The following is a 288,358-nucleotide window of genomic DNA, read 5'->3' as shown; positions in this document are numbered from 1 at the left end:
TCCTCAGTGATCCCCAGAGGCCTGCACAGAATCTGGGCATGGTACAGCCACCCTCTGTCACCACCTTCCTTCTCACTTAACAGCTCCTTCAATCAAGTATGACCCCCTCAAGGTCAGTTACAGGGTGTCTTCAGAGCCGGCTTGCCCATGAGGCGGGGTGAAGCGTCTGCCTCAGACATCAGAAGTGCAACAGGCTTCCGCTGTTGGAATGTTGTGGATATCAAGGAGTTAACACTCTGTGCTAAGTGAATATGCTGACTCAGTCTCATGTGATGAGTCAGCATCACGAGACATGGGGCATTGCCTAATTGGTCTACAGCCAGCTAGTATTCAGAGCTATGGTTGACTTCCCCATACTGTCTTCTCCGCTATATGTAACCCCACCTGTGCATGCTGATTCCGGGATGTAAGAAGACTGCTTTATGAGGATGCCAGACTGCAATTAGAATAAAGCCCTACTTAAAATGCAGCTTGACTCCTGAGTGCTTCATGCGGGGGTTCTGTACATCACAACACCTGCCACCACCAGCATTGCCACTCATCTTCCCTGTCACCAAGCGAAGAAGCCAAGTGGCAACTCTTTATAGCATGCCTTGGCTCTCACTGTATTCAGCAAGGAGCAAGGCGCTCCTGCTCGCCACATTGGTGCTTGTATCTCCCTTCTCTGGGGTGGAGAGGCTGCGTAGCAATGCTTTGAGCAGCATCTCTGCTCTCGCTGAATCTGGAGAGGGCCGGGACATTTTTGGCAGAGGAACTGGGGTGGGGTAGGGCATGATGACCAGGCAAGCAGGAGGTGGCGATTCCTGTTTTGCCTCAGGTGGCAAAACCAGACAGGCCTCCCCTGTCAGGGGGTCTCTTGGTAGGGTGAAATGTCGTTCCCCACCCCCCACAGAAGTTTTTGAATGTTGCCATTTTTAATGTCAGATTCATGCCTGTTGTGAGACTGACCTCTTTCTCCAACGCAGAACACAGGAAGAAGGGCATTGCTGGCAGATGATGCGGTTACAGTCGGCGATTGGAAGCTCTGCCCCCACCCTCCTTTTTTTAAAAAAAATAACCCTTTGCAAATTCTTGAACTAAACCATTTCCCAGCTCAATGAATTATGTAAATGAAATCCATTAACGCACAGTTTGAATATAGAAACTGGGGGATGTGATCACATCATTAGAGGGATATTGTGCTTTTTTTAAGGGCTTAGAAACTGCTGAGCATCAATCTCTTTGTTTGAGTAGTCATTGTGTTTGTCAGTATTTCCATCAATAAGCAGTATGATCACTGTAAAGTTATGACTGGGGAGGCAGAGGCACGAATGGAAGAGTCTTTCTGCCGTAGAAACAATATTGTACAGACTTCAACTCTCTCTATCTCTGTGTTTGTGTGCAGCGTCCTTCACGCTCAGTATCACAAAATGTTGTAAGGAGAGTATAAGCTAAAGATTCGAGGAAGGTTTTCAGCTGGGAACTAAAGAGCAGAAATGACCCTGGTCTTGGTGGAAGAAGAAAAAATAAAATAGAAATGTTCCAACTTAATTCGAAAGGAAGAGCATATTGATCAAACCTGACACTGAAACCAGAATAACAGACACACATAAGGACAGGGCCTAGAGAGATTTTGGTTTTTCCAGTGAAGTGGATATTAATGAGAAAATAAAATCCTACAACAAGGACCTGGGTCATATAGACCTGGGTTGCCTCCAGATTGTTATCCCAGACACAGACACAGTCACACACACCATTCATTTAAATTCACATTCTGTCCCACCCCCACTGAATCCTCGTAACTATTTGTTAAGGGTTCTGGGACTTGTAGCTCTGTGATAAGTAAACTACAGTTCCCATGATTCTTTGTGGTGGCAGGGCTGAAGAAATGTACTTTGAATATTGGTTTGTCCCCAGACACTGTGGCTGCTCTGCTTCAGGAAGCAACATGACATGGGCTGGCCTTCATTTTGAGGGGTCTTGCACAGAATAACATTCATTTAGGGATTGTTACCTAAATCTCCTGGTCTTGTGTTTATTTCATTTAGTTATGAAATTTAGTGGACACCTCTTCTAAACAGCGACGCAAAAAGAAAACACTAGTCAGAGGTGCCATACAATAAAATAAAATCAACGGACTACAAAACCCACTATTTTTTCAAAATGAATAAGTGTGCTTCCAACACCTTCTCTTCCCAGTCTTCTCCTTCTTCTCCCTCTGACTACTCGTCGTCATCCCAACACCAGTCCCCTGGCTCCAAACCTTCTTCCCTTGGGGTTTCCCCAGCTGGTTCCTCCCAGCATGCCTCTGCGTCCAACCAGTCCGTGACAGCTAATTCGTAAAAAGCTTTCATTGTAGTTTCATCCCCTCATTTTCATGTCTTAATTTCTCACCCAACAGTCTCCAGAAAAGAAGGCAGAGCTACAGGTGAGCAAGAAAGATGGATGGAAAGTTCATTTGGTGCTCACATCCTGATTGATTGCTTCTGTCCTCTTGCAGCCCTCAGGGAAAGGGGATAAAATGTTGAAGGGCTTGTTTTTGACCTTGGCAGGTGAGGGAGATGGCATGGAGGAAACATGGAAAGATAAATAACCAAGCCGACGTGAATTATGACTCTTTTATTGAAAATGTGTCCTCAGATCGAGGCTCGCATGCCATTGATCATAACAAATGCCATCTCACAGAGAGAATAAAACAAGTAACCATTCCCTGGTATTGGCAAGTCACCACCTATCAGCAGCAATTGCGGTACAGATCCGAGTTCCAATCCCCAGCTGTGTTTCTTCTTCAATTCATAAGTTTAGGTGACATGGAAATATATCTTGCTCCCAGACCCAGAGACTGAGGGCTGATTGAGGTGGTAATTATACAGCAGCCATCTTATCCATCTCACTGCTAACCTCTCACTGACAGACAGCAGCACCTTCATGGAGAAGAAACAACTTCATATTATTCTACAGGGTCATAAATTTCAATAGATAATAAATACAAGTTGCTGGAAACCCTAGCAGGGGAGAGTCACTGCCAGCCAGGGCAAATGATTCTGCGCTAGATAGACCAATGGACTGAGCTGCATCTTAGATGCAGAAGCGCAGGATATAAATTATAAAGTGAAGCGAAGCTAAGCTAAAGAGCTTCCTGCTTTTTAGTGCACTCGTGTAAAGCCACTTTGGGACCTAAAAATCTAAGACAGTGTTTTCCCTGGCTGGTCTGGCAGCTGTTTTGCAGGACCACTCACCCACTCAATTGCTTTTTTTGTTTGAGCTCACCATGTACCTGAGTTAAATTTGGTGCCAGTCTTTTACAGGGCGCCTTGTGAGATAGGAGCATCAGAGACTTGTGAAAACTTCTGTAATTAATGGATTATCAAGAAATAGACTCAACGATCCTGCAGGGAAGCAAGCCCAGACAGGCACTGCAGGTTATAAATTATTATTGCTTCCTCCAAGGCAAGGGCACATCCTTGAATCCCCCCCACACACACCCACGCGCCCCTGTCCAGCTGCAAAACAACTCATTTGCATTGGCCATTGGCTTCATTCCAGATGGCCAAATTCTTTCCTTCAACCTCTCACCCATATATTGCAGCAGGTGGTGTGGCTAGCAGCCACCAGCCATCACAGGCCATTAAGCCCATTTCTTCAACGAGCAAAAACCTCTCGGCCAAAATGCTTTTATGAGTAGGCAATTTTCCATGCCCAACCAAGATGCTTGGGACAGTATGTTTTCATACCTTCCATGTCCCACAGCACCAGAAGTGTTAAATACTCCATCCAGCCTACACAAGTGTCCCATTTCAAATCACATATTCACTTGAGTTACTGCCATGGAACCTCAGAGCCTCTTTTGTGTGCCCAGATGGAGGGCCACATTGTCGTCTGGTGAGAACCAGTATTGAAATACATGGACTGTTAAAAGCGGCATCCCTGCACACTCCACGCCACATAAACCCCCTAGAGCTTCATCTTCCCACCCCACGCAGCTCCTAAGCTCATGTTTCACCTTCCCAACCCCATTTCTGAAGCCACATCTCTCTCTCTCTCTCTCTCTCTCTCTCTCTCTCTCTCTCTCTCTCTCTCTATATATATATATATATATGCAGGTTTTGGTGTCCTCGGGTGTCTTCCCGTGTAAAAGTTGGGGTGTCTAGGCGACGTTTCGACGAGGTCTCACTCGTCATCTTCAGGCTGGTGCTTTCGGCTTCTTGTTACTGGAACAGAGCAGGATCTCAGTGTTTGAGTTCCTATAAATACTGTTGAGGGGGTGTGGTGTATAGCCTCCAATGTTCTGGGCAGAGAGGAAGTTCCCAGGCTAGTGTGCCTTTTCTTCTTTTGTTCCTTAATTACTTGAGGGATATCTTGAGTGATTTCTTGAGTGATATCCTGAGTACCACTTAGGTGGGTCATTAGGTGTGGATTAGTTGCTAAAGTCTTTGTGTCTTGACCTCTTGAACTTTGTGAAGAGTTTTTCTGAGAAGATGGCTGTACTGCACTTAGTTGTGCTCTGGCTTGGCTTCGTGTATAGGGGCGAGCTGTGGTTTTGTGGCCTGTGTCAGCCAGATCTGTGTAGGGATTGCAGGGGGGTGCAGCATCCGGAGGTGCCACCATGGTTTGGCTACTGGATGGTGTCTGTAATTTATCTGTGGAGAGGGTCTGGGTTTGGGTCTGGTGTGGTTGATTGGTGATGGCGTTCTGTGTGCCCTCCCCACAAAAACTGACACCAGATCCAGAGGCACACAGAACGCCATCACCAATCAACCACACCAGACCCAAACCCAGACCCTCTCCACAGATAAATTACAGACACCATCCAGTAGCCAAACCATGGTGGCACCTCCGGATGCTGCACCCCCCTGCAATCCCTACACAGATCTGGCTGACACAGGCCACAAAACCACAGCTCGCCCCTATACACGAAGCCAAGCCAGAGCACAACTAAGTGCAGTACAGCCATCTTCTCAGAAAAACTCTTCACAAAGTTCAAGAGGTCAAGACACAAAGACTTTAGCAACTAATCCACACCTAATGACCCACCTAAGTGGTACTCAGGATATCACTCAAGAAATCACTCAAGATATCCCTCAAGTAATTAAGGAACAAAAGAAGAAAAGGCACACTAGCCTGGGAACTTCCTCTCTGCCCAGAACATTGGAGGCTATACACCACACCCCCTCAACAGTATTTATAGGAACTCAAACACTGAGATCCTGCTCTGTTCCAGTAACAAGAAGCCGAAAGCACCAGCCTGAAGATGACGAGTGAGACCTCGTCGAAACGTCGCCTAGACACCCCAACTTTTACACGGGAAGACACCCGAGGACACCAAAACCTGCATTCCTGTACCCGTGAAAATCTACGAAAGCATATATATATATATATATATATGCAGGTTTTGGTGTCCTCGGGTGTCTTCCCGTGTAAAAGTTGGGGTGTCTAGGCGACGTTTCGACGAGGTCTCACTCGTCATCTTCAGGCTGGTGCTTTCGGCTTCTTGTCTGAAGATGACGAGTGAGACCTCGTCGAAACGTCGCCTAGACACCCCAACTTTTACACGGGAAGACACCCGAGGACACCAAAACCTGCATTCCTGTACCCGTGAAAATCTACGAAAGCATATATATATATATATATATATGACCCCGATGTTGGGAAAGATTGAGGGCACAAGGAGAAGGGGATGAGATGGTTGGGCAGCATGAGTTTGACCAAACTGTGGGAGGCAGTGGAAGACAGGAGTCCATGGGGTCATGAAGTGACTAAACAACAACAAGTTCAGGTGGCTTTAATAATAGGTTAAACCCATTCAGCAGATAGGTCCAGCATGAATCGACTAAACAACAACATACATATATATAGTTTTTTATTAAGTTTTCTGTTTTACAATTTCAAATAAACATTTTACAATTTTTAAAAAAAATCCAATGACTTCTCTTTTTCTCTTTCCATGGTTCATTTTACATATCTTAAAGGTAAAGGTACCCCTGAACATTAGGTCCAGTCGCTGACGACCCTGGGGTTGCGGCGCTCATTTCACTCTATAGGCTGAGGGAGCCAGTGTTTGTCCTCAGACAGCTTCCAGGTCATGTGGCCAGCATGACTAAGCCACTTCTGGTGAACCAGAGCAGCACACAGAAATGCCGTTTACCTTCCCACCGGAGCAGTACCTATTTATCTACTTGCACTTGACATGCTTTCGAACTGCTATGTTGGCAGGAGCTGGGACCGAGCAACGGGAGGTCACACTGTCGCAGGATTTGAACCACTGACCCTCTGATCGGCAAGCCCTATGCTCTGTAGTTTAGACCACAGTGCCACCCGCGTCCCTTACATATCAAATCAAATTTTATTAAACGGTCACAGACCAGATTAACTCGTACAGCTAGTCAGCGAAGCATAACACCGGAAAAACAAAGGACAATTTCAATACAGATTAGGCCATAACAGCAATTTAAAGTTAGACAGCATAAATAAAATTAAGTACAGTATTTGCCTTCGCCTGCATATTAACATTGGAAAGCTCTTGTTTCCTACGCCTAATAGCGGCTACACAGAATTTGGCAACATTGATCGTAATTTCAGGAACCTTATCTTCTACCAAGGCTCTCATACGTTGGAGTTCTGGTTCATTTTTAAGCTTTTGTAGAACTGGGGCAATAAAGGTCAGGCGTAGATCCTCGTAGTAACTACAGTGCAGCAATACATGCAGACTTGTTTCCACTTCCGATGAGCCACATGGGCAAACACGTGACTCATATGGTTTGCCCTCATATCTGCCTAGCAGCAGGGCAGAGGGCAGAACGTTGAATCTGGCCAGGGTAAAGGAGTGTCTGTACTTAGGTATTTGTAAATCAGCCAGATAATTTGCGGGTGAAAACCCTCTCCCAAAGTCTCTGATTGTGGCATGTTTATCCATTTTGCCCATATGACATTGCAACTCTATGTCCCTAATGCGTTGAAGCACTTGACTTTTGGCTCTCTCATATCCTGCCGCTATCAAGATCTGCGGGGAGAATCCCAAGCTTCTTATCTTTTCAAACAGGGAAGCTTTCCAGGTAGAATGAAAGGTGTCTAAGAGTGTTAAAGGAGCCAAACCGGCCGGGGAAACCCCTTACATATCTTACATCCCTGCATATTTTGCTGTAACTATTCAAATCAATTTTTTTTAACTATTACTGTACACTCATCGAGAATTATTTACTTAGTTGAATTTATCTTAATGCTACCAGCGTTTTCAGCTATACGCAGTTATTTTCCATATCCTCAATAAAAGTTTTCCGATTTTCTTTAAACGTATGCTCTTCTTGCTCTCTTATTCTATTTGTTAAATCTGCAAGTTGTGAATATTCTGTCAACTTGAGTTGCCAATCCTCTTTCGTTGGGACCTCGTTCACTTTCCATTTTGGGGCTTAGCATATAGAATAAGAGAACAAGAAGAACATACGTTTAAAGAAGATTGGAAAGCGTTTATTGAATATGTGAGAAATAATTGTGTACAGCTGAAAAGGCTGGCAGCATTAAGATAAATTCAACAGAGTAAATGAGTTTTGATGGATGCAATAATGGAATACGGAATGGTATAGTTTTTGTAAAATATGCAGGGATTTATGATATGTAAAATGAACCATGGAAAGAGAAGAACGGAAGTCACTGATATTTTAAGGATATAAAATAAGTATTTTAAATTGTAAAACAGAAAATTTAATAACAATTATATACAAAAAATAATTTACAAAATTGGAAACTTAGGTAAGTTTCCTCTCTGCCAAGCTTCTAGATACCAGCTTATTGTGGGTAGGTTTGCTCCCTTATTGAAAGGGTATCTGGGTTTTTGTTTTATCATTGCCTGACATGATTCCAGCTTAGTATTGGTAAATATATAAATATTGGACATATTTTGATTTCTTCTAGAGTTTCCAGTTTAAAAACCAGGGGGGGTGGTGTGTGTATATGTGTGTGTGTTTATGCCTCTGGCATTTGCTGTTACTTTCTCAGCGCTTACTCCTGTCTCTACTCCTAGAGAGTGAACACAGCATTTTTTAAAATATCAAATCAAGTTGTTATAGTATTGGAGGCTTCTGCCATACCTTGATGCTTTACACTCACAGTTCTTCATGGCTGAATGATGACACAATTAGCCCCTCTATAAATTGATCTTGGCATGCTGTGAATGGAGAAATGACTTGCTTGTTCTCCCCCCCCCCCTTTTTTTTTTATTATATAGAATCACAGTTCTAAATCAGCATGGCAAGTCACCAAAGTATAACAGGCACTAAGGGATCGATTTATCGACATAAAACTCAGCAATGAAATAATGGAAAACATGGCAGAATGGCATAAAGCCAAAGGAGAACATTCATCTCAGGCAGGAAGATTAATACTGAGAAATAAGTGATTTTACAAATGAATACAATCCTATTCAGGTGCTCTAAATCCCTTTCACCCTCCACAAGTTGAAGAGAATCCTTCTATGCTAGGATACCTTTTTTAATTGAACTGCTTGGTGGGTTTCTGGATGAAACATTGGCTCTGGATCCATTCCAGTCCGGCTTCCGCTCTGGTCATGGGACCGAGATGGCTTTGGTCGCCCTAACAGATGATCTCTATAGGCAGCTGGATCGGGGCGGGTCAGGGCTGCTGATTCTTTTAGACCTGTCAGCAGCCTTCGACATGGTCAATCACGAACTCCTGGACCACCGCCTTGCCAACATGGGGATCCAGGGCACAGTCCTTCAATGGCTGCGCTCGTTTCTCTCTGGTCGGGGACAGAGGGTGGCACTTGGGGGGGAACTGTCGTCGCACCACTCCTTGGTGTGTGGAGTGCCACAGGGTGCGATACTCTCCCCGATACTTTTCAACATCTTTATGCGCCCCCTCACCCAGCTTGTCTGGAGTTTTGGGTTGGGCTGCCATCAGTATGCTGATGACACCCAACTCTATCTGTTGATGGATGGCCATCCTGACTCGGCCCCAGACACACTGATCAGATGTTTGGAAGCTGTGACTGAATGGTTACGTGGGAGCCTGTTGAACTTAAATCCTTCGAAGATAGAGGTCCTTTGGCTGGGGCGGGACGATGTGGGATTGGGGGGGGCAACTCCCATTTCTTGCAGGGGCGCAATTAGTGCCAGCACTGTCCGTTAAGAGTTTGGGTGTAATCTTTGACACCTCCCTTTCCATGGAGGTGCAGATTGCAGCTATAACAAAGGTGGCATTTTTTCATCTCCGCCAAGCTAAGCAGTTGGCTCCTTACCTCTCTCGCCCTGACCTAGCCACTGTGATCCATGCAACGGTCACCTCCAGCCTGGATTATTGTAACTCGCTCTACGTGGGGCTGCCCTTGAGTCTGACCCAGAAACTCCAGTGGGGGCAGAATGCCGCGGCGAGACTCCTTACGGGGTCCTTGCTGCAGGATCACATTCACCCAGTGCTATACCAGCTGCACTGGCTCCTGGTATAGTACAGGATCAGGTTTAAGGTGCTGGTTTTAACCTTTAAAGCCCTATACGGCCTAGGACCCTCATACCTACGGGACCGCCTCTCCTGATACGTCCCACGGAGGACCTTACGGTCTTCAAACAAAAACATCTTGGAGGTCCCAGGCCACAGAGAGGTTAGGCTGGCCTCAACCAGAGCCAGGGCTTTTTCGGCTGTGGCTCTGATCTGGTGGAATGCTCTGTCACAAGAGACTAGGGCCCTGCAGGACTTGATATCTTTCCACAGGGCCTGCAAGACAGAGCTGTTCCACCAGGCCTTTGGCCCAGGCACAGCCTGACCCCCTCCTTTGGGAATTCAATTTAATTAAACTGGCCCCCTCACATGTTAGAGTTTATAAGTTCGTTCTTCTACATTTTTTCTGCGTTCCAAACTTTTAATAATTCCCATTTCATTCCATTGAGATATAATAATCCTTTATATAAAAGCTACAATCTTGTGATTTCTATTTGTGTTGGTATATTAGATAATTTATAAAGTTTCAAGTGAGGAACTTTAGCCGTAATCCTTATTCTTTCCTGCGTGTCACAATTTTTTCCATGATGTTTCCCCATCCATATATATTGTTGTATCCTTCATTCCTGCAAGTGTTGATGGTTCCTGTCCTGTCCTGGGAGAAGCTGTTATCTCACGGTTTCCAAAAGTCCCTGCATCGCTTGGTCCCGTGATTCAGCTTCCAGTAAACAAGCCGTCTTCATCATTTTTTCATCTAGACTGCAGATAGATAATCCACAATCTTCTATTCCAACAACTGGTAGACACCTTTCCTCCCTGCCACTGATTTATGGCCATTTATCCTTATTTTAAACAAATTCCTTTGAGAATAATGGAAGTTAGGGCAGATTTTGCTCTATATTTTCAAAGCATAGAGTTCCTCCCCTCCCCGCTTCCCTCTCAGTTCCTTTGTCTCACACACAGAGTTCCAATTTTGTTAAATTCCATATTATATTATATTATATTATATTATATTATATTATATTATATTAATTATATTATATTATATTATATTATAATATTATATTATATTATATTCCAATATTTTCCATCCTCACTTGCGCAGATATATTTTTTATAAAATTTGCATTCCGGGAAGGGTTGCCGTATCATAAATGTAGAGGAAAAATAAGCAAACCATGGGCTCCCCTCCCCCCCATCTCTTTCACCGAATGAAATCTGCTCTCAGTCCAAACCTTTTGCATCCTTGTAGCTGGGTTGCTTTCGCAGTTTTTTACCTCATCGTCTCTGGCAAAAACAAAATAATTACAACAAAAACACAAATAAAACAGTTGTATAAAAATGCACGTAAAAGTAAGTTGAACAAAAAATCAGGATTTTTAATGTGTTTTCCTCACGACAACCCTGTGAGGTAGAGTAGGCTGAGAGATGATGACTGGCCCCAGGTCATGCAGTGAGCTTCGTGGCTGAGTGTGGACCTGTACCCTGGTCTCCCAGGTCCAACACTCTAGCCACTATAACAGGGAGTAAGACGGGGATGCAGGATTTGTGGCCCTCCACATATTGTGGGATTTCAACTTCCATCAGCCCCAGCCAGCATGGCCAGTGATCAAAGATGATGCGAGTTGGAAGTCCAGCAAAATCCGAAGGGCCCTAAGTTTTCTATTCCCAGAGTAAAGTGAGGGTCCTGTGTGGAAATTCCTAGAAGTTGAGAACCCAGCTCTGCAGAATTAAAAAACACCGCACAGAAGTGATATTGTAGCTGTGGGAACTATTGATCAAACAGAAACAACCCGCTCCTCCTTCCAGCTAATCCCTTCGCTTTGTCAGCCTTGTCAGCAAATGGCATACTAATGGAATTTACGATAAGAACTACTCTGACTAAAGTCCGTAGCCAAAAAGAAGCACAATTAATTATACTTCTTCTGCCTCTGGAATTCAATAAAGTGGCAAGCGCTAAAATTTAGTTCTTCACAATTCACAAAGCTTTTTCGTTTGGGGGTTATAGATTTCTTCAAAAAGCAAATCAAGACAAACATCATATTTTAATGATTAAAGGGAAGCGGAACTGGAAACAGTGGAAACACATGCTGCACTTGTTCATCTTAGGCCTCTTAACAAACGAAAAACTAGGGCACCTAGCATTTGTTTTCTGGGGGTTAAAGTAGGGTGGAGAACTGTATCTCATACTGACTGTTCTAAGACTCTAAGTGAGGCGTTGAACTACATTCTTGTGATCCCAGAGTGCAGTAGTCACCAATACTCCAAGCTGGAGACAACAGTGTCCCCAGTAAATGAGCCAGACTGACTTCCTGGCTCTGGGACTGATGCTGATGATCAGAGGACATCAAACTCAAGACTGTCAGGATGCTGAACTAGATCCCACTGCACCAGGGCCTGTAGAATCTGAGTCAACACCCCCATGGAGGGTGCCTTCCTCTTGAGCCCAAGAGCATGCTTCTCACACTACCTGATGAGCCCAGTGACACAGGGAGAACACAAGATGTAAGGCTGTGGAGCACTGGAGAAGTTCCCATATTCAGGTAAAGGGACCCCTGACCATTAGGTCCAGTTATGGCTGACTATGGGGTTGCGGTGGTCATCTCATTTAATGGCCAAGGGAGCCAGCGTATAGCTTCTGGATCATGTGGCCACCATGACTAAGCTGCTTCTGGCAAACCAGAGCAACGCACGGAAATGGTGTTTACCTTCCCGCCGGAGCAGTACCTATTTATCTACTTACACTTTGACGTGCTTTCGAACTGCTAGGTTGGCAGGAGCAGGGACTGAGCAACAGGAGCTCACCCCGTCGCGGGGATTCGAACCGCCGACCTTCTGATCAGCAAGTCCTAGGCTCTGTGGTTTAACGCAGAGCGCCACCCGTGTCCCTTACCATATTCAGAGGTGGCACTTTATGAGACTCTTCAGTTCTTCAAAAGGGTGTGGAGCATAGTAGAGGTGAACTGGAAGCAGAGGCTTAAAAGGCCTCCATTGGAGCATGTTGCTCACTAGGAGTTCTCCTTGGTGCTGAAATGAGCAAACCTGCTTTGCCTCCTCGCCCAATGGGATCCTCCACAGGACCAGAACATGGATAGCCTCATTCTTTACTTTTGTTTAGGCAGAAGGTCTCATTGTGCCAGGAGGCAGTTACTAAAGCACAGAGGTGTTAATCCTGCAGCTCCTATCTTCTTTAATGGAGAGAAAGCACTGGTTTTGTGTTACTTATTATTATTTATCAAATTTGTGTTGTTGTTTAGTTGTTTAGTCGTGTCCAGCTCTTTGTGACCCCATGGACCAGAGCACGCCAGGCACTCCTGTCTTCCACTGCCTCCCGCAGTTTAGTCAAACTCATGCTGGTAGCTTCGAGAACACTGTCCAACCATCTCGTCCTCTGTCGTCCCCTTCTCCTTGCGCCCTCCATCTTTCCCAACATCAGGGTCTTTTCCAGGGGGTCTTCTCTTCTCATGAGGTGGCCAAAGTATTGGAGTCTCAGCTTCATGATCTGTTCTTCCAGTGAGCACTCAGGGCTGATTTCCTTCAGAATGGATAGGTTTGATCTTCTTGCAGTCCATGGGACTCTCAAGAGTCTCCTCCAGCACCATAATTCAAAAGCATCAATTCTTCGGTGATCAGCCTTCTTTATGGTCCAGCTCTCACTTCCATACATCACTACTGGGAAAACCATAGCTTTAACCATACGGACCTTTGCGTGGCAAGAACCCTCCCCCATGTGAATGAAGACACTGGACACAGAATGTAAGTTTTAATGGGCATAAAAAGGCCACAACTTTATTGATTACAGAATTGGAAGGTATTGGCCTTAGGCATTGGCTCCTATCGACTACCCGGCACGGGGACCGGGAAGGGTTGTCCACAAGCCCTGGGAGTCCTGTTGAAGTACGCCAACTAGGATCCCACGGGTGTCACCGCTCTGGGGCGTGCCGAAGGCCCTTACCTCCCTAGGTTTCGGACAAGGCAACGCCCCCCGGAGTCCTCTACCGGACTACCCATTCATTTTTGGAGGTGATGGCGCTCCTCCCCCTTTCTTCATTCGCATAACAATTAACCCCTGCCAATGCCTAACCGCCACTCGAGCAAAGCTCGCCACCAATACCTTCAAGCCTGTAACCAATCCCTAATCCCTGCTATAATGTCCCCCAACCAGATATCGTTTCCGGCATCCGACAGATGCACGCCATCTTTTCTGTAGAGGGCCTCGCTGCTGAACCGGATGTTCGGGTGGCCAATGACGCCCCCGCCCAGAGCCGCCACTCTACGCTCAACCGCCCGCTGCAACACCTTTCGGGCTTTATTAACTCCCACCGGGCTCGTACAGTCCCTCCAAGTCCTCCTCTCAAGCAACGAGGACCACAAGATCGTAATGTTTGGGTAGGCCGCCAGCAGGCCAGCAAAGTCATCGAAAATGTGCCATCTCAAATCAATAGCCTTCCGATAGGCCAGATCATTCTCCCCCAGCTGTACGATCAAGGCATCCGGTGGGCCCTCAGAGGCGGCTTTTGCCATCACCATTGGCATAAATTCACACCAGCGCATCCCTCTCCTTGCCAACCAGGTCAGCTCAACATTTGCAGGCAAGTTAAAGTTTTTCCCCAGGCCGGTACTCATGGCTCGATTCCTGGCCCAGTGCACAATGCTGTGGCCCAACAGCCAGATGTGGACCTTTTGAAATTCTGGAAAGCAAATAGACAAAGAAAGCAAGGTCAAATGCAATTGCCCTAGTCAAAGGTTCTTTCTTACGTAAGCTCTGTATGCGTTAGATTTCCAGCGGCCTAGGTCCTTTATTCTCTCTGCGGAGAGGCCAAGGTGATGTCTTTGCTTTTTAAGATGCTGTCTAGGTAGGTTTGTCATTGCTTTTCTCCCAAGAAGCAGGCGTCTTTTAATTTCGTGGCTGCTGTCACCATCTGCAGTGATCATGGAGCCCAGGAAAGTAAAATCTCTCACTGCCTCCATTTCTTCCCCTTCTATTTGCCAGGAGGTGATGGGACCAGTGGCCATGACCTTCTTTTTTTTTGATGTTGATCTTCAAACCGTAATTTGCGCTCCCTTCTTTCACCCTCATTAAAAGGTTCTTTAATTCCTCCTCACTTTCTGCCATCAATGTTGTGTCATCTGCATATCTGAGGTTGTTGATAATTCTTCCGGCAAACTTAATTCCGGCTAGGGATTCATCCAGCCCAGCCTTTCGCATGATGAATTCTGAATATAAGTTAAATAAGCAGAGAGACAAAATACAGCCTTATTGTACTCCTTTCCCAATTTTGAACCAATCAGTTGTTCCATATCCAGGTAACCCCTAATCCAAAAGCATATATTATTATTATTATTATTATTATTATTATTATTATTATTATTATTATTATTAAATTGGCAGCCCTATTAAGCATGCAGCTAGAGAAATTCACTTACAATCTTGCTACTATATTTGTCATGGCTTTGTGGAAAGGAGCTTCGAATCCTCTTCTAGGGCTTAAATATAGAAGGTGATAATAAGTTCCCACCAGGCTGCTGCAAATAGATGGAATTTGGCTCATGCTAAAAATAGAACAGAGGAAAGGAGAAGGATAGAATACAGCCACGGTACAAAGCTAACCGGGATCCAGTCTTTCGAATGTGACTTGCATCGAAATCCTTGCTCGGAGGCAAGTCCATCTAAGTTCAGTAGGACTTACTCTCAGCTAAGTGTGTATACGATTGACGTACAGAGCACTTGCTGACGTAAATAAGGCTTGAGTGCAGTGATGAAGCAAAACTACAAAGCCCTGTCATCAGAAGAGCAGCCTTGACATCGCAGCATCCTAATAGACCGGGCTGCTGTGTTCAATTATGCAATAATAAGCACCAGCTGTTTCTGTACCTAACTCAACTTGGTGCTAATACCTCTGGTGCTTACAGAAGCACTCCATTGCAGAGACTGATTGCTGCTTTCGAAAGCCTTTTACAGATTACTGTGTGATGCTGGCGAAATGTGCAAAGTCCGTGCAGTTTTCCTAATGTGACGGGGTGGTCAATAGCAATTGTCACAGCAAGTAACGATAACCAGAGACTCAGCGATACAGTTGTAAACACAACGTTTTAAGTGCATTATTCAAATGTGACACCAGATGGCAATGGTGAGCTTATGGCAAATTCCATATATTTTTCAAAACTTTTTTTTCCGAAAGCATTTTCACAGCATTTTTATATGGGTCTTGATTCCACCCAGATTTGATGCTGAGCACTGGCCGAAGGGTTAGTGGTACTGCAGGGGTATCAGCCTAAGCTCTAAGTGATAAGATTTTGGCATTAAAAAAAACAACAGCAACCCCAAAATCCTACACTTACACACTCTGGGCCACATTCAACTACCCCTTTCTGCTAGCAGAAGCCAGTGCAAAGACTCCTGCTAGCAGAAGGGGCCTCCCCCCCTCTCCTCCCCTCCCCCATGTGCCCCCCCACCTTTCCTAAATCCATTCTGGAGGATGGGGAGAACCCCCAGAACAGCATGTGAGAGTAAGACAGAAGAGATTGTTCCGATGGTCAAGCAGAAATGGAACAATCTCCATAGCATTAAGTTGAATTTCACCCTTTGCCTTTCACTCATACTGTCAAGCAGTGCTTTTTTTCTGGGGGTACGCAGGGGTGCGCATACCCCCTAAACATTTTGTGAATCTAAGTTTGGCCTCATTGAGGGGCAGTATTTCAATATGAGTAGGAAAATGAGAGTACCCCCTAAACATTTTTTATTTTATTTTTAGAGGGAAAGCACTGCTGCCAGAGGGACGCGGGTGGCACTGTGGGTTAAACCACAGAGCCTATGATTTGCCAAGCAGAAGGTTGGCAGTTCGAATCCCCGTGACAGGATGAGCTCCCGTTGCTCGGTCCCAGCTCCTGCCAACCTAGCAGTTCGAAAGCACGTTAAAGTGCAAGTAGATAAATAGGTACTGCTCCGGCGGGAAGGTAAATGGCATTTTCATGCGCTGCTCTGGTTTGCCAGAAGCGGCTTAGTCATGCTGGCCACATGACCCGGAAGCTGTACGCCGGCTCCTTCGGCCAATAAAGCGAGATGAGCGCCGCAACCCCAGAGTCGGTCAGGACTGGACCTAATGGTCAGGGGTCCCTTTACCTTTACCTTAATGCTGTCAGGGACTGGCTGGACAAAAAGGAGTGGTGGGAGACACCAGTTGGGGAACCCCAAAGGGGACCCCCAGAGGAGGAAGGTTCAGAGCCAAGGAACTGGTGGTGGGACACAGAGGAGAGGTCAGAGGGAGAAGGTTGGGAGGAGGTGCCGGGTGTTGAAGGGGCAACAGGCTTTAGTGAGCAGGAAGAGCTTGTGATAGGGAGCAATTCAGAGTCCGAGGCTGAAACAGAGGATCAAGAACAAGGGTCAGCAACCTTTTTCAGCCGTGGACAGGTCCACCATCCCTCAGACCATGTGAGGGGCCGGACTATATGAGGGGGGATGAACGAATTCCTATGCCCCACAAATAACCCAGAGATACATTTTAAATAAAAGGGCACATTCTACTCATGTAAAAACATGCTGATTCCCGGACTGTCCGCGGGCCAGATTTAGAAGGCAATTGAGCCGCATCCAGCCTCCAGGCCTTAGGTTGCCTACCCTGATCAAGAGGCTGCTGAAGAATCCAATGTGCTCTCTGGATCATAGCTGTCAACCGTCCCGTATTTGGTGTGAAAGTCCCTTATCCCAGTGCTGTGTCCCGCTGCTGTCCCTTATTGATGATGTCCCTTAAATTTCCCAGGTTTCAAAGGAAGCAGCTCCTCTCCCTCCCTCCCTCCCTGCCAGCCAGGGAGGAGGGAGGCTCCAACTGTGTTGCTTGGCTGTGTTGCTCACCCAATAAGGAGTCTAAGAATGACTGGGGGGGTGGAGCTTGCATGCCTTATGCTGATCAAATCAGCCGCATTGCCTGGGGACTTGCCTTTGCTCAGCGCTTCCCAGCAGAGAGGTGACGGTGGTTTTCCTTGCTGCATCCCCTTTGCTGGGTTGCTGCGCTGTGGGAACCACCGCTTGAGGCTTCATTTGGCTGCTGGTTGACTAAAAACCCTTATTTTGGCTGCTGATCCCTTATTTTCGAGGCAGCTGGTCCCTTATTTTCAAATCTGTAAGTTGACAGCTATGGATGTGACAAGCTCCCCTCCTCCCTGGTCCCCAGAATGGCAGAACAGAGACCAGAGGTGTGCACATGCAGTTTGAGACTGCTTGGGAAACATCCAGAAGAGGAGGAGCCTTAGAGAGAGTAGCAGGCAGCGACCTTCCATCCTGGCAACTTTTTCATAGGGGCAAGACCTACTGAAGAGTGTTGTTGAGACCACTAAGTCTTATGATTGTTTTATAATTTATGATAATTTAGAATCTAAATGTATTTTCATGTAATATTTGATACTTCCAGCTGATGAAGGTGAATACATCGAAACAGGGCCCTGTCCTGGTTTCTAATCCATAATTGACTCCTGCTCTGTGATTGAAACTGAGTCTCCATCTGCAAGCTGATAAATGATAAGGATCAACATTATTGTCGAGTGAAAAAGAGAAAGCCTTTGTAACGAATTATTGTGTTATACATATCTTTATGAGTTTGAGTTTGTAATCTCTGTTAGAGTTTTGTAATCTCTGTTAGAGTTTGTAATTCTTGTCAGAATACATACTTTTGAATGGATTCGTTTTTGTTACTATTGACTATTGACTTGTGAGTAGGGACCACTCCCACTATTGAAACTTACACTGGCTTGAGTTCTTGGTGTGCTTTTTTCTTGAGACCACTAAGTCAACTTACATGTTCATTTCCTTAAATAAATAGTTAACTTCACTGACAATGGAGATCTGATTCCTTTATTGCTGGCCTGGGTCTGACTCCAGCCCTGGCATATACAATATTTTATGTATTAAGAAACATGAAAACCAGAACATAAAAGGTTAAAAAAATAAACAAAACAAAATTATAATTATGGCAAAAATAACATAAGGTTGAACCTTTAATCTGGAATGTATTCTTCCTGAAAGTAATTTTAAAAGTCCATTTTTCCAATAAACATGTTGGTCTGTTTTCGGAAACAACTTTTGGAATAAATATACAATGTTGCAGATCCTTAAACAAACAGAATTTTTTAGATGCTGCAGGTTCTTTCCATAATGCGGCACTGCAGATTTTTGCTGCCGTTCAAAAAAATTAACTTTTCATTCTAAGCCAGTAAGCCCGAGAGCTCTTCTAAAAAGCATTATAAGCATATCTTAAGGATTTGTTGGCATTCAAAAATCCATCATTTCATAAATTAGATTCTAGATATCGATCCAAATAGGCTGGGCATGACCAAAATACAGTTACATTTACTGCAGAAATCTCTAGCGTACACCTGTAAAGTAAAAGCAATACATTTTTATTTTTATTTTAAAGCTCTCTCTCCAATCTGATGAAATCAAACTTGGTGGGACTCGAACCAAACGATTCAAGGAGATTCTGACTAAACATCAGGAATAACTTTCTGCCAGAAAGAGCTGTTTGACAGTGGAACAGACTGCCACAAGAGTTGGTGGACTCTGCTTCCTTAGAGGGTGAAAACAGAGGCTGGATGACCATCTGTCCTGTATCATCGAGCTGAGATTCCTGCATTGCAGGGGGTTGGACTAGGATGACAATTCTATGATTCTGTGGAGGAACCTGTGGCTCAGGAGCTGCCTAATTTCACCCTGGTAGCAAGGAATGCAGGGAAGAGATTGGCAGAGAACATTAGAACATAAGAAGAGGCTGCTGGATCAGACCAATGGACCATCCAGTGTGGTGTAGTGGTTAAGAGTGGTGGACTTGTAATCTGGTGAACTGGGTTCGCTTCCTCGCTCCTCCATATGCAGCTGCTGGGTGACCTTGCGCCAGTCACATTTCTTTGAAGTCTCTCAGCCCCACTTGTTGTGGGGGAGGAAGGGAAAGGAAAATGTTAGCCGCTTTGAGACTCCTTAGGGTAGTGATAAAGCGGGATATCAAATCCAAAAGTCAACTCTTCTCTTCTCTTCTCTTCTCTTCTCTTCTCTTCTCTTCTCTTCTCTTCTCGGTGCCCAGACAGATGCTTTTTGGAGATAGACAGTAAAAAGGACAAGGGAGAGAAGGGATGGCTGAACAAGAGAGAGAAAAAGGAATATCCAATGCACAGAAAAAGAGGCCCAGTAAATAAAAACAACTTTTCACAGTGGTGGCAAGGAGCAGGGGGAGGGGGGTGGCATGGTTTTGGTTAGTTATTTACACTGCAACATTTTATTGAAGTGAGAATTGAGCGGATGGAATGACTCAGAGGGTTTAAAGGATATTTTTGTAATAGGCACAATATTTCAATGATATATTGTATTTCTTAAAAATACTTTTTATTGGAAATTTTATTTACAACATGACATAAACCCCCCACCCCCAATACAACAACAACAAATTGTGAGGACCATGCCTGTACACAAAAATCAACACTACAATAGTTAAAAATATTAAAATTCATTACATACTATGCCAACAAAACCTTCTTCCCACAAAATAGAAAAGGAGGGGAAACGAGCAGTGAGTTAAACAGACAATGAAGGGGTCTTTACATTGTCGTCCATAAATCTTTCCCTGGCTTTCATGGCCTTCATCACAAAAACCGCTACCACATGGGTAATGCTACCACATGGGTTTGCATCAACTAGCAAAAATTTTACTCTATCTTCAGGACTGGTTATAGAGTTGGGTATAATTTGCAGCAATGCGTCTCTAAAGCCCGAGTAAATGGGGCAATAGAGGAAGTAATGTGTAAGATCCTCTTTAATTTTCATAGGGCAAGGACATAAACGATGTTCTACCCCCCAATACAGAAATCCACCCTCATTAAACATGAACATAACATACAATGAGCATAACATACAACAATACAAACAACCAAATAAAAGACTTTCTTTATCCTGTATCTGGCCTCCTTATTTACTTCTTATAAGCTTATAAGCTCAATGATATATTGTAGTTATGTTGCATTTTGATGCATCTTGCATATATCTGGATGGTTTGTTTCTGTGATTTTGGGCAGTTTCGATGCCTGTGGTTTCGATACATTTATTTAATTATGTTACTTTGAATGTGGATTTATTATTAGGATTACTATCGGTGGGAGTAGTATTGTTTGGCCTGAACTTGTAGTGCGTTTCTTATTGTTGTTGTTTAGTCATTTAGTCGTGTCCGACTCTTCGTGACCCCATGGACCAGAGCACGCCAGGCACTCCTGTCTTCCACTGCCTCCCAGTGCGTTTCTTATACTGGATTCCTTTCATTAGGATTTGTAAACTTCTGAGAAATTTCTCTTGAAATATGAAAGAGTATATTATACTGGATGTTATACCCCTGCGCTTGTGACGTCTTGACTTGGGTAACGACTCTGACTTGGACCCAGATGGCTTCTTACTTGCCGAAAGGAGCAGGAACTTGGGGCATCAACAAGGTCTAATTTGTCAGTCTGATCAAAGTCCACTAATTTAGCCCCTGCTCTTCAGCAATTGTCCTCAGTCTTTATCCCTGCAGTGTATATTTTCCCAGCTAGTTCTTTCTCTGAAGCATCAGAGTGGCTCCTCATGTTTCATGCGTTGACCCGTACAACTCAAGAGTCTCCCAGAATATCCTGCTTTATGTGACCACCTTCCTTGTTCCTGTATTTGTGACCTTGGCATTTGGCTGTATTATTTAAAACACATGTTGTTGCAAAGGCTGCAGCTAAGCAAGTAAAACATATCATTGTTCTCTCCTCTTCCCAGGCCAGTACAGTCACCAGTGTGATTTTCTTTTTTTCCTAGCAGGAATACTGAATATAGATCTATGTAGATGCACAAACTCATACCAGACCCTCCAAGTGTCCCTATTTTCCAGGGATAGTCCCGGATTTACAGAAGCCATCCCAGTTTCTGATTTGATCCTGGAATGTCCCGCTTTTCCATAGGATGTCCCTATTTTCATTGGAGAAAGGAGTTACATGACCTATGAGCCAAGGAGATAAGTAACTGTACAGCCTTTAGAAGACATCTGAAGGCAGCCCTGTATAGAGAAGATTTTTTAAAAAATGTTTTGTTATGTTTTTATATATGTTGGGGTAAGCCAGTAAGATGGGTGGGGTATAAATAATAAAATTATTATCGTTGTTGCTGCTGCTGCTGCTGTTGTTGTTGTTGAATAGGACGTCCCTATTTTCATTGGAGAAATGTTGAAGGGTATGTCATACACATACATATGGCTTTTTATTGCTGTCTCATAATTTCCAAAATGCAGAAAATACAAGCACAATAAATGCAGCAGAGATGCATTCTTCACAATAATCTTCCCTTCGTATGTCTGTGTGTGTGTGTACAATTTCGGTCAACGAACATAGTATATAATGCATTGTATTAAGTTAGTAAATCTAACGGGATTCGTTGTTGAATATTCAGCTTCCGTTCTTACTTTTCCTTGTACTGTACATCAGAGATCTAAAGTCTTCAGCTACAAAGAACAGGAGACCTATGGCTGACAAGAACTGGGGGTTCTGAGCCTTTAAGAGCTGAAAATCAGCAGGTGAAGAGTTCACTGGGAAACCATGAGCATGCTGGGAAATGCGTCGCCCCTAAAAGTTCTGTCTGATAAATGTTCACAGATATCAAAGCCTTTCAAGCACAGTCGAGGAGGGAAAAATGATGGCTGTTAGTTAAGCTAGCAGGTGAGACCCCTCTTATGGCTCAAGATCTCAACCTGAATGGCTTTTAGTGGCATATAAATATTTTTAGACATAAAGAAATAGAAAACGTTCGGTTCACACTTCATTTCAGCAGCTGTGCTTGTCTCCATACGACCAGCCCATTTACCAAATGCAGTCTATTCCTTGCTAGACTTAGAGGCAGGAATAAAAACTCACTAGAATGCAGTTTTGACAGCTTCTGCTATGGACTTTGATTTAAAAGACAGTGGCAGACCATTTTTTGAGAGATCTGCAGTGAAAGTCCTTGAGAACTGCCACTCTGGAAGCAACATAACATGAGAGCTTGATAAACAAGCTTGCGTGTAAATCACAATTTCTTTCAAAAACAGAAACTTTCTCCTCCACAGTTGATTACAGGAGTACGTGTTATCTAATTCCATCCCCCTCCCCTCCTGTCTAACCTTTTTCCATTCACACTTGTGTTACACATATAAAGGCATAGGGCAAGTCTGTCAAATTTCTCTCAGTATCTTATTATTCCAATCTTAAAGTTCAGTTCTCCACAGACCCACCAGTTTCCATTAAAACAAACCAGGAGAATCTTCATGAAAACTCATCACCGTTTCTGTGCAAATTTCTCACGCTGCATGCTTTTCAATATGCCTTTTTCGCTTAATCTTCTTATTTTTGCAATGCAGTTTTCTCCAATATAGTGCATTTCAATGTTATTTTCACTAAAATAATGCATTTTTAGGCACACTTTGCCCTAGTCTGTGCATTTCCGTAGACATGCAGATTTCAAAGATGTGCGAATTTCAAAGAATGGTTGAGTTCCAGTTCACTTACTGTTTTAGAAGTGTGGGTCTTGTAGGTCCACCTTTAAATGTGAACTGAATCAAATCTCTTCTCCATCTCTACATACATATCACTTTTTGCAGCCAAGATCCCAAAGGCTATGCAGAAAGCATTTTTGGCTATACTTTCGAAGAGCTTTCTGAAGCTGGGGAAAATGCAGCTACTTTACCTCTGGCAGGGGGAATGAGTCATATACTTAAGCTGCAGTGTTTATTTATTTATTTCTTGTTTGCTACATTTTTTTTTACCATGCCCTGCAACCAAATGTGGAGTCAATTAAGCTGTTAGCTTAATTGCTGAGAAACATTTTGAACATTGAGGCTGCAATCCTAAACACACCAGGGAGTGAACCCCGTGGGATTTACTTCTGAGCAAGTGTCGTCATCGACAGCACTGATTTATTAATTGCCTTCTAAACCACTCTCCTACGGCAATTTACATATAAGGCAATTAAAAACAGTTATGGGAAAAAAAAGCACGCGTTAGGATTGCACAGTTAGAGGGTCTTGCAAATAAGCAAGAACCATCACCCAGCTTTTAAGGATCCCTCCTGTACTCGCATTTTCTGTAGCTCTAGCTCTTTGCCTCCCTGCAAGTCGTAAGATTGAATCATAGAATAGAATCATAGAATCATAGAGTTGGAAGAGACCACAAGGGCCATCGAGTCCAACCCCCTGCCAAGCAGGAAACACCATCAGAGCACTCCTGACATATGGTTGTCAAGCCTCTGCTTAAAGACCTCCAAAGAAGGAGACTCCACCACACTCCTTGGCAGCAAATTCCACTGTCGAACAGCTCTTACTGTCAGGAAGTTCTTCCTAATGTTTAGGTGGAATCTTCTTTCTTGTAGTTTGGATCCATTGCTCCGTGTACATTGCTTCTTCAGTAAAGCTGTATCAGCTCTTGACACACTTCTGCTTGTCCAAGCACCATTACACACATTTAGCAAGAGGGGAAATATTACACAGTTAAAGAAGGTGAACGCTGGGGGCCTTGTTAACCGACATCCTTTCCCAGATGGCATGTTACGCCAACAGATGCCAGTTCTTTGCTAAGGGCATGTGCCGCCATATTGCTGGTGTGTCATTAATTACGTTACAAGCCTCCCATAAGGACAGCAAATTGTCAATATTAGCCTTGCCCTCATAGGAACACAAGAATAGCCTTGCTGCATCAGAATAAAGCTCTGCCTAATCTAGGGGTGGGGAACCTGTGGCCCATCACTCTTGTCTGCAGCAACTGTCGGCCACTTGTCCTTGGGAAGCTCACAAGGCAGTCAAAACTGTGATGGTCATTCCACAGTTGTTTGTCTCCAGTATCTCGCCATAGCCCGTATAGTTAAAGCTAAGGTTTTCTCTGTAGTGATGTATTGAAGTCAGACCTGGACCATAAAGAAGGCTGATAGCCAAAGAATTGATGCTTTTGAATTATGGTGCTGGAGGAGACTCCTGAGAGTCCCATGGACTGCAAAAAGATCAAACCTATCCATTCTGAAGGAAATCAGCCCTGAGTGCTCACTGGAAGGACTCATCCTGAAGTTGAGGCTCCAATACTTTGGCCACCTCATGAGAAGAGAAGACTCCCTGGAAAAGACCCTGATGTTGGGAAAGATGGAGGGCCCAAGGAGAAGGGGACGACAGAGGACGAGATGGTTGGACAGTGTTCTCGAAGCTACCAGCATGAGTTGACCAAACTGCGGGAGGCAGTGAAAGACAGGAGTGCCTGGTGTGCTCTGGTCCATGGGGTCATGAAGAGTTGGACACGACTAAACAACAACAACAACAACTCACCATAGGAAACATATTGCAAATGAATATGGTGGCTCCAGTTTTAATTCCCTGAGGGTCTTATAACTGCATAAGCATCCGTACAGAATTCACTGCAATTTACTTTGTGATCTGTAGCAGTGGACGTCCTGCAGCTCCTTGGACTAAAGGAGGTCCTTCCTGAAGCAAGAGTCCCTTGGGCAATAAAATTAACCACAGATTTGAGGGGAAATTGCTTTTATTTTATAGCTGTACAGCCAGTCCTGACGGACTGATGCAACAAACTCCTTCCAGTCCAGTCCTTTTATAGCTTGTAGGCACTCTACCCCCTCCCTCACAGAGAAGAGGTGAAAAACTCTTATTGGTCAAAAGACAAGCTGTATATCATGTGGGAAGCCTCAATTGGTCAGCTTCCCATTAACCTCTGGGTTACGCTTAGCATGCAAGGATCTCTAGCTTCCTGGGTTACGCTTACCTAACTCTGACCTAGCTCACATGGATTCATGACTGGCTTGGTGGGTCCCCGCTTAAAGTTCCATCAGCTCATAAATTCAGAAGGCATAATAAGGCACATTTTCTTGGGACTTGAAGTGAGATTTTAAATTATGATCTGGCTCTGTATTTGGTTCCGTTGTGCTGGGAAGGACATTTCGTTTGCATTTTAGCTGTTTCAAGCGTTGGGTTGTATCGTTCTTAAATTACATTTGAAAGCCACCTCGGATGGTGGAAGGTGTGGGGAGGAAAACATTTTCAATAAATAATTGCATTAAAAAGAAAGGTAGAAAAAGAACTGGGCGGGTGGGGCACATTTTTCTGGAAAAGTGCACTGGTGGGTTGCAAGCGGCCTGCAAAATTCATGCTGACTATATTTATAGTTATATTATTTTATTATTTACATGCCACCCATTTGACCATCTGGGGCCGTCAACATGGTGCCTTTGAGTACCTCAGCATCCTCAGACACTCCTTTGGCAATCCCAAAGGCCCCTCCCCCTGCCAATTTTAATTTTAATTTTTAAATTGAAGTTGTGGGGGGGGTTGTCTTTGGATGTTGTTTGGTTGGGGGGCTGCTTTTCTGAGGGATGTTGCTGCCTGCTTCTTCATCTTTGCCTGCCTTCTGTTTGGCAGGGACCTCCTCATTGAAGTATCCACACATGTTCTAAATCCTCACTCATTACATTCATGAATTACATTCAGTTTTGTCATTAATGAAGGGTAACCATCCACGGTGTGCTGAGTGACTCTTTTCCGTACTGACAGCTAAATGAATCTCCACCACCCAGTCTATATTCATTACCAGGCATATATTTAAATTTGTTGACGTGCACAGAAAGCCGACTGGAAAATTCAATATCCCACAGGATAATTAAATAGAGGAGGGCAGTTTGTGTGTGTCTGTATGCACCCCTTCTTCTACGAAATCCTTCTGTGCTGAGCAAGGAAATATTTCTCTTGTGTGGTCTGGAGGAAAGCTCATATACTGAAGTACCTTCTGGTTTACTGATAAAGGATGTAGATTGAAAGTGTGCAGCGAAGCAGAAAATAACCCAAGCTGGCAATAAGGGGGGAAAGTGAGAATTCTCTATTTAAACCGAGTGAGCAATACCGAGGAGAGCAAGTAAGGAACTTGGGGAAGGAAATTGGTGCTTGTTGGAGGAACAACCATGACAGTCAACTTAAGGGCATCTGAGCCTCAGTTGGATGTTATTGGGACTGAAAATCTATACCATTAGGCCAGGTTGTTATCCTGAGATAACAAGAAGCTGCAACTACAACCCACATTCTTCAGAGTCGCTTCAGACTAATCCATAAACTTCCTAATGCAGATTTCTCTTGGACCTAACCTTGTGGTTGGATGTCAGGAGGTGGCTATGGGCTTTTGCCACATAGACTTTTACCAACTCCCTCAGAGTCGCTGGCAGCATTTTCCCCTCGCTGATGGGAATTTGGCTCCTGTCATACAAGCTTTGGTAATGTTTGATTTCTGCAACGTGTTCTACATGGGGCTGCCCTTGTAGACTGTGCAGGAAGGACGGCTAATGCAAAAACACAGCAGCTCATCTCCTGGTAAGACATAAATGTGTTTTATTGATCACTTCTCTGTTTTTTTACTGACATATATCTTTGTATTTTTGGCATTAAATGCACTTTTTCTAATTATCGTACTGTGTTTCATGGAAACTGCTGAGAGATTTTGCATATTAAGTGATATATAAATATTATATGGGGTTAATGATATCATGCATTTGTGGTTTGCTGGAGCTGCTTCTCGGCTAGAAAGCTTAATATTATGGCCCACAACCACTTGATCTTTAGGCACATTGTCGGCACTGACCGGTGGTGGCTGTGCATGGTATTGTCGGCACTGACCGGTGGTGGCTGTGCATGGTATTGTCGGCACTGACCGGTGGTGGCTGTGCATGGTATTGTCGGCACTGACCGGTGGTGGCTGTGCATGGTTTCAGAAGAAGAGATTCCCCCACCTAACCTGGAACTGCTGGGGATTGAACCTGGAAACTTCTGTGTGAAAAGCAGGTGTGTTACCACTGCGCTACATCCTTCTCCTATTTTGCTCATTTCCCTGGTTTCTTTTCTGTGCCACCTGATGGCAACAAGAAACAATGAGCACAGAAGAGCACATCCCAGAAGAGGATGTGCCTGAGATGGAAGAATCCCCACTGCTCAGGTTACACAAGCCAACATCCCCTACCGGGATTTTCTAGGGCTCACTGTTGCTAACACGGTGCCTTTTCTGATGTTACAATGGGGTTTGTTCTCCCTTGCCTATTACCCTCTGCTGAAGACAGGTTTGTCTGCAAAGGTATAAGAGTACTGAAGCAGACTGGGGAGGAAAAACCCTCCTTACAGTCTTTCTTTCATCTATATTTTAAAACACACACACGCACACACAAAAGGAAGCTATTTCAGTTAAAGCACCATTGAATTCTTACGTTGTGTTTGTTGCTCTCTCAGAGATTTGCAGAGGCAGAACAACTCCCAGCCCTCCTGGAAGTGATGGAACCTCAAGAGGCAGTTGAAAACTTAGAATTGTACAGTGGTACCTTGGATTACATACACTTTAGGTTACAGACGCTTCAGGTTACAGACCCCGCTAACCCAGAAATGGTACCTCGGGTTAAGAACTTTGCTTCAGGATGAGAAGAGAAATTGTGCTCCGGCGGCACGGCAGCAGTGGGAGGCCCTATTAGCTAAAGTGGTGCTTCAGGTTAAGAACAGTTTCAGGTTAAGAATGGACCTCTGGAACCAATTAAGTACTTAACCCGAGGTACCACTGTACCTGGTTGCAGAAGAGGATTCCTTGTCTGCCTGGGTTCCACCATAACCAGCAGCCTCTCTGTCATCAGTGAGCTAGACAAGCATATTGGCAAGGCAGCTACAGCAATGGCTCACCTCTCCAAAAGGGTATAGGAGAATGTGATGCTAATGTCCAATACCAAGATGAAGGTCTACCAGGCTTGCGTGTTGAGCACGCTGCTTTATGGAAGGGAGTCATGGACAACTTACAACCATCTGGAGCGATGCCTCAACACCTTCCATGTGTGCTGCGTCCGGAAGAATTTGGGCATCACATGGCAGGACAGTCTCAGGCAAATATGTGCTCTCCCAATCCCACACTCCTGGCATGTTCACACTCCTGTCTCAACAACGTCAATACTGGTTTGGTCACGTCCACAGAATGGAAGATGGCAGGATCCCCAAGAACGTGCTTTATGGGGAGCTGGCTTCAGGCACCAGGCCCACTGGCAGACCAACTCTGTGTACAAAGGTATCTGCAAACATGAAATGAAGGCTGCCAACATCAACTCCATCATATTCGAATCCCTTGCTTTGGCTTTCAGATGCAGCTGCTAGCTATTTTTCTGATGTGCTGAACGGCTATGCCTCACTGTTTGTTCCCAAAATGCATTGGATTGTCCCCAATATTCCATCCCAAGGGATGCTCTACCCAACACAGAGGCAGCAAAACTAATTACTTTGCCCCTGCTGTGTCTCTCGCTATACCTGGCAGTGAACTGATTTTTGTTGGGGAGACACTTGAATACGACACAGTTGGGCACTATTTGCTCCACTTAATTAACAGGCTGGATAAAGTAGCTCACCTGATGCTCAGGTGTTGCAATGAGGTTATGGCAGCAGAATTGTTACACTTTTGTGTGTGTGTGCATGTGCATGTAATTTTTCTAGTATTTCCTTTTCACATCTTTGATCCCTGCAGTGAATGACACACACATTCCCAGGCCAAGTTGCATAGTATCCAAGGCTGGTGAAATATACTCGGAGTCGAGAGTGGATTTCATGCTCTTTATTCAGCTCATAATGATGAGGAGGAATGAAAGTTCCCCCAAAATATCCGCTTTATATACATTATTTACACAATCGGCTGCACGTGATTGGCTAATTCCAGGATTCTCCTGTAGGCCCATCGGGTTGTGGATTCACTTCCACCTGGAGCTGGATTGGGTGGCTCCTGCAGACCAATCATACTGCTGCATTGTTCTAGGACCACTCAAACTGCTGTATTCTGAATCCTACTGTTCTAGGACCAAACAGACTGTTGCATTTTGGATCCTATTGTTCTAGGACCAATCAGTCTGCTGCATTTTGGATCCTATTCAACTCAGTACATAACAGCTAGCCACGTTATTTTGGCACCTGAAGCAGCAACAAGTCTCACATGTCTCTCTGCCTATTATGTTTTTAGTCCTAGGGAATAAAACTACCTGCTGCCTTTTCATGACTCCCCAAAACCAGATGCCTGAAGCAACCGCTTCACCCTATCTAATGGTAGGGCTGGCTCAAAATACAGTAACTCCCTTTCAAAAACAATTCCCAGGTGTTTGTTATGAATACTGCCAGGACTCATCTCAGGCATATCTGCACCTGTATCCTTCTCGAGGCTCCTTAAGAGAAATGATGCCTTTAGGGACTAAGACATCATCCTAGAATGGTTAATATTCTAGGTTCTAGAGATGGTTCCTCCAACCCATGAGATGGGCTGTTTGAGCAGTCATTAAGAAGTCAAATTATACAATTCAAGTTTCTAGCTATGGCAGCTTTGATCGAAACAGAGCATATCTCCAGTAACCACATTCAAATGGACTGTTTTGTGACACTGCAGCTTGCTGTTGTTGGGAGTGGTGGGCTGCAACGATAAGATTGAATCTGTTCCTTGAACAAATCAAGAACCCCAAAAGGCTGTGCAGGCATAGTTCTGTTCATCCTGCTCATTTGCCCAGTCTCTTTATTGGGTGTCAACGCAAGACACTTTGCTGCCTGAGGCAAAGGACAAGATAGCATCCTCCAATTCTATATACAGAAGCTGACAGGGCCAACAGCTGAATCTTAGCTCAATTCTGGCAAGAAGATTGGATCGTCCATGCATCTGGGACAGCAGCTAAACTACAGGGCCAAGGACAAACCATGTAGCACTCACTGCTCTGTCTTTCAACAGAGGGGAACAGCTTGGGGGCTCAGGAGGAACAGCCAGAGGGCTGCCACCAGCACTCTTTAGCAACTGCTGCCTGAGGCAATCGCCTCACTTTGCCTAATGGTGGGACCGGCTCTAGGTCTTGCTGCAACAGACTGGAACCACTTCCCTTCTGCAGTCCATTACTCTGCTGTAACCTATGTCTGTACAGCTCATGTTTAGATACTTTATATCAGGGATAGACAATGAGTTCTTGGACTACAACTCATCATCCCTGGCCATTGGCCATGCTAGGTGGGGTTGATGGCAGCTGGAACCCAACACATCTGGAAGGCATTACATTGGCTATCCCTGCACGGCGTAAAAACTCTTGATGACTTTTGTTCAGCTTCCATTCCGAACTTATTCCAAATCCTCTGAAATTGGAAAGAACTTGAAATTGCGGTAGCTAATGACTCGCTCTGGAACTATTGTGCATCCATAATTTCTATATTTTGGTCATGGTAATTATACTCGGAGGTCCGTTAGAGCCAGCCAACACAATGGCCTCAGCAAATTTGCAGGGTCCAAGACTTGTGTTTGTGTGTGCTACCTGGACGCTCTGTTTCTGCTCTGGGAGTTACATTCAAGTGGAACAGATAGGGATAGTGCTAATCCCTTTGCTCTCCTGAGGTAGGAAAGATGTTCAGCAAAAGCAGGCTATTATTAGAACACATGTTGTGCCCTTACAGCTCACGTCCAAAGGTATACCTTCCCATCTGTCATGGAGCTTCGTGTTTGGCAATCATTTAACCAGGGGAACCCTCTACAGTGAGAGAGACTGCGTATCATCGTCATATCTCTGCACAGGAGATGATTTATGATCGAGCAGTAATGGAAAGAGACGTTAACCTGCATCAGCTCACATCGTTCCTCAGAGGCATCTTGGCTATTTAGTCCACATTAAACAATCTTGTCACTGAACTGCATTGAAGAGAGACAAACAAAGAGCTTTTAAGGCTTCTGGACATGGAAGACAACGGGACTACAAGATGTAAGTCCTAAAAAACAGAATGTTCTGGGAGTGTGGTGGGGGTGGCACCAGCGAGGGGGGACTTGGGCTAGATCCTAAGATCTAGGAGCTTGGTCACAAGACCTGCCAATCTGGAGTACAGCCCTATTTCAAAGGCCAGTTTTCCCTTTGCCACACTTGGGTAGAGTAACAACAGCCTTGACATTGGTTTCCTTTAAGCCAACTTTTCGCGCATAGTATTGCTCCCTAAGCTGCTCTAAGATTGCCTATCCTCACTTGATGCCAAGCTAGCAACCCTTCCCGATATCTATAAAGAAATCTATCACTGGTTCTGTAACTCGCCAGCTTAACCACTTTGCTGGTGTCACAATATGTACTGGCAAACATATGTTTTCTGATACCAGTAGCCACAGTGGCTTGTGGAGTTTCATCACCTGTCCTCCCAAAATCTTCACTTGTCAGTGCTAAAGCACATTTTTAATAGCCTTTAGACTTTGGGAAGCAAATCAAGGAATGATTGATTTACAGTCTACTCAATCAATTTCACATGCCTCTTGTATTCGCAAGTTGTGTTACATAATAACACAGTCAACTGAACACAAACTCCACATTGCAGGGCTCCAGTGCCAGAAGAACCTTTCAGGAGTGAAAGGGTCATTCATAAAACATTATATCATGAATAGAGGAAGGGGAAGAAAGAGCAAGAAAGTGTAATAAGGGAAGCAAATAATGGTTGGAATATTGTGTCACCGGCCACACACCTTGAATCTTTGTCGTATATGTTTTGCTGTATGATAAAGATAAACTTCTTACATTGTGGTCTTTGACAGTGAAGCTCTTTTGTTTGGTGTGACCCACCTCATTTCCTGAATTTACTTGGTTTTATAATTGTATCTGTTCTTATAACTCTATATTATATTGTAACATGCTCTGGGACATTTCAGTCAAGGGGGTGGGTAAGAGGACAAACAAACAAGGTGTTTGTTCTCTTTTCACAGAAAACCATTTGGTACAGTGATACTTGATGTACAGTGGACCCTCCGGATACGAACTTAATTAGTTCCGGGGGTTCGTTCACACCCCAAAAATAATGTAAATAAAGGCGTGCTTCTGCGCATGCGCACAGCGTGATTGAACGCTTCTGCGCATGCATGTGCAGCAAAACCCATAAGTATACACTTCTGGGTTTGCCGTGGCCGTAACCTGAGGATTCTGTATCCAGACGGCTCTGTAAGTAGAGGTATGACTGTACTTAAGTAGATACCTTTGCTTCCCCTTGACTCTTTTCATGTGACCTCCCACCACCTGATTTAATTTTCTGCCCATTTCCCATCATCTCCCAAGTCTGTTGTTCCCCATGTCCTAGAGAAGGAGGGAAGGAGGGATGAGGTGCAAACACACCCTCAGGAATGCTGGAATGGCTCTGCCTATGCATTTACACTGCACTGACCTCCCCACCACCTAGCTGTCCCCATCTCCTGGTAAGCAACAGAAACCCACCTGCCAGAAAGCGAGCATAGCCAGTCCACTCCAGCCCGTGAGCTGCTTGCACATTTTAGAGCTTGAAAGGTCAAACAGAGCACTTTGAAGTGGGCTCAGCATGACCGGCAACCTGTATAAATATAATCTGGTCTGCTCACCCAACCATAGCAAGCACCCAAGCAGCTGATTCTAAGCAGTCTTCAATAACAGGCCCACATAAAGTGCACTGCAGAAGTCTAGCCTGGATGTACTAGATCACGCATAGCCGAGGTGAGGTCCACCTACTCAAGATCTGCTTTCCTCACCACCATCATACATCTCAGCAAGCCACCACCACCACCACAAAGATCTGCAGATGGTCGAGCCTTTTGAGGTTCATTTGTCCCCATGCTACTTTCAGAGTTTTCCTAGACATACAATTAATCAAAATTAAAATCCATCTGTCGGGTCTCAGTAGCGCCAACAGCATCAAGAGATCTGGATGATAATTGGTGCATTTTGTAACTGATGAAATGGCTGGTTGGAACATGGGGCCAACATCTCCAGATGGTGGTTGTTCTACCCAGGTAGGCCCTGATGCCTGATTGGTTAACCTTCCAGCAATGTTGCAACAACGTAATATATTCTAATTCTAACTTCAATTAGACACTTGTTTTACAGATCTAATCCCTGTTAGGAACTTCCTAAACAGACGGCAGCAGATGTTTTTCAATGATCTCTCAAATCTTTTTTGCTTTGCTTCCCACAGAGCACAACTGGATCTTGGCTGTTTCCACTGCATCTGTCATACACAGAAAAGTGCCAAAGTGTGCTGGAAGCTGCTGTTTTCAAATTATGGTACATTGAGATAATATGACAAATATATACAGAGTCTGAAGGATGATTATAGAGGAAGGAAATACACTCTGCATCACTCTTATTAAAAGTATCACTCTTAACAGTAAGAAATAATCTAATGTGGTAGCTTGTGCCAGTGTGATCGAAATGCTGACCTAACTCTCTCTCTCTCTTGTAATTTTCCACATTTCCTTCTCCTCATCTTTTGTCGAATGCCATCTCATCTCTGAAGTCTATTCTTAGTCCCTGCCCCCTCCCTGTTGATCTTCTGACACCTGCTGAAAGCTTCTTTGCTCCAACAGGCATTTTAACTGAACTCTGATTTTATAGTTTCAAATCCCTTTTAACTTCTCCGTATTGTAAACCACTTAAATATTATTGTAATTAAGCAGTATTTTTTTATTTAAAGAATGGAATAAATAAACCCCGATCTCTAGCTGCAGAAAAACATAAGGACCACAAACAAACACATTAAACGTGAAGATGTGCAACAAAACAGCAGTGGTGATTTGTAGTGGAGAAGCAGCCAGGGGGAGAGAGTGCTTAACTCTTCTCCATCAACTTCTCCCCTTACACCTACGAAAGCTTTCTCCCTAAGTGGGGTTCAAGCCAATAAAAAATATTCGGTATTCTAAGGGAGGGAAGAGACTTGTGGGGAATTAAGAGAAAATGAAGGAGGCAGTGGAAGGGTAAACCCTTGAGCCAAACACTTGAGAAAGTCAGAAGGATGCCAAAAGGATTTGGATAAAAATGGCAACATTTCTTGAGGGTGGATAGTTTTGTTAAGCTCCTTGAGGTAGAGTGGTTTCTTGCAGTGGTGTGAAATGCTATGTACCATATTTTTCGCTCTATAAGACACACCATTTCCCTCCTGAAAAGTAAGAGGAAATGTGTGTGCATCTTATGGAGCGAATGCAGGCTGCGCAGCAATCCCTCTTGCTGTTCTGGCTTCTGGGATTCAGAATATTTTTTTTCTTGTTTTCCTCCTCCAAAAAACTAGGTGTGTCTTATGGTCTGGTGCATCTTATAGAGGGAAAAATACGGTATATAGGTGAACTGCGTTCATCATCAGACATGACGCAGTGACTGGGTCTAGGGGTGTGGGGTTCTGTCCATTTCACTTTCTCTCAGGTTCTCATTGTTCTAGTGAAAATTGAAAGCAGCTGACCCACAACTTCCCCTCCTTGCTTCTCCAATTCCAGAACTTTGAAGCTAAAGAGTAGCATACTGCAGGTCTCGACGACACGGATTTGGTGCCAGCTCAGGCTTAGATTCAAAGGAATCCGTGACCCAAGGACATAATAAATATGAACACGAGATTTGGTTTTGTGGGGGCTGTGATTGCTCAGCCATACAGAGCTAACTTCTGTGTCATAGTAATATTGCTCAGCGCCATTGACAACGCTGCATTTGACCAAAAGGTGTTGCACCTCTAAGAAAATGCTGAACGGATAGGAAGGAAAGTACAAAAGCTGGTTGTGGCACCTTAGAGACTCAACAATTTACTGTGCTAATGGATAATAGCCTGTTTCATATGAGGGGTCGGAACCTAACCATTTCAAAATCAATGGTACTTGAGTTTGTCATGACTAAAGTCCCAGTATTTTTACCTGGTCTGCTCCTAGCACGACAAAGTCTGGATCTAACCCTCTATCTCAGTCTAATGCAAAGTATCTCTGATTTTTAGTTTTAAAGACCCTGTGCAGACATGAAGCTGTGTTATGCTGTCAGACAATTGGTCCATCTTAGCACAGTATTGCTCTCTTCATCTCTATGTATACACAGGAAGCTGTCTTATACAGTGGTACCTTGGGTTACATACGCTTCAGGAGGGGGAGTGTGCAGTCTCCAGAGGCTGATCGACTGCCAAATGACTGATATTTGTGGGAAAGTTTATTTACATTGCAATATTGCAAACAGCTTTGCCCAACAATGTAATGTGGAAGGTAAAGGTAAAGGTACCCCTGCCCGTACGGGCCAGTCATGTCCGACTCAAGGGTTGTGCGCTCATCTCACTCTAGAGGCCGGGAGCCGGCACTGTCCGAAGACACTTTCGGGACACGTGGCCAGTGTGACATCGCTGCTCTGGCGAGCCTACACCAGCACAGCACACGGAACACCATTTACCTTCCCGCTATAAAGCGGTACCTATTTATCTGCTTGCACTTAAGGGTACTTTTGAACTGCTAGGTGGGCAGGAGCTGGGACCGAAAGACGGGAGCTCACCCCGCTGCGGGGATTCGAACCACCGACCGTACGATCGGCAAGTCCTAGGCACCGTGGTTTTACCCACAGTGCCACACGCTTCCCAATGTGGAAGGTACTGGTTCATTAAAGCTCAAAAGGAAGGTTTGGACAATTAAAGACTGGAAGTTGCTGCGTCATTAAACTTCAGATAACAGACTTGGATAACATCCCGGATTGGAATGGAGTCTGAGGAAGCTGCCCTGGTAAAAAGGCAGTTGGAAAAATATATACATACAAATAAAGCTGTATTTGACGGATGAAAGGATATATGATGTCTGACATGATTGCGAATCGTGGAACCAGGGACAGAGAATTCTAAAGAGTTAAAATCGAGATGTGGAAAATATGGAAACAACGAGGAGAGCAGGACTGAGATGTGGAGATATGCTTCAGAGGTCCAGACTGTGGGGAGCTCTGAAAAATCAATAATTATAATTTGGATGATAATTTGGTCTTTTTTAAATTTTAGTTTTTTATTTTAATTGGATTATGATTGGTTATATTAATTGGATGGTTTTTTATTGGAAAATCAATAAAAATGATTTAAAACAGATGTTGCTTGACTGCCAGCTCCCGCCCCAGCCAGCATGACCAATGGTCAGTGATGCTGGGACGACGGCAGGTTCCCCATCCCTTCCATAAATCCTCTCAGCTGCTCTCATATATTTTTTTTCTTAGACAATTGATAATGCATCCTCCTCCTTTCTTTATGTGGAAGAATATTTCTGTTCACTAATTCTGGTGATAGACCACATTCCTCGCTTTAAAAAAACCTCTATTTCAATTTCTTGCCCCCTTGTTTGCTGAAAGGAGTAGCGTTCCTTTAATAAATCAGTCTTCCTTCAGGCTGTCAGCAAAGGTTGATCAAGCAACTGGCTGCTTTTATTGCCACTTCCTCCAGTGCTTCTGTTGAGGCAAACCACACATACAGCAAGAACATTAAACAGTGCTAAAGTTACATTCCATCAAGCATCACCATCTTCCCCCGGGGATGAGAGCAGAGGCCACAGATCTCATTTAAACTGTCGTCTTAATGCAATCCACGGAGACTCCCTTTTTCGTTTTTAAATAGAGCAACATGAGTTTTAAATAACGCTACCTCCAGCTTCTAAATTTTTCAAAAGCCTTCATTCATTGCCCTGTCAATCTGCAGCTGCGAGTGATATAATCAAAAGAAGCATCTCAAAAGTGTCAGGAGTTCAGCCTACACTCGAGTAGGACCCTGGCAGAGACACATGCCCGACTGGCATGTTCCCTCCCTCCTGGTCGATCGTTCGGGAGCTTCATAAGCTTTTTCCCGCCCGAACATCACAGCAACCGATGCCAACAGACATCGGCACACTTAGGGATCCACAGAGTTTGCACATCATGCATAACAGACCTCAGCAACTCAGCATTTTGGCTAATCTGCTTTTTATTTACATATGAACACACAGGGAGCACTGCAACATGGCTCCCTCTCTCTCTAGCATCAGACAGCAAAGAGAAAAAGAACAAAGGACAATAGTCCCACTTCACGGAACACAGTAACACAAACCTCCTGCTTCTGTCACTTCCCACTCTGTGGAGTCAAAACATACACCGTCATGTGATAGACAAAAACCCCATGACTGCAATCATAGATCAGGAATTCTAACAAAAAGAAGCTGGGGGTGGGGTGCTCACGCACCAGCCCAATGGACAGATATCCCATCAGTGAAGTACAGAAGCAAGTCCACTGACTGCTGTTACTGTCAAGGTCAGGAGTGAGTCCCATGGGACAACCATCATCAACCAGTGAGAAGGCTCACCCCTTGGAGCCTTAACATCAGCCTAGTTCCATGCATTTCAAGCCCATATCATAGGGGGTGGATTGCCTTTGGGGGATGGGGTCAACCCCCATGGCTGTCACCTTTTGTGGGTCAACCCTCATGGTTTTTCTGGTAGCTTCAAGGGCTGCCCCTTATTGACACCAGAAATCCTCAGTCCTCCTCCCCACCATTTTTTTTTTGAAAATCTTTGTTTGCAACCACAGGGTGTGCATTATCCACATTCAAGGCAGCTTACAGCATGTAAATAAACAATACAATTCAAAGTGTTGGTGTTGACCTTTAAAGCCCTAAATGGCCTTGGCCCTGCATACCTGAAGGAGCGTCTCCACCCCCATCGTTCTGCCCGGACGCCAAGGTCCAGCACCGAGGGCCTTCTGGCGGTTCCCTCACTGTGAGAAGCAAAGCTACAGGGAACCAGGCAGGGGGCCTTCTCGGTAGTGACGCCGGCCCTGCGGAATGCCCTCCCGTCAGATGTCAAAGAGATAAACAACTACCTGACATTTAGAACACATGTAGAAGGCAGCCCTGTTCAGGGAAGTTTTTAATATGTGACATTTTGATGTATTTTTAATCTTTGTTGGAAGCTGCCCAGAGTGACTGGGGAAACCCAGCCAGATGGGCAGGGTACAAATAATAAATTATTATTATTATTATTATTATTATTATTATTATTATTATTATTATTTACAAATGTAACAAAAGTAATGACAATTTGTGTGCTTCTTGAGGTTGTATTTCTGTTATTGTAGTATGACAAACAATAAATACAACCTCAAGAAGCGCACAAATTGAACGGTTCCCACATAAATCATAATAAAATATAAATTAAAGATGCAAAAATAATATCAAAAGTGGCAACAAAACAACAAAAAACCCTAAACTTACCCCAAGCAGAGTCTGTTCAGCAGCCTCAGCTTTTGTAGCTGGAGTCAGTCCAGGCCCCGTCCTCTCAGGCCAGGTGGGAAAAGGCCTGCAAGGCCGGGAGCAGGTGTTCCAGGACTCACAGCCATGATAAACATGCAGCCTAAAACCCTTTGACATCCGTGAGCTTAGGCTGCCCTTAATTGTGATCATTGTAGGGGCTATATGACCAAAGAGCCAGAGAAGCCTAAGAGGCAGAAACCTACATCCCTCTTTCCTTACTGCAAATTTTACTACTATTGGGGAAAGTGAGAGGCAATTAGTCAACTTCATATGCATTATAACTGGGTCTAAGGTTTCAAAACCACAAAGAATAGGAGATAAGGGGCTTGTTAAACAGATGACTCATGGATTCTAATTGCAAAGCTAAAAGTAACTAATTATTGCCATGGGTGACTTCTGTTCTAAGTTGTAATTACCTTTCTGCAGACATTCTGCTGCCTCTTAATCAATAGTAAGCCACAAAAGGGCAAACTCACTGCAAGAGGAGGAGGGTGATATATCCAGGTTAGGATAACTAAATCTGAGAAGTTTATCCACAATCTCAGGAAAAGCTTGCTCATCCTTTCCTATTAAAGAGGGTATTCAGGGCAACTTCACAGTAGCACTGCAGGAAATGTAGCAACCAAGGAATAACATGTGAACATTAGCAATTACTTGCAGAAAGTGGGGAAATCTGACTCAGGTCTTAAGTACTGAGAGAGGAAGAAGGGCCAAATATCTGCAGAATAATAATAATAATTTATTATTTATACCCCGCCCATCTGGCTGGGCTTCCCCAGCCACTCTGGGCGGCTTTCAAAAAAATATTAAAATACTGTAATGCATCAAACATTAAAAGTTTCCCTAAACAGGGCTGCCTTCAGATGTCTTCTAAAAGTCTGGTAGTTGTTCTTCTCTTTGGCATCTGGTGGGAGGGCGTTCTCCAGGGCGGGTGCCACTACCGAGAAGGCACTCTGCCTGATTCCCTGTAACTTGGCTTCTCGCAGTGAGGGAACCACCAGAAGGCCCTCGGTGCTGGACCTCAGTGTCTGGATAGTACGATGGGGGTGGAGACGCTCCTTCAGATATACTGGACCGAGGCCGTTTAGGGTTTTAAAGGCCAGCACCAACACTTTGAATTGTGCTCGGAAACATACTGGGAGCCATTGTAGGTCTTTCAAGACCGGTGTTATATGGTCTCGGCGGCTGCTCCCAGTTACCAGTCTAGCTGCCGCATTCTGAATAATGCTTTAAGTGTGCAACACAGACCTACCAAAACTACAAGAGTATCCCTTCTGATTGCTGAGTTAATGAAACACGCTGCAAAGATCTGTGAACGATACTTAGCATGAAGGTCCTACATCTTGGACTTGGGTAAGCCAACTTTCTTTGAGTCCTGATATGAATATAGACTAAAACACCAATCAGAAATGTATAACTTGGACATCAGTTGGACTCCAGGGATCAGTGGGTTGTCAGTGCTTGAAGAGAGCCTTGCACAGCTGAATCATAAAGGATTGGGTGCACCAGGGAGTTCCCTTTTGGGACTTCCCTAGCGCAGCCCCGGGGGCTGCAGCAAGCTGGCTGGATGCAAAGTGCTTCCTCCAGCACTTTGAATGCAAACTGATTTGTGCAGAAAGAAAAAAATGCTCCATTTTTAAACAGAACATTGTTGTTTCTTCCCATTTCCAGAGGAAGCGGCTTTCATTCAAAGCACTGGAGAAACCACTTTGAATACAGATCATGTTTCAGAGCATGTCCCCCTCTGCAGAGACTTCAGAGGGGTTTGCTGTGAACTGGCAACCAGCTTATCGGTGGTTACAAGAGTCTATTGCAGGCATGTATATAGATGTATGGAAGTGAGAGCTGGACCATAAAGAAGGCTGATCACCGAAGAATTGATGCTTTTAAATTATGGTGCTGGAGGAGACTCTTGAGAGTCCCATGGACTGCAAGAAGATCAAACCTATCCATTCTGAAGGAAATCAGCCCTGAGTGCTCACTGGAAGGACAGATCCTGAAGCTGAGGCTCCAATACTTTGGCCACCTCATGAGAAGAGAAGACTCCCTGGAAAAGACCCTGATGTTGGGAAAGATGGAGGGCCCAAGGAGAAGGGGACGACAGAGGACGAGATGGTTGGACAGTGTTCTCGAAGCTACCAGCATGAGTTTGAGCAAACTGCGGGAGGCAGTGGAAGACAGGAGTGCCTGGCATGCTCTGGTCCATGGGGTCACGAAGAGTCGGACACGACTAAACAACAACAACAACATTGCAGGCATGGCCAAACTTAGCCCTCCAGATGTTTGGGACTACAATTCCCATCATCCCTGACCACTGGTCCTGCTAGCTAGGGATGATGGGAGTTGTAGTCCCAAAACAGCTGGCAGGCCAAGTTTGGCCATGCCTGGTCTATTGGAAGGTGTGTTCCCAGTGCCAATCAGCTGATTGACACGTTGTTTCTTCAAAGGAGGCTGCTATAACTGCCTGTTGCTATAACTGCCTCCTTTAAACTTTGATGGTTGTCAGTCGCCCGATGTCATTATGACATCAGGTGATTGACAGATGGTGCTGACCTGTCCCCCTCCTTTAGAAATAGAGCGGGTCAAGGAGCTGAAATTCCACCTCCTGACCACTAACAGCATTCAAATGCCCCACTGTACTCAGATTCTTAAAAGTCAGTGGATGTGGACAATATGCCCCCAGGCAAAAGGAGGGCCACTGGAAGTGTATTGATCATATAATTATTATGCAAATTATTGTTCCTTTGTAACTGTATAAGATTATTATTGTATTTTTATTATTATATAATTTATAAAATATAATGACTATTAGTTAAATAATATGAATAATATAAATATAATGACTATTATTTTAATGTGCAGTTATTCTGCAGCAAATAATTTAAACACAATTCACTAGGAAAGCTGTAGGATTCAAAATGATGCTGGAGCTCATTTGAGATGACCTACATAGCTGGAGTCAGTTCAAGCCGTATTTGGTCTCAATGGGGAAGGCAGAAACTGCATTTAAAAACTGCAACGTTGTCATGGTAACACGGCTGTGTTCCATTCAGATGGACCACGAAGCTTCCATCCAAAATCCTGAGACTTTGGGGCACAAAGCGTCCATCCAAAAAGCTGGGACGGAATTAAAACACCAAGCTGGATACTCTAACCAAGTTGATGAAATGCTTCCACCATTACAAAACCATAGTAGAACCATGAGGGAAAGCCCCAAGATCACTGGAAAGTTGCAGATTGGCCCATTATCCAAATTAGATGGCATGATGTCCTTTGGTCTCCCTTTCCACCCAGCTTTCAGCATCATGTCACCCAATAAAAAGGGGGATCTTAGGAGCAAGATTGCTTCAGGTGTCCTCCCACCCTCGTTCCCAATGTAGATCTTTATTCCCTCTTTATTCCACCCCTTCTTCTTTGCCCAGTGAATGGGGAGCATTTTGTGGTTTGCCTCGGGTGCCAAAATGCCCTGGTTGGTAGGCTTTATTCTGAGCTTGAAACATGAAGAAAGCATTTCTTTAAATCACTTTTTATTGCTTTGTTCTTTCCTAAGTACCAGTGGAAACTTTTTTCTTTGTATTTTGCCCCTTTTTATTGCGGCTCATTTTGTGCTTTCTTTATTAGTTATCCATAAATCCACCCCTTCCCATTAAATAAATAGCTTTCAACTTTATTGGTGTTGGGTGATAAGAGAATTTGATATATCAGGTTTGTGTGTGTGTCCCCACTCCCAAATGTAGCTGATATTTTTTCCTCAGTATGTTTTCCATGTTATTCTTTATCCTGAGGGTTTTTAGCAAATGGCACTTACAGAAATCAGTGTTATTCTTATCCAAATGTTTACACCTAAAAACATTTGGATAATGTTTTTCTGCCGAACAGCCAGTTTTGAACAGATTGCTTTTATCCATTTAGCATTTACAAGAATGTCTATTTTTCCGAGTTAAACTGTTCTGCATTTCTGCATTGTTTTGTTTTACACAAATGTACAGCTTACCAGTATTTATTGTGTTATGAGGAATTGTTTAGTTTGGGTTCTTCGCCACCGTTCATTAAAACTTACAGCAGATTTTCTTTCTGTTGGTATAAATGTTTGCTTTGCTCCCATATGCTGACAACCCAGCAAACCACAGAATGGCTCATAGCTCAGAGGCACCGATTATGGTTCAGCTCACTTACATGAGAGATGTAGCCCCCCAGGTTCTGTTGGACTCCAACTCCCATCAGCCCCAGCAAGCATGGCCAATGGCCAGAATGATGGGAACTGCAGTCCTGAAACATCTGCAGGGCTACACCCCCTGCATTACACGGAGGTAATTCTGGATCTCGCTCAAAGTTTGCTCATCAAAGAACTGCTGCCATTCACATAGGGTATGTATACTTCATCATCATCATCATCATTTTTAATTTGTATACCGCCTTTCTATCTTACAATACTCAAGGTGGTTTACAAGCTGAAGAAACAAAAAATGTACATCTTATAACAATCTAATGCAATACAAAAATGTGATAATAAAACATAACTTTAAAATAGGCAGCCTACATCAAAAAAGTAACATTCAACAATCATTAGAATAGTATAAAATAACAATATCAACGTATAAAAGTTAAACAGAAATCCACTCAACAGTTACGATAATATCTAAACTGTAATCAATAAAACAACGGCAAGCCACAGTACATAAAACAATACAATACACATTGAGAAGCAGAGGGTAGAGCAAGGCAGGTAGAAGGAGGCCTTGCCTAATGGAGTCTCTCCCCTCACAGTTCTTCCTCCAGGAACAGCTCCCTTATGAGGACTCCTAGGGCCAGAGGGTGAGGAAGGCAGGTGGAAGGAGGCCTTGCCTGATGGAGTCTCTCCCCTCACAGTTCTTCCTCCAGGCACAGCTTCCTTATGAGGAGACCCAGAGCCGGAGGGTGGGGCAAGGCAGGTGGACGGCAGCTGCATTAACACTTTATGCTCAGTCATCTAAAAATGTAAATGCTAAGCCTGCCTATGGTAATAGACTGGATGGGAGTCAATTATTATTAAGCCGCATCGCAGGGGGTTGGAGTAGGTGATCCCTGGGGTTCCTTCCAACAATGATTCTATGTTTTCTTTTGGCTATTCTTGAATATACATAATACAGTGGTACCTCGGTTTTCGAACGTCTCTGTTGATGAACATTTCGCTTTTCGAACGCCGTAAACCCAGAAGTACATGCTTCCGTTTTCGAACGTGCCTCAGAAGTCGAACAGCTTTTGCTGAGTGTATATGTTATTTTTCTCCATTTTCTCTATTAAATTTGCAGACCACCCCTTGCGCCTTGGTTTTCGAACGTTTTGGAACTCAAATGGTTTTCCAGAACAAATTATGTTATGAGGTACAGTGGTACCTCAGGTTAAGTACTTAATTCGTTCTGGAGGTCCGTTCTTAACCTGAAACTGTTCTTAACCTGAAGCACCACTTTAGCTAATGGTGCCTCCTGCTGCTGCTGCGCCGCCACAGCCCGATTTCTGTTCTTATTCTGAAGCAAAGTTCTTAACCTGAAGCACTATTTCTGGGTTAGCGGAGTGTGTAACCTGAAGTGCATGTAACCTGAAGCCTGAAGTGTAACCTGAAGTGCATGTAACCCGAGGTACCACTGTATTTATTTGGGTAACACAGATACTGTTATGGAATAGGGAGGAAAATTATCACTTTCTCTCCATAGACCGTGTGTAATGTTATAAAGCTCTTCCAACATGACCCACTTCCTGCAAACTAGTGGAGCACTACAAGAACTGAACTGGGGCCTAGATGAATTTCTTTTTATTCCTGTGCACTTATTCCTGGGAGGACAGATGGGATATAAATTTTGTTTTGTACAAATTCCTTGAACTGAGAACTGCATTGCAAAATCTGGAGAAGTGCCAATTCCAAAGGATGTGTCAGTTCATGTATGTACTTCAAATTAGGTAGATTTGTGGATTCAGCTGGTGAGGCTTTAAATGAGAACTCTCCACCTCTACTCAAGAGATGCAGCCAGTTCAGATCCAATCCATTTTTATTATCCCCAAGATGCTTAGGATCATCACTCTGCTTAAATAGTGCAAAAGAGACAGGGGTGATCCAATGCAGGCAGATCTTCCAAGAACAATGCGTTTTAAGGCAATGGATGATGAAGCAAACTGAACAATACACACCCACCCACTGTCAAAAAGGGAGGCTCTTGCTATGGTGTGGCTCAGAGAGGTTAGATCACACATGCAACCGTGAGCAGTATTGGGGCACACTGACTCAGCCTGCTGGAGTGCACTTGTAACCATCTTGGGCTAGCTCTGAAAAGGAAACCATTAAGTGCACAGTCAGCTACTGTGTGCACCGATCTGTGAATTGGATTCTCTCGCCCTTCCTTCTGTGCAGTACTATCGGCGTTTCCAAACACTTTGGCACTCGTCACGCTCCTCTGCGTGCCAGTAGAGGTTTAGTCATGCTGGCCACATGACTCGGAAAGCTGTCTGCGGATGAACGCCGGCTCCCTCGGCCTGAAAAGCGAGATGAGCGCTGCACCCCATAGTTGCCTTTGACAGAGCTTAACTGTCAATGGGTCCTTTCCCTTACTACTGATACCCGAAGGAAACTTTGGACTTCTCTGCAACAGCTCACAAGCACCAGCTCCTTGCCTATTCATGGGTGCTGTTATGTTGATAACAGGCCAGAATTTCAAGAGCGCACAGCATAATCTAATACATCACCATAAACTTGCATTGAGGTGAAATAAGGATGATAATGCTTATCCAAGCTTTTATGACTGCTGATGAGAGCACTATGTATCTTTATTGGGTTATGAAGCTATATAAAAGAAAAGCTGAGAGTTCAAAGGGTCTGGGTATTTTGAAATCTAAAGATGAAATCAAAGTTTTGGCTTAGCCTTGTATAAATGAAATAATTCCCCCCCAAAAAAATTTTAAGGACCTCTGGACAGTTAAGTCCAGTCAAAGGCAACTATGGGGTTGTGGCACTCATCTCGCTTTCAAGCCAAAGGAGCCGGCATTTATCCACAGACAGTTTTTTGGGTCATGTGCCCAGCATGACTAAACTGATACTGGCGCATGGAGGATCGTGACGAGTGCCAGAGCGAACAGAAACGCCGTTTATATTCCCGCCACAGCGGTACTTATTTATCTACTTGCACTGGTGTGCTTTCAAACTGCTAGGTTGGCAGGAGCTGGGACAGAGCAATGGGAGCTCACCCCGTTGCGGGGATTCGAACTGCTGACCTTCTGATCGGCAAGCCCAAGAGGCTCAGTGGTTTAGACCACAGCGCCACCCGCATCCCTATTTTCAAATAACTGTGCCTGAAAGCCTGGAACATGTTTAGAAAAGACAGCTGTCTATGGCTAACCTGATCCAAAAACACCCACCCACCCCATTCACACACTAAAACAAGGTTCACCACAGCCAATCACAAACAAGCAACCACACCCTAGGCCAACCCCAACTTCTTTCACCACCAAAGGAACATAAGTGAATAGTAATGAGAACCCGCACAAGCGACGCTGACACAAAACCCCACACATACATTAAGTAAAATAGAAACATTGCCTCCCGACCCCACCCCCACCCACCACGGCCCCCTCCACCTCTTCCCCCCTTTTCTTCCTAATGTAACCCTAATGTCCCAACAAATGAAAACGACCTATGGAAAATGCAACTTGAAAAAAGAGGCATTGTGCATACCTTTGTAAACCAAGAAAACTTTAATTAAAAAACAAAAAGGAGAGACAGCTGTTCAAACATTTGCAGCCTTTAGAAGCGACTGATATAATGATGCACTTTAAACAGGGGGTGCCCTTAAAAATTGCTATGGGCTAGAATGGAGCAGCTTGTTTTCTGACAGGTGTGGGGAGCTGCGATGGCATTGCCTGCCAAGCAGGATCCTGGTTCAGCTCAGGATCCTGCTGCTTTTTGCTAGGCAGGAAGAACGGAGCCCAAACCCGTCACACACTTTTAACGGTGGATGTTTTCTCTACATTATAAGCTGCTGTGAACATAGGAGGAACAAAGATACTTTCATATTTTGTCTTTCTCAGGTGATCTACAGGCCTGTTCGCACAATCACCCATCTCTGAGGCCAACTCCTCCCGGCGTTATTGCAGCAGCTTTGTTTACAATTTCCTCCCGGTTAGCTGGCAACCGTAAATTGCAGCCTGGCTTTTCTCTGCCATGGACATTTGAGACTTCTCCAGTGCCGTTTCATCACAAGACAAACGGCAGCTGAACATGCCAGTGCTATAGACGCTGAGTCCAGAGTGAGGCAGACACATTAACCATGCTGCAACGGGTGTCCCAATAGGTTTGCTGCTAAGCAGCCATCAAGCACGCAGTTCCTGGTGGACAGGAACAAACCTTAGCAAATCCCAGCGGTAACTATTTCCATTTTAGTTTCTAGGATAACTTTCCTCCTTGTTCACACACTACAAAACTTTTCTCAGTGTGATGGAAGACAAAAACGATGTGATACACAAACACAGAGAGCGCTGCTGCTGCTGCTGCTGCTGTTGTGGGAAGAAAGTTAGTTATGTGGAAAGACCTAAGGGATGAAACAGCTTCCATCTCCTGGCCATATTGGAACCAGAACAGCTGGCAGGCGACAAAGAGGGAGATCCCCAGCCTCGTCCTGCCTTAAATAGGGCAGGCCACGCCCCCTGTGCCAGCCGATTGGCTGGCCAGGGGGGGATGCGGCCAGGAATCCCCCAATCGCGCGGGGCCTGGGCTCCAACTGCCATGCCTGTCGTGAAGCCCACAACCCCACCTCCTCTGTAGGGCAGAAGTGGCTTTGTGTGGAAGACCCCTAAAGGATGAAACAGCCTTCCATCTCCTGGCCATGTTGGACTTCTGGTAAAAATGCACTGCTGCAGATAAAGGCACTGCCTAATAAAGGATGGGGACAACTGAAATAGTCACATAATCAGGATTGTACCCCTTTGCATACAACTTGTTTTGCTCTACAGGGACAGAGAATATACAGCCAGCAAGAAACCAACCCAAGACAGGATAAATCTTGCATCCTAGGTGTGCATCCTCCCAGGTCATTGTGGAAGACTCTTCATAAGTAAGCAGTGGAGACTGGCCTATTATGGCAAATATGGTATTGCTCCACATGTCTTGCAAGCAATACCCACAGCTGTTAAAACCCAACTTCCCCTTGAGAATTCAGCTGCTAGATAAACACCAGGCGTGGAAGTGCAAGCAGCCTTTCAAAATACCATTCCACAGTGTCTGCCACAAGATAAAGGCAGGAAGGACCCTGATGTTCCTTGGAACAGCCATTTTGTCTATCCTGCAGATACACACACTAAAACACAATTACAATGTCTGGGGAATTGTACATGTTTTATCACCCCTAGCTCTTCTTAGTGTCTTGGGAAGCGGGTGGCGCTGTGGTCTAAACCACTGAGCCTAGGGCTTGCCGATCGGAAGGTCGATGGTTCGAATCCCCGCAACAGGGTGAGCTCCCATTGCTCGGTCCCAGCTCCTGCCAACCTAGCAGTTTGAAAGCACACCAGTGCAAGTAGATAAATAGGTACTGCTCCGGTGGGAAGGTAAACGGTGTTTCTATGCACTGCTCTGGTTTCGCCAGAAGCGGCTTAGTCATGCTGGCCACATGACCTGGAAAAAACTGTCTGCGGACAAACGTTGGCTCCTTCGGCCAGTAAAGCAAGATGAGTGCCGCAACCCAAGTTGTTCACAGCTGGACTTAACTGTCAGGGGTCCTTTACCTTTACCTTTTAGCTCTTCCAAGCTTGATTTGGTAGATGCAGTTCTAGAAAGTTTCACTTCCAAAACAGGCACTATTCATTGCATTAAAAAGGTGAATCCTGGCGTGTTAGGGCAATGCCCAGTGCTTAGTTCCCTTGTCTTCAGGTGAGAAGCAAGAACTTGCCATTAAATTACTGTTGCAGCACAGGAATTCAATAATCCCAGGAAAAGTGTGGCTTTGAAAAGAGTGCCCACTGCTCTTTCATAGACAGGCTCAAAATGTGAAATGCTGCTTCTAATTAATCAACATTTTGACCCAATTGTAATAATTTATTATTGTGTATTATTTTAAAGAAATCAGCACAAATGTTTTAGAAATGAGTAGCAGGGATTAAGATTTTAAGAGGGAAAAGGACATTTCAACTGTACAAAAGTTACAATTTCATCTCCTGAGCTGGAGAGAATCAGGCCATTTCTACCATAAGCAAAAATAAGAAACCACCCACACCACCATCTGTGAATTCTTCAGGTGTGCAATTGTCATTCGTGTACAGTGATTCTATTTGAGACAAGTGACTTGTGCCATCTAAATTATTATTCATCTTACAGCTGTGGCCACTGATCTTAGTGTACCAAAGCTTCAAATGGTAGGTTGTTTCATTGAACCCTCACTTTCCAGAACGGAACCCCAATTCTCCATTACTGTGGTACCTCGGGTTAAATACTTAATTTGTTCTGGAGGTCCATTCTTAACCTGAAACTGTTCTTACCCTGAAGCACCACTTTAGCTAATGGGGCCTCCCGCTGCTGCTGCACCGCCGCAGCACGATTTCTGTTCTCATCCTGAAGCAAAGTTCTTAACCCAAGGTCCCATTTCTGGGTTAGCAGAGTCTGTAAGGTACCACTGTATTTGATTCAAGATTTGACTGCAACATGGTAGCTAGGATTAGAGGCAAATAGCAGAACTCCCAAAGCATTATTAGCCACTAAGAAGCTAGCCGAATTTCCTGCCATGCTGCCAGATTACCTTGCTGGCTGAATGCCCAGTCCCATTTAAGTTTACTCTGGGGCCCCGTCTAGATGTCACTTTTATTCTGCATTCGCGATGGTTTGTGCTCCTTAAGGCAGCAAGGTGGTTATGCACAATCCCACTTTCAATTCTGTTTCACCTGCAGAGGTTTTGTCAAGGGCATACTGCTTCATTTCCACTTGGTGTTTGTTCTGTAGCTTCTTACTGAAAGTCTAACTTTTCATACCACAAATCATATATATGGGTTGTCCTACTTTTCTTGCAGTGTAGCAGAAGAGTGCCCTTCCAGACAGCAACAACGTGGTAATTCCAATTTAAGTTCAACACTAATGCAGCATTGTTGCATCAGCGACATGTTGCAGAATGCATCCACACACAAGAAATTTGGGGGGGGGGGCTCATTCATATTTGAAAATGTTCCCTTGGCATTGATTTCACCATTTCAATTCTATCAGTCACTTACCTTACATGTCCAAGATAACTGATATAGTTCCAGAGTACCAGTTTGACAACAATGAATTCTCAACACACACACACATTTTTATAAGATTTAGTTCATATTTTCTTGTTAAAAACATTGGTCATAGTACAATAGTTTGACATACATATATCAACAAAAATGCACCCAATTTACATGCACAAACCAAAACAAAAAAACAAAAAACAGTACTAAATGAACTTTTTATTTTTTAAAAAAAATGCAAACTATTGCAGCAGCAGACATTTGGCTAGGTTTTTGTTCTGGTGCTCTCTTCAGGAAATTTAGTTGTTCCAGTCAGCCTGTCAGTTGTTGACTATTGCTTTGATCTTTTGTCACCAAATATCATAATACCCAGTACAGTAAGACAAGTTGGGGGAAAGTCATAAACAAATTTATATTTGTCAGCAAGTTAGACAGAGAAAGATGCAGCCAAAACTACTAAACTGTACATTCAGCATTTATCACCTAATATGTGATCCTTTTGAAACCAAGAAGAATCAATGTTAGGGTGACAGCTGAATGAACTCCTATAATAAAACTCTAAAAGCTGTTATTTCCATCTTGGGGGGGGGGGATATCTGGGAATCCATGATTCGGAAAGACAACTGAAGGGGAGGAAGAGTAAGTACACCTACAGCTTGCAGGTAGTTTAAGGATTACAGCTTCTCCTTCCAGGTCTCTCTGTCCGTCATCACTTTTTATGTTTGGGATTCTTACATGCTGGTCTGCTACCAATAATCTAGTTTGATCCTTAAAGTGATGTTATATTCAGAATATCAGTATATCAGCAGATACATTAAGCTATAAGGTTCTGTAAATTAGTAGAGCAGTTACTTAAGGGATGCTTTATTCAAATCATAGTTGTGAGAGAATATTTGTTTTAAATTGCTAGGGGTCAGCAGAAGGTATGGGTCACTTATTTTGTGACTGATTTAAGTTCTTTCCTCTCTCAGAATGTGCAATAAATTTGGAGTAGGAAGAATACAGACCTTCTCATAGTTTTTGTAACAAAAAAATTAACATTAATTCAAAAATGCATTTATAAATACTGCTGTGTATCAGTTTGTAGATATGGCTTATTCTAGAGTTGCCAAACCCTTTTTTTCTTTTTTAACCCAATTAATCCCATGGTTAAGCACAAATGCTCTCAGGGCAGTGAACAAATCTAAAAAAGATGAAAGCATAAAATCAGCTTACAACAGTAGGATACCAAACAGCAGCGAGCTAAAACTATAAACACGTAATTAAAAGCCTAATACAAGAGAAGAGTTTTTGACTGGAGTTAAAAAGACAAGAGAGGCAGGCTTCCTGGTGAGGACATTTCAAAAAAGTGAGGAGGCATAACCAAAGAGGCCCTTTGCCCAGTCTCACCCCACCTAAGGTAGAGGGTCTTGGAAGACGGTACCTAAATGTACAGGAGGATTCATGCAGAAGTTGGCAGTCCTTTAGATACCTGGGATACCTGGAGAACGAGAGTAGATGACAATGCATTGCCATGCTATGAGAAGCTTCTTCTACTGGTTTTGTACAAGTCAAGGTGCTGCTAAAGGCACAAGAGCAAACCAAACCACGGGGTAGCAGAGTTTCAGTTGATAGCCCTAGGTGCCAATAGTGTCAAGAGGGAATGCGGCCAAATTCCAAACCCAACGACTACTGAATCGTCTTACCGAATTCAAACCTTACTATGTTTACTCAGAAGAAAGTCCCATTGATTTCAATGCAATGTGCTTCCAGGTACGGTGGCAGCTCACATGTGACAACTCCCAAGGATTCAGTAATAGGGCTGCAAGTCATGGCATTTTATAGCTAGAAACAAGCTTTGACTTTATAGGATAATGCCTCCATAAAAACTATTTTAAAAAAGCAACAACTAAGACTTCAAAACAAAGTGTCATTAAAAGCTTCCTACAGCCACGTATTCATTCCTACTTATGCTGGTTGTATATTTAGAAGTTGGATGTTCAGTGCAAGTTATCATCCATTATTCATAACATGGCAAAGATTAATATTCTCTACTCCAACAAGTAAAAGGTACATGGGAAATTGCACGCTAAGTATGACAAGAGAACCAGTGAGGCAAAACGGAAACAAACCTTTATGCCCTTCTAATTAATGAAAAGTGATCAAGTTTATTTATTTAAGTTACATTTTGCACACATGATCCACACATCCAGACCAAGTCTAGACATTTAAAAGGCATTCCAAGACACATCTAAAGTAACATTCTGCCCCAGTTAGTATTCAAAGAAACAAGGACAGTGAAAATTACTTTCAAATTCCTGAAGCAGGAGACTTCCAGAAGTGGCACACTGAAGTCTGTTTCTCACTGAAGGCAACACAATTTAAAGAGCTACATCCTTTCAAGGCTTCATCTTACTTTGCACTAATTCTAAACACATCTGAACTCCACTTTTCCCCTATCAAAGTGCACTATGCACTGCTTTTTCTTGGCCTGCACACACCAAGTGCACAAAGTGCTCTACAAATACACATGATTCAGCAAACAATAGACCCTTATCTTGTTGGGGGTTCCCCAGACGCCTAGAATTGATGAATGAAATTCAGATAAAGGTTTTCTTTCGTTCTTTTGGAGAGGCATGGAAGGAGGGCACCATACACACACCAACTGAAATGAAGCCCAATTTTCAAAAATATTGTTGCTACACCCACACAAACAACTGGCCTCCTGGTGCTGATGAGCACTATCATTCATTGTTGTTTTGCACATTTTTCCAGCTCCAACTATTGAGCAAACCCCCATTTCCTAACTGTAGCCCGTGTTACATGTACGTTACTAAGATTCCAACATTTAGGACTCTCCTGATCTCAGATGCCAATTTGACAAGATCAAGGATGAATTCCAAGCAGTATTTATGGAGTGTGAGAGAGGGACAGCACCTGAAACTGCGATTGACCTTTAAAGTCTTTCACTCTAATTGCCTCATTATTCAGCAAGTATCTACACCCTATTTCAAATTCTGCATTATTCAAACAAGTCTTGCTATTCAGTCATACAGTGTGCAACTGGTGACCCAAGATGAATAAAAGACATGATTCCTCCTAAAGCCATCTGTCACCTAGCTTCACTGAAAGGCCAGAATGGAGAGAATGATGGGTATCAAAGGGAACTTGTGCCATGCGTTTGCAAATGCTAAGTAAATATGCAAACTCCAACCCCATACAGTACATTGATGGCAAGCACTGAAAGTAATAATCCTTATAAAAGATAGAGGCAAAAGAAGGGGGGGGGAATGGTAAACGCCAACTGCCGGTGTAAGTGAAACACACACACACACACACACATCAACAATTTACATTTTAAAAAGGAAAAACCCTTATAAAAAGATGTACTAGAACAAAGCCACAATAAGTTAGTGTTTCCATAAAATGGCATGCTGTTTTGTTCCCCATTCTATACATTGTTACTGTCTGCTAAATGCTAAGTATTTTGACAGCATAGTTGTATAATTGAGGTACATTAGTTTATATAGATCTTAAGCATTGTAAAAAGGTTAATTTTTTTCTTCCAGTTTTTTTTCTTCTTCATCTCCCAAGAAGAACAATGGAAACATTCCTAAAAGGCAGCCAATGGTCACTCCAATAGCCTTACCCTATAAAACACAAAGAAAAATGGGTCACTCACAATTTAGTTATGAAGGTTACCAGATTTCAGGTCCAACAACAGGAACAGGAAGTAACAAGCAATGAACCTCATTTCTATTATCCTTCTCATTCCCAAATATTTGCTGCAGAATTTACATTCTGAGAACCTCTATGTGCATTTTTAAAAGAGCTTATTCCCACAATAATAGGGAGTGGAGTAACATGCACATTGTATCTCCACAAGTTGAAGGGTTCAGGAATAATCTGAATACTGGAGTTGCTGCTTTCATAGTTTCGTGACCATCTAGCCATATTTCCCTTACAGCTGCCTTGTACTTGCCAAAACAACTTGTTGCCAGAGTGGCAAAAAGTATAAAAGGATTTAACAGAAACACATGAATGCAGAAATGGGAAGCTATCACCTGTATCTATAGTGTGCCTACTATGGTCATTATATCTGCAGAACAAGCCACATGTTAAATGCCCCTAAGATCTCAAAATTCTGAGAGCACTTAGCTTTTTCCAGCTGACTTGAATTCTGATCCAAGGTGCTACTGCACTACACAGTGTCTACTGTTTGTTTAACCTCTCACTAACCAAAACTGTACACAACAAAACAGACACAACATAGACTCACCACGTGCGCACTGAGGCGTGTTTGCCACATGTCAGCTTGTTTGGGCGTTAGATCAGGAATGGAGAGGCCCAACCTAGAGGCCATAGCTTCAATATAACCTGCAAGTCTTGGAGAAAAAAACCCAAAAATATTTTGAGCACAATAATATGAAATATAGCAGTTACAGGGTGCTCGGTTTCTGTTGGTTGTGGAAATGCAGCGAGCAATTCTGTCTCCTGAACATATGCCAAACCAGCACTTTGGTAAGCCATTAGAGCTTAAGAGGGACTAATACATAAAACAGTTGTGGCCCTGTGTCCAGGGAGAGTTGGTTCTATGGCTTATAGGTTGAGAAATAGTTTAATGGACTGATCTGAAACTTGGCAGTATAGGTGAAGTAAGCCTATGGGTGATCCGTGCCAGATTTGGGGTAGAAAGGATAAACTTTTAAAGAGGCACTCGGGCATGTAACAGCTGCTGTGCCCTTTTGTTGGCATGGTTTTCCTGGAAAGCTTTTTTTCCCTGCAAATGGGGGGGGGGAGAGAAAATGGTTGATTGTGAACTGACAAATCTGAGACTTAGTTCCACTACTCTGCCACTGCCAGCCATTCAGCTCCAAGGTAGTGGTGAAGCGGGAATTAACCACAGAGCAGGAGACTACACTAAACAGCCCCCAGAGCTATTGTTGGGAAAGTAAATATTGGCATTTGGTTAACCACTGTAAGAACAAGATGCTGGGTCAGAGCCTACAAAACATAATTAAGACTTACCCCAATCCAGCTAAGTCCGAGACAAGATTTCCCAAGGCAGCAGCTAAATATTAAAGAATCACAAGCATTGTAATGTATCTACTAATAAAAGAACAATACACTACACAAATGCCAACAGTTTTATTTCATCTAATGGTCCAGAATCCAGAATTACCATATACCTAATATTATTTGCTTGCTTGAAACCCTTTATAATGCACCTTTCTATATAATATTCAAGGATCTTACAATCAAAGATATATCAGTCCAGAATACAAACAATAAACTTTAAGAACCCATAGGAGCAGAACAGCTTGTGAATGGTAACCTACACAATTAAAACAGGAATTTTCCAACAATGAGGGTACCAGAAGAGGAATGAGATTGTCAGGTAACACAGAGAGGAAGGTAAATCTGGTATTTTGATTTCAGGGCATTTAAGGCTTTAAAGGTCAAAAACAGCACCTTGAATTGAACTTGGAAAGAAAATGGTAACCAAGAAAGCTGGTACAAGAGCAGGGTAATGCAGGAGTGGGGAACCTCTAGGCTATGAACCTAACTGGATAAGCCAGGCCTCCCCGTTCCCAGGCCATTTTGGCCAAGCCATGTCACGGTGACCTGCCCTGCACCTGTGGGGTGATAAAGTGAGGGATGAGCCAAAAGGTGGTTGTACTTTACAATACAATTACAATATCATTTGGCTGATTATGGAGGCTTCAAAGCAGTGCAGGCTGGCTCTCTACAAGCACAGAGAATCAATTGATCAGTGTGACTTTGAATAGAAAGTGCTTTCTGCAGAACGAAAAAAATGTTTCTCCGATGCTCTTATAAGCTTCTCGAGGCATCACACTCTAAAAAGAGTAAGAATCTAGGATGCAATTGTATGTTTGACCACTTTGAGATTTTTGGGGTCAGCGGGGAGTTCTATATCCATGTGTACATGAGCCCTGGCAATCTACAGAGGAAGGAATAGACTGAAAGGTGCAGCAAGCAGCACATTTACGGTACTCAGGGGGATGTGAAAACATACTTTCTCACATACACACAACAGCAATAGCTCAGTGACAGAGCATCTGCCTTGTACACAGAAATCCCCAGCATCTCTGGAGAAAGACTCCCTTTCTGAAACTCTAGAGCACTGCTGCTGTCTGTCAGGGAAGATAATGCTGAGCTGGATCTGATTCAGTATAAAGCAGCTTCCTATGTTCCTAGTTTCAACGCTTCTGCAAAACCAACTTCTATTTCTATAAGCATGTTAATCTTGCTAAGAAAGCTGCTTGCATTATTGAATTTAAAATCTATCATGAATATTTGCCTCCAGGTTCAGAATTAGCCAGTTGATCCATTTGGATGAAAAAGTTCTAAAATTTAAAAGGAGACTATTCAATAATACTTCACACTTGTGACTTTAATATGGCTGCCACTCTTTCATCTTAAACAGAGACACTTTGTTTCAAGTGTCATGGAGAAACCAAATTTATTTTGTTCCTCTCTTGGAACAGTTTGGAAGCGCAAATAAAAGAATATTTTGCAAAGTGAGAACTTATTTCTTTATAGACCTTAGATACCAATAAACACTCAAAGTGGCTTTAAACTAATAATAATAGTAATGATGATGGTCGTGGTGTCAGTTAAAACTATTTAAGAAGAGAAAACTAGGAATGCAAGAGGCAAATGTGAGATCTGTTTCCTGCGTGGATTCAACCTCTTGAGCTGTTTAAGCATGTAGGAAATGCTTAACTCAGGGGTCAGCAAAGTTTTTCAGCGGTGGGCCAGTCCACTGTCCCTCAGACCTTGTGGGGGGCCGGACTATATTTTGGGGGGGGTGAACGAATTCCTATGTAAAAACACCAGGCAGGCCCCACAAATAACCCAGAGGTGCATTTTAAATAAAAGGACACATTCTACTCATGTAAAAACACGCTGATTCCTGGACCATCTGCAGGCCGGATTTAGAAGGCAATTGGGCCGAATCTGGCCCCAGGCCTTACTTTGCCTACCCATGGCTTAACTCTTTTGTCCCCAAATCTTTTCCAGCCCCAATCACCTTCCCAAACAGCTTTTTCACCCATAAGGACCCCTATCCATCCCAGGTGAAAATGGAGCTCAGGGAATGTGATTTAGAAGTACAAACAGGAGGAGAGGAGTTAAGCAGCCTCTCCCCAGCTGCCTTTCCTTGTGGTTATACACAGCCTGCTTAGGATTTTAAAATCATGGCAGAAAGAGTCATGGAACTTTAATGTGCAGTTTCTGCATAAGAACTGGGTTTCTGTAAGATTATCTGGTAACCAAATTTCCATCTGGAACTATAAAGTTCAATCATCAATCAGCAGTTTTTAAAAAATTACCTGGTGTGCACAGACATATTCATAGATTAATAGACAGCTATAGCAAAATTGCCATGGACAGTCAGTCAAGCATAGATTACTTACCTGCCATAGTAGAAATTCCAAGGACAATTCCTATGGACAGTTCTATTTGTGTGCCCTAAAAATAAAGATAATATAAACTTTCATTAAAATCTACACATTCATTAACAAAGGCAAGGTTACAGAAGTTGTTTATTTTCCAAATTAAGACATTAGGAATAGCAGGCTCTCTGCCACCCATTTCTCCTGGAAACTTTAAAAGACAACATGCATAAGATTACATCTATTATAGCAATACAGTATGCTAAAACATTGCTGAAAATAATGTCTTTCTGAAGCTAGTGTTACATATGTTATCATATCAAGGTAACTGGATATCAAATATAACCCAGCACAAAACAAGCTTGAGACCAAAGAGCAACATGACTTACCGCAGCAATCATAATTGCATTATCAAAAAATCCAAACCCTACAAAAGGTATTGCATTGTGGAAGAACACTAGAAGAAAGAGACACATGTGTGAGGAGTGCTTTCAAATGCTTGCAAATTCATACATGCAGACTACTGTTCAATTCTCCATTTTCTACAATTTGAAAAAACTCCCATATGAACTGTGATGTTTGAGATCACAGAAAAGGGATATGGAAGCCTCTTTCCATGTATAACTCACCACACAGCAACTACCAGCACATTGTACACAGTGCACTACAAAAATCGATGCAGCTGCTATAGGCCCAGTTAATCTGGAGTTGTCATCCCTCCCCCACCCACCCCGAAAATTGTGATATATGGGAAGGGTTGTGTTGGGTAGGGAAATCTGATAATAAACATTAATCAACAATTTGCAAAGATCTGGGTGAAACATCTTCATCCTCTCTGTCATATTTCGTTTCTGTCCCTTCTAACCACACTCTCCTCTCATCACAGCTAAAGGTAAAACTTACTAGTAAAAATTATTATTGTAAAGATAGTCAGATTTATGATGTTACTCATAATTTGGGGAAGCAAGATTTAGAATTCTATAATGTTCTGACTCAAGCAGCCCAATGTACTCTCATGTATTCAACTGTATGCCTTGCATTGGCCTGGAGAGAAATGTTCCAAGTATTAGAGAGGCTTTCTCCACAGTTAAGCTTCTAAAAAAATAGACATAATTTACCATGTTTCAGCTGTCCAGTGGATGGTGGCGCAACTTCCAACTTCTCTAGATAAGTAGAAAAATGTGATTAAAGAAAAGCATTATAACCACACATATTTGAACATCTGTTCTCTTTGAACAGCATAGTGTGAAATCCTCATTTCATAGAAAATTTAGCTTTCTTCATATATGGTGCGTTCGCAAGCTACTGCGCAGAAAACTGCAGCTCGGTAGCTCACTGCAGTCTTCTGTGAGTTTCAGATCCATGCTCTCCTTTGATTAAACAAAAGCATGCTAACAGAACTATACACTTATGCACGCTAATGAAGCACCATTTCACAAAATAATTGACTGTATATTCATTTGCTTGATCATCTGAAACACTGAATAATATTGGCTAAAATACTCAAATTACATTGTCACTAGTGCAGGGGTGCCCAACTGCTGACTAATTGAATTCTCCCTGCTTGTATGTACCGTAATTGATCTTGAAAAATCCAACCTTTAGTCTCAGCATATGATAGGGTACATGATTGTGCTGTTGCCCCTTTATTAAAATCCCACAATTTAGGAATATGGAAGGATATTAGGCAACATACAGAGACCTTTTAGACTTTTCAAAAGAAGAAATAAAACTTTAAAAACATGACACATTGGAGAGGCTGTGACAGACTGGTTGCAGTATCATCAAATAAATGATTTGTTTAGACAGGATAAATGGAGGGGTTTTATGACCCAAAGCTCACAATTTGAAAGAGATCACTGAGAGTAGGGAAAAATGATTTCCAAAATGTACAAGTCACTATTAGAATGGGAAACAAAAGATGAATTGGTAAAATCAGCTATAATTCACTGGGCAAGAGATATAGGTCATAATATAAAGATGAGTGCATGGGAGAAACTATGGAAAAAAGATTTAAATTTTAACATATTGAGGGATAATTTTATGGAAATGATTTACAGGTGGTACCTGACACTGAGTAAACTAGCTAAGATGCATAATTCTGAATCAGATATGTGTTGGAAATGTAAAGAAAAAGAAGGTACTTTTTATCATATGTGGTAGACATGCAAAACGGTTAAGACTTACTGGGAGATGAAATATAATAAACTGGAAAAAAATGTTGAAAAAGACATTTGTTAAAATCCCAGAAGCTTTTCTTTTAGGTATAATAGATGTAAGTATATTTAAATATTGGGGGGAAATAGAATATGTAGCAGAAAATAATAATAATAAAATGAACCACGAAAGGGAGAAGGTAAAATGAAAATAATTGTGTGTTTTACATCTGGATTGTTGTTATTGTTTCAATTGTAAAAATGGAAATGATAAATATTTTTTAAAGAAATATCACAATTTAAGTTACCCCGTGGCCTTTAACTCTCAAGCACCTTACCATAAACAAGGAGTGGCTAAAATGTATACTTTCATAGAGACCACTTACTACCCTTAAGTGCTCTTGATAAACTCAGTTATCAGAAGATTTGAACACTACCCAATACCACAAAAAGATGTTAGATTGCTTACAAGAAGAAATCTCCAACACTGGTTAGTGGTATAAACCCAATTTCCTGCCACAAGAAGAACGTTACACTAACATTTACGGATTTTTAAGCAACACTCTGCAAATCAAAATACATTGGATTAAAGTGATAGGAGGCTGAGGGGGTCATTTAAATGATATCCTACTGCTGGGGTGTTAGTAAACAAAAAAATATTAAGCCTTCAGTAAGGAAGAAAATTGCAGCCTAAACAAAACACAAAGCCTCTACTGGTAATCCAAAAGCAGGAATTGGGTTAACAGTTCTTATAGCAGCAACAGTTAGTGTTTTGCAAAAAAAATTATGAAAACAACCACATGATTAATGGTACAAGAAGGTTAAATCACATTGTGTGCATAGCTGTACAGAGTACATTCAGTGTAGTGTAGTTAATAAAGGGTCTGATGTTTAGTGGGGGGACATTTACCAGATGCCATGGGACCAGTCACTGTGTCTCAGCCTAAAGTAGCAGGGTTGCTGTGAGGACCCCTTGAGCCTCTGAGCTCCATGGATGCAACTGTTTTATAGTCCAAAAGAATAAACTATGAAGGGGTGTATGCCTTATTTTATAAACAAAGACACTGAAAAGACAACTGGCTCTAAGCAAGTGTATCCTACATATACAGACTGAAGGATCATCTTACCTGAAGTTAGTTTCTGTGCCTCAGATCCATCAGTTCAGAACACAGAATATACAGTACGTAGTTTTTCTCCACCTGCCTGTCAAGGCAAAGCCAGCAAATCACTTGCCAAGATACTATCAGGACAGTGAGAGATTTAATTACCCCATACTGAACAAAATATATCCCTGTGTCTGTCAAAAAGGAGCTTTATTCAAGAGCCCATAAAAGCAAATGGCACTATGTGGTAGAAGACATCTGGACTGGTGGATAAGATGCACAGAAACCAGATCAAGTTAATTTTAACTTTATTTAAGCAACTGAAATATTACAAATACAGCATGAGAACTACTTAAAGGTTTGCCCAATGGGAAAGTCTCATTTCTAGGTTTCACTATAGCAGTTAACATAAACAGTCCATATCGAGTAAACATCTATTGATTCTCAAACACATGCTTTTCCCCACTGATATTTTTAGAAACAAGAAACATCTTCCTCTTTTCTTAGTATTGCGCTTCATACAAATGTATCGATTTAACTCCTTACCAGGTACCATTCTTTCCTGCCAAAAGTAACCCTCAAACTGCAGGCACACTATAATAAAACTTTTTCTAGCATGCCTACAAAGACATGTAAGTTAGTCATATATACCGTTTTTTTTGTCCCATAGGACGCTCCATCCCATAGGACGCATCTAGTTTTTTTGGGGGGAAATTCCCTTTATTTCCCCCCCAAAACCAGGTCGGGGAACAGCGGTATGGCGGCGCTGCGCCTCCCAGCTGTCTCCCGAGCTCCTGACGCTGCGGATGTCTGCCCGGCGCGAGGGGCGCTCTGCTTAAGGGTGCCCTTCGCGCCGGGCGGCAGGCTACTATCCGCAGCCTAGGGAGCCCTGTGGGAACTCCCGCAGGCTCCCGAGGCTTGCTGATAGCTTCCTGAAGCCTGGAGAGCGAAAGGGGTCGGTGCGCACCAACCCCTCTCACTCTCCAAGCTTCAGCAAAAGCTTGTATTCGCCCCATAGGACGCACACAGATTTCCCCTTCATTTTTGGAGGGGAAAAAGTGTGTCCTATAGGGCGAAAAATATGGTACTTGCTTTGTTTTCAAGATGTTGCTGACTATCCATGTACTGTTATTTCATATTACTTTATGGACACTGCTTAGATTTTTTTTTTTTTAATTAGGCAGTTCATAGTTGTTTTCTCAATAAAAATAAAATAAATAATTGCCGCATGAGGGAAAATATCTTTTCATGAAATTAATTCCTCAAGAATGGTAAATATATAGTCTAGCAATGTCATCCTTTTTGTATCCTCTAGGATGTACACAGCATCACATAGTACAATGGTTTTCAAATTGTTTTAAGGGGATGGTTACCTACACACTTACCAGAGGATCTTCAATAAGAAGATTGGTAACAGCAGACAAGCTTCCCTAATAACAACTTGCCCAATACAGTACCAATGACTTTTCCTAGAATTCCTTTTTGCTACAGGACAGTTGGCTATGTTGGGAGCATGCTCAATTTATTCAGGGCATAGACTTGCACCCTAGAACATGGTAAGTAGAAGGCATAGTGGGGTTTACCAAACGTTCACTGAATGATTTGCAGTAAAATCAGAAAGTTTCTAATTGCTAACCCTACAATAACAACAGGGTTCTTCCTTTCTAATTTAAAATTAGGCTGTTAGGAACCCTAATGGTCTGTAGAAACTCAAAAGCAGTTCATCCCAGTATATAACTCATAGGGCAGAGTAGGCAATTACCTCTGTCTCTGGTGCCCCAATTTGTACTATGAATCCTGCCCAATAGAAACTGCTCATTGGCCTCACCTCCCCAGGGGCCAGACAGGAGCGGATTGGCTCTGAAGAGCCAGGCTGCTCCTACTTCTCTCCGTGCCAACACAACCACACTGTATCACATATCATTAGTGCAAAGATGCTGTAACCCTAATTTTCTTCACCCCTGCTTCCCCAACAAAAGGTCCCAATAATTCACTCACACTGATCTTGCAGTGATAAATCTAGATAGATTTCATTTTTCTCAAAGCTCAATAATTTTGACAACCCACAGTGACAGCAGGAGTATACAGAATAATTTGGTAATCACAGGATGAAATTCTTGCACTTGCAGTTCTGAAAACTTCTGCAAGTGTTCACCATAAAAGCTTAGAGATGCCTTTGTTTCAGATAGGCACATGACAGTACTAAGAGGTATAACATTTCAAGTTGAAAACGGGGGAGAAATGGCTTAATCAAGAAGAAGAAAACTATCAGACCATTTATGGCACAGAATACCAGTCAAGACCGTTGAACAGCTGCTTTTCAGCCTGTCAAATCAAATCATATTTAGTGTCAATTCAAATCATATTTTGTTCCATTTTGGAACAAACTGCTCTATTTTCCTAAAGGAAGAAAAAGCTTTGAAAAAAGGCTTAAGATTCACTTCAAATCTGTGAGCAAAGGATAGCTCCTAGTCTACATACACACACTTGGGAGGCCTATAAAACAGAATTTGGGTCCTTTGATGTCTACCTCTACCAACTGTTAGCATTGTATCTTCTTAGTGTTCTACCACCACACCAATATGAAAGGCCACATATCCCATTCATGCGAGAACTGTACATCAGAATCTGAAAGACTGCTTCCCCTTTCATCTTTTAAACTGGAGAAATAGATAGCATCCTGTCCCCATCATCTTACCTAAGGATGTTGAATGTTCAGGTGGGAAATAAACTGATCTCAACAGTTCAAAAAGGAGCTCTCGAAATTTCTGCTGGGCTTTTACCAGGTTATAAACAGACTACAATAGGTTGCTCTGGTACTGCAAAAACCAGTTGTTTCTTTTCCAATGAAATTTTGTGAGCGTTTTGTAGTGCTTTATGAATTTACCAAGTTCATACCAGGTTTATCTAACTTAAAATTGAGATCACAAATTCAGGTTATACTTCATCTACCTCAATAACCAAGCTAGCTTGCTAGTTTAAAAATTATTTCTAAGTATTTTTATACGACCCTTTAAATCATATTCCCAGGGTGATTTACAAAAATAATAAATAAGATGTAAATACAAACAGAAAGCTAAAAGACGCAAAATCATAAAAGTGGCATAAAACAGTCTGCAGGATCAGGAAAGTTTTGGGAAAGGTCATTAAAAGGAGAATGAGCATTCTGCAATTGGCGTGCCACAATCAAGGCAGCTCCCTCTTTGACTGCCACTCACTTCACCTCAGATGGTACATTCATTCCACTCAAGATTTTTATGTACAGTCCTTCAAGAACTCTGGTCTTTAAGCTGCTCTTTGTTCTCCTCAATCACAGTCAATGTTTCCACTGCATGATTAAACTGGTACAGACTGGTCTGTTTTTGACACTAGATTACTAACAATAATCTGGTGCATAGGATCATAGAATTGTAGCTACAAATACAGTTCTTCTATACTAATGAGAAGCCAATAACCAGTGCTGGTTCTTTCATTTCAGAGTTCAAAACTATGCTTTCAAGAATCGTATTTAGTCTGAACTTAAAAAACCAGACTTAATTACAAATATTCTAAGAGTGCTATTCACAATATGAAACTGGAAATACTTGTCTGAACTTAAAACGGGGGCAGGGAAGGGAGGGCAGTGTCAGATTAAGCAACACATTGATTTACAAACAACTAAAAAACTGATGAAAGTATAAATGAACCTGATTAAAGGAAAAGCCATGTCTGCCAACATAATTGATAGACTTAGATGCCAAGAGTATACAACTTGCATAGCAGGATCCTACAGAGATTACAACGTATTTGTCAAGCATCTCAGCAGTATTTAGACAGCTAAAAGCCCACACACAAGAGATAGCTCTGTATTAAAACTAAGGTCTGACAAAACAAATAAGATACAACAGATATTTGCTCTGAACGTCTGTTAAATTATTCAAATATCACAGCAAATAATTTCTCTGGATCTAGTGTTGCTCTCCATCCTCCCTGGCACACTGGAGAATGCAATGTATACAGATAGGATCACAGAGTTACTAGCAACAGCCCAGTTAGAACTAGCACAGCATTGACACTTTCACTCCCATTTTACCTTAAAAAGTTGGTGGAATAGAGTCTAAAACTTAGCTGTGCTTGAGCAAGTTATGGAATGCAACAGAGATATAAGAGGAATTAAAACCAAATGTTATCCTGGTTCCCATTAACCCAACAAAGGGTTCTTCCATCCCTCCAGTCTCACACCATCTACTATGGTCCAATGCTTTGCATTTGTGGCTGCTTGTTTGATTTCCAAATCCTACATATAAAGGGTATGTGCTTATATCACATGCATATCTCTTGTTGCACAGATCCACTTCAAATCATGGTTTCACAATTTTACTCTGCTCTTGTAACGAAGTTTGATTTTGTAGTGTTATGCTACTATGCTATAGAATGTGTTGTTCCTTATTGTTTTCCTTTATGGAAAACAATAGTTTTTTTTTTTTAAAGTCAAATGTCAAGAAGAGAATCAAATACAAAGTTTAACTTGACAAACAAAATAATTAGAACACAATCCTTAGGACACACCTCTGCTAAAATTGTGCATTTTCTCAGAAAATATTGCCTATCTTTTTCTCTTGTCTCTTTCAATTCTTTTTCTATTCCTTCTTTTCTCTCATTTTTTCCTATTCCTTTTTCTCTATCCCTCCCTCCCTCCCTCCCTCCCTCCCTCTTTTTCCTCTTGTTTTTATCTTTTTTGCCTCTAGATTAATGTTTTAGTCTAGACAAAAAAATTTTTTGACAATAGTCTTTAATTTGTCTTTATAAACCCTAATAAATTTTTTCGTATTAAACAATACTGCCTACATTAATGATTTTGAAACCAAGACCATCTTTCCAATTCTAGATGTCACTTATTCAGTCTGCACATAGGTAGTAGTAGAAGTAGTACTGTAGAAGTATTTATAAGACATGAAAATTTTTGACCATTTTACCCCCTAAAAATAGGGAAATGAATCACATGTTCCTCATGACTCATATACCATGACAAGGAGAAATGCTTTTTAAAAAAATGACATTTAGCCACTGTTCAGAAGTAAAATACTGAACTATGGCTGAGTCTTGGCCTTGCACATTCCTCGTCCTGTGTATGTGGCAATTATGGCTTGGATTTTTGCATAGCCATAGCTTGCTGGTTTGGATCCAATAGCAAACGATGAAGTACCTAACTAAGCAGAACAAGTATGAGAATGAGGAAGTCAGAGATTTATTCAAAGCTCCATGATTAAACTACACTGCGCTAATTCTTTATAGCACAACCACACTTGGAATATGGTTTAAAATTCTGATAGCTGTACTGTATATCCAAGATACTCCCTCATCCTCATAACAGAAAGGCTTTTCTCCTTCAAGCATATTATTAGAATTTGAGCTATCCAAAGAAATTAGTTGGCAGAAGGTTTAGGACAGTTAAAAGTACTTTTCATACAATTCATCACTAAACTATGGAACACACTGCCACAAGATGTGTTTATAGGTATAAGGTAAAAGACCTCAAAATCTCTCACCATGAAGTTGTCTTTCATGGCTATGAGTCACGATGGCTAAATGGAATATCTGAATTCAGAGACAGAATGAATGAGTTCGAGGAACAAGCCACAGAATAGCTGCTCTCTGATTGAGATAACTAATTGGCCACTATGAGAAACAGAACACGGGATCTATATTTGGTTTGATTCAGCAGGACTCTTCTCAAATTCACCCAACTATGGTGTGTTATGCCACAACAATCACTTTGTGACTGACACCCACAATGCTCTCTCAAAAATAGAAATATGTGTAATGGTCCCCCCAAAAATGGCAACCCCTGAAACTCATTATAGTCATATGCTAATGCAAATGGAAACAACCATGGCCATTTCTGTTAAACATTCCAGGTTACACAAAACAAACAGAATAGCATGTTTATGTAAGTAGATTTAATGAAACAGCAGCATCTATTTTGCATCATATCGAAACCATGGTTCACCTAGCACCTATTTAGACCATGCACGTTTATGTAGCAAGTAGAGAAGTTTACTGTACCCCAAGTACTAGTTGGTTCGGGTGGTACTATTTGCTTCAATGGCATCTCAAGTGGTACCAGTGGTTTAGGAAATCTGGAAGCTAAAGTTTTTCAAACGTAAGAAATAAAGTTACATTTCAATGTTAAAAGCCTTTAATATTCATGAATCCGTGTTTTCAGAACTTACTCCAACTACAAACTGTGCAGCATAATCCTATGTATGCTTGCTCAGAAGCAAGTCTAATATTTTTCTGCTATGCAACTGGTATATTTAATGGTCGAGATCTAATTTTAGTCATACTTGCCCACTGAAAACAATGGACGTAAAGCCCACTGATTTCAGCGCATCTACTCCAAGTGTGACCCAATGTGCAAGGTGAAACATTCAGTTTAATTGGGCACCAACAACATTCTGTCCAGTTTATTCTGGTTTTCTTTTTTTGTTGCTCCGCAGCAGATTCAACACATGCCTATATTGTGGTATAATCTGATCCAGCATTATGCGGTGTGCTTTATACTACTTATAAGAGTATTTGCACACACACACGGAACACCACCGGGGTGGGAGAACAGCTTGTGGTGTATAACATTTGGAGCAAGGAAACAATTAGGCACACCAACCTGTTGCTTTGAATTTCAAACCATCAAGGTTTATCACATACACTTGTGTGAAATGGATAGGTTTTACCTTATTCCTGAAGAAATTGAAGTAATATGGCATATTTTCCTCTTTCCCAATCTTGCACATAAAAAATAAACTCTGCTAGGTTTACATAGACTTGTCAAATCCTTATGAGATTATTTATAAATTTGGGCAAGTGCAACCAGAAAAAAATAATTTGAGTCAGGATAAATCAAGAAAATATGACAGACATATCGATAGCTGAACTACTGCTTCTCATATTGGTACAGATGCTTGCAGATCTACTCTTGCAAGACCACAGCTATGTGCTTGCCTTCTTACTGCTCCTTTGAGGTAAGAATTGTCTATTTTCCTCCATGCACATCAATTAACTGCTCCTGCCCAAATCTACAAGTTGGCCAGCATCTTTAAATTTTACTCATTAGATACTTGGGTTTCAGACAACCTAGAGGTCATTTTTACCACAGGTGAGCAAAACAGCTGCTATTTATAAACCTATTTTTAGCATTTCTTTGCCCCTTTCCTCCTTTCTACTCACAATCATTTGCACAGCAAGTTGTGCATGACTGATACAACAGGAAGATAAACAAACTACCAGAGATGGAAAGGGTCTAAGGCCATCACAGATAATGACTGGCTACCAAGGGAGGTAAATTCTTGGTAGCTCTATACTTTGAAGATCTATGCATGGGATACTCAGGGATACTGGTTTTCCAGAATATTTTAAATGGGAATATTTACTGGAAATTAGGGTGTTGTAGCAGACTATCTTCTGATACCCTAGGGAGTGATCTAATTTAGCATCCTTAGTATTTAGAAAAACAAAGCTAAAACTTTGAAACTGTCACACTAGCCTAATATTTCTTTGCATCTGACATCCATTCATTGTTTCTAATGAATTTATGAAATATAGTATTTTCCATAGAAAAATAAAGCATTGGAAATGTTTCACCTTGCATCATTGTGGAGTCTGTGCAGAGTGTGTTGAATTTTATGAATCTGAATAAAGAGTGTGAACAATAGTCTCTCAAATTAAATATTAAAAGTCATAGTATCAGGTATATAGTGGCATTGTATTTAGCATTTAAGCACCTCCTGTTAATCCTGCATGACTGATCTCACAATAAAAAAGGCAACTTCTGTAACTCTTTAATAACAAATAATTATACATAGTCTTGAAAGAGATACTATTGCCAAAACAGAAGACAAGGCACTATTACAAAAAACAGGTTTGTTAGTTCTGTGATCCAATCTAGTTCTGAGTCATTGTCATCATGTCATTCCCCAAAATAGCACAACTTTATGAAAGCTGTGTAACTGTTCCAATTTTTCATGCCAGAACAAGTGTTACTTAAGTCATCTGAGCTAATCTAAATTAGAAATCTTTAGTTCATGTGACCTTTTAACCAATGCTGTTTCGCTACCCTTTAGCCATTTTGAGATAAAAATGTTTGTATAGAAACAGTTGTATAGCTTTACAGATGCTGGCTAGCAGTAATTAAAAATTCTATTTTCATCTCACCATGCAAATATGGTCAGAGAGATATGAATGCAGCACTAAATAAGAGCAAAGAACATTCAGCTCATAAGAACCATCTACCAGAGAGTCACAGTAACTTTTTAAAGGGAAAGACAACTCCTAAGGCAAATGCATGTTGATACCTTCCAGCCCCCACTCCCTGAAGTTAGATGGGCTACTATGATGTCACAGAAGACTGCAGCAGTACAGTGGTACCTCGTGTTACGGACAGGATCCGTTCCAGAGGCCCGTCCGTAACATGAAATGCCTGGAACTTGAAGTGCTGCATCTGCACAGGCGCACAGGGCGATCTGGCGCTTCTGCACATGCGTGAGCGGCGAAACCAGGAAGTAACCCATTCCGGTACTTCCAGGTTGCCATGGGATGTAACGTGAAAAGACGCAACATGAAGCGGAAGCAACACAAGGTATGACTGTATTAGAAACTCAAATATAAGCTAATTACCAAATGGCAGCTTAAACCTTGGTTACAGTCACCACAATGGAATATCTAGGTGGCCCTTTTTGCAAAATAATAATAATATCAATATCACTTTATATTTTAAATAAAAATCTCAGTGGTTTACAACACATTAAAACAGAAAATAAAACAATGCAGAATAAAACATTCAAGCTTCAAGGAAAATATTTCAGATCCTTCTCTGACACTTAATTTATATATCTGTCCCATAGCAGAAGTACTCTAGGAAGTCAACGTGTTTACTGGTTAGAGTGTCAGACAAGAACCTGGGAGATAAGGGTTCGAATCCCCAGTCAGTCATGAAGCTCACTGGGTGTCCTTGGGCCGGTCACAACGTCTCAACCTAACTTTCTGGGGGGTGAACAGTATACCCTTTGGTGAAAAAGGTGGGATATAAATGCAATAAACAAGCTCTTCTGCTTACTTGTTTAAGAAAGCTGGAGGGGCCAGCCACATGGTCACAATAGGGTCTGTGCCAGTCACAAAACGCACCTGGGGAAATTCTAAACTAGTGCAGGTACTGCTGTCAGTACTTTGGCTTCACTTAATTCAACTGAATGAATTGTCACATCCTCAGGACTGTGTGCCCTCAGACCTCATGTGGGCAAGCTAATTGGCACAACAAAACTGCTATCTCAGAGGCCTCATTTCCACTATAATTTAAGCTCCTAAGACTCTTGAGATTTAGTACCTTCTCCTTACATACCAACATAAATGAGATAGGTCACCATTTCTCTCTTATATGCACTGTCCATACCAGTGGATGCAGGAGAGGGGATTAGTGGAGACTACAATACTGGCTGACTTGTAATTCAAGCCAACATTTATGGATCCCAAACAAATGAAGACTGAGAATTCTAAGCATGTCCCCTTGAAACACGACAGAGATTCTGAGGTGCAGAACTAATGCTGAATATGACAAATAGGAGCTTCCTTTAGAAGAAAACGACACTGGGACACTGGGACTCTCAACAGGATCCAGCAAGAAAAGCCTGAGGAAGGCCCCAGAGGAGGGGGGGGGAGGAAGTTAAAAGATACTGTCAAAAGAAAAAGCACTGTACACAGACAATTAGCAGGTTAAAAAGTAAAGGTAAAGGGACCCCTCACCGTTAGGTCCAGTCGTGACCGACTCTGGGGTTGCAGCGCTCATCTCGCTTTATTGGCCGAGGGAGCCAGCGTACAGCTTCTGGGTCATGACTAAGCCACTTCTGGCGAACCAGAGCAGCACACAGAAACGCTGTTTACCTTCCCGCTGGAGCGGTACCTATTTATCTACTTGCACTTTGATGTGCTTTTGAACTGCTAGGTTGGCAGGAGCCTTCTGATCGGCAAGTCCTAGGCTCTGTGGTTTAACCCACAGCACCACCCGCGTCCCTTAATTACAGCTCTGCAAAACAAAGGCTGGAGTGAGGTGGTGTAGGCATCACATAAGACTGCGTTACAACACCCAAATCAGAATTATTTTTATTTTTTGGAAGATTTAAGCAGGAAAGAATTTTGAAATTAGAATTTTGAAAAATATAGGAAAATTCTGATTGTTTCAGAACCGAAGTTACAAATATAGGAAGTAACTATTTGAGAGTTATAAGACTCAATATTAAAGCTTTGATTTATATTTTTATATATAAGCTTAAGATTAAACATATATTGGGAGGCTAAACAATACCAATGCAACAGATTGTGAGTACCTAGCTATGGGCCATCCAAGTGTCCTTTTCAAGGGCATATTTACCAAAGTCATGGCCCAGAGTCAAATGCAAGCTAGTTTCTAAATGTGTATTGTAACCTCAAACCTTACCCAAGAAAGCTTGCTGCTAGCAACCTATAACACTTGAAGAACTTTAAATTTAGCATTTGCTCATTTTTCTACTTTAAAGGTTGCAATTCTCCAGTCACTTCAGCCTATCATCTAGGAGACTATCAGCTGGGAACCTGCTATATAACTGAAAAATAGGTGAAAAATCAATGTGAAAGATAACCTTACATGATCTTTAAAGCCATTTCAACCTGATGCTGTCACATGCATGCACTTTGGAACTCATAACAGCTGCTCTTATTCACTATGGAAAAAGCTGAATGGACATTATTCACACTATGATACAAGCCTTTTATATTAAGCAATGTTCCAAAACAAGCTAATTGATGTACCAGCTCAATGTGACGGAATACATGCTGGAATATTCATGATTTCAAAGAAAACATGCCATCCAATACGCTGGAGGTATAAGATGCTACCATAACACAATACTACAGTAGAGGTAAAGAACACATCACAGTTACATTTGAACCATGATTTATTTTTTATGTAAACCTGCCCAGTAAATTGCAGGACATCTTCAACTTCTACTATTCTGTAGTTTGGCTAAACAAATCCTGTTTAACCCTCGTTCCACTTCCATCACCTTCTATTGCCTTTCAGTGTTGAATTTTAGATTGTAAGCCCCCTAGATAAGAAGCTGTCCTCTGCGGAGATGTGAAGTCCTGTGAAAAAAGCTAGAAAATTTAAATTTAAAAATAAACAAGGAAAAATCCAGCTTTTCCCATGGTTTCACATCTCAACCTCTGTACTGCATACATTGATGATGCTATATAGACAAATAAAACACCGTATTTTTCCGTGTATAAGACTAGGTTTCCCCCCTAAAAAATAATGTCAAAAATTAGGGGGCATCTTATACTCTGGGCCATCTCTCCCATTTTCTTAAATCTGAGTCCCCCAAAATAGGGGGCGTCTTATAGACAGAAAAATACGGTATTATGCTAGATAAGCAAATAAAATACTCTTAACATATACTGTGGTGCAGGCTGAAGTTGAGAAGTACAATATCTTCTCCTTTTAGCAAAATCTCTAGTTTTTCCAAAATCTTAACTAAAAGAAGATGGATCCTCAATCAAGTATATTCTGTTATTCCTATTCCACTGTTTCTTTTATTAATATACAAAATCAACGGGTTGTTCAATAGCCATACTTTAGTCTCCATACATCAACAGTCAAAGCAGTTAGAAAAGTTTTACATTGACAAGATGTGCTGAATCAGTGCAGCTGTCACCTGAAATCCTCAGACTGTCACTAGAAGCAATTAGCACAGAGAAACTAAGGCTAGCAAATGAGGTATGGTCTCCAAATCTGCAATTTTAGCTCCAAACCATCCCAGTGCTCGTTAGTACCACTTAGGTCAGATATATCTCCAATTTTAGTACTTCCATTTCAGTGTTGTGAAACAAGCTGCCATCTACGTGCAGTTTCAGAACTATGGAACAGTTTAGTTGGTCATGTGCCCTCCAATCAAATCAATGTTTGTGCTTTATTCTCTACTGCTGTAGACAGTAGAGTATGCTCTCATTGATTCCCTTTTCATATAAGAGCTTTTTTTTTAATTGCCCCATTTATAAAATATTCACATCTTAAATATTCACATCACGTAATAGTACTCCCAGGTATCCAAGTTACCATGCTCTGTTTCCTGCTTCAGTCTGGACAGTATCAGGCACACACTGCAGGAAAATGGGATAGCAGAATTTGGATTACAGTACATGTATACCCACGGGAACACCAATGTCAAGAATGCACCATGACTATCTTCTTGGCAACAATCCACAAATGGGACCCAAAGTATTGGACGCAACCGATTCAAAACACTGGAATGGAACAGATTAAAGAATCAAAAAAATCACTTGCACAACCCTAAATGTGGCAGGAGAGATCATGCATGCGACCACCCAGTATGTAAGAAGTCGCCCCTGTACAACTGCTATCAAGTGTGCAATTCAGCTTTCTGCACACCTTGCCAAATGCTGGGAAAGCAACATTTGTAATGACAAGCTAAAAGCCACACCTGCACACAGCTAGCCATGGGCTAGGAAACCAACATAGGGTGAATACTTTTTCCCCTATATCAGGTTAATGCATGCCTTCAGTGTTTCCATGCCTAGGCCTGGAGGCTCAATCAACCCTCCCTAAACAACATGTTTGTTAACTTGGAAGCTCTGCCTCCTGAAGTCAGATGGGTGGGTCCATGAACTAAAGACAGGCACTTTCCCCATGCAAGTCAGAATTCATTTCAAGCACCACAGCTGTAGCCTCAACAGTTTATTTCTAAAGCATCTGAATCCCTGTCCCGTTCCAGACAAAAGCAGTACCAGACCCAGGCCTCAAACCTGCTTGACAGCCACACCCTCTCCCTTAACCCCACAGTTACAGTGGCTGGTTATGGCTACACAGCATCCCAGGAAAGCCACTCTGAATGTGCTCGGGGACATTATCCTTGTATCTTGTGCATTCCAGGGCGATATTATCGCACGACCAAGCCGGGTGGAGAACGGCGGCCGCTGCCCAAGTTCACGCCAAGCGCCGGCTGCAATCTTTAAGCGGCGGGCAAGGCTTTACTTGGGAGTTAAGCCTCGCTGAACTCCGGGTAAGCGCGTTATAGCTACGGAAGGGGAGAAACGGGGGCAGCGGTCGATGCGCCAAGTAGGAAAGTTTCGCTTCTTCTTCTTCCTCCTGGCTCCTCTTCTCTCGCTCTCAATTGTGCTTGCCTGGGGCGGGGAAGCGGCGCAAAGAAGCAAAGCCCAGCCGAGCTCGCTCGGCGGAGCGCGAGACCCCCCGGGATCTACCAGGGTCGTGGGTTCGAATCCCGCGCCGGGCAGAAGCAGGAGCCCTTTCCCAGGCGGTCCCTTTTGCTTACCTTGCGCGATGGCGATGGACTCGAACCGGTGCAGCTCCCTCAGCAGGCAGCTCCTCTCGGTGGAGTGGAGGCTGTAGATGAAGTCCCGCGCCCCTTGCGCCGTGTTCAGAGCCTCGATGGGCTCCTTCTTCGGGTGCGTGCCCAGAGACCGCGGGGAGCCGGCCGAGGAGGCCGGGGCAGCGGGAGCCACCGTCCTTCCTCGGAAGGTGCTGAGGCAGCGGCGCTGGCCCGGCAGAGGCAGGAGGCAACGGCAGCAGCAGCGGAGGCCCCTGGGCTGCGGAGCCCGGAGGCTGAGGCGGGAAAGCAGCGCGGAGGGCGAGGAGCCGCCGGGCCACCCGGAGCCCAAGCGCAGCGCCAGGCGGCAGCTCAGCCACGTCGACGGCATGCCTCGCCGACCGCTTCGGAGCGGGGCCCGCCCGCTCTCTCTCGCTACCGGCGCTGGGGAGGCGAAGGGCGGCGCTGCCCTGGCGAGGGGGAGGCGCTGCTCATGGGAGACGCTTTCTCTCTTTCTCGCGGCCGCTCCCTTCGCTGGCTTGGGAAGGGGTTCGAGTCACAGCGGCGGCGGCGGCGGCAGCTCCCTGCGCCGCCTCGAGGAGGCTCCGGGCATCTTTCCCTCCTCCCAGAGCGGGGCGGGCTTCCACGGCTCGCCTCAGAGACTGGTCAGGCGGCGCTGAGGTAAAAGGGGTCGGTCGGGGGGGGGGGAAGAAGCGCAGCAGCGGCAGCAGCGCGGCAAAGTAGACCGTGCGCGCGCGCCTGTGCGTGAGGGGAGAATGAGGCAGGGCGGTTCTGCGCAGGCGCCGGTCGGCTCGGTTGAATGGACCGCCTTCTCGTCCTCCCGACTCCGTCCGTCCTGTGGGAAGAGCGAGGAGGCGGCGCTCTCCATGTTTTTTCTCTCTCTCCGTCCCCGCCCACACCTCCGTCCAGCCTATGGGAAGAGCGAGGAGGCGTTTTTTCCCCCCCCCTCGCTCCCTCCCGCCCGCCGATTAACGAACGTTGTGGAGTCTGAGTGACAAGACTGGCGTGCCGCGCCACGCCCCTTGACAGACCCCGGCTGCTCCCTCTCCACCAATACGGCGGCTAAAACTGGTCTTGGTAACCAATCAAAGGGACAGGGTCTGGCAGGGGCTCCGCCTCTCCCCACCCTCAACAGACCACCCTCCTGCCCTTCGTGCAAGATGTGGATGGACTACAACTCCCATCAGCCCCGGGCTTTCGGCCACAGTGGCCTGGGCTGATGGGAGTTGGAGTCAAATTCCTCACTTCTGTTTCTCGTGCCTCTTTTTGGATGAGTGTTTCACAGACTGCTGTTTTTTTTTATAAAGCAAGGGCTCGATCCCAGAATCAGTTAGGATGAATTATGGCTGCTGAGGGTCAGCCTTCTGCATCATGCTGGAGGAAGAAGAGGGGATTGCCCCTGAGCATGTCCAGAGTGGAATCCTGCCTAAAGAAATAACGAATTTCAAAAGTAGGTCACATCTGTTATGTACTGAATTGAATAGGATCCAAAATGCAGCAGTCTGATTGGTCCTAGAACAATAGGATCCAAAATGCAGCAGTCTGATTGGTCCTAGAACAATAGGATTCAGAATGCAGGAGTCTGATTGGTCCTAGAACAATAGGATCCAAAATGCAGCAGTCTGATTGGTCCTAGAACAATAGGATCCAAAATGCAGCAGTCAGATTGGTCCCGGAACAATGCAGCAGTATGATTGGTCCACAGGAGCCACCCAATCCAGCTCCAGGTGGAAGTGAATCCACAACCTGATTGGCCTACAGGAGAATCCCGGAATTAGCCAATCATGTGCAGCCCATTGTGTAAATAATGTATATAAAGCAGATACTGTGGGGGAACTTCCATTTCTCCTCACCACTATGATCTGAATAAAGAGCATGAAATCCACTCTCGACTCCGAGTATATTTCACATCCCTCTCGGATTAAGGGACAAAGATTCCAGGGAAAGTAAGTGTTGCCTCAAATGACTTTGGCCTTTATAAAGGTTAGGTAAAGGGTAAAGGGACCCCTGACCATTAGGTCCAGTTGTGACCGACTCTGGGGTTACATCTCGCTTTATTGGCTGAGGGAGCTGGCGTACAGCTGCTGGGTCATGTTGCTAGCATAACTAAGCCGCTTCTGGCGAACCAGAGCGGTGCATGGAAACGCCATTTACCTTCCCACCGGAGCGGTACCTATTTATCTACTTGCACTTTGAGGTGCTTTCGAACTGCTAGGTTGGCAGGAGCAGGGACTGCGCAACGGGAGCTCACCCCATTGCAGGGATTCGAACTGCCGACCTTCTGATTGGCAAGTCCTAGGCTCTGTGGTTTAACCCACAGCGCCACCCGCGTCACTCTTATAAAGGTTAGGCAATATCTAAGGGGTGCAGTTGCACTGGTGCAACAAGATGCATTGGCTGTTCATGGAATCAGCCTATCAATTCTACAAAGCTCAACCCTGCTTAGTGCTGAAGCTCAAGCTTACTGGAAGCAGTACTTTCTGCTCAACAGTGTGAGGAAAGACGGGCACTTTGAGAATGCTCAGAGGCATTCTTGCAAACGTCATCAACCACTCACAGGCACCATGACAATTGCAAGGAGGATCCCTGGCTGAGTTCCCAGATACTAGATGCAGCCCTCACACAAATTCAGCCTCGTATGCAAAACACCAGTCTCCCAGAACACTCCAGTGCTCCTGCCTCACTCAACCCACTCAATTCTCTGATGGAAACCTCCCTTGCGGCAAGCCTCAGGGAACAGCAGCTCTCTTATCAGGCCCTTCACCCAGCGGAATTATCTTCGTCAGCTATTGTAGCTGTTACCTTTCACCAAGGTTATCGGAGAAAGCAGGAGCAGGAAGGCCTATGTAACTTCAGCAGCCAGTTCAACATCCTTCGGGGAGTTGTTTTGCCTACAGTTTGTTAGTCACTGTTTTGCTTCTTAATTGCTATGTATAAAGTCAATGCAAGTCTTAATAACCTTTCTAGGAGAAGCAGTAAATCACAAAATGTTGCATTATGCAGTGCTCCGAGTCAGTGTCCCAATCAGCCAGCCCTTCTTCCTTGCATTCCCCCTCCCCTCTGTTTTTTCAGCTTCCCACCACTGATGCCAACAGATAACACAGTGATTTCACATTGGCGGACTTATATTTATTTGTTTAATTACAATATTTACAGGCCACCTCATTAAGAGGTTCTCAGGGCATTGCTTCCCCCATAGCTGAAGCCTTGGATTCAAACAGAAATCAAACATTGCTGTTTATATCTCTTCCTTGCTTGCTACTTTGCTTCTAGCTCACATCTCTCCAACTCTTTGCTCTCAGTTCTGGCTTTGTCTTTCTAACTACCCTTGAGTTGAGGTTGGGGGGTGGGATTTGTTATCTAACACAGAGCCCTTTCCTTTGTTCCTTTAACAGCCCATAACCTTACTAGGAAGCTTGCCTGGCTGTTCAAAAAATTAGAAGGCAGGGGGAAGACATTTAGCCTTTAAAAAAAAACCCCATAGCACTATGTATAGTGGGGTCCTCAAACTGTGATCCGTTGGTCCACAAGCTTCATTCAGATCATCTGTGAATAAGTTCAGAATAGTCAGAACATCTGTAAAAGTCCCTCCTCTTGATTGATTTTACTGACACTTGAGATCAAAGCTGTTTTTGACCGGGGTAGATTATCCAACAGGCTAATAGGGCCCTAGCAATATGGCCAAGGATTCGCAGAAGATTATGTTTACAAGGCTACAGCCTTGTATCAGCAGGGGCTGATGGGAATTATAGTACAAAACATCTGGCTGACACCATGCTAGTGGAGGCCGTCCTCATTGCTGGAGATCAAACGGCTAATAAATGGACAGCTACAGAAGGCTGTTCGAAAGCTGGCAACTTGATACCATGCACATTGTCAGGATTTGTGGGCAGTCATGCAAATTACTTTCTGTTATAATTTGAGGCAATTATGCAGATGTGTACGCAAAAGCAAATTTATGTGGTTACGTACACAAAAGGAAAGAAATAAGTCTCCTCTTCTAACAGAGCCCTGATATTCTGCCCTGTAGAAGACTAACCTGTTTTATAAAGATGAAAGATAAAAGAAAGGTGTGGTGAGGTTAGACTTAAATATGTACGCTTCCCAAACTGATGATGGTACACGGCAAATATGATTCATCAAGTACTTCTTCCCTTTGTTAAAAGGGCTATTAGGCAATTCTTAACAATTAATTGCCTGTTGCCTATAATTATTGTTTCTGCTTTTGGATCCCATTCTTGGAAGCTCTTAAATATATGAGCTTGGAAGGGTGTCCTACTCATTTCATTTCTTTATTTTGATTGATTGATTGATTTCAACTTGTAGCCCGCTGTTCATTGTGTAATCCTCCCGTGACAATCATCATTTAATGATCAACATAACTCACAACTCAGTTGCGCTTGGTGCCAGGCTTTCAGCACAAACTAAAGACTCACTTGTTCACCCAGTCTTGGGTTGCGTTGTGGCTAAATAGATAAGTTAATTCTGTTAACCATATGGTTAAATACAGTGGTGCCTCGCTAGACGAAAAGAATCCGTTCCGCGATTCCCTTTGTCTAGCGTTTTTTTCGTCTTGCGAAGCAAGCCCATTGACAGCTTAGCGGATTAGCGCTACAGCGGTCTAGCGGCTTTCAGCGATCAGCTGTTAAGCGGCTTATCAGCGGAACAGCTGATAAGCGGCTTAGCGACTTAGGGAAAGGGCGAAAAAAGCAAAAAAAAACAACGCGGGGGGACGCACGATTTTTTCATCTTGCGAAGCAACCCCATAGGGAAATTCGTTTTGCGAAGCGCCTCCAAAACGGAAAACCCTTTCGTCTAGCGGGTTTTCCGTCTTGCGAGGCGTTCGTCTTGCGGGGCACCACTGTAGGTGTGTCACTCCTTTCTCAGCAACCTCTACACTGGCTTGGTCACCTCCACAGAATGAAAGATGGCAGGATACCCAAGGATGTGCTCTATGGGGAGCTGGCTTCAGGCACCAGGCTTGGTGGGAGACCAGCTGTGTTACAAAGATGTTGTTGGGAATCTGAAAATGTGCAGCTACTCACACAGAGTCAATTAAGGTTTGGCAGACAGTCAAAAGGCAATGTGAAGGAGTAAGTCTGCCTGGTGATACAGAGGCATGGAGACAGCTCCATGATTGGTCAAGCTCCCTCAAGGGAATAATGATTAATGGCCTACTAACTAGTACGAGTATCAGTGTAGGAGTTGGAGGTTGAGAGTTGTGAGTCGTGTATGAGAGAGCTACCTAAAGATCCGTGTTCTGTTCCTGTAAATAGTCCACTGTATATAATGAACACCTAACTACAAGTTCCTGGTTCCTGCTTCGTCCATCCTGTCTGCAGCCAAGTTGCTAATCGCTTTCGTGAACTCTGCGTTTACTCTGCTAGGTCTGGCTAAGGTCCTGCAAGTAGTCAAATACTCGGCAGATTTAGACTGAACATTTGAACACTGTTAAGTGTTTTATGAATATTTTTGCTTTATATTAAATATATGTTAAGCTTTTAATATTGAATATACATACATATATGTATGTATTGTTCAATGTAGTGGGAAATGTCTATTCTGTCTTTTCGTGGAAATATTGAAAGAGAAACCTGATCAGATATATTTAATTTTTTGGGAAAGTTTATTTGTCAACCTAAACATCTGCAAGTTGAGTAAAATGTTGCAGAGGGTTTGCAACTTTTTTTGATGCAACATAACTGTAAGTTTACATAAAATAGAAACACTATTTGGATGTGTGTGTGTTTTTTTTCCTACTACAAGTTCAGGATAGAAACAGCTCTTTAAAGATGCATTTTAAGATTTTTGTATACATAAATCTGATGTTTAAAAGCCTTTTGGCAAATTTATTGAAGTGGGTTTCTGCTAGTTCTGTGGGTAGTTTCAGCAATGTAATAATACATTACACTTTTTTTCTTTCATGTTTTTTCCTTATTTTTGCTGCTCATATTTCCTTTCAGATAGGAAGTGTTGCTTCCTTTCCTGGACTCACTTAAATTAGAGACTGAACTTAAATGGATGCTACCCACATTTGTGTGTTTGAGCTGTACAGTTGTGAAAATTCACAGATAACTGTGATGCAAGAATATAACATTTTGATGACAAATCTTTATTTTGGATGGAATCTTTAATAAATGCTGGACTCATGAAAAAAAGAAAGTTGTGAAACACCAATAGGTTTTGCCAATAAATGTCTGCAGACATGACGCGAAGGCTGGCAGCATCAACCGTGCCATATGGGAATCCCTTGCAGACGACCGCAGTGCCTGGAGACAGTCAGGTCATGCGTCCACAGCAGTGACCAGAAGAGGGATCTCCATTGGGAGGAGTGCAGAGAGAAGAAACCCCTTGGTGCATCTGCAGCAGCACATCTGGATACTTTCATCTGCTCCAGCTGCAATGAACATGTGTCTCCAACATCGGTCTCTACGGCCACAGCAGGTGCTGTAATCTTCCAACAGTTTGACTCCTCCATTGTCTCCCGAGACAAACTGATGCCAAACGAAGTCTGTTCACAATGGTGTGTTTTGTTGCTGTATTACTATGCATTTGACTCCTCTTTTAGTGATATCGTACCCTGCTTTGGAACTAATGGTAGTGAACAGCAGCTTGATTTTTTAAAATACAGTGGTACCTCGGGTTACATACGCTTCAGGTTACACACTCCGCTAACCCAGAAACAGTGCTTCAGGTTAAGAACTTTGCTTCAGGATAAGAACAGAAATCCGGCTCCGGCGGCGCGGCAGCAGCAGGAGGCCCTATTAGCTAAAGTGGTGCTTCAGGTTAAGAACAGTTTCAGGTTAAGAAAGGACCTCCGGAACGAATTAAGTACTTAACCCGAGGTACCACTGTAAATAAATCAGATACCATTAATCGGGCAGTCCAAAACATATGGAGGGCACCAGGTTGGGGGAGGCTACGCTAGAGCAAGGATGGGGAACTTGTGGCCTTTCAGACATTGTTGGACTACAACTCCCAGCAGTCATGAACACTGGTCATGCTGAACGGGACCTGGAGTTCAACAACCTCTGAAGGGCCATGTCCCTGCTCTAGAAGGTGTCTGCCTACACAGTAAAAAGGCCCTATCAGAGAGGTGGGATATGTTAATTTCCCTCTGTTTGTCAGACAGCTTGCATAGGTCATCCATAAATGTGCTGGAATCCAGTTGTGTGTGTGCAGCTATGTGCCATTCTCTAAGCATCTGGACAACCTATTTTTATACTTTGCCAAATTTTATTTTATTTTATTCTGGAGCTCTTTTTCCTGGAAAGGAAGTGTCTTGGGAGAACTCAGACCAGCCAGATGGCATCTTCCTGCTGCTTTTCTGGTGACTATACGTGGTGTTACATCATTCATTCGGCTCAGCCATCGGATGAGAAGCACTGGCTTTCGATGCTGCAAAGGCACATATTTTTTCCTTTCAAGTACAACAGCTGCAGTGAATTAATGCTGAGTTCTCAGTTACAGATGTCACAAGCGCTCTTTATTTTAAAGTGAATGCTTTGTAATTTGTTCAGCCTTCAGGGGAGAAAGGAAAAGAATGAAAAAAAGGAAAAGTGGGCGTTGATCTGGCCCTCTGGTATTTTGAGTTCAAACAAGTTTAGGTCAGGTACTTGAATGGGGTTTTAAAACGACACTTTATCATACGCCTCTTTAATCCATTCTTTCTACTCTGATTCTAAGTCCATGGCATTGAAGGTTTTGATGATATAGATGCCTTTCAGCTTTCCAGTGTGCTCTTTTTCTCAGAACTCTGGTTCCAGGGCGCTCCCTCTGCTGGTATTGCAAGACGTGTACACATGACGTTAGCAGTAATTCCATCCGATCCTGCAGTTTCTTGAGAAATACTGCCGTTTGATGTGTCTTTCCTCAAACCAAACTTCCATTCAATTTGAAAAAGAAAGCCGCGGTCATTTCGCAGTTAAGCTGAGGTGTGCACATTTGAGACAGCCTTTGCGCATGTGCAAATGATGACACATCTGCAGGTGACAGTTTCGCAATGGAAGGTTGGGGAGGTTGCAGGGGGAAGGCAACCAAGCCAGGTAATGTATCATATTTTTCGCTCCATAAGACACACCTGACCATAAGACGCACCTAGTTTTTAGAGGAGAAAAACAAGGAAAAAAATATTCTGAATGAAACAGTGGGTGTATGATTTTTGTGGTTCATGCTGTGGCCACAGACATATGATTTGACAGTGAGTTTGGGGTAGCCCAATACAAAAATCCTGAGAATCCATGTGGATCCGTGCTTTGTAACCAATTTTTTTGCGCCATTGCGGCCCCACAAAACAGTGAATGTGTGATTTCTTTGGTGCAGGCTATAGCCATGGACATGCTGAGGATCCATGGGCTTTTACCTCCCCCCTCCCAGGCAGCCTCCTTTATTGCTAGCATCCCTTCTCTCCCTCCCGATCGCTTACCGATCGGCTGCTTCCTTTCAACCCCCCCTCCAGAACAGATTATGGTTGCAAGTAGAGGTTCCACTGTACAGTGTAAGCTGGAATATTGCAGCCCAAGGATTGGGAACCTCAAATCAAATCAAATCAGAAACCCATATGGCTTCTGGTAGAATTGTAGAGTTGAAAGGGACTCCTGGGTCATCTATTCCAGGCCCCTGCAATGCAGGAATCTCAACTCAAGCATCCCTGACAGGTGGCTACCCAACTTCTGCTTAAAAACCTCCATGGAAGAAAAGTCCACTGCCTCCCGCGGGAAAATGCAGCCCTCTGGCTGTGAAAGGGCTGCCACCAAGTGTAGCCTGAGCACATACAGCAAAATAGATGCCCCTCCTTGTTTCATGAGACAATACATATTTTATTTCCTACACAGAAGTGCTTTAACTACTGAATTGGCTCCATGGGAAGACAGTGCAGTTGTTGGCACTTTTCTATCTCATATATATATATATATATATATATATATATATATATATATATATGCAGGTTTTGGTGTCCTCGGGTGTCTTCCCGTGTAAAAGTTGACACCCGAGGACACCAAAACCTGCATTCCTGTACCCGTGAAAATCTACGAAAGCAAATATATATATATATATATATATATATATATATATATATATATATATATATATATTTGCTTTCGTAGATTTTCACGGGTACAGGAATGCAGGTTTTGGTGTCCTCGGGTGTCTTCCCGTGTAAAAGTTGGGGTGTCTAGGCGACGTTTCGACGAGGTCTCACTCGTCATCTTCAGGCTGGTGTTTTCGGCTTCTTGTTACTGGAACAGAGCAGGATCTCAGTGTTTGAGTTCCTATACACCACACCCCCTCAACAGTATTTATAGGAACTCAAACACTGAGATCCTGCTCTGTTCCAGTAACAAGAAGCCGAAAACACCAGCCTGAAGATGACGAGTGAGACCTCGTCGAAACGTCGCCTAGACACCCCAACTTTTACACGGGAAGACACCCGAGGACACCAAAACCTGCATATATATATATATATATATATAATTTTATTAGTTGTTTAACATATCATTTTCAACAGTAATTAAACATACTTTTACATCTTATTCAATTTTTTTGACTTCCATCAGTCCTGTCTGAAAATTTTCAAATCTAATCTCTTAGTATGCATTTCTTATTTTTCCTATTACATTTCAAACGGATGACCAATATCTCTATCTTTTCCTACTTTGTAACACTTCGTCTATTTCTCCTTACACAACTTCCTATAGTCCTACTAGTGTAATTTGTTGATTACAGTTGCTCTTCAAATAATTCATATACTTCTTCCAATCTTCTGTAAATCTCTGGTCCCGCAGGTTTTGAATCCTCCCTGTCATTTTGTCCAATTCTGCATAGTCCATTAATTTCATCTGCCGTTCTTCTTTCGTCTGAATTTCTTCTTGCTTCCATTTCTAGGCTAACAATACTCTTGCCGCTGTTGCTGGCACCCCTCTATCTCAAAAGACAATGGAGTGTGCCTCTGGGGGTGAAGTCCAACTACTGGAGAATCACAGCGGCTGCTGTGGCTGGAGAGACCAGTAAGTCATAACTGCTGCCTCCTGCTTTGTTTTTGCTTCATTAGCAGCACTGACCTCTCTGGGACACAAGCCTGGACAGCGTGTATGGAGGTCCTGGACTGCCCAGATGACAAGACACACACAGCCCCAGCCTCATTGATGTGGTCCAAAGGAAAGCAGAGCAATATATTTTCACCAGCTTGGCTGCAGGATTTGCCAGAAGGAGGTGCACAAGATGATTACATTGATATTAATGTGCAGAATTTAAAATTCCATCGCCCTGTTCCTGGCATGGGGACACAGTGATTGGGAAGGTTGCATTTGTTGAATTTCTGCCTGCCACACATAGCTTCTGTTAGGCTTTGTGTAGGTAAAGTAGCAAGCACTTTTCCAAGCTCACTTTGGATTGGCAGCCCACTGACATATTCATTTCGACAGGCGAAAATTCCACCAAGGCAATTCTCCCTATCATCACTAGCAAATTACATACTGTGGATGCAAATAAAAGATCTTGAAATGATGAAGCAATGTGATTGGCGTGGAAGGAGGTAACCTGGCTGGTTTTCAAACATTTTGTGAGGTTGCATAGAAGATAAGTAGGGGCTTGTTCCTTTAAAAAGTTAACTTAAAAGAAGTTGATAGAAGGAAAGTTTCATTTTTCTTCCTCTCGCCGCCCCTCCACAGCAGCCATCAGTGACCCACAAAACCTCTCCAGGGACTTTTCTGAACAATGTGAGCCAGGACACAGGGAGATGCTGGAGAAGGGAGACCTAAAATCAGCCAGCCATTCAGATAGCATCTAGAAGAAATTATTTGCTTGAATTGCAAAGATCTCTAAGAAAGCTTTAAAAGCATCTCAACTGACATAGGGCTGGGGAGTGCAAGGAAATACCGTCAACACAGAAAATGCCACAGGATGATGGATATGCTAGTGCAGCGTTGGGAATGTGTGGCTTTCCAGATACAGTTGGCCTCCAGTTCCCATCAGCCCCACCCAGCGTGGCCAGTGGTCAGGGATTATGGGAGTTGTAGTCTTAACAGCTTCTGGAGGGCAATAGGTTCCTTGTTCCTGTGCAAGTGGATGGCAAGAAGCAACACCGAGAGGGCCTTTTTGGTGGCTGCCCCCGACACTGCAACTCCCTCCCTAGAGAAGTTAGCCTGGCTCCCTCCTTGTCCTTCTGTCAGCAGGTGAAGGAAGACATCTTGTTCCAGCGCACTTTTGGGAACTGACTGCTTTTAATGAAAGGCTAGTACCACACTGTTTATATTGTAATTACTGTATCAGTATGCTTTTAATGGTGTGTGTGTGTGTGTGTGTGTGTGTGTGTGTGTGTAGTTTTAACTATAATAATAATAATAATAATAATAATAATAATAATAATAATAATAATTTATTATTTATACCCCGCCCATCTGGCTGGGCTTCCCCAGCCACTCTGGGCAGCTTCCAAAAGAATATTAAAATACTATGATACATCAAACATTAAAAGCTTCCCTAAACAGGGCTGCCTTCAGATGTCTTCTAAAAGTCTAGTAGTTGTTGTTCTCTTTGACATCTGGTGGGAGGGCGTTCCACAGGGAGGGCGCCACTACCGAAAAGGCCCTCTGCCTGGTTCCCTGTAACTTGGCTTCTCGCAGTGAGGGAACCGCCAGAAAGCCCTCGGTGCTGGTGAAGGCCTTCTGGGAAATGGTTTATAATGAGTTGAAAAAGGTATTTAAGTATACCTTTCACAAGAAACCAGAGGCCTTCCTCCTGGGCATTGTGGGCCAGAGAGTGTTAAAGAAGGATAGAACTTTCTTTTTATATGCAACTACAGCACCAAGAATTCTTTTAGCCAAATATTGGAAGGCACAGGAGCTACCCACGCTGGAAGAGTGGCATACGCAACTGATGGACTACATGGAATTGGCCGAAATGACTGGCAGAATCCGAGACCTGGGAGAAGAGGTAGTGGAAGAGGACTGGAAAAAATTTAAGGACTATCTACAAAAATATTATAAGTTATATGAATGTTGAGAAGTTGCTACGTTTTGGGACAACAAGCTTCAGTAATTAAATTTTGATTATGGTGGAAATTAAGTTACGATTGTGTAATGACTAAAGTTTAGAGTAAAGTTTTTATTTTGAGGATTGAGGGAAAAGTGAGCTAATAACAAATACCCTAAATCTAAAATACAATTTGATGAAAGTACAAAAACACAGGAAACAAGGTATCAATTTGCTGTTATTTTTCTTTATTGTAAAGGATGCAGGGGGTGGAAGATGCGGGGAAGTCCAGTGGATCATGAAAAACTGTTTGTAAAATGTGAATTTTTTCCTTTTATAATCTTCTTTTTCTTCCTTTCTGTAAAATCGCTTTTGTTGAATTATTGACGATGTACTTGACTTTGGAAAAAAGCAATAAAAAATATTATTAAAAAAAAACAAAAACCAGAAAGCCCTCGGTGCTGGACCTCAGTCTCCGGGTAGAACGATGGGGGTGGAGACGCTCCTTCAGGTATACTTGACCGAGGCCATTTAGGGCTTTAAAGGTCAGCACCAACACTTTGAATTGTGCTCGGAAACGTACTGGAGCCAATGTAGGTCTTTCAAGACCGGTGTTATGTGGTCTCAGCAGCCGCTCCCAGTCACCAGTCTAGGTGCCGCGTTCTGGATTAGTTGTAGTTTCTGGGTCACCTTCAAAGGTAGCCCCACGTAGAGTGCATTGCAGTAGTCCAAGCGGGAGATAACCAGAGCATGCACCACTCTGGCAAGGCAGTCCGCAGGCAGATAGGGTCTCAGCCTGCGTACCAGATGGAGCTGGTACACAGCTGCCCTGGACACGGATTTAACCTGTGCCTCCATGGACAGCTGTGAGTCCAAAATGACTCCCAGGCTGCGCACTTGGTCCTTCAGGGGCACAGTTACCCCATTCAGGACCAGGAAATCCTCCACACCTGCCCGCCTCCTGTCCCCCAGAAACAATACTTCTGTCTTGTCAGGATTCAATCTCTATCTGTTAGCCGCCATCCATCCTCCAACCGCCTCCAGACACTCCAGACACTATGATTGTTTGTTTCCCCCTGTGTTTTTAATTGTTATTATTTTTATCTGTAAGCTGCCTTGGGTCCCTGTTTAATTATCTTGCTTAAAATGTGGAACTATTGCGAGTAGCAGCATCATTCTTGTTTGATTCTGAATGCAGAATTTGCATTGTAATTTTCTTATCGTTTCCTTTTGGTTAGATTTTGGTTGAAATATTAAGCGGAATATATATTAATTAAATAGACAAATGTTTTTATATGAGAGCTTTCTCTTTGGCTGGTATACTGCAGGAGCACAGGGAAAGATGAAATGAAGGGTAGCTTTTTCCCTCCTTAAAAACTGTGACCCAAAGTGTCCTAGAAAGTGCAGAATGTGGTTTGGAGCTGGATGTGCTCTTAAAAGTTGTGATATTAAGAGGCAATTAAAAAAAAAAAATCTATTGCCCACCCCCACATTCCTGGCATGACTTAATTTGAGAAAGCTGGTGCTGTTTCCATTCTTCCCTTCACCTAGAGGGCTTTATTTGCAAGCAAAGATGAAAAGAAAGAATTCCAACTGAGAACACTGCCTTTGGGTAAGTCATAAAGTATCTATGAACTTCTCTACTGATTTCATATGGAGGTCATTCTATACAGCAGCCAATAAACCAAAAAGTAATATCTGTCTTCCTCACAGAGCGTTTTCTTTTTAATGTGTTACATTTATGTCTTGCCTTCCTTCAGGCAGAAATGAACCACAGTGTGACAGTTTTATAAGGTCTGGTCTTCATGGCTTGTTTTTATACAGAAAACTCCATGCTATTGACCGGGGATGCATCTATTATGTTTTAACATAGGAATGGGTACACCAGTATATTTATTCTGTCTCAAGATAGGTAAAGGTAAAGGGACCCCTGACCAATAGGGCCAGTCGTGACCGACTCTGGGGTTGCCGTGATCATCTCGCTTTACTGGCCAAGGGAGCCGGCGTACAGCTTCCAGGTCATGTGGCCAGCATGACTAAGCCGCTTCTGGTGAACCAGAGCAGTGCACGGAAACGCCGTTTACCTTCCCGCTGGAGCGGTACCTATTTATCTACTGGCACTTTGACGTGCTTCCGAACTGGAGGTTGGCAGGAGCAGGGACTGTGCAACGGGAGCTCACCCCATCAAGGGGATTCAAACCACTGACCTTCTGATCAGCAAGTCCTAGGCTCTGTGGTTTAACCCATAGCGCCACCCACACCCCGTTTTTCTCAAGATGCACTTGGGAAAATCAATCCCTGTTTCTGCTTCCTGGTTCTTGGTTTAAAATTGGCACAGCCGTTCTCATGTCACAAAAATCCACTCATCTTCATACAAGTGTCTTTTCCAGCCACCGTAAGAACTGCCAAGGCTGAAGAGCCCCTCATAAACTCTAGAGAAGTGGTTTCACACTCTGCTTCTTAAACAGCTTCTGAAGTAGCAACAGTAGTCACACCATTCTGTGGAGTTTAATTTCATCCTGTGGTGATAATCATTTAGCGGCAGGGCATTTACCCAAACAAACTTTTGCATAGCCATATGGGAAGCGTAGGTCGGAAGCACCATATGGATGTAACCTGGTTGTTCTTTAACACCTCGTGGAAAATCAGCACTGCTATAAAGCAACTCTCCTCTTCCCCCAGTCTAAAAATATGCAATCTTAACAGAAGCACAAAAATATGGACACAAGATCTACAGGGGACTGATGTAGTCTCTTCCTAACTTCCAGTAGAGAAGGAGTTGGCAACCTTTTCCTGCTTTTCCTGGGGTAAGGTAAAGGTAAAGGACCCCTGGATGGTGAAGCCCAGTCAAAGGCGACTATGGGGTGTGGTGCTCATCTCGCTTTCAGGCCAAGGGAGCCGGCGTTTGTCCACAGACAGCTTTCTGGGTCATGTGGCCGGCATGACTAAACCGCTTCTGGTGCAATGGAACACTGTGACAGAAACCAGAGAGCACGGAAACACAGTTTACCTTCCCACTGCAGTGGTACCTATTTATCTACTTGCACTGGCGTGCTTTCGAACTGCTAGGTTGGCAGAAGCTGGGACAGAGCAACAGGAGCTTATCCCATCATGCGGATTTGAACAGCTGACCTTTCAATTAGCAAACCCAAGAGGCTCAGTGGTTCAGATCACAGCGCCACCTGCTTCTTGCGCAGAATGAGCCTGAAGCTCATTTCTTCTCCTGATAGTAATTCTATGCTTCTCCATAGCAATTATGAGCTCAGACAGTGCATTTTGCCTCTCCTGATCAAATGGCTTCACAAACACCATCTATTTGGAATGCAAATGCATTGTACCCAATCACCCATGGCATTTACTCTCAGTGTAGAATCACTGTGATTTCTGAAGGAACACTGCTGATTAGCAGTTAGTGTTATTTCCTAATTATTGTTGCATGTCACCTGATTCTCTGAGTGGTGAGAGATTCTAGGGGTTCCAGGTGCTTACCTAAGGTTTGTGTTTCTTTTGGGAAAGAGGTACAGCGGAGACTGTGGTTTCTCCATGATATATGATTCATTGAAGGGGTTCACAGCATTAACAACACAAAAGGGTCTTGTTTCTCCCATAGCCACAGCCTTGGATTCAAATAGAAATCAAACACTGCTTTCAGACGTTGCTGTAAATCTCTTTTTTGCTACCTTCTAGCTCACACTGCAAAACTCTACTCCAAACTATGGCTTTGACCATTGAGAAGAGTGATTTTCTTTGGTTTGTGGGTTGTTGGGGTTTTCTTTTTGTTTGGGGGGGGGGTTTGCTTTGTTCCTGTTTTTATTATGTATTTTTCTCTCTTGCATTTTTATGTTTGCTTTTGAGAGACTGTCCATGTTAAATTGCACTTCAGTTTCTAGAACCATTTTTCTTCATGTGAAACAAGCCTACCACCTTGTGGCAAAACAGAGGTATAAAATGCATGACCGCTGAATGAATGAAATGCTATACACTTTTGCACAAAAGTTTCAATGTTGATATGTTGGTTGCTGAGTGTGATGCTGGGACGTTTCTTGTGGTTGCTATTGAGAGTAGGGTTGCCATATTTCAAAAAGTGACAATCTGGGCACAAAAGTTATCGATACCCAAAGTTGCCATACGTCCAGATTTTCCCAGACATTCCTGCGATTTCCACCCAGACACTGCTTCCGACTGCAGTGTTCCGGCTATTGCCAATCCTGGACCAACTGATGTGTCAGGTGAGATGCATCTCTCCAGTGTTCTTCTTTGCCATTTGTTCCACTTTTGTAAGCACCCTATTTTTCAGTTTTAGTCCATTTCTCAACTTTTGATGAATGCTTTGCTTGCATGATTAACCACTCTCACATAAGATGCATGCAGCGATCATATCAAAATCCAACACACACATTTTTTTGCTGAACAAGCACTTATTACATTGATGATGATGATACCATTAAAGCAACATTGGCTATAGTATTGCCGGCTTTATCAGCAAAGTTAAAATGTTTGGGCTACTTTGTTTCAGCCCTTGAGTGGATAACTTGTGACAGGCACCCTCCACCCCAATTCCACACTTGGAAACATTTGTGGCAGCCTTTCTCAACCTGTGGGTCCCCAGATGTTGTTGAACTACAACTCCCATCACCCCTAGCTAGCAAGGTCAGAGCTCAGAGATGATGGGAGTTGTAGTCCAACAACATCTTGGGACCCATAGGTTGAGAACCGCTGTATGGGCTTCCACAGGATACTATTCTCTCCCCAGTGCTGTTTAATATCTGTACGAAGCCGCTGGATGCGGTCATTAGATGTTTTGGAGCTTGGTGTCACCAGAACGCGGATGACACGCAGCTCTACTTCTCCATAACATCTGAATCTGGAGAGGCTGTGAAAGCTTTGGATAGGTGTCTGAATGAAGTGGTGGACTGGATGAGGGCCCATAAACTGTGTTTGAATCATGGGTATATGGAGGCTCTTTGCGTGGGTTGTTCCCGTGTTCAGGAAATTGGCAAGTTACCTGCTCAGGATGGGTTGCACACCCTCTGAAGGAGCAAGTATGTAGTTTGGGGTTACCTGTGGATACCAATTTGCCCCTAGAGGCCCAAGTGTCCTCTGTGACTATGAGTGCCTTTAACCAGCTTGATTTGGTTCATCAACTACCACCATTTCTGAACAGGAATAGCCTGACCACTGCAGTCCATACATTGGCAACCTTGGGTCTAGATCACTGCAATGCGCTGTATGTGGGGCTGTCCTTGGGTCTGGTTCGGAAACTCTAGCTGGTGCAGAATGCTGTGGCCTGATTGCCAATGGGACACTCTTGATAAAGCATCTGCACTGGGTGCTCATCTGCTACCGAACCAGCTTCAAGGTCCTTGTACTGATTTTCAAATCCCTTTACAACTTGGGTTCAGGATACCTCCACCTGAACAGGGGAGGATTTAGGGCTGTGCAAATCCTGGGTGCTGAGTCAAGAGGGCGCTGTCTCAAAGACCTGTATGTGTGGAGCTGGGCTTTGGGAAGGAGGTGTGAGACTCTGGCAAGGTCCTAGAGTCTTCCACTTCCTTCCCAAAACCTAGTTAACACTTTTCCAGCTTTGAGAAGGAGGTGGGAGGGCTCTAGGACTTTGGCAAAGTCCTCAAGCCTTTCATTTCCAAAGCAACAGTAGGTGCCTCCTTGCCCATCTTTGGGAAGGCAGTGGAGGGGCTGATCCCACGATTTTGGCCTCGCACAGGGCACCATTGTACCTAAGTCTGCCACTGACCTGAACCTTTATATTCCAGGTTGATTACTGAGATCATCTGCAAGAGCATCTCTGGTCGTTCCCTGAGTTGGTGAAGCTCATTTGGCAGCTATGAGAAACCAAGCGTTGAGTGTCATAGGCCAAGTCCTGTGGAACACCTTGCCAAGAGATTCAGTGGCTGCCTTCTGTGCCATCTTTTAAACGCTTGCTGAAAACTTTTCTATTCTACCAGTCCTATGCAGGCATTTAAGAGGACATCCTTCACAATAATCTCATAGACTCATAAAATTCTAGAGTAGGAAGGGACCCTGAGGATCATTTGCTTTTAACTTGCTTTTAGCTTTTTTATTATTTTATTGTCTGGTTTATATTGTTGCAATACACTGTGATATATTTTTAAGATACAGCAGTGCAGTATATAAATATTTTTTTTTATAAATACTGTAAATGAATAAATAACAGATCTGTCCTGAAAATTCATAGGGATTTGTCATTCAAAAATGATTCTTCCTAGTGACTTAGCAGCTTTGCTTTTGCAACAGAAGCAACGCAGAAACCTAAAATTACAGTATGTATACACAGTTGAGCCTTACTGATTCTCAGACTGATTTACAGAATTACAGCAGAGGTATTAGGGTTTCACACTGGGCTAGTGCTCAGAAATTTGCCACAAATATCCAAGATCCCCACCCCCAAACCAAAAAACTAAAATCTGGATCTGTTTAGAACTCATTCAAAATTAGAGGTTAAAAATGTGCCATGTTTCAAACAGTGAAAATCCAGACAGAAAAGTTGTTGAATTTTTTGGGCAAAGTTGTTGGGCTTCTTCCTTTTTTTCCCTTTAGTCTTGGCCAAAGTTATTGAGCTTTTTGGGCAAAATCGGACAAAAAAGCCGTTTTGGAGCAAATACTGCTGCTGACTGCAGTATTCCGGATATGTCCAGCCTCTCAAGGCAAAAAATGGTGGTGGGGAGAAAGAGAATGGTTCAAGTTCTTCCTGGCCACACAGTAAGCTGAAATTTAGCATGTACATAATCTGCAACACACTAACTTCTAAAATAAAGGCACATATATCACATTCGTTCCTTAAAAATAGATAACAGGTGTGTTATTGTACTGAATTTCCTTGACATGGTAAATGGCATTTTACAATGCCCCACACTCCCATTTTGGGAAAACAGCAAAATTAAATTCCCTCCACTTAATCTCACCTGTCACAAACAAGGAGACATCTGTCATTCTTTTTTCCTGACCATTTCTTTTCAGGAGGTTCCCCCCCCCCAAATATTTTGGTGGGTATTATTTGCCTGCCTGTCTCCATGGTAATTATAATTATTCATGTTTCCAGGGAGACTACAGTAATTACAAGTTGGGTATGTGATGTCTTCCATGCTCTGCCCTGATGTATTTTTTACAACTCCTATCTGGATTACTCTCTGACTTTTAAGATATTGGTTTGTACTATCAGCAGTGGATTGATACCCATTATCTAATCATGAAGGGGCAAGGTTTTAAAAATGAAGTGCACCCATAAATATCTCTTTTGGGGGGTCCTGCTTAGTAATTATTTTCTTAGTCATGCAGCAAAGAAAGAAAAATCTATATTTTGCAATTTGCATACTTTTTTTCTTTTTGGCTCCACTTCTGTTTTATAATAAACCACTGTTTGCTGAATCTGTCTGACTAGGCAACAGTATTGCGCACCCATATTATGAAATAGATTGCCTAAGATTGCATAGCTCTTTTATGAGACTTCATGCCCAGAAGCAAGAGGAACTGAGATTGACTTTGCTGAGATCAAAAGATGGCCCACAGGTTTCAAAACAATCCTTCATCACCCCTTGTGTTTCTTTTGGTTCATCCAAGTGAAATAATAATACAATTAAAATACAGAAAAAGAATTTGTAAGGTTGTAACGTTGATGTTGGGGGACGCGGGTGGCGCTGTGGGTTAAATCACAGAGCCTAGGACTTGCCGATCAGAAGGTTGGCGGTTCAAATCCCCGCAACGGGGTGAGCTCCCGTTGCTCAGTCCCTGCTCCTGCCAACCTAGCAGTTCGAAAGCATGCCAGTGCAAGTAGATAAATAGGTACCACTCTGGCGGGAAGGTAAACAGCGTTTTCGTTTGCTGCTCTGGTTTGCCAGAAGCGGCTTAGTCATGCTGACCACATGACCCGGAAGCTGTACACTGGCTCCCTCGGCCAATAAAGCAAGATGAACGCCGCAACCCCAGAGTCAGTCACGACTGGACCTAATGATCAGGGGTCCCTTTACCTTTACTAACGTTGATGTTTATTGTTCCGATGCATTATAAAAAAATTACCATTGCTGGAAAAACCTGCTTGGTTATTAGTTAAGGGTTTGTCTAAAATATGTAATTTAAATAATAACTTGTGTAGTGTAACATCAGGTTGGCCAGGCGTCCCAACTATAGGCAGCTGCTAAACACACACAAAATCTCATGCTTTCTATACAGGCAGTTGTGCATAACACAGGGTTGCTATATTTAAAAAATCACCCAATGTCGGGGCCAGGGCTAAAAGTATGGCCCCATTCTTGTCTGTACTTAGGTATGCCTTAAGTAGATGAGTTCCATGGGGTCACGAAGAGTCGGACACGACTAAACAACAACAACAAAGTAGATGAGTTAAACATGCTATTGAAAATGTGGTATTTTGCTTCTAGTAAATCCCAAAAGCAAAAAAGTTTTCTTATAAAACAGGCCAGGAGCATTCCAACAGAGAGTGAGCCAAAACCGCATACTGGACAGAATGTCTGGGTGTAGGAATTTTGTTGCTTCTACTAGCTTAGGTTTGGGGCTGTACGGGCTTTCAGTATCAATCAGGAATGTGTATTTATGCTTGTGGAATGCAAGCTTCATTTACTAGTAAGTTATATAATTGTGCAAGTTATATAATACTGTACACAACCATTCACCAAGTTGTTTGGGGGAGGATATCGAATGAGAGGGCTTGGGACTAGGACTTCATGGTTCTACGTGTACATACATGATAACTCAGCTCTAAAGATTTGCCTGGCCGCATTGCAAAAGTTATGTCTGCTTATCATCCTCTGCCAGTAGTATTCAAAGATTTTTTTCTTTTGAAATTCTTTATATTCTTCCTTTTAAGGTACAAGCTCTCATAGGGTGCCTTGCAAAACAATTAAGAATACAATATAGCAAATTTTAAAACAAACCAGATTTAAAACCGTCAAAAGAGCAACCGTTAAAACATGAAGCTTACATTGAGCTATAAAAAACTAAGTGGAATAAAAACTTTTTCTGACATTCACTTAAAACCAATGGGACAGCCATACATATTTCTTGTAGGATGAAGTTTCAATGCTGTGGATCCTCCACTGAAAAATTTTGCCCTAGTACCTGCCAGTCTGATGGTTCTTGACAGCAGGCCGGAGGATTAAGCTCCAGAGGCCAATCACAAAGCCCAGGCAGATTCATATGAGAGCATGTCTTTATTGTATCAAATGATTCAGGACTAAGAGGGCTTATCTAACCATCCCAGCTCAGCAGCAACCCAGCAACCTGGGCAGAGCCCAGAGTATCTTAAGTGAGTTAAGGTCCGTATAGTTAAAGCTATGGCTTTCCCAGTAGTGATGTATGGAAGTGAGAGCTGGACCATAAAGAAGGCTGATCGCCAAAGAATTGATGCTTTTGAATTATGGTGCTGGAGGAGACTATTGAGAGTCCCATGGACTACAAGAAGATCAAACCTCTCCACTCTGAAGGAAATCAGCCCTGAGTGCTCACTGGAAGCACGGATCCTGAAGCTGAGGCTCCAATACTTTGGCCACCTCATGAGAAGAGAAGACTCCCTGGAAAATACCCTGATGTTGGGAAAGATGGAGGGCATAAGGAGAAAGGGATGACAGAGGACGAGATGGTTGGACAGTGTTCTCGAAGCTACCAGCATGAGTTTGACCAAATTGTGGGAGGCAGTGGAAGACAGGAGTGCCTGGCGTGCTCTGGTCCATGGGGTCACAAAGAGTCGGACATGACTAAATGACTAAACAACAACAGAACCATGCAAAAAATGGGCTTTCCAGGGATGGGACCAAATGGGCAGTTAGGATGGATCCAAAGCCTGTTCAGTTTAGTCACTTGACCTAGCAAGTCAGAATAAGTGAAGATGGCAAAAATAGTGGCATACCATAACTCAAACACTATCCTAAAGCCTTGTGCTTCCTCTAATAGGCTTAGGTTGGCTCAGACATCAGTCGCTCAGTGGCTGAATGGCGTTTGGATCTGGTGCAACTTAATGCTGTCTTAATTTAAGCCAATTTGGTTTATGCCAGCTTTTTGTGTATACGACTGCTACCTTAGGCTGTAATCTTGTAATCTTATCTTGGAAGTAAGCCCCACGGATCAATGGAACTTACTTCTGACTAAACAGGCTTCATGTTTCCCTTGAATACACTCGCCTGCTTTGGAACCACATCCCATCGTTTTGCTCCTATATATTTTGTTGTGAAATTCTGAAAAACAACAACATACTGTTTGGGATCTAAATTTGGGATTTGGGAAGGGAAACAACATGGCTGTTTTTCTTTGATGGGGGAGGGAAAATGTATACTCCATTTCAAAACTAAAATGTATAAAATTATTTACTTGGGTGTGCCAGCAATTACAGGCCATGAAAGCAATCGCAGTAACAAGAGCCCTTTTTGAATCAGGTCAGCCACCAGGAGCAGCATCCTTTCCAACAATATTCCAGCGAGATGCTTCTAAAACCCACAAACACCTTATATTTTTGGCTGTTCTTATGTTCATCTGGGTATAAACAGGGCTGGATTTAGGTTTGATGAGGCCCTAAGCTACTGAAGGTAATGGGGCCCTTTACTGTATATGTCCAGCTGTCCTTTGTCAACAACAAATTGTCGCTTTTTGTGTGTGCTGAATATGCCAAATGGTAATTTAGGACCTAATAGGTATCTAAAGCCATTTGCACACAACAAAATATGTATTTTATCAAAGTAATTGTTGCACTGAAATACAATTCAGAAGTATATTAACAGTGAAATAATGATTAAGCTCTAACTTAAAATGACTTTTTATTCAAAACAAACTTAATAATGCAAACACATTGGCATTTGGCAATAACAAAAGTTCCTTTAGAAACACAATTTACAAAGACTCATAATCTTTGTCTCTAGAAACTTGCTATAACATGAAATAATTGTAGATTTTATTTTGTTTTTTATCTTCTATTTTGGAAACGTACATCCAAGATTTTTTCCTTTAAATTTTTTCTAAGAGAGTGCGGCCCTAAGCTATAGCTTGTTTAGCTTATACGTAAATCCGGCACTGCGTATAAATATGCTATTTAAAAGTAGGCGCCTTTTATTCTTTTCAGCGCCTGCTAAAAAAACATCCTCGTTTAGACAAGCCTACTCGGAGGAAGCTTAATGTTGAGGTGAACTTTAACCTGCTTTAGTATGTTAAACTTTAGTATGCCTCAAAGTAGGGCTGTGAATTTCTCTACGATTTTATTGCCTCATCTTTTTGCAAAGTCCTTTGAGGTCTGCCTGTGTGGCCTGTTTTACAATCAAGTGTATAAATTTTATCAGATAAATAATTCGAAACGCTGCTGAGGAAGAACCCGCTCGGAGCCGGGCTTCCCTCACACGCTCCCTCTCCTCAGCTAGGAGGCACTGAGGTCAGACCCACGACGACGGCGACCAACAACTCGCCTGAGGGGGGCGAAAAGAAACAAACCTCCGAGCGCGTGCGCGGCGACGGCGCTGGCGGCTCCCGATTGGCGGGTACGAGGTGCGCTCGCGCCGCTCATTCGACAGTTACCCTTGGTAGTGGTGGTGATGGGTGAGGTTTTTTTTTTTTTAGTCCTAAACTCCACCCACCAACCCCGCCGCCAGCACCGGCTGCCTATTGGCGGGGCGGGGCATTGTGACGGGGAGGACGCCGTTAGCCCCGCCCACTCCCCTCCTCCCCCCGCCCGTCGCGTTGTTTCTGAGAGGGCCGCGGCAGCTACGTCGCTGCTGCTGCTGCTGCAGGAGGAGGCGGCGGCGGCGCGCGCCGGCTGGCTGGCAGGCGGGCGGCGGATGAGGAGGAGGGAGGAAGAGGCAGGCAGGCATCGCGGACATGATGGCGGCGGCCTCCTCGCGAGCGCTGGTGTCGGCGGCGTCGGCAACGTCCCTGCGTCCGGGGTCCCGGGCGGCGAGAGCCCGGCGGTAACTGGCGGCCGCCGTCGTCGCCGTGCCCTTTCTCTGCCTTCCCCCCGCCGCCCGCCCAGAGACGGACAGGAGGCGGCGGGGTCTCGGGGATGGCGGCCCCGGGCCCCCTTCAACCGCCGCCTCAGCGGCTGGGCCCGTGGCTGCGGGCCGGCGCCGAGGTGGCGCTGCGGGTGCCCAGCCTTTTCCTCATCGACGCCATCTTCAACTCGTCCCCGGTGTTCCCCGGAGACTCCCTGTGGGCCGGCCTCCTGGGGGGGCTGCTGCGGCTGATGGGTGAGAGACCCTTCCCCCACCCCAACCCTTCACGAGCACCCCATTTATATGCCTATCGCTGGGGGTGGGGTGGGTGGGCCTTCCACACCTCACCTCCGTCCCAATTTTACCTCAGTAGGTATAGATCACGAGACCTCAGGGTCGCCGGTTCGAGCCCCACGTGGTGCAAACGGTTCCTGCATTGCAGGGGGTTGGACTAGATGACCCCCGGGTAGCCCTTCCCACTCTACAGTTCTGTGATGCAATTCTGTCATCTTCCTTCCCTTCCTATAGGCTGCTCAGGAGGTGGAGAAAAAGGGTTTTTATGTAAGGGGGGATACATCTCCAACCCTTTTCGCCGCCACCCCGGAAGAAGCTTCTTCTGTGGTGAACGGTCGCCGTGCCTTCTCCACGCTTCCTTGTGCGGCACCTTACTTTTACTTTTAGTTGGCGTTGGAGAAAGAAGAGGGCGATCGCCTACCTGTTTTCCCTGGGCGTGAATCCTCCCTAAACCACACCTCCTTTCCCCTTGAGAGCATCAAAACTGCACCGGGTTGGTGGTTGTGGTTGTTGTCCTTGTCAAAAGGATGTTTGCTAATCCCCGGTTGACCCAGAAGTAAGTGTTGAAACAACAGCACATCTTCAGCCATTTAGAGTTAGGGGTGTGAAGGGCACTTTTGAAGGATGCTAAAGGGTAAAAATGTACGTTTATTGATCTGGCTGGAATAGGCTAAACGTTTACTGTAGTTTTTTGCACAGTGAATGCATCTCTTTTTCCTAGCTCTGCTTTCCTCACACCCAGATTTCCAGTGAGATGTGTCCACTTTCTTTTTTTCATGGCTTCCCAAACCTTTTGATCCCGCAGACTACTTGGTCTTGGTGGATCACTTGATAATTTTTCTACCTGCTGTCACAGTTATGACACACTGTGCTAGATGCTGTCCATTTTTAATTGTTTTTTAATTGCTTCTTTTCTAACTTTGATTATATCACAGTTTGCATTGCATGGTATGATACAGATTGTATTCACACATAAACACAATAAAAATACACTTAAGGATCAATATGAAATTTGTGGATCACTGTTGGCACACAGAACTACAGTTTGGGAAACCCCTAGTTTATTTAATGCTGACACCTGGGTCAGACTTCCTGCTTCCCTTGGATTGTTAGCTAAGCTACCATCCTTTAAATTTCAGTCAAAATAACTACAGTATAGGTTCCCCCCCCCTAAAATTAAGAGTAGTGAAAGCTAGTCCCAAGCACTGGAAGTTTTATAAGAGCCTAGTTTGCTAAACATTTGCCAGGGGACAGCTTGTTGACTGTAAAATGACCTTTTATGATCTTGTGTTGGGCTAAGGTTGCCCAACTGTTAACTATAACCTCTAGTGTTTCAATGCCTTCTGCTTTTTTGCAATAGGCCTGCTGGTAATTTGGTCATCATAGCTTGGTTCAAGCAGAACCAGTTTCCAATTTGTGCTGGGGTAGCTCAGTGAGTAGAACATGAGACTCTTAATTGCAGGGTCATGGGTTGAAGCCCCACGTTGGGCAAAAGATTCCTTCATTGCAGGAAGACTAAATGACCCTCGTTGTCCCTTCCAACTCTAAAATTCTGTGATTCTAACCTAGATAGCAATTGTCTGTTTAGAACAATATTATTCAGATAACTAGTCACATACAGGCAACAAAATAGATATGCGTGGTTTTTGTATATGATAAAACAGTTTGCTTGCTTTTTCCTGCACATAAGTGCTATTCGTGCAAGAAATGGCACATGAAATGGTGTGGAAACCATTTATCTGCTTGCATGTGATAAAAATCTCCCCCAAATGATCAGATAAATGTGCATTGATAAATACTGTAGAACAGAGTTTGCTTCTCTTTCCCCCACTTTCAAGTGGTTTTTATATGCCACAAGTAACATGTGCTTTGGGTAACTTTGTGAAGAAAAGCAGCTGATAATAACAATAAGAATGGCACATGTATTTGTGAACTACCATCTGGTACAGGATATTGCCTGTTAACAACTCATTTATAATAGCTTTTTAGCAAAACTACTTACCGTAGATAGCTCCTAAATGCTAAACAGCTCTTCATATCTTCCTCATTCTTTCATCTTTATGTTGCATTCCAAATTACATTCTAATGAATTTACCTGTCAGCTCCAATTTAATTTAGCGCAGAGCTATATAAAAGCTTCTACATAATTGAGTTTTACCATAACTATTAGCCTGACGAGATCCGTTGATTTGCTTAGAGCACATTTATACTTTGGTGGTGGGGACGGATGGACTTTTCTTTTATGAAACTTGACGTCACATTTCCTAAGTGAGGCTAAGTTGTATGGCATTGCCTTAGCAGACTTCTGTTTGTGCAGTGAGATTTCACCTTTCTCTGTTAAAAATCTGCCCCAGAGGATCCACCAACTCTGCAGAGAAGATTTAAAGGGCATATGGAGAACTACTAGGGGGAAAGTGAAGTTCCATCACATGACCAGAAGTATGCTTTACTGACACTGGAAGAGCATACCATACAGGGTGTATAAAAACCTATATTGCATATTACAACCCTTGGTGCTTCAAATCATTCTTGGATTTCTCCATACCTTCTGAGATGTTATTCCCATTCATGATTTTATAATCTTACAAAGCAGAAAGAGTTTTAGAAGATAAATAAATAATATAATAATTATATAAATTGTTGATCTGTATAAACAAGTTCTGAGCAGTCTGTGATGTCTGATCTCTGAACTAGACATCAATGCAGTATGCAAATGTGGAATTGGTTTTTGCCCCTGCCTTCCTCCCCGTTGCCATATACAGAACTTTCATTTGGAGATTAAACTATGACAGTTGTGATAGTGTTACTGGGTAAACCCTAGTTCTGTTCTGCAAGCTTGATATTTGTGTCTGGAACGTGGCCTGATAGGTATTAAGCCAGAATAATAGGTACATTGTAGTACATTGGAATAACAGCTAAAGGGTGTTGCAGAGCATAATGCTCAGGGGGTGTAACCTCAACTGGTGACTCATCACTTACTATAGAAACACTAATAATAAAAGAGGTGGAATTCCCTCCCCCCATAGTGGGGTGAGGCTTTTAAGTGCTGTGTGCTTCAGTTTCCATGGCCATAGTTTGATAATGACGATGAGGGGGTGGTAAAGTTGTAAACATGTAATTAAACATGTCTATTACCATTCCATTGTGAAGATGCATCAAAATTGAGTGCTTTGAAGCTAATCTTATATAAATGAGATCTATCAGGTCAGTTACTGGATGATCTCTGCTAAGGGTAAAATGATAAGATTAAGTGATTAGGGCCATTTGATAACTATCCTTTCTTGAAAGGATTAGGGGATGAGGAGAGTCTAGAATGGAAGCCCTTGTATTTAGAATTGTATTTCTTCTTTATCTCAAATTTTACATAAGCCACATTCATCTTGTTCATCTGGCTCGCCCTGGGATTTTCAGATAAAGGGTGGTATACAAATTGCATAAAATAACAATAACATTGCAGCATAATTTATTGGAAAGTGTTGAACTATGAATTAATTTGGGCCCCAGTTGAGGCTGTTAGTTGTGCTTAATTATGCTGAAACTAGTACCATTTACCTGCATTAAGCACATCTGGTTAATTTCAGGGGGACTTTTGGAATGTGACTTCTCTCGATTGGGACCATGGTCTGCTAAGCTAATTGTGGGAGGCTTTGCTTGTGGTAAGAGATAGAAGCTGATTGTCCCTAGTACATTACAATTTGACTTCTGGGTATTCCATAGTCAGGGAGAAGGTTGTGTATCATTGAGCTTTCATAATAAGTCTTAAAATTGAACTTAAACATTTGGATGTGCTTGCTTCTTCTAGGAATCAATAGGGTGTTCAGATACTGTGATTCTTGGGTCATGTCCAGATAAGCCCTGGGTTGTCTCATATGTTTTCCTCCTATCTATTTGCAATCTTGGTTCAGGGCCATAACTCTAGTCAAAGGATAGTGGAAATATATGTGAGTGATTTACCGGACAGAAATTTTAAGGAATTGATGTATTATGATAGGTCATAGCGTTTATTCATTTGCAGAGAATTCTTAGAATTCATTTCTATTACATATTTTTGACCATGCCTCATATCCAATACAGTAGTACCTCTGGTTGCGAATGGGATCTGTTTCGGAGGCCCGTTTGCAACATGAAAAGAGCGCAACCTGAAGCACCATATCTGCGCATGTGCGCAGCACGATTTGGCACTTGTGCACATGCGCGGAGCACGGTTTAGCATTTCTGCGCAAGCGGCAAAACCCGGAAGTAACCCTTTCCGGTACTTCCGGGTTGCCGCGGGACGTAACCTGAAAGAACGTAACATGAAGCAAACATAACATGAGGTATGACTATCTAGTTCTAGCTAAAATGTTTTGGCTAGACTTTGGAAGGATGATAAAATCCCAGAAGTGAAAACCTGATTACTTAGAGAGTATGTGTTATTGCAATTACGGAGAAGATTATCAAGAGACCTGAATTCCTTCAGATACTCTGCAAACAAAATGACACTGATTTATATAATTTTGGAGAGAGAATGGTAGAGAGCTTGATTTTCAGAATGCTATGGTAGATTATCTTCAAGGAGTTAGATATTTGTTGGGTTTGTTGAGATACTGAGAGTATTTTTTTGTAATTATATAGAGCAGTTGTATGTTGGAGGTACAAATGGTTTTACATAATCCGCACTCACGTATGAATTTATGAATAGCCTAAAATGAACAGTTCTCTCCATATCCAGTCGACTTCACACTCCCCAGCTGAGCAGTCCTGCTCCCACTCCTACTCCTGTGCAAGCAGGAGTGGAATCGGGGCTCTCTCAGCTGGGAAGGGGGAGCACTTTAATGGAGCACCCATCCCGTCGTTTACTTGTGCGGGTCAGGGCTCCTTAAAACTGCTTGGCTGAGGTGAGGGCAGCAGCACACTCCTCGCTGATTCAGCTTGATTCTCCCTCTGCCGTGGCAGAGGCGATGGTGGTTTCACCTGTGGTATATCACTGATGAAACTGCCACCATGAGTCCCTCTGCCTCCAGCTCCCAGCTAGTTTGTTTCTCCCGTAGCACCCTGGAGGCAGAGGGACTCAAGCAGCAGCAGTTTCACCAGCGATATACCGCTGGCTGAGTGAAGGTGTCATTGTGGTCTGCGTCCACATATTGATAATATTGCCCAGTCCTACTCTGGATATATCTTGAATGGTTTAAATTTATACTGGCATATTCCCTTACTCGGGACATGGGTGGCGCTGTGGGTTAAACCACAGAGCCTAGGACTTGCTGATCAGAAGGTCGGCGGTTCAAATCCCTGCAACGGGGTGAGTTCCTGTTGCTCGGTCCCAGCTCCTGCCCACCTAGCAGTTCGAAAGCACGTGAAAATGCAAGTAGATAAATAGGTACCCCTCTGGCGGGAAGGTAAACGGCGTTTCCGTGCGCTCCTCTGGTTCTCCAGAAGCGGCTTAGTCATGCTGACCACATGACCTGGAGCTGTACGCCGGCTTCCTCGGTCAATAAAGCGAGATGAGCTCCACAACCCCAGAGTCGGTCACGACTGGACCTAATGGTCAGGGGTCCCTTTACCTTTATTCCCTTATTCAAATATATGGCTATAGATAAGAGCGCTCCTTATTTGCCGGCCCATGTGGGCACTGTAGCTAGTATAATGAGATTACAGATAAAAAAGACAATTTCCTGAGAGATATAATATTTAGCAGTTAATCTTTCAGCCAGAGATCATTTTGCAGTCCTATAACCTTTCCCCTTAGAAATCACATTGAATAATCATGCAGTTGATTTACATCTAAAAGGTTGCTTTAATTACTAGGATAGTGGTTCTTGCATTTTTCATTGAGACACTTTTGATTTAGAAGCCAACATCAGCTTTCCCCCTTTTATTGGGAAGTCAGAATTGCATGTCCAATTACACATTATTCAGAACACCTTGCAGTAATTTCAAGACCAAATACAAATATACAGTGTGTAAAGCCATGTTAGAAACTGAGATAGGAAAGCTAGGAGCTAAATGGCACCTTAAACCTAGGTTATGGACGCAACAACGGAATGTCTAGGTGCACTTTTTTAATAACAAGAATACAAAGCTGAAAATGATTGAACTGCAGCTAAAACATTACGTTCATTTTCCACATGGTCTAGTCCTTCCCCTGCCCACCCCTTAATATTCTTAAGAAGGTCTCTTCTCCAGTCTTCAGAGAGTGGCTGGAAGTGCGGAGGCAGAAGAAGGTCTTCCTTTATTTCCACTCTGCAGTTTTAATCTGACATCTTACGTTCAGAACTGTGCCCAGAGCTCAGAAACTGCTCACACTAATAAAATTCCTTGTCACAAAATGCACCTAGAACAATGGTAGTTTCAAACACTGGTATAAAGAATGTTAACATTTACAACACCTTTGCATACTCTGGTTACTCTCACCTCAGTAAAACAGTTAAAAAAGACAAGCTTCACTTGACGTTTCCTTTGTTTTCTAGGGACTATATTTTGATCCAAAATCCTTGTTCCTGTCAGGCCTTACAGGAACGTTGAATAAATGTTGTCCTAGTAAATCCGTCCAAATAAGTTTATTCCCTCATTCCAATTTGGAAAGAATAGAAGTAGCGTCTCACTACTTTCCTCTGGGAGGAATATAGGTTTGCCGTCCAATATGAGTGAAAGGTCACTGTTATAAACAAGTTATTTTAAGCCAGAAGAGGAGACACTACTATACCACTCGAGCACTTCTTACCCATTTGCCTTGAATGCACCAAAGAATCTTAGTAGGTCCGCTGCTTCATCCCACATCACATGATAGGGAACTCTTTCTGGCCCATTGGGCAATAGTTGAAACCCAATGAATACTCTATCTGAAGTTATCTTGTTGTTTTGAAACCAGGTTCTTTGCTCTTATGACTAACTAGTGGCTCTAAATCCTTTTTTTAAAAAACTCCATAATGGAAAAAGTATATACTTTGGGTTTTTTAAAACTAATAGCGCTATTCCCCTCGCCAGTGCCACCACCAATATTTTCTGGAGTACAATCATATTGCGTCTCAGCTAAAGAGGATTTGAGAAGTAACAATCACTATTAGATTATAAACAGATTTGTTAATTTTCCTTATGAGTTAGCTTCAGTTCAGTGCACTAATAACCCATGTGCTTCTCCAATAATAATTATTTGTAAGGCATGACCAAGCTCTTAATCTGCATTCAGCAGCCTCTGATCATTCTGGTCACTCTGCTTGTTTTCCAGATTGATTGTAATGGTCCTTTAAGTGAGGCCTGAATAACTTGTGACCCATCCAGCCAAATATAGTCCCACAGGGCTCACGGCAACCCTGTTAGTAAGCCCCCCAAAGTTACCAGCCTGGAAGCATTTTTACTTGTGTGCTGTTTACTCATAAAGGGGGTTGCAGTTCTGACCTTCCTCCACCTTGACTCTCTGAAAACCTACAGTTCACTCAGGTTCCATTTCTTAGAGACACAGACTATGTTGTTCCCAGCATGTTCCCAATATACAAGCTGGGGGAAGCTTACTGTCTTGCAGGAGAGGTGGGGAATTCTGGTGCGTTGACAGCCCCACCCTACTGTTGAGGTGGCAAGGTTACCTTTCCTGGCTTTGTGGAATTTATTGTATTGATTAATATTCTGTAGCCTTTTAATTCTGCCTGTAAGGGGGGTTGTTGTTTTGTTTCCTTTCATTTTTGTTTTATGTGTTTTCATTTTTTATTTTAATGTTGTGAACTGCCCTGTGATCTTCAGATGAAGGGCAGTGTACAAGTATAATAATAATTAATAATAATAGTGAAGTGAGGCAATGCTGCCCACCACACCCATGCTTATGAGTAAAAAGATGGGGGATTGCGGGCTCAAACAGGGTCTGTGGAGGCAGTAAAACCCTTTTCTTTGTGACCAGTACATAAACAGAGTGAGCTGCTGTAGTAGAAATAGCATTCTGCCCCTTCTTCTCCAGCCTGCTCACTGACCTGGAGATAATTTCATAGAATAGTAGAGTTGGAAGGGTCCCGAGGGTCATCTAGTCCAACCCCCTACAAGGCAGGAATCTCAACTAAAGCATGCATGAGAGATGGCAATCCAACCTCTGCTTAGAAACCTCCAAGGAAGGAAAGTCTGCCACCTCCCAAGGGAGTCCATTCTACTGTTGAACAGCTCTTACTGTCAGAAAGTTCTTCCTGATGTTTAGTTGGAATTTCTCACACACTTACCTGCATGGAATTCCTGGTTGCCAGTGATGACTAGGCGAGTGGTTAAATAAAAGACTTGCTTATGGACCTATTTTCATGGTTGCTTGGGACAGTAGAAAAAGGACTTGCCGACAAATGGCTGCTAGGCTGCGTCATAAATTGTGCAAGCAAATCAGTTTTAGCTTGAAATACCAATGCTAAATGCAGTGTTTCAGATGATATTGACTAGTGTTTTGAATGATACAAATAATTCTCATCTTAGATATGCCTTTTCCCGAAATCCAGTAGAAAGTTGTCTACTCTCAGATACTGTGTAATAATACATGGGCCATTGACCCAATTTGAGGTCTTCATGAACCATTTCATTCATAGGTAAAAGCAAGTACAGTGGTACCTCGGTTTAAGAACAGCCCTGTTTACGAAATATTCGGTTTAAGAACTCCGCAAAACCGGAAATAGTGTCCCAGTTTGCGAACTTTACCTCAGTCTAAGAATGGAGCCGAACGGTGGAAGGGCACCAGCGGCGGGAGGCTTCATTAAGGAAAGCGCACACCTCGGTTTAAGAACAGTTTTGCTTTAAGAATGGACTTCCAGAACAGATTAAGTTCGTAAACCGAGGTACCACTGTAAGTTAAAATCCATCTTGTGCTGTCTGTCCGATACTTACATTTTATTTATTTTTTATTTTCTGAATTTATATATCACCCTTGTGCTGCAAAATACAGCAGTTCTTTCCAAGGATATCAGGACAAAAGGAATGAGTAGGTGGAAGGGGAGCAAAAACAGTTTTACTAACAAATAAACAGCCGGCATGCAAAGCATAAAATAAAACATACCCGACAGGCTTTATAGGCACTTTGAATTGGGCCTGGAAACGAATTGGTAACCAGAGCAGTCAGACCAGGATCTGTGTAATATGCTCAAACAGTCTCTAATCCAGTAGTGTCCAAACTTTTTTCAAAGAGGGCCAGATTTGATGAAGTGAAGAGCTGCAAGGACCAGCCAAAGTTGTTAACCATTTTTTTAGGGTTGAAGTGGTTGAGGGTTTTTAAAGGATTTTAACCTAGGAAATAAACTGCCACAGGGGTCGGATTAGGCCCCTGAAACGGACTTTGGATATGTCTGCTCTAATCATTTAATTAATCACTGATCTCTTCCAGTCATGAGCCTTCTTGTCGTCAGATTAGGCAAGCAGTATTCATCAGAAAATCTCAAATTCTTAATTGGTAGGGCACAAAAATCTATTAGGAGCCCCAGCCTGCAAATATTTATGGGTTTTATTTTATTTATTAAATTTATATACCACCTTTTCCTCCAAGGAGCTCCAGGTGGTGTACATGGTTCCCCATTTTGGCAAAAAACCCAGATGGCAGAGTGAAACTGCATGATAATGGCGCTCAGCTGTTGGCTATATTGCTTGTTAACCCTGTCATTGACACACCTGCAGGTTTTGTATTAAAACACCATTAGAAATGCCTGGTTTGCACTCTTATTGTATAAGAACTTACTGCTGTGGGGTTGGAAAAACAAGTGTTTTCAGTGTTTGTGTAAGCGTAACCACTATGTAAATCAGTGATTGGTATAATAGGCAGCAACAGGCTGTGATGTTAAGTACAGTTACAGTCCTGTTCACTCATCCATAAATGGTTGTTGTATTTCCCTAGACAATTTCTTACCTTCATACAATGTAATTTTAAAATGCTGATCGCCAATGTGGCACCTTCTGACAAAGATGCACCTCCAGAGGCCTTTCCTTGCACCCAAAGGGTTCAGTTCCCCTACTGAAATTGGGCTTAAAAGAGCATTTCATTGTAGCCAGTAAAAAAGGTTGTGGTGTGTTGGGGTCAGTGTGTGCATGATGCCCATAATAGTTCCAGTTCTCCAAGTTGCTCATGGGCCCACGAAGGCTGGCGGCCCCCATTATATTCCTGTTGTTTACATGATGTGTGTGAATACAGTCTGTATTTAGAAAAAGTTCAGGATGCCTACCAAAAACATAAGCAAACTACACAACACAACCTATGCAGAAGGGAAATAGAATGAATGAAATCAAGGTACAAACAAATACTAAATGCTATCATCTAGTTTTTACTGCTGTTTTTTCTAAGTATCAAAGCCATAAAAAACCAAAAGCCCATCTAGCAACCAAGGCCTTCTTAAAAAGGAAGGTCTCTTACTGCAAAAGACCCTCAGGGAAGGGGTGAAGAAACTCTCTGAGCACCAGATCCCACAGTCTGGGTGTGATCACTAAGAAGGCCCCCCTTGGCCCCAAGCAAGAATGACTTTGGTATATATTGCTCTGTGTTGATGATCTCCTACTTGCTGGTAGGAGGTCTGAGCTGCTACGGAGGAACAGCAATGTATGTAGAGATGGTGGCCTAATTGATGCTATCAAACGTGATTAGTTTGCCCTCATTTCAATTGTGCTTATTTGTCCTCAGTAGTTTGGAGCAAGTGAATATACAGGCATACCTCAGAGATTATTGCGAGTTAGATTCCAGACCACCGCAGTAAGCGAATATTGCAGTAAAGCGAGTTATACACGTTTTTTTGTTTCCCAGTACATATAAAAGTGACGTTTACACTATACTGTAGTCTATTAAGCCAGACCCCCTGGTATGCCTGTTCAAGAGTTGATATTCTGGGCTGCGTGGAAATTAGTATTTACTAGGATTGGATTAATTGGAGTACAGCTTCTATAAAATTGAACTGTAGATTGAATTTACAGAGAGGGCTGAAAACTTAACAGTCACACTTGTTCAAAGCGCATGTGCTTTAGGGTCATTGAGCAATTGTCATTTTAGAGTGTGCAGACAACTAACTCTCCTTTCCTCCTCCTTTTAGGTGTCTTTGTATCCAGTGTTGTTCTGATTCTGTCACAAAGATCACTTTTCAAGTTTTATACGATCAGCTCCGCTCTTCTGCTAGCCGCAACATCAGTGATGGTGAACTATTACGCTTTTTTGCACATAAACTTCCACAGTGCCTCTTATACAACACCTTTTGGAGTTCAGCTCCTTCCTCATAAAGGACCTTCCTTAGGGATGGCACTCTCTGTCCTTCAGCTTGCCTTTGGAATTGGCTACGTTGCACTGTTAAATATCCAGTCCATATATTCTCAGCTAATCATACTGGATTTATTGATTCCTCTTGTAGGCTTGATCATTGAATTGCCGTTACACATCAGGCAGATTTTAGTCTTTACCTCAGGCTTCATTTTGACAGTATACACCCTGGTCGTTTTAGTTTATAAAATTAAACGGTTCTACTACTCTTCACGGTATGTCTATCTTCTTATAAGGCACATGTATCGCATTTATGGATTACAACTGTTGCTGGAAGATACATGGAAAAGGATTCGTTTTCCATCAGTTTTGCGGGTCTTTTGGCTAACGAGGCTGGCAGCTCAAGCTGTTGTATTGACATTCTTCATCAAAATGGCAGAAACTGATCCAGGCATTAAATTTTACATGATTTCTTGGGACAGTTTTTGGGAGTTATTTTGCAGCCTTATTGTCAGCGGGTGTGATTCTACTTTAACTGTATTAGGCATGAGTGCTGTAATTTCATCTATAGCTCACTACCTGGGGCTTGGTATCCTGGCCTTTATTGGATCTACTGATGAAGACGACAAAAGGCTTGGTTTTGTGGCACCAGTTTTATTTTTTATTTTGGCCCTGCAGACTGGTTTAAGTGGGCTTAAGCCAGAAGAGAGACTAGTTCGCTTGAGTCGAAACATGTGCCTTTTGCTGACCGCAGTCCTGCATTTTATCCACGGAATGACAGACCCTGTCCTAATGTCTCTGAGTGCCTCCCATGTGTCCTCATTTCGCAGACACTTTCCTGTGCTCTTCGTCTCAGCTTGCCTCTTTGTTCTTCCAATTTTGCTCAGTTACATGCTTTGGCACCACTATGCACTAAATACATGGCTGTTTGCTGTTACGGCATTCTGCGTGGAACTCTGCCTGAAGGTTATTGTTTCTATCACTGTGTATGTACTCTTTATGATTGATGGCTACTATAATGTCCTATGGGAAAAGCTTGATGATTATGTCTACTATGTTCGATCGACGGGCAATATAATTGAGTTTATATTTGGAGTAATAATGTTTGGGAATGGTGCTTACACCATGGTGTTTGAATCAGGAAGCAAAATCCGGGCTTGTATGATGTGTCTGCATGCCTACTTCAACATCTACCTGCAGGCAAAGAATGGCTGGAAAACCTTTATCAATCGCAGGACAGCTGTTGAGAAAATCAACTCACTTCCTGAAGTCAAAGGAGAGCGATTACGTGAAATCGATGACGTGTGTGCAATCTGCTACCACGAGTTTACTACATCGGCTCGCATTACTCCATGTAACCATTACTTCCATGCACTTTGCCTTCGGAAATGGCTCTACATTCAAGACACTTGTCCAATGTGCCATCAAAAAGTTTATATCGACGAGAAGGAGAATCTCAATATCTCAAATAACAATGGCTTTGTTGCACTCGATGAAAATGAACCTGATGAAAATCCTTTGCAAGGAGAAGATGCAGCTGCTGATATGGAAAATGAACTAAATGAAGATAATGACAGTTCTGAGAGTGAGGAGGAAGCAGAGACTGAGAATTCAAGTCAGTCTGTCACACTGCCCGAAGAACACTCAGAACAGGGAACCTGACTTGGTTTAAAATGTCATGTACTGAACACTGTGGGTGGGTGTTAATAGTGGAGTTCAACTATGGAATAAAAGCTTCACTTCATCAGTGTGTAACTAAGCACAAGAACAGTATCTCAAAATGTTGAATCTGTGAATGGGGTTGTCAATTTACTGTGATGTGCGATTGTAAATATACCTCTTAATTACTGCTGGTCTCTTTTGCGACCACCTTAAACTTTATGTACATTATTGTACATGGAATAAAGTGTTTTCGCATATTTTTTAAAACAGTTGAACAAAACACTTCTTAATTGATCAAAAAATTATAGTGTGCAAGTTGTGTCAAAAAGTTCCCGCACTTTGGTAAACTTAAGCCCATGGTTTTTGGATATATTGAAAACAAGCCAGTGTCTCAAGGAGTCACCCTTTAAACCAATTAAAATATTGGATAAGGGTTAACAGATGTCAGTTATTTTAAAATCCTATCAAAGCATCGTTTCCAACTTGACAGCAAAAATTAAAATTTTAGGTTTGCATAACTTACCACTCTTGCTGCTGTTTTTATGTTTATGGGAAAGAGAGAAATGTTGGGGATGAAGAAACTTGTTTTTGCTAAGGGTTGCATTTCTTTTGGAAGATAGGTAGTCAGAGGGCCTTATTGGAAGATAGGTAGTCAGAGGGCCTTGTGCCATTTTCAGTTCTATAAGAATAGTAAGACATTATATTCCATATAACAGAGTCAACTGGATAGTAAAATAAATTGAAATAAATGCTTGGCAAAAAAACAACAACCAGGAAAATATTTCACAGGGTGGGGGTGAAAGCTGATTAGGTGTTTAATCAAACCTTTACAGCATGCCTGTTTCTAAATAATGGTTTCAGATCTGATGCAGAGAAGAGTCAAATCTTTATTACATGGACAGGATTACCAGTTTTTATCATAATACATAAAATGCTTTACATATCTGGAAAGAAGATTTTAATGCTGTTGTTATATGTAGTGTTGGCCAGTTCTAGCGGATCTTCTTCACGTACTGCTGCTAGTATTTCCAGTATTTGGCTAAAACAAAGCAAAAGGGAAGCACCTTAGGCAAAATCACATCGCTGTGGTTATGTTCACTGTGAACATTACTTGTTCAGGAGTGGTTAAAGTTTACATAAATAGCATTTAGGATTCCATTTTTTTTATGTCAGACAAAAACACCCAAATAACATCATATACAAGTTTCAGATAAAGGAAATTGTGATGCTCTTATTCATCTATCTTGAAATTTATAGGGGAAGGCAGATTCCCATCTCCACAGCAATGGTGAAGCAGCTTACACAAGCAGCAACATCTGCTTCCTATGTCTACACCAGTCGTGTGTTGGAATACCAGGCACATTGGTTCATGACTAAGTCATGACTATGCCTTTCAATAGGTCTATGGATAACACTGCATAGAAGGAAATTTTATTGAATTCAGTAAGACTTGCTCCGTAGCAAATGTGCACAGGTCTGCAGTGCTGAGTTTATTTTTTTCTAAAAGTAATGAAGGAAATGCTGCAATCTAAATGCTGAACTGTATGCAATATTGCGGACAGGTAACCCGCATCTCAGAACATAAAAAGCTGTCTTTAATCTGGTCAGACTTCGTCCACCTAGATCAGTGTTGTCTCTGTTGACTGGCAGTAGCTCTTCAATGTTTTGGGGCACTGGCCTTTCTTTCACCTGCTATGTGTGATCCTTTTTAACTGGAGGTGCCAGGGATTGAGCTTTCGACATTTACTTGTGCCAAGTGTATGTTCTACCAGAAAACTATAGTCCCTACCATGCTTTATCGGTAAATTGGTGGTTTTAGATTTCATGACAAACACAAATTCTGAAATCTGCGTATTTTGGCATTTGAGGCCATTTTCTTCTTTTCCAATGGGGCTTATTTCTAATTTGAGCAGTGTTCAGTACTGTAGCTAAAAACCACCAGTGGCATCTAATAAGTTGTAGGCAAACACATTGCTATAGTAATTCATGAGGGCAAAGGGGCATTGATTTAGACAGCTGAAATATAATATGTATTTCCCATCCCCTACTGTATTCTCTCCCCTTTGAGCCTTGCAGAGCAAGTGAGAACCCCCGTTCTCAAAGTGGTACAGAGGATGAGGTTGCATTCTTGCTCCCTGTGGTATTATCTCACAAGTATTCCTTATAGCAATGCGCAGAGCTGCTTTTCCTTCAATAGGCACACAGGATGAACTTTGGTATGTATATCCTCTCTCTGGACTGCAGAACCTCAAGCGTACCAGCTGATGACAAGCAACAGGGGAGAGGGCTGTTGCCCTCATGCCTTGCTAGTAACCTTCCCAAAGGCACATGAATAGCTATTGCAGAAAACAGAATATAGACAAGACTGGCTCTCAGTTGTAACCCAGCAAAGCAAATCTTACCTTGCTAATTACTGGAAAACCAGGAGTTTTGACCTGTGTGGGAAGCTCAGAGAGTACATCTAGACAGAATGGTTTGGGGCAACCCAGCCAGATGGGCAGAGTTGTTTATTATTACTATTATATTTTATTATACCTAATAATTGCTGCCCCAGCTGCAGGCTCAAACTCCTCCAGCTGCTGGACAAGTTTAGAATTCAGTGGCTCTGTAGTTAGTCTTGTCCCAACCTCATTCCAGGGCCTTAAATCAATTACTGCTAACAGTAGCCTTTTAATAGCCGGTGCTGTTGACGGATGCCACATGAATTGGCAGAGGGAAATCTCTGCTACATCCCTCTGAACCAGCTGGTTGGTGGTGGTGTTTACAATTGCTCTGCCTGTTAGGTGTCACTCTTTATATGGAATTAAACCCCTTGGGCTCCAGCCCAGCTAAAGGTCACGTCATGATCAAGCCCCTCTGAAAGCCATGGGACATAAGTTTCTCATGACTAATTCCACTGGTTTCAGCCAGACTTAGTCATAACTAAATTAAGCTGAATTGGAGCCTTGAAATATATGAAATATATTAAATTATATACTTACATTATATGACAAGGTTCATTTCTGTCCTTCAGGCAGTGTCCTTCTTCCCACTTTTTTTTGGTAGGGAATGTGGTTTTTACATATTTTGAACCAGCATGGGTATTTTTCACTCCACACCAGGGAGCATCTAATGTGATTTATGGAACAGTTTAGAATTAACATCATACCGTTGGTTACATAATCTATCAGCTTTCTGTAACTCATAACCACCTCAGCCATTTCTTTTTGTCCATCTCCCCCAATACTTTTTTTGGGGGCGGGCGGGCGATGTTTTATTCTTAACACTGACTATAAACCAAAGCAAAGTTGCTGTCAGATCTGTTCTTAACATGTACAAAAAACATAAGTAGTAAAAGTATTCCCAGAGATAGGGTCCCACACCAATATCCCACATAATTCCACAACAGAAAGTTGCAATTGACTTTAGTAAGCAATACTTGGGACCACAGCCTTACTCCTGTGTTAACATAATTCCAAGGGTCTTGAAAGTTTACACTGCTTAAAATGCCAAAGTCAGAATTCCTAATTTGAATGTAAGAGTTTTGTAAGGGTCCATCTACGAAGACAAATCTGCATCTCAAGCCAGGATCATTTTAGCTCCCTGGGCTTAGCAGTTAGGAAGCTCGCCCTAACCCCAAGCAATTGCTGCCAAGCACCAATGAAGTTAGGAAGGGTAACTGCTATTAGGCAGGGTTTTCAGGAATATACTGACCTACTGTCAAACTCTCCATAATGCAGTTGTGTTACCAAAGTTTGATATTAATGTGCAAAGCAGATGCTTTGATAATGAGGTGATTTAAGGAAGCCATACAATGAAGTCACCAAAGTTCTAGCACAAAGGTGGTCAACTTGATGGGTGGTATTCATAGCCCTCCCAACTGCTGAAAGCTGCGATTTGGCAATACCACAAGAGAGTGGAGCCTATGTTCTGCCAATTAATGGAGGTAAGTGGGCAACCATGCTCTTGGCCAATGGTGTGAAAGAGAGGTAGATTTTCCATCAGATTACGATGCAAAAATTAACAATTTGTTCCATTTGCTATGGAGGAAAATAATGTGGACTATAAGGGTAGGATGAGTGCTCTTCCCCTTTGCAACCTGGATTTCCTCAGGCAAAGACTGCGCCAGGGCCGGCCCACTCATGAGGCAAGGTGAGGCAACTGCCTCGGGCGGCAAGATCCACAGGGGCAGCAATCCTGATGTAGATCTTTATTCCCTCCCCTCCCCATTCCTGATGTAGATTTTCACTCATCCCTTATTCTTTGGTTCGCCTCAGGTACCAAAATGTCTTTGGCCTGTCCTTGACACAGCCCTTCTAAGGAATGAGGCAAGGCCTTTTCAGCTTAGTCTGATTCTTGCCAAGAACAATATCCTTTCTTACAACTCACTTTGGTGACAATGCGTGGCATTTCTAGCATGCTCACTCCCCCTTGTGGACTGGAGGGTACACAACACTGATAGTGTGACCAAGAGTGCTGTTAAATATAGAATTTACAGGGGATTTTCCTTTCTTACTGCAATGCTAATGAATTAGGTACCGTGCTATAAAAAGACATTACTCTTTAGGTTAGGAACCTTTTTTTCTAAGCCATGCTGAGTAAGCATGTATCCAGTCAATACTGTTTCCAATCTGGGATATATTTGGGTAGTAATCTTAAAATGGCACACCGAGACAGAAGGTTACAAACAAAATATATCCCAGATCTGAAACAGTTTTGAAAGGGGTATATTGGTGGAAGTAAAATGTTAAATAGTATTAAATAAAACAACTTACCTGTTTCTAGCATTAATCTTTCACTGGGAATTGACCTCACTGCTTCTAAGTTAGCTTCTGTTTTCAGGGAACTGGAAATAATATGAATATGAAAATCACTATGATTTGTTGAAATTCTTTAGTCCAAATAGAAGGAAGTTCTCACAAGATTCAAGGAGCAACTTGTCTGCCCAGATCCAAGATGCTGGGCACAATCACCCCAAAAAGTATGTTTAGTCACTCCTGCAAAATTTAGTTCGGCTTACTCTCATGAAAGTGCACACGGAATTGCTATCTTAGGCTAAGGCTGAAACCAGATTTACAAGCAGTTGTGTGAAACTTCCCTACGTTTCCTGATTTTTTTTCTTAAACCAGAAGCAGCCTTGGGAGGACTCTTTCCCCCATTCTTTCCATAGGTTCCCCTTAATTCTTCTTGCCTATTTGTCTTTTCGTTTAAAATGTCCCTCATGCACCCAGCTCACCTCTGTTGGCTGGCAGCTGTTGCTCTAGCTATGTACACAATTCCAAACCAAGGCTAATGGGGACTGAGATTCTGGCGATGTCACACAAGAGTGGTTGGTACTTGCATTTATAGTCCAATTCAAAGTTCAGTAGGCAGCCCATTGCAACACTTAAGAATATGTGAAGGACTGTAAATTATATATAGCCCGCCACCCATGTCTGGCAGATGCTTCATAGGTGGGCTGTTCTTACTGCCTACCTGGGATTGAAGTGTCTGAATTACCTGTGAGGGCACGATACATGGTGGCTGAGGTGCAGTCACCTTGATGAGCCACAAGCTGCACAGGTGTGCTTTAAAGTATCCATCCCAAAATAAAAAGGAACCCTTTCACCTCAGCCATTAGATGTCTAAAATAACTTACCAACCATTTATTCCTATGTAGAGATCTAACTCTATTATAGCTGCTGCCTCCTCTTTGGTGCCATCAAAAGAGTGTACCTGTAAACAAGTAATGATACACCTTTATCATCTGAAGATGCATTGAGATTTTTCAAATTTAAGTATACAAGCTTTCCATTTTCTTGCATTCTTCCAAAGCCAGTTGCTATTTCTGAATAGCATTTGCTAGCCGTGTGCACGCAAGCTCTGATAATTTTTGCCACCCAAAGTGAGCAAGTGTATGTATGGAGCCCTTAACCGATAAGAGCCAATCAATGAAGTCCATGCTGCGGAGCAGAACCTTCTGTGGACTGGTCAGGAATTCAGTTAAATCAAAGACCTTTGATTTAATCTAATGAGTAGAAGGCAACAAGACCAGCAGCCCAATTCAAGGAGGCTGAAAAACAGCCCTCCTACCTTGCTTCTGATGCAAAAGGCACTGTAGCACAGCTGCCAGGACAGGCACATTGCTTGAGTATGTGCTATTTCTTGTTTAGTCGTGTCCGACTCCTTGTGACCCCATGGACCAGAGCACGCCAGGCACTCCTGTCTTCCACTGCCTCCCGCAGTTTGGTCAAACTCATGCTGGTAGCTTCGAGAACACCATCCAACCATCTCGTCCTCTATCGTCCCCTTCTCCTTGTGCCCTCCATCTTTCCCAACATCAGGGTCTTTTCCAGGGAGTCCTCTCTTCTCATGAGGCGGCCAAAGTACCGGAGCCTCAGCTTCATGATCTGTCCTTCCAGTGAGCACTCTGGGCTAATTTCCTTAAAAATGGATAGGTTTGATCTTCTTGCAGTCCATGGGACTCTCAAGAGTCTCCTCCAGCACCATAATTCAAAAGCATCAATTCTTTGGCAGCGGGAAAATGTGGTACAGGTCATGCCATTCATCCCCATTGCAGCTGTTTTTGGACTACAACTCCCATCATCCCTAGCTAGCAGGACCAGGGGTCAGGTATGATGGGGGTTGTAGTCCAGAAACAGCTGCAGACCCTGGTTTGGGAAACCCCGCTCTGTTTCACAGCTATGTCACACAACCGCCATTATTCCATCCTGAGATAATGTGAACGCACTGTTCATTTCAATGGCTGCAAGACTATGCCCACTTATTTAGGAATAAGCCCAGCTGAACTAAATCTGTACAGGTCATTTTGCACACTACGCAGAGGCAAACTTGGGTTTCACACAGTATATACTCAACAGGGAGCGGCCCTTCCCTGTTCAATGTGTCTGTAGGAAAAAGGTGACAATCACATTCACAACACTTAAAAAAGGATGTGGATTTCAGAGTAATGAAGTAGAACTAGTCATCTGGTTCACAAAACGAATCTACCTGTAAATTTCAGACTAGACCCCTACCTTAAAGTGCTTGCTCATGGGATAATTTTACCGAGGGCAACTAGAAAGCATTGCATGTTTTCGTTTTCAGCTACTTTGAAACACATGAAAAGTGAGATATCTGTTTATAAAATAAACTTGTATCACAAAGAGGTTGATGCTGAAAAGAAACACAACATCGGGCACTTACCACTCCTCCCACACACCTCTCTCTGTTTCGCCTCATTATATCTGTGTGAAAGGAGAATATTTTACATTAAAAAGCCCAGAGATTTCTACATTTTTTAAAAAAAGTATTCTTTTGCAAAACCCACCTACAAATTCTGGATGTGAATTCCTGCAGTGCAGAAACATCGGTAATTTTGTTTGCTCAGATAAATCGAATTGTTTTTCAAAATATCTGAAAAGAAATGAACAGAATCATCCCTACATTTAATGAAATCTCAGCTATAGATTATCTAAATGGTTTAAAGCGTTAGAAAGAATGGAGTGGTTATTATTATTATTATTAATAATAATTATTATTATTTAGGTGCAGACATAATCCTGCCAGAAGGGAACACTTTTAAGTCCCATTTAGTTCTAAGGGAAGGTTAAGCATGTGCTTAACTTTAAACTCAATAGGATTTGAAAATGTTTCATATTGGCAACATCATGCCAGGTTTTGTGTGATTTCTCGATAAGAAAATGATTCTAGACCGGGAGTGGCTAAGCTTTCGCGGCTTGAAAGCCACACTGACAGTCAGCCTCCCATTCCAGGGACACACGCCCATGGTGGGTATTGTCAATTTATAAGCGAGTGTATACACACACACACACACACGGACCACATGAACATATATTCAGACATGCACATTCACCCCACGTACAGCACATGCACCCAACATATATAAAGGCACAGAGCATTCTCCCAGGCTCACACTTTTCCCCACTAACTCACCTGGAGACAGACGCAGAGACACACGCAAACCATCATTTCCTGCCTTTCCCACTCGAGTGGCAGGGTGAGGGTGTCTAGCAATGCTGGTGTGTAGTGCTAAAATCTGGAGACAAAAGATCCCCCTCCCTGCTCTTTGGAGAGCATCTCAAGAGGGATCTTTTCTCCCGATCTTAGAGTGTCAAGTAAAGGTGAAGGGACCCCTGACCATTAGGTCCAGTACGGACGACTCTGGGGTTGCGGCGCTCATCTCGCTTTGTTGGCCGAGGGAGCCGGCGTACAGCTTCCAGGTCATGTGGCCAGCATGACTGAGCCGCTTCTGGAGAACCAGAGCAGCAAATGGAAACGCCGTTTCCTGCCGGAGTGGTACCTATTTATCTACTTGCAGTTTGACGTGCTTTCGAGCTGCTAGGTTGGCAGGAGCTGGGACCGAGCAACAGGAGCTCATCCTGTTGCGGGGATTCGAACCGCCGACCTTCTGATCAGCAAGCCCTAGGCATGTTCTTCCTAGAGTAGAAGGTAGCATTTCTCTCACCACCTCTGGCAATACTGGCTAGGACTGCACAGTTATAGTGGCTTTCTGTGCAGTGGGGCGATCTAGAAAGTGGCTTCCTTACGCTACAGCCACAACACATACATTTTCAGTGGCTGATACTTCATTAAGGCCAGAAGCAGAAGAAGTGCTTGGGTGGGGTGGGGGATTTGGGAGGGCCATGCCTGCTTTATAACAGCAGCAAAATTATGTTTCAAAGCCATTAGACCAGGATACAGCCTAAGCAAGGAATGGTAAAAAGCCAGGCCTTGTATGGATGTTGCCAAGAAAAGCAATAATGTTAAAATACAGTTGTACCTTGGAAGTCAAACAGAATCCGTTCCAGAAGTCCGTTCGACTTCCAAAACATTTGGAAACCAAGGTGCGGCTTCCGATTGGCTGCTGGAAGCTCCTGCAGCCAATTGGAACCTGCAGAACCTGCATCGGACGTTCGGGTTCCAAAGAACGTTCACAAACCAGAACAGTCACTTCTGGGTTTGCGGCACTAGGGAGCCAAAAAGTTCGGCTCGCAAGGTGTTCCACTTCTGAGGTACGACTGTACCACCTTACAACAGGAGGTTGTGTTTACATTTTGCGATGTGCAAGTGTCAGACCGAACATTACACAATCATAGTTTACCTTTGAATTGTGAAAGAATCCTAGCTAACCAAGTGTGCTGCCATGACTGATGCTGGGTCTCCCCCTATGCAGAAGAGCATAAATATCACACAGATGACTGTCGGTTGTCAGCACTGTCTTATGAGCTACCATCAAAAACGCAGTGGCAGCAAATACTTGGGATTGTCAGAAACATTTATGGAACGATTTAGGAAGGACAGCGACATCATGGAATCATAGAATTGGAAGGGACCCCAAGGGTCATCTTGTCCAACCCCCTGCAATGTAGGAAATGGAAGCCTCCATGTTCAGATGCAGTTATGCATCTTGGTAACCAGGTTCTGTGGGCTATTAAGAGATGGCTACCACACCTCTGCCCTGCTTGTGGACATCCAGAGGCACCTGTTGGGCTGCTGGAATGCTAGATTCAACATTCTGATCCTGCCAGCCAAACCTCACATTCTTAAACTTATTACACCAGAGACTGGGAACCTGGGCCCTCCCAAGCTGTTTGTGATGGCCTGGGAATCCGATTCAGAGGCTGAACCGGAGGAATCCCAGCCTGCACAGGAGTCCCCGCCTCCAGGGCCGGCTGAACTGGGGCAGGGCCTTGATTCTGAAGTGCCTGCACCTGTGCCGGATCCTCAGGAGCAGGCACCAGGTGAATCCACTCTGGCTCCAGAGGTGGTTGAGGACTCAGTGTCTCCCCCTGGGTCCAGTAACACTTCAGCCTCTCCTGAATTGCAGAGGCTCAGGGCAGAGAGGCAAAGGGAACTGGTTTCTCCCAGGAGTGCTCGCCTTAAGGCCAGGAGAGGCGGGGCTCCTGGGGGCAGGGACCGCCCCTGGCCTCAGAGAAGATAAAGGCCAGCCAGCCCGGTCCCAGGTTGCGGGAGCAACGTCATTGATGAGCTGTTTCATCCAGCATGCAGTCCTGTTTCCCCCAGAGTTCCTGTCCTTGCCCGGCTTCCCGCTGTGGACCCCGCTTCGCCCGAGGAGGACTGTCTGCCGACCCTCAACTCAGGTCCTGGACCTCGCCCCACGGTAACCTCCCCCCTGGACCAGCACACTGTTTCTGCATTACAGATACCATAATCTTTGACCATTATTAGCCATACTGGCTGAGGCCGATGGGTGTCAAGAGTCCAGCAGCAACTGATGGATCACAGCTTCCCCCATCCCTACAATGCACAATAAAAACAACTAGCTTTTATTGGCACGTGTTGTTTCATGTTAAATTCCTTGGCTTTTGTGCCTGGTTCATTCCCTTTCCATTTCACTTCAGTGTTTGGCTGCGATCAAACTGTTCCCAAGATTAACATTACAGCAACCAGCGCCTTGTGCACTCAGTAGCTATAGCATCCAGTGACCACTCCATCCAGTAAGGTAAAGGTAAAGGGACCCCTGACCATTAGCTCCAGTCGTGACCGACTCTGGGGTTGCGGCGCTCATCTCGCTTTATTGGCCGAGGGAGCCAGCATACAGCTTCCGGGTCATGTGGCCAGCGTGACTAAGCTGCTTCTGGCGAACCAGAGCAGCGCACGGAAACACCGTTTACCTTCCTGCTGGAGTGGTACCTATTTATCTACTTGCACTTTGATGTGCTTTTAAACTGCTAGGTTGGCAGGAGCAGGGACCGAGCAACAGGAGCTCACCCCATTGCGGGGATTTGAACCACCAACCTTCTGATCGGCAAGTCCTAGGCTCTGTGGTTTAACCCACAGCACCACCCGTGTCCTGTTCAATTTAACTCAGCACTGCAATTTCCCATCCTCTGGTCATCTGGCATGCACAACTTCTACTCGAGAGCTGGTGTTCTGAGCCCTGCCATCATGCTTTATGATGATTTGTGCATATATGGATTGCAAAAACACCACCCATGGAATCAAAGCACTGGCCAGCCACTGCTAGTTCCAATGAATGATGTGGTGGAAGCAATGGGATGGTTCAGCCACATGAAGAGGCAGTCAGGGGTTTGGTGTGACCTGTAGGCCATTTAGGGAAGAATAGGGAAGTGGTGACTGTTTCTCCTTGGTTATTATATCCATTTGGGGTGGTAGGGTGGAAGAGCAACTGTTCCTTGGCTTCCAATGGCTGTCACTGGGAGAAAATCCTTGATAATAAAAACAATACTGTTAAAATGTATGAAGGATGCAGTTTCTCTTATGTGTTAAGTAAATCTCTCTTACTTGAGTTGAGTGTCCTTAGTGCAGAATTCTAATCTGTCAAAATCTGGAAGAGAGAATTGTCAAACAATTAACTGGCTTTTGAATTGCCAGGAAGGAAACATCACTGCCAAGCCACTTGGTTGCTACTTACCCAAGCCACACTCTCCAATTGCTATGACCTTCCCTTTATTTTTCTCAGCTAGACCTTGTAGTTCTGCTAAGTACTGCTCAGGGTTGCTCTGTTCAAACTCTCCACAGCGGGTGGGGTGGCAGCCAACAGTACTATAAAACATGTCTGAAAACAAACGGCATGAACGTATTGGTTATTATAGCTAGAATGTTTGTCAACTGCAGGGTGCATTGCAGCATAAGCGTTCCAGCCTCCAGAGAACTTGCATCCTAAAGCCTGATGGTGTGCCGATGCAATGGTAACAGAGACTGAATGCAAGCATATGCTGTTACATGTACTTAGGACCTGGAAGTGAAAACTTGGGAACTGAAGAAGCAAGGGCTTCATGGAGCAGGGAGGCACCATACAGATTTGGAAGACAACGTAAAATTCTGTACATCAGTTCAAAGCTTTCTTTAACTCAACATTTAAATTAACTTATTCACTTTTGAATAAGGTAGTTCCTGTGGTCATGAAAGCAGCCTTGGAATGGCACAGTGTCACTTGAGACACACAGCATAGCAACTAAAAAAAAATTCCTTCCAGTAGCACCTTAAAGACCAACTAAGTTAGTTCTTGGTATGAGCTTTCGTACTTCTTCAGGTATCTGAAGAAGTGTGCATGCACACGAAAGCTCATACCAAGAACTAACTTAGTTGGTCTTTAAGGTGCTACTGGAAGGATTTTTTTTTTTGTTTTGACTATGGCAGACCAACACAGCTACCTATCCATAGCAACTAAGATTGTGAGCAGGTGGTTACATACGCTCTGCAAAGACCACAAAGCAAGTGATCACCTGACTCATCATCTCCCCTTCTGTGTGTGACTCTATGCTGGGTTCACTTGATAAGACATCTGACATAGCAGCAGTGAGTTGGGTCGAGACAGCCAACCACCCCAAAGGAATGGTGTGTGAGAAGCATTCCTTTCCTTCTGCTCATAATTCTTTGGAATGAACTGGTGCATATTGGTTTTGGTCATTTTAAATGTTAAATACAGGATAATTAAAGCATTCCATTGAAAGCTATATAACATAAAGAGACAAATACCATTTGTCTGTGCCAGCTGAAGTGCATCTTTGCTATCTTGCAAACTTCCACCTGTAATCATGAACTGGAATAATAAAAAAGAAAGTTTACTTAAGTGCTAGTTTCTAAATGTTAGGATTCATTTATATCTTGAAAAACACAGATATCAAAAGTCAACAGAAACAACTGAAATTTAACACAAAACACACTACCCAAAACCTTTGAAGAACAAATGTACCTTTTTAACACCAGTTTTGACCGCTCTAGCCACCACATCCAAGAAGTCATCTGCAAAAAGACAGAACTGAAATCCATAATTTAAAGCATCCATATGGTCCAATCTATTTCTGGAACCTTTAACAGCCTCAGGTATGCAGTAGCTCCTACATTTCCTTTCCTTATCCTGAAACTTTACAGCAGTAATGGACAATCAAACTGGTATTTCCATTAAGCAGCATAGATATCCTTATTGACTAGAAAGGACTGCAGCTCAGATTCTTTGAAGATCATTGAAAGTAATTTCCTCCCCAAGCAGTACCACACTCAAGTGATTTGAGAATTGTGATTCATCAAGTTTTCCTTGATATTTTCCCCAGGAACATATTCAACATATATAAGTGATCATCTCCACATGTATGCTCCACCAACTGCCAGAAATTGACTTCTTAATCCTCTATGCATCATTAGAGCTTCTTGGTCATGTAGCAAGGCGTTTTTGATAGTTTCCCTTCAGCAACTGAACACTGTACTCTCCATCTGGAGATTTGCTGAAACCCAAGTCTTAGGGTAGCACAATGTGACTAAGTCATACTGAGAAAAGACTCACACCCAAGTTATATCACAAGTAGCTTTAGTTTTCAGTGGGTCTACTTTCAGTATGATCGTCAGATAGCACACTTCAAAGGCACAACACTAAACATCCTTATTCAAAAATACTGAGTCCAATGCAGTGTACTCCCAAGAAAGTATTAACAGAATTGCAGCCTTACAGCACAATCCTATGCATGCATGCTTAGAAGAGAGTCCCATTGTGTTAACTGAGGCTTACTCCCAGCTAAGAGTGTTAAGGATTGTGGCTTTACAGTTCAATTTTACACATGTCTACTTAGAAGCCATACTGAACTGAATAGGACTTCCTCCCAAGTAAGATATGCAAAAGATTGTACCCTTAGAGCAGACCCATTTCAATTAATCAATTGGTCATGTGCAGTAATTTTAATGGGCGTACTCTGAGTAAAACTGCATTGAATTACCACCCTAGTAGGTTTTTTTCTCTCAAAATGGATGGGTGGGAGACAAAGAGCAGGATGAAAGTCCAATTTTAATAACTGCCAATAATAATAATAATAATAATAATAATGATGTCACTCTCTGGGAATGGGGGGACCCCAAAAAGTGTAACCTGAAAGAAAATGTCCCTTGCAGATGCATACTACGAATATCTGGGGACGTGAGGATGACAGAAGGAGCCATTAAAGAAACAGACAGAATATTTACCTTGATGCTTTTGAGTACCTCTGTATATGCCTTTGAACATAGGATCAGTTAAATTAACACCAATATCTAGAGAGAGAGAAAAATAAATTAGTATCCTCAACTTGGATCATTGTCTATGCTGCCTGGGGATGATGGGAGTTGGAGTCCATCATCTGAAAGGCTCCTCACCAGCAGTTTCAAGATGTCAGAAGATCTGATGGGTCCCCGACATGTGATGAAACTATGACCCTATGCTTTAGATATATACTGGTTGCTGTTAGAGGCCAGAGTCTGTACTAGGAGAGGGTCCCTTTAAAAAGTCTGCAAAACCTTTCTTATGGAACGAGGGTTGTCTTGCATGTACCTGCTATGTTTCATTCTGGATTGATTGATTTGATGTTTTAATGTGTTGTAAGCCCCTTCTTAAACATATAAAATGGTATAGAAATAAAATGGAAACAATAATGCTAATAATAGTACATTGGCACTTGCATCAGGTGACAGCTTGTATAATCTGCAGTGGCTCATTCATGCAAAACACCAAGGCCAGAATTTTCAGGCCACCTCATGTGCAGTGCTCTTTCAGTGGAGTCAATATACACAATGCACCTGCCAAATCATCAAATGACAGGGAGAGTCAAATGCATGCATGCACTAACCCTCCAAGAGAAGCCACTAAATGCAGATTCTCATCTGGCAATGGCTGCAGGGGAATCGGATGTGAGGGAAAGGGTTGGAACTGTCTCCTGTGTCCATTTGCAGCCAAATACCGCAAACTGACTGGATCTCTGCAGAAATCTGACTGCTTGCAGCAAAAACCAAAGGTCTCTTGTGTGCATTTGTGAGATACAAGAAAAGCAGAGAAGGAGCTTCCCCGTTACGGCTACGGCTTTGCGGGCCCGGGTACCCAGAAGCAAGCCCCGTATAATACAAATAAAAAATGAATGGATGAAATCGACGGGCCTTGCTTCTGAGTAAGCATGCGCAGAACCGGGACTGTGACTTGGGGGGCTCGCTCCCCAGTCAACGCGCACAGGATCGCCCTGCGCGCACCTGCAACCCCGCGCAGGTTCCCCTCAGGGGAGCGAGGCTGCGATCCCGAACCCCGGGAGCAAGCTCCACAGACAACGACGGGGCTTGCGCCGGAGTAAGCGCGCCTGGGATGGTGCCCTGGAGGTGGGGGGGTCCCTTCGGCCCGTTCCGCAGCCGCCGCCCCCCCCACCTCGAAGGGCTGCCCCCGAGCGACTAGGCCCGGCGCCCTCTTTGCGGACGCAAAGGAACACCCCCCCCAGTTGCCCAGGCAACCGTCCTCACCAATGAACTTGAAGCGGCTCATGACGACGGCGACTGAGGCCCGTGCGCCTCTCTCTCTCTCCTTCTCTCTCTCCTCCCATAGAATGTAGAAGCGTCGACGTCACTTCCGGTTTCCCTTTGAGCGCTACCCGTATGCTGGGTAGGCGCGCAAGAAGGCGGAATGGACCATAGAGGTGGGTGCCGCTCTATCCGCCACTGTTAGAAATGTATCTCTATGGTCCCTTCTCTATTCCTCTTCTGTATTATTATCCATCGCATTTACATTATACTGAACATTATATATAATGCAGCGCTATATCATAGTTAATTTTCAAATATAATTTATGCTGCATTTGTGGTGTTCCATTATCTCCTAGCATGTTCTCGTTAATTTAATGTTGGCAAGCCGCTTCGGGGATTCGCCTTAACTTTATTCATTTAATGTATTTGATTAATTCGCCGCATTTGGTGCTACCAGTGCACATGGTTTCCCTCTTCCACCTTGCTGCCCGTTTTATCCTGGGTGGTGGAGAGCAGAGGACTGGCCCCAAGGTCACCCAGCTTTCTCATGGCGATATAATAATAATAATTTATATTCCGCCCTCCCCAGCCGAGGCCGGGCTCAGAGCGGCTAACAACAGTAAAATAATACAACAATATAAATTACAGCGGTGACATTTTCTAATTCACATCGTGGATCCACCTTCAAAAGCCCCCAGGGCAGCCTGAAGGGAAGCACCGGCTTTTTGCCTATGGGCCTCTGCGATTGTCTTGATTCCTTCTCTTGATCTTCCTTTGGCCAATTGGCCTGTGCGTTTCTCCCGTTTCATTATCTCTTATCTGCTTTTTGCCAATTAACCTGTGCATTTCTCTAAATTCCTTTTCTCTATCTGCGTCTTCCCCCTCACTCTACACTTTTCTTCCTATCTCTACATTCTTCTTTCCTATCTCTATATTCCCCCCCCCTCCGTATTTCTACGGCGGCCCGGATAGGCCGCGTCCTCTGACGTCACCCTCCCACGATCCCTTGCGGCGAGCCCTCCTTGGCAAGGTGAAGAAGCTGGCGGCCCAGCCAAGATGGCGGCGTACCTGACCCACCAGCAGAAAGTGCTGCGTCTCTACAAGCGGGCGCTGCGGCACCTCGAGTCCTGGTGCATCTTCCGGTGAGAGACGGGGGGGGGGCTGCTCCCGGGACCCTCTTTTCGGGGGTCCGAGGGAGAAGGAGGGCCTCTGTCCTCCTCCGTGACTGGGCCTCGCTCCGACCTCCTTCGTTTATTCCGCCTCTTTCCTGTCTTTCCTCTCGGGGGGCCGGGCAGCTTCTCTCGTGGTTGCTTCTGTGTCTCTTCCTCACGGCCCTCCCATTTTTCCAGGACAGCAACAACCCCGCGAGGCAGGGCCAGAAGGGGAAAAGGGAGCCCCGTTGAACCAAGAATAAAAATAAAAAATAGTTTGGGGAGGAAAAAAGAGCATAGTAAGTCTGGTCTGCTTAATCAAAAACTAGTAATATCCAAAGGCAACACGATGACCAAGTACAACAGTGCGATGTCCATATAAACTCTTTATATAATCTATACAGAACAATATGAAATATGCACTCTCTGCAAAACCAAATAAACAGAAATCTTCTAAATCTCTAAAAGTCACAAAATATGCACTCTTGGATTCTCTTGAAAACATAGAACCAAATAAACGTAAGTCTTAGAGGTCTCTGGAAGTCTTTGTGGGCTATGCAAGTCACTCGGATTCTTATCTGGCGAAAACAAGCCGTAAAGCTTTGTTTTGTGACTTCCAACTCTGCTGAAGTGGTCGGCCAACAGATGTAGTGAACAGTGATCTAAAACTAAGAAGACCCATTGACTGTGGCCCTCAAACTTTTCCCAGGACCATTCTTTCAGAATAAAAATTTCCCCGCGCCACACGAGATTTTTAATTCATGAGAAATGCCTTGGAAAACAGTGAATTTTGTTTTTATATAGCGGACGGATGAAGAATTGAAAGTTCTTTACTCTCCTATTTTTTACATAGAATCTTAAGGAGTTGGATGGGACCAAGGGTCATGTAGTCCAACCTTTCTGTTTTTTATTGTATCTATATGAAAGTCTTGGTTTGGTAAAAAAGGAAAAATATATCAAGTTTTGTATTTTTTCCCTATAAACCTTAATAAATTTTATTTTTAAGAAAAGGAAAACAAAAAGAAACCACTCCTAGCCATGCTTGATTTGTAATAGGAAATCCAGAAGGTATAAAATAATGCAGCTACATAAGAACATGAATCATTCCCAGGATATAATCTTGATTGTCCTTGAATCTTGCTGCCACACCAGGGTGGCACTGAGAACCACTGTACTGTAATAGTTCCAAAAAAGAGCATGGTAAGACTTAATAGTATTAAGTTATACATACATACATACTTTTACAGTGGTGCCCCGCAAGACGAACGCCTCGCAAGACGAAAAACCCGCTAGACGAAAGGGTTTTCCGTTTTGGAGGCACTTCGCAAAACGAATTCCCCTATGGGGTTGCTTCGCAAGACGGAAAAAAATCTTGCATCCCCCGTGGGTTTTTTTCGCTTTTTTCGCCCTTTTCTTAAGCCGCTAAGCCGCTTATCAGCTGTTCTGCTGATAAGCCGCTTAACAGCTGATCGCTGGAAGCCGCTTGACAGCTGTAGCGCTAATCCGCTAAGCTGTCAATGGGCTTGCTTCGCAAGACAAAAAAACCGCTATACGAAGAGCCTCACGGAACGGATTAATTTCGTCTTGCGAGGCACCACTGTATTTGTATGCTGCCTTTCCACAGTTCAAACCATGCCAGAGGTGGCTTATAACATGAAAAAATGCATAACTACAACATACAAACGTCGTTCTAAGCAATAAATAAAACATGAAAAAATGCACAACCAAACTGAACAGTTTCTAGACATTCCTAATCAAGGTATTGCCCTTCTGTGGATCCTGTTAGGAAAGCCAGGCTCAGAGATGGTAATTGGCCCAAAGTCACTGTGAACTTCATAGCTAATAGGATTTTGACCCTGGGGCTGACTAGCTGTAGTCCAACGCTCTAACGTTCTAATTACACTTTTTACTATTGTGTTTCACATAGAAATATGATGCATTTGCCAACATTCCTTGTATGTCAAGCTTTCTGACATGGCAAAATTTCACCTTTTAATATTTCTGGTATTAATATTCTCCCACCCCCTTCTCTTTCTTTTCTCCTCACCCATTTTGTGATTTTTCTGCTATTTGTTGATGTTTGCTGGTGGGTGGGCTGAGGGGATCAGGTGAGGTTTGAGCATTTCCCTGAAATCATTTTAACAAGGGTTAAGATGAGCTCACGGGTCTTGTTGTCGCTTCGGATGGTCTTTGCTCCCGTGTTAATTATTGTTTACCCCTTGCTGTGCTTCCTGACCACCCTATTTCTCAGGAGCACCTATGTTCTTAAAGTAAAGGGCTGAGCAGTGAGGTGACCAGGTTGCAGATGATACCGTATTATTCAAGATGTTGAAAAATAAAGCAGACTGGAAAGAGCTGCAAAAGAATCGCTCCAGACTGGGTGAATGGGCAACAAAATGACAGATGAGGTTGAAAGTAAGTTTCAAGTGACATACATGGGGACAAATCAATTGTATCTTCACATGTAGACAAACGAGGAAATTAGATCTTGGGGTAGTGTTGTGTAGCTCAGTGAAAATGTCCAGCCACTGTGCGGCACCTTTGTAAAAAAGGACTAGTTCTATTCTAGGGATTGTTAGGAAAGATATTAAAAATAAAACTGCCAAAGCTGTCATTCAAATCTATGGTGTGAACACGCTTGTATATAGTTCTGCTCTCTGTATCTCAAAATCGATATTATAGAGCTGAAAAAGCTGCCAAAGGGGACAACCAGAATAATCTGGGGCTAAATTCCCTGCCAAACGGAATATTTAGGTCTTCAGGAGTGTCTAGCACTCTCAGTTGTGCTTAAAATGTGATCCATGACTATAAATCCCCTCACAGCCATGCACAGCTGTATTTAAGAGCCAAGATAACAACCAAATAGTTAATCAACTAGTTAGAATCTTAGATAATGTTTAGGGCTTTATGCCTAAAATTCTAATTTTGTGAAACATTATCTACACACTAGATCCCTCTAGTGGCCATCCATAGAAATGGTTCTATTATAACAGTCTTAAGTAGAATTCTTAACTAGTGCATTAGGAAAATTGGGTAAGTGGTTGTGGATTTCACAGGGTGTCCTATGAACATGGTGCCCCATGACATTTTATCCATGGAGTAATCTGTGTGTAGCTATCTGACAGTGTGTTAACTCTCAGCGACTGCAGAAAGGTACAAACAGGGCTACTTCTGTCACTACAATAGTTACACACCTTTGCAGTTTACATTATAAAATGCATTACAAATAAGTTGTTAAAATGGTGATAAAATAATAAAACTGACATTAAAAGTTAGCAACATCAGAGAAAGCTATTGTTAAAACAGCGTCATAAAATGACCGAAATGCAGACTGGTTTTTTAAAAAAATGGTTCATAAAAAAATAATAACCATGGTTAGCTCTAAAAAGGGGAAAGGGATTTGTGTTTGAGAAGCAGAAAGGAGCAGAGGAGCCCTCTCTAGTAACTGTGATTGGGAGATCAGGCAGCATGATATCTTCATTGGCCTGTATCGGGGACCTGTAATTTCACGATGGTTATCTTTTTCTTTTTCCTTGCATTCTCAGGGACAGGTATCGATTCTTCGCCTGCCTGCTGAGAGCACGGTTTGATGAACATAAGGATGAAAAAGATATGGTGAAAGCATCCAAGTTGTTGCTGGCTGGTGAACAAGAATTTTGGGAAAATAAACACTCTGAGCCTTACATCTTTCCTGATGCTCCAGGAGGCACATCTTATGAGAGATATGAGTGCTACAAGGTCAGTGCATTACAAGGCAACTTGTGACTAACCTCCGTAATCCGTTGCAAACAGCACTGTGCACATGCTTGGGATAGTTATCATAGTTTCAACAGAGAGTATTGATTAGTACAAGAAGTACGCTAAATTGGGGGGGGGGGGCAACCCTTTGAGCAGTCGGAAGGGGAAAAGAAAGGGATGATGTGTTTTCTTTTCCCAAAGAAAATGAAATGGTTAAGTTCAAGGAGTATACTTCAGACATGGGAAAATGTTAAGTGAGAAATGTATCGTGTCTTGGGCATAACAAAGTCATGGAGAGGTAGAGAGACCAAAATTTTTGCTAGAACACACAAGTTGTCTTCCAGTAAAGTATTATCAAAAGGGGGAACCTGTGTGCCTCCTAAAAGCAAGAAGATGGATGCACTGAGCAGCGCTGCCGCCATTATACAAATACGTGCTGCATTGATCCTACTGTCACTCATTCATCCATGCTGAAGAGGAGTACAAGTTGGAGGGTTAGATGGGCATCCTTTAAATAGCTCACATTATCGGCTTCAGAAGCAGCAGAAGAATCATATTATCCAAAAGATCCATCATTTTAACAGGTGGGAGTGATTTGCAGGTCACTGGAACCCTACAGACTGGTGACTGGGGGCAGCCTCCGAGACCATATAACACCGGTCTTGAAAGACCTACATTGGCTCCCAGTACATTTCCCAGCACGATTCAATGTATTGGTGCTGACCTTTAAAGCCCTAAGCGGCCTCGGTCCAGTATACCTGAAGGAGCGTCTCCACCCCCATCGTTCTACCCGGACACTGAAGTCCAGCACCGAGGGCCTTCTGGCAGTTCCCTCACTACGAGAAGCCAAGTCACAGGGAACCAGGCAGAGGGCCTTCTCGGTAGTGGCGCCCTCCCTGTGGAACGCCCTCCCACCAGATGTCAAAGAGAACAACAACTACCAGTCTTTTAGAAGACATCTGAAGGCAGCCCTGTTTAGGGAAGCTTTTAATGTTTGATGTATCACAGTATTTTAATATTCTTTTGGAAGCCGCCCAGAGTGCCTGGGGAAGCCCAGCCAGATGGGCGGGGTATAAATAAATTATTATTATTATTATTAGTAGTAGTAGTAGAAGTAGTACATATTGGGAAGGTAGTGCATGCCCAAATGGCCCCTGGCAACCAACCATTCATTTGGAAAGTGAGGTACTTCTGCCCATACCTCTGCCAAATGAGTTGGATGGCGAAATTTCTTTTCTAGTAGCTGCTCAGTATGCTGCTATAGGAGCCCATGAGGAAATGTATAATATTTTTCATTGGGTATGTGCTGTCTTATAGTCAGATGTAGACCTGTCCTGTGTCTTACCAGCCATGCGGCTCGCTCCAACATGGAGATGGTGGGGACTGAACCTTTTGCATATAAAGAAAGCTCTCGCACTGAGCTCTGGCAAGCTATGGCCTCTTCCCTCTTCGTTTAGGCTCATTGGGAGTCTTTTGGAAAGTGGATGGATGATATTTATTCTATTGGCTCTCCCGACTATAGTCCAGTATTTTATTGTAGGATCTTCTGACTGAAGAGTAGTTGTGTGGCACAAGTTGACTCATAGTAATGAAGCCCCACAATGGGGTGCACACCTTGTAATTCTTTCTTCTCAATTTGGTTTAAACTGCACATTGCAGCAATTCAAGCCTAAAAATTGCTAGGTCTTTATTAAACTAGTCTACTGGGTCTTTTATTAAACTAGCCTCTTAAACAAAGGAACACATTGAAGTGTTACAGGAAAAACATTGTGCCTTCAAAGAGACAAGCAATCTTTGCCTGCATTGTTATTGCAGTATTTTAAGTTATGGTCTGGTTTCCAATCTGACAGGCACCCGAATGGTTCCTAGATTTATGGCATCCTTCAGAGAAGGCAATGTATCCTGACTACTTTGCCAAGAGAGAACAGTGGAAGAAGCTGAGGATGGAAAGCTGGGAGAAAGAGGTTAGTCTTGCTTCTTCTCCACTACATGTACTGCAGTGTAGATTTCTGTGTGTTGAAAGACAAAAGAAATGGCAGTCGCATATATTTAGAGACATTCTGCTTGTTTCCTAACAACCTATCTTTAAACGTCGTCATTACCATGAAGCCTAGATACATTATCATCTTTGAAAGCTCATTCTCACTTTGCAAATGCACAGCACTGCATTTCAGTGGCATGTTGCCCATCCCAAACTATTTTTCGCTCCATAAGATGCACTTTTTCACTCCTAAAAAGGGAAAATGTGTGTGCGTCTTATGGAGTGAATGCAGGGGGGGAGGCAGGCAGGAAAAGCCCGCAAGAGCCGCACACAAGCTCCTTAAAGGATGCGGCCAGTCAGTCCCTTCTCCCTCCTTGTAGAAAAGCCCGCAGGAGCCGTGCGCTCCTTAAAGGGTGTGCAGCTCCTGTGGGCTTTTGCGGGAGGTGGGGGAATTGCCATAGCCGCATGTAGCCTCTCCCGGCCGAAGAGGCTGTGTGCGGCTAAACAGGAAGCCAGGACTGCAAGCGGGATCCCGCTGGCTTTGCTCTTTGGGGCTAGGGGAATAATATTTTTTGTGTGTGTGATTTCCCCCTCTAAAAACTAGGTGCGCCTTATGGTCAGGTGCACCTTATAGAGCGAAAAATACGGTAAGTGGCTAATCTGGATAGCTTCTTCTCTTTCCGGTCAGGATACCAGTTAGTACTTCCATCTTATCTTGGCATGGGAAACTTTCTGATACATGTTCAGTCCAGCAGGAGACAAGCATGCATTGCTATAGCCTCCTGTGGAAATGTATGAGCACCAAGCTTGAAGCGGGCAACACTATAAATAAACACTTGGAGATGTACTCTTGGTGGCTACTGACTTGGTTTCACTCTCTTAGGTTCAGCAGCTTCAGGAAGAAACCCCAGCAGATGGCCCCAAGACGGAAGCCCTGCCTCCAGCACGGAAGGAGGGACACCTGCCTCCCCTGTGGTGGCAGTATGTCACTAGGCCACGGGAGCGTCCAGCATAAAAGGATCAACTTTCCATGTACAAAAACACTTCTCCAAGAGGAGATTAAGCCCTACCAGTAAAAAGAATGTCTGCATGCATTACTGTGGTACATGTACCCAATAAAATAAAAGTTCAGTGTCAATCAGTGGCGTTTGTGTGAACATCCAAGTGTGGACTATGGTAGCGCCTCATCTGCCTCAGTACAGTGGTACCTTGGGTTACAGGCGCTTCAGGTTACAGACGCCGCTAACCCAGAAATAGTACCTCGGGTTAAGAACTTTGCTTCCGGATGAGAACAGAAATTGCGCAGCAGCGGGAGGCCCCATTAGCTAAAGTGGTACCTCAGGTTAAGAACAGTTTCAGTTTAAGAACAGACCTCCAGAACAAATTAAATTCTTAACCTGAGGTACCACTGTATGTTGTTTTAGTATCAGTATATGCAGGGAGAAGAGCAGCTCTTTAATTATGGAACCCCCTACCTGGAACTGTTTCTAATGTCTTCCTCTTATGCTGCTTCCAGAAGTTGAGCAGATTGACGCTTGGGTGAGTTTGAATCGTATAGTTGGCATGACAACCCATCGCACAAAACAGTTTCTCCCAAAGTAGGGACACCCTCTGTTTAAAACGGTTGCCCCATTGCCCAGTTACGTATCTTGGGAATCTTTATCCTCCAGATATTGGTGGGGAACGATGAGTGTGTTGACACTCTGCCCTTCTTAAGCAGTCTGGTTCTCTGTATAGGTTGGGAATTGCCTTATGGGAGCAGCAGTGTGGATATGAAATACAACAGACCTGGGCCATGGGCTGCCACTCAAGATTATTATTGCTCTAAAAGAGGGGTGGTGAACCTTTTGTTTTTACAGAGGATGTTGCGGCAGCCATCAGCCTCGGCCGCTATGGCAAATGATAATGGAAGCTGTAGGACTACATCTGGAGTTTCCCCATCCTTGTTCCAGAGCAAACAGCCTCTGCATACCATGCCCAGGTCACCTCCAGAATTCAGACTCTGTTTTTGCATAATTCAATAGCCATCTCACACTAAACCTATGAGGAGAAAGCATTCAACGTATCATGCCCTTGTTGATGAAGATAAGCTTATTGTAATAGGGTTGTATCCAACAAAGTCATCCTATTAGCACAATGATTTCCTACAATCAGGTGGGGAAGGTAGGCAAGGGGGTGAAAGAGGATGTCTTGATGTACAAGCCTAAGTTCTTGTACTGCTACAGCCCATATTTTCTTCAGTCATCAAGCTGTGCAATTGGATCCTCTTTCCAACCAAGTACAGTGAGATGCAGCTATGTTATACCATCCACTTTGTACTGGGAAGTCCACAAAATGTGGGTCGCACTGTTTTGTTAGCTGCCTTGGGCATGCTTTGATGGTAAGGCAGGGGAAAAAGACAGAATTTTATTCTTGTGGCTGCAAATGGAAGGCTAAAATGTCAGGTGAACATACTACACTGGAAGATATATGGAATATTCAAACACACTTCTCTTCCCTGCAATGAAATGTTCCTTTTTTCTGTGTGTCAGTTTTGTGATTAACGCCCAGTTCATACTTTGCTATATAATACGCTGGTGTTTAAAAAGGCATAGTGGCAAAGCCTTTTATTGAAATGGGGGTCATGGAGTAAGATTAGGCAACTAAAATATGAGGTTTATTAGCAGGTCTTTATTTATAATATAGGCTGAAGCAATCATTACAATGTAGAAGGGTAACACAGTTAACAGCAATTTTTTTTATTTATAGCAATTCAGAACAAAAATGCATGAGGGGAGAGGTCAACTCTCAGTACAAACTAGCAACTAAACCACAATAACTTACCATTAGAAACATCTTTTCCTTTAAAAAACGGTGACACTGCTTTTACAATAGGCAAGGAACACACACCAAAAAAAAAAAAATTAAACCCAACAGAATGATTCAAAGTGGTTTGTTACACCCTAAACATTGAATTTTGGCAACAGTTTTGATAATAAATTTTTAAACCAAGAGTAAATCCTAGTGTTTAAAGAACTAAAGAGGAGCTGCACTTCTTGAATACAGCTGGATTTAAAAAAAAAAAATGTTTTGTATGCATACCTTTTGGATCCAATCCATCAGGAATTTCTCCTGCCCAAGCCCCACAAAAACTAACGGGAATTATACAAGAGTACTGCTGAGCCCTTGTGAAATGCCAGCTGATTTCAACATGAAGCTTGCCAGGAGATGATCGTGACCTCCTGCATCCATTTTAGTCCAATTACTGTTTTCCCTGCCCCACCTTAGTTTAGTGATGGGGAAAAGATCTTGAAGCATCATTTGCAGAACGCATCCGCTATTTCATCAAGATTGGGTGGGCTTAATTATACCAGAGGCACTACTTGTTTTAATGTATGTTTCGAAGTAATGAGGAGCTTGTTTTTCATCAAAGGAGAGCTTTATCAATTAAAGATCATGCTTTTTTTGTCTTGTGTTTTTGTTTTTGCGTCTGAAGCCATAACTTAAAAAAGTGTTAAGCAACCACAGCAGTGTAAATGTATATAGAACACAGTGACTATAACAGTTTTACAATACGTCTCACATCCAATGCAGTTATGTATTTAAAGCATAAGAGGTTATGTAGGCAAGATGGCAGCCAATAGGAGTCTCAAGAATGTCCGTGGAGGAGTAGATGTGTGAGCATACGCCCAAATGAGCTCCTCCCGCTGTAGGGGCTACTTCTCTGCAACCACCAACACACAGGTCTGTTGATCCGTTAATTCCGCTTGCGTTGCCCATATAGAGATAAGGCAGACGGTATTCGTTTAGACTGCAGAATGCTTTAAAAGAAAAAGACACAACCCACAAAACCGCAGCACACCCGTGGTGCACGAGTGATGCACGTTTTCTACCGACCCCATGAAATGGATTATAATCACAGCAATTTTCATGTTAAGAAAAGAGAAGGAAAAAAAAACCCCACCTATAAATTTATTAACAGCTTTCCTAAAATTCGTTGCTAAGAAGTCTCTTTAAAAAAAAAAAAGTTCAACCCCCCCGTAACCCCTGTAATAAATAAAAAAAGCAAAGCTGTGTGCCCGTTCCCTCCCGCATTCCCCCAAAGCTTTTAGCATTTATGAAAAAAGCCAACCCAAAATGTCACTTAAGAGAAGGAAAAACAGGCCCCTTACGATAAACGTTTCTCATTTCATCAGAATTAGCTGGTTCCCCATCAGATCAAGTTGTTTCCTCAAAACTTGTGGGGTGTTTGCTGTTTGTTTGTTAAGCTGCCCAGCCTGCTGAGCATAGCCAGTTTGATGAGAAGTTTTAAACTAAGAACTCCCTGGTAAATCTCCCCACCACAACCCTCTTCAAGTCTACGCATTTCTTTCTCTCCACTTCTTCGTTACTGTCCCTTAACAAAAGAAAAAAGAAAAAAAACGAGACAACGTGAAGGGAGAAAACAAATAATAGTTCTTAAGTCTAACCTGGCTTAAGATGGCATGACTTGACAAAAGTTGTTGCTTGTGCAGTCCTGAAGACAAGGGTGGGGTGGGATAATACAAATTATGACTATTAAAAGGAACAGTCCGCAGAGGCTCTTCTTAGGCAGGAGATCTTATGGAGCCTTGACAAATTTTAATGGGAGAGGCTAAACACAGGAGGTGTTCCTAGTGTAAAGCGCCCATATACTTCTTACATAAACAAACACTGCAATCCAATATGGCTTATTCGGACGCATGTATCTTGAAGCTACCGCTAAGCTACTTTTGTGCAACAGTAAAGTCCCTCCCCTTTTCCTATCCCCTAAATACTAACCAAATTACAGGCTCTCCCCCCTCTCTCTTCCACTATATATTGCTTTAATCAATCAGCTGCTGTTTCCTGCCTTTCAAACATAAAAAAAAAATGTCACTGTACTTCAGCGAGGACCTTTTTCTTGCCACGTCCTTCGTACGTTAAAAAACAAAAGCTGGTTTTCGCATCCTTCTCATGACAAGGTGCTTTGCAAAAAATAAAAATAAAAAATAAAAATTCCCGGGGAGAGAGAGAATGCATTACTACTCTCTCCTTGCTGAAGTTTAAGCTACTTGATCTTCTTCGTACGCATGTAAAACTTTTTTTTCCTTTTGTTTTGTACAAAGTGTTTATAAAAAAGTTACACAGGATTTGGCACCTTCAGGGGGGAAAAAATCAAAAGGGAAACTCAGGTTAAAAATGTGCAGGGGAAAAAATAATAATCAGCAGTATTTACAAAAAAAATTTAAAAAAATATCAGAAAGAGGCTGTGCCTTAAGCGATTTAGTTTGCAGGTCCCCTCCCTCCTCCCAACCCCGCTGCCCTCCATTTTAAAGAACGTTTCCAGCTGCTTTGCTAATGAGCATCCTGCAAATTCTGATTGTACAGTGGAATGGACAGACAGACGGTTTCATCAGGTAGTCTCTGTTAAGCTGGTCAACTGGCAGTGGTCCAGCGTCTAGGAAATGCGGGGCGCTGAGCGGTCATTTGTGGTGGTCTTCTTCAGCTTTACACCCCGGCGAATCGCATTCAGCATGTCTTCGCCTTGTGGGGCCTCTCCCAGATTCTGGTCCCCCAACTGAGGCACCGGCTGGCATGGGGGAGCAGTCATGTTGAGGCTCTCCCTTTCTCCGGGCTCTCCTTCCCTTTCCCCGGCTGCTTGTCTCTGCTCCTCTCCGGCACTCGGCTTCTGGCTCACAGCAGGAGGGTTGGCGGGTGCCTGACCGCTCCACGGCAAGGCTGCATTGACTCCAACCGAATTGCCGCCTCCGGCCTCTGGGCTTTGCTCAGGGCTTTCTTCAGCCCCACTTGGCACACTGGGCAGCCCCCCCGGCATGTCTGGTACGGTTGGCGTCTTGACCGGAATCACGGGCGTCTTGATGGGTATCGGCCCTGCCCCTATGGTCCCACGCCGGACCGTCGGTTTGGTGGAAGGGGTCCGCCGGATGGTCGCCACGCCGGGAGTCACCAGCACCGGCCCAAGGGTGGTGGGGAGGCCTGCGGTGGACGCAGGGCGCTTGGCGTGGAACATACGGCGGTACGACTGGCTGATGTCGCTGTTTCTCGGAATAGTCGAAGACTTGTCGAATTCCTGCTGCTCTGGCTCTTGGTCCCCACTGACGGAGAAATAGTCGTAGTCTGAAACTGGGGATGGAAAAAGACAGGTCAGGAAACTACGGCTGTTCAACTGCTGCGAGCTTTTATTTCACTGCTGCTAACTGCAACAGGATGAGCAAAATTTACATGGGAGGCTTAGTTTGGTCAGAATGGAGTACAGTAGTACCTTGGGTTAAGAACTTTGCTTCAGGATGAGAACAGAAATTGTGCTCCGGCGGCAGCGGGAGGCCCCATTAGGTAAAGTGCTAACCTCAGGTTAAGAACAGTTTCAGGTTAAGAACATACCTCCAGAACGAATTAAGTTCTTAACCCGAGGTACCACTGTACAGCGGTACCTTGGTTGTCAAACTTAATCCATTCCAGGAGTCCGTTCGACTCCGGGAACCGTTCGAAAACCAAGGCACGGCTTCCGATTGGGCAATGGAGCTTCCTGCAGTCAAGTGCAAGCTGCGTCGGAAGTTCAGCTTCCAAACAACGTTCGCAAACCGGAACACTTAATTCTGGGTTTGTGGCGTTCAGGAGCCAAGCCATTCGAGAACCAAGGTACCAGCTGTATATGTAACTTTTCCAGAGTTAATGATAAATACATTACTCCTGGCAAATGAGCCACCGTAACTGCTAGAGGGATATGAAATTTCGTGTCCTGGGCTTTTAGACTCTTCTACCCATGTCCTTTCTGAAAGCAAAGGGACATATTGGTTGTCAGATGTGAAATAACAACTTTCTTTTCAGCTCACCTTACGACCATCTCTTCAACGCATGATGAGCCTTTGTAAAAATGCACAAAGTCTGCAGCATGCAGAAGGCTTGAGAGGTGCAGCAACTTTCTTGGCTTGGCCGTTCCAAAGAAGCAAAAAGTGGACACGCACATTGCTTACCTTGCGAGGGGATGGTGTCCTCTGAGCAGCAAGGTGTGGTCGTTTGGGTGCTGTAGCCGCTGGAACACTGCAGGGAATCCCGGCTGCTCCTCTGGGTGTCCAGCTGCAGCCCTCGAGTCAGAGCCAGAGCCAGCTCTTCGCAGGCCTCCATCTCCTCTCCTTGCTAAAAAGACAACAGAGGCCCTCTTGTTAGGATTGCGGAACAGGGATAGCTAGGATGATCCTCCAGGGCCTCTTGCTGTGATGACCCTTTCTGCAACCCCTTCTGCACAAAGTAGATTATTACAAAATTACAGTGGTACCTTTGGTTGCGAATGGGATCCGTTCCGGAGCCCTGTTTGCAACCTGAGCAGAATGCAACCCGCATCTGTGCGTGCTGCGATTTGCAGCTTCTACGCATGGGTGTGACGTTATTTCAAGCGTCTGCGCATGCGGCAAAACCCAGAAGTAACCATTTCCGGTACTTTCGGGTCGCCATGGGACGCAATCTGAAAAGACGTGAAGCAAACCTGAAGCAAACGTAACAAGAGGTATGACTGTATTCCCGCTAGATGATTAGACCAACCAAAACGTCACAAAGTAAGTGTTCAAGCTCTGCAAGTAAGCGCAACAGTAAGAGCTGTCCAACAGTGGAGTGGGCTCTCTCAGGAGGATGTGGGCTCCTTCCTTCGATTCCTTCCTTCCTTGGTTTAAGCAGAGGTTGGATGGCCATCTGTCACGGATGCTTTAGCCAAGATTCCAACATTGCAGAGGGCTGGAGTGGATGACCTTTGGGGACCCTTCCAACTCTACGATAAGCAGCAAATGTCTGTGCAGCTTAGAAGACCATTGGGGCTCAGTTGGGCCAGTTTGGTACTGGATGAACAGGTCTACTGGGGACACAACAAAGAACAACAGAGTCTCACCCTTGGGGCGGCCGACACAGTCATGCTCCGAGGTCTCTGAGCTTCCTCAGTGGCCAGAGCTGGTCCACTCTGTGCTCCCCCGGCAGGGTCTCCTTCTCGTTTTTCCTTCCGGCGTTGCAAAGTATTTACCAAGGGCTGGTCATAAGGACCTGGCTTAGCCCAATCCTAGAGGAAAAATCCCATTAGTCAAAAGTTTACGCAGATTGCATATTCTCTGCAAAGATACGTGCTGGGCTCACTGCTTTTTATTAAAGGAAAGTCACCGGTCTTAAGATGTTGTTTTTCTGAACTCATGTACAGCGTTGCCTTCAAAGCAAGGCACAGGCCAGGTTGACTCCATTGCAGGAGCAACAGCCCAGCAGCGAGTCAGTGACTGGTGTAATGATCTCAGCTTCCTAAGTGATGGATTAGGAAGCTGAGGAAGAGAGTCCCTCCCTCCCCCCCCCCAAAAAAAAACCCTTGATCTGTTCTGGGGTTTCTCCCAACCCTTTAGAACAAACAGGGGAGGAAATGCAGCGAAAGGAAGTCAACTTTGTTGGCTCCAATTGCTAGGATTTCATAAAGTCTTGGTTTTCCTAAGCCTATTTTAATATATAGTTGGGGAAATCTCCATTTTGAGGAATAAGCTGCCAACACACAAAGGCCCTTTCCAAATGGCTGAAGGAGGAAATAATTGGGTTTTTAAAAAAAATTGTTTTACAGCCACACCGATAAAAATACAGCGCCAGAAACATGGCGTCATTTTAATGTGACTGGGCCAATGGGTGGGAGGGTTTGGGGACAGGATAGCAATGCACGGCTGTTCAACGGAGAGGCAACAGACATTAAAAACGCTGCAGAGAACTGGAAGAATGAAACATCTGGGCTTCCTGTCCCCCTACCCACAAATGTGTAACTTCAAAAGCTACCCCAGGTAACAAACCATCACAATTTCCCCATAAATAGACAATGTTCAGGCTTATTGTTAAGGGCAAGATCAAACCTCCTTGCCCCTAATTTCTAGTAAGGTGGGGGTGTTGTAATACAAATGTCCCTGGCAAGGCAGTTGTAAGCATTACTGAGATAAATATGTGAGGAACTTTAAACATCTGAAAAGTGCCAAGGATGTGCACTAAAGGGAAGAGTCCTTGCTATGGGTATCAGCCTTGCAACCAGATCTTGTTTGGAAACAAAGCTCCCTTAAGATGTAAGGGAGAGAAAACTGGCTATTTCTCTCTATAAAGGTCTGGAGATCTATTAGCAAGAGCTAAACCTCCCCAGCCTTCCTCCAATCCAGTAAATAGCTGTTCGATAGTGGAATTTGATGCCAAGGAGTGTGGTGGAGTCTCCTTCTTTGGAGGTCTTTAAGCAGAGGCTTGACAACCATATGCCAGGAGTGCTCTGATGGTGTTTCCTGCTTGGCAGGGGGTTGGACTCAATGGCCCTTGTGGTCTCTTCCAACTCTATGATTCTATGATTCTATGATTCTAAATCTCCTGCTTCTGTAAATAGAATGGAGCTCCTACTTATTCACACAAAGTAAATAAATATTAGCAGGTAGGTAGGGGTGCCGCTTTCTATGAAGGCTTTTTAAAAATCACTTTGTCAGTGAATATTCATTTAATAAGACAAAAGTACTTTAAGTTCAAATGTAAACTCAGCCCAGTGCATTGTTACGTCATTTAGATGCGGGCAGTTTCTCATGCCAAGTTTTGAACCCGTGTAAGGATACCCAAATCCAAAAGCACATCATTTCTGAAAGGTGCACCTGGGTGTTAATTCGCCACGTACCCCTTTAAAATAAGCAGAAACACTCCTGCTTTGGTCACTCCTGGTGTGTATTTCAGAAAGGGAAGCACACAGGTAGGCACCTTTCAAAACCAAAATAGCATGCAAGTGTCTGGGTCACATATCTGCACCCTCGTTCCCAACGGATTCTCAGGCCAGAAAGACAAATAATGGGTTGTCCGGGGCACTGCAGATACATTTCTTCCCTTCTTCCTTCCCAACAAATGTGCTCCTTTCAAAGCAATCTAGAAACCTAGTAAATTGACTCCTTTGACACCAACTGTACATTGGGCAAATGTAACTGATGTAGTCTTCAAGCAGGAAGACTTAATGTATGTGCACATGGTAAAAAGAATAACGTAAGTTACACTAGGGAGTGATTGTCCCAGCAAGTTTTTCCAGGGGTGAAACTGTGAATGAGAGCTAACAGGAAATGCATGGCCCTGTTCAAGGTATCTCCCCTGGAAAAGATACCATGAGCAACTTTAAGGAAGGGGTTTGCACGGAAAGCCCTGCTAAAAGGAGGAAAAACCCTTTTGTTTTAGCAGTACTTTATTAGGTGCTTTGAAGTTACAACTTTGGGCCTTCAAAGCACCTGACACCCAACGTCATTGTGAGGTCAGTTGATTGACAAGTTGGCAACCATGGCCACCTGTCAAATTTGGCTCTTGAGTCCAATCCTGATGAGGACCTGGGCTTGTTAAACGAAAAAGATTCCCTACTGCTTAACTTTATTAATAGAGGCACACCCTCAATTAGGTCCTATCAAACTGCTATCCAGAGAGCACCAACGGTTAACCTAGAACCATCCCAAAGTCTCAGTGTGCTGCTGCACAGTTCGGAAAGCTGTTGAAATGCTTGTTTAGATAATACCGATTTCTTTCTTTTGAAGTTCTTGGTTTATGGGAGTAGGAGCTAAGGGAGACTCCCTCGTCAGAGATCACAGAATTCGGAATAGTATTACGAGCTGGGGTGGGGCAGAGAAATCGACCGAGAATTAAATGAGATTCCAGAAGCAACAACTTGCAGTAGAGTTGGGGAGTGGGAAATGGAAAGGAGAATGGGTGACAGAAACATAAAAAAAAAGAAACACAAACCTTCCAGCTAGGGATCTTAGATGATGGTAACATGCCTGGCCCAATGGTGTAATAATGAGCGCAGTCTGGAAGGAGGGTGGTGGAAGAGGAAGCCCGGGTCCATGCGTGGGAGACAGGCGGGAAATGAGGGGAAGGGCCTGCACCAACGGAAGCTAAGGATGGGCCACTGGACAAACTACAGTGATAATACCCATTAGACAACTGGAAACAAAACAAAACAAAAAGGGGAAAAAAGAGGAGAGAAATTAATATAAATAGGACAAAATATGGGGGGTGGGGTACAAGGTGAATCAGGCATGCATTGCTGGGAGTGAAGGGGAAATATCCCACGGAGATTTGAGAACTGTTCCCAACTCAACACCCCATACGGTGCTGGATCATGCTTTGTTAATGCTACTCAAATATGCATCGCCGTTCAAAAACCAAAACATCATTTTCAGGGGCTGAACAGCTTTAGGGCGCTCTGTTAGAGAGGCAGCCTTTTTGGGGGACGGGAAGTTAACCTCCCAGCGTTGGCCAGTGTTATGCATGCCGGATAAACACAATGCGGAGTTTGGATGCTCTCGTTCCTTGAGGGAGAATCACAAGTTTTGTTCAGATTCTGAAAGCAACGGGGTGAGATCTTTCCAAAGCTGTTAACACGCCTCCTGGGTTAGTATTTTCACAGCGCATTCAAGTGAGAAGCAGCAGCAGCAGCAGTAGCAGCTCAGCCTCAGAAAATGACATGTTCTAGGAACAACATAATGAAAGGGGATGGAAGGAATCGGGGGTGTTTCCAGATGAGAATGGACCCCAATTTAAAATCACTTGCTCTGGTGGAGATCGGAAATTATCCCCAAATTATTATTTTACTTGAAAATGCTAGTACGATTTATGCATGCCAGGGGGCATCTGATTTTTAAAAGAGAATCTGGGGTTGTGCATGACTGGAGGTGGTGAGTAGACCACATGAAGATTTTGGCTTTGCCTTTAATAGAAAAGCTCCTTAGAACCAATTCCATTGCATTGACCAAAGTGGTTCTGTCGTGGGCTAACGGTTATAAACACAGCCACGGCATGCCACAGACTGCACCGCAAAATGCCTGGCAAATGGTTTTGTGAATGCTCCAACTTGCGTTACCATCACTGCTGAACAATCTCCACTTCCAGAATGTGGCAGGCAGGGATTCACAAAAACAGTTACTGCACCCAAAGAGGTGGCAACTGTGCGGCTGGAAGCATGAGGCAGGTTTTCCCGCTGCTTTTATTTCCTGCATTAATTTGGATCATGTGTGGGGAACTTTCAGCCCTCTAGATGTTGCAAAGCTACAACTCCCCATCACCCACAAGCATGGCCAATGACTAAGAGTGATGAACGATGTAGTTCAGAGCAACATATGGAGATCCAAAGAGTTCCCTGTGGTGTCCAAACTTTTTAGGGCCTTCAAAGCACCTGACACCCAACGTCAGATTTGATGGTGAGGGCCGTGAGGGCCGACCAAAGTTGTTGACTTTTCTTAGGATTGAAGTTGTTGAGGTTTTTTAGAATTTTACCCCAGGAAATAAGCTAAGAAACTGCCACAGGGGCCCTATTAAATCTGCCCCTGCGGGCCAGTTTAGGCCCCCGAAATGGACTTTGGACATGCCTGCTACGGGTTTCCATTCTCATCCTCTCATTTGCACTCAGGAGAACTATTTCGGGCCTGTGTGTCTCAGAGCCCGGGGAGGATCAAAGAACATGTCTTAGAGACTAAGCCTTTTTCACCTTCTCTGTGGAGGCCCAAGCCCCCATGGTAGAGCCTGAGCTGACTGACGTGGGGGAGCTGCACTCGCTGACTGACTGGCAGGTTTCAGAAGCTTCCGAGGAGGCAGAGCTGGACGAATTCTGCTGGGTTAAAAAAATAGCGGCAACCATGACACGGCAAGGAACAGCAAAGGAGAGGAAAGACAAGCCAACAGGAGAACGAAAACCCAACAAAGCACAGAGGAACGAATACATTCACAGGAGGAGGAGAGAAGCAGAGTGTTAGGAGATCAGAGCAAAAATTCGATCGTTATGAACGTAGCCGGAAGCCTTCAACGCTGCAAGAGGGACAAAAGCAACAGGGTCCAAAATGGCAGAGCCATTGCTGCTTTCTAAAAGGAAGCAAACATCTATGACGCCACGTGCCAACTCCCCGCTGAGATTTCAGTTTCAATCGAAAGGGCTGATGCAATGGCACCTTCAGAACCGCCTCGAAGCAGATCGGCGGAGCGCTGAAGCCACAGCTGCAGCGCCACAACGCAAAGGCCCTCTGGCCGTGCCTCGCCTTTGGAGGCTAGTAGTTGGGAAAATCTAGGCAGGTGTACCTAGGGAAAAGCCTATATCTGGAAACCCCACGCGGATTTGTCAAGAACTGGGCCAGCAGCGGAAGACCAGCTGCTGCACACAAAACTTTGAGAAAGTAAATCCCTATTTACCAGGCAGACACAAACATTTTCCATGTGGATTCCTTCATGAGAAGTTGTTCGAAGCTACCCCAATGTTTCCATACGGCCTTAAGTAAGTGAGGGGTGCTGGTGGTCAGAGAGTCCACTCACAGAGAGTCCTCGGCCCAGTATACCTGAAGGAGTGTCTCCACCCCCATCTTTCTGCCCGGACACTGAGGTCCAGTGCCGAGGGCCTTCTGGCAGTTCCCTCATTGCGAGAAGCAAAGCTACAGGGAACCAGACAGAGGGCCCTCAGTCTCCCTGTGCTGTTCGTATGTCTGTATAATCCTCCCCAAATTGGTGTTGAGACATCTGGAGAGTTGTGAGAATCTCAACATTGAAATAATAAATTGACGCTCTTCCTGTAGTGCCACAGATCACCTAAATCCAACCTTTTCCTGGGATTCTCTGCTCTTCAGCTCAAACCTACAAACCACACATTCCAGTGCTTTTAGTTCGGCCTGGATAGCTCTGTTGGCTCTAGTGTGGTGCTGATAAAGTGAGGTCCAATCCTTAGTCTGCATTGCAGGGGGCTGGAACTAGATGATTCTCAGGGTCCCTTCCAACTCCTATGAGGAGCAGAGTGGGAAACCTGTGGCCCTCCAGATGTTGCTGGACTACAGCTCCCATCATTCCTGGGCCACTGGCTGATGGGAACTGGGGCTCCACCTCACCTAGAGGGCCACAGGTTCCCCCTCCCCCAGCCCTGCTACAGAGTGACCCACATCAATGAGATGGCAGCGGGCTAAAAACTGTATACCACAGGAGCAAAAGGCATGCACCCCCATAGAAGGTGTAGGCATGCAAGGCAATCCTTCAGCAAAGAATCGAGACAACAACCCTATTAAGCATATGCAAATACAGCAATCTGCTCTACTTATCCCAAGCACAGAATCTGAGGTTTCTTCACCCACAACGGAGACTCTTTGCTTTGTACGGTTGCACAATATCAAAGCTTCTACAGGGGGACGTCGCCCCCACCTCCCATCACAGTGCTGAAAGACCTCACTATTTCATAAGAAGGAGGTTCTCAACACCTGCTCTTGGTTAAATCAAATTACAGTGGTACCTCAGGTTACAAACTTAATTCGTTCCAGAGGTCCGTTCTTAACCTGAGGTACTACTTTAGCTAATGGGGCCTCCTGCTGCCGCAAGCTAGATTTTTGAAATGGACAGACCTAGATCAGTCTCCCTTGTTTGTAGGTTGCACTTGCAGAGAGGTGCAGGGCTGAAAAAAACTCTCATATAAACCAGGGCCTACACAAAGCAGGCCCTGTTTCTCCAACCCATACGTAACAAAATAAGGGTGGGCAGATTGCAAAAGCAAGTCCTACTCATGGAGGTGATTATAAGGGGTGCAATTCATACTACAGGCTTGTACATGAGGGCTTAAACCCACTGCTTGCAAAACTTTTACACACCAAGGCACAAGCCTTACTAACCTTTTTATAAGATATACAGGCAAGACTATTTCTGACTCTCCCTGTGGAAAAAACCCTCCTCTGTCTTTCTTGCTAGTTTAAGCCTTCCAACAGACTATGATATGGGGTAATTTGGATACACACCAGGCCAAATTGCCTCCTTTCACCCTATCTCCTACAATTCCATGGCACAAGAAGTTGCAACAACTGCCCATTGCGTTCTTTTGTCCCTCAGCAACAGAGAACGGAACTCACACAAAACTAAAAACACATAAAAAGCATCAACAGAGAAAGCAGAACGCCACTTTCATCTATGGCTTTATAGCGAGAATCAACATTCTGCTTTCAAACGATGACACGCGGCAGTGCGAGGTTATTTTCTCTCTCTTGCGAATAAAAATTCCAAGATGAAAGGCCATCGGTTGGTTAAAACACACAACACATTAAACGGTTTTCTGGGTTCTGCCTGCGTGAGTAGCAGGACATTCAAGCAAGTCTGAAATATCCAGGGCATAAAAATGATCCCTTTTATCCTCACAGTGAAATGATGCTATGGACATCTCTCTCTCTCTCTCTTTAGATCAGCAGTGGGGGGTTCCTCTATTCATTAGCACATTAAGAACGCCAATTTCTCCCCACTGAGCAACAGTTTCTTTATATTCAGAAATCCACATGGAACTAAGGTCACATGGAGAGGTCCAACTTGTGACCAGCTCCAAAACACATCATGGTTCCAAGAATTTAGTGACTCAAAAACCTGGGTCTCCTACAGCTGTGGTGGACCAAAACCCAATTGTGTGCTAGATCTCTACATAAAAGCTAATGTCATGCAGAACCCGCCTTGCAAAAGAAGCAATGCATTGCACAGTAGGACAACTGATGGTCTGGGCCATTTCACACATTACGCAAAGTCCATGCCAGTTACCCTGCTGGCAACAGACTCAGCTTTGGCTAATCACTGATTAGCGTACCTGTGTGATACAGGGGTTGCTGTGCAATACAGATGTTTGCAAATATACCTGATTTGCGTTCACATTCATTTTAGATCTTGGCTTAAGGTGTACACTAAACACGTCAGCACGTGAAGTGCTCTTTAATGTGGGCCAAATATGGACCTGTGAATCCTGTAACTAAAGAACTCCTAGCTGGAATAGTTCCAAGTCTTTTCCAAGGGGTGTGTGGCATAGTGTTCCCTGAAGCATTTTGGTTCACTGGGCATGCAGGGAAAATTGCATGTCTGAATGCAACACCTTTGTTAAATATCCCAGAATCACACGCAAAGGCAGCTGTTCAGGGAGAAGGCTTCCAGCCTAGCCTCTTCCCGTACCTGCTAACTTTGCAGCAAGAGATTTTACGACAAGCCCTAGGCGTGGTCGTGGTCTCAAAACAAGCAGTTTCTGTCAAGTATCTACAGCAACGCCACATTCTACTTCCTGAACATATGAGATCTGCTCTCAGAAGTGCTCTCATATCCCGTAAATACAGAATTATTACCCAGGGATTTTTTTTTGTGTGTGTTTTGTTTTTTTACTAATTTCACTTCAACTTAAGTTGCTGTACACCTCTTTTGTAGAGCTTGAAATTTAATGGAAGGAAGGGAAACATTTCTGGGGTAAGCTTTGGGGCATCAAATAGCTTGGGATGGGGTGGTACAAAATAGGGGAATAATTATGACTGAGCCACCAGGAGGCAGCTGTCAGATCACTGAACATTGACTGCAAGAATTCGCATAGCAAATGGGAGGAAGATTCTAAACTTGAGTTGCAGGATGGCAGAATCTATGGGATACTGATTAAAATTTGCATTTGGCTTTGCATCATTGGAAGCAGTCGTTTACAGTTTCTCTTGTTATCGTCAACCACCGGTAAAATTAACACGGCACCACCACCCTGTTTGTAGCCCCCAAATATATGGAGAGCATCAGGCTGGAAGGAGACTGGTGAGAGGGAGCGCTAGGGAGAACATACCCTGACAGCTCACATGTGCATTTCTCTTGTGATCAACTCGATGTGAAAGACAAGACGGGAAGATGCAAACATCTTTCCTGTAATATGTGAAAGGCCCCCGCATTTTAGCCTTTGGCTGCAGCGGCAGGAGGCAATTGCTGGGTTTACCTCTTGGCAACTGCAACCCAGGCTTGAGACACAATTTGCGATGGGTGAGAATCAGAAAGTAGCAGTAGTCTGCCCCAAAAAGCAGGTGTGGGGAATCTCAGGCCTGGGGGCCCAATGTGACCTCCCAGGACTCTCTATCCAGCACATTAGACTCTATCCAGGTCACACTCCTTGCCATCCCCTTCACTGGTCTTATTTCACACCCTCCTTGTGTGTTTTGTGCCTGGACAGAAGGTACCCTTGCTGTTCCTGAATGGATGAGAGAGAAGGTGTCTGTAATCGTGTAGCCTATCTGTTGTTGTTTAGTCATGTCCGACTATCATACGATGGAAAAAATTACATCCAATACTCAACCCACTTTGACCTCTGGCCCCACCCACCACTGACACGTGGCTCCCATTAGGTCCCTCAGAAGGCAAAGCGGCCCTTGGGCTGGAAAATATTCCCCACTCCTGCAGTAGAGTAATGCAGCAGGCAGACAACCAAATAACCCGAAGCAGAAGCCACGAAAAGCACACTGAGCACAGAAGCCCTTGAACTTAGGGGAGAAACGGAAGGTGCTACATGCGGGGGCAGCCGCTGCTCCCTAGGCATACCTGGTTGAGGGCCTCTGGCGGCATGGGGGATGGCGACTTGGACTGGAAAGCGTCCTGGGACATGAAGCCGGAGTCGTGCGAGGACACGCTGGACAGCCTCATCGGCGCTTGCTGGGGCAGGTTGGAGCTGCGGTAGCGATAGTGTGAACTGGGTGAGTGAGAGTGTGAGCCGCTTGACCGTGAGTCACTACTGTTTACACTGTTCAGACTGCTGTGAGATACAAAAGGAAGAGAGACGAGGGCAGAGGGGGAGGGGGGAAGAGAAACAAAAAAAGGGGGGGAGGGGGAAGAGACCGGCACAGGACAATTAACATTCCATGGTTCTCCAGCAGAGCATGCAGCACAAAGAATAAAAAATAAATAAATGGCACAACTAGCGGAAGGAAACTGGTAAGAGTCGTAAGGAACTGCAGTATCCTTAGGAATCGGATGGAAAATGGCAAATCGACAGCATCGAGTGGTACTAGAATGTGGCAATGAACGAGTCAGGGGCTATTTCTGCAAAGGAAGAAGTTCCTCTAGCAGACCAGGCAGGAAAGTGGGAAGGACCTGGTTCCCCACCCCACCCCAGGAAGTTCCACTGTGTGAATGGAAGGTCTGCAAGAGCACTGACTCTGCTGGACACAATTCCTTTGTAGGCTAGGGGACTTTTACGGGTATATTTGAAATGCTGCACTGGATACCAATTAGGGCTGGCTCAAGGCGCCCGAGGTGAGAAATCCCATCAGCACCCGAACAAAAAGCTAACCAGCATGTGGAACATTCTACTGAGAGACCCTGTGCAAGTTCCACTGACGTGAATGGGAGTGGTAGCAAAACCACTACTGCACTCGGGTACAGATCCTGGTACTCAATGGGGCTGGGACAGGAGAGACTTCTGGCAGACTATGCACCGTGGACTGGACCTGCCTTGCCTCTCAATTCTGCTGATGCAAGCAGTGGCCTCACTCTGCTCCTGAGGTTGCCATGTCCCTTCCTCCCTATCGCCAGAAAAGGCACCCTCCCTTGGGTGGGGTTAAAAGTCTACAGCAGAATTTTATAATTTTAAGGCGGGGGGGGGGGTTCACTGCTAACCCAAGAGGGCTGGCTACTTTCTCCTTTAAGCTTCTGCTGTTTACATAATACTGTTGGGCTGGACCAGATGAAGACAGGAGGAGATTTTTGATGGGGGTCTCCTGAGGATTTCCTTTAAGCAGTAAATAGAGCTGGCAATCTGCTTTGCGGGAGACAAGAGGCTAGACGGTCCCATCGCCTGTGGAGATGATGGTCACGTGAATCTCCCACCATCTTGCCTAGTTTACCTGCTGGGATTGTACGGCCAGCCATTTTCCTTGTTAAGGATATTGCATTTTGAAAAGCCTGTGCTTACCGCTGTCAATAGAAATATCTATAGATCTCCTGTCTATAGATACTGTACGTACGCATGCACGGACAGCTAGCTACGCAGGGAAATGCAAGGGGCATCTTGGTCTACCATGCCGTAGGGTGCTGCAGCTCTCCAATCCATGTGATTCGGAAGGCAAATTTGTTAAAAATAATGACAATAATAATAATAGCATTTAAGGCTAAAAAGAAATGCAGGAGCAAGGAACATACAGCAGAACGTCTTCCTTTTGGTGGAGAAAAGGAGAGAATTAGACACCGGTGTGCCTGGCAAGGAGTGAGGGAGGAGGAGGAGATGCATGCTGCCAAACTGTTTTAGCAGAGAGAAAACAGTTTTCATGGAAGAGGTCAAAGGGGGATCTAGATGCTTGAAATACGCAAAAATAAAAAATTAACTTTTTTTTCCCTGAACTGCATTTCATCAGTACTGAACAGTAAAGTACTACCGAATAATTTTCAGTAAAGGATTTTACTCAAACAAGTTGCAAGAGAAACAGGAGGCATCCAAGCAGTTTATGCCACTGAGAAATTAAGCCTGCTGTACGATTGAACAATCGTATAAACATTTACAACGTATGCGGGTTCATGAGACAGTGGCAAAGAATACCAGACCCCGAATCGACAACTGGAGGGTCAGTGGCCAGTTTACCTTAGAAGTTTTTCCCAGAGCCTCTTCGTATGGCTGTCATAACAATGCTCAACAATTCTATTTCACTCTATCAATAGCATCTCAAGAAGGAGAGGACCACAAAGAGTAGACAAATCATTATTTTACAAAATTCAGACGTACCCCCAGATTCAACCATCTTAAAACACCATTATGTTGATGTGAGTCAAGACTAAAAGCTCACTGCCCGTGAATGATTTGGGGAGAACATTTTGTCGCAGCATGGAGAAGACTGTCATTTCTAGACAAGGGTCTGAGAGGTTCTTCTTTGGTCCTGCTGCTTTTGACTGCTTGCCGCTGAATCGGAACAAACATCAATCTGCAGAAAACCTAATTAACATTTGTTCCAATTCAGCAGTAAACCACAGGTTTTCCTGGGGAAAGCGGCAGGATGAAAGAAAAACATGTTTAGAAATCACAGGACAAACGGCCCGTGTAGCTGAGCCCTCAAAAGGTGATGGACCTCATCAGTGCCTGGATGAACACTGAGTGGTCCTTCCTAGGTGCTTCAAACATCCTAGAGGAAAGAGCAGGATCCAAGCATATAAATAAATAAAGCTTACAGAAGAGTGTTTATTAGAGTAAAACATTGGGTTCCCATAGAAACAGATCATATGCCTTTTCTGCTTACCTGCACACACTGGATTTTCTTGACATGGTGGTACTGGGAGATGATGGAGGAGTCTGATAGGACCAGCCATAATCAGAGCCTTTCAAATCTAGAATTACCTGGAGAATCAAGAGATAGCCATGCACGGTTATTTACACCAGTGAATTGGTCATTGGTGGCTTGAAACTAGCTAAAGTAAAGGTAAAGGTACCCCTGCCCGTACGGGCCAGTCTTGCCAGACTCTGGGGTTGTGCGCCCATCTCACTCAAGAGGCCAGGGGCCAGCGCTGTCCGAAGACATTTCCGGGTCACGTGACATCGCTGCTCTGGCGAGCCAGAGCTGCACACGGAAACGCCGTTTACCTTCCCGCTAGAAAGCGGTCCCTATTTATCTACTTGCACCCGAGGGTGCTTTCGAACTGCTAGGTTGGCAGGCACTGGGACCGAGCAGCGGGAGCGCACCCCGCCGCGGGGATTCGAACCGCCGACCTTTCGATCGGCAAGCTCTAGGCGCTGAGGCTTTTACCCACAGCGTCACCCGCGTCCTAGCTGCTGTCAAATCAACCAATCCTTTCAGGGGATCAAGTTAAGCATATCCTACTAACACCCCAGCACACTTATTTTTAACATTACGGACTTGTTATTATCACGGTCCTTCAGTCTCTTTCTCCTTCTTGAAACACACGTTTCTCAGAGCCCTCCAGACCAGCAAAACCTTTACAAAACACAACCAGTTTTATTCAAGATTCTGCCAACCATATTCCAGTGCTGCTTGCTGAAATCTAGTGAAGCTACACAGTCACTTCCTCAACCCAGTGCCCTCCAGATGTTGTTGAGACTACAACTCCCAACATCCCTGGCCTGTACGACCAACAGTCATGGATGATGGGAGCTGTAGTCCAACAACATCTAGAGGGCACCAGGTTGGAAAAATATTAACATAGATGAAGGTTAAAGGAACAGTCTATTGGAAAGTTCTCCTCCTGAAGCCCCCACAGCCGGCCACCCCAAAGGGGAGCTAGGCAAGGATGTTACCATGTTCTTGGGCAGCTGTCAATCATATCAATAGCGCTTGCATGGGGAAGTATTTTCATTGGGTATTTACCTTTTGCACATATATGGAATTCGACCATTTGTGGGTTGAGTAGACACAGTAAACCCAACAGATTAGCCCTTCCTCAGTCAAACTAACCTGCTCACTTGATGGCGGCAGCTTGTGAGGGTCCATAGTGAGGCTTTTCAGATCTTCTGAGATGGTCTGCAGGTGAGTTATTTCTCCCAGCATTGAGATTTCTTCTTCCTGGAAGATTAAAAATGAAAGAAAGAAAGAAACGAAGCAGAAAATCAGCACTGGCCGTGTTACTGAGTTCTATTGCGTATGCAATTTGGGTCAACTTCAGCAAACTAGCTGCTTCACCTCACTAAGTCAAGGCATAAGCACCACTCACTTCTTTAAACAGACACAATTTGTAAAGGTTAAAAAAAAAGGATTAGATACTTATGACTGATGCTACAGAAAAGGTCAGGCTTGCAAGCAAGATGTTAACAGTCCTTCATTCTTAAACCATTAAAGAAAAAAGCCTTCTTAGTTCTTGCCACATCACTTTCCTTTTTTATATAATAATTTTTATTAAATTTTCTGTTTTACAATTTAAAATACTCATTTAAACACCCTTAAAATATCAATGACTTCCCTTCTTCTGTTTCCGTGTTTCATTTTGCCTATCATAAATCCCTGCATATTTTACAAGAACAAGAATACATTCAGTATTCCATTATTGCACCCATCAAACTTTATTTACACTGTTGAATTGATCTTAATGCTGCCAACATTTTCAAGTATACACAGTTCCCTCCCCCCCATATATTCAATAAACGTTTTCCAATCTTCTCTAAACATATGTTCTTCTTGTTCTCTTATTCTATATGTTAAGTCTGCAAGCTGCACATATTCTGTCAGCTTAAGTTGCCATTCTTCCTTGGTTGGGACCTTGCTTGTTTTCCATTTTGGGGCTAACAAGACATGGGCCGCAGTAGTGGCATACATAAATAACCTTTTCTGAAACCTGGGAATTTCAGACTCAAAACAATGGGGAAAAGGCTCAAAACGAAACTCACAATCACAGGCCGCAGCATGGAAATGAATGAGCAGAATCTGCCGCGTTCCTCAATCAGGGCTTTCCTAACGGCCTGTTTCTCTGTTTCTTCAAGAAGTAGGTATTTATCGTTCACGTCCTGTAAGGCGCTGTCTAGCTGAGGTTGGATGTCTCCTCTACCTATTCACAACGGAGAAAAAGCAAAGGTGGTTATAGGCCGAAGCTACTCCCAAGGAAGCCCATAAACATTTGTACAGCTTTGGCTATATCTGGGCTCACGTCAAGTGTGTTCACAAGGCTAGTCACTACATGCCGTCAACTCCCTTGTCGCTCCACCTCAATGGGAGTGAATCTGCCTTGAATAAGATGAATTTGCGGCTTAAATCAAAGGAGCCTAGCACACCTCCTTTGGGACAGAGGGGAGGGAATGTTAATTTAACAAAGAAAACACAGTTCTTATATTTTACAGTATTAAGAACAGGCTACACAGATAAGGAGAAGAGGTTACGCTTTCACAGAGCGGTCAAATATTGTATTTCATCAAATACGTAACAGAAGATGGAACAATTCAAGCTACAGTGACACAGACTGGTGGTCTCCACAGCTTTTTTTCAGGATACCCTGGGAATCGTTAGCAGTTTATTTGGGGTTCCTTTAACAAGAAGATCAGTAATGGTAGACAAACATAGCTTGCGCTATAACAGATTTATAGAATTATGTATGGAGAAAGTGGTTGGAGGAAGCTTTTTCTCCTTCTAGAACCTGGAACCATCCAATGAAACAAAGGTGGGAGATTCTGGAAAGACTAAAGGAAGCATTTTTTCGCATAGTGTACTGCCAGTTTATGGAATTCACTTACAGAAGGGCACAGCAAAGGCCACCAACAAAGATGGCTTCAAACTGCTCTCTATGAATTTGCCTATCAGTGGGCCAGTAGGCATGAGTGCTGCATGCTTCCCTCAGGAACAGAGGCAGCCTGTCTCTGAGTACCACTTGCTGGGGCAACACAAATGGGACAGTGTTGTTGAGCGCATGTCCTACTTGTGGGCCTCCCAAGGCTACTGTGGTGGAGAGGACACGAGATTAGGTGAGCCTTTGGTCTGACCCAGCAAGGGTCTTCCGATGACGACGGCTTGCCTACCAATTACCAATCTCCTCGTATAATATGCATTACCTAGGGCACTGTTCGTTTATACAGAGTAACAATGAGCCCCACAAGGCCTGCCCAATGTGCTGCATGGGATACAGAAAGCTGCCTCACACCAGCTCACTGTATTTGCAGTATTGTCTGTTTTGACCGGCAGCGACTCATTTGACAGACGTCTTTCTCACCGCCTGCTCTCTCATCTGTTCAACTGGAGACGCCAAGGTTATATATATGGCCATGCAGCTTATAACATGCCATGGAGGAGTTTAGGGGACGGGTGTTCTCTTGGCCAGCAAACTGAAAATGGTTCCGTAAAAAGGCAGGAAGTTGGGTTCAGAGGACAGATTGAAGGTTGTGCAACACCAACTCCCTTGTCCCAAGACTCGCCAGTTCAGTAATAACCTGGCTGGGTCCCACCAAAGTTTAGTGAAGGATGTCAGGTCCAGGAGAAGCAGAAGAGGTTACTTACCCACCCTAGTTTAAAGCCAATCCAGTTTCATAAGCAAAAGTTAAAGGGGGTAACAGGAGTTGGTGTGTATATATACAAACTTTTCACGTAAAGGTATCAGGGAGGAAATCAGTTTCACAAGGGAAGTAGGGAACTTGCTTCAATTCAAGCCACTGGGTTACAAACAATCAAGGATATTGGCGTTCAAATGTATGCACAGCTCTCATCTCCTGCCAAACTCACCACCATATTGTGCATCCCTCCCCAATCATAAGTTTATTTTAAAAATTCCCCAGAAAAAAAATTGAACCGTTAAGGTACAGATTGGTATCCGAGTTGATGTGCTTCACTGGCAAAAGTGACCACAAAAAGGCACCCACAAAACTGAAGCTGGCATGAGACAGCAGCTGACAGAAGCAGTACATTTATTTGCCTTCAGGGTTTGGGGACTTCGTCGGAACATCAAAGTATATGTGTTGCAAAGAAAGCCAACAGCCTGTGAGCTAGCCCAGAAAGCTTTAAGACACTAGTTTATACCCCTCCCCCCAAAAAGCCCACCTTGACTTAAAGTGGCTGCCAGTCAATTCTACACACAAAAAGCTTGTTCTGTAGCAAATAACATGTGTGTAGAAAATGCTACTGCAAAGAACGGAAGTGTTAGCAGGTACAGCAGAAATTCAGTTACAGACTAGTAGTCTTCGTGAGACCAAGACTCACAGGACACAAATCACCTCAACAGCTGGCACTGCTAAGCAGATCTTGATGATCCCCCAACTCCCATAAGCTCCAGCCAGAATGGCCAATGGTCAAGGTGGACGGGAGTTGCATTCCAACAAAATTTGAGGACATTAGCTGGGAAAAGATGCAATATGGGGCCAACCCTGCCATCTTGGCTCTCAACCAGCACTAGATCCATTAAGGTCCAAGATGGCAATCATGGTCTTCAATCCCATGTGTGATGCAAGAGTGCTGCCCAGATTCCTCTAGGTTTGCCGCCAACCATGCCTCCATCTCCTCTTCAGTAATGACCATTTACATGGCTTCATCCCAATGGGAGACAGGCAGAGTTTATGCTGCGAATATCCCCTCACCGTGAACACATTTAATCTCCACCTCACTGAAGGCTACTCAGCAAGATCGGAGCTGTGCGTCACAAGGACATACCGGCTGTTATTTTAACTGCAGGAAGAAATTAAAGAGCTCAGACTCCAGTGTGTTGCCTGTTAAGTGTCTGGCTACTCAAGTGCAACTGGGCATGGCAGAAGCTTTTGTGTTCGTAATTCAGACACTAAATCGGAATTAAGCGCCTTGGACAGACTTCTGTAAGTGCTGAGAGGTGCCATATGAGTGCAGCTAGGATCTCACTGAAGCAGAAAGATAAAACCTATGGTCTACACCTTGGCCCTCTGCTATATAGGAGGCATGCTAGGAAGATACCAGCCTCAATATCATCCCAGTAGCTACATATCTCAAACCTTGCTCTGCAACGCCCCTTGGTAGCACAAGTCTTAGACCAGGGGTCAGCAAGGTTTACCTCACCTGGGCTGGTTCACTCCAGCGGAGATCCCTCCGTGGGCTGAATCGTGTACGAGCCTGCGACTTCCGGCGTCTCCGCAGACGTGATTTCCAGCGCCACGGAAACAAGTCCCGGGCGGCTCGGTTCAGGGGCAGCTCCCCATGGGCTGCTTGTGGCCCATGGGCCTTAGGTTGCTGACCTCTGTCTTAGACCTGCTCTTTACTCTCCTGCCACAGTACGAAGACGTTGAAAATAACAGGAGTCATCTTTTTCTCAACGAACATTCATATATTTGAATCTCGATCGGAGAAGAATCCACTCATAAATTATTAGTAGTATACAGTGATACCTCAGGTTACATACGCTTCAGGTTACATACACTTCACGTTACAGACTCAGCTAACCCAGAAATATTACCTCGGGTTGAGAACTTTGCTTCAGGATGAGAACAGAAATCATGCCTTGGTGGCGTGGTGGCAGCAGGAGGCCCCATTAGCTAAAGTGGTGCTTCAGGTTAAGAACAGTTTCAGGTTAAGAATGGACCTCCGGAACAAATTAAGTACTTAACCCGAGGTACCACTGTAATTGCACACTACCTACATTTTACAACACAGGTAATGTCGCATGCGTTTTTGTTTACCTCATCTGGAAATAGACGTTGACTGGAATCTTGTTTTATTTAGTTTCCTTAGCTCATTGATTAGGCCCTTTGGGGGGAGGAAATGTGATGTAGACCGGAACAACATTTGAATGTTGAGCAACTCTGATTTATGTGTGGATTCTTCCTTCTATTCAAATATATGAATGTTCATTCAGAAAAAGATGACTCCTGTTATTTTCGTGGTTGTTTAGATTTATAAGTGTCTAACGGTTGCCCTGGTGACACTATCTTTTGTCACATTGCATTTCGCTATGCTATCACCACCTTCCCTGTTGTGTTGTTATGGTATGAAGACGAGAACAGAAACAGCCTCTCTCTCAAACACATTCACACTGAGTTTCACAGAAAGGTTGCTTCATCAGTGCGCGCGCACAGCACTGCATGAATCTCCTTCCATTTTTAAAAAACCAACCACAACCACCAGCCAGTTCTCCCTCCTCAAACTCACATTTGCCTTGAAAGCTTGGATGTAACCCCTTAATCCTCACGGCCAATTGGCAACCTATATCCAAGTCTAAGAAGATATAGAGGTACTTGCTCCCCTTCATCCGTTGCTTACGTTTATCTCTCCTTCATCTCCCCCTATTGTCTTTCCCATTATTAAAATTTAGACAGGTAACCCTCCTTGATGTTTGCTGTACTCCATCATCTATCAACCCCAACCAGCATGGACCAACGGCCAGGGACTATGGGATTTCCCTGCTGCAAACTTACTGAAGATCACAACATTCTTGGATAAAACAAAAGTCGTTTTCTACTCCCAACAGCCTGACTTGTTCTTTTATCTCTAACTGAAAACTTCATTTCGGAACCACGTATTTCTACCCATTCTCAACACACCAAACTCATATATTTGTTATCAATCAGGGCATAACATGCAAATGATTTTTTTTTAAAGGGTATGTTTTAGGGTCAAGGGGTTACAAACATGGGAATTTAGGCTCTAGACTTTAGAAATATGTTTTGAATAGGCACATATGTTTGAAATCATCCTGTTGAGAGATCGCATGTAAGTTTTCGAAAACGGAATAAATTTGATGGTGTTGCCGTTCTAACCTCAGGTCTCTTGCACACCTAAGCCCAGCACACTTGGATAAGTCTACTCAGTTCCACCCACCTCAAAGGAGTCAAGGATGGTGGCCCAGGAGCTCCTAAATTGTGGAACTCCCTCCGCAGAGAGGTGTGTCTTTCACCTTAAGTTGTACAGCTTTCACCTTATAGTGAAGACGTACCTCAGCTGTTGAAAATGAACGTATTTGGCTTCCCACCTCTTTGGCCGAATTTGTATCGTTCTGCTCCTTCTGTAATGGTTTCACCTGTTTTTATTTCCGTTGTATTTTCTACAGCCGTAAACTGCCCCAGGACCTTATGGTGATGGGCGGGTAAAAAAATCTTAGAAATAAATGCTGCTCAACTCCTATATAATTTGGTGGCATCAATCTGGTAGTAAGAATTGAGCTGTGGTTTCAACTAGAGTATTCCAGCTCTTTCCTATCCTATTAAGATGTGGAGCTAATTTTCCTGCACATACCCTGGAAAAGGTAGGAAAACGGGAGAGCTGAATGCCTCAAGTCAGGTCTAGAAAATAACTTGGCCACCTATCATCATGATGCCCAGAAACTTGAGAAGTGTTTGAGGGCACAGCTGGAACTTAAACAATTTAATGCCAGTAAAGGTAAAGGGACCCCTGACCATTAGGTCCGGTCGCGGACGACTCCGGGGTTGTGGCGCTCATCTCGCTTTATTGGCCGAGGAACCTGGCGTACAGCTTCCAGGTCATGTGGCCAGCATGACTAAGTTGCTTTTGGCAAACCAGAGCAGCGCACGGAAACAACGTTTACCTTCCCGCCAGAGTGGTACCTATTTATCTACTTGCACTTTATGCTTTTGAACTGCTAGGCTGGCAGGAGCTGGGACAGAGCAACAGGAGCTCACCCCGTTGCGGGGATTCGAACCGTCGACCTAATATTTTCCAAACCTAGTGCATCACTATGGATTCCATGTAGCATCTGGCTGAGAAGACACCTGCTCTCGGGTGTCGAGGCCAAAAGATGTAGGAGTTTTTAATTCGAAATTAAAGTCTAGGCAGCTAGTAGAGACCAGACAACCATAAGAGGCCACAGCAAAGAATTATACCAACCAGCCACCAGGGATGCGGTGCAGCTCAGACTTACCCAGCGCCTCAGCTGTCGAGAAGGTGAGCAGGATACAAAAATTGACACAGGAGAAGGAAAACAAAATAAGTCAAAACCAATGTTCTAAATTTCCTGGTGTTTATATACATCATTAGCAGATTGAAGAGATCCCGTTCACGCCAAAGGTTTCTTTCCTTCTTTCACATTCCAAAGTTGCTAAGGTCAAAGGGCTAATTTCCACCCAAACAAAATCCTGCTTTTCTCAAGCTGGTTTTAATTTATTTAGCTTTGTTAGAACTTCCAGTTTCTTTCATCTAAGCAGCTGGTCCTTCAAACGTTTGCATGATGCAACTTGATGAATTTGACGGGGAACCAGGGGAAAGGTCAGATTTGTGATAAGAGATCTAGTGAAATAGGGCACCCCCCTTTTTTTAAGTCATGGTTTGGAGTATCTGGAGTTGCCTGATCCCGACTCCATTTCTCCACTTCCGGGTTCAGCCACGGATTCCTGTAACAAACAAATCAGGCCAACTATGGCTAGTGCTAGTATCTAAACTGTCATTTGAAAAGCATGGTTTGAAGTGGTTTTGCAGACTATGGTTTCAAATCATAAGTTGGAGGTTAGGTGCTAACCATAGTTTGCCCAATTCAGGTGTTGGGGCACAATATGATAAGAAAACCGAAAACAAGAGAAAACTGGTGTATAGGAAAGGACATTTGTACCTAAAACATTACTGTTCATCCAAATCATGGTTTGGAGGATAATCTCAACTGACCCTTTTTACACCACTTAAGGAGCTCCCACATCCTTCTGTGCACACGTTCAGACAGGGAAGGGTGTGTTTACTGTAAGCACAAAACTCAAATTATGCAACTGGAATGTCCTATGCAAATTTGCATACATCCGCTTAGTTTAAATCGCTGCACAATTTTCATCTTTAGACAAGTGTGTGTGTGTTTCTATGGAGGTTACTTAAGAAAAATAAAATCACCACATGACTAATGAAATCACCACATATTTTATAGCAAAGACTGGTAAACACATCCACGGGTTCTCCTCTCCAACCCTGAAATTTTCTTGAGCAGAATTTGCTATAGATGCCATTCTACACATCTTTCTCCATATATGCACTAGGCATAACATTATGCAAAGCACATTATTGTGACCTTAAAAATACGTATGCGCTACAGAAGATCCACTCTCCAGCCGCGTGACACAGAGGTGTGTGTGACATCTGTAGATACTTGTGACATACAAGTAATCTCAAACGTTTCCAATGTAGCAGATGAATTCCCCAAACGTGCCGAAATCTCCTAATTTAATTCTGCGCCCCACAGGAGCTGCAGTCCCTCCGTAAAACATCCCTCAAGCTCCTCCTAGTTGTTTTTTTAAATGGATATATAAACAGCTAACAAACAATATTTTTCAGAACAGAATGTTTTAATGCTAAAATATGTTGGATGAAATAGTTGTCTTTGAGATAAGTGGAAAAACTGCCCAAGCAAGTGCCTACGGAACAGAAATATCTAGAGACCAACTATCAAAAAATGCGGAAACACAGTGACAATCCATCTTATTCTAAGGTCGAAAGAGTGCAAAAATTATCATGTGAATTTCAGGGTTACCTTTTGCTGCTGAAAGTGGTTTGCCATTTTTTTTAATATACCATTTATTGATGGATTGGGCTATCAAACTGTTAATAAGCCAATGTTACGTTACACATTTGCAAAAATGGTTGCAAAAAATAAAGTAAAGTAAAATAAAATAAAAGATTCACGAAAATGGTTGAAATAACGGACACAATGTTTTCCAACTAGAAATGGTATTTAGCTATAGATACAGGCCCAAGATGACTGAAAGGCTTGCTGAGCTGTTGGAAAACACGTATCAATAGACACAAATACAATATAGTGCAGTAGACCATGGTGAACTGTAATAAATTCCCAATCTCTAATGGGAAATTCGCTTTTCTTAAGAAAAAGGCACCACCTAACCTATCACATTTCATACACTCAGTTCAGAATCCTGGGTACATAAATCACATCACCACCTTACGGCTTTCATGTAATCTTAATTTTTAAACTGGCAGCAAAATTAAAATTTGAATGCCTGCACACCCAAAAACATTTTACTGAACTGAAAAACAGAGAGAATACATCAAACAAATCCAACATGATTTTTGAAATGAAGTGATGCAATCAAGCTTTACTCTCAAGGGCTATCGATACCTTTAACATCCAAGGACACTTCCACTCAACGGTTTATTGTGGAACTTGGTGCTGCTACAGCATGCAAGTTTCCCGAAATGTCCACACAATCTTGTCCTCATCAAACTGCCACCCAATTTTTTTCGCCATCCAGATTTACAATTTCCATTTGTTTTTGTTTTGTTTCGTTTTTTTTAAATTAATGGATTTTCAGCGGAAACAGTAAATGGGGATCAAATGGGAATATGGGATTAAATTTTGATGCACGAGTGAACAGCAGAACCCACAATAAAGGAAGCGCCTACAATCCAAACCATTTTCCAGTATGGCTTTGGGCTGTTTTACCATGAGAAAAATGTAGAAGTACTGACATTGCACCTTCACTCTTAATAAAACGGGGAGTTTCAGCAATGTGCCTCTCATTCTGTTTTGTTTGTAACATCTTTATTGTAAGCTGCGTTGGGAGAGCTTGCCCTAAAGGAACCTGGGTCACATCACAAAACCAAGTTAAAACAGCTTGTGTGTGGACCACTGTATAAATAACCCCCTTGCATATTTTCCATACACGTGGAGGGACAAACAGAAGGGACACATTTCCACTCTGAAGGAGCCACCGTGCGTGTACAGATATGCCAGACAAAGAGACTACAAGAAACAAAGAGATAGCTGGACAAAGAAGAAAACGTAGTTTCCAAATTTTGGCAAGGTTACATCTCAACAGCATGTGGTGTGTCGTCAGTGGACTAGGGGGACAAGGCTAGTACCCTACATGTTTCCGGTAAATCAGAGTATTAACGCCTTGTGCCTCCTTCTCAAAGCCCATCCCATCATCCTAAGCTCCACAGAATGGAAGATGGCTAGTTCCCCAAGGACGTGCTCTACGGGGAGCTGGCTCCAGGCCAGTTGGCAGACCAACTCTGCACTACAAAGATGTCTGCAAACGGGACATGAAGGCTGGTGACATCAACCTCATCTTGTGGGAATCCCCTGCAGAAGACTGAAGGCCTGGAGACAGTCAATCAGGTCTTGCATCCATGACAGTGACCAGAGGAGGAATGACTGCTAGGATGGAGCGCAGAGAGAAGAAACACCACGATGCACCTACAGAAGAACAACTGGACGCCTTTGTTTGGCCCCATCCTCAATGAAAACATGTCTGTCCCAGTCTCTACAGCCACAGCAGGTGCTGTAATCTTCCAACCATTTGACTTCACCTCCTCCATTGTCTCCTGAGACACACAAGGGGCCAACCTTGATGGCCAAAAGCAGCTATCCTGTTCTCAGTGCTGCACACCAACCCCGGGGTGGACTTGGCATTTGCAAGAGACTGTTCAGAACAATGTCTAAGCCATGGGTAGGCAAACTAAGGCCTGGGGGCCGGATCCGGCCCAATCGCCTTCTAAATCCAGCCTGCGGACAGTCCGGGAATCAGTGTGTTTTTACATGAGCAGAATGTGTCCTTTTATTTAAAATGCATCTCTGGGTTATTTGTGGGGCCTGCCTGGTGTTTTTACATGAGTAGAATGTGTGCTTTTGTTTAAAATGCAACACTGGGTTATTTGTGGGGCATAGGGATTCGTTCAAAATATAGTCCGGTCCCCCACAAGGTCTGAGGGGCAGTGGACCACCTCCCTGCTGAAAAAAGTTTGCTGACTCCTGGTCTAAGTGTTATGATAGTGATTCTCTTTTCTATTCCTGCTGTGTTTCCAGAATTGGCTGGGAGCACAAGACATAGTACGGCGACCGATTTTACAGGATGAAGGGGTCATGGTGTTGGACAGGTAGACACATACACACACACCCATAAACACATACTCGAACCAGAACTCTGAACAAATATTGAAATTATTTCAGTGCGAAGGCCGATGCACTTATACAGTGATTCAAATGCATCCGCAGCTTACACTTACAGAAATGCATCGGTAGGAGGAAGTAGTCCTACCGCTTACCCAAACTTCCTCCTACTCAGCACAAATAAATGTGTATCACAACAGTCAACACGGCAGCAGTTAAGTGTGGGAGTTATGCTGTTTAGGGATGGAATTCACAATGGCTGGGAACAGACAGCATTTCCCAATTTACTTGCCATAAGGCAGTTCGCTTTCCGGTTAATTTTTGCAGTGTTATAATCCACTGAGCGCAATTCAGTGCACAGCCAATTTGATGGAAAGGAAAGTGTCCGTTTTCAGAACCCTCTGGCACCCAGCAATTTCAATAGTTGCGCTGAAAGCATTTCCGTAAGAGGTGCATGCCCATTCAGTAATGCAATGCTTCTGAAATGGAGGGCTGGGCCCCAACGGTGTGTGCAAAACCAGCGGGTGGGTCCTGCTATTGCATATTCCATATGCGGGGCAAGCTGGTTCGGCATCAAACCATCTCCAACTGTGGCTCAGGGCCTCAACTGGGATAGCGGCCATGGAAGAGAGAGGTTGCAAGTCCTAGCAATCCCACACCAATAGGGAAGCTGTCCAGCAGAGCTGCCAGTAAGGAGGGAAGCTTTTGAGCCTTGCTGTAAATTCTCCTGTGTGCCCCTGTGGTCTGAAGAACAGAGAGGGCATAAGCAATACGCAGCAGGCTATACATGTTGCGTCCGCTTCGGGTTGTGTTTTTTCGGGTTGCAGACTGCCGAAACCCGAAAGTACTGGAACGGGTTACTTCTGGGTTTCGACAGTCGTGCATGCGCAAAAGCGCTAAATTGCGCTTTGCACATGCACAGAAGTGCCAAATTGCAACCCGTGCATGTGCAGACATGGGTTGCGAATGCTGCAGGTTGCGAATGTGCATCCCGCACGGATCACGTTTGCAACCTGAGCATCCACTGTATCTAGGTGCAAGGTCTAGATCACATTTACACTATACATTTAAAGTGTATTTCTCACCCTGCACCTCAAGAATCCTGGTACTTGTAGTTCAAAGCACACAGCTACAATTCCCAGCACCATCAACAAACTACAGTTCCCATGATTCTGGGGGTGGGGGAGCCACATGCTTTAAATGTGTGTTAAATGTATGGGGTGGATGTGAGCCTATTAAGTTTAGAACGGGGTTCAGCTTCGTAAAAATTTAACCTGGGTGGATGGAGACTCTGATTGGGATTCGCCTATCCAGCCCCGTCAATGGAAGCCCTGTGCAAGGCCTTTTGCTTCTGCAGTGGGCCTTTGTCTCCCCACTCACACCGCACCCTTGAAATTGGCTTGGGGTGTTTGTCAGAAGAATCCCCCAGAACAGTGCAAAGGGGGAGGAGAGGGTGGGAGACTATTCCATCTTTCAAAATGACATGCTTGTGCAGATGAAATGGCCAGAAGACCGCAACGTTTAATTCCACCCTAAATTGGGGTTGTGTGTGTGTTTGGCAAAAACAAATCAATACATCCAAATTATTATTTATGCACAGTCACAGAAACACAGCTTTTTGCTGCAATTAAAAAACAAACAGGAAATTCAGAGCAGCCACACACCAAGCGAGTAAGGAAAACCTCAGGGAGAAATTTACCTTTCTTTGCTTTCTTCTGTAGTTTCAGTGTGTCTGAAGATTTCTTTTTAATCTCCTGGCGGGCTTTCTTGTATTCTAGAGAGAGAAAGCGGAAAACACAGTCTGAATATCAACACATTTGACATCTATGCTATGGCATGCTTTGTAAAAATAAATAAATAGATCTGGCTATGCCTGATGATGCTAGGAGTTCAGAGAATGGCATGCAGTGTTTGAGAAAGCAATTTAAGCTACTTTTCTCTGTTGATGCATCCTAATGCATTTCACTAATATTTAGCACAAAAGCAGTATGTAAAAGGGAAGGGAAGGAAAATATTAATATTATTTATTAAATTTGTATATTGCCCTTTAACCCAAAGATCCCAGGGCAGTTCACAACAGAAAAATACAAAATGAGAATACAAAATGCGTAATAAAACTAAAACAAACCAATAACACCCCCCCACAAACACATTTAAAAGCCCACGTTAATCAGCCAAAATGCCTGGTTAAAGAGAAAACATTTCATCTGGTGTCTAAAGGTGTGTAATGAAGGTCCAGGCAAGCCTTCCTGGGGAGAGTATTCTACAGATGGGGAGCCACTGCAGAGCAGGCCCCGTTCTTGTGTTGCTACTGTCCAGACCTCTCTTAAAGGAGGGACACAAAGAAGGGCTTCAGAAAATGATCTTGGGATCTGGGTAGGTTCATATGGAAAGAGGTGGTCCTTGAGGTACTGCAGCCCTGAGCCATTTAAGGCTTTATAATTGGGCCCGGAAATCAATGGGCAGCCAGTGCAGGTGAGCCAGGATTGGCGTCACATGCTCAAACCGTCTTGCCCCAGTGAGTCACCTGGAGATGAGTGATGTCACAAGTAACCCAAAAGGGGCCTCAATATAAGCAAAGTACTCATTTGATTACTCGTGAGGAGGAGGTGGTGTGGGCTGAGTCAGAAACTGCTCGTAGCCCTACTTAACCTGCACCTCAAATGCCCTTCCACACCCTCCTGCAGTTTAGAATGTAAAATATGCAACACAAGCATGGTTAAAACTGCAAAATTAGGGTCACTTGGAGGGGCATGCACAATACTTCTGACTTCCCTTTCTGTGGGCAGCCTGGCAACATGTGGGGGACAGCTGGGAACATGTACGATCCTAGGCTCCTTCCCCCCCCCCGATACCCCCTCACCTCCTCCCCCAAACCAGAGGCAGAGTCTTAACCACCTTACGAGCTAGCATGGTTACTCCCTTCCCACTGAAGGCAATGGGAAGGAACAAAATAAAATAAAGGGGGGAGAACCACAGCTCCCAGCTTTCTGGTTTTGTATGTTTTGTGCTATTTTATGCATTGGGGCACTGTTATTTTTATTGATTACAGTTTAGTAATTCTTTATTGTAATTTTCAAGTGTAAACTGTTTAATTATTATCTGCTGGTATTTCATTTTACTGCTTACTATTATATTCCAGTGGGATTGTTGAACATTGCTTTATTTTGATATACAGTAAGTTGTTTATTTTGAAGCTATGCTTTTATTATGACTTTCTTGTATTGGATCATATTGCTATTAGGTGGGCGAACTTTGCCATCTGTTTTGTTGGCAGCTTTGTAAACTGCCTTGTCCGTATAGCAATATAGAAAGGTGGTATACAAATGAAAATTAAATGCCCCGGCCAGCACAAGCTAGCAGGGATTAAGAAAAGGTAGCAGCTCCACCACTAAATCTACCTGCTCTGGCACTGCCTAACCACCCTTTCACCTGTCCTGCTTGAGCAGCAGCAATTGTTCAAAACAGCCAGACAGGATGTTCTTAGAGAGCATCAGGCTTTAGTGGTAACCTGTCTTTTATGATTCTTTCATTTTATTTTAAGAAACCGCAGCTTCCTGTGGTTAAGACTACTACAAATGCACCATTCTGCAGTTAACAGGGCAGAACCGCGGGTTCTAGCCACTGGAACTTCGCCAAGTCCCAGATTCTGGTTGTACAGTCATACCTTGGGTTACAGACGCTTCAGGTTGCATTTTTTTCAGGTTGTGGCCCGCCAAAACCCGGAAGTACCAGAACGTGTTACTTCCAGGTTTTGGCGGTCGCGCATGCGCAGAAGCGCTAAATCACAATTTGTGCGTGCGTAGAAGCGCCAAATCGCAACCCGCGCATGCACAGACACGGGTTGTGAACGTGCATCCTGCACAGATCATGTTCGCAACTTGAGCATCCACTGTACTTTCTTCTCAGCACTTGAGGGTGCATTTAAAGGTAAAGGTAAAGGGGCCCCTGACCATTAGGTCCAGTCGTGGCCGACTCTGGGGTTGCGGCGCTCATCTCGCTTTATTGGCCGAGGGAGCCGGCATACAGCTTCTGGGTCATGTGGCCAGCATGACTAAGCTGCTTCTGGTGAACCGGAGCAGCGCATGGAAAGGCTGTTTACCTTCCCGCCTGAGCGGTACCTATTTATCTACTTGCACTTTGATGTGCTTTCGAACTGCTAGGTTGGCAGAACTGCTAGGTTGGCAACGGGAGCTCATCCCGTCGCGGGGATTCGAACCGCCAACCTTCTGATCTGCAAGTCCTAGGCTCTGTAGTTTAACCCATAGCGCCACCTGCGTCCCTTTTTGAGGGTGCATTTAAGCACACACAAAACATTAAAGCGGTTGTAAGCAATACTTAGCCTTATGGCCTGAAATCTCTGCATAAAATGAACACATCACTCTTTTTTTTAGAAGTGGTGGCTTCTATCAAATCTTCAGATGTGGATCCTGGTACCTCTTTACCCATGGTTAAGGGACTGAGCACCAGGTGCAGAAGTGCGTGATCCTTCGCCTGAAGTCCTTTCCAGCTTAGGAAAAAATGGCAAGCCACCTGCGTTACTTTAACAGCGTTAAGTAACAGTATTAAGGCTACCCTTGGCACCTACTCAAAGCCAGGACTTGAAAGCCAACTCCATTAAACCATGGTTCCAAACCCATATTAAAAACGGAAACTGTGGTTAAACCTAACCATGTTTATAACACTGGTGCTAACATGACGCTTAATCGTGGTTGCAGAAGGAAAGGGGGGTTTGCTTAAGGGACGGAAGGAGATGCAGCAAAGGAGCGGGCGATTCTCACAGCCCATTCCTGATTTCTTAGCGCTGGCTAATGCATAACCCTGGTTGTACCTGCATCATCCCATAAGCGGCCATCGCCACCTCGTCTGACCAGATTCTCGAAAACACAGCACCAAAAGTAAACATTTGCACAGTTATATTTTAAAACCTGTATCGTTCAGCCACATCTTGTCCACGGCTCCTTTTCCATATAACTACCTTTTGCATGGTCTTTATCCAGTTGATTGGCTACTTTCTTCCATTCTTCCATCTGCTCTTGAAGTGGGTTTATCAGACAGTCTATTAAAGCACTAATTTGGTTGAGAAAAGACAAAGAGGAATCAAATCCTGCAAAGGGGGCGGGGGGAATCAACCTGAATCTACCCTAAGCCAGACCCACGGACTGCTCAGAAACCCCCTCAATATCTATGAGCTGCTCTAACACATTCATAAAATTATTTTGAAGTGTTCTCAACAGCCCATCACGTTAGGCTGTGCATTATTGCGTCCATACTGCAGGTGGCATGAGAGGTAGGGCTGGCTATTGGGTGTCTAGATCAGAGGGGTTGGGCGGTGGGACTCTCCATTTCATAGCTAAATCTCCCGGCGCAACTGTAGCTCTCAGACTCCCTCGAGAGAGAGTTACCAGATACTGGAGAATGCCCAATAAAATAGTTTGCTTCTGCCGCAATTTCCCAAGTTCTCAGCTATGGAACCGATTCCCCTTTGGCGTCCCTAATTCACTGCTGAGTTACAGTTAATGCCATGACTAGGAATTCCTGGTGTGCAAAGAGGGTTGTGCCAGCAAGCCTCTGTTTTTTTTTCTCAGGGTGGGCAGTAAACTCTTCCTCTCCCACAAAGCCCGGTTTGTTTGATGGGAGAAAAGGGAAGGGTGTTCCCAGCAACCGAAAGTCAGAGGTTAGCTGGAAGCCAGCCCCAGCAAACAACTTAATGTGGTCCTGAATGAAAGGGGTTGTGTAGCAATTACATCTTGACCAAAGTCCAGGAGCTAATAATGAAGGGCTCTTTCCGATCTGTGTCGGCTCACTGGCATGCGTTAACTCACCTTGAGAACTGCCTGAGTTTGGACTCTATGCTTCTGTGCCGCATGCACATTCTGGTCAGAGCAGAGCCAATTTCTCTTGTAGCACCTGAAAGAAGAAAGAGGTTGCATTTAGAAAAACCTGGCAAGAAAGGTTTTCGATAAACACACACACACACACACACAAACACACACAGTATTCCCAAGTGGTGCATGGAAATAATAAAAGCAGTGGGTTTAACTCAGAATGGACCCACTGAAATTAATGGGCCTAATTTAGCCATGTTCAATCATTTCAATGGGTCTATTTTGAGTAAAACCACCCAGTATTTCAAACACAGATTAAACCAAGGCGAGATGTCTTCTCAGGCCCTTTGGGGGTTCTAAGGCCATCTGTGGTACCTTGATACAAATTTCTGAACCATGCCTAGGAAATTGATTGTTATAATTTATTACATTTTCCCCCACCGATTTATGCAACAACAACAAAAGTCTCAAAGCAATTTAATTTAACAAAGATATAATACAAACAGACAAAATCAATTGAAAACCAGAATATTGCAACGTGCAATGCAAAGTTCCTAAAAGTTTCCACCAACACCAAAGTAAAAAAGAATGAATGGGACAAGAAGATTCCTCAACAGTGACCTGGCCTGACTGCCAGTGTCTAAATCACCTGTGGGGAATCTTTGGCCCCCCAGACATTACCGAACTTCCATCATTCCTGGCCGCTGGCCATGCTTGTTTGGGCTGATGGGAGCTGCAGTTCAGCACCATATGGCAGGTTGGAGACTCCCTATACCCAGGGTAAATCATAGAATCGTAGACTTGGAAGGGACCTCAAGGGTCATCTATTCCAACCCCCTGAAATACAGGAATCTCAGCTAAAGCATCCATGACAGGTGGCCATCCAACCTCTGCTTATAAACCTCCAAGGAAGGAGAGTCCACCACTTGCCAAGGGAGACCGTTCCACTGTCAAACAGCTCTTACTGTCAGAAAGTTTTTCCTGATGCTTACAGAATTGACAGCTCTGGGGCAAACTTGGGCAAAACTTACTCTTTCGTTTTTAAAAAAATTATAGCCTGGCCCCTGGGGCGTCTGTTGTGCAGGGATAGTGTTAGTTTGACACAGGTGGCAGAAGCAATAAAAGAAATGAGAACCCATGAAATGATAAAATGACTAAAAGGAGTGATCAAGCTTTAAAAAAAGAGAGAGCAACTCATTCTTCAGAGACTCAATGGAAACAACCTGCCAGAACCAGAGTGTTCCCTAAAATTAAAGGGAGAAATAAATGGCCAGGCAATACTCCCCAGGAAATGTGTTCCACAACTGTGACGCCATATCAATAGCTTCAAAGAACTGAACCGCAAGCTATCAATTTATAAGGGTGCCCTCAATTGGCGACTGTCATTCAGTGGTTGTCTAGGGTGAACAATAGCACACTGCTCTGCTTTTCAGCGCAAAGGAGAGAAAGAAAGGAGGCTGGGAACACAGGCAACTTAGCTTGGACATTGTGTGATAAGGCTAGACACTCTAGATCTTGCACAGGATCTTGCAAAAAAGAAAAAACAACAACACATATCCTAGTCTCTGACTTTGTGAACCCACACTAGTGCTTTTTCAACCAATACCAGGCAAGTCACTTATTACCTTTCAGTAAAGACTAAAGCAGAGCAAAACACGGCAGGTTTTTCCCCCACCTTGCAAGAATAAATGGCAAAGCATATTTTGGATTTGCCAGGGGTCAAAGGATAATGGATGCTCCACCCCACTAGTAGATACAGTGGTACCTCAGGTTAAGTACTTAATTTGTTCCAGAGGTACGTTCTTAACCTGAAACTGTTCTTAACCTGAAGCACCACTTTAGCTAATGGGGCCTCCTGCTGCTGCAGGAGCACAATTTCTGTTCTCATCTTGAAGCAAAGTTCTTAACCTGAAGCACTATTTCTGGGTTAGTGGAGTCTGTAACCTGAAGCGTATGTAACCTGAAGCATATGTAACCTGAGGTACCACTATTGTATCTCTGCTCAAAGGCAGAGATGTCCAATGTCCATTCCTGCTGCAAGAGAACTGCAAAAGGTTCCACGCTAAGTGTTGGTTGCCAGAGATGCCCACCTCCACAGTGGTCCACTAATTTTGGCTAGCCATGGCAACCAGTGATTTGTGGTTGGGAAGGAGGCACACAGGACTGCTTTCTTAAGTCCCCACCAAAAAACCCAAGCCCTTGACAATTTTGTGACGCAGCCAAGTTCTGTACCACGCAACCTGCTAATCGGTTTCCACAGAACATTTGACTCCCCAGTAGATGGTGCTAACACAACTTGAGAACCGCCTGGCTGGATCACAGTTGCAACTCATCAAACCCAACACTCTCGTTCCCGACAGTGAAACAGCCAGATGTCCTTGGGGGAAACTCAGGGAGCTATGAAGACAAGCCATTCCTTCTTGTCTGCCCTTCGTATCTGGTAATTAAGCAAAGCATTGCCTCTGAAGTTCGGAGATTCCATCAGCAGCTACTGTGGCCGGTGGTCATGGACCTAACCCTTTCCTCCATGAATTTGCCTTGTCCTCTTTGGAAACCAGCTATGTCAGGGACATAAGAAGAGCCACAGTACTGGATCAGAGAAGAGGCCTATTGAAGCCCAGCATCATGCTCTCACAGGGGCAGGCCAGATACCCATGGGAAGCCCATGAGCAAGACATGAGCACAGCCATGTCATTGCAACCTGCAATGCCTAGCAACTGGGATTCAGAGGCATACAGGCCCAGATAGAGCGCTTGGGGGGCTACTGCATGTGATTCCGGGGTGGAAACCCAGCTGGAGAAGTTCACATACCTCCACAGATGAGACAAGGCACCTGATATAATACAGTGGTACCTCGGGTTAATTCGTTCCGGAGGTCCGTTCTTAACCTGAAACTGTTCTTAACCTGCAGCACCACTTTAGCTAATGGGGCCTCCTGCTGCCGCCACGCCGCCAGAGCACGATTTCTGTTCTCATCCTGAAGCAAAGTTCTTAACCTGAAGCACTATTTCTGGCTTAGCGGAGTCTGTAACCTGAAGCGTATGTAACCCAAGGTACCACTGTATATTACATGCTCTCGTTCAATTTTAGGAACCCAAAAAACATATGACCAAAAAAACCATGAGGTGTTTTCGAGGCTGCTGTGGTAAATGGGGGTTCTGTGCGTGAGAGACACACAAAAATAAAACAAGATAAAACAAAGTCATGGCCCGCTACCTGAATTCCACTCCTGACATAATTAATGTGCAGTGAGGTCATGCTTCTGGCATGAACACCAAGAAAAATAGGTGCTGGAACTCACAATGAAGTCGGGCAACTCGGGGCAGCCCAGAAAAGATGCCGGTTTAACAAGGGATTATTGAATATTGCTTTATTTGATTTAAGTTGTTTATTTTAAAGTTACGCCTTTATTATGACTTTTTTTTTTGGTATTGGGTCAGATTGCTATTAGTTGCACGGCCTTTGCTGTCTATTCCGTTGTTTACTCAGCTTGTAAAACGCCTTGAATATAGTCATATAGAAAGGTGATATACAAATTAAAAGTGAAATGAAATGAAACTGTGCCATGTTCACTGCTGAAAACTATGGCAAGCTGTCTCCCTAGCTGGGTTTGGGGGTCACCCCTGGTTCTGGTGCAGGTCAAATAAATGTGTCCCTGCCTCCCTCGTCCCCTTAGATTCAGGCAGATGGCTAGGGCAGCTCGCAGGGGTCCTCGTGCAAACATGTATGTGTGTAATGGTAGAGGCGTGGCTGGAAAGCTTAAAGCCCATTGGCATTACACGAGAGAGGGACTGAAGAAAAGGAAATACGAATTGGCTCCACCCATTTACTTGATCTAGGAGGAGTCATAGATCTAAAAAAGTGTAGACTCGCACACGGTGACCAACCTTCCATTTTGACTCAAAATGTTCACTTTGGGCTTCTCAGAAGTACGTAACGGTCAGAAGTGGGCAGGGGGAGCACCAGCCTGCCATGGCGCCCACATGAGAGGTGCCAGAAAAGTGCGCTCTGGGTGGGAAAAAAGTGCCGGCTCCAGATCAATTATTCTCCATTTTAAAAAGGACCAGCGTGGCTTAATCCGGGACACAAGACTCTGGGAAGCGTCAGAGGCAAAACTCATTTGAGGGGGAGCAGCTCTGCCCTTCTACAGCCTCCTCCGCGTTCGGGAGGTTGCTGCCATTTTGAAACACAACGGGACATTAATGGGCACAAAGGCAGGCGACCCACTGAAGGGGGAAAGCAGTGCTTGTACGTGCTCACCCTGAATAGCCTGTTCCAAATGAGCAGGCATCTGCCGCAGCTCAAAACACGGGGGCCGGAAGGAGGGGAAAGCCTAATTCTTTCGTCAAAGCGTATTTGCTGCAACAGAGAGGCTTTGCATCCATTTGAAAGTTAATGTTGTCAAGCACCTAATTAAGACGCTGGAGGAGGAGGGAGGAGGAGGAGGAGGGAGGAGGAGGAGGAGGAGGAGGAGGAGGAGGACGATGACGACGACGACGGAGACACTCACAAATAACAATCTTAATGTGATTTCAAGTTAAGTGTCCGAAGAGAGGGAAAGGGGTTAGAGCTTGGCTGCCTTGTCCATTGGAGGACTGGAAGTATGGAGCTGTTGCAAAACTGGGAGAGGAGGTGGCATGGAGAGCTGGGGACAGACCCTACATCTGTGGGCATCCGGTTGTTGTTGGGACTCCTCATGCCCATCAGTTCCAGCTGGCATAGCCAAAGCTCTGAGATTATCCAAGTTCTAGTCTAGCAACACTTGCAGAGCCGGGTAATGGTAGCATGAAATAATCAACCTAGCCGTTGAGGCTTCCTTCCAAAGGATCCTGGGAACTGTAGTTTTGCTAAGGGTGTTGGGGACTCTAGCCCTGGGGGGAGCCTCCTAACAACTCCCAGCACCCTTAAAGGTAAAGGAACCCCTGACCATTAGGTCCAGTTGTGGCCGACTCTGGGGTTGCAGCGCTCATCTTGCTTTATTGGCCGAGGGAGCCGGCGTACAGCTTCCGGGTCATGTGGCCAGCATGACTAAGCCGCTTCTGGCAAACCAGAGCAGCGCACGGAAACGCCGTTTACCTTCCCGCCAGAGCGGTACCTATTTATCTACTTGCACTTTGACGTGCTTTCGAACTGCTAGGTTGGCAGGAGCAGGGACCAAGCAACGGGAACTCACCCCGTCACGGGGATTCGAACCACTGGCCTTCTGATCGGCAAGTCCTAGGCTCTGTGGTTTAACCCACAGAGCCACCAGCACCCCCCCCCGCACCCTTAACAAAGCACAATTCCCAAGATTCTTTGGGGTAAGCCATTTACTATTACAATGGTGCAAGGGCGATTGATCAATGCAGGGTGTGGATTTGACTTATGGCAGCCCAGAAGCAAGTGAGGCTATGGATGCAGAGAAGCAGCAAACAGAAAGGAGACAGGAGGACAGGCAGGTAATCTGGCAGACCAGCAACAAGAAAGTCTACAGAGCAACAGAGACGGAGCTTGGCTTTTGCACTGGTATACTCAAGCCTGCCCAGCAAGTATTTTACACAGGCAGAAGCTATAGGCTGCCAGCACCAGAGGCGGGTGAAACCATCCTGAGACTAGGTAGTGCAAAACATCTCTTCCTTTCCTGACCCTGCAGTCTTTCTCCATCACCAGGGTCAGAACTACACAGTGCAAGAAGGTCTTGGTGTTGGTACCAAGTCAGACCATTGGTATTGTCTACACTGGTATTGTCGGGACGCGGGTGGCGCTGTGGGTAAAACCTCAGCGCCTAGGACTTGCCGATCGTCAGGTCGGCGGTTCGAATCCCCGCGGTGGGTTGCGCTCCCGTCGTTCGGTCCCAATGCCTGCCAACCTAGCAGTTCGAAAGCACCCCCGGGTGCAAGTAGATAAATAGGGACCGCTTACCAGCGGGAAGGTAAACAGCGTTTCCGTGTGCTGCACTGGTGCTGGCTCACCAGAGCAGCTTCGTCACGCTGGCCACGTGACCCAGAAGTGTCTCCGGACAGCACTGGTTCCCGGCCTCTAGAGTGAGATGAGCGCACAACCCTAGAGTCTGGCAAGACTGGCCAGTGCGGGCAGGGGTACCTTTACCTTTACCTTTTACACTGGTATTGGTATTGTCTACAATGACAGTTAGCAGCTCACCGGGGCTTCAGACAGGTTTGTCTCCCAACCCTACCTGGAGAACTCAGAGAGTGACTTTCTATATGCAGAGCAGATGCAAAACTAAGGCTGTTCCCCCAACTCCTGTGGGATCTGCAAAACGCTCTTCACCCGTTCCTGTGACTCGCAGTTGCAGAAATTTATGTGCTCTAGTCATGCGCATTCACACCATTTATGCAGGCTGCAGAATCCAACCGTTCTACAGATTTATTTATTTTTAGTGTAAAATATTCAAAACAAAACAACCTAATGAGAAGTTTCAGGCTTGTGCTTTTGTAGCCCCAACGAAGGTATGCATGAGTGTTAAGCCCCCTGCACCACGAGTAGCCCAGGTAGCTAGGCTCTGCAATACTCCTGGAGTAAAGCATTAGGACCCATGTACCTACGGGACCGCCTCTCCTGGTATGCCCTGCGGAGGACCTTAAGGTCCACAAATGACAACATTTTGGAGGTCCCAAGTCACAAGGTGGTTAGATTGGTCACAACTAGGGCCAGAACCTTTTCAGTACTGGCCCCGACTTGGTGGAACGCTCTGTCACTAGAGACTAGGGCCCTGGGAGACTTGACATCTTTCCGCAGGGCCTGCAAGACAGAGCTGTTCCGCCTGGCCGGTGGTTTGGACTCAAGTCTGAACCTTATGTTTTCCCTCCCCTTAGGGTTTTGATCTATGGGCTACTTTTAAAATGAGGCTGCATTTTAAATTGCATTTTAACCTGCATTTTAAATTGGTGGGTTTTTTCTATTACGATTTTACTGTAATTTTACTGGTGTTAGCCGCCCTGAGCCCGGCTCTGGCCAGGAAGGGCGGGATATAAATAACATAATTTTATTATTATTATTAGCCTGGCAAGGACTCAGAAACAGGACTGTATGCTTGCTTACACCTCTCTCGCTTTCTCATTTATCTCTCTCTCTTTCTCTTGAACACTGCTGCCTGTTTTCTGGCAAAGTAGACTGAAGGCAGAATTATGCCTTGGCCCATCATGTGACACAAGCAGCACTGAGCACACGGGAGGACTTGATTTGTGCCACTCTTGCCAAGACAGTTGGACACCACTGCTCTAACAAGCCTCTCTTTCGGGCCCCCGTTTGTTTCCTGCAGAAGGAAGCAGACAGACCATCTCAAGGCAGACATATTAGACCTTCCCCATCTATCTGTGTCCTGGGCAACGGGGCAGGTGTGCGTTCGCAAGGCCTTCTGCGATTATCTTCCTTGAAAACAGAACACAGCCAGTCCTTTATCTTTCCTATTACAACGCCGTCATGGCACCACGAAGAAAACACAGCTAAACAAACGGCACGCTCGTTTAGGGAGCAACTTCAAGGCACTTCAAGAGACTCAAGCACTCAAGCAGGAAAACGGGACTCTTCTCTTTCTCATATTCAGGACAAGATCCTAGACATTTTTCAGTCGTGCGTCTTCCTATCCTTGCTGGCTTCCCATAGGTATCGGGTCAGCCTTTGGCCAGATCCAGCAGGATAATCTCACCTTCCAGAGATCAGCAGAATGACATTTTTTTTTATAATGCATGACGTGCATAAAGTTTTATAGTTGGGTTGGAAGAATCCCAGCAAACTGGTTGACCAGGCTGCTAAACATCTGACACAATCGAAACTGATCCTGCACTACTTTTGGCTTGACCGCTGAATACAGGCCACCAGCCATTTTGAAGAACCACCATAACATGCAGAATCCGCTGCTTTTCACTGCCTGCATGCAACTGAAAAGATGCAGGGAAGAGGCACCTGGCCAGGCCTAAATACTTGATTCATGGGGTGCGTTGCAAGTTGTGCAGACGTGCGTACTTTTTAAACAAATCTCAATAGACATGGGTTCATGTTATTTGCTACTGGATCCTAGAAACGGGAAGGGGAAGAGCCATGATTTTAGCGGCTGAGTCCATTACAGTGGTACCTCGGGTTACATACGCTTCTGGTTACATACGCTTCCGGTTACAGACTACGTTAACCCAGAAATATTACCTCAGGTTAAGAACTTTGCTTCAGGATGAGAACAGAAATCACACGGCAGCAGGAGGCCCCGTTAGCTAAAGTGGTGCTTCAGGATAAGAACAGTTTCAGGTTAAGAACGGACCTCCGGGACGAATTAGGTACTTAACCCGAGGTACCACTGTATTTGTATGCAGCAGGGTCCGTGGTCCAATCTCTGGCATTTCCAGAGTTAAAGGGCCAGGAGCTTTCCCACTTTGCTGCTCTGGATACCTTAAGATTAGAAAAACAGAATCATAGAATTGTAGAGTTGGAAGAGACCCTGAGAACCATCGACTCCAACCCCCTGCAATGCAGGAGGATGCAGCTGTCCCAGACGGGGGATCGAACCTGCAACCTTGGCATTATCAGCACTGCGCTCTAACCAACTGAGCTATCTAGGCCTAAACCCTTACCACAAGGGCCAGCAATAAAAGTCCACACCTCAGGAGGACACATCTACCTCATAGTCTCCATGCATTCCTCCATCCACCTTAAGTACTGTCCTACTAGATCAGGTGACTAGATCTGACCCAGAATCCTGTTCCCACAGTGGCCAACCAGATGCCCCAGGGAAGCCTGCAATGCGCATGGCAGCATTCTCCTTATCCGCAATTCCCAGCAAATAGCGTTCAAGAGACATACTGCCTCCAATAGGCAAGGCTGAACACAGCCATCATGGCTAGTAGCTATCGACGGCTTTGCCCTCTGTGAATTTGCCCAGCTCCCTTTTAAAGTCATCAAAGGTGGTGGCCAACCATCAGCGAGTGCCATAGTTTAACTACAGAGAAAAATACAAAACCTTATGCAAAGCCACAGAGACTTGCAAACTACCCAATCTAAGATGAACTTATAATGTCAGATTTCAATGGATTTTTCAAGTGCTTAACTCAGTCTTTTGTTTTCTTTATCTTTTTAGGCAAGTTCATGAAGATACCAAAAAAAAGGTAAGTTTGGTGTTGTTCACAATACCGAGAGATGCTAATGAAGTTGTAAAGGTAAAGGTAAAGGGACCCCTGACCATTAGGTCCAGTCGTGGCCGACTCTGGGGTTGCGGCGCTCATCTCGCTTTTTTGGCCGAGGGTGCCAGTGTACAGCTTCCGGGTCATGTGGCTAGCATGACTAAGCCGCTTCTGGCGAACCAGAGCAGCGCATGGAAATGCCGTTTACCTTCCCGCAGGGGTGGTACCTATTTATCTACTTGCTCTTTGATGTGCTTTCGAACTGCTAGGTTGGCAGGAATGAAGTTGTAGATGGATGTTAATGAAGTTGTAGACAAGAGGGTGCCGACGTTTTGCACCTGTTTCGCCCTGGCGATCCAAGTACCATATTTTTCGCTGTATAAGACGCACCAGATCACAAGACGCACCTAGTTTTTGGAGGAGGAAAACAAGAAAAAAAACATTCTGAATCTCAGAAGCCAGAACAGCAAGAGGGATCGCTGCGCAGTGAAAGCAGCAATCCCTCTTGCTGTTCTGGCTTCTGGGATAGCTGTGCATCCTGCATTCGCTCCATAAGACGCACACACATTTCCCCTTACTTTTTAGGAGGGAAAAAGTGAGTCTTATAGAGCAAAAAATATGGTAATCAAGAGGCCTCTGTTCACCCCCGATGGAGCCCTTTTACTGGGGCTTGCAGGTAGCACACTCCCCAGGTAGTTTTCCGGGCTTCTTCAGTGGTCTAATCTCAAAGCCTTGCTACGTATATTGATATTCAATTTCATAGAGAATAGTATTTCTTGGTTTAAGCTTAAGAGACTGATTTGCTTATTCTCCCCAGGTTCGGAGAGAGAAGGAGCAACACTTGTTTTCCTCCTCCTTCCCTGCCTCCACCTGCACGCCAAGGAACGAAAATGTGCGCAACAGATGGAAAGAATAAAAAGGAGGCAGACAATACAAATAAATACCATCTGAAGACATGCAGACATGGCGGGGATTATGCTGGACACCAGCTGCCTCCCCTTGCACTTACAATATTACTTGACTCCCAAAGATATTCTAGACTCTTGACATTTCTGTTTTTGAGGGTGCAATACAAGAATTTTGTTTTATCCCACCCACCTTCCATGTGCTATCTCTCTCCCTACATTTATCTAAGTGCAAAAGAGAGGACTTTTGCTCTTAAATTGCTCTTATTATCATGATTCCTATTTATTAAATTTGTATACCGCTCTTCCTCTGCAGATATCAGGGTATCTTCAGCTAGGATGGCCCAACTATCAAAACAAATTGTTTCGTTAACAACGCATGCCCACTGCTTTACTTTATGCTGCTTAATTGCCCAAATCTTTAAGGTGCAGGCCTCCTAACACTTACAGAAAGGACGGGGTGGATAGAGTCAATTAAAATTTATCACAAAAGCAGAGAATTTCTTTAAGACGCCTGCTGAAATAGAAAGACATTTTGTCAAGCACCATTTTTAGCACGTTAACCCAATTACAGAAATCGCATTGTATTTGACAGGGCCCTCCCCCTTTGCAGTAGCACAGATTTCCTCTTAGGTCTACTACAATGGAGAATTAAGTGTAATATATTCCGTGGCATACAAAAGCAAATTGCAGTGCAGTGTGGAAGATGGAATATAAGACACAGATCAGGGCAGAGGCATATAGACAACTCACAATAATGCAAGAACAGACCTGCTAGGTCAGGCCAATGGCCTATCTTGTCCAGAATCCTGTTCTCACAGCAGCCAACGTGATGCCTCTGGACCAGCCTGCAAACAGCACCTGAGAGCAATCTCCCCGTGCAGCTGTATCCAGGAACTGGCATTCAGAAGCAAGCTGTCTTTCCTCGATGGCTCATGCATGCACCAAATTAAGCTCACATGGAAAAATAACCTCATTGTTTCAATATCCGCAAGGGCTAGTGAGCAAGGACTGGCTACCAACCAGAGCCCAGGAGCATGGAAAGAAAGGTATGTTTGATTTGTAAAGGGTAAAGGGACTCGTGACCATTAGGTCCAGTTGTGGCCGACTCTGGGGTTGCAGTGCTCATCTCACTTTATTGCCAAGGGAGCTGGCGTACAGCTTCTGGGTCATGTGGCCAGCATGACTAAGCCACTTCTGGGGAACCAGAGCAGCGCACGGAAATACCATTTACCTTTCCCGCTGGAGTGGTACCTATTTATCTACTTGCACTTTGATGTGCTTTTGAACTGCTAGGTTGGCAGGAGCAGGGACCGAGCGATGGGAGCTCACCCCGTCACAGGGATTCGAACCGCCAACCTTCTGATCAGCAAGTCCTCGGCTCTGTGGTTTAACCCACAGCGCCACCCGCGTCCCCATGGAACGCAGTAGCATGGAAAGAAAGGTACGTTTGATTTGTAGGCCACCCTTTATGGCTGCAGCTCTCTAACTATGAATCTAGATTGTAGCTGCACAGTGCCTGTCTGCTCTGGCAATCTACTCAGACCCGAGTTGGAGAGGGAGGCATTCTAACAGCAGCGCTAGCAGTTCCAACAAATGCTGGAAGGCAAAATTGTCCTATGCAAGGTCATTATTAGCCAACTCTTGTCCGCTGGCCATGGGAAGAAACATCAACCCGTGCTCACTGCAGCCAGGCTGAACATCAACTTTACTAATTTTGTTACAGCATTGCCCATCCTTCCCCCTCGCCCCCACCCCCAGAGGAGCAGCTGGGTCCTTAAGCCTCATAAGCCCAAGAATTTGGTACACGTCTGGCATCAATGGGAAAGCAGCAAGAGGCCACCTGTTGCAAAAAAAGAAAAGAAAACAAGGACGGGGGCAAGCATTTGCTGAAAACAACACACACATACACCCCCCAAGAAAACAGAAAGTAAGCAAACATATACCGGTATTTACTACTTGGGTCAACTGAGACTATTGAAGCCCCCTAGAAAAATCCCATCAGAGAGGCATTTACACTTATACCCTTTAAGATGACATTTTCTGTCTCCAGATCTAAGGCTGGTGGATACATGGAATAAACTGTAAGAAGCCTAGTACAGTGGTACCTCGGGTTACAGACATTTCAGGTTACAGACGCTTCAGGTTACAAACTCCACTAACCCAGAAATAGTATCTCGGGTTATTTGCTTCAGGATGAAAACAGAAATTGCGCGGTGGCGGTGTGGCGGCAGCGAGAGGCCCCATTAGCTAAAGTGGTACCTCAGGTTAAGAACAGTTTCAGGTCAAGAACGGACCTCCAGAACAAATTAAGTTCTTAACCCGAGGTACCACTGCAAGCTGCCTTATAGCAAGTCAGAACATCAGTTCATCTAGCTGGTCTCCAAGGCTGCTGACAAAGGATTTTCCCTGCCAGTGTTAGAAAACTCAGAAATGGCACCAAATGGCTCCTTAAACCAAGGTTACAGTAACAAAACAGAATGCTTAGTTGCCATTTTTGAGCAAGAAGGCTCTAAAGACTTATTTTACAAATGGTGGATTCACTGCAACTGATTCTCAGTTAAACATCTGGCTAGGTCAGATGACAACCTTGAGCCAGGTTAAGAACTTTGAGAACCGAAAGAAGAAAAGTCACCTGATCCAGGGACAGTCCACATACATATTTGGCCTATTTTGACCTCTTTTTTCTTAATGGTGACTGCTTCTGCTCAGGCTGCACAGAAAAAGCAATTGGGTTCCTGAAATTCACCCCAATGGTGCAAATAAAATTTAGCTGATAGAATTCTACAGGATGGGGGATTGGTGGCCCCCAAGCGCCCTGTGTATGTCACCTTGAACTCTATCATGGGAAGCAGGGTGCTAATAAATTATACCGCGGGTGGCGCTGTGCAGGAACGTGGGTGGCGCTGTGGGTTAAACCACAGAGCCTAGGACTTGCCGATCAGAAGGTCGGCGGTTTGAATCCCCGTGACAGGGTGAGCTCTCGTTGCTCAGTCCCTGCTCCTGCCAACCTAGCATTTTGAAAGCATATCAAAGTGCAAGTAGATAAATAGGTACCGCTCTGGCAGGAAGGTAAATGGCGTTTCCATGCGCTGCTCTGGTTCACCAGAAGCGGCTTAGTCATGCTGGCCACATAACCCAGAAGCTGTACGCTGGCTCCCTCGGCCAATAAAGCGAGATGAGCGCCGCAACCCCAGAGTCGGCCACAACTGGACCTGATGGTCAGGGGTCCCTTTACCTTTACCTATGTGCAATTCACAGCTTTATTCGTACAAACAGTGCAGGTTCATGTTTCAGTGAGGCTATAGCAGGCTGGTTCTCAGCTAACCATGGTTTCCCAATCAGCAGCCAGCCTCAGAAACACATGCACCTTCCTTGCACCTGCAGTTATGCAGTTGGTAAGAGCCAACCTTAACTGCTAAGCCCACCTCCAAACAGCAAATTCAGATGCCATTATTTTTCTGAGCAACGCAACAGTGGTTAACCACAGCCAACGGGTGTTAAATTTGTACCAGAGAACAGCTTGGGACCACCGTTAAGGAGAAGCGAGTGAGCTAAATTCATCACAGGAAAACGTTAAACACACAACAACGCAGACATCTCCAGTCGCTTGCTATTTCTGCTCAACAGACCTCATCAACCTCATTTTATTTAAAAAACATTTTATTTATTTTTTGCCGGGGAAAGCACAGCTGGTTTTATGGCCTATTGCTGTTAAATTGTCTATTAATAAGACAAACAGGAAATCATCAGGTTAGGGCTGAGGGGCTTTTGACCTTGACACTAAGGTCTCAGCTACAGACACTCGGAATATAGATTACAGCTTTAGAGGAAACTGCTTTGGAAGATTCACCTGCTGTTTGAAATTAATTAACTATTCCCAAAGGGAACTCTTTGATTTGCTGCTGCAGTGCCAGGTTCCCACACTAACAATGGGCTTCCTGATATTAAGATGCCTGGCTCCCCCAACCCATTTTTCTATCTGCTCTGTGCATGCAGGAATCCTCCAATTTGACCCAGCCTCCTTCATGAGAAGTCAAGTTGGTGGATTGCTTTAAATGGCTTTTAATGTGGTGACCTGCCCTGGGACTTTAACAGTGAAGGGCAGATAATAAATAAGATGCTCTCCAATTTCCCCACCACTTGGAAATTCCTGATGGTCTTACTGATTTTTCTGCCTGCTATAGAAACTGCAATTACACAGAATCCATTATAATGCAATAAAAAACAACATAAGAAACTAAAGAAGCAATACAATACAATTTTGTAAAACCCTGTGTGAATATTCAACGTGATAAATGTGGCATTGCCCATCTTCAACCACAAATCCACAGACACAGCATGGACCACCTGAACGAAGCTCGTGGACCACTGATGGTCCACGGACCACAATTTGGGAACTCTTTTCCTAGATGGCTGTGTGCATATTACAATGAAATACACTGAGAATAATGGCGCATCGGACAAGTAACTATTTACCTAGATTCTTGGAAGTTTCAGTTGACATTTATCAAGGGTGGAAGGGCACTGGAAAATCTTTTAAGCACAGCCCTAGCTCCCTTTCGCCGTAGTTTAATATCCTTGTCCCCCAGAATTAAGGCAAGTTAAATAACATTCATGGAACCACCTCCACTCTTTACCAGTGCACCTGACGTGGCCACTTCCCATCATATTCTTAGAACAGCATTTTATTAATACCACATGTTCAGACAGAAGAGAGTACATGGAACGTCTATGCCCAGCCGACAAAATTCTGTCTGCTTGGAAACGTGCCATTTCTAGAGCATCTCTCAAGAACTGGGTCAGACCTTTATCAAGGCTGATTTCTGGACTGGGTCCAATCAGGTACACTTGTGGGTGTAACACCTTTATATTTTAAATTATTTTAAGGCAGACAGCTATTTGTCGCTCATATTCTGTCTAACATGCCTAAGACATAGGGGATTACAATGGTACCTCAGGTTAAGTACTTAATTCGTTCCAGAGGTCCGTTCTTAACCTGAAACTGTTCTTAACCTGAAGCACCACTTCAGCTAATGGGGCCTCCTGCTGTCTCCCCGCCGCCGGAGCACAATTTCTGTTCTCATCCTGAAGCAAAGTTCTTAAGCCAAGGTACTATTTCTGGATTAGTGGAGTCTGTAACCTGAAGCGTATGTAACCTGAAGCGTCTGTAACCTGAGGTACCACTGTACATTGAAATAAAAATCCTTCGGCAGGGGATGGCAATCTAGAGTCATTGTGAGCCAGTGGGCAGGACTTTGCTTCTATTTCAAATATTGTGCCTGATAGAATTTAATTTCTCGCAAGATCTCTTTGGATTTTGGTTTGGATCTCAATCTTTTCTCTCCATCTCTTATCTTCTCTAATATTTTATCCTTTTTCCCATTCCAGAGTTTTTTCTTAATTGTGTTTTGTTGTATCAGGAGCCCCCTCATTACAGCTTTGCTAGCGTCCCAGACTGTTCTTTTTTCCACTGGAGTGTTCAAGTTGATTTCAAAATAATCCCTTAATGTTTTTTGGGCCTTCTTTACAAACTCTTGATCTCTAAAGAGGGTGTCATTCATTTTCCATCTGAAGGATCCGGCTGGAGTAAGTCTCAATTCCATTTTCAGGGCGTTATGGTCGGAGCAAGTCTTTGGGCAGATTTCCACTCTTATAGTCTTCGGTGCCAGCCCTCTAGTTGTCCAAATTTGGTCGATTCTCGTCCATGACAAGTGGGCCTCAGAAAAGAAAGTTCCCTCTCTACCTAGGGGATTCCTTGTCCGCCAAATGTCGATCAAATCCATATTGTCTGTCAGTTCAAAAAAAGTTTTCGGTAGTCTGCCATCCTTAGTTAAATTTTGGCTCTGTGACTTATCCATCAAAGTGGAGACTACCCCATTCATATCTCCCATCATAATGATGTTCGAATAGTCCAGATAGTCCAGTAATGTCTCGTGCAGCTTCTTATAAAATTCTGCTTTCCCCTCATTTGGTGCATAAATTCCTAATATCAAAACTTTTTCTCCTTGGGATTGTATTTCAATTGCCAAGATTCTCCCTTGCTCATCTTTGAACAAAAATTTCGGTGCTAGGTTCTCCTTTACGTAGATCACCAGGCCTCTCTTTTTTACTTTGTCTGAGGAAACAAATTCTTGGCCTAGTCTTTTGTTAATTAATACTTTCCTGTGGAGCCTAGTCACATGCGTTTCTTGCAAGCAAATTACATCCAAATTTTCCTTTTTCAAAATATGAAAAATCTTTTTTCGTTTTTCCGGGGAATTTGCGCCGTTAATATTCCAACTGTACAGCTGCAGAGACATCCTGTATCAATCTGTTGTTGCTCTCTATGGGGTGTCCTCCTTTTTATCCGGATCCGAGGGAGATGGTATTGGTTCCAATCCAGGCTGTGGAGGAGGCCAAGGAGCTGCTATTCCCTTCTGAAGATCCTCTCCGTGATCGTGCAGGAACTTCTGGTTGTCCTCTTTTGTCTTGATTCTAACCTTCTTTCCTTTGTATTTAAAAGATAGGCCTTGTGGGAACTCCCACCTATAAGGTATTCCGTTGCCCCTCAAAAGTCTAGCTAGGTCAGTATAGATGACCCTGAGATCCAGTAGTTGTTTTGGTATATCCTTATAAATCTCTGCTCTTCTATCCTGGATCTCAAGTGATTTATTAAAGTGAAGGTCAAGTATTTTGTCTCTCTCCTGTTTAGTCCTTAAGATAATCAAACAGTCTCTTGGTCTGTCCTTCCTGGTGACACTTCCCAATCTAAATGCCGTTGTTATTTTGAAGTCTTCGTCCTCCTTTATTCCCCAGAATTTAGAAAATTCTGCTGTCAAGAAACCAGTCAAATCTTCCTTTTCAAGCTCTGGGATAGAGCGTAATCTTAAATTATTTTCCCGGTTTCTCAGTTCCACCATAGACAGGTAGGCCTGCTGGTCACTGATGTGCTTATGTAGTGGCCTTACCTCTCCTTTCAATTCATCCACTTTTTGAATTGCTTGATCAGCTTTTTCGTTTGCAGCTTCGGCCAATTTCCGATTCTCAGAAGTAGCGTCTTTTAAATTCCCAATTGCTTGTGAGTGCTGTACCACTTGTTCAGATAGCTTTGTAATGGAGGATGTGGCTAAATCAATTTTTGCTGTTTGGTCATCAACCTTCTTATTTAAAATTGCAAATTGTTGTAGCATTTCCTTCAGAAGTACATCAGATCCACCTACAGCCATATCCTCTATTGCTGGTTGTTCAGCTTCCTTTAGTTCAGCTGTTATTGAAGGTTCAGTTCCCTTCAATTCAGCTACTGTTGGAGGTTCAGTTCCCTTCAGTACAGCAGGAACTGATGATCTACGTGACTGGGAAGTCAAAGTTGTTTGCACAAGCTGGCCTTTTGCTGCTTTCGCTTTTGCAGATCTTGTTTTCGGTTGGCCACTCATTCCCCACCTGTCTATGAGTCAAGGTCAAGCTGTCCAATGTTCCATGGGAAGGACAGACCTCAATGTAGATAACCACCGCGGAGAGACAAAACAAAGTTAGTTCCCAAGAAGTTGTAAATCCCAGTCTCCACCAGAGGGAGAACAGTTAGAGGGAGTACAATTGGAGTTCAGGAGAGAAGGAAAAAAGTTATGGTCGCCATTAAAGATCCTGCAGCTAAATAGTTGACCAATAGTCCTTAAAACATTTTTTCCACCAGCAGAGCCCTTCCAAAGTTGCCAGAAATGTCACCTCCCAAGGCGCAGGATACAGTTACTTAGTTATATAGTCCAGAGTTGCCTCTATGTATCTATCTCAATTTTATAAATTGTATCCGCAAAAGACATTCTTTTCCCCTGCCGTCCCGAGGCTGGGTTTTAAACTTTAAAGTCCCCAAAGGAGAAGGTTCCACACTGTAGAGTAAATTAATTAAGAAGAAAAAAAAAACTTGCCTTTCATTTCAATCCTCAGTTCTGTCAGACGCATAATACTTCCACTTTTAAAATCCTTTTCTACTGCTTCCAGCCTGTCGGTTCCTTTGCCTTTGATCTGTAAGCTTTGCCGGGAGACGGACTTCCTCTTTTTCGTCTCCCGCTTTCAGCCGAATTTCAAAATTTATAATTCCAAAATAGAGTAACGCTTACTCACGAGTAGATAATTTAGAATCCAATGGTTGAAGAAGAAAGGTCGGCGCTCATCGGCAGCAGCCGCGCGGCTTCGCTCCCGCAGAAAGAGCGATGAACTCTCAGCACCGCTTCCCCTCTGCGCTTCCGGAACCCCTTACGGGGTCCCTTCTTCGTTTCGGGGGTCGCTCCAGGTGCCCGCTGAGTCCCACGGCCACGAGCTCACTCTGCTCGTGGTTTTTCTCAATGGATCGTCGCTGAGCCGTAGCAGACGATCCTTTTCTGCGGAGCCCCTCTTTAGAGACTAAAGAGGACCGCCATTGCCATTTCGCGCCGCCTCCGGAAGTCGGCAGGACTTTGCTTCTAGACAGGTAAGGAACACTGTTAAAAGCCTAATTCAGGCATGGGGAAACTGTGGCTCTCTAGCTGTTGCTGGACTACAATTCCCATCATCTTTGACTACTGGTCATGCTGAAGGGGCCTGCTGTAAACTTCTGAAGCGCCACATGTCCCCCATATCTGACCTACCTGCCTACTCAGGTCTTGTCTGGTGTTTAAGAGGGTTGTCCTGTTCAGCTGCTGAATGCATTGGGTTTTTTTTTATTATGTATTTGTCATTTCCTGGTTTGGTAATATTTTACAATACTTGTAAACAGCTTTAGTGGGTCCCCCCCCCCGTAAATGTTAAGTGATATACAAGTTCTCTAAATAAATATTAAAAAAATAAAAAAGACATATGGGAGAGGAAGGGGGAATGGAAAGGAATAAATGTGTTCTTTATTATTTTTACAGCACACTGTGCACTCAGGAAGAAGTCCTGTACACTTTAATAAGCATGTATACAGTGGACGCTCGGATTGTGAACGTGATCTGTGCGAGATGCACATTTGCAACCCGCAGTGTTCACAACCCGTGTCTGCACACGCGCTGGTTGCAATTCAGCGCTTCTGTGCATGCACAACTGCCAAAATCCAGAAGTAACCCGTTCCGGTACTTCTGTGTTTAGATGGTCTGCAACCCAAAAAAACGCAACCTGAGGCATCTGTAACCCAAGGTATGACTATTTTTGAATGAGCTGAACATACATTTCCAGTCCAATCCTAAGCATGATCACTCAGAAATGTCCTGCTGTGTTTAATGGGGCTTCGCCCAATTAACTGCACAGGATTACAGAATTATAACACCACTGTGGCAACAATGACATCTTCCCAGTGCTCAAGATTTTGTCTTACGAATCAGCAGAGAGCTGAACGCAGAGACACATTCTTAACAAAATAATTGGTGCACTCAATCCATCCATCTGCTGTTTAATACAGCACTAAAACTGCAGCAAAGTGTACACGTTAAAACAAACGACTCAATTACAAAGGAAAGACGGTCCCTTAAAAACTACAGCAAAAGATAAAATAACCAACGGAGGCACGCGTTTTACAGTGCGAGAAAGCCTGCTTGATTAAGCATTTTAATCTCATTGTACTGCCCCTTCAAGAAATATTTGTGGAGATGTTATGATGCGCTGCAGCAAAGGCAAGATGGCAAAACGGAAGCAAAGTTTTCCCCCAAACACCTAGGCAAGAGCATCACGTTTTTAGGGGCCTGAATCACCACCCCTTGGTCAGTTGCTCGAGGTTATACGAACCCCGGCCCAGCTTGTTCCATTAATTTTCCGACCTCTGCTGTGGCAGGAAGGTATTTGGAAACATCCTTCGGTACCCAAACGCAAAGGATAGAACTATTTGTGGACAGGGAGCCTAGCGTATAACCAAGTCGTATCAGCCAGGCCTGCACTGGCTGGCAGCTGCTCTCCAGGGTTTCAGACAGGAAGGAGTCTGCCTTCACTCGACCTGGAGATGCTGGGGACTGATCCTGGAACCTTTCGCATGGGAAGCATGTGCTCTAACAGAGGGCTGAAGACAGGATGACAAGGGGGTTGGACTAGATTCTATGATCTAGCAGCCTCTGCAATGGCAATAGAGCCAGTGTGGTGTAGTGGTTAAGAGCAGTAGTCTCATAATCTGGGGAACCGGGTTCGCGTCTTCACTCCTCCACATGCAGCTGCTGGGTGACCTTGGGCCAGTCACACTTCTCTGAAGTCTCTCAGCCCCACTCACCTCACAGAGTGTTTGTTGTGGGGGAAGAAGGGAAAGGAGAATGTTAGCCGCTTTGAGACTCCTGAAAGGGAGTCAAATCCAAACTCCCCTTCCTCCTCCTCTTCTTCTTCTTCTTCTTCTTCTTCAATATTGCAGTCCTAGCCATATGCTGCCGGTGGTGGTATCTGATTGACCTCAGCCCACCACGAGTGAAAAGTTCTTCCCATTTCGATATTGTGATGTGGGCGAGAGAGTTCTCTAGAAAGAGGACGCTGGTCTTGAACCACCTCCATCAAACTTAGCAGAAACCCTGTCCATGCACTAGGGAGAAAATGTGTTACGGATCAGACATGGTTTTGAGGAGCCCTCAGCTATTCCTTTCTCATTACTCTTTCTGTCCTCCCTGGCCGTGACTGCCTTTCCATCTCTCCAAACAGCAGTTGCCAGGCTGGCGCTGCCCACAAGCCCTTTAGCCTTGGAGAGCAGGCAGCTTGCGATCCCAGGACCTTGCATGACGACATGTGCTCCAAATCAAGGCTTGGATTTATTCCTCGAGTGATTAAATGCAAATTGCTCCCTGCCGAAAGCAACATCAAGAGGGTATGTCAACTGTTTACACGGCATGCAGTCTCCGAGACTGACTCTTAATCCCGTCCATGGCAAGTTATTAAAAGGAACAGCCAAACTTGCAACGTTCTCAGAGAGCCAACTTTGAGCTGACTCAACACCAGGGCGGTGACATCAAAAGGAAACCTCCAGGACTTACCCATTCACTGACCCACATTTGTTAAAAAAAATAATCTCCTTTGTTTACAGAAGGAAGCATTTCCTCTGGCAACCCCTCCAAGGACCAGAAAATACCATATTATTTTCTTGGAACATCCTATACTTATGGAGGAGAACACACTAACGCTGGCCGAGAAAGAATGACCTAAGCCAGTAGACATCTCCAATATATATATATATATTTTAAGTACTGTCTGCACAGAGCCAAAGGAGAGCATTCTCCATCTCAGGATACTGCCACCATGCACACTTGAGAAAGAGAGCCACAGGGTAATATATCTTGCTCTGCCGAAGCACACAAGCAAATCCTCAAAGGTTATCACATTTGTGCCAAATTAAAATACACTGCCATACAAGAGCAAAGCTGGAACACTGTGAAAGCTGGCTTGCAGCAGAGGTAGGCTAGCCTATCAGATGCCTTTGGTTTAGCAAATTACGGGTTGAAAGCAGGGTATGGTCAGCGGGTCTCTCTTTATTAAAACTAAATTTGCTCAGAGATAGTTCCTTGATACAGAGTGTTATAAACGGGAAAGTTTCCAGAGCCTGCGAAAGGTGAATTCTTGCTACGTGGAGAGAAAATGGTATGTGCACGTGTGAAAGAAAAAGAAGATGATTTTGGGGTGCAGATGCAGAGAGTTCGCTGAAGGCTGAAGACACCCTCTGAAGGTATATCTCTTATGGGGATCTACCTAGTGGATGTGCCATACTGTTTGAGTCTATCTATGCTCCACCTGTAGACTTGTAAATAAAGCATTTCAACGGAGTAACCTTAAAGAGTAGCACAAGAAGTCTATTCGCACCTTCCTTTGTTCAGTGCTATTGCTCCAACCTTCTTATTTGCATGCAGCTTAGGATGCCTTTAGAGGCAAAACAATGGGACTCCAGCAATCTTCATGACAATGACCTTTGAAATGTTTTTAACCGCGAACCCGCTATAGGTGGCAGAAAGCGGAAGACAGAGCAGCAGGTGATTTGCCTCACTCTGAGTCACCGCACCATCGTCAAAGGACGGTAATTCAATTAGATGCTTTTAGCATCCTCCCATTTTGTTTACTGCGACCACACTCCTGCTGGCTGCAGTCTCATTTCACCTTGCAAAGCTTAGCAGGGTCAGGCCGGATCAGGGTGAGACGGGAGACTTTGTCTGAAGAAGACCGGGGAGGCAGGGGACAGTTCAGTAAGTGATAAACGGGGGCTAAGTCAAACTGTGCTCCGTTCACAGTTTGGGGAAGAAGAAAAGGGGAGTGATTCTCTCTTCCGTGACTCAGCCTCGAGGCTTGAAAAGCAATGCAAAGGACAGAAGAAGAAAACACCCAGATCCTGAGCATCTTTGGGTTCAAGGAATTTCTCTGGAATTTTTTTTTTGCAGAGGAAAGAACATGAACAGCTTTGGGTCCAGGGAGTGGGGGCTCTATTCTTGCAGTATCTAAAGTCCACCCAGCAGTTTCGTCAGAAGGGTGATTAATTTCCTGCCCAGGAATTGCTGCAGCACCAACTTGTCAAAACAGCTGCTTCCCAACCCAACAGAAGCCTTTCACAATTCAACCAGGAAAGACTATACACGTAACCCCAGACGCTTCCTCTTCTTTGTCCAAGCAGCCTAAAAGGTCAGCAGGAAGCAACACCAGATATCTCCGACACCCCACCCCACCCAAAAAAGATAAAGCTGAAGTAGTCGAGAACAGGACTCAGGCAACTGGAGAAAAAAAAAACAATGCTTGCTTCTCTTTGTCTATTCCTGCTCAAAACAGCAGAATGTCTTGCTCTGGCCCCATTCAGAGGACCCCTGGGACCCCTTGGGAAGCTATCCTGAATTCTGCTCATGAAAACATGACTTAACGTGTGCTTGTCCAGAAGCTATTCTGCTCACCACTACTGTGCAATTCGCAGGAAGAATACCCACAATGGTGAGGTCTGAGAGGTCTGGCTAATGTCCTGCTGTGAAACATCTGTGTGCCCTAAAATATGCCTCCCAAATCTCCTACAATGCAATATAGATAGGTCAATGCGGAAAGAGTTCCTTTGAGGGACAAGAGTGGAACACCACTGCTCTAGGGTATACAGTTTCACAGCCAAGATCCCAAGAAAAAGATGAGGCTTCTTCATAGATAGCTCAGTTAGTACAGCAGGAGACTCTTAATTTCAGGGTCATGGGTTAGAGCCACACATTGGGCACAAAATTCCTGCATTGCAAGAGGTGGGTCAAGATGACCATCGTGGTCCCTTCCAATTCTACAATTCTATGATTCTGTGCTAAGTTAGACCATCTTGGTCCATCTAGTTCCCATTGTTCTCCAACTTGGGTCTTAAGTTGCTGCTGTTGGACTACAACTCCCACCGTCCCTGACCACTGGTCTTGCTAGCTATGGATTATGGGAGTCGTAGTCTTAACAACAGCTGGAGACCCAAGTTTGAGAAACCCGAACCTAGTTCGTTACAGTACTGCCAATAGTGACTGCAAGGTTTTGGGCAGGGATCTTTCCCAGCCCTACCTTGAGATGTCAGGGAGCAATGCTGGGACCCTGTGCATGCAAAGGATATTCCCTAAAACTGAGCTAAGGTCATTCCTTGCCTTGGAGAAGACAAGCCGTGACTCTAACGTTGAAGTCAACCGAGGACTTGGCTGTGCGTGAGCAGTCATTCTCAGTAGTAGCACAGCTGATGCCCCAGGAGGATTTGAGGAGAGGATATTAAGGAGTCAGGTTTCTGTTTGTGATTAGAACACCTGGAAACAAGTTTCTTTCCCTACCGGTACAAAGTTTCGTGGACAAACACACCCGTTCTCTCCCATCCCATTCACAAATCTTGGAATGACAGGAAGGCAGAAGAGGCCATGATAGAGCAATCACAGCAACTCTCCATCAGATATATAATAAACCAGGGAATGTTTTTCAGCCTAGGATACTCTATCATCCTGCCTCCTAAGAAGTAAAAAAGACAGGCCTGAACACACTTCACCAAAGAACAGTGTTTACCTTCTATGCAAGTATGTCTAATAGAATTGCCAATAAAACGACAACAGTAGAAGCCACTATATTTTATTATTACCAGAACCTCCCAGAGGTAGAACCAGACATTATGAAAGACGGGCAGTTCTGTGTCTAGTTCTCCAACTCCCCCTTCCTAATGTAATTTTATTATTAATATGTTATGGATTGAATTTATCAGCCACCTTATGCCCCAGTCTCTGGGTGACATGCAACATAAATTGTAAAGCATACATCATAATAAGAAACAGCTATAACAAAACAAATTGCGGCAAGCCAGACAAAATTTTAAAGGCTAGCAAGTTTCATTTGCCGTCGATCAAAAACACAGGTAAATTATATTTAAAACATGAGCTAAGATGCTAAGATTATTTTTTTTAAAAAAAAGAAAGTCTGGGGGAAGGAGGAGGTTTTCACAACTTGGATCCTGCCATTTCCAACAATTCCGTATTACAGTGGTACCTCGGGTTAAGTACTTAATTCGTTCCAGAGGTCCGTTCAGGTTAACCTGAAGCACCACTTTAGCTAATGGGGCCTGCTGCTGCGCTGCCGGAGCACGATTTCTGTTCTCATCCTGAAGCAAAGTTCTTCACCTGAAGCACGATTTCTGGGTTAGCAGAGTCTGTAACCTGAAGCATCTGTAACCAAAGCGTATATAACCCGAGGTACCACTGTATTTCCTTCCACCCAATGGCAGGTGCCAACAAGACACAGTTATATACACCATGGAACAATCCTCTAGGGGAGCAATAGCCAACAAGGTACCATCCAGTGGTTGTTGGACCCCCAAATCCAATGTGCCCCCGCTAGCACTGTCAAGAGTTCAGACGCGCCAAGCATCTCTCTTTTCTAGGGACAGTCCAGGATTTACAAAAGCCGTCCTGGTTTCTGTTCTGATCCCGGAATATCCCACTTTTCCTTAAAAATGTAAATGGATCCCTGACCATTAGGTCCGGTCATGGATGACTCTGGGGTTGCGGCGCTCATCACGCTTTATTGGCTGAGGGAGCCGGCGTACAGCTTCCGGGTCATGTGGCCAGCATGACTAAGCCGCTTCTGGGGAACCAGAGCAGTGCATGGAAACGCCGTTTACCTTCCCGCCGGAGTGGTACCTATTTATCTACTTGCACTTTGACGTGCTTTCGAACTGCTAGGTTGGCAGGAGCAGGGACCGAGCAACGGGAGCTCACCCCGTCACGGGATTTGAACCACCGACCTTCTGATCAGCAAGTCCTAGGCCCTGTGGTTTAACTCACAGCACCACCCGCGTCCCTCCGCTTTTCCTTAGGATGTCCCTATTTTCACTGGAGAAATGTTGGAGAGTATGGAGTTATGCACTCCCGAGCCAAATAAATAAGTAACTATACAACCCTTTGAAGACACCTGAAGGCAGCTCTGTATAGGGAAGGGCTTAAATTTGAGAGAGAGCAAGAGAGCGAGAGAGAGAGAGAGAGGCTGAGGCAACCCAGTCTGATTATTATTATTGTGGAATAGGGCATCCCTATTTTCTTTTCTTTTTTTCTTTCTTTTAATTTTTATTTTATTTACAACATAGTCCACAACAACACATACATACATACATACATACATACATACATACAAACAAACCCACCACCATTGACAATTTAAGTATCAAAACTAAACTCCTATCCCCTTACACAAAGAACACATAACATAAAAATAAAAGACTTCCTTTATCCTGTAAATGGCCTCCTTATTTACTTCTTGCGTACAGTTTCTGTTAAAAGGTAAAGGTACCCCTGCCCGTACGGGCCAGTCTTGCCAGACTCTAGGGTTGTGCGCTCATCTCACTCTATAGGCCGGGGTCCAGCGCTGTCCGCAGACACTTCCAGGTCACGTGGCCAGCGTGACAAGCTGCATCTGGCAAACCAGAGCAGCGCACGGAAACGCCGTTTACCTTCCCGCTAGTAAGCGGTCCCTATTTATCTACTTGCACTCGGAGGTGCTTTCGAACTGCTAGGTTGGCAGGCACTGGGACCGAATGACAGGAACGTTCCCCGCCGCAGGGATTCGAACCGCCGACCATGCGATCAGCAGGTCCTAGGCGCTGAGGTTTTACCCGATTATTACAATTTTTCCTAATTATGACTTTAAAAACCCCGCAAAGTCTCCTATAGAAATTAATCGAAACAAGTCCAGGTGTATACTTTGGGGCACTGTTTGGTAAAGTATTCCCTGCATTTTCCCCATTCTTTTTGGAATTCTGGTCTAGGTTGTCCCCTAATTGTCTCTGTTAATCCAGCCAATTCAGTATAATCTAAGGACATCCCTATTTTCATCGGATAAATGTTTGAGGGTATGAGAGTTTGGTACAATGGAAGTGACAGTCTAGCAATAACTGGAGGCCCCACCATGTTGAATAGCTCTGCTCTGTTTCAACAACTTACGCCCAACAAATTCTGACTTCCCTTCCCTGCAACTCATGTACACACTCTCAAATTCCAGAAAGCTCTCCTCCTTAGTAATTAAGACCATCTAGGGCCACCGGAAGTCTCCTCATTCTTATTTATCTAACTGTGGAAAAGAGAGCTGATTCAAGAAAGGGAATAAAGGGCCTCAACTTCATGAGGGTAGAATCTCCATTAAGAAATATATTACATTGTTGTGTAAGCTGAGAAGCTTCTTTTAACAGCCCATTAGAATCCGCTGGTGGGAACACAGGTAATAAATAATGGCAGAAAAAAAGGTCCCAGCAGAGCTGTTGTATTCGCAATAGCACTGATGGGTTTACACACAGAGTTTTCAACAGGAGTGATGCACACATCCCCAAGGGAAATTAAGCTTCAAAGCAGGTTACAGGGGAATATTAAGCCTAGAGGCATTAATCCTGAAAATAAAGGGCAAGCTTTGAAAATCGATGCATCTCACCAGTTAATCAACTGAAGCTTCAATCTAAGATTAAAATCCTCCCCCCCCCCCAACGGATCTTTCAGGAAGCAAGTGAGAAAAATATCTGGAGTTTTGGCACCCTCATCAAAACTACCAACTCCAGAGACCATCTTGGCTGTGAGTTCTAGAAGACCTGGTTCCCTGCCATACAGGCCTTTTCCCACATGGCTGGGGACTGACTCCAGCTACAAAAAGCTGAGGCTGCTGAGCAAACTCTTGAGTTGAGGAATTGTTTTGGAGATTGTTGTTGATGTTAATTTTTGGAATCTTTAGCTCTGGATCTTATGATTTGTGTTGAAACTGATCGATTTTGTTTATGACTACTTTTGCTACGGACTCGCAGAATTGTAGAGTTGGAAGGGCCCAATGAGGGTCACTTAGTCCAACCCTCTGCAACGCCCAGCATGAATCTCAAACCCTCAACCTTGAGATGAAGAGTCTCATGCTCTACCGACTGAGCTATGTTGGCTATGTTTGTAGTTATGTGATTTTTAAAAAATATGTTGTAAGCCGCCTTGAACATGGTTTTAACTTTGGAAAGGTGGCGTACAAATAAAATTGATTTGACTAGTTGATTTTTAATCAGTCTTCTGGGTGGGGAACTAGTTTAAACTTGGGAATATAGGCCTTATACTGATAAAGAGCATTGGGTCCATCGGCTCAATATTGTCCACTCTGACTGGCAGAAGCTCTCCAGGGTTTCAGACAAGGGACATTCCCAGCCCTACCAGGAGATGTCAGGGATTGAATCTGGGACCGCGTGCTGCTCAGCTACAGCCTTTCCCTTCATATGCTGAAGAACACTCTTTCTTTCTTTCTTTCTTTCTTTCTTTCTTTCTTTCTTTCTTTCTTTCTTTCTTTCTTTCTTTCTTTCTTTCTTTCTCCAAGCTTATCAAATAGAAACTCTTAAGTTGCCATTTAAAGAAAAATGGTCCTGTACCTCCAGAAGCCTCAAAAAGGGAGGACTCATGGTACTGGTTTTGCAGGAAGCAAGTTTTTTTATATATATATAATTATGTGCTTAAAAGCTGGGCAGTTATCTTTGAAGCCGAGGCAAGTCCTATTTTGAATTGCTAAGTCACCATCCCAACGGAGCCCATAAGCAGATAGCAATTGCTGCTGGTTGAGCAGGTGAAAAAGGCAGGCAGGGGAATTCCGAGTCCACAAACATTTTGTCTCTCATCACCCTTAAGGAAAAACTCTTCTGTTTCAAACAGCACAGAAGCACAGGGCACACTTCGCTCTGCCACCCAAAAAGTTTTAGGCTGCCGGACTACAACTCCCATCATCCCCCCAAAGTTTGGCCAGGCTGGCTAGAGTTGATGGGAGCTCATATCCAACAACTTCTATGGGTTACAAGATTCCCCACCTGTCTTTAAGAAATGTGCAGGTCAAAGAACGGAACAAACTCGCTGTGCCTCTGAGTGAGTTGCTGTTCTGGCATCCCAGTTGGAAGAGCAGGAATAGACAATGAGGTATCTGGCTAAGTCACATTGAGAACAACAACACTGTCAAATTTTTTGAGCAGAACAAGGAAAGAAAATCTGGGCAGCGGCACAGTAGATACTTTGGTCTCGCCAAACTCTTACTTATTTATCGTGGCGAACTACTGCACCCTGGATAATGGAAATGGTATCGTGCTTATATAATACATTACACGTACACAAGAAAATTTGAATGGTTGAGATGAATGCAGAGTGATGCTGGAGTACCAACTCGATACAAGGCCCCAATCCCTGCTCAAGCCATGAAGCCTTGAGCAAGCCATGATTGTCCCAGCTAGACCGAACTCACAAGCTTGTAGCGAGGACAAAATGAACTACTTCCCCTGTGCCCTCGCATAGGACTCCCTAGGAGGAAGAGTGAGAAGCAATTTTGGAATAAATAAAACACCACACTCTAAAAACGTTTGCATAATTGATCTTAACTGGATGTGGGCTTTGTAAAGCAGATGGTGCCCTATTTAAGCGCAAGATCTTTCCTTTCCTTTTGGCAGCACCCGATAAGACCACAGCGCTATCTCTTCCATTTACTCATCTCAGTACTGACAGGCATCAGATTTCTGTTGCTTCTGATTTAAAAATAGCTTTTTTGCAGATAAGATTGCCTATTGATGAAATAATCTTTGTACCGCTGACACAACTAACATGCATCAGTGTCTAATGGACTATAGCATTGTTGTGCTGCTCTTGTCTGGTGGACCCTCAGTTAAACAAGGAATGATGAAAGTGAACCTGCCTGTCTGTTGTTATTCTGAAATTTAGCTTCACTTCTTTGACCAGGCTGAATCCTTTTGAAGATGAAGAGAGTCTTTGGGATATTAAGGCTCCAGAACAAGAACACACAGTGGCAAAATATTTCTCTGACTTAGGGGGAGGTGGGTCTACTCCCTGGTCCTTCCCATGGGGGAGCCACGGTCCCTGGGACCCTCATCTCCTCCCTGGGTAGCACAAAGACCCCTCTTTCCCCACACAGCTGATTGGTCCACAAACTCCTTAGAGAATCAGAAAAGCTCTAGAGGAGATATTCCCATAGCTTGATACCCCAGGGCCTAAAATAAGTCAAGTGTACGCAGAGGAAGGCAACAGCCCCTCTAACTGACCAGATCCGGATACCTAGCCCAGGCTGTAGAGACCTGCCAATGGGTTGTAGTCATATGAGTACGTCCACTAAAATTTAATGACCATGACTAAATTAGATCCATTATTTTAAATGGGTGTACTCTGAATAACATTTCATTAAATACAGCCCATTTGTTCCAGGACACTGCTGAGACAACTTGCATTTTCAATCTCAGCTGCAGATCGCTAACCATGGTCCTGAAATCCACCTCTCCGCCTGGGTCTCTCTCCAAGGTGGTGTTTCTCACTTTGCACTCCTCCTTGCCTTTTCTTCTCCTGAAGATATTCCGCAAGGCAGCGGAGGTTTAGGATCAGATGCAGGGGAAGACACTTAGTCACTTAGCTACTCAGAAAGTAATCTTTAAGCAAAGACTGGCCCTCTATCTGTTGTTGCGTGCCAGCTCCTATCAGCTCCAGCCAGCATGGCTAATGGCCAGGGATGATGAAAATTCAGTAACATCTGGGTGGTCATAGGATGCCCACCTCGCTTTTAATGCTTACTAATTAAGACTCTTATACAAAGGGGCAGGGAGAGACTGCCCCTTTGTGGCTTAGGGCCCTCGTATCTACGGGACCGCCTCTCCCGGTAAGCCCCGCAGAGGACCTTAAGGTCCATGAATAACCATAGTTTAGAGGTCCTGGGCCCTAAGGAAGTCAGACTATCCTCCACCAGGGCCAGGGCTTTTTCAGTGATGGCTCTCACCTGGTGGAATGCTCTGTCCCATGAGACCAGGGCCCTTCAGGATTTAATCTCCTTCCGTCGGGCCTGTAAAACAGAGCTATTCCATCTGGCCTTTAATTTGAATTCAGCCTGATCTTTTATTTCCCTTCTCTTCCCTCCCCCTCCCCTTTTATGAAGATCACCTGCTCTGAGACCCCACAGCTAATTCTTCCCTGGCCTCCTCGCTGGCCCGAGTAGGACCAATTCAGCCAGCTAGCCCTGGAGATTATCTAATTGTTTTTTTATTTTTGAATTTTATTGTCATTCATGTTTTTACACTGTATTTTATGCTGTCTTTATAATTAAGTGTTTTCAATTTGTTGTTAGACGCCCTGAGCCCGGTTTTCAAACCGGGAAGGGCGGGGTATAAATAAAAATTTATTATTATTAAAATATTTTCAGATTTTCTCTTAAGTATAAGGTATAAACAAAGCAAGCTGGCTGCTTTATGCAGACCATCTAAATCTCTATGGAAATGGAAGAGGCTTTTGCGGTAGACCAGCTATCGTCTCAGGCTATCAAGTTCCAGTCCCATGCAGCTACAGTTCATTAAATCAGCTGTCACTTATAAGGACAGAGAGAGTGATTAAAGTGGGGTTGGGGGAGAAAGGGGGGGGGGGACAAACCCCTACACAAATCCTAAGGTCAGCATATATTCCATATTACTTCCCAGTTCCATCTCAATAAATGCTAGGCGAGTTTCCAGTCTGCAAGTCTCCCCCAAAGTCATCCAACATGACATGATCACCCTGACAGCTGTGACAAATTAGGTTCAGTCTGCCCAAGAGCCAGCCAGCCAGCCATGTTCGTTTAGCTACAATTACGGGAGCATCATGACCCCCCCCCCACTTTGGGGAGAGAACGCACCCATCCAGCAACAACAAGAGCCACCCTGTACGCATCAACATATTTAAATTGCTCCTCCATTACCACATCAAGAGGAGCAGGCAGATTCGTGTACATTAACACCGCCCTCAGGTGCTTTGAAAAATCTCGCTTTCATGCGCTCCTAAAGGCCTTTTTTAATGCTTTGAATTATCCATCCGTCGACCCACCCCTGCTGCAGGACGCCGCTCTGAAGAATTAACAACAGCACCATGTTGTGGGACGACTAATTTCTGCAAGTAGCACACGGCCCAGGAAGCAAAAGTTAACACACGGCAGAGTGTGATGGGTCTGAAAACATGACTCAGATATGTTAGGACTCCACATCCAACATGGGTTGTTGGGAGTTCTACTCCAGTGTCACCCTCTCATCTTCGTACAGTGCCTAGAAAATTTTAGAATAGTCGTAGTAGTTCTGGGCACCCTGGAGCAGGGGCAGAATATGGAGAGCCGAAACGAAAGCTGTGTAAACTAGGAAAGGATTCCCCAAGGCACCTGAGAGCCAGCCTGGTTGTAGTGGTTAGAGCAAGCTTCCTCAACCTCAGCCCTCCAGATGTTTTGAGACTACAATTCCCATCATCCCTGATAACAGGTCTTGCTAGCTAGGGATCATGGGAGTTGTAGGCCCAAAACATCTGGAGACCCAAGGTTGAGGAAGCCTGGGTTAGAGTGTTGGACTAGCACAAGGGAGACTAGGGTTCAAATCTCTGCACAGTCATGAAACTCACTGGGTGACCTTGGAACAGCCACGTTTACTTCACAGGGTTGTTGCGGGAGGAACAAATGGGGAGGAAGAGAACCATGCAGGCCACTTCCAAGCTCCTTGGAAAAAAATAAATAAGCCCTTAACAACATTATTTGTCTTCACAGCCAAGCAACATCAAGCGAATACCAAGGATGAACTCCGCTGCAAAATGTATGCAGCTAGGGGGGTTTCAATCGCTGTTGCTTCAGGCACCATTTGCTGTTTCAGACTTGTGGCCTCTCCAAACAGGTGGTTTATGTTCCCTCTTCCTCCCACTTCTGGGAAGCGCCTCCAAATTCCGCTTCCTTAAATGAAATGCAAGACACATTCTGGCATTTCAACTTTCGCAAGTTGACCTCACGTAACATTCCTCTGGTCAGCAAGTTTTATGAAGTTTGACCTCTTTTACCCTTTCCTTGAAAACAACTTTCACTGCATTTGGACACGGTTAACGCTTTCCGGGCCTTAAACCCTCATCTCAGAAGAAAAAGCATTGCAAGAGTTAGGAAGCACCTATCCTGTATGCATGTGTGAGAGTGTTGGGAGCGAGTGGAGTTTTCCAAATCAGCTAAAACTGGCTGGCAAATCCTTGTGCTGCTTCTCATTAAGGTGTGGCTTGAGGCAGACAGCTGATGACCTGCAAACAACTGGCACATAGCCTGTGATCTCACTTCTGAAACAGAGGCCTGGCTTGCTTCGGAGACAGGCTAGCAAATGACTACTGACCTAAGGCGAGTAAGGATTCCCCCAGGTGGCCAGGCAATGAAACATCTGCAAAACTGGAAGACAGCTCCTTCTCCTCTCTCCACTCACTCTCACGTGCCCATTTTCTTTCAAGCTTCCAATATATACTGCAGAGACAGATGGCCCAACAGCTTCTGTGCATTGACTTGCCTCGACCATTGTTAATATGGCAAGTGACGCAACCAGAGCTACGCTAGGGAAACTGGAATTCGATATCCAGAAGGGAAGGGTGCACAATTTTGCAGCCTCAAAGCCAGTGGTTTAACCCTAATTAAACAAAACTAAGAACGTTATCGTAAATTTCTAGAGTTGGAAGGGGCCCTGAGGGTCATTTAGTCCAACCCCCTGCAATGCAGGAATAAATCATAGAATCATAGGATTTTAGAGCTGAAAGAGACCCCAAGGGTCATCTAGTCCAGCCCCCTGCAATGCAGGAATCTTTTGCTCATTTGGGGCTCGAATCCACAACCGTGAGATTAAGAGTAAGGGATATCTCTACCGACAGAGCTATCCCTTCAGGTCAGCTACCCTAGACGGGGATCAAACCTGCAACCTTGGATTATCAGCACCATGCTCTGACCAACTGAGCTATCCAGACAATGTATAATAATAATAATAATAATTTTATTTATACCCCACCCTCCCTGGCCAGAGCCAGGCTCAGGGCGGCTAACACCAATAAAATCACAGTAAAAACATAGGGGGGAAGGGGGGGACCAATTTAAAATACAGGTTAAAATGCAATTTAAAATGCAGCCTCATTTTAAAATAGCTGATAAATCAAGGGGAGGGAAACATAAGGGTCAGACCGAGTCCAAACCAAAGGCCAGGAGGAACAGCTCTGTCTTGCAGGCCCTGCGGAAAGATGTCAAATCCCGCAGGGCCCTAGTCTCTTGTGACAGAGCATTCCACCACGTCGGGGCCAGTGCTGAAAAGGCCCTGGCCCTAGTTGAAACCAATCTAACCTCCTTGAGGCTCGGGACCTACAAAGTGTGGTTATTCGTGGACCTTAAGGTCCTCCGCAGGGCATATGAGGAGAGTCAGTCCCGTATGTACGTGGGTCCTAGGCTGCATAGGGCTTTAAAGGTCAAAACCAGCACCTGTACTCTGACCCTGCACTCCACCAGGAGCCAGTGCAGCCGGTAAAGCACTGGATGAATGTGATCCCGCGGCAAGGACCCCGTAAGGAGCCTAGCCGCGGCATTCTGCACCCGCTGGAGTTTCTGGGTCAGCTTCAAGGGCAGCCCTGCGTAGAGCGAGTTACAATAATCAAGCCTGGAGGTGACCGTCGCATGGATCACTGTGGCCAGATCAGGGCGAGAAAGGTAAGGGACCAACTGCTTAATACGGCGGAGATGGAAAATTGTATCAAATTGTTTTGCAAAAGCTCTCCATGTATTCCGTCCTATCAACCCTTATTTTCAGATTATTATTTTTTAATGGTTTGTTGGTTCCAGTGGCGTTTGAAAAGGTTGTTCTTCTTCCCTTCCAAATCTCACAAAAGGTTAGCCTCTGTCATCAACCGAATGAACATCAGACGCAAACGTATATAAAGAGCTGTGGGGATCAGAAAAATGAATGCAAGCCTGAACTCAGCAGAGAATGCCACGTCAGAGACAAATGTGAACCTATCCACACACACACACACACCAGTAGCAAACGCAGCACCAAAAATTACTGGCTTAGATCAACAAAAGCTCCACCTAAAAATGTGGTTTTGCAAGCCAGCCTCTGGGGCGGTCGACTTGGCATCAGACAGGGCACTTTTTCCCCTGCATTTAGAACAAAAACAGATGTCAGATGCACACCTACAATGTTGTGCATTCAAAAGCATTATTTCAAGCACTTCAGAATAGCTGGGAAGCAATCTGTTTTGCAAAACCATTTCACAGACCAACAGGATCTTACGGGTAGCCTCAAAAGAACACAATGAATTGTTTAACTATTCACGTAAAAAAAAAAAGTGTCGTCAACAACTCTTATGATTGCAAGAATACAACACCAACTATTTCAGGTGTTTTGTACCCTCTCTCCCCAAGAGTGGCCTAAGTAGAAAAGCAGAAAGTCAATTACCATCTGAGAAGGAACGCTGGGTGAGAAGACTCTGTTGTCTACCCAACTGAGGATCCTCTGCCCATTTGTCACCTACCGAAAACCGTGAAAAAACCTCAAACCTCTTTGCATGAGGCTGACCAATTTGTATAGGCGGACGGTATTCTTTTTATTGCTTAAGCCTACTGAGATCAATAATGCAAGAGTTTATTTCTATATGCAACAGGGCTTCTAATCCCTTGTTCACAATCCAAGGATGACTCTTCCATGTGTGCAATGGAGGGGCAACCCACAAACACCACGGCAAGCTTTTTTGAAACTTGGGTTTGCAATAGTCATACCTTGGGTTACAGCTCCTTCAGGTTGCGTTTTTTCGGGTTGTGGACCGCCGAAACCAGGAAGTACCAGAACGGGTTACTTCCAGGTTTTGGCGGTCGCACATGCGCAGAGGCGCTAGATTGTGCTTTGTGCATGCGCAGAAGTGCCGAATCACAACACGCTCATGCGCAGACGCAGGTTGTGAACGCTGCAGGTTGCGAACGTGCATCCCGCACAGATCACATTCACAACCCGAGCGTCCACTGTATAGCAAAAAAAGAATTAGTGCTCTTCTAGAGATGACAAAAGAAAAATGCCAAAAACTTGCTGGATGAGCACATGACCAATGGCCCACCTAAAGGAGCCCGACTGATTATAACCTTGCACTGATTGTTTATCCCACTCAACAGACTCTATGCTGCATGGGTTCATTTATCCTCTGTTATTCATTCACATGTTCTGGAAGACAAAAGAGTGGCTTTGAGCACGATACAGGTGGAACAGGAAGAGCAGGTGAACGTTCTACATTGTGCTCTCCCTTCATGCTTCTTAGCAACATCCAAAATGGAATTTGCATAGCTGTGTGAGCTCTTGCTGTGGGGAAAGCTTGCACACCTTTATTTATTAATTTTAAAAATATTTGCAGCCCTCCTTTCAGTTACAGAAATGAGAAGAGAGAGCACAATGTAAAATTAAACTTTTATTTTAATATATATAATTTTTATGAAACAGAAAAACCATTCTTAAAAGCAACAGCAAACAGACAACTGAAAACAGCTACATGGAAAAGAGGAATAAAAATCTCAGAATTGTAAGAATTGTAAGGGATCCTGAGGATCATCGAGTCCAGGGGTCAGCAACCGTCTCTCAGACCATGTGGTGGGGCAGACTATATTTTGAAAAAAATATGAACGAATTCCTATGCCCCATAAATAACCCAGAGATGCATTTTAAATTAAGGCACGCATTCTACTCATGTAAAAACACCAGGCAGGCCCCACAAACAACCTAGAGATGCATTTTAAATAAAAGGACACATTCTACTCATGTAAGAACACCAGGCAGGCCCCACAAATAACCCAGAGATGTATTTTAAATAAAAGGAAACATTCTATTCATGTAAAAACACGCTGATTCCCAAAAAATCCGCGGGCCGGATTGAGAAGGCAATTGGGCCGCATCCGGCCCACGGGCCTTAGGTTGCCTACCCCTGATCTAGTCCAACTCCCTACAATGCAGGAATATGCAGCTGTCAAACCTGCAACCCTGGCGTTATCACTCTTTAAAAAAAAATTTCAACGTAAAAGCCAGAGAAAACAGATACATTTTTATGTGATGCCAAAATAACAGCAACGTCAACACAGCAAACATGTCCAAGTTGCATTCGGAGCCTTACAGAAGCAACACAGAACATGCAATACAAATCTATTCCGATTCCTGTTTCTCCTGTGTTACATCAGATTGGGGTAAAAAAGTATAAATACAGCTTTTCTGCCTTCATTGTTGGGTTTTATTATCCGCCCCCAATCTATGTAAATGTATTGTATACAGAAAGTTCTACAGTGTATATAACTATTTGTAAAGTAAAACCAACTACTGTATTTTCTGGCGTATAAGACTACTTTTTAACCCAGGAAAATCTTCTCAAAAGCCGGGGGTCGTCTTATACGCTGGCTACAGCAGCAGCTCCTGCAGCAACTCCCCACCAAAGGATAAAATGACAGCAAATTAAATTAGAGGATATCAAGCTCTCTAGATGAAGCAGAAATATGCTTGAAAATTGGCCCCAGAAGCCCCCGGAAGTGGAGCAGATTTCCGAGCCGGACTGGAGACTAGTTTTTTTTTTTAAAAAAATTATTTGGTGTGTGTTGGAAGAGGGGTAGTCTTATACGGTGAGTATATTCCAAACTCTATATTTTAACTGGAAAAGTTGGGGGGTTGTCTTATACGCCCAGTCGTCTTATATGCCGGAAAATACGGTACATACATGAAATCCCTTGACCTGCAAAATCCCTTCCAGTGCCTGCTAAAATCACAAAAAAATCTGCCCAGTACTTTTCAGATCCGCTTATAAAAGATGTGGAAATTGAACCCAAGGCCTTATGAATGCAAATGCCTGCACTCCCATCTCTGTGCCGCAGTTTCCTCCCAAGGAAAGCAGCTGAGACGAGTTACAAAATAAACCCAGACACTGTAGAATTCAAGCAACTTCTACACAGGCAGTTTTCCTTTCCCGCCATTCACATTAAAGGGCTTTTACATGCATGTAAATAGATTTTATTCCAAGGAAGCTCTTCTTGTAACAGTCGCTTAAGGACTCAAGGCAGCTCAGAGCTCTTTGGGGCATCTTCTAAAGGAAAACTTTATAGCGCTAAATCCAAAACCTTTCCTCCCATAATCTCTGTGTTTGTAATGAGGTTGCACTATCCCTATGAGCCAGCAGAATGAAAGTGGGTCACATATCTAATTATCACTGCTGGAGCGTGAAGTCAAAACATCCATGAAATTCTTTCATAGGATTACTTTTTTAAAAAATAAATAAAATAAAAAGGAAGAGGGGGAGGGAAAGAACACCTTCGGATCCTTAGAATGTTTCAGTCAGCTGGATGCAGTCAAGAGACACACGCAATAAAACAAGACCGCTGCAATATCAGATGACACGACCGGAGCAAAAGCAAATATCCTATTTGAAATTTTGAATTCTTTGTGCCCGAAGGTCAAACCTAAACAGCCTTGGGATTCCATTTGTGGTGATGAAGCAGCAGTTCGGGGAACTTGCAAGTTGAAAGGTCCTTTCCCTGCAAAACTCGACATCCTCTTAATGTGCGCACAAAACTTTTGTGATTTCAGATCAGCTTCTCCTCGCGGGAGACCCCATAGGAGCACGGCGTGGGAGTGAACCCAACAACTCAGCTGGTCACCACAGGTGACCAGGAAATCCCTGCAGTTGTACAGACACAAAGAGTCTTCTCCACCCCACCCTCTGCCCCCCCCAATCAAGTCCATAGTTCAGTCGGTTGAGCTATGGAGCCTCAGGTTTAAGGGTTCGAGCCCCACATTGTTGGACCAAATAAAATAATAATAATAATAATAATAATAATAATAATAATAATAATAATAATTTATTACTTATACTCCGCCCATCTGGCTGGGTTTCCACAGCCACTCTGGGCGGCTTCCAACAAAACAGTAAAATACATTCCAACACTATTGGAATTATTAAACATTAAAAGCTTCCCTAAAGAGGGCTGCCTTCAGATGTCTTCTAAAAGTCTGGTAGTTATTTTTCTCTTTGAAATCTGGTGGGAGAGCGTTCCACATGGTGGGTGCCACTACCAAGAAGGCCCTCTGCCTGGCTCCCTGTAACTTGGCTTCTCGCAGCAAGGGAACCGCCAGAAGGCCCTCGGCGCTGGACCTCAGCGTCCGGGCAGAACGATGGGTGTGGAGACGCTCCTTCATAGAATCATAGAGTTGGAAGAGACCACAAGGGCCATGGAGTCCAACCCCCTGCCAAGCAGGAAACACCATCAGAGCACTCCTGACATATGGTTGTCAAGCCTCTGCTTAAAGACCTCCAAAGAAGGAGACTCCACCACACTCCTTGGCAGCAAATTCCACTGTCAAACAGCTCTTACTGTCAGGAAGTTCTTCCTAATGTTTAGGTGGAATCTTCTTTCTTGTAGTTTGGATCCATTGCTCCGTGTCCGCTTCTCTGGAGCAGCAGAAAACAACTTTTCTCCCTCCTCTATATGACATCCTTTTATATACTGGTATATAAAAAGGTGAGGTCCATTTTATATTCAGGTATACTGGATCCCCAAGGCCCCTTCCAACTCTACAACTCTATGAAAAAGCTCCGTGCATCTATGTCAGAGATGAGAATTAAGTTTTGAGTGCAAGCTCATTCCTGTCCATTAGTCCTCACGCTCCACACAATTTGTCAAAAAGTGGGGGGGGGGTGAGAGGCAAGTTTAAGCAAAGATACGTGCTTTGCAACATCTGGCCTAACTCTGCTTCACACGCATAAAGATGGGATGGGAAAGCGAACTGGCGAACACAATGCCCTCCAGCTCATCAAATAAAAAGAAAGTTTCTTGCACAAGAATTCATGCATACACGTACCCAGGGATTGAATTCGAACAGCTCCAAAGGAATGCCATTCCAAAGAAAACAGATTGTGAAGATGCCAAATTGCGATTGTGTGTGCACACAGAGGAAATTGTGCATTTTTATTGTTTGTTTCTTGTGCCCAGTAAACACTCTATACTGCAGCCAATTCTCTGCCCCGGCCATTAAGGAAGGTTCCACTCTCATTTGCTCAAAAGTAGCTGAAGCATCATTGCATTAGGGCAGTTATAGCAAGAGTCCAGAGAGTCTCAAACCAGTCCCAGAAACGGGACAAAGCAGACTTCTTACTATTTAATTCATGTACCCAGCTACCAAGAAATATTCCCTGGGTGGCGTAACACAAAGTTATATTAAAATGCAGTAATTCAAAACCAGCGGTAACCAAAACAAATGATAAAGTACATGATGCAGGATACTGGTGAACTGGGTTTTCTTTAAAATTAAAATAAAAGAAGATCACCGCATAAGAGAGGGAGAAAAGCGTTTTGCTATCTGGTCAGGTTAGCAGTTGAACCTCACCTTAACACTATTGATCGGACCTCATGGCACACAAACAGCTTTGATCTAGTGGTACCACTTATAGGTAGGTAGCCGTGTTGGTCTGCCATAGTCGAAACAAAATAAAAAAATTCCTTCCAGTAGCACTTTAGAGACCAACTAAGTTGAAGAAGTGTGCATGCACACGAAAGCTCATACCAATAACAAACTTAGTTTGGTGGCACTGTGGGTTAAACTACAGAGCCTAGGGCTTGCCGATCAGAAGGTCGGCAGTTCAAATCCCCACGACGGGGTGAGCTCCCATTGCTTGGTCCCTCTTCCTGCCAACCTAGCAGTTCGAAAGCATGTCAAAATGCAAGTAGATAAATAGGTACCACTCCAGCGGAAAGGTAAACAGTGTTTCCGTGCGCTGCTCTGGTTCACCAGAAGCGGCTTAGTCATGCTGGCCACATGACCCAGAAGCTGTACGCCAGCTCCCTCGGCCAATAAAGTGAGATGAGCGCCGCAACCCCAGACTGGACCTACTGCTCAGGGGTCCCTTTACCTTTAAGGTGCTACTAGTGGTACCACTGCCCCTGATCTTCATTTCACAGTGGGTTTGTCTGACGTGTGAGGCACCCAAACACAGCAATGCAATATATGTGAGCATCAGCTTGCGTCCACTGTTGACACTGCACTGTGGTGTCTGAAATCATCCTTTCCACATGGGCGTTAAAATATACTCTTTTTCCGACACTCTCCCATTTTCCTTCAGATGCAACTGCTGATTTAAAGATGCAGCTAGCAAGTGAAACCATAACCTAGCGCAAGCCTACCTCTCAGTTACGGCACATTGTTTGGGGCTGGAACAAGACAAGCCATGAGGTTGGTCTTGGACGACCCTCACAGCAGTGCAGTTGCAGGAGGGCCAGGGGAGGAGAAACTATGTGCTAAAGCATAGTTTGTCCATGGAGTTTTCTTGGCAGGGATACTGGAGTGGCTTGCCGGTTCCTCCTCCAGGTGGATCACGTTTGGTCAAAACTTTCCACTATGACCTGTTCATCTTGGGTGCCCTGCTCAGCATAGTTCATAGCTTCTCTGAGTTATTCAAGCCCCTTCGCCACGGCAAGGCAGTGATCCATGAAGGCTGATCGCCGAAGAATTGATGCTTTTGAATTATGGTGCTGGAGGAGACTCTTGAGAGTCCAATGGACTGCAAGAAGAACAAATCTATCCATTCTTAAGAAAATCAGCCCTGAGTGCTCACTGGAAGGACAGATCGTGAAGCTGAGGCTCCAATACTTTGGCCACCTCATGAGAAGAGAAGACTCCCTGGAAAAGACCCTGATGCTGGGAAAGATGGAGGGCACAAGGAGAAGGGGACGACAGAGGACGAGATGGTTGGACAGTGTTCTCAAAGCTACCAACATGAGTTTGACCAAACTGGGGAAGACAGTGGAAGACAGGAGTGCCTGGCATGCTCTGGTCCATGGGGTCACAAAGAGTCGGACACGACTAAATGACTAAACAACAACAACAAAGCAGCATAGTTTGGCTTAGCATTACATGGGAACCAGGTAAAAGAATGGGTGTTGCCTGGTGAACTTCCCACCCTACTGAGTTGTCAATATGCTGGGAACTTCTGTACACTTTGTTCTGGGGAGGATAAAGGCCCGGTAATGTGGACATGGAAGACGGGTAAACAGAAATCCCTGAGCTGTTTTCAAAACAGTGCCAAAGCAGCTAAGGGTGGGGGTGGCAGTAGAGAGAATCGGGTTGTGGTGCTGTTATCTAAAGACTGTTATCTTTATATTTTCTGCTATGAAACAAGGAGCAACTTGGGGCCAATTTGGTTGTGAAAACAACCCAAGTTAAAGCTGCCTTTTGTGCTACAGCTCCTATGCAATTTTCTGACCCCAAGAAAGAGCAGCTGACCAAGAATGTCAAGACTTTTAAAGCAACGAGGCCACCAAATGGATGGTGTGGCAAAAAAGGGTCTGGTGATCAGGTCTGCTGACTTTGTCTTTCAGCTCTCTATATTGGACAAACAGGCCAAACCTTATGCCAAAGAATAAACGGACATAAATCTGACATCAGGAATCACAAGACAGAGAAACCAGTAGGAGAACACTTCAATCTCCCAGGACATTCTATACAAGACCTCAAAGTAGCTGTTTTACTACAAAGGAATTTCAGAAATAGACTGGAAAGAGAAGCTGCTGAATTACAACTTATTACCAAACTTAAAACCATGGAGAGACCTGGTCTGAACAAAGACATAGGATTCTTATCTCATTATACATGACAAAGCCATTTTTCACCTTCTCACCCCTTGCTTTTTCCTGTAAGACCTATTGCAGTCGTTAAGAGTCGTCAACAGGCTCATCACAGCTATCTGCCAATCACCCATTCCCACCACCCTTCTGAGTAATACCCCTCCCCACCTTCTCACTATATAGAAGGGTCTGGTGACTTCTGTTTCAGTGTATCTGAAGAAGTGTGCATGCACACGAAAGCTCATACCAAGAACTAACTTAGTTGGTCTTTAAGGTGCTACTGGAAGGAATTTTTTTTGTTTTGACTATGGCAGACCAACAAGGCTACCTATCTGCAATTTGTCTGCTCTGACTGACAACAGGGCTGCAGGGACTCAGGGCAGTTAATATTTCCTGGAAACATCAATGATTGAACCTGGAACTTTCTGCATGCGGTATAGAAATGATAATCATCATGATGATGCCAATCAGATGCTCCACCACTGAGCTTCCCCCAGAGGTTGTCACATGTCAGGCACAAAGCAGGTTTTTTGTGTGTGTTTTTTTGTTATAACTCTTTTTTCTTTGAAATGATATCATTCCTCCTCTCGAGCCAAACTTATTTCTATGGGTAGTTTGTCCACAGGTTCTTTCAGCCAAGCATCAAATCTGCCCTCAGATCCAAGTTCAAATGTGGAAGAGGGAATGAAAACCAACTACAACAAAGCAATCCTTCTAAGGTGAAGATGTACCAAAAGTATATACTTGCCACAAATCGGTAGACTGCCCGTTATGCTGTGGTCTGTCTGGGAACAAATTTATATTGGTGACATAAACGCATCTTCAGAAAAAGACAGTGCCTTTTATTTAAGGTACTGCAAGCCAGCCACTGAATGCTGGGTGCAGATGGAGACTAGTTTTAATTTTGAAAGGATATTATGCTTACAGGATGAGGTTTGGTTGAGCCCAGTGCTCTTTAAGACAAAGGAGAACAGGAAGGTTAGAAGTCAAACAAACACTGCAGATGAGAATTCCATCTACCGCCCTTTGCATCTGTCTTTCTCCAACAAGAAAAAAAAACACCAGATAGCATGCAACTGTAGGATAGGCTTTCATCCGAGAAAAAAAATCGAGGATGCTAACAAGCAGCAGCAGGAAAAGCAAGAGGCAGATATTAATGTTGACGGATATTTCGGTAACTATGCAATTGCCTTGCAGGCTAGTATGCCTTTTCTAGAGCACATCACGCAAGCCAGACTGCTGTAGCAAGCAAGCAAGCAAGCAAGCAAGCAGTTTTCAGTTCTTCCTTTAGAATTTCCTCCTCTTCTCTCTACAGGTCTGGCAAAAACAGAAAAAGGCCCTAATAAACTGGAAAAGACTCTTTTAAAGTTCTTATAAAACTACAGTGGTACCTCTGGTTGTGAACGGGATCTGTTCTGGAGCCCCACTGGCAACATGAGCAGAATGCAACCCGCATCTCTGGGTCATGATTCGCAGCTTCTGCACATGACGTCATTTTGTGCGTCTGTGCATGCGCAAGCGGCAAAACCTGGAAGTAACCTTTTCCGGCACAGTGGTACCTCTGGTTACGTACTTAATTTGTTCCGGAGGGCCGTTCTTAACCTGAAACTGTTCTTAACCTGAAGCACCACTTTAGCTAATGGGGCCTCCTGCTGCCGCCGCGCCGCCGCACGATTTCTGTTCTCATCCTGAAGCTAAGTTCTTAACCCGAGGTTATTTCTGGGCTAGCGAAGTCTGTAACCTGAAGCGTATGTAACCCGAGGTACCAACCTGAAAAGGGGGACGCAACCTGAAAAGATTTAACCTGAAGCAAACGTAACAAGAGGTATGACTGTATAAACACACAAACACACGGGAAGACGACTCTTTGCACCAATGAGAGTTGGAGTCTATTTATGTCTGAACAGGGTCAGAAAGCGAGGAACAAGTCTCTGGTGGAGGAGTCTCTGTGGATAAGAGCAAACTAAGCCCAACCTTACCCTCATGTTGGGTGGGAACTGGAAAAGAGACGCACACATGAAACAGAGGACGCATGCACAGCTGAACCTTTTGTCTTTTCCAGTTCAGACCCTGTTGCTAAAGAGACAAGGTGATGCCTTAAGATGAACAGATGCTTCTCTCTTCAGAGTTAGGAAGGTTGAGGAGAAAAACAAAACTGGCTGCTGAGCAACAGAGCCAGAAGTTGCTTGATGGCCCCTTATAAATTCTATGTGAACAGGTTTGTAATGGTCACTTGCTGTTCACACATGGCTACAAAGGGTCACTGCTAGGCAGGGAATGGGTGAATCGGTCATTTTCACTAAGGCATGCTTTTTCTTTTTGCACACTTCTTCCTAACTGGTGGATCTTCTGGGAAGTATAAACTTCACAGGATTCTGGTGCGCGTATTGCTTTGCAAAATGTGAATTAAGTGAAACAAGTTTCTCCCCTCCATTCAAAGTTAATGATAAGGAAAGCTTCTTCAAACCATAATGGAGGTGTGTGGAATGCCAGGCCAGTACATTTTTTGGCCAAAGGTTTTTACTTTATATTATTTATCGTTTGTACAGTGCGATCAGCGTGCATGACCCTTTACAGAGGACAAGTCCCAGGCTCAAAGAGCTTGCAAACTAAAAATTGGACACAGGAAAACAACATATGGGGGGGGGGAGAAAACCTTTGCAGAATCCTTGTTTTAACAAGCCCAGTCCCCCCCCCCCTTTGATGGCACATTTATCCTGTTTCTCATTCAGGACTTCCAAGGGCTCAAAGCACTAATGAGCCTTTGCAAAGTAGATATTAGCCATCTGAGGGGGAGAGAAAGAAAACTATTTCAGATTATGGGCTCGGTATTCAGATCCTGCCCATTAAGGAGAAGAAAGGAAGCATCTTATCTATTTCAGTGGGCTTTCTATCATGCCCCCATGAACATTGGCCCGCGGTAACAAAGGAGCCTTGTGGCCTGGCCAAAAATAGAACCCAAAACTCCAGCCTCCCCCAAACCGGAGCCTTTCAGGAGGAGAACTGGCCATTTACAGTAGAACAAAAAATAGATTAGAGGAAGCCTTTCAGTGAGAAAATGCATGGCGAATAGAAATTGAGGGAGCAATGGCAGTGTCAGCACATTTCAGGGACAGTTCCCTTTTTTTAATGAGATAAACAGAGGACACTTCCAATGTAGTTATGGATTGTGGCAGGAGGGGGCTTCGGCAGGGGGGGCTATCCAAGCAAATGGGATGCAAGCGACGGACCCAAATTTGATGTGTGTGAAAATAATAAAGAGGGACCCTTCAAACAGAGAGCACATCCTTATTTCTCTCCCCTCCAGAACTAACCACTTCCAAAATTATGTTAGTGGGGTAAGTGATGCTTCTTTCCATAAAGGTTGTGCCCTCTGTATGAAGTCCCATCAGCCCCAGGCAGCATGGCTGATGGCCAGGGATGATGGGAGTTGTGGTTAAAAAGCAGAAAGCAGAGACATCACCTTGCCAACAAAGGTCCTTATAGTTAAAGCTATGGTTTTCCCAGTAGTGATGTATGGAAGGCAGAGCTGGACCATAAAAGCTGATCACCGAAGAATTGATGCTTTTGAATTCTGGTGATGGAGGAGACTCTTGAGAGTCCCATGGACTGCAAGAAGATCAGACCTATCCATTCTGAAGGAAATCAGCCCTGAGTGCTCACTGGAAGGACAGATCCTGAAGCTGAGGCTCCAATACTTTGGCCACCTCATGAGAAGAGAAGACTCCCTGGAAGAGACACTGATGTTGGGAGAGATTGAGGGCACAAGGAGAAGGGGACAACAGAGGAACGAGATGGTTGGACTGTGTTCTCGAAGCTACCAGCATGAGTTTGACCAAACTGCGGGAGGCAGTGGAAGTCAGGAGTGCCTGGCGTGCTCTGGTCCATGGGGTCACAAAGAGTCGGACATGACTAAACAACAACAACAACAACAACAACATCTGGAGGGCACAATTTATTTATTTACATCCTGCCTTAACCCCCACCCCACCGCAAGGAGCTCAAGGTGGCCTACGTGGTTCTCCTCCACATTTAATTTCCGCCAAACATCCCTAGGAGGTAGGTTAGGCTGAGAGATAGTGACTGTCCCAAGGACATCCAGTCAGCTTCATGACCGAGTAGGGATTTGAACCCGGATCTCCCAAGTCCTAGTCCGACACTCTAACCACTATGCCACACTGCCTATACCTGATGTAGCGTATTGGGAACTCTTTGGTCACCATAAAACCATCTTGTTTGTGAACTGAAATCTTCTAAGGACTTTCCTCCCCTACAGACCACCTGAAAATTGCTGGGGGTCTTGGCAGATCATTTCACAATTTTAATGCCAGCAGTAGCAGTTGTGATGTGCTGCAGTAGGTGCTGTATTGTTTTTTAATTGTATTTCTGTTGCTTCTTTTATTTCTTATATATTCTGTTTCATAGAATTCCAACTGTGAAACGGAGCAAAATATAAGAAACAAAAGAAGCAACAGAGAGGTGACAAAATCAATGCAAATATTTAATGAAATGTTGCAACCATCTCCAAACTTCTGCATCAGAGAGTCCCCTTTTTAAAATTCCCACATTTCTTGATAATAGAGAATGAATCTCAAAGGGCACTGCACGAAAAGCCACACTGATCAGAATAGGACCTGGAGCTATTCTTAATGGCAACTTTCAAGATGCTTAATAATACTGTGACCGCTTGGAAAGGAGAGATCTCTGGTGCTCGTTACCAAAGATTCATTAGTTTTTAAACACAACACACACACCCCAATGCTAACTGACAACGAAAACCCAAGTTTGGGAGTCGGACCCTGGAACGGCAGAAACATGCATCTCATTCTTATTAATGAATTCCTCCCCCTTCTTCCCAGTGAAAAGCCTTTGCTGCGAATTAATTAAGGGCATACTTCAACTTATATTTTCATGAAGGAGCGATACCCACCCCCTCTTAATTTAAAATTGAAAAATAAGAGATAACCAGTGCCCTTGATGCGTTCTCGTTGTAGCTAATGGGGGGAAAGACTAGCCTCAAAGACAGTGTGTCTGTTCCCATCTCATAGTCAAAAGCTGTTTGGTGGTGGAGAGCTAAGGGTTGTTTTGCAGTGGGGGTGGGGGGGGTTGATGTTTGTGTGTGCATGCGCGCATAATCACCCATGCAAAGTAGCAGAAGTGTAAAAACAAGTACTGCAGTCTATTTAAATGCAAATTAATTACTTGCTTAAACAAAATGATTTTCTCGGGATAATTTTTGAAATTATGCACCAAGGTGTGCGCATTTTGGGCAGACACTCCCCCAATGCATAAAAGGGCACCTTGGAAAGACCTCTTTGTCTGAGATCCTGCAGCGGATGGGGGACTGTAGTCCATAATTTCTAGAAGGCAACAAGCCACAGAAAGCTGAACTAGAGAATCAAATACTGTTTATAGGGGGCAAACTGCACTGCAGTCGTTTTCTAGGTTCCGTCCACAAGCAATTTTCTTAACGGGCAGGGGGAAAGAATACTACAGCATGCAACTTCCATGATAGGGAACAGCAATAATATGGTCCACAGGATTATTGGTAATCCCAGTGAGACTAAACAGGTTACGTGACCATGAAGGAAAGTTTGAGGATCCCATTCCTCTCCTTTCCTGCAGGCAAGTAGATCTGGGAAAGGAAGTCTTTAAAAAATTGAAAAATACTCCAGCACACCTGATCCATGGATATATCTGTGGCCTCATGTTAGTGCTACTGCTAATCCCCAAATAAAAATAAATGCTAATCCAAGGTAGCTAAGAAACCATGTCAAGAAAACCTGGTAGCCCAACAGTCTTTTTCACATTCTCAAAGCACATACGTACACTAGTGGCCAAAATTGTGGAAAGCTTTTGAGAAAAGTGTATTTCTGAGGTTTGATGGCTCATAACACCACTTTTTTCAGATAAAATTATATACCAATGGAAAGATAATTTAATGAAGAATGTAATGCAACAAAGTTTGTTCAATTACCTGTATTCTATCAAATGTTCTAGCCAAATAACCAGAAGAAGGAAGCACAACTTGCTTAGGTTAGTATGCAGTCACTTCCCTTCATTTGAATGGTCGTTATTCCATCTAAACTGGGTTTAGGAAGTATTGGCTTAATTTGCTTTTTCAAAAAGCTGTGTCTGCATGTAACAAACAGATGTGAACACTGATTTTGTGTGCGTTAAATTGTTCTGTAACTTACGTAGCTAAACGAAGTGTTCAACAAAGACTGAAGCCAACCACTTCCAGGTTTAAAAAAAAAACAGGAGCCTGGTTCAATAGCTCGTGATGACCTATTCAATTATGAAAGCAAATGAGTTTCCGATATCCACAGCAGGGTCCATTTCATATCATAAAGGCCAGGACATTCGATTGATCACATTTTATCTGAAGCAGCTCAGGGTTAAGTTAACATCAGCGAATGAAAGGTTGACATGGTCCATTAAACTGCAATTTTTAGGTTACTAAACAGCACATGCAGCATTTTGCATGGGAAACAGATTCTTGAGAATGGGAAGATATTCTGGCAAAAGTCAGAAACGGAGCCTTTGCATGCACTCCCAATGCGTTGATGAAGCTAAAATATTGGTGACTCTTGCACATAACGTACTTGGGCAATCCAAATTGCAGCCACCAGTTCCCTATCACAGAACCCAACCCCTTGCAATGCAGGAATCTCAATATGAGGCTCCCCATCCAATTTTAAACCATACCAGACCCTGCTTAGCTTTGTTACACAGTTTTATTGCTGCGTGCATCTTTCATTGATGTAAGTGGGGCTGTAAGTGGGGCTGCTGATTAAGGTTGGGTATCACAGTGTGTCCTGAACAAACTGCCAGAACATCTACAAAACTGGAGCTCCTCTGCCCTGGACACAGTTTATTCTCCAGCAATGGAGAGGCAGCCTGGATTAATTGCTGCCACCAACAGTGCAGGAAAACAGAGTCATAAAATCACAGAATTATAGAGTTGCAATGCAGAAATATGCAGCTGTGCCATATGGGTATCGAACCAGCAACCTTGGTGTTATCAGCAGCACACTCCTAACCAACTGATTTATCCAGCGGGTGGCACTGTGGTCTAAATCACTGAGCCTCTTGGGCTTGCCGACCAGAAGGTCGGTGGTTCAAATCCCCATGATAGGGTGAGCTCCTGTTGCTCTGTCCCAGCTCCTGCCAACCTAGCATTTTGAAAGCACGCCAGTGCAAGCAGATAAATAGGTACCACTGTGGCAGGAAGGTAAACGGCGTTTCCTTGCCCTCTGGTTTCCGTCACAGTGTTGCGTTGCACCAGAAGCGGTTTAGTCACGCTGGCCACATGACCCGGAAAGCTGTCTGTGGACAAATGTCGGCTCCCTCGACCTGAAAACTAGATGAGCGCCGCCACCCCATAGTCGCCTTCGACTGGACTTAACCGTCTGGGGTCCTTTACCCTTTACCTTACCTTAGTTGGAACTGTTAGCCTTATCCTCCATTAATTTGTCTAATCCTTTCTTTTAAAAAGCCATCTTGTGCTCACTATTCATTGGGGGTGGGGAGTGAATTCCATAATTTAGCTAAGCGTTATGTGAAGTACAGGGGTATCTCAGGTTACATACGCTTCAGGTTACATACGCTTCAGGTTACAGACTCCGTTAACCCAGACATATTGCTTCAGGTTAAGAACTTTGCTGCAGGATGAGAACAAAAATTATGCTCCGGTGGCGCAGCAGCAGTAGGAGGCCCCATTAGCTAAAGTGGTGCTTCAGGTTAAGAACAGTTTCAGGTTAAGTACGGACCTCCGGAACGAATTAAGTACTTAACCCGAGGTACCACTGTAGAACTTTCTTTTATTTGTCCTGAATCTTCCAAGGTTCAACGTCATCAGATGGTCCCCGAGTTCTACTGCTATGAAAGAGGGAGAACAGCTTTTCTCTACAGTGATACCTCTGGTTACGAACTTAATTCGTTCTGGAGGTCCATTCTTAACCTGAAACCGTTCTGAACCTGAGATACCACTTTAGCTAATGGGGCCTCCTGCCGCCATGCAAAATTTCTGTTCTCATCCTGAGGTAAAGTTCTTAACCCGAGGTACTACTTCCAGGTTAGCAGAGTCTGTAACCCGAAGTGTTTGTGACCTGAGATGTTTGTACCCTGAGGTACCACTGTATTCAATTTCTCCACACCACATATAATTTTCAACGCATCTGGCATGTTGAACTGCTCTTACTTGCTTTTATCCTCCAAACTAAAAAGCCCCCAAATGTTGCAACCTGTTCTTGGGGGAGGGAGAGAAATTGTTCCATCCTCTTGATCGTTTTGGCCGGCAGACATCAAATGGATTATCACCCAGGAGTTGTAGATTTAAAGGCCACTGCACAAGGGCAAAGGGTGTTATAGCACTCAGGTGCCATGAAGACTTTATTCGGGAGCTTGGCTTAACAGGGTTAACATGTCCAGGATTGTTAAGGTGCTCAGTGGATTGTAATGCACTCCGAGTTCCTCTCAGGAACTTCTCCTTTGGAATTACAAATTATTCCCGTACCATCTGCAGTTTTATGCTTAGCAGGAGTTAAAAAGAACCCATATTCAGCAATACCAAAGAGAAGGCATTTCCTGACGGCAGCACTTCTGTTTGGCCAATTAAATCCCTTCTGACGGGGTGAGGATTGAGGAAACGTTCAAGATTGATTTAGTCTGTTGCATGGTTTCGCTTTGAACCTTCTCACAGCAAAGAAAATGGAGGCCTTTGTGAATACTTATCAGTACACTGAGAACTCTAAAGAGTCCTTCTGCTAATAGGACACCCCCCCCAAAAAATATGATAATCTCCTGCGGTTTCTTTACAATGGGGATTATATCCCCACTGCATGTGTTCTTGGGGGGTGGGTTAGCTACACAGAAAACAAGCAGTAACTTGTAACTGTACTCATTCACTTTATTTTCCTAACCCAGTTAAAATATCTGCATCTATACCTCTAGCCTTCACCGATCAGATGTCCTCAAGATAACATTGGACTACCAACACCCGTCATTCCTGGATTGATGGATACTGGAATCCGACACGACCTGGAGGGCATCAGCAGGGTAATACTGTACTAAGATGAGAGTCTTCAGAAAATCTCAGTCCACTTTTGACCCCCAAACATTGACAGCCAGTGTAGTATAGCAATTAGTGTGTCAGAAAAGGACTGAGGGACACAAGGTCAAACCCCTGCTAAGCCACAAAAGGTGCTGGACAACATTGTACAATTCACCATCTCTCTCTCATCACAAAAACCCTTCTTGGAAGAGGTTGACAAGTTGTTCATAGCTGGGGAGAGGGGGAGCACGTTCGGGCCCTGTGCTTTTTGGGAGGAAAGTAGGATAAAATGCCATCAACCAACCAACTTGGAAAGATGAAAAGTGGATGTCCATCTTCCTGGTTTTCTTCCTTCTCTCTCTCTCCCCCACTGCATCCTTTTCTTTTAGAACAGCTGTGGAAAACCTGTGGACCTCCAGATGTTGTTGCACTCCAACTTCCATCATCTCCAGCTAGCAAAGACGCTGGCCAGAGATGTTGGGAGCTGTAGTCCATCATCACTTCGATGACCACAGGTTCCCAATCTCTTGTTAGAAAGGCAGCTCCTTAAATAACGATCACGAGTCAATAAAATGTCCCAGTGGTAAGCTCTAATGTAACCCATTTATTGGGAGAATCAATATACTAGGAGATGAGGGGATTTGCGCCAGGGAGGACCACAATCCCAATTTCATTTTTCATTTCACTTTTAACTTGTATACCGCCATTCTTTATTACTATACGCAACACGGTTTATGACAACAAAATATAGAGCAAAGATATAACACCTTATACTGTAACAACCTGATCCGATTACAAAAAAGTTGTAATGAAAACACAGCTTTAAAACAAACAACTTATATCAAATACATGTGGCCCATACTTGCCTCACACTTTTAATAACCACAGTAGATTTCAAGACCATGCTAATAGAAGGCATGCCCAGTCTCCAAGCATAAAGCTGCTCTTAGTTACGGCGAGAAGTGATTATGTACAAGTGGTGAACAGCTGTTTATATAATTTCTTGCAAGCACGGAAGAACCACAGAACGGTCAAATCTCTCTCTGAGCAAACTCAAGACGGAAGGATCAAAGTCTAGTAAGGTTCTAAAGACCTATTTCCTCACTTTTAATAAAGGAATGTACAGAAAGGCACAGGAAAGCAGCTGCGGCTGACCAAAAACACATGTGATCTTAAGGTCCAGAAAAAAACTACTGATGTTTAAGGAGTCACTTAGCATTCAGATAAACTCATGTAACCCAAATGGAGTATACGATCTACTGGCTGTCAACTGTGCAACGGGATCCCTTTAATCCCCAATTAGCCCAATTCCCCGAGAGCTTTTGGCTGAAACAAATCTGACATGATCTGCTCACGACCTCCAGTGATGAGACCAGGTGCCTTTAAGCGCAAGGCCAATGCGCCAGTTCTTTAAGATCTACATGAGAGGATTCAAAATGGAGGCGCTGGAACAAGGCAGGGCAGATCTTCCTCTGTTATAGCCAGTTATTAACAATAGGTATTCCAGACATTTTGAAGTGGAAATTCACCTCCCCTTGCAATTGAGGGTAATTTGCAGAGGGCAATTTTCATGGAAAATGTTTCCAGTTTGTATTGGAAAATTCTCTGATGCCCAAGAACGTGATCTGATTTAGTATGTTTGTTTTACTTGCATCTGGTAAAGAAAGCTTAAAAGCTTCGAAGATGCCAAGTCTGCCCAATTTCGTATTGGCATCCATTCATTATTACTTACAGAACAGAAAATTTCCTGCGGAAGAGCAAAGCACTGGAAAAATGTCCTGCTTACGGAATTGGCTTTTAAATAACTCTGACAGAGCATTCAGTGCAGCCTAGGAGATAGTGATATGATCTCTGAAAGGCCTGGATTCAGGTCTGATTTCTGCCACTTGCAGCCCAAGGCTACCAGCACTCAGAGGTCAATTGCAGGCAAGGTTGAACTCAGGAGTCCATACAAGAGAAGTTGGCTGGGTCAATGAGGCAGGAAACCCAAGAGGCAAACTGGCAAACTAAGTCAAAGGCTAGTTGTTGAAGAGGAACAGATTTATAACCAGTGGGGAACAATGAGCTTTTGGAGGAAGTCTTATGCTACAGTCTGGGAGGGCAAGTCTGCATCCTCTTCATCAGTCCTTCCTTCGGTTGACTCATCACCAGAAGGCATCACTATGCAAACCTAAATATTTCAAGTTGAATCGTGCAGGTTCTCACATCAGAAAAGGCAATATATCCAGGAACTGGAAAGTACAGCATTACAACACAGTAGGTTCCTATGCAAGTGATTTTAAAACGTGTCTTTCCTCAAACAAAGGGACTTCAGAAAGGGAGGCTCCAGCATGAAACTGCTGAATTGCGTTTTTTATCAGGAAATTCAACTCCATCACCTGCGGTCTGAATTGAGACAGGTTTCTTTATCACACTGCCTATGTTAATGAGCTTGCCAATGCAGAGATGTTTGGATTCATCAGCACAACCTTGCTAATTGCCACAGTAACTAATTTGCTTTTACATCATTATCACGGCCTGCCAATTTTTTTTGCACATTTTGTTCTGCTCTTTCCTCTCTCCTCATGATGTCCACCATGTGTAGATATGTGTACAAAATGTGTGTGTCTCCTTGCCTTCCATTTTAAGATTACACTTCAAACATTTCATTAAAGTAGACTCTGGTGCAGGAATACCTATGCCCTCAAAATGGTACAAAGCAATACTAAGCTCCCCATTCCAGTTTAGTGGCTAGAAGGGGCAGGGGTGTCCCTTCACTGACAGATGAGAGATGGGGGCATCTCTGACCTGGCAGCCCTTGATATACCCACAGGAAGTTCCAAAGGAAGACTGGCAGCATTTCTGCTATAAAACAAGCAAAGCTGGGAAGTGCTTCTTCATGAAGTTGTAAACAGACATATTGTGTGCATTTGACTTATTACATTTAAAGGGTAAATGTAAAGAACCCCTTACAGTGAAGTCCAGTCGCGAACGACTCTGGGGTTGCAGCGCTCATCTAGCTTTATTGGCTGAGGGAGCTGATGTTTGTTTGCAGAGTTTTTCCAGGTCATGTGGCCAGCATGACTAAGCCGCTTCTGGCGAAACCAGAGCAGCGCACGGAAACGCTGTTTACCTTCCCGCCGGAGTGGTACCTATTTATCTACTTGCTTTTGAACTGCTAGGTTGGCAGGAGCTGAGACCGAGCAACAGGAGCTCAACCCATCATGGGGATACGAACCGCCAACCTTTAGATCAGCAAGCCCTAGGCTCAGTGGTTTACACCACAGCGCCACCCGTGTCCCACTTACATTTACAGATCACCTTTATCTTCCCAGGAGCTCAAAGTGGTCTACACAGTTCTCCCCATTTCATCCTTAAAACAACCATGCGAGGTAGGTTATGCTAAGCGATGGCGACTGGCCCACCAACTGGTATTCAGAGATGCATGAAGTCTCTGATCCTGAGGCACACAGAAATCATGACTAGCACCCAACCGACAGCCTCCACGGGGGGGGGGGGCAGCGAGGGGAGACAGTGTCCCAGGCAGCATCAGGAATGGGGTGGGCGGCAACTATTTCTGTGCTGAAGATTGTGCCTCCTCATGGCTCCCATACCTCGCAGCCAGCACAGAAAGACGACCAAGAAGCAGCCCACAAATTCCTAACATGCAAGGAATAGCTTCTTGCAACTTGAGTTTTCCTTTCTGATCCACGGTATTAGTAATAATAAGGAAGTCGGTGTGTGGGTAAACAGACAAGTGTTGGCTTGCCTGCAACCACCCACAGAAGCTTACATCTGTCCAGCAGCTAAAAGGGGATGCTTGAGTATCTGGGGCAGAGGAAGATGGGGCCATGTGGCTGCTTTATAACATCTTTGCTACTCTAAAGGCCACTTACTCTAAAGGCCACTCACACAGGCAGTTAGCGCCTGTAGCAGAATGCAGGAACCTTGCACCGTGTGACACCACTGTTTTATCTAGCTCAGAGTTTCCCAAACTTGGGTCTGTAGCTGTTTCTGGTCTGTAGCTGTTCCTAGTAGTGATGTACGGAAGTGAGGGCTGGGCCATCGCCAAAGAATTGATGCTACTGAATTATGGTGCTGGAGGAGACTCTTGAGAGTCCCATGGACTGCAAGAAGATCAAACCTCTCCATTCTGAAGGAAATCAGCCCTGAGTGCTCACTGGAAGGACAGATCGTGAAGCTGAGGCTCCAATACTTTGGCCACCTCATGGGAAGAGAAGACTCCCTGGAAAAGACCCTGATATTGGGAAAGATGGAGGGCACAAGGAGAAGGGGATGACAGAGGACGAGATGGTTGGACAGTGTTCTCAAAGCTACTAACATGAGTTTGACCAAACTGCAGGAGGCAGTGGAAGACAGAAGTGCCTGGCGTACTCTGGTCCATGGGGTCACGAAGAGTCGGACACGACCAAACGACTAAACAACAACAGCTCTTTCTGGACTACAAGTCCCATCATCTCTGACCACAGGTCCTACTAGCTAAAGACGATGGGAGTTGTAGTCCAAAAAGCAGCTGCAGACCCAAGTTTGGGAAACCCTGATCCAGCTAGTATTGCCTGCAAGGACTGACAGCTGCTATCCAGGGTTTCAGGCAGGGGACAATCCCAGCCGAACCTTTTTCCATGCAAAACTAATACTCTAACACCACGGTTCATCAAATACCAGAGCAGATACAAGAGCAACGAGACCAGAGGGTTGATAGTGTTCCCTCCAGCTGCCATTTGTCACACTATGCAACAGCTGTTTGCCCTTCTCCAAAACGGCACCCCAAACTCGCTGCAACAAGTATAGATTATACTTCTGTCATCCCCGAGGAATTCCAAGCATTAAAGGAATGGGGATATTTTAAAACAAACAGGCAGACTTATTCAATTTATCTCCTTCTCTCTCTCATAACAAAACTTAATTCTTTCTAGAAACAGTATTGTGTAACATCCATAAACAGATAAGAGAGAATGGTGCTGGGTGCACACAGAATGAACACTCAACCCTTGATAGGCTCTCACATCAATGGGCCCATGAGATTGTCAGGGAGGATTCCAATCTTGAAGATAAAACTGTAAATCTGATCAGTGCCTGAGAGGTCACAATCTACCAGTGACGCTCAGACTTTTTTACATGCCTTTCCTTCCCTTCTGCAGAATGAGGATGTAAAGGCAGGCAGATTTCAAAACTGCATTAAATTCAGTTTGGGTGCTATTTGTTCTTGACCTAATCAATCGTACATTCAGATTAAGGCTGATTGCATGGAGAAAAAACAAAAGGGAAGCTGATGGGAATTGCCCAGAGACGAGCTCACTTGGCACGTGAAACTCTTGATTAAGGCTGCTTTGAGAAAAACAGATCACAGCTAAGTTTATCTGTGGGGTGCAGCTCAGTGGAAGAAAACCAGAGAGAAATCTGGTTCTTGGGTTTTACTGCTCTGCATGTAATTCTTTTTTAAAAAAAACAACCCACACACACCAGACCAGTTATTCACTCTAATCTAGTCTTGCAACGCCAGCATTCACTTTTTCATTACTGCTCCTTCCCCAGACTACGCCGGAGACACTTCAAGAGCACAAGGCTCACTTCAGAGCACTAATTACAGTTTCATCTTGCTACATGAACCTATTCATCTGAACAATACGGAACGTGAATTAAAACAAAGGATTACCCATTTTTTCTCTCCCTGTCATTTTCCAAAAACCATCCGCCACCTACAATTTATTATGACAGGTGAATTATTAGTTAAGCGCAGTCTTTACGGTTCCTTCAAATGCAGCAGAGGCATTTTACTTAACCTAACGTATACTTTAGAATGAGGCCAGTTGTGCATTAGTACAAACGCAAGGGCCCAGCTAAGGGCAACATCCAGTTAACATAATATTAGGACCAGGGAAGGACTCTGTCCCCAAAAACGATTGCTAGTCAGAGTGGACGACAGGCTGGCCAATGTGGTGTCCTCTGTTTTTCTTGGTCCACAACTTTCTGACCTTTGGCCATGTTGATTGGGGCTGATGTGAGGTCTAATCCAACAACATCTGGCTACCTCACTGGCAACCCTGAGTTTATCCATATGCAACAACTTCAGTCTCTCAGGAAAACCCGACACACCCCAAGCAGCTTCCCAAATATTGTGCAGAGCAGACAAAGGGGGGGGGGGGGGGAATAGCAAAGTCAGTTTGAGGAGCACACCCTAGCCTGAGAGAAGGTTGTGCAAATGACATGCAAAATGTGGTGCCTTCTTGCTTCAGGAACTGCTTTCTGCATTTCCCCCCCAGCATTATACATGACCAGAGCAACCAATTGGCAGTGACGCCAATGCTTACAGAGTATACTTCTGCCTCTCAAAAGTGTACGCGCAGAACATGCTCACACTGAAAACTGGCATAAAATTGACATAACCGCCACAGCTCAAAGGATCTCAGAAATTCATTTGTTGCTGATTCACTATTAGAGAAGCTAGCCACTTTCTCATAAATAATAGTTTTAAGTATTTTTTTGCACCATGCTTCAGTTTTGTTGGGGGTTTTTTAAGCCTACCTTAAGACGTGGCTTACAATGATCAGTAATAAGACTGTGCTTGTCCTTAGGATTACAATCTAAAAGACATGACACAAAAGGAAAAGGGATTGGGAGGGAAGAGGGTAAAGGCAAACACGGGCACTTAGTTTTGACTTTTTTTTCTGGTGGGGAAATCAAGTTTTCCTGCAGCTTCTCTTTCTTTGGCTAACTGAATGGGACCAGGTTGGTATCCCTCTTGCCATTAAATTCTTCCTGGGAGGCATAGGATGTAACCTCCCAGGGGCCCTTACGACGACACAAGGCTGATTGCAAAAGCCAGGCTTATAATAGTTATGACTATTAACCTAGTTTAAGACTGCTGAATGCCCACCACCTGCTAATTTTATCCAGTTTACAAGCCACTTGCAAACCAAGAAAGAAAAAAGCACCACTAGACACACTGTCTTCCGCTTGTGGATTTGGTGGCCATATTTTGATCCTAATAAGGTCAATATAAAACCTGGTTTTAATATTAATATTCGGTTGATGTGAAGCTACTCAAAGTCAACAATATATAAACTAAATAAATGAAAGAATTGTTAACAGGCACCCTGTCAACAGAAGAGAATGGCATTTCCCTAATTGCACTAGGAATAAAAATGTGATTTGGCAAAAGATTTGGCAATTGTTGCCTGGGAAACACGGCGGAACAGACTGTCAGGGAGTCCGCACAGCTAATGGGAAAGGGATACAAAGGAAGTAGAGAAGATACACATGACCTTCACACTCGAGATGCAGAAGTTGGCAGGGAAATTTCTGGGAGTTTTCCTCCCCTTTTCTTTATTGCAGGCTTGAAATTAGACAAGAGTCATTGGGACCTGGCAGCTGGCTATGTATTGATGCCACTAATGCCATCTGCGCGGAACAAAAAAATTGAAAAGGAAGAAGGCTGGGGTTGGTCTGAAGATCACACAGAACTAAGGGAGCAGGAAGGCATGCAGCACTGTTTCCATTCCACTGCAATTGTCTCCTGCCCAAAGTTACTTCATTCACTTTGCTGTCCGCTCGGGCAAAATTACGCAACTCACGTAACAAATTACATAAATGGCGTTGTCATTACTCTATTCCATCCCATTCATTTCAACAAAGAAGAAATGTAATGCAAATGTGGGGAGGGTTATCAATTGCCTATCATTTGCAGACAGAAAGAAATAGCAAATACTGATTGCATTGGATTGATTTCTGCTCCAATCATTGGACAAATAAGAGATAAGCAGCCATTTTTGCTCTCGCTGCTTCTGTTTTTGTTCAAAATCTGCAACATACAACTACAGTATGGGAGAAATAAGACCCTTTTGTGAAATCTCCTCCATCGTAGGCTCAGGTGGCATATATGTGTAAATAAACCCTCATTGGTATACCAAGAGGAATACCAGTGAAGATGTGCCTCATTTCCAAAAAGGAAACACGGACCCTGGGTAACTGTCCTGAACCCCTGGAATATCGCACTGAGATTGGGGTGGCATGCAAGAATCCTTAGGACCTCACTGTAAGGCTGTCATCTTAGTTCAGTAGCTATTCTTGCCCTTGTTTCAGGTATGGGCACTGTGAGATTCAAAAGCAAATTCCAGTATTACCCGTATTTTTCACTCTATAGGACGCACCAGACCATAAGGCGCACCTAGTTTTTGGAGGAGGAAAACAAGGGGGAAAAATTCTGAATCCCAGAAGCCAGAACAGCAAGAGGGTTCTGGCTTCTGGGATAGCCTCTGGCTGTTCTGGCTTCTGGGACAGCCGCGCCGAGCCTCTTCAGGGCAGCGGGATGAAGGCTCCCCCTACCCGAAGAGGCTGCGCGCGGCTAAGGCAGAAACCAGGAGAGGCGATTCGCTGAAGGGGCTCTGCGCAGCACCTCTCCTGCGAAGCGGGAGGAGGAACAGAAGGAGCCCCTTCTGTTCCTCCTCCCACTTCGCAGGTCCAGTGTGTCGCTGAAGGAGCGCTGCGCAGCTCTCCCTCTCTGCGCAGCGCCATTCGCTCCATAACATGCACTCACATTTCCCCTTACTTTTTAGGAGGAAAAAAGTGTGCCTTATGGAGCAAAAAATACGGTACATTCCAGCTGATTGCAGAAGTAAAGAGCTTCACCAGAGCTAAAGGTTTTGGCACAGAACGGACTCTCCACGCACCTCACCCCCAGTTAAACCATTTTCACAATCTCCATCTTCATTTCTCTTTTAACAAGCTTCATGCTTGCTTGCTCAAAAGTATTCAAGAATGCAGGTAGGTTTATTGGTTTCTATTAGCAGGATGTCAATAACTAGACCCTTTAAAAGCTGTTATTTCTTCTGTGCTCTGAGGCTGTATGAACCACAGCCTTTTGCTGCTGGAGAGGGATATATATTTTTTCCTGCTGGAACACCCTGCTTTAAAAGTATCCCAGAAAGCAGAATTGTGACTTAAAGAAGTAAATAAATAAAAACCCTGCACATCTACGGACACGTGCAGCTGGCCTGCAACACTAGCATTAAATTGAAACTAGGAAGTACTGGCTTAATTTGGAGTGCTCTTCCCCAGATACTCTGAGTGGTGAAGACAGTAGCCAGCTTAAAAACACCTTAAAGACATAAATGTTTAACCAAGTTTTCCTGGACACCACTTCCTATTTGTTTTCTTTTTGTGCAGTGCTCAGTTTTATCTATGGCATACAGCAGGTTTTGCCAAGCTGGCACCTGCCAGATTCTGAACTAAAACTCCCACCAGCCTGTGATGGGAGTTGTAGCTCAACTATTTGGTGTGTGCCAAGTTGGCAAAGGCTGCTATATGGATTTGACTAAGTTTCTAAAAATCTTATTTCGATGTGGAAGTTGTCTTTCAGATGAATTCACACTGGATGGGCTTTCTCCCCTTGGTTATAACTTTACGTACGTATTGAAAAACATTTACAAACTACGTGATATTTTTAAGCAATCTCTGAACAGGGCAGAACGTAAGAACAGAATCATCAATATATAAATGAAACATATTAGTAAATATAGCAGTACAGAAATGTAAGAAAACAAGAATCCGGGAAATTCATATAAAAACAGGGTCTTATCTTATGGTTTCAGAGCAATCCTGGGCAAAAATGATGCTGATGGATGCTTCACATATGACAGAGCAAAGGGTGTTCCGTAGTACAGGGGGAAAGCAGAAAATGCCCGTTTTCAGATCATCACCCTATTCTGTAGTGAGCAGGGCCATGAGAAGATTTTCCCCAGAAGATCCAAGTGATCTTACAAGTCTACACAGGGGCGAGCAACTTTTCAGGTCATACCTGGTCCCTTGTATGGTAACAAAAAGATCTTGAACATGGCCCAGTAGCCAACCGGCAGCCGGCAATTTATTTATTTTTTAAGCAGAATATACATTAGTGGTACCTTGGTTCTCAAACACCTTGGTTCTCAAACTCCAAAAACCCAGAAGCAAGTGTTCTGGTTTTCGAACAATTTTTGGAAGCCGAACTTCTGATGCGGTTGTCGGCTATTGTTTCTGGGGCACCTGCACCAATCAGAAGCTGCGACTTGTTTTCGAACATTTCGGAAGTCAAACCGACTTCCGGAACGGGTTACATTTGGTGCTTTTGTTTTTGCTATTTATTTTGCATTTTTGTTTTTGAGACTTTTTAGGTTAACTTGTTTTTGTGAACCCAGTTCAGCTACTGATTGATTGATTGATTGATTGATTGATTGATTGTGTGGCTGCGGAAATGGATAAAAGCCCCCTCCATCCAAACAATGACTATCATCAGTGCAGGGAAGATTTTTTTTTTCATTTTTATCATCTACAATACTGTCATTTTTATTTTACAGTACATTACATTGATTATTCCTTTCATTTTATGGATCAATGGTCTTGTTAGATAGTAAAATTCATGTCAAAGTGGTGTTTTAGGGGTTGTTTTTATAAGTCTGGAACAGATTAATCCATTTTGCATTACTTTCTATGGGAAAGCACACCTCAGTTTTGGAACACTTTGGTTTTGGAACAGACTTCCGGAACGGATTACGTTTGAGAACCAAGGTACCACTGTAATTATAGGGGTACATATATGCTGCAGGTTTTCCAACAGTTTCTCTAAAGGAACCCCGGCAAACTTTGCAATTTTGCAAGGGAGGCTAGGAACCTTCCAACAGTGAGGTCTCAGCATCTGCACTCAGCTCCCAGGGAAGGCACAGCAGTTTAATTCATACCAAACTGATTGCATCTGAAGTGTTAAATACATTGCAAGACAGCCTGCACACAGGTACCTAAAGCCAGGAAAATGGCACAGGCCAAGCCATGTCAGACTTCTTCAAGTGGGTAGTTAATTAAGAGGTCTTACGACGCCGCAACAGAAAAACAACCCTGAGCCAAATGCCAGAATAGTAGTTCTATTTGGGGAGCTCCTTTTCAGCCAAGAGCTTTGCAGAACTAAAAATAAGGAGGACTGGGGCGAGGTTCAACGGCGGTTTCTCAAAAATATGCTCAAAGCACATACGTAAAGAGAGCACGGATTGCCAAAATCCTGGGTTCAAGGGACAAGAAGAACTGATTTCTTATAGACACAAGCAGATATACTGCTGCTACAGCAGCAAGTCTTAGTTCTCAGATTCACAGAAGATGCTGCAAAAAGGAACCAAGAACACACAGAAACGTGTGTTTCCTAATATTCCCCCTTCTAGCAACAGGAGCGCAGAGTCAGTGATTCAGCTTGTATGGCATTTCCATAAATATTCCCTATAAGTTTTACAGCCACAGTTTTAAGAAATGTAGTCATCTGCCTAAGAAGCAACAGTTCACCTAGGCTAGTCATTGCTTAGAAATAAAGATATATATTTTTTCTGCTGCAAATTAGGCAAGCAATATTGAAGGCAGCATCTTTAGTCCCAGGTGCTAGCTCTGTTGCATGAAGTTGCTTGCACCCCGTCTTATTTGCACAGCTTGCTCTTTCCCATGCTCCCCTACCACAGGTTTATCCCCAATTATCAGGGACAGGTCTCAAGGCTGCACCAGTGGAGGGGTGTGGGAGTCTAGGCCTGGCTGACAACTAGCTGCCTCCCCAACTAGAGAATGGTGGAATCCAAGGAACACCTCCTGGAAGCTAAGGAGGCGGGGATTTGAACCGCCGACCTTCTGATCGGCAAGCCCTAGGCTCTGTGGTTTAACCCACAGCGCCACCCGTGTCCCTACCTACAAGTGGTACCTGCAACTAAATGTTGCTGTGTGGAGTATTCCTGTTCCAGATTCCTGACACTCCATTCCATCCCTCTCGGCTATCCATTATGAGCCAATTCAGTTCCCTGCATTGCAGGGGGTTAGACTAGATGACTCTTGGGGTCTCTCCTAACTCTACACTTCCATGATTCAACTGATAGGCAGCATGCTTAGCTGTCACTGGCCTGCTTTTGAGGTTCTAACCCAGGCGTCCCTAACCTTTGGCCCTCCAAATGTTTTGGACTACAAGTCCCATCATCCCTGACCGCTGGTCTTGTTAGCTAGGGATCATGGGAGTTGTAGGCCAAAACATCTGGAGGGCCGCAGGCTGGGAATGCCTGTTCTAACCCATCTTTTCTTAGCTTCTGCAAACCATGGGTTGCCATTTTGGATATATAAAGCATTGGCTCACTGTCTGAAAATCAAAATAAGAGAGGTTAGCTTTACATTGACCCACAGATCACATCAAGCCAGGAGACGGCGGACGGTTTGAACTCAAGGTGACATGAAAGAAGCATTGCTGGTCACACACAACATGTACACTCGTTCCACTTATTGTTTTCATTCACAAATCACAAACACATTGCTTTTCAGCTCTCAGCTGCTATAAGCCTGTTCCCCGTCTTCTACAGCTTGATCTATGTTCAGCGTTCCAGAAACTGACAACAGAGGGACTATTGCAGCCATATGGTGGACACGTTCCATGTTCTATGTTGACATTTGAAATAACTTATTACGAGTTGCCAGGTGCTTGTGGCCAAATGATCTGTTAATCCTTCTGGGACTTCCTGGAGGAGATGAATGGCATCAAGGAAGCCATATCTCATCCAACTAGTAGCCACGACTACATTAAAGGTCAAAGGTTTGTAAACTGCCCAGAGGGCCCAATTCTGCACCGTTTTACTGTAAATGAAATGAAATATATGAATCAAAATTAAAAAGCCGAGTATGGCAACCTTTTCGGCATATTATAGGACAATTGTATTTTCAGCGAGGGTGGGGTAGGGGGTATCCTCTATGTATGTTGCATTTGTTTGCACAGCGAAATGCTACTGAGTAAATATTTTTCAATTAATATGGGTGGTGCAGGAAACATCTTTGTTTGTTTTCTCCTTTTCTCTCTCCTAGGCAAAGAAGCACTGAATGCCAAGGAATGCGTGAGGAATCTGGCGTTCGCCAATTCCGCCCTGAGCCACACATCCTGGCCTAATATGCAAATCTGAATTATCCACCGGCTTTTCAAATGCTTCACACAATTCTCAGCTCAAAATTAGCAGAGAGCAGGTGTGTGTGCATGCGCATGAGCAAATTTGCATGCTTTTTTTTTAGAAATGCAGAAACAAGATGGGACCATTATATGGGTGAACATATTCAAGAGTATCACCCACCATCTGCCCAGCCCGGTAGCAATGGAAGAGTCATGGGAAGAGAGCTAAAGGGATCCCTGACCATTAGGTCCAGTTGTGGTCGACTCTGGGGTTGCGGCACTCATCTCGCTTTACTGGCCAAGGAAGCCGGTGTACAGCTTCCAGGTCATGTTGCCAGCATGACTAAGCCGCTTCTGGCGAACCAGAGAAGCGCATGGAAACACTGTTTACCTTCCTGCTGGAGCAGTACCTATTTATCTACTTGCACTTTGACGTGCTTTCGAACTGCTAGGTTGGCAGGAGCAACAGGAGCTCACCCCGTCACGGGGATTCGAACCGCCAACTGATAGGCGAGTCCTAGGCTCTGTGGTTTAACCCACAGCACCACCCGCGTCCCTTCTCTTACAACAGGGAGTTGGTGGCAATCCAGGCCCAAGCAAAACTAAGTCCTATACCCAGTAACCTGGGAGGGGTTTGGACTAGATGGCCTTTGGTTTCCCTTCCAACACTACAACTCCATGACTTCCATCTTCTCAGTAAGCACCTATAGGACTGCACTCCTATAGTGCCCATGCCCTTTCAACACAAAGGTGTTCTGCATACCCCGTGCCCAGCAAATTCAAGTCCTATGCAGAAAATAAATTACAATTTGAGAAAATTAGGTTGTTCTGGCTGAGCCGGATCAAGCTGTTAGTCAAGTCTCGGCAGAGCTTGGATCATAAGCAGTAAGGGTTTGAGGGCATCTTCCAACTGCATATTATAATGCAAAGTAGTGGTGGTTTTCTACTCAAGTGTGCAGCTTGTTCTGTCCCTTAAGGCGCAGGGGTAGGGCACAAATTAATTTTAAGCATGAACAGAACCTCAATACTATAGTTACACAAAAAATACTGCTCAGTTCTTGGCACTAACCGCATGTTATTTTTTCCTTTTTTATGCCAGTGTAGAGCAGTGGTTAAGTGCATGACTTAAAGGAGTCTTCCCCAGTTAGCTGGCCTTCATATGTGTTTTGGATGACAGCCCCCAACAGTTCTTCCACACACTACACATCCTAGCAGTAGAATCATCATCATAATGGATGGGGAACCTGCTCTCCATCATCACTGGCTTGTATGGAAGGGAGTTGCAGTCTAGCAACATCCAGAAGTTCTACATCCCTTCTTGGAACCTGACAGGAGAGATCTAGCATTATTCGTGGGAAGTAAATAGAATTAACTCTTTATCAGAGAAAGAAACGGGTAAATTGAACCGAGCAAGTTGGACTTAACTCTCTGTTAGCAAGAACCCGATCTGTGTAGGAGTGTCAGGCCTAATGGGCACAGCAAATCTTCAGTAGGGCTTGCCCCCATGAAGCAGTTGCAGAGACTGAAGGTCCACACCTCCGCACAGCTGCCTAAGTCCCCTCCTCTCCAGGGTATTACCCAAGCAATCTGAGACTGTGCCTGTGTGAAGCTAACATCTCCTCCACCCTTTTCATGCCTCTCCCGATTCTGGGAGACCAGGAGGAAGGAAGCTTGTCGCAGCAGGAGGAGGAGACACCCGTGCCTCTTCACCAGTCGGATTCATCTGTGCCTCTTGGCTTCCCTCATCCTACTCTCCTACTTCAGCTTCTGCCTGATTCTGAACTTCTCTCTGCCACAGACTCTCACTGCTCACTAAGCCCTGTTACATCTTCAGTTTCCAACAGCTCCCAGGCTTCTCCATCTGACCGCTCGTCGTCGTCGTCATCCCACCACCGCTCCCCGGGCTCTGAGCCTTCTTCCCTTGGGGGTTCCCCAGCTGGTTCCTTCTGCGTCCAACCAGTCCCTGGCAGATGGTGGGGGTTCTCAAAGTGGACTAGATTGCCCCTGGATGCCAACATAAAATTCGTTAGCACCTGGCATTCGTCCACACTGTCAGTGCAGTATTTCTGCCGCTACGTGAATGTCTATGCCTCAAGATCACTAACCCTGCTTGCCCCTTCTGCACATCTCAAGTGCATTACAGCTACACCATGACTTCATCCACAGGACTGCAGAATATTCACACGGGAAGATGGCTTAGACAGCATTCCGCAAAGCAGCAATCCCAGGCCCAGATCCTTGCCGCTGTCATTTAGGAATGAATTAGCGGCCACTGATATTCAGATAATCGAATTATTTCTCTTTCCATTTCCATCAAGGCCTGCCAAGGCACAGGCTTAATTAATAGAGGAACATGAAGCATGCCTGCAGAAAGCATTTAAGCAGAAGTGGCTCTCATGTCCAGCTCCTGCTCAATAAGCCACCATCCTCAGGCCCAGGATTCATAAAACAAAAGGAGTTTTAATACTAATGTAATAAGAGAATTTAACAAACAAGCAAAATCTCTTATGCAACCTACCTGCTGGAGAAGTTAAAGGGCTTTTGTTTTCCCATATTTAACAAAGTATTTAATTAAGGATATCATTAGTTTATATTTGCAGGTTTTGTTTCAGCAACCAGAGTACTAAAAAGGACTTTATCAGAGAAAAAGATTACACAAAAATCCAAGAATAAATGCCAAAAACCAGTTATTAACACAGTGGGGTTTTTTATAATACTAATTTTTTAAAAACCTGGTTACAAGAAGCTAGTGAATTATGTAGTATTATAGCAGTTCTGAAAGCTTTCTTTTTATCTTCTCATAAAAAAAAAGATTTGTTCAGAACAGAAAGTTTCACAGGGGAGCAGAGATGAAAAGATGCCTTATTGCAATTTTGGCTCTTCCTATTAAGTATCCGCTAAAACATTCAAAATCACAACAAAACCTTACAGACTAGACCATTTCTCAAAAACCGAGGACTTGACATCTTTCCGCAGGGCCTGCAAGACAGAGCTGTTCCACCAGGCCTTTGGCCAAGGCACAGTCTGACCCCCTCCTTTGGTAATCCTCACAGAACTCTAGCCCAATGGTTGCCATTAATTTGATTTTGAAGTGATTTTAGAATGAATTGATTTTAGAATGCTGTGTTACTTTTATTGTTGTTAGCTGCTCTGAGCTCCGCTTCGGCTGGGGAGGGTGGGATATAAATAAAATTTTATTTTTACTGTATTATTATTATTATTATTATCATCATCATCATCATCATGCAGTGGTAAATTGAACAAGGGACTTGACTGAATAGGTGTTGCAAAGGGGCAGTTTAGATAACCAAAGTTTTCAAAAATGCCTCTGAATACAAACTACAGGAAACCAACAGTGGAGAGAGCACTGGAAGAAGAAGAAGAAGAAGAAGAAGAAGAAGAAGAAGAAGAAGAAGAAGAAGAAGAAGAAGAAGAAATTATTATTATTATTATTATTATTAGTAGTAGTAGTAGTAGTATCCTGCCCATCTGGCTGGATTTCCCCAGCCACTCTGGGCGGCTTCCACAAATACCAAAAATACACTAATATGTTATATACTAAAAACTTCCCTGAACAGGGCTGCCTTCAGATGTCTTCTAAAAGTCTGGTAGTAGTTGTTCTCTTTGACATCTGATGGGAGGGCGTTCCACAGGGCGGGCACTACTACCAAGAAGGCCCTCTGCCTGGTTCCCTGTAGCTTAGCTTCTCACAATGAGGGAACTACCAGAAGGCCCTCGGCGCTGGACCTCAGCGTCCGGGCAGAATGATGGGGGTGGAGACGCTCCTTCAGGTATACAGTACCAAGGCCATTTAGGGCTTTAAAGGTCAACACCAACACTTTGAATTGTGCTCGGAAATGTACTGGTTGCACCCCAGTTGTGCTCACGGGCTTCATGTGAGCATCTGGCTGGCTACTGTGAGAGCAGAAAGATGGACTCAATGGGCTCTTTGGCCTGATCCAGCACAGCTCTCAAATTGCCCCGGAGGGAAAAAGTCAAAATGCATCAGGTCCAATAAGCCATCCTTTGTGAACCAGAACTGCAATCGCGTACATCTGTAGCATCGTGTTGCATGCACGCTTAAAATAAAAAAATAATAATCCGGGAACAGAGAAGTCATGTTTGGAATGTGCTTCGATGCCGCGAGGCAAGTTATCTGGAAGCCACGACTGAAAAAAGAGAAGTAGGGCAGGGAAATGGTTGGTATTCACCTGTTGTCCTTTCAACCTTTCCCTTTTACAGTTCTCCGAGATGCAGTGAATCAAAGGTAAACAGAACTGACTTGCTCCCATTTCATGCCATCCGACTTAGAAACACTCCGTTAATGTTTAATGCTTCTTTCCTGTTGCTAAGGGAAAGCTTTCAATATGGAAGGGCACTTTATAGGGGGAGAAATAATTTAAAAATTAAGAGGAACATTCCACCTGCTAGAGATAATTTATTAGAAGCATTCTTTTTTTTAAAAAAAAATCCCTGTGGGTAGGAAGCCGTATTTAAAACAATAATGTTGCCCCCAGTTGGGAGTTCTAACATCCTACGTCCAGACTTGTAAAATGAGAGGGTGGGGGCCGAGGAGGAAGGTAGGGGGTGGGCCCGCTTAAATCAAATGTTATATCCACTTGCACACAATTTTGAAGGTACGAGTTGGAAAGCTAGAATTTATCTGGGATGCAGAGGGGTAATTAACCTCAATACGCCACCCTATCAAATACTGGCTCCTTCTATGTGTCAGTTTATCTGTAACTAAAACCCTCATGCCCAGCGTTGTCTGAGAATTCTAAGAAATCCCAAAATCATTGAAGTTTTGAAAACAGTGGTTACCATCAGTGCAGTTTTGCAAGGTTCCCTCTGCCATCTTGATTCAAGATGGCCTCCAACTGCATCCAAACACACACACGAAAACCTGTTCCTTGATCTCAGGAACCATCATGAAAAATCTTGTTGTGGTATTTTTAGGAAGTGAAATGTAGTTAAATTGAAAGCACTGTTCACAAACTTCAGGCAAGGTAAAATGGGCACTTCCAAGGATGGGCAGAATCCTACCCCTAAAGGTAAAGGTAAAGGGACCCCTGACCATTAGGTCCAGTCGTGACCGACTCTGGGGTTGCGGGACTCATCTCGCTTTACTGGCTGAGGGAGCCGGCGTACAGCTTCCGGGCCATGTGGCCAGCATGACTAAGCTGCTTCTGGCGAACCAGAGCAGCGCATGGAAACGCCGTTTACCTTCCCGCTGGAGTGGTACCTATTTATCTACTTGCACTTTGACGTGCTTTTGAACTGCTAGGTTGGCAGGAGCAGGGACTGAGCAATGGGAGCTCACCCCGTCGCGGGGATTCGAACCGCCGACCTTCTGATCAGTAAGTCCTAGGCTCTGTGGTTTAACCTACAGTGCCACCCACACCTTACCATTTCAATGCTCAGATGCCTTCATCAGAGAGGCATCATTAAATAACAACCGACTGCCTGCCTCTGCGCGGCTAGCAGGGACAGGAGCAAATTTGCCCTGCTGCCAACGCGCCATTTTTGCAAGCGAAGAGGAAAGCAGAGCAGAAGGCTGGTGGGAGATATGAGCTCAACTGAAACTTCTTGCCAACCAGAAACCACCTCTTCTTTCATAGCAAGGAAGGGGAGACTGGGAGAGCCAGAGAAGTTGACCCCTACTGACTCAAAAACACTGCACCTGCCCCACTCAGAGACAGCATTCACAGGCTCCTGAGATGGAGTTGCAAATATACCAGCCATCCTGAAACTGGTGCCCTCCAGATGTTGCTGGACTACAACTCCCATCACCTCTGATTATCTGCCTTGCTGGCTAGGCATGACTGGAGTTGCCATACAAAATACCAGGTTGAGGGAAGCCTGTTCTATACCTTATCCCTTGAATGCATGGAAAGGCTGTTTGGGGACTACAATCTCCATCATCCCCAACTGCTGGTCCTGCCAGCTACAGATGATGGGCGCTGTAGTCCAAGAACAGCTGGAGACCCAAGATTGGGAAACCGTGAGTTAAAGATACATGTGTTCATCAAGGCAAAAATGGTGGCACCAGAACTAGCTTCATATCCGTCCCTTTGGGGAAATGTGGTTTCCCAGTACAGTGGTACCTCAGGTTAAGTACTTAATTCGTTCCAGAGGTCCGTACTTAACCTGAAACTGTTCTTAACCTGAAGCACCACTTTAGCTAATGGGGCCTCCTGCTGCCGCTGTGCCGCTGGAGCACGATTTCTGTTCTCATCCTGAAGCAAAGTTCTTAACCTGAAGCACTATTTCTAGGTTAGCTGAGTGTGTAACCTGAAGCATATGTAACCTGAAGCATATATAACCCGAGGTACCACTGTAGTTCTCATCCCGAAGCATTTCCATACCATCATCGCCCCATTAAGAAGATCGTATCTACTCTCTTTCTCAATTTAACCAAGAGACTTGCAGGTATAAAAGCAGTTATAGGCAAAAAGAACCCAACCCTTATATGCCCAAGCAGACTACTGCTTGATAAAGCAATTTTCTCATCAGCACTGCTCTGCCCTCCCTTAAAAGCAAGTCATCCTTTATTTACAATGTATTTCGAAATTCACGTCTCCTGACAGTTGACATCAATACTGCTCTTCCATTTTTGCTTCGCTTTAGCCACATTTATTGGAGGGGAAAGTACAACAAATCACAATTCCTTTCCCTTAATAGCCCCGCCGGAGAACAAGCTGCAGCACATATATATTGACTGGGAGATGGAGAAACGGTGCAGTGGACCCAAGCTGCAAGACTTTAAGAAAATCTCCTTGTCACACTTACGCAGCTTTTTTTAAAGGAAGAAATAAAAGTTTAAGAGGAGAGCACTGCACGCTTGTAAAGGAGGGGTAAGGAAACTGTGGTCTGCAAGATGTTGCTGACTCCCATTCCCATCAGCGCTAGCCAGCATGACCAGTGGTTAGATGATGGGAAACTGCTTTCCAACCACATTTGGAGGGCCATAAGTTCCCCATCTCTCTCTTACACACACACACACACACACACACACACACAGAGAGAGAGAGAGAGAGAGAGAGAGAGAGAGAGAGAGAGAGAGAACAGGGCCTCCCAGATATCTCCAATTGCTAAAAGCAGGAGAGCGTTACTGCTCTCATGTCCTGCTTGGTGGCTTCTTATAGGCAATTGGTTGGCTGCTGTTTGAAACAGGATGCTATATACCGTATTTTTCGCCCTGTAAGACGCACGTTTCCTAAAAAGTAAGGGGAAACGTGTGTGCGTCTTATGGAGCGAATGCAGGCTGCGCAGCTATCCCAGAAGCCAGAACAGCAAGAGGGATGGGTGCGCACCGATCCCTCTCGTCTCCTGGCTTCAGCGATAGCCGCTCGAAGCCTCTTCAGTGGAACGGGAGGAACAGTCGCCCTGCCCTGAAGAGGCTTGGGATGGCTATCCCAGAAGCCAGAAGAGCTAGAGGGATCGCTTGCTTTCACTGCGCAGCGATCCCTCTTGCTGTTCTGACTTCGCTTCGCTTGAGAGGCACTGCACAGCTTTCCCTCTCTGCGCAGACGCCCTTCAGCAAAGCGGGAGGAGAAACGGAGCCCCTTCCGTTTCTCCTCCCTCTTTGCTGGAGAGGCGCTGCGCAGAGAGGGAGAGAATACTTTCTTTTCTGGTTCTCCTCCTCTAAAACTAGGCGCGACTTATGGTCGGGTGCGTCTTATAGAGCGAAAAATACGGTACGTCTTTAGACGGGCCCAGTAAGGCTCTTCATATATTATGAAGCTTCAGCTACCACAGCCTGCCTCTGTCATGCAGGAAACCAACGCAGAACCTCATCCCAGACTAGGGGTCCTTGTAATGTTCTCTATGCAGCAATAGTCAATTTATCATAGAATCGTAGATTTGGAAGGGCCCACAAATACAGGAATCTTCCTGCAATACAGGAATCTTCTGCCCAGCGTGGGGATTGATTAAGAGTCTCAAGCTCTACTAACTGAGCTATCCCATCTCAGCAAAACCTTATTTGGCATTTTCCCAATGCAGGGTCGCATTAAGTTGCCTGTGCATGAAGTGAACCTAAGAAAGTACAGTGGTACCTTGGTTCTCAAACTTAATCCGTTCCGGAAGTCTGTTCCAAAACCAAAGCGTTCCAAAACCAAGGTGCGCTTTCCCATAGAAAATAATGCAAAACGGATTAATCTGTTCCAGACTTTTAAAAACAACCCGCCAAAACAGCAATTTAACATGAATTGTACTATCTAATGCATGTACTATCTAAAGCTTTGAGCCATAAAATGAAAGCAATAATCAATGTACTGTACTATAAAATAAATAAGACAGTATTGTAGATGTAAATTTTTTTCCTTCTTCCCTGCACTGATAATAGTCATTGTTTGGATGGGGGGGCTTTTCTCCATTTCCGCAGTCATACAATCAATCAATCAGTGGCTGAACTGGGTTCCACACAGTCACAAAAACAAATTAACCGAAAAAGCCTCAAAAACGCAAAATAAATAGCAAAAACAAAAGCGCCAAATTTAATCCATTCCAGAAGTCCGTTTGACTTCTGAAATGTTCAAAAACTAAGGTGCAGCTTCTGATTGGTGCAGGTGCCCCAGAAACAATAGCCAACAGTCACATCAGACATTCGGCTTCCGAAAAACGTTCAAAAACTGGAACACTTGATTCTGGGTTTGGGGCGTTTGAGAACCAAGGCATTTAAGTACCAAGGTACCACTGTATGCCCATCTTCAAGTCAACCAAACCTGGGGAAGATGGAAGGACTAGGCATCATACACAGCCCACCAAACCTTTCACAGGCCACAACTACCTTCCCTGTGGACAAACAGGGCTCTTAGCATCAAGACCCAATTAAGGTATGGGCTGGTTATAGCAACACAAGATGTCAATGCTTTGGGACATCTTATGAAGCAAAGCTGTGTGGAAATAAGAGTAGATCTTGCTTCTGGAAGCACCACCCTGAACAGTGGGTGATGATCCCACCTTGCCCTTTCACCCAACACCTTCTCAAAGACCCCCACATTAATATCATAACTGAGAGCAGCCCTGTTGGCACATTTTTAACATGAGACCCCTTCGAAGTGCTACCTAAAATGTGCAGATGGAAAATCCATCCTTAACCTGCAGCCGGCCATCACAGATGTTGTCAGCTCAACCAGGTGTGCACCTGCTTCCTGTGTGCTCTCCTACCTGTGGCCTCTGTGTGGTGTTTTCAGAATGCATCCTCACACATCAAAGGTGATACCCATGGGGCCAACAGAGAGCCTCACACAAACCAAATTTGCCCCCCAGAAGCCTCTGCAACCGACCGTGTTCTGCAGTAGATGTTCACGGTTTTCTGGGCAGACAAGTCTAAATGCAAAAACCGATCAGTGAAGACTGAACAAACTGGAAAAAGGACTGATTGCCCTACTACGCTAATCAGAAACTGGTATCGCACCTTCTGCATTTTATTTTAGCTTGCAAATATCACAACCACCTTTCGGAAACGTTCGCTGCAGCACACACATTCCCATAACTAGGTTACTACCCAAAACTCCCAGCTGAACAGCAGCAGCTGGGGGAAGACAAATGCATGAACTCTTCAACTTTAAAATCAGTGTGGGTTTCCATCGCTGCTCGCGGATTAAGCCCAAGCCGCACCAGAACGCGAGTGCGTGAACAGGAAGATGATTTGCTGAACTCCAAGCCAATTTTGGGCAGATAAACGGAGCGTCCATAAAAATTAAATGCAGAGATCCCCCTAACTAATGAATGTGCCTTTCATTATTATATTTTACGGAGCCAATTGCATCTTTTAATGCTTTAATTTATTTATAGTTCATTCATAAGCTACCAGCGAGTGAAGTTATGTAAAAATAACCTTTGGAAAAACGACACCGTGCTACAGCCCAGGGCCTCTAAGCTGAGCAGAGACAAGACACTGCCTTTTTTGTGCTATTACAAGAGACACAGATAAGCAAGATATCCAGCACACAGATATCAATGACAGCATTGTCTGGGTCAGATATTACTTCCTTTTTTAGAGGGAGAACTGACAGTTCACTCTATTCTGATCTCTCTCTCTCTCTCTCTCTCTCTCGCACCCGGCACTGTTTATTGAGATCTTCTTGGGCAGAGGGAAGAATTTGGGCCCCTCCAACTGCTACTCTATTGGCAGCACTGGGGGGGGGGCGGTTTGGTAAAACAAGAGGGAACCTGAAACCCACTGCCAACTGGGAATACTGCCTTTGCAATCCATCTGCCGTCCTTTTGTATTATATGGCGAGGGGAGCACCCATTCTCTGGACTTGCATTTCAATTCGTGCCAGAAAGATTTCAGAAAAGCATCTTTGTATTGGGGGGGGGGAGTTTGCACCATTGCGCTTCATGCCCCCCTCCCAAACGTACAGCTATCGCGACGGGCACGTTTGCGCGGTTTTCTGTTGCCAACTCACTCCCCCAAACAGACTCTCTGCCTGTTTCTGAGGAGGCACATGCAGAGCCTCTGCAGAGAAAATTGTGTTGCGTTCCCTTCTTGGAGGAAAAGCGGGGAGGGCGGGGGGGGGAGATTACTTGCACACTGGATTGCGCCGTACTGTGAAATAAACCCGGGCAGCTCCAGCGCCGAACTCCCAGGCAGCTCCCTTCATATTAGTTTCTATAGTAACCGGTCCCTAAGCCCTGGCGCTCACAGCAGGGAATAATGCAAATTTTTTTCAATTTTGCTTAGAAGTAAATGCTGCGAGAGGAGCGGTGTGAAACCATTCCAAACACCAGCGTTGCGGAGAGATGCTTCTCCTCCTGCCCTTTGCCAATTACCCAAGGCGATGCCAACTGGCTGCAGATTAGTGCCCTTTCATTTATTTTTTAAAGGGTGTTGGCTGTACAAGTTGAAGGCATGCATGCACTGCCTTCGATAGGCGTCAGCTGATTAATTGCATTTTTTAAAATAATAATACAACACACCCCAACCCCAACCCCCCATTCTCTGGTTCCCGTAAGAAGGAAGTTCAGGGTTGATGGACTTGCTGTTAACCTAAATAAATGGGCTTCTATAGTCAGACGTAAATGTGCATCTGTTGCTGCTGTGTAATGCTTTAAGCGGCAGAAAGAGGATTGGATTCTCTTTCCCAAATTAAAAAAAGAAGGAACCACTTCCTCAACATATACCAAATCAGGGAGAATTCTAGCTTAGAATGTTACGAGAATGCTTTTCTTCTAAATATGGCAGACTTAATAAGCATGTTTCCAGTCCGAAACAACATTGGTACTCAAGTGTACAGTCCGGCCAAGAAATACACTGTGTTGATGCACTGATCATGCAGTTCAGCTCCCAGGTTTGGGCTATTTAACACTGCGAAAAATATGGATTCCTGTAAGGAAGAAGTCCCAAACCACTGCCTTACACCACAGGCAATGAACTACCGATGGTATAGGCTAACTGGAAGTCCATTCCTGCCACTTGGCCAAGGTAGAGGCCACCAAAAAATGTGGTTATGCGGTCACGCTCCACATGGAAGGATGCAATGTTTATACAGTACTGAGTTTACCATGCAAAAGTGCTCAAATGCAACTCAACTGAAGTTATAACTAGTACTGTGATTTTAAGTTAAATATTCAGTGGGAAGAGGTGACACTGGTGTTATCTGTTATCTTGGATAGTAAATAGTTTTGTAGACAAGTCCTCAACGAGACTGTTTAAGCAACAAACATTTGCCCAAGGCAGGCATTTAAGACAATAATAATAATAATCCGTGCGTAGTTTCAAGACTTGAACATGCAAGACTTCGGCTTAATATTCTGCTCGGATATAGCCCTGAAATCACCACAAATACTTGTTACTGGAAACCATAAGAGGGGAGAGAGCTGTTGCTCTCAAGTTCTGTTTTGGGGCTTTCCATAGACATCGGGTTGGCCAATGTGAGAACAGGATAATGGACTAGATATGCTACCGGTCTGATCCAGCATGGTTTTTCTAAAAGCTTTGGGGTTTTCCTCAGATTTATAGAACTGTAGTGTTGGAAGGGAAACAAAGGTCCATCTGGTCCAACTCCCTGCAGTGCAAGAATCATAGCAAAAGAATTCCTGAAAAAATTGACATCAACTAGAGCTGGGTGATATATTGGTAAATCGTCTGAAACCGGTATGGACATTGGTAAACCGGTATGGACATTGGTAAATCGTCTGAAACCTGTCTGGACATCGTGATATATCGCATATTGTGATATTCAGCTGCTGGTCCATCACAATGTTGAAAACCAGGTACAGTGGTACCTCAGGTTACATACACTTCAGGTAACATACGCTTCAGGTTACAGACTCCGCTAACCCAGAAATAGTACCTCGGGTTAAGAACTTTGCTTCAGGATGAAAACAGAAATCGTGCTCCAGTGGCACGGCAGCAGCAGGAGGCCCCATTAGCTAAAGTGGTGCTTCAGGTTAAGAACAGTTTCAGGTTAAGAATGGACCTCCAGAACAAATTAAGTACTTAACCCGAGGTGCCACTGTAATGCCCAACCCTACACCCAACCTCTGCTTAAAAATCTCCAATGAAGGAGAATTCACCACCTTCAGAGGGAGACTGTCCCACAGTCAAACAGCTCTTACTGTCAGAAAGTTCTTAATGTTTAGCCAAAATCTCCTTTCTCGTCATCTGGTTCAGGCCCTACCTACAAGCTTGCTCCATCATCCATGTGACGGCCCTTCAGATATCTAAAGATATTTGAAGAGCCTAACAATACTCATCTATATTATCAGGTTGTTGTGTGGAACAGCAGAAATAATGGCATTTGCTTACCTCCCTCAGTTCTTGGGAATAGTCTTTTCCATAGGTTAACATTCATTAACCAACATTGGCATTTGGAAATTGCTTTACGGAGACAGGACAACCATCCATTAAAAAAAAAATGGAACAAGTGAGGCCCAAACGTCTTTTGAACATGCATCATAGATTCTGCTGAACGGAAAAATGGAGTTGACTTACCATCGCAGCTAGAGCACATAAAACAGTCAAACAAAATGTACAACACTAAGGGATATTGTGACAACCCTGACTAAACTGCTCCACAACGACAAAAAAAACCAAACCTCTGGCCTTGCATGCAGGAGTGAGAGCTGCGCTAATGAGCCAGAAAACACTTCTGCAATGTGTTCAGAGAGGCAACACAGAAGAGCTTCAGCCTCCAGGGATAATTGGAATATCAGATCCTGCAGCTCAGGGGCCTCTCTCCATCACAAGAGGAGGGAAATGCCTAAGCAGGAACGCAAAACGCCACCGGCCATTGTGTTTAAGGATTAAACAGAGCTCTGTTTTGATGTGCAAGTGAGGTCCCCAAAAGTCATTATAATCTCATGGCTGTCTGTGTCCTTGACCTTGCCTCTGCCTCGCTCTCTTTCCCCTCCACCCACCTCAGTGGGTTTTGCCTGTCAAATTAAATCCTAGTACCTTTACTCTGCAAACCAAAGGATATATCAAGAATCTGTGCTGAAGTGACCCATTTTGCTTTATTACACAAAATCTGAACCAACAGGGCAAAAAAATAAAAATAATATTATTATTTTGAACATTAAAAAAATGAATTAAGACTCCACTGTGCTTCTTTTTGTTGTGCCCTTTGCTGCCTTTCAATACTAAATCTCTGCAGGTTGCCTCAACATGCCGCCTTCGGCCTCACGGAATTGTGGGCTCAGGGATTTTACTTCCCCTCTAAAACAATGCTGAATGTACAGTCCTGCATCCTTGTTCAACACAACAACAAAACTGATGCAGGGTGCAAGAAAGAGAGGAGGGAAAAGAAGAATGCCTGGAGATGTGATTGTGAAGAAGATGGGATGATTTTCTGCCAAAAGCAAATCAAAGCTGCCTCTCTCTCTCTCTCTCTCTCTCTCTCTCTCTCTCTCTCTCTCACACACACACACACACACAAATTCAGCGGATAAAATTAGAAAGATGCCTACGGTGAATGGGAAAACGAATACAAAGGCACACATTCAGTGCATTATTAAATTTTTAAAAGGTGCTGATAAAGGAGGAGGAAAGCAACAATGGGAAGAGAACAGAGCAGGTATTCTATTGAGACCCAACTGCAGAGCTTTTTTTGCCTGCAAATCTCCCGCAGGTAGGAGGAGATGCTAAATTCAATTTCAGATAGTAGAGGGGCAACGAAGGAGGAGGCGGCAATGGCGGTTGTGCTTCCTGTTTCACACCACATCACTTAATGTCCAAAACAACTCCTAAGCACCCAATGTGGTCAGCAGAAGCCACAGCAAGTCTCTCCCCCCCCAACAGAATCCTCCCACCCAGCCCGTTCCCCACCAAGCTACCTTTGTGTCTTTCCCCACTATTTCTCAATATTACTTCCCTCTAAATTGCTACTGCTTCCACTTGGGATGTGCTCCCCTTACCAATCTGCTACCCTGATCATCTTCCCAAGTCGTTGTCCCCCTGCAAATACTCCTACTCCCCTGGTTTTGTTCACCTCCCAAGCTCCTTTTCCTGCATGCTGCCCCCTCGAACAGCTTGAGAGTCCCATAATACTCCCAATCTTGAAATGACACCCTACTCCAGGCATAGGCAAACTCCGGCCCTCCAGATGTTTGGGACTACAATTCCCATCATCCCTGACCACCGGTCCTGTTAGCTAGGGGTGATAGAAATTGTAGTCCCAAACATCTGGAAGGCCGGAGTTTGCCTATGCCTGCCCTACTCTAACCAAAAGCCCTCCAGATGTCATTGGATTCACCAGCCAGCAAGCCCAACCGTCAGACATGATGGGTATTGTGGTCTAACAACATGTGGAGGGCACTGCATTGGGGAAGGATGTTGTAGGACCAATTCCGGGGTGCCTACTATACTCTCCCCTAAGACTTTTTCATTCCTCTTCTCCCCCACGCCTTGTGGGAAATGAAGTAACTCAGAACAAATATTGATTGACGCCTATCAATAAATAGCAGACGACGTGTGTCTTTGGAAACGGTTGCTACCCAGTGCGTCAGATTCGTGAAAAGTAAACCCTCTGATGTTTTGGTTCCTCCACTGCCGTTGCCATAGCATCCATTACCTGGCTTCTAACAGGAAAAAATAATCAACACTGAAAATAGGCTTGAGGATGCCCTGCTTTCTAACAAGAAAAAGCTCTGATGATAAAGATTTCACCATTACAGTCTCCCCTCACCCCATCTTCTAAAATGAAAAGAGTAAATGTTTGAAATAGGTAGCAATTTCGTACTTTCAAAAAAGTCGAATCTAACACCCCCCCCCCTTTGAACGTCCATTTTCATCCATTGATACAGCTAGTTTTATGGAACCAGGAAATTAGCCTAGCTGAGAAGCCTTAGAAACAGTCAACGAAGGCAGCCATGTAATCTGCCCATGGAAAGGTTCTGGAAGCTTTAGGGCCTTCACCAGACACCAAAAAAGCAATTACCTAATGCAATTACCACGTATTGGGTGCAAGCAGAAAGTGACAACCATTTTCAATTCTTCACACATTCTACTCCAAATGAGAGAAGCTTGAGCCCAAACACTAGACACCATCCCGGAAAATGCACTGCAATAACAGTGACCTTTTTTGAGCCGTTGCGATCAAGGACCTCTACCCCGGATAATACATTACATCAGCTGTGGGGAACCTCCAACCCGGGGGCTTAATTGGGCTGTTTTCCCCAAGCCGCATCCATTTGCCCTTTGCCAGATGTGCCAACCAGCTGATCACTGGTGGTAAGGCATCTGACCCCATCACCATATGCATGTACGGCTAGATGAACCAATGGTCTCACCTGGCTCAAGGCAGGTTCCTCTATATGAGTTTCAGACTAGCGCATTCCCACAACAAATTCATCTGACTTCCTCTTTCCCGTAATCTGAACACAGAACTTCAGTTTCCTGAGAAACATAATAACCCCTTTCCACAAAATGTATGTACAAGACATAGGCAAAAGACAACCATGCGCAGCCTACATACAGTATTTTACAAGGCCCATGCACCACGGCAGCCATGTTGGTTGCCATAGCAATTCTATCCATCAAGCTAGAAATACCTCCACGGAAAAAGGACTCCACAGAAGCAGTAATTGGAACTGTATTAATTCCCATTGGAACTATATTAATTCTTAAGCAAAACACAACACAACACAAGCATCATTGAGAAAGTATAGGCCTGTGCCTTTGTCAGTTGCCTCTTCCCACACTAATTATGTTTAATACACACAACACTGCCATCTCTTAGCCACGAAGATATAAATATACCAGAATTCAGTTTCTCAGTTTTCCCTGAGAGTCTCGGTTTAAAATAAAACGCCCCAGTTTCCTTCCATTCTTAAGCATTCTCCGCTCTGTAGAGAATTCTAATTTAAAAGGGAATAAGCAAACACGGCTGTAAAAACACCACCACAAAATGAAACTGGGGGAGAGGATTGACAAACCGCAAAAGCAGGCTGCAGGTTATAAGCAACTCAGCTCTGGATTAAACAGCAACACCCCAGAATACTAACAATTCCTCCCACTTCAGCGATATGCATTTTTAAAATCTATTTCAGTATTCCAGTTATTAGTAAGCAGTCACACAGGAGATGCATGACACCATGACACAGGAGTGACTACGAGAACTATAACTGTCATAGGGCTAAGCGTAGGAGACTTTCCCGGTTGCCAAGTTGGTCAATCCTGATCAAAGGCTTCACCTTGGTCTTGTAGGGATAGGCAACTGAAGCCCAGAGACTCAGCCCAGCCCTAAAGATTCACCTGCCACCTCATACCCATCCAATTTATTATGGGCCTCAAGTACTCGCTTGGACAAATTGTTTTTTCCCGAGGCAGAAAAGGGCTGCAGCTAAGGTTCTTACCCCACAATTCTCAGGTGCTCAATTGCCATACGACAGGGCAAGCCATGTTCCATGGCTCTTCCATGGTCACTCTTTGTAAGGGCATAACATAAGGGCATAACTTTGTGAGGTCCAACATCCCGATTCCCCGCAATTATAAGAAGCCCATATGCAAGGCATGAGTGCAATAGTTCTTCGTTTCCACAGGATTCAGAAGCATACTGTATCCTGGCAGTGATACAGAGTTTGGCCTTCAAATGCATGCAGAAGAGAGAACACTGAAGAACATTTCTGGACCAAGCCAGTGGCCCACCTAGTCTGGCATCCTATTCCTACAGTGGCCAACCAGCCATGCTGGAAACTCAGATATACAGTATAAGCTAGGTGCCAAAAGCTCCTTAAACCAAGGTTGCAGTTGCCAAAATGGAATGTCTAGTTGCCATTTTTGAGCAAGACTGAAGTCTTATTTTACAAATGATGGGCTGGCTTTGATTGATTCGCAGTTTAACATCTGGTTAGTTCAGATGATGATCTTGACCTAGGTTAAGAACTTTAAGAACTTAAACAAGATCCATGAATAGTCCACATATATATTGGCCTATTACGACCTCTTTTTCTTAATGGCCACTGCTCCTGCACAGAAAAAGCCATTTGGTTCCAGAACATCATTCTGATTGTGCAGATAAAATATAACTGATAAAATTTTAACAGGATGGGGTATTAAATCTGTGAAAACAGTCAAGATCCAGTGGTTCTCAGGCATGCACCATCAGATGGTGGAGGTGTCAGGCACCATCCTGGTGCCCAGGACATCTTCACTTGGTTGTTAATTTCAAACGATGCCAACCAGATGCCTGTGGGAAGCCTGCAAGAGAGACATGAGCTCAACAACAATTGTCTCCTCCTGTGGTTTCCAGCAACTGGTCTTCAGAGGCACAGAATGCAGCCACCGTGACTAGTACCAATTGATAGTCCTCCTCCTCTGATCCTCTTTGAAAGCCAATGAAGTTGATGGCAATCACTGCATCTTGTTTACATCTCCTGGGCCTTTGACCTATGCCTGGTTCAAAGCCTGACATCTGCTAAAGCAGGCATGTCTAAAGTCTGTTTCAGGGGCCTAATTTGGCCCCTGTGGCAGTTTATTTCCTGGTGTAAAATCCCAAGAAAAACCTCAACTTCAATCCCAAGAAAAGGTTGACAACTTTGGCTGGCCCTTTGGTCGGCCTTCACGGCCCTTCACTTCATTAAATCTGGCCCTCTTTGAAAAAAGTTTGGACACCACTGTGCTAAAGGATTCAAGGGTGGTTGTAGGCAAGAAGAAGGGGAGCTTCTTGCAGGGCCTGGCAACAAGAAGGAAGCCCACTTACTCATCGCCTGGTGACTGCCAACCCAGGCATTGTGCTTTGTGATTCACTGTGTGATTAAGGCCCATTCTAACTGTATGCTTATCAATCAGCGGCACACATATAAAAAGGAAAGGGGGGGATTTAAAGACCTACTTCAATAGAAAAGAGGAAATGGAAAAAAAAATCAAAAGACTAAAGGGGGTGTTGAAAGGTTCGTTAACAATTGTACTTTGAAGATCAATTGTTTGCTCCAGGGTAAGCAGCAGCTCTCAAATTATATTTCTATATATCTCCTAAATTTAGATACCTGAAAATGCAAGAAAGAAGGGGGAGAGGAAGCATAAAGAAGAGGCAATGCTATTTAATACTCTTCTCAGGCTCCCCTATGAATGTTTAATGCAGTCCGTTGAAAGAACGCCAACTTTATCTCAGGAGCTCCCAAACAATGAGTCAACATGATATCTCTCCCCTTTATTTGGAGGGGAGGGAAGACAATTTTATCAGGTCTTCTTAAATTCAGTGGTACAGGACCCCCTTTAAGACAATGAGGAATCAGAATGCAGTACACATGGAAGCAAAGCATTGCAACAACCGCAGGGGATTAAGCATCAACACCTCCTGCATGCAGCCCTTCTTTAAAAGAGATGTGCAAAACATTTTTGAAAAAATAAAAATTACATACATTTCTTACCCACCCCTTCATCCTAGGCTCTCAAGGCAAGGGTACAACCATTCAATGCAATAAAACAGCATTGCAATTAAGCCATCAAAACGCATTCCATATTCACCTTCTACTTTCTCTGCAGGGGTGACTAGTTCTTATAACATCATTCCAACCAAAGTGTGTGAGTCTTCTTGAGCTACTAACAAAAAGCATGCAACGGTGGGGCTAGACCCACTTGTGGAAGGATGGTACTAACATGTCCTGTCGGCGCAAGGTTTGCCATCCCACTTCGCTACGTGTGCCCCATATCTCCCCAAAATCTACTCCAGAGGTTTGAGATTTAGGGGGCGTGCGAGGGGAGAATGTTCTACTGCACAAGCAGAGAACCTTGCGCTGGAAGGACAACTGTCTCAGCACTGGGTGGGATTCTACCCAACAATTCCATCATTTCTTATTTTAAAGACAAACAATGCCTTTCAGGTAATGATGTAAGAACAAGGCCAGCATATAGGGCAGATGGGGGAATGCAAGGCGCACAAAGCAAAATGCAACCTCGCTACTGCTCTATTTTAAAGATGCTTAATGTGGTTTTAATTGAAGATTGCATTATGTTTAATGAGGAGGATCGCTGAATTTTTATGACGACTCGTACAGCACCTTGAAGGTGCAACTGTGTTCTAAAAGGCAGTCAATAAATCAAGAAATAAATCACAGAATCACTGGATTGTAGAACTGGGAGGGATAAAATCTTCCAAACACTCATAATTTCACAAAGCTGTAGCTGATATACGCACACAAAGCAAGTCACATGTTGACCAAGGAACTCAACAGGCTTCTGTTTATCTAAGACAGTCTCTGTCTTGGTTAAATGTTGAAGCGGCAACAAGATAAAGCTTATAATTCCTGTTGAATAGGAGCATTCTGCTTCATACTAATACTGAATGTACTTTCAAGAGGGCATGAGGGAAAGGCAAGAGTAGACAAAGGCCACAGGACACTGAAAGTAAATCTATAGCTTTCCATTTAGGCGTGTTACCTTTTTAATAATACAGTATGTGTACATGGAAGTATTATACACGAAGCAGTTTTCTTCCTGCAAAGTGAGCACTGATAAAAAGGAGGCTGACGAGGGTTGCTGCGGACTGACAGGGATAAAATGCTTCCCTCAGCTAGAATGGCCAGGCCTTAAAATAGATTGCAAACTTCCCGTAAATAATAATGCTGCGAGGCAGCATTCAGCTTTAAAAAACATTTTAACCAGGCAGTTTTCCATTAGGTTTGTTAAAAATTATTTAAAAAGAAAGCCCCCTCCCTTCCTTTTCTGCAATTAGGCACACGAGTCAGCATTTTGCGTTGTGCTACGAAACAAGACACTTTTTAACACAGCCGTACATGCGCACACACCTGCACATTTCCTCTTCCCCGCTGGAAGGGCCACAGAAGAGTGGTAAGGTATCCGCTCTGCTTGAAGATGGTCCCCAATATCTCCTGCTAGAGAAGATCCCATCTAAAATCTTGGTAGAGCCGCTGCCAGTCTGTGCAGGTAATACTGACCCAAATGGACTAGAGGTTTCACTCTGTATAAGGCGGCTTCCTAGGCTCCTATGATACACTTGCTGGACCATTGCATTTTCCTTTGAGATGCCATGCAAGAATGGGAAGGGAGGCGCATAGGAGCAACGCATAGGTTAAGGTGGCACGTTACTACACGCATGCAAAGCATGCAACCTGGGGAATAGCCCTGCCTCAAGGCAGGTGTACGTGCTGGGTAAATTGGGAGTCAGTTTGAAGTAAAAGCAGCATGTGGCTTATGTCCACTCAGGGCATCCTCATCACCTTAGCGCTATTGCAACCTCATGCTAAGAACCGCTTCAGGGAAGCAATTTGCACCCAGCAAGACACCAATGTGCAGAGAATCACCGAGCCCAGCTACTTTCATGGAGGGATGGTGTATATTCCTAGAAGGTAGTCACTTCCGATAGGAACTCTCAGCGTGTGCATGTGAAGCAATCCTTTCTGAGTAAGAGATTCACCAGAGACATTCCACAGACACACACTAACAGCCGGAGCTCAGAGCTATCAGGAGGCATTATTCAAAGTTATGGTTCCACTGAGATGTGAAGTAGTTAAAAGTGTACACTCAATTCTCCCAGAGGCTTAAGTTTGGCCAAAATTGAGTTCACGCTTCCAGAATTAATGCTAAATACATTCTTTCCGGTAAATGAGTCGCCATAGGCACTAGAGGGCCGTGAAAATTTGTGTCCCAGGCTTTATAGCCGCGTCTGCCTATGTCAAGCATCCCCAAACTCAGCCCTCCAGATGTTTTGGGACTACAACTCCCATCATCCCTAGCTAACAGGACCAGTGGTCAGCGATGATGGGAATTGTAGTCCCATAGCATCTGGAGGGCCGAGTTTGGGGATGCCTGACCTTTCTACTATCAACTTAAACCAAAGTAGTTGGCAGATTTGGGGGTTTTTCCAGCTACTCCCCTATACACCAGAGTGCTTCTCCACAAATATCAACCAGCTTAGTACAAGGGAAACCAATATGGTGCCCTGCAGATGTTGTAGGCTACAATTAGCATTGAACCCTTGGCCATGCTGGATGGGGTTCGTGAGATTCATAGTTTGAAACATCTGGAAGGTGCTGCGCTGGCTGCCCTTGAGCTAGCGTATTGGAGAGAAAGTATTCTAAACTAGCTGCTTTTCAGATGAGCTACTCTTCCACAAGTAGAAAGTTATTTATTTTGTGTGTTGGAAAACATTCCAATATGGAATCCTTTCACCTGCAGCACACACAAACGCGCGCACACAAACCCCCATCCGCATCACACAATTCTGCTGCACGTGAACATTGGCTGTGCGATACTACATGCTTTTAAAATAGCAGTTCTCCTCATCAACGCTACAACCGAACAGCTGGCTCAACCATTAGAGCAGTATTAAATAACTCGGCTCTTAATTAATTGCTCTATTTTTACCCAGCGTTCGCTAGACTTTGAAAGCAAGTCGCAGCGCCAAATGGGGCCTTTTCAGATCACAAGAAGGGCGTATTTCACCCATTTTGTACAGAGGCTGAATGAAGGCCTAATTCAAGGATTCTCGCCCCTCTTCCTCCCCCGCAGGTGTTAAGTTTATTCCGAGAACAACACAGCAGCAAAGGCTGCTTCTTAGAAACCAGTATTTTGAAGACGACAATAAACCAGACGCTTTGCATTTTGAGGGTTTGCCCAGAATATGCTGTTGTATTCTGTTTTAGGAGTGTGCCTGGACTCCCTTCCCCAGTCTGGTTTGTTTGGGGGCAGTGTAGGGGGTGGAGAGAGAGAGAGAGAGAGAGAGAGAGAGAGAGAGAGAGAGAGAGAGAGAGAGAGAGATGCCTGCCAAATCTCTAAAGGGCACCTTTTGGCAAGAGGGCATCTTACAAGTTAAGGTGGGGAAACAGGTAATGTACAAGAAAGTCTAAAGCAGGCATAGACAAACTTGGCCCTCCATATGCTATGGGACTACAACTCCCATCATCCCTGACCACTGGCCCTGTTAGCTGGGGATGATGGGAGTTGTAGTCCCAAAACATCTGGAAAGCTGAGTTTGCCTATGCCTGGACCAAAGCCACCAGCTTTGGAATACATGCACTAAAATTTGTTGGGATTACTCTGTAGCAAAGCAAAGCACCAAAATACTGTCCAGCATATATTGTTCCCAAACGCAAGCAGAAAAGTACAAAGTGTCAGGCCACGATTGCGAACCTGAGGCATGATTTGGCAACCACTGCTTTAATCACCATGAAATGCCTTTGGACATTGCAACGTCCCTTTCCCACATCTGGAGGAATGGCACTACACCACCACCCACAGCTCTAAGACAGGGGTTGTTAACCCGCAGCGTTCCAGATGTTGTTGGATCAGTCCCAGCCAGAATGGGAAATGGTCAGGGATGATGGGAGTTGTAGTCCAATAACATCTGGAAGGGCCCTACTCCTTGAGGTATTGTGGTGGACGAAATAAATTTATTTTTTACACACTTTTGCTGCCACAGCCACACATGCCACTTAGTTAGGAATATTAGAATAGCCGAAAGTTGCGTTGCCAATAGTTATGCATGGCTCACACATACATTTTTTTAAGACGTGTAACGCAGGGGATGCTGAATCTATAGTTTTCCCCTGAGTGGCCTTCTGTAGCACTGCTCCAGGCACCCCAAATGGGGGATATTACCAAAAGGAGTACGACAAGGCTGTATTTTGTCTCCCTGCTTATTTAACTTATATGCAGAATTCATCATGCAAAAGGCTGGGCTGGATGAATCCCTAGCCGGAATTAAGATTGCCAGAAGAAATATCAACAACCTCAGATATGCAGATGACACAACCTTGATGGCAGAAAGTGAGGAGGAATTAAAGAACCTTTTAATGAGGGTGAAAGAGGAGAGCGCAAAATATGGTCTGAAGCTCAACATTAAAAAAAACTAAGATCATGGCCACTGGTCCCATCACCTCCTGGCAAATAGAAGGGGAAGAAATGGAGGCAGTGAGAGATTTTACTTTCTTGGGCTCCATGATCACTGCAGATGGTGACAGCAGCCACGAAATTAAAAGACGCCTGCTTCTTGGGAGAAGGGCAATGACAGGCCTAGACAGCATCTTGAGAAGTAGAGACATCACCTTGCCAACCAAGGTTCGTATACTTAAAGCTATGGTTTTCCCAGTAGTGATGTATGGAAGTGAGAGCTGGACCATAAAGAAGGCTGATCGCCGAAGAATTGATGCTTTTGAATTATGGTGCTGGAGGAGACTCTTGAGAGTCCCATGGACTGCAAAAAGATCAAACCTCTCCATTCTTAAGGAAATCAGCCCTGAGTGCTCACTGGAAGGACAGATCGTGAAGCTGAGGCTCCAGTACTTTGGCCACCTCATGAGAAGACTCCCTGGAAAAGACCCTGATGTTGGGAAAGATGGAGGGCACAAGGAGAAGGGGGCGACAGAGGACAAGATGGTTGGATAGTGTTTTTGAGGTTACCAGCATGAGTTTGACCGAACTGTGGGAGGCAGTGGAAGACAGAGGTGCCTGGCATTCTCTGGTCCATGGGGTCACGAAGAGTCGGACACGACTAAACGACTAAACAACAACACCTACCCACTGAAAAGCAGGAAACAAGACACTGGCGTAATCAAATGATGATGAAAATCCACGCAGCACTGCAGGAGGTTGAACTAGACCTTTCGAATAGGAGAATCAGAGTTGGAAAAGACCGTGAGGGCCATCTACGCCTACCTACCCCCTGCAATGCAGGGATATCTTTTGCCCAATGTGGTGCTCGAACCCATGACCTTGTGATTAAGAGTCTCTTCCTGGGCTATCAATTCCATGATTCTGACAGAGCCAAGATATATTCCTCTGGAGCAAATTAAGAATACATACACAGCAGAAGCCTCACAGTGTAAGTAAAGGATGCAAACTGGAAAGGAAAGGTCCCTGGAAGACCGTCACCTTTTGCCAAACTATACAGAATTGGCTTCGGCTTCCAAGTGTGAGACTGCCAAAAACACCAGGCTTCTAAGAAGCCGCTCCTCTACGGTGAGTAAGTAATTAGCTCTGGGCACAAAAGTATTTGTAAACTGGAAACAGTATTTTACTCCTTCTTTCAGGTGGTCGTGAGCAGCATAGCTGAGTAAAATGAACCGCAGACTTACCTCGCAAAGCTGCAAAACACATTTGCATTCTGCTCTCATAACACGCTCCAATGTATTTCAGTAAATCCACCTTTTTTATATTAAAAAAAATCCAACCCATCCTTTTCATTTTGGACTGAGATACCGTTCAGATGGCGAAATACAGCAGTGTGCCTGTTATTTACACCAGTCAAATTTCAATGACAGGTTTCTGGCTTTTCGGCTTTTTTCCAAGCCGTCTATTAATTTTATTTATTTATTATTTCTGCTCATGTAGTACATATTCACACTTTCGAGGGAACGGGGGACTATTTCAAAGATGTCTAACAGATTTGGCTGTTGGCAGGGTTTCAAAGAGAGAGTGAGAGAGAGAGACTGGGAGAGCCTGCTAATGTTAAAATCACATAATATTTTGCTCAACAGAATAAAATGCAACTCAGCCTTCGCCAAACTTCCTTCGACAACCTGGCGCCCGCCAGCCATAGCCGAAAACATTTGGAGGGCATCAGGTTAGCAAAGGCTGTTAAGAGAAACATCTGCTTACCACGGGTGTTGGTCGCCATGTCGGCCACTTTCTGAAAGGCATCTAAGAACGCCGCCGCTGCTACCACCGTTGTCCTAAAATACAAGGCAGATAATGTGACGTTAGAAACCGAGAGACACAGCTTATTTAGAACTCTGCGTACCAAGAAGGAAAATGCATTAGCATTGCAAACAACAACAACCTCCTCATTTGAGCTCCTATGAAATACAAAAAGGACTCTCACAGCTTTATTTTTACAGTGGTACCTCTGGTTGCGAATAGGATCCATTCCGGAGGCCCGTTTGCAACATGGAAAGCCCGCAACTTGAAGCGCCGTATCTGCGCAGGTGCGCAGCGTGATTTGGCGCTTGTGAGCATGCGCAAAGTGCGATTTAGCACTACTGCGCATGCGCGAGCAGCGGAACCCGGAAGTAACCTTTTCCGGTACTTCCAGGTCACCACGGGACGCAACCTGAAAAAAAACATAACATGAGGTATGACTGTACCCTAAATCACTTTCTTGCTTTTGGATGGCACCACAGAAAACTTGCTTTTCTCCTATTTTCTTACAGAGTTGACTTGAACAACAACAACAAAAAGACAGGTGGTGCTTCTAAAGGAGAGAGGGAGGACCTCTAAAGCTTATAATCTGTTGCTGAACTACATCTCCTATTCATCCCAGCCAGCACAGCCAATGGGCAGGGATGATGGGATATGTAGTTCATCTGGAAAGCCAGCCTCTCATCATCCCTGAACACCGGCCATCTTGTCAGGAGCTGGTAGAGAGTTCGGAGTCCAAGAAGAGATCTGGAGGGCTACAGGTTCAACGTTTCCGCTCTGAAGAATGAAGGAAGGTAAATAATTATTCCGATATGCAGTGAAGAACTATTATCAACAGCATCCTCCGCACACATTAGTTTTTTGGGGGTGCACATCTAAGAAGAGCAGCACCTAAAATCGTGGCATGAATGCAAGAATCATGTGAGTTTCGCAGCGACATCAGCCCAACTTCCAGCCAAGTCTACACTTGAATAAAAAAACTCATGTAGAGTATGAGGCAGTCGTTGGACAGAAGAGAAAAGGAAGAACACAGAATTACAAATCCAAGCAATTACTGGATTTGAGTGGCATGTTTGACAACTAAACCATATTTCATCATGTTTGAATGTGTGCTTTAATACACAGAGGGAGAGAAACAATTCTCAAGCTTTTAAACAGTGCAGGGAAGGGGTTACTGTAAACGATATTTGGAGCCGCAGATAGCCAACCTGTGCCCTCCAGATGTTGTGAGATTCCAACTCCCATCAGTCAGCATGGTGCTGGTGCTGGGAACTGTAATTCAACATCGTGCAGGACAGATCCCGAAGCCGAGGCTCCAATACTTTGGCCACCTCATGAGAAGAGAAGGCTCTCTGGAAAAGACCCTGATGTTGGGAAAGATGGAGGGCACATGGAGAAGGGGATGACAGAGGACGAGATGGTTGGACAGTGTTCTCGAAGCTACCAGCATGAGTCTGACCAAACTGCGGGAGGCAGTGGAAGACAGGAGTGCCTGGCGTGCTCAGGTCCATGGGGTCACGAAGAGTCGGACACGACTAAACGATTAAACAACAACAACAACAAATCGTGCAGGAGGCACCAAAATGGCTAGGCATTGCTTTAAGCTGTACCCTGAAGACTCAACGCAATCCTCTCCCAATGCTGTTGGTTCATAAATTCCTGACCTAAAGGCGAATTTACTATGCTATCTCCAGCACCTGCTTCTCGGCCACCTATGGATGTTTGAGGTGCAAAGTTATGGAGCAAGTTTCTGTCTCTTAAAAGAGAAAGGAAGGCTATTGACACTACTGCTCCCAGAAATAAATGGTCAGTCTAGCAAAGCTGGGAAAAACAGCCTTTGAGGATAAGGCTTAGACCTCGTAGATCTCTTCTGAGGATAAAAAGAACGAGCAAGAGTGCTGTGCATTAAGAAATATAACAACAGGAAAGGGCAGCATTCTGACCAGACTCCTGCACAATGGGCCCAATACTTGTTTGATCAATGCTGGCTTATCTCTCAAACTACAGGTGAAGCAAAATGTACGCAAAAGCTCACTAGTCTCATGTCAGGCAAACCAGCGGCACAGACAGGGAGCAGACCAGCCCTTCAGGAGCTTATGAGCCTGGCACAAATCCCTGGCAGGGACAGATCTGTTTGCTCACACTGCAGAGCGACTTCAGGTAAAGGGACCCCTGACCATTAGGTCCAGTCGTGACCGACTCTGGGGTTGCGGCGCTCATCTCGCTTTATTGGCCAAGGGAACCGGCATGACTAAGCTGCTTCTGGTGAACCAGAGTAGTGCATGGAAACGCCGTTTACCTTCCCGCCGGAGCGGTACCTATTTATCTACTTGCACTTTGATGTGCTTTTGAACTGCTAGGTTGGCAGGAGCAGGGACCGAGCAACGGGAGCTCACCCCGTCACGGGCATTCGAACCGCCGACCTTCTGATCGGCAAGTCCTAGGCTCTGTGGTTTAACCCACAGCGCCACCCGCGTCCCTATAGAGCGGCTTCAGGTATTCTAAAGCTTATAGGGCCTCCACTTTACATTTAGAGTATCCCAGGAGGTGGCCCTACCATGGGGCAAGGGGCAACAGCTGCTTCATGCAGGTGAATCTGGGCGCATCAACATGGAAGGCCAAAGCATTCTAGCCCATGCAATGCCACCTGCCAGGTCGTTCTCCAATGCAAGCCTTCAATGGCGCTTGCACTGGGAAACTTCCTGCTTTATTGCACTCATGTTAATTTGCAGGAGGAGGGGGGTACGAGAGATGTGAAGGCCTGTGGGGGAAATATTTTTGAGGGTCTTCCCTCCCTCCATTTTTTCTGTGGATTCCCCACCCCTCCACATCTCTAGAGGGGCACCATTTCGTATTTGGGGAGTAAGAGCACAAATATAGCTTGAGTCCACCCTAGATCACCTGACACTGGACGGCCTGCACAGTTTCTCCATTCCTGCATTTCAGGGGGTTGGACTAGATGACCCTGGGTGTCCCTTCCAACTGTACAATTCTAAGAAGCTGATGTGTGTGTGTTTGCATTCGGAGACCATGTGCATCCCAACAGGGAAAGTCATGCAGGCTTAGTTTTGAATGTTCCAACTCAAAAATGGAAGGGGGGAGAGAGTTCAGCTGGACTTCCTCTCCTCCCTGCTTTTTCTAAAAAAACAGCAAGTCGTATCAGTGGTTCCTCTGACCAAAAAAACATGATCAGCAGTATCACACGAGGATGAATCTGTTGCTGGGCTGGACCATTTCAAAATCCAGGTAAGGTAACCCTCAAAAACAGGCTTCCTCAACCTCAGCCCTCCAGATGTTTTGAGACTACAATTCCCATCATCCCTGACCACCGGTCCTGCTAGCTAGGGATCATGGGAGTTGTAGGCCAAAAAAACATCTGGAGGGCCTAGGTTGAGGAAGCCTGCTCAAAAATATGACCCCCTCATTATTTATATTCATAACTAGACTGGGGAGAATGTTCTAGCCTGACATGATAGTTCAACGCACAGGGACAACAGCTGGAGGAGCATTCAAACAGCCACACACACCCATCACTTTCAGTCTTAAGATGTACAGATTCATCACAGAAGTCTGAGGTTGATGTAGCTTGGCCAAGCATTCCTTCCACACAGAACTCCCAGGAAGCTGCCTTGGCTTGCAAACACAATGGCCTTTTTATTCCCTTTTCGAAGCAGGCATCCAGTAGCAGCAGCTCCCCAGATTCTTACTCTCAGCAAGAAACAAAATGTAAATCCGAGCTTCCTAAATATAGCCGGCACTTCATGAATAAGTAGGTCTTAAGGACCCTGCTCACCTCAAAAACTTGTGCTGAAGTGCTTCCTTCTCTGAATTAATTGCATATTCAGATTTAAATTTTAAAAAGGAATCTGGGACATGACTTTGGGGAGAAACTAAAAACAAGGGCACAGCAGCAGGAGAGAAATGAACTGAACACACAGGTTCAAAATGAAGAATTCTTCAAGATGGAACCTGTCTGTGGCGGGCAACCCCATGCTTGCCAACATCAGTTAATGGTGTAGAGGCCTTGACATCTGCAATGGAGAATCAACCTGCAGGAGGGAAGGTCTTCTCTATCCAGTTTTCTGTGGCAATTTCTTCCGCACGTATGCACACACAATTTCCCCCCAGAGCTTGCAAACACATCCCGGAATCCCACCCTAAAGACAAAACGCAGCCAAGGAGAGGTGTTGCAAAAGGGAAAGCAGCAGGGGCGACGACCAAGGGTTAAGCGCCTCCTGCCCTGCCTGCTGTTTCTCCCCTGTAAAAACACCCCCTCCCTCCTTCCAAAATCACTTTGCGCAGCAGAGAATCGCAGGGATGAAAAATATCTTATTTACTACTAAAAGCAAAGTTACAGACTCAGACCACCAGCACTCCTGGGCACTAAACAGCCACATAGAAAGGTTAAGATGCACAGCGTTTCATAGGTCAGCTGAAGACTTTTAAGACGCACATAAAATCCCCCTCCCTTTGCAGCCACTGGAGAATCAAGAAATCGTTAGCCAAGATCTGCTGTAGGGAAAATGGTTCACAGCAAGAGAGAATGCCAAGCAAGTTGCTCTCGTGGGGAAGGTTTTCATCCACTGTTCACGGCACACTGCCGAAGAAACAAGGGTATGAAAGGACAGAGTGCAGCTCAGCTCCAAGGAAACTGCAGCCCTCTCCCCATCTTCTCCTCCAGCAGCTGATCAATAGTATAGGTATGAACCCTTACAGAGCTGGGAGCCCTTAACAAAGGGAAAGAGAGAAGAATGAATGTCAACGCTATCCTTCTGCTTCAAGAAAGGCTAAGTGAGATGTGTGGAATGGAGTCAGTTAACCAAACACCCTCTAGATCAGTGTTTCCCAACCTTGTGCCTCCAGCTGTTTTTGAACTACAATTCCCATCATCCCTGACCACTGGTCTTGCTAGCTAGGGATGATGGGAGTTGTAGGCCAAAAACATCTGGAGGCACAAGGTTGGGAAACACTGCTAGATTTAGCATGTTCATTTCTGGTTATTTAGGCATTATCAACAACCGCGAAGCAGAAAACAAGATCAACCAGATTGTTATTCACTTGTTAAATAAACAGAATTCGGCCGAATCTTAGGCTAACCGCACTCCCAACTTTGCAGAGACATGGGCAAGTAGAAAGTCCATCTCCTGAGTAATTTTATTGTCAAAGATAAACTGTCCAATCTAAGCTTCCTGTATCAAACAAGAATAGAACAGAACTCTGTTTCTCCCTATGGAAACTTCAACAAATTTGCATGTAAATAAGGACAGCTTTACTAAACCTGAACTGCTGCACCAACCTGCAAACAGAATGTGAGGACCATTTTGCAGGGTCTCCGCAAAACGCTTTCAATTTCCTCTCTTCCAAGCAAGCTATGGAGAAAATGTCTAGATGAGGATTTGCAAAAAAAAAAAAAATATCATATCCAGATCAAAAATGCAAAATCCAGATCCAGGGTAGGGCCTGAAGCAAAGCCACTGGAGGAAGGAAGTGCATCCTGAAGGCACAACCAGAGGAATATACTACTCACTTTTAGTACCTGCCAGTAACTAGAGTTTGAAATGTCTGCTTGACATTCCCTCCAAATTATACTAACAGACAATGGGAGGACTGAGTTTCTGAAAAGACCACACCCAGATGACATCTGTATTGCGGAGAGCATTTGCTGTGGCAAAGGGAGGGCTATGCACAGCGACTCTAGAATACTGAAAAGAATCTAACAAGAGCTATGTGCACATTGCAGACTTCACACTGGTTCTCTGGACACAATAGTTTGCAAATCATAAAGCTAGCCATGGGAATGGATGTTACTTCCCCATTTATGATCTCCGGCGAATTCTCCTTTCACTTTGCCTTTGCCCATGGTTCAAAATTGTACATCAGGGCTGGGGAAGCCGTGGTCCTACAAATGTTGCTGGGACTCCAACTCCCATCTTCCCAGACCATTGGCCATGCCGGTTGGGGCTGGTGGGAGTTGGAGTCCAACACCCACTGGAGAGCCACAGGTTCCTCTCTCTTGTGCACAATATTTACCATGGTTAACACAAACTTCCCGAGTAAATATTGCTTCCTTATTTACATCAAACCAAGGGTTCAAATTTTCATTCATGCGGGAGACATTGTCCACAGCGCTGAAGGTTTGATTCCAAACTATGGAACGAGACAAGGGGAATTTGCTCTGCAAATGGGGAGGAGACCATATAACACCGGTCTTGAAAGAACTACACTGGCTCCCAGTACGTTTCCGAGCACAATTCAAAGTGGTGGTGCTGACCTTTAAAGCCCTAAACGGCCTTGGTCCTGTATACCTAAAAGGAGCGTCTCCACCTCCATAGTTCTGCCCGGACACCGAGGTCCAGCTCCAAGGACCTTCTGGCGGTTCCCTCGCTGCGAGAAGCCAAGTTACAGGGAACCAGGCAGAGGGCCTTCTCGGTAGTGGCACCCACCCTGTGGAACGCCCTCCCACCAGATGTCAAAGAGAAAAATAACTACCAAACTTTTAGAAGACATCTGAAGGCAGCCCTGTTTAGGGATGCTTTTAATATTTAATAGGTTATTGTAATTTAGTGTTTTATTGGAAGCCGCCCAGAGTGGCTGGGGAAACCCAGCCAGATGGGTGGGGTATAAATAATAAATTATTATTATTATTATTATTATTATTATTATTATTATTATTATTATTATTAAGGGGGAAAGGAGTGTGTGTTCTGGGAGATGTCTCCAGATTTGCAAACTATCATTTGCAGAGAGCCAGCAAAGCATCTGCGCTCCAAGTCCAAGCTTATTTGAAGTGCAGACATTTTAGTGGATTAAAGGAGCAACTCTGACAGAAAGAGAGGAACGAGGGTTTAGCTTACCTAAGCTGAGACTGCAACTTCCCAGCTTTGTTTATGAAATCTTCCCAAACCGGATAGCTTCCCTGGAAGAGAGAAAACAAAAATGCAGAATGAAATACCTTGAAGTTGATCAGATTTTTTTAGAGCTTTGTAAAAAGCTAACTGGGTGTGGCAAAAGCTACAAGCTCAGCCACACTCTTAACCATGCATTTATTTAAAACATTTATACCCTGCTCCTCCCCGCAAAAACTCAATGCAGCTGTCAACAAGGGAAAGCACAGAGGTGCAATGAAAACAAAGTGCCATTGGCCATTTGGCATCAGACAGGAACCCCAGCGAGCTCTTCAGAAGTTCTGCAATGTAAATTCCTCAGAGCCCTTGGGAATGGAAGGCAGGGGAGAGTAAACCAACAGCCCCATGCTGGTTCTGATTCAAACCTAGGGCTGGTTTGCCAGCTTAGCAATCCTTTAAAAAACGCAAGGTGCTTAGTGAAAACAAGCTCTGTGCTCACACAAAGACTGTAAGGTTCAACTATGGTGATGGCAGTATTCTCAATTCTCGAACCCTTATTGGCATATAGATTCCAGTAAGGTTTGGTATAATAAAATCACTCAGCAAAATTAAGATAGCATTGTGTATTTTCTGCAATCTCCCCTGTAGGACATTCAGTCTCACTAGCATGTATAAGCTAGGTGCCAAGTGGCACCTTAAACCTAGGTTTACAGTCGCCACGACGGAATGTCTATTCGCCAGGGGGTTGGACTAGATGATCCTTGCGGTTCCCTTCCAACACTACAATTCCACAATTCTATGATCCCAACCACATTGCTCAACTGTCGCTTGCTCTTACAACAATTCACTGGTCCCAGCATGCAAGGAGGAGAAACACACAGCGGAAATGGAAATGGAAATGGTATTAACTATGGACTAAGGCAGCCGTACGCCGGCTCCCTCGGCCAATAAAGCGAGATGAGCACCAAGACCCCAGAGTCGGTCACGACTGGACCTAATGGTCAGGGGTCCCTTTACCTTTACTAAGGCGGAGGTTTTTAAACTCCGGTCGCCAACCCTGCACCCAGACATCTCCATGTAGCTGCAACTGCACCCACGCTAGTAGCAAAACGCGCCTGGCGCCTGGCTAATTTCTAACACTGCGCCCTGCGTTGATTCAGGTTGGTGAAACGGGAGATATAAGTCGCCATTGGCGGCCCACATCGCACCAGGTGATGGCAGTTTTTTAAAATAAAAACTTCCAAGCAGCATAAAAAAACTCTTAACTGGCCGGAATGGAAAAATAGCCGATTTCTCAACAACATAAATAACAGTTACTGATTTACAGGAATCATTTCAGCCATGGAATTTTCCACGAGAGAGCTCAAATACATGCAAGGGGCAATACAGTGGTTTCAGTCCATTTGTATAGGCCAAGATTTTCATAACATTGGCTATATAGTTCAGGACAGGGGGGAGATTTTCAGTTGAGGGCCACCTTCCCTCGAGGGTAATTTGTTGAAGGCCGCAGCTATTTCGCTTTATTCATTTCCTTTCTTCCGTCATGGAACCCAAGGCGGCCTACATGAGGTGATTCCCCAGGCCCCCAACCTATCCAGGCCTGCTCAGCCTCAGCTAACCACAGGCCAAGGTTGAAGCCAGTCGAGGGCAGGGCCAGGATCCAAAATTGGCGGGGCCAAAGAAGCCAAGGGCCGCGTAAACTTATGTAGAGGGCCGCACATTGCCCACCGCTGTGGCAGCATCATACACGATTATCCGCTCCCTGCTTAATGAGCAGAGGTATGAACCAGTCTTTGGCACCTTTACGCGAAGGGGCAAATCCACCAGGAAGTCTTCCGTAACTTTGGACGAAATAGAACTGAACTGCAAAAATATATGATGAACGGCTTAGGAACACTACCCTGGCTTCTTGCAAAGCCTGCTAACCATAGCTTCCTGGTTTGGATTGAACAGGAACTAGAGTTACCTGAAGACTTCCTGGTTGGCTAGCTGACTCGCAGAAAGGGAGCCGTGCGTGCACAGGCAAAAGACTCATTCAAATCCCAGCTTGTGAAGCAGAGATGTATCATCGTTCAAATGCTCTCGTGCATGCGCTCAAATGCAGGGCTACTGCCGATGACGTGATCCATCTCGGCTGGGGGAAATCACACTGCCAAACGCAAGGCAACCCAGACTGAGCATTTCATGCAATAATAATTCTTTTTTTTTTTTAATCCCTTTTGCCATCTCTGAGAAAGGCAGAGTAAGAGGCAGGTAGGATTCTCTCTCAGCCTGCCCACCGCTGGGTGCAACACAGGCCCCTGGTACTTTTAAGCTGCTTCGGGAGCCAATATTTTGTAGGAGAGCGAAGTATTAGATACAGTGGACGTTCGAGTTGTGAACGTGATCCGTGTGGGAGGCACACGCGTGGGTCGCGATTCGGCACTTCTGCGCATGCACAAAGTGCAATTTGGTGCTTTGGCACATGTGCCGAAGCCCAGTAGTAACCTGTTCCGGTACTTCCGGGTTCAGTGCGGTGTGGAACCCGAAATCACGCAACCTGAAGCATCTGTAACCCAAGGTATGACTGTACTTTGAAATGTAAAAACAAAACCCGGCTGCTGCTCTGATGATGCGTTACGGTGCAATCGTGTGCGCGGAAGCATGGAGTTGGAAGGGACCGCAAGAATCAACAAGTCCGACCCTATGCAATGCAGGAATCTCAACTAAAGCATCCCTGACAGGTGGCCATCCAACCTCTGCTTCAAACCCCACCCCCCACCCCCTAGGAAGGAGAGCTGACCATCTCTCAAGGGAGTCCGTTCTACAGTTCGAAGAGCTCTCACCATCAGAAAGTGTCTACTCAGATGCAACCCCCATTTCAATTCAACAGGATTTGCTCCCAGGTAAAGAGTGTGTAGGCTAAAGCCTTAGTTCACCTGTTTGAGAAAGAGCATTTTAAGATGGGAGGCTGATACCATGGGTGGGTTTCAACGTAGCACCAAGTCTCTCATTGCGCAAGTATTTCCCATTTATGCAATGGACCACTCTTCCCTTCTCCTCCCGCCATGCACCCCCCGTTTTTAGGGGTTCTCCCAACCCCCTGGAGCAGATTTGCAGAGAGCGTGGGATACGCAGTGTGGGGAAGGAAGCGAGGGGAAATTTGTACTGCGCAAGCCGAGATCTCTGCACTGATGGGGTGCAGCAGCTGAACACTACCCTGTACAGACATGTCAATTTAAGTCGGAATTAAATGTGCTCGTTTTGTCAAGAGCACCCAGACGCTGCTTTCTGGTACTCGCTGTGACTGCACAAACTGCCCCAGCAGCAGAATATTTAATTTAATTTTGGCTAGCTGAAGCTGTGCTTTTGTCACCTTTGCACTAATGAAGTTCACAAACCATTAGTCTACTGGTGAGAATGTCAACTCCAAGTTTGAAAACCGTATGGAAAGGACCCTTAGTACAGTCTTTTACGTAAAGAAAGAGGCCTGTATGGGATTATCAACCAGTTAATTTGAAAGATTGCCTTACCCAATACAATACAACTTTGGTATGTGGAACTGGCATGGTTTAACACTCATTCTGCACTTAAAAAAATAATAATCTCTCTTTTAGTGTGACAGGCAGCACCCACAATTCAAAACTCCCTGCCACCATTATTATATTTTTATTATTACATTTACTTCACACCTTTCCTCCAAGGAGTGCAAGGTGGAATGGACCTTTTACCACCTCCACGTTTTATCCTCACAAGAACCCTGTGAGGTAGGCTATAGGCCAAGCGATGGTGACTGACTCCAAGGTCAGCCAATGAGCTTCATGACTGAGTGGGGATTTGAACCCTGTTCTTCCAGGTCCTAGTCCGACATTCTAACCACTACACCACACTGCCTCACAGCCTACCGAAACACGCAGAATGCCAAATTGCATTTTTCATCTGGTTTTTTTAAAGCCTTTTTTAGTTTACCTTTTGCTGAATGTTTTTAATACTTGTTTTCCCCTGGGTTTTTTTAGACTAATAATTTTATTGTTTCTTTCTTTTTGTAAACCACTTATAGAGTGCTCTGGGGCAATTTGCATCACTCCACACTTCCCAAGAGACGCCAGCCCGGGGACCTATTAAAACAGACACCATTTTGTCAAAGACCAATCACATTTAGGTGATCGTGAAACTGGTCCAAGAAAGCTCCAGGCTCAGCAAGAGATCTGTCAACTCTTGATGATTTTGCAATGCCAATGAAGTATGCAAGTCGCAAGAGACTTCCCTCCCAGCCTCTACCCCACCTCTTATAACATAGCATCCAAACAAAACAGCAATTCATTTAGTCATCCTCAGATTTCCTGTCTATCTGGTTGCCTTCATTGAACAAAGTTTTTTATGTGCCTCCCTTGCAGATACATATACTCACACAATCACAGGGCCCATACAGAGTTCACAGAATCTTAAAAGCTGGAAGGGACCCCAAGTGTCTTTCACCCCAACCCCTGGCAATGCTGGCATCTCAGCTAAAGCATCCATGACAGATGGCCATCCAACCTCTGCTTAAAAACCTCCAGAGAAGGAGAGTCCACAACCTCCCTTCCACTGTTGAACAGCTCTTACTATCAAGAAGTTCTTCCTGATGTTCAGTTGGAATCTCCTGACTTAGAACTTGGGAGCCATTGGTTCGGGGTCCTAGCCTCTGGAGCGGGAGAAAACAAGCTTGCTCCATCTTCCAAGCGATATTTGAAGATGGCTATCATAACTCCTCTTCTCCAGGTTAAACATACCCAACACCCAACCCAAATAAGACTTGGTTTCCAACCCTTTGGTATCCTTATCTTGGTTGCCTTCCTCTGCACACAAAGCTTTTTAATACCCTTCTTAAATTGTTGGGTCCAGAACTGGACACAGTATTCCAGGTGTGGTCTGACCAAGGCGGAACACAGTGGGACTATTACTCGGGACACTATACTTCTGTTGATGCAGCCTAGAATAGCATTAGCTTTTATTAGCTGCTGTATCGCACTGTGGACTTGTCTTAAGCCTGTGGTCTACTAAGACCCCTCTGTCCCATTGGGCTGTCGACAGAGCATCACACCCTCGCAGCAAAGCTAGCAGGTGGTACACAACTGAAGGAGGAAAGAGACTGAGACTCCACCCTCAGCTGGCTAACTCTCTGCAGCAGCTGCAATATCAACATATTTATATCATCTCAATGAATGTGCATCCTGCAAAACAGCACCATTTATGGCCATGAACCCCCTTTTAAGAAGCGCATGTGGTTCCATTCACACCCATATACACTACAGCATACAAGGTCTTCACTGGCATGCATGTGATCAAATCCAGTGAGTTTATTTTTTGACTTTGCATCTTCCAAGTTCAGCAAGTAACCAAAGGGTACAAGCCTAGATCCTTAAGATCTGGCTGATCAGCAATGCTTCTCTCTGTACCATCCTCACTCTTCGCACATGCCCTTTTGGGACATTCATTTCTTATTCTTCCAGGATTCACTTTCCAGCTGTAATGCCCAAGCGCACTCATCAGATTCGAAGTTCTGCTGCAAAAAACTGAAACTCATGGGCCCATCGCCTGCATAACCTGAATGATGTCCTAAGAAGGAACCTTGACCAGTGACATGTCAGGGTATGCTCCGCTCCAGTGGCCAACAGGATGGTTCACTGAACCAGAGTGACATCTGCTGCACAAACATTTCAGTCGATAAGGGAAAAGGTCAGTTGGCAAGCCAGAGGTCCGCAGCTACGAAGGGCAAACGCCACAGCGTTCCCCTGCCCAATCTGTAGAAAGATCTGCAGCTCTGAGCACACAACCCACAACCCTTGCAAAACACTATGTTCCTTTCTCTTGGATGAGCAGTTCAGTGCGAAAATCGCATCTGCCTTTTCCAGGGAGATAACCAGAGCTGAAAACACACAGAGAGTAATTTGAGAAAGATTCATATCCTAAATTTAAGCTGTATTCTTAATGTTCGGAATAAGTCCCACTGAGCGCAGTTGCTTCTGAGTAAACATGCACAGGGTTGCGTGCCTGAAATAAATTTGAATTTCAGCTCAAGTACAGTGGTACCTCGGGTTACATACACTTCAGGTTACAGACTCCGCTAGCCCAGAAATAGTACCTCGGGTTAAGAACTTTGCTTCAGGATGAGAACAGAAATCTTGCTCTGGTGGCGCGGTGGCAGCAGGAGACCCCATTAGCTAAAGTGGTCTTCAGGCTAAGAACAGTTTCAGGTTAAGAATGGACCACAGGAACGAATTAAGAACTTAAACCGAGGTACCACTGTACCTAGGTTCTGCTGGATGCAAGAGCTATGAGAAAGTCATTTCTGATGCCCCAACCCCAACTATACTCATCAAACACCTGTTTTCAGGAAATCCAAGGTACATCCTTTCCACGTAACCTTGCCAACGGACGGCATAAGCCATGGTCTGAGGGATATACAATGCAGCTACCTTGCTAAGCAAGTGTGTGTTTAGTCAGTGCCTGGGTAAGAAATTGCCTGGTGTATACCACCATGAGTTCCATGCTGGAAGAAAGGTTGGGTGTAAATAAAGATACCACAGCCAACTGGGATAATCTCAGGGAAGAGTGTGTCACCTAAAAATTGTTGTTGTTGTTTAGTCGTTTAGTCGTGTCCGACTCTTCGTGACCCCATGGACCAGAGAACGCCAGGCACCTCTGTCCTCCACTGCCTCCCGCAGTTTGGTCAAACTCATGCTGGTAACCTCGAAAACACTATCCAACCATCTCGTCCTCTGCCGTCCCCTTCTCCTTGTGCCCTCCATCTTTCCCAACATCAGGGTCTTTTCCAGGGAGTCTTCTCTTCTCATGAGGTGGCCAAAGTACTGGAGCCTCAGCTTCACAATCTGTCCTTCCAGTGAGCACTCAGGGTTGATTTCCTTCAATATGGAGAGGTTTGATCTTCTTGCAGTCCATGGGACTCTCAAGAGTCTCCTCCAGCACCATAATTCAAAAGCATCAATTCTTCGGCAATCAGCCTTCTTTATGGTCCAGCTCTCACTTCCATACATCACTACTGGGAAAACCATAGCTTTAACTATACGAACCTTTGTTGGCAAGGTGATGTCTCTACTTCTCAAGATGCTGTCTAGGCCTGTCATTGCCCTTCTCCCAAGAAGCAGGCGTCTTTTAATTTCGTGGCTGCTGTCACCATCTGCAGTGATCATTGAGCCCAAGAAAGTAAAATCTCTCACTACCTACCTAAAAATTACCCCCCCCCCAAAAAAAGAACACAAGGAACTGCGTAAAACTGAGTCAGACCAATGATCTACTTAGCTCAGAAATGACTACTCTGGCAGGGAGAAGCTCTCCAAGGTGTCAGGCAGAGACCCAGCCCAACCTGGAAACACCAGCAATTGAACTTAGGACCTTCTGCATACTAAGTGGGTTGTACACTGGGCTGTAAGGGACGCAGGTGGCGCTGTGCGTTAAACCACAGAGCCAAAGACTTGCTGATCAGAAGGTTGGCGGTTCGAATCCCTGCGACAGGTGAGCTCCCGTTGCTCGGTCCCTGCTCCTGCCAACCTAGCAGTTCGAAAGCACGTCAAAGTGCAAGTAGATAAATAGGTACCGCTCCAGCGGGAAGGCAAACGGCGTTTCCGTGCACTGCTCTGGTTCGCCAGAAGCGGCTTAGTCATGCTGGCCACATGACCCAGAAGCTGTACACCGGCTCCCTCGGCCGATAAATGAGATGAGTGCCGCAACCCCAGAGTCGGCTACGACTGGACCTAATGGTCAGGGGTCCCTTTACGTTTTACACTGGGCTCTGGAGGAACTGCTTGTGACCTTCTTTAAGAATCAAATCTCACATGGAGCCCTCATATGTCCAAGAGAAGACTCTTCAAGTCGTGGGGACAACCACTCAAGTGACCCAAAGTACAGGTTCCAAGTGGCAAGTTGAAGGCAAGATTACGTGCACCAAAATATAGTTGCATTCCCTGTTTTGGTTAACTGGCCATCAGTGAATCGCCAGATGTTCCATTGCAGCCAAGAAAGTCAATAGGCAGGTGTCTGCTTACAGCTTTTAATTCATGGTGGTGTCGTTTGCTAGCAAGGAGTTTGGAGCACAGCAAAGCTCTCCTGTCCCACCAGCCACCTGCTCTAATGGAAGGCGACCATTGAACATGAACACAAAGCAGACATCAGCTGCGATAGCCATGTCCTAGGAATGCCCATGAAGATTCCTTGTTGGCGGCAGGAACCAGGAAGTTCTCTGCGGTGTAATCTGGTTGTCTGCTCCGTGAAGCTCCTGTTGGGATTAGACGGGTCTAGAAAAGGAATTGCTGTGGAAATAACATAAAGAAACAGTCGGAGGTATTTTAAAAACCCGAATACTGCTGTGAGCAAGACACTAATGGTGCAATTCTATACATAATTAACTCAGAAGTAAACCTTGCTGTGTTCAATGCAACTTACACCCCGGTATGTGTGCACAGGACTGTAGCCTAAATAATGGAAAGTCAAGGAAAGCCAACATCCTGGGTGGTTCTAGCAATAAAGTGAATACTTTAAAATGGCTAGACCATTATTTCATTAATATCTGAACACTCAGTTCACTTTTCCAACTGGTCAAATGCCCAAAATGTTTCTATCGTTGTGCAACAGCCAACTTGCAATGAACAGATAGGATTTATATATATATATACACAAGCCTATTCTGCACTGTTGGTTTTATTACTCCAAAGCACCACGTCCTAAGAAATGAGTTGAAGAATGAGTGAACTGAAGAACGCATGTTCTGTATTAAATGGTATTCTGTGCACAATTATATATACACATTTCGTCCTTAAACACTGACTCAGCTGGTAATGTTGTTCCGCGGCGATGCACAAATTTCCTGCTGAGCTACGATGCCACAAAACCTTTCTGCGATACCTGTGGCGTCACGCCTGACTGGAAAGAGGGGAAAGCTTTTAAAACAGCACTGCCCAAACAGGCTCCCGAATGACAATGTGACTTTTCCAAGGCTGTGTCATGCGTGCTCTGGGTTCTCATTGTTGGGTGTGCCAGACCACCCCTTGATTTGCCACCTGCGCTGCACACCTGCCACTCACCACGGCTCCTACGTTCTGATGCCATGTGCTCTCACGACACTGAGTGTAAGGCATGTGGCAAATGCAAGGGCCCACAGCACATGCGCCACCTAAGAAAAGCTGCAGGCAACCCCCAAAATCTCCAGTTAAAAGGATTTCAGGGCCAAGAAAGACCACTGCATGAGACCAGGGTCTGCTCCTGCAAGTCTGCAGTAGGGAGGTCCTATATTGACGATGTCTAATGGTCTAAGGCAGCTCCATAGGTCTGCTGTCAGACTCTTGCACACAGCTACTAAGCAACGGGTAAGCTGTTGTATTGCTCCTTCTTTACACCATCTCCCATAGTGTTGCCCTGCATGACCCTTGCAATGAAGCCATCTTGAGGGCCTGACTGGTTCTAGGAGCCAGATTGCGCAAACTCAACAGCTCAGCTCCAGGGATGCAGAAGGCCTCCACCCTAATTTCACAGCAGTCTTCGCCCAGCTGGGGTCCAATCTGGACTGTACAGTTGCAGGATGCTCATGCCAGTTTCCTGCAAAGAATCCTGGGAACTGTGGTTTGATAAGGGTGCTGAAAATTGCTAGGAGGCCCCAATTCCCCTCACAGAGCTAGAATTCCCATAATTCCTTGGGAAGAGAGACCAACTGTTAACCCAACTCTGGAAGTGTGGTTCTTTGAGAGAAATACAGTGGTACCTCGGGATGCGAACGGGATCCGTTCCGGAGCCCCATTTGCATCCCAAAGAGAACGCAATACACAATACGTCGTGTCTGCCGCATTTTGCCGCTTCCACGCATGCGCGTGACGTCATTTTGAGCGTCTGCGCATGCGCGAGTGGCAAAACCCGGAAGTAACAGGCTCTGTTACTTCCGGGTTGCCGCGGAGCACAACTTGAGGCACATTCAACTCGAGGTATGACTGTACTGGTCTCCCAACAACCCTCAGTGCTGTTAGCAAACTACACTTCCCAGCATTTTTTGGGAGAAGCCATAGATGTTTAGAGCAGTATCTAGGCTGTCAGGTGCCATAAGAAAGCGGCAGAGATAGCGCAGGATAGTGCGCACCCCGGAAATGATCTCTTTCAGCTTCTGCCTTCTGGAAGAAGGTACAGGGTTATGAAGACCAGGACTAGCCGCCTGAGAAACAGTTTCTACGCAACTGCAATTCTGCTTCTAAACGCAGCATAAGTGGTCTCTATAGTATAGTGTATTTTAAAATGGGGTTTCAGATTTTTTAGGGGTTTTTGAATGTTTTATGTAGTTTTTCAATTTCATTGTTCTGCATGGGACAATGACAATAAAGTTATCGTATATCGTAAACATATAGTGCAGATGGGACCCTGGCAGCTTCCAACTGTTTTGGATGACAAGTTCCATCAAAAAGCAGCACTTGGGTGGCTGGGCACAGGTAAGCTCAGTTGGGGACACACCTGAGGAGATTCACAGAGCTGCATCATCATAAGAAAACAGGTTGGTTGGAAACGGGGCAGTAGCAGACCTGGTCAGGTAAAGGGAAAACTGCAGGTACTACAATAGCAGCAGATAGGAGAGACACCAGAAAGAGAGAGAGATTCAGTGGGAGACTCAGCAAGCCATTGGTTGAGAAAAATAAAACAAAAATGGCTTGCAGTTAACCACTTTCCTTGCAGTCAAGGTGACCTCCAGGTAACCAGCGGGGAAAACTTGCGGATTATTGTGTTCTCTGCCTTTCCTGTTCCCTTTGTCCCTTTTGCAGATCATCAGCATCACACAGCTCAATTCATGTGCCAGGTAGCAAAAGGATTTTGTGAACTTGTGTCCGAGACTGGAGCATGGTGAGCATTACCTTCAAAAGGTATCAGAGCAAAAACTTTAAGGAGGGGTAAAAAGTTCCCCAACAGCTGTCGCGTTGGTCCATACCTCTAAGGATGAACACAAGGTAACACTCCTGGATCAAGCAAATGGCCAATAAGAGTGTGTGAAGGGGTGGAGATCAGCCCCTGGAAGCCGTCTCCCCCTCCTTAGGGAGCCTGCCTCCCACCTTCAGAGCAACTGCTTTAAAATCTATAAATAGCTACCCATTTACACAGTCCTGCCATAGGTTTAAAGAAACCCCAATGTGCTGACAGCTGCTGGGTTGATTGTTTCCAAGATCAACACTCAAGATCAGAGGATAAAAATCAGAAGGGGTTTTTCTTTCTTTCTTTCTTTCTTTCTTTCTTTCTTTCTTTCTTTCTTTCTTTCTTTCTTTCTTTCTTTCTTCCCCCACCTCCCCTCTTTGCAAGTCCAGAGAAGGAACACAGTGCAGCTGTTTGTGATGGCAAAGAACAGCAGAGCAAAGACGACCAGTTGGTCTTCAAACAAGTGAACAATCAGCTGTATTTTGGCTCAACACAATGCGCTGGCAAAAATATCTTCTACTTAAAAAGCGTGTGGAAGGGGGTGAGAGAGAGAGAGGAGGGGGGAAAGGAAGGAACTGCAGAGTGGATAAATACACATGCAGAATACTTGCTCTAGTTCCATTTAGTATTCGTGAAAACTTTCAATGATCAGAGACAACCCTAAGCGCAAGATTCACATTCCACTGCGCACTGGCAAGAGGTGGTCTAATCCAGAGAGGCTCCATACCATTACAACCAGCATGGGCAAAGGCCGGTTAGCAGTACAGCACAAGGAAAACAAAAACCCACTCATCAAGGTTCCAATTCTAGCACAAGATTCACCTGTGGCCAACTCCGGGTGCCTTCATTTGCCCCAACTGCAACAAAACATGTCTCTCCCATATTGGTCTCTACAGCCACAGCAGGTGCTGTAACTCTCTAACCCTGGGAGGAACACACTTCCATTGTTACTGGCCCACTCCCCTCTCAATAACCACATGGTATAGCTACATGCACCAGAACTGCAAACATCTCTAGATAGGAACACAATACAGTTGTACCCTGGATACTGAACACCTTGCAAGTCAAACATGTTGGCTCCTGAACGCCGCAAACCTGTAAGTGAGTGTTCCAGTTTGCAAATGTTTTTTGGAACCCTGCAGCCAATCAGAAGCCACGCCTTGGTTTCCGAACTTTTAGAAGTCGAACAGAGTTCCAGAACGGATTCCGTTCGACTTCCGAGGTACCACAGTATTTAAGAGCGAGTATGAAGCCACAAACACTCAGGACGGAGTCAGCACTACTACAATTCTGGGGTTTCCCCCCAAAATCGTTTTAAGCAAATGTCTTGTTGCCAACACACTTTTTAACTGCTCTTTCGCCCACACGCAATTCAGCGGCGTGTGGGTTTCTCTGCCTCGTTCATTCATCCTTACAAAATACGCTTGCAAACCTATGCTTATCAGAGCCTTATCCTGGATTAGCAGCCACACCTTCATCTTAAAATCATCTCTCCGCCCTTTAAACATCCTTTGGGAGAACGGAAAACGCCTACTAAACAAAAGGATTGTTACAGCACATCAAGCAGCTAACTTCCCCTGTTCAGTCATTTTTGCAAATGACGGGCTTTCCTTACTCGGAGCCAATGTCAACTTCGCAAAAAGAAAAAAGGAGCAGTTCTTTGCTCCATTTCACAAATAAGCACACACACAACTCCCTGTGCATGGAGCCACCAGGGAGCCTGACGGACATCCGTCCGTCATGCGCCACCCTTGACGCAATCTACTGAAACTTCGCTTCCTGTGGGCTGGGATTAAACCCTTCCATTATTATTATTATTATTATTATTATTATTATTATTAGGCAGAAGAACAAGAAGAAGAACCCTGCTGGATCAGAAGAAAGGTCTTATCTAGTCCAGTATCCCGATTCCACAACAAAATTCCTCTGGGAAAGGAATTTTGGCATAAGGACAACAGCCCCTCTCCTGCTCTTGTTCCCCCAAAACTGGTATCCAATGGTGCGTTCTGAGGTGTTTTTGTTTTTTTAAAACAATCAAGCAGTATAGGAATGTTTATGAAATAAATGAAGTAAAAAAAAGCTGCCCCAGAGCCTAGGAGAACGTGCAGCCATCACGACTCCCCAGGAAAAAACGGCTAACCTCTACAGTCATACCTCGGATTGAATATGCCTCATGTTGAGTGCATTCGAGTTGTGCTCTGCGGCAACCCGGAAGTAACGGAGTGGGTTACTTCCACGTTTCACCGCCTGCACATGCGCAGATGCTCAAAATGACATCACGCGCATGCGCAGAAGCAGCGAAAGGCGACGCGGGCGGGCACAGACGTGCCGTCGCTAGTTACGTTTGCTTCTGGATGCGAACAGAGCTCCGGAACGGATCCCGTTTGTATCCAGAGGTGGTACCTCGGGTTAAGTACTTAATTCGTTCCAGAGGTCCATTCTTAACCTGAAACTGTTCTTAACCTGAAGCACCACTTTAGCTAATGGGGCCTCCTGCTGCTGCCGCGCTGCCGGAGCACGATTTCTGTTCTCATCCTGAAGCAAAGTTCTTAACCCGAGGTACTATTTTTGGGTTAGCAGAGTATGTAACCTGAAGCGTATGTAACCTGAAGCATATGTAACCTGAAGCGTATGTAACCCGAGGTACCACTGTAATTTAAAATGAACAGGACTACTGCATTTAAATCATACCAAGCCCATTAAAAGGAGAACTACGGCTTCCGGACTTTGTTTGAAGGCGGGCTGGTTCCCTTCTGCCATTCTGGGCTACAACTCCCATCAGCCCCAGCTAACACTGACAGGGGCTGATGGGAGTTGTAGTTTTGTGTCCCCCCCTTTAATATCACACCTGCATACAGAACAACAGATGCCACTATTTCAGGGGAGGAGGGAATTAAGGTGCAGAATGCAGACCCACCACCACCCTAGCTTATGTCTGAAATTGCAATCTGGTGACGTTTAAGATTTAGTGTCAAAAGCAGCCACAGAAGGCCGATGCCTCGGACAGCTGGTGGGCAGTGGCATCTGGGAAAACACAAGGGGTTTTCTGAGATTAGCAAATCAATGTTCCGACTTGGGAGTGACAGGTTAACAACGTCAAGCCCCCCCCCTTTTTTTTTAGGATCTTGAGATCCTTAATGTCCCGGACTTAACATGCCATTGCAACAAATGGGCATTTCAAGCTGTTCGGGACTCTCTTGACACATGGCTTGCCCAAAGCCCTGGAAACGTCGATTGCACAAAAGCAAAGTTGCCCATTCTTTCCCAAGAAGCAAACAGGTGGCGGATAAACCGGAGCAATTTGAAAACCGTGTCCAAGAACCGTGGAAAAAAGGGACGAGCCGTGCAATAGGATTTGCCCTTGCTTCAAAGCCTGCAGCTGAACCAGAAGTCAGAGATACACCCACGGCCAACACCCCAGGCGTGTAATCCTGTAACTTATTTGGGGGTTTCTAAATTCGTCACCCGGAACTTCGTGCCCACAAAACCAAAACTCTCTTAACAGGCTTAGAACTACGCCCCGTATGTCTCTACAGCGCCCCTGCTCCCCCACTGCAGGAACACAACAAGAATCTGCCAAGTAGATGTGCTTTGGGGGAAGGAAAACCTCTTTGCTGTGGCTTTGGGTGGGGGCCCACAATTCAGATAATCAAAAGGAAAAAGGAGAACACACAGTCCAAGGGTGCAGAAAACCAATTAAGCTTCCTTTAAAAGCCAGCAAATAAAACCAGGAACACGTGATCTTCCCTCCAGGACATCTGCTAAACATGGAAATATTTATATGGGTGCTAGCAATAGCAATGATTTTAAAACCTTCCCTTAAGTTGAATTTGCAAGAGCAATTTCAAGCATATTTCCCAGGTGTGGGTGTGTGTCTGTGTTTTTAACAAGTTAAAACTCCACTCCTCCAGTTATCTACTGATAAGACAAAATGTTTATACGCTGGATTTTAAAAAAAACTTTCTTTAAAGTCTGCATCTTTAGATTATGTTGCCTTCCTTCAACCCTTAGGGTAGGATGCATTTTTGCTTCTTTCATTCCACAACGAAAGTTTCCACGTGTTTTAAGTCCACTATTTTTGAGGATATTTTTGAGAATTGATGCTTTTGAATTCTGGTGCTGGAGGAGACTCTTGAGAGTCCCATGGACTGCAAGAAGATCAAACCTATCCATTCTGAAGGAAATCAGCCCTGAGTGCTCACTGGAAGGACAGATCCTGAAGCTGAGGCTCCAATACTTTGGCCACCTCATGAGAAGAGAACTCTCCCTGGAAAAGACCCTGATGTTGGGAAAGATGGAGGGCACAAGGAGAAGGGGACGACAGAGGACGAGATGGTTGGACAGTGTTCTCGAAGCTACCAGCATGAGTTTGATCAAACTGCAGGAGGCAGTGGAAGACAGGAACACCTGGCGTGCTCTGGTCCATGGGGTCACGAAGAGTCGGACAGGATTAAACAACAACATTTTTGAGGATATTTAGTCCCCACTGCTTTCATGGGGTTTACTCTGGCCTACACGGGACTGCAATCTTAGCGATACTTTTATAATTACCTTAAACTACCCAGGTTGGCTATCTGTACGCATGTTCAAAACATGCTCTTATTTGCAAGTTTTTGTAAAAAGAAGCTGTTATATGAAAAGTGAAATCAACCCGGTCTAGTGACACATTTACTTAGAAGGAAGCCCCACTGAATTCAACAGCACTTAACTCTCATGTATGCAAAGGATTACAGCTCAAACTGGCATTGATTAACAGCAGCAACTTTCATTTAGGGGGTCAGACACGGACCTTGGATGCAGCAAGTTGAGTCAAACAAGTTCAGGTATCTGATGAAGTGGGCTTCAGGCATGCAGGAGCAACCTGGTTAAATTTGCATGTGAAGATGAACCTACCTAATTTGCACTTTCTGGAACAACAAGGAAACTGAAACACAATCTTCAAAATTCTCACTTCTCCAAATTCTGCAATGCTGTTTCCAGCAAAGTAATGTACAAAAAATGCAAATGCGAGAGGAAATGGTACCTATAACTGTATACGTTAGTGAAAACCATAGAAAATGCATAATACAGTGGTACCTCAGGTTAAGTACTTAATTTGTTCCGGAAATCTGTACTTAAATTGAAACTGTTCTTAACCTGAAGCACCACTTTAGCCTATAGGGCCTCCTGCTGCCGCCGCGCCACCGGAGCACGATTTCTGTTCTCATCCTGAAGCAAAGTTCTTAACCTGAAGCACTATTTCTGGGTTAGCGGAGTCTGTAACCTGAAGCGTATGTAACCCGAGGTACCACTGTATTGGGGAAAACTGCTCTGCAAAAATAAGTGTATTCGGCAAAATTGCATACACCAGGAGAAATTCACACTAAAATGCTGGTGCGTTTTCATGAGGACTTGAAAAAAATATATATCTGCAAACACATGTGGAAATATGGATAACTGAAGAGGTGAAAAGAGGAGAGCCAGTGTGGTGTAGTGGTTAAGAGCGGTAGTCTCCTAATCTGGGGAACCGGGTTCGAGTCTCCGCTCCTCCACATGCAGCTGCTGGGTGACCTTGGGCCAGCCAGGCTTCTCTGAAGTCTCTCAGCCCCACTCACCTCACAGAGTGTTTGTTGTGGCAGAGGAAGGGAAAGGAGAATGTTAGCCACTTCGAGACTCCTGAAGAGGAGTGAAAGGCGGGATATCAAATCCAAACTCTTCTTCTTCTTCTTCTTCTTCTGAAAAATGAGGAACTCCCAAGAAAATGAAATTGACAAATCCCCAGCTCTCCAAGCCCCAAAGGCATAAGCCACAACAAATCTGTTAGCCTTTTAAGATGCTACAGCGCTCTTCTTTGTGTTTGCTATTAACAGCTTAAAACACATCTCCCTCTGGCATTTGTCAGCAAAGTTTTGGCTCACTGAACCAGGTAAAATGCAAAATTGATGGATTCCCCACTCCTTTTTCCTCCATGTTGCTCTGCAGTGTTCACTATAAAAAAAAAATCTTGTTTCCGCTACTCCAGAGGAAGGATCATTTCCTTTAAAACACAGCCACAGCTTTGCCCAGACCCATAAAGCTTTGGTGTGCTCCAGATGAGCACTCTTTCAGCTGCAGGTATCAGCCCGGCACAGTTTTTCAAGGTTTATCTGCTTCCTGTTGGAGAGAACTGAAGGATAGAGGCCGCCCGTCCGCCCGCCCCTGCTTCTAACAATTCACATCAACATTCCATCTGGCGGAAGAAAACATCTGCTAAAATATTCCCACTGCTGAAGTGGACTTGATGAAAATGATTGCAGGTTTTGTTCCAGACCCCCTGCTCCTTCCCTCCCGAAAGATTCGGCAAAGGAAGATCAGGGACCCAATCACAACACAAAAGAGTTCGTTATGACAAAGTTGACGCACAACGCTCCTCACACCCACATCTAAACAAGCTTCACTTTGAATATACAGTGGTACCTCGGGTTAAGAACTTAATTCGTTCCGGAGGTCCGTTCTTAACTGAAACGGTTAACCTGAAGCACCACTTTAGCTAATGGGGCCTCCTGCTGCCTCTGCACAATTTCTGTTCTCATCCTGAAGCAAAGTTCTTAACCCAAGGTAATATTTCTGGGTTAGCAGAGTCTGTAACCTGAAGTGTATGTAACCTGAAGCATATGTAACCCAAGGTACCACTGTATCCAGAGATCAGGTTGTGGGGGGAGAACCAAAAGAACCGGATTATTATTACAGTGGTACCTCAGGTTAAGAACTTAATTCGTTCCGGAGGTCCGTACTTAACCTGAAACTGTTCTTAACCTGAAGCACCACTTTAGCTAATGGGGCCTCCTGCTGCTGCCGCGCCGCCAGAGCACGATTTCTGTTCTTATCCTGAAGCAAAGTTCTTAACCTGAAGCACTATTTCTGGGTTAGCAGAGTCTGTAACCTGACGTGTATGGAACCTGAAGCGTATGTAACCCGAGGTACCACTGTATTATTTTAAGGAAACAAAGGAGCAAGCCTCAACCCAACCCATTGGCTTAAGTCGCCAGTCAGCAAACCTTCATTGACAGTTCCTCGTGGCCTTCTACCACACCCCAAATCTCAAGTCTTTCAGATTTAAGTACTCTTCCTTCCCCATTTCATTGGAGGGATGGGGAAATTGCATGCTATTAAAAGATGCAGCGAAGTCTCTTGTGCATACATATCTGAGAGCGCACAAAACACCACCGCCAGCTGAATTTCAAAGAGACGTTCTGCCCTCCTCTGAAAGAGAATGCTGCAATCTTCTCCAGGAACAAACTCGCCCACCAACATGGACACCAACATGGCTGAAGTGACTAGAGATTACTTGCGTCAACAACAACAACAACAGAGACCAGAGGTTCAAACACCGGAGGAGAAAGTGTTGTGAGACATCCTTCGAGCCTCAGAGATGTGTGCATCAAAGTGAGCATCATATTCCACTGAATAGGCACAATCATGCACATTAAACAATCTTAATGAACTCTCATCCATGCTTCTGCTTATCCCACACCTTCATCCGCTGGTCCTAGGCATGGGTCCAAGAGGATTTCCTCTTGCCCCACTGCATTCCCTGGGAAAACCCGATGTTGGGATCGGAAGAAAGTCAATCCGCAGAACCCCTGATTTACGCTTGTTCCGATCCAGTGGTAAACGGCGCATTTTCCCGTGGAATGCGGTGGAGCAAGAGAAAATCTTCTCGGATCCATGCCTAGGAAGCATGGGACAAGTGCAAACATCGACATAAATCAGGCTGGCGTAAATTAAGCTGGCGTGAACTTACACCAGGTCCAAACTTGGTGGGGCTATGTCTGGCCTAAGCACGGCAGAGGTTAAGACAAGCTTTTAAGACAGTGTTTTGAGGTACACCACCCTGTTGTTGGGTTAACACATGCCAGGCCACATGACTGAGCTGAGCAGGCGTTGGGTCCTGCCCAAGTCCTCCCTCTGGTCCTGCCCGGAGCAGCCCCCCCCCCCAAAATGCCCCCTTTTCAGATCCGCCACGAGGAGGGAGACACATGGGCCTATTGGCTGATATGATAGTTAAAGAGTTCGCATGGCATATCCTGGCTGCCCCGGGACACTCCCAGCTCACCCAGAGATCTGCTGGATCCTAAACTGCTTATTCCGGAAGATCTGGCTACAGAGCTGCTCCCCAAGTGCCCATCTAGCCCAGCAGTGTCAATTCTGACAGGCAGCAGTTCTGCAAAGGGACAGACATGGGATCCATTCCAGCCACCCTACCCAAGAGATCCTGTGAAGTGGAGAATTGAACCTGGGCCCCCTTCCAGAGGGAACGTGCACGCTCCATCCAGAGTTACAACCCTTCCCAGTTTGGAATTTATATTATACACACAGATCTTGACCATAAGCTTTGCTGCAAGAAATAACAGAAGAGTGCTTGCCAGTGGTACAAAGAACAGAATAGTGCTTGCCAGTTAGCACTGGAAAAGCAGCAGACTCGGAGGAGAGATGGGAGAGATATAATCCTCCTTTACCAGCCCTCGTGGCAGAAGGCAGCATATTTCTTTACCAGCCTGCTAAGAGGCTAAGAATCTTGTTCCTACTAGTGTAAAAATAACAAGACGGTTAGAAAGTCTCCTGGCGTTATATACACAAAACGGCTATATGAAGCACCAAGTACAGAAAACTGCTGCCTTATTGAACTTCGGGCCTCATTTAATGGATCACAACGAGATCCACCTGATCTTGTTTCTTGTTTCCCAACAGCTGCTCAATGCCTCTGGGAGATTAAGGAGAGACACATTCAGCTGGTACGGCCTTTTTGCAGTACCCAAACACCCAATATTCAAAGGTAAAACCCTCTTTTCCAAGCAGAAAGGATAAATAACAGCAAACCCTGGTGTTCTGTGAACCATATCTGCTTGATAACCTCCCCTGGGCCTTCAGAACGCGCAGCGCTGGAGAGAAGGTGCAGAACTCAACAAAGGGAGCATTAATGATCCCAGTTTATCATCATCACAGTCCATACACATATGCTCCCCATTGGCATTTGAACCCCACCTTGGGGAGGTTTTCCGCTGTGCAGTTTGGGGCTCCGCGCAGCGCGAGGCTCCCTCTCTTTTCCAGCATTATTATTGTAATTAAATGGTTCCATTTCGTCTTAATTAGAAGAATTCCCAGGGGACTCTGGGAAATCTCAGAAAAGGAGACTAGCAATGCACAACTCACAGCGTCTTGCAGAGCGTTTTTTCCTGCCTCCATAGTAAAAGCAAGCAGCAATTCGTGTGTTTTTTTGGGGGGGGGGCGATGCTGTCAATACTAGGCAGGGCTCCTCCATCTGCATGGAAGGGGGTGTCCTCGCGGAGGAAAGCTCCCCTTCCACAACCACCCTGTTTTTCAATGCAGGTGGCAATGAATGCGATGCAAGGGTGCAGCAATGCTCAGGCGAGGGATTTGTCAAACGTGGCGGGGCTTTTATGCGGGGGGGGGGGCGTAGGGGGTGGTTTTTGCACCTTGCGCCCCCAATACTCGAGTCTCCCTTACCTTCATGTCACTGATGGTGGTCTGGAAGAGTCCTCCGAGCGCGCTACATTCCTTTTCTATCACAGCCTCCATTTTTTTCCTCGCCCGGATCAAGGAGGACGCCGAAGAAACTGCTGCGGTTTCGCAAGCCCCCCCAAAATAAAATATAAAAATGCACGCACGCGACCCACCCCTGCTTATTTCAATTCCTACCCTTCGGGGAGGGAGCAGTCAAAACCAGAGATTTCTCTGAAAATAAAATAAAAATAAAGACTTCAATCTCAAAAGCAGCAGAGCCACTTCTCTTTCGCTTCTGAGCTTTCTCTAACGCTGCCCACCAATGTTATTCGGTTTGTCTCTTGCAGCGCCTATAGCAACCCTGCCCTGGAGAAAAAAGTCCCACGGCTGGACGAAATCAAGACATCTCTATCCCCCGCACACAAAGATAGCAACAAGGTCCATCGTTCTCCATTCTTGCTCATGCCCCCCACACAACAAGTAGGTAGGTTGCGCGATGGAGGCTGGGGAGAGAAGCAGCGCCGGGCAGCTGGCGGCTTGCAAAATGCCTCGGCTGCAGCAAAGGAGGCTTCACTCAGCTGCCTCCGACAACAGACCCCCTCCCTCCCTCGCAAGCAAGTACTCTTGGAACAGCTGCAGACCCGATTTTGCGGGAGGAGGGGGGAATGCAAAAAGAAAAATGTTTTTTTAAGAAAACCACTAAATCTGCTTTTCAAAAAAGAAAGTAAACGCCGTTCAAAAACCCTGCGAAATTCAGAATTAAACCCCGCCTAAAAAAAAAAAAAGCCTATTTATTGCATTGAATGCATCAATAGAAAGAGAGGGAAGGGAACACCGGCGCTCGTATTCACAGGCACCAGAGCTGCTGCTGCTGCTGCGTTTTGGATTAAACGCAAATAATAATAATAATAATAAAGGTCGGAATCTGCAGCAGCTAGCGAATCAAAACAAAGAAAAGCCCCCTTCCCCTCCCCAAATGCCTAGCCGCGTGCCGATTCCTCGGCTTGCAATAAAAAATTAAAAATAAAAATCCACCCAGCCTCCCTGCCTCCAACGACAACCGGGCTCTTTCTCTCCCCTGGCCGTGCTCCCCACACCGCGGCAAGGCTGCACCCAGGCGCGCGCTCCAGCGGCGGCTCGAGCCTCAGCGCAGAGCCTTTGGAACCTTGCTTCCCCGGGAAGGCGCGTCACGAGCGCAGAATGCCCGGGCCTCGGCCGCTGATTGGCCGAAGAGGGGAAAGAGCGGGCGGGGAAGGGTTAAGCCGCTCTCTCGCTGCCTCTCTAGCGCCGCCTTAGGGTCGCGCGCTGGTCCGTGGGAGCTCCCGGGCCCGTCTCTGCAGTGCCAAACCTCCTAAGGAGTTTCTGCAATTCTGTAAATAGTATTTTTAAAAACGCTTCCCGAAGGAAAATGCAATATGAAGTGTAACATCTTCTCCTCAGATTTCATTAACTCAATAAAAAAGCGTTTAAAAATATTTCAGGTAATTAGACTTAACATATACAAATAACATAACATAATAGAGGCATATACTTTATGTATATATGTGTCTGTACCATCCGACATTTCTCCAATGAAAA

At 44.5% G+C, this 288,358-nt stretch overlaps 5 protein-coding genes across 31 annotated transcripts; 2 read left to right on the top strand and 3 right to left on the bottom strand.

The window, feature by feature from the left end:
* Positions 1-51,837: 51,837 nt before the first annotated feature.
* TMEM65 (transmembrane protein 65) lies at positions 51,838-74,573 on the bottom strand. 2 transcript variants are annotated; one of them, XM_081919003.1, is made up of 8 exons: positions 73,719-74,573; positions 66,412-66,492; positions 58,226-58,270; positions 57,497-57,564; positions 57,129-57,183; positions 54,718-54,760; positions 53,969-54,074; positions 51,838-53,339 (listed from the first exon to the last, which is right to left on the bottom strand). In XM_081919003.1, exons 1-8 carry the CDS (start codon positions 74,101-74,103, stop codon positions 53,241-53,243), a joined length of 882 nt encoding a protein of 293 aa, XP_081775129.1. In that variant the 5' UTR covers positions 74,104-74,573; the 3' UTR covers positions 51,838-53,240. The 2 variants fall into 2 exon arrangements, with proteins under 2 accessions (XP_081775129.1, XP_081775130.1); XM_081919004.1 differs by lacking the exon at positions 66,412-66,492 and having other exon boundaries at positions 73,719-74,568.
* Positions 74,574-97,464: 22,891 nt separating this feature from the next.
* On the top strand, positions 97,465-111,050 carry RNF139 (ring finger protein 139). Its single transcript, XM_081918808.1, has 2 exons — positions 97,465-97,918; positions 108,961-111,050. Exons 1-2 carry the CDS (start codon positions 97,735-97,737, stop codon positions 110,781-110,783), a joined length of 2,007 nt encoding a protein of 668 aa, XP_081774934.1. The 5' UTR covers positions 97,465-97,734; the 3' UTR covers positions 110,784-111,050.
* Positions 111,051-111,650: 600 nt separating this feature from the next.
* Positions 111,651-126,124, bottom strand: TATDN1 (TatD DNase domain containing 1). Of its 4 annotated transcripts, none has more exons than XM_081918993.1 (12): positions 125,997-126,124; positions 124,704-124,769; positions 123,445-123,494; positions 123,228-123,291; positions 122,161-122,304; positions 122,031-122,073; positions 118,072-118,157; positions 117,948-117,988; positions 116,401-116,477; positions 115,538-115,608; positions 113,765-113,891; positions 111,651-111,822 (listed from the first exon to the last, which is right to left on the bottom strand). In XM_081918993.1, the coding sequence occupies exons 1-12, from the start codon at positions 126,016-126,018 to the stop codon at positions 111,720-111,722; spliced, it is 894 nt and encodes a 297-aa protein (XP_081775119.1). In that variant the 5' UTR covers positions 126,019-126,124; the 3' UTR covers positions 111,651-111,719. The 4 variants fall into 4 exon arrangements, with proteins under 4 accessions (XP_081775119.1, XP_081775120.1, XP_081775121.1 ...); XM_081918994.1 differs by lacking the exon at positions 125,997-126,124 and adding an exon at positions 124,872-125,947; XM_081918995.1 differs by lacking the exons at positions 123,228-123,291; positions 123,445-123,494; positions 124,704-124,769; positions 125,997-126,124 and adding an exon at positions 119,866-119,929 and having other exon boundaries at positions 122,161-122,257.
* Positions 126,125-126,982: 858 nt separating this feature from the next.
* Positions 126,983-134,007, top strand: NDUFB9 (NADH:ubiquinone oxidoreductase subunit B9). Its single transcript, XM_081919065.1, has 4 exons — positions 126,983-127,138; positions 130,693-130,885; positions 132,736-132,849; positions 133,750-134,007. Exons 1-4 carry the CDS (start codon positions 127,053-127,055, stop codon positions 133,879-133,881), a joined length of 525 nt encoding a protein of 174 aa, XP_081775191.1. The 5' UTR covers positions 126,983-127,052; the 3' UTR covers positions 133,882-134,007.
* Positions 134,008-135,516: 1,509 nt separating this feature from the next.
* Positions 135,517-287,944, bottom strand: MTSS1 (MTSS I-BAR domain containing 1). Of its 23 annotated transcripts, none has more exons than XM_081918775.1 (16): positions 286,784-287,944; positions 266,390-266,451; positions 259,497-259,570; positions 170,678-170,762; positions 169,831-169,922; positions 166,552-166,626; positions 160,890-160,901; positions 154,966-155,123; positions 154,040-154,147; positions 152,870-152,967; positions 150,189-150,396; positions 145,354-145,476; positions 143,610-143,810; positions 140,746-140,910; positions 139,832-140,003; positions 135,517-138,989 (listed from the first exon to the last, which is right to left on the bottom strand). In XM_081918775.1, exons 1-16 carry the CDS (start codon positions 286,853-286,855, stop codon positions 138,304-138,306), a joined length of 2,391 nt encoding a protein of 796 aa, XP_081774901.1. In that variant the 5' UTR covers positions 286,856-287,944; the 3' UTR covers positions 135,517-138,303. The 23 variants fall into 23 exon arrangements, with proteins under 23 accessions (XP_081774901.1, XP_081774907.1, XP_081774886.1 ...); XM_081918781.1 differs by having other exon boundaries at positions 150,189-150,315; XM_081918760.1 differs by having other exon boundaries at positions 145,354-145,473; positions 150,189-150,315.
* Positions 287,945-288,358: the final 414 nt, after the last annotated feature.

The sequence above is a fragment of the Podarcis melisellensis genome (assembly GCF_964234715.1).
Source record: "Podarcis melisellensis genome assembly, chromosome: 7".
NCBI lineage: Eukaryota > Metazoa > Chordata > Lepidosauria > Squamata > Lacertidae > Podarcis > Podarcis melisellensis.
The sequence above is the reverse complement of the archived record's forward strand: the minus strand, read 5'-3'. Positions and strand labels throughout refer to the sequence as shown.

Bases quoted from the DNA above. Each gene is read 5' to 3' on its own strand.
- TMEM65 (XM_081919003.1), bottom strand. From the start codon at position 74,103: ATGCCGTCGACGTGGCTGAGCTGCCGCCTGGCGCTGCGCTTGGGCTCC. The intron at 66,493-73,718 runs GTAAGCAAAAGG...GAAAAACTTTAG, and splicing joins GTCCATCGCCATCGCGCAAG to CTTCCAGATTTCCTAAACCA. The intron at 57,184-57,496 runs GTAAGTCATGTT...CTTTATTTTTAG, and splicing joins ATGCAATTATGATTGCTGCG to GGCACACAAATAGAACTGTC.
- RNF139 (XM_081918808.1), top strand. From the start codon at position 97,735: ATGGCGGCCCCGGGCCCCCTTCAACCGCCGCCTCAGCGGCTGGGCCCG. The intron at 97,919-108,960 runs GTGAGAGACCCT...TCCTCCTTTTAG, and splicing joins GGGGCTGCTGCGGCTGATGG to GTGTCTTTGTATCCAGTGTT.
- TATDN1 (XM_081918993.1), bottom strand. From the start codon at position 126,018: ATGAGCCGCTTCAAGTTCATTG. The intron at 122,305-123,227 runs GTATTTGTCTCT...GTTTGTTTTCAG, and splicing joins TCAGCTGGCACAGACAAATG to ACATGTTTTATAGTACTGTT. The intron at 113,892-115,537 runs GTAAGTTGTTTT...AAATCACATTAG, and splicing joins AAGATTAATGCTAGAAACAG to ATGCTCCCTGGTGTGGAGTG.
- NDUFB9 (XM_081919065.1), top strand. From the start codon at position 127,053: ATGGCGGCGTACCTGACCCACCAGCAGAAAGTGCTGCGTCTCTACAAG. The intron at 127,139-130,692 runs GTGAGAGACGGG...TTGCATTCTCAG, and splicing joins GAGTCCTGGTGCATCTTCCG to GGACAGGTATCGATTCTTCG. The intron at 130,886-132,735 runs GTCAGTGCATTA...CCAATCTGACAG, and splicing joins AGAGATATGAGTGCTACAAG to GCACCCGAATGGTTCCTAGA.
- MTSS1 (XM_081918759.1), bottom strand. From the start codon at position 286,855: ATGGAGGCTGTGATAGAAAAGGAATGTAGCGCGCTCGGAGGACTCTTC. The intron at 166,627-169,830 runs GTAGTTATATGG...TTCTCTCTCTAG, and splicing joins GGATAAAGACCATGCAAAAG to AATACAAGAAAGCCCGCCAG. The intron at 143,811-145,353 runs GTGAAAAAGGCT...TTTTGTTTCCAG, and splicing joins CTTGGGCCTCCACAGAGAAG to TTGTCTAATGGGTATTATCA.